The sequence below is a fragment of the Mustela putorius genome, unplaced genomic scaffold (assembly GCF_011764305.1).
Source record: "Mustela putorius furo isolate JIRA1106 unplaced genomic scaffold, ASM1176430v1.1 tig00000275_pilon_pilon_pilon, whole genome shotgun sequence".
Lineage (NCBI taxonomy): Eukaryota > Metazoa > Chordata > Mammalia > Carnivora > Mustelidae > Mustela > Mustela putorius.
In genome coordinates, this window is record NW_025421341.1 from 33,025,964 (window position 1) to 33,312,076 (window position 286,113).

At 46.7% G+C, this 286,113-nt stretch overlaps 4 protein-coding genes, 1 long non-coding RNA gene and 3 other non-coding genes across 16 annotated transcripts in view; 2 read left to right on the top strand and 6 right to left on the bottom strand.

Moving 5' to 3' along the window:
* Positions 1-13,181: 13,181 nt before the first annotated feature.
* On the top strand, positions 13,182-168,967 carry ARMC9 (armadillo repeat containing 9). Of its 8 annotated transcripts, none has more exons than XM_045078887.1 (25): positions 13,182-13,289; positions 23,038-23,125; positions 25,084-25,209; positions 30,659-30,850; positions 32,566-32,721; positions 39,079-39,171; positions 40,878-40,902; positions 48,116-48,273; positions 55,026-55,124; positions 65,139-65,173; positions 68,579-68,690; positions 71,769-71,861; positions 76,899-76,989; positions 78,368-78,491; positions 81,821-81,960; positions 83,149-83,225; positions 85,876-85,950; positions 90,066-90,156; positions 95,128-95,183; positions 134,839-134,943; positions 144,847-144,962; positions 149,930-150,066; positions 154,140-154,251; positions 163,041-163,213; positions 166,033-168,967. In XM_045078887.1, exons 2-25 carry the CDS (start codon positions 23,075-23,077, stop codon positions 166,167-166,169), a joined length of 2,574 nt encoding a protein of 857 aa, XP_044934822.1. In that variant the 5' UTR covers positions 13,182-13,289; positions 23,038-23,074; the 3' UTR covers positions 166,170-168,967. The 8 variants fall into 8 exon arrangements, with proteins under 8 accessions (XP_044934822.1, XP_044934825.1, XP_044934820.1 ...); XM_045078890.1 differs by having other exon boundaries at positions 166,153-168,967; XM_045078885.1 differs by having other exon boundaries at positions 165,439-166,165.
* An 18,050-nt stretch (positions 168,968-187,017) lies between these two features.
* On the top strand, positions 187,018-191,583 carry B3GNT7 (UDP-GlcNAc:betaGal beta-1,3-N-acetylglucosaminyltransferase 7). The gene is made up of 2 exons (XM_045078893.1): positions 187,018-187,129; positions 189,173-191,583. The coding sequence occupies exons 1-2, from the start codon at positions 187,119-187,121 to the stop codon at positions 190,359-190,361; spliced, it is 1,200 nt and encodes a 399-aa protein (XP_044934828.1). The 5' UTR covers positions 187,018-187,118; the 3' UTR covers positions 190,362-191,583.
* Positions 191,584-219,304: 27,721 nt separating this feature from the next.
* NCL (nucleolin) lies at positions 219,305-229,758 on the bottom strand. Of its 2 annotated transcripts, none has more exons than XM_045078895.1 (14): positions 229,570-229,758; positions 228,299-228,415; positions 226,285-226,774; positions 225,492-225,695; positions 225,177-225,263; positions 224,835-224,976; positions 223,980-224,104; positions 223,286-223,409; positions 222,258-222,415; positions 221,682-221,805; positions 221,294-221,427; positions 220,568-220,694; positions 219,980-220,203; positions 219,305-219,788 (listed from the first exon to the last, which is right to left on the bottom strand). In XM_045078895.1, exons 1-14 carry the CDS (start codon positions 229,585-229,587, stop codon positions 219,712-219,714), a joined length of 2,151 nt encoding a protein of 716 aa, XP_044934830.1. In that variant the 5' UTR covers positions 229,588-229,758; the 3' UTR covers positions 219,305-219,711. The 2 variants fall into 2 exon arrangements, with proteins under 2 accessions (XP_044934830.1, XP_044934829.1); XM_045078894.1 differs by having other exon boundaries at positions 219,971-220,203.
* On the bottom strand, positions 220,377-220,511 carry LOC123391717. The gene has a single exon (XR_006606411.1). It is a non-coding gene; the product is annotated as a small nucleolar RNA SNORA75 (small nucleolar RNA).
* LOC123391720 lies at positions 221,067-221,147 on the bottom strand. The gene has a single exon (XR_006606414.1). It is a non-coding gene; the product is annotated as a small nucleolar RNA SNORD20 (small nucleolar RNA).
* Positions 225,065-225,133, bottom strand: LOC123391719. The gene has a single exon (XR_006606413.1). It is a non-coding gene; the product is annotated as a small nucleolar RNA SNORD82 (small nucleolar RNA).
* Positions 229,759-255,003: 25,245 nt separating the features above from the next.
* On the bottom strand, positions 255,004-266,702 carry LOC101677934. The gene is made up of 6 exons (XR_001176552.2): positions 266,185-266,702; positions 259,659-259,782; positions 259,354-259,450; positions 258,564-258,658; positions 256,214-256,379; positions 255,004-255,274 (listed from the first exon to the last, which is right to left on the bottom strand). It is a non-coding gene; the product is annotated as an uncharacterized LOC101677934 (long non-coding RNA).
* Positions 266,703-279,147: 12,445 nt separating this feature from the next.
* The window catches only part of NMUR1 (neuromedin U receptor 1), a 7,151-nt gene continuing 185 nt past the window's right edge, over positions 279,148-286,113 (bottom strand). Inside the window, exons 1-3 of the mRNA XM_045078896.1 lie at positions 286,037-286,113; positions 282,192-283,080; positions 279,148-280,183 (exon numbers count right to left, since the gene is read on the bottom strand). The exon at positions 286,037-286,113 is cut by the window's right edge and continues 185 nt beyond it. Of these exons, the coding sequence (XP_044934831.1) occupies positions 279,828-280,183; positions 282,192-283,080; positions 286,037-286,060 (1,269 nt within the window). The 5' untranslated portion in view covers positions 286,061-286,113 and the 3' untranslated portion in view covers positions 279,148-279,827. The remainder of the gene's footprint in view (positions 280,184-282,191; positions 283,081-286,036) is intronic.

Sequence of the window (286,113 nt, forward strand, 5' to 3'; positions counted from 1 at the left end):
GTGATGTTGAGCATCTTTTCATGTGTCTGTTGGCTATCTGGAGGTCTTCCAAAAGTAGTAGTGTCTAATGCCAAGAGGCTCTACCACACAGCCCCCTGTTGATAGACACTTCCCATCTGCTTGCTGGCTTCTGGGCAGCTCCTTTGGTGCATGCTCTCAATGTTTTCCAAATCAGTGGGTTATTTGTTGATAATAAAATTGCATCCAGGAGATAATTACCTTCAAAGATCTTGGGCATTACATAGAGTGGGGACAGAGATAGAGAGTTTCCCATCAAGTCATATTCCCATGACCTGGTATGAGCAGCCTCTGACTCTTGTGCCATGATCTCTCAGAAGCCCTGATTCATGTTCTAAAGATTTGAGAGGTTTACAAGCATCAAAGGCTATCGGCTTATGGTGGGTATAAATTAGCCTGTCCAAAATAAGGGTTGGTGATGGGTCCCTAAACAAATTCCTTCCTCCGTTCTTGGATTAGAACCCTGGGGGAAAGGGGGGAGGGGTTATTCCTTTACACTCACTGCCAGCCTCACTAATCAGTCTCTCCTCCAAGCAGTTCTCAGGCATGCCCACCACAAGGTTAGCGAGAACAACATTTGCTGTTCACTGGTGGTTTCCTGTGTTTGTAGGATGCTTGTTTCCCAGCCAGTCTATAAATAAGCTCCTTAATGGCAAACATCCAAATATCTCCCAAAGTCCCTGTCACCGTGTTTGATAAATAATGCCCACTGGTTTCCAATTGAATACTTCTTTAATTATAATTGCTTTAGCTTGGGGAGTCTGGTGATTCTAATTTTTCTCCGTGGCCCTTACACATGATTAGCATGTAAGCTTCATGAGGGCAAGGGGCTAGTTTTTGATGATTGATGTATGCTTGGTGCCTAGAGCTGTTCCTGGTTCGCTGCAGGCACTCCGTAAGTATTAGATGGATGGGTGGACAGGCAGATGGACCGATCGCGGCAAACCTGTGTTTTGCTCCTGTGTGCCAGGGGCTAAACTTAGTACTCACTTCATTCACATCGCCATTTGTTACCTCACAATTCTACTGTGAGGTAAATACATTACTATCCACAGGAAATGGGGCTTAGAGGGGATCGGGGTACCTCGTAAGTTAAGAGACTCAAACACAGATACACATGACTACAAATTCTGTCTCTTTTTTTTGTTGCTTTGGCTTCCGCTTGTATTTTAGTTATTATGGCAGTGACTCAGCAGCTCTGGACTCCAACTCACAATCCAGCAAGTTTGGCTCAGACTCAGATGACTGTGACACCGACAGACCTGGGACCACACTGAGAAACACTGGTCTATACCAAGCTGCCTCCGAAAGGCCGGTGTCCCCTTGCCACTTCAATGTGGTGTGGATACCAGGATAGTGAGGACCCCTCCCAACAGCCCAGCCATCAGCAAAACCCCGCCTCCACCCCCACCCCGCCACGAGGCAATGGATGTCTCCAGGGGTAATGTAGGACCTCGTTAGTGGGAGAGTGTGAACATACCTAGAGACAGAATGTACTCCCCAACAGAAAGGTCCTTAGAAACCAAACCAATGGACCAAGTGGCAGAAAGTAGGAGTGCTGTCCTGCAGTGGTCCCCAGGATCCCTTTGGGTCTCTCTTTACAGAGCCTGTGAGTAGCTGCCATTTGGGGCGGTCCCAGCCTTGGCTTTTCCCGGGCTCAGATCGACCCCGCAGCGGCCTGAACATGGGTACCCCAGCCTCTTCTCTCTCAAGGGTTCTTGGGAACCGCGGTCAGGCTCTAACACCTCAGCCAGCAGCCAGGGGACAGCAAGGGGACTCTCAGGTCAGGGAGGGACAGCAGCACCAGATTTCCCACCACATGCGAGCCAACATAGCAGAGGTCCTGGACAAAATCATTCCATTTGTCTTAAAGTAATTTGATCAACATGTAGATGAAATAGTCTCTACGGAAAAAATTAATAAATTGTTAGGCTTCCTTCCATTTATTTTGTGGCTTAGAGATGTTTTTATTTCTAATGAGGGCAAGGAAGGGGGTAAGTGGAAGCACCATAATCTTTTTAGTGCTTAGAGTCTGTAAAGGTCTAATCACCAGGCCCAATGGGGGACATGTCATCTGTGCTTGGTCCCTTCACAGTCTCAAGCCTCTGCTTCAAAAGAGTCCTGCTCTAGGTGGTCGAGCTGATACTAATGAGGAATATGGAAAAGCCCTACACTGGAAAGGAAGCCAGGGGGCCCAAACCAAACTGTGGAAATCCCATCTGTCAATGACCAGATTTAGCTCCTACTTTGATACCACATTAGAGAAGAGCAGAGAAGACCTTTCCCTCATTTACTGCCCATCCTCTAGAGAACTTCCAGAAGCTGCGCAGCCCAACCACGCTTTGCATTCTTTCTGGTAACGGATGCCTGTATCTTCATTTCTCCTTGAGGTTAGGGCTCAGCCCAGATGCTGAGTCAGCACCCTCCGTCCACAAGCCACGGTGACTGGGTCAGAGAAGAAGCCATGACTCACGTCAGGTCAATCCCAAGCAACCCCAGCCAGTTCTGTTCCAGACTTGGGAACCACTCTCTCTTCCACTTCTGATGTGGCCTGAATATGGCGCCCACCCAGAGAGGCGCCAAGCAGAGAGGTGGCTCCAAGGGACATTGGGTGATCTCTGAATCCAGCTGTGCCTCTCCTTCCAGACTTTGAAATTCCACAAGCAACAAGTTCTCGTCTTGTGTGTAAGCAAAAAGCAAGTCACTTAGGCTTAAATTTGGGCCATCTGATACCAAAAGAGCACTTCAAGAGGAGCTATGTTCTTGCCACACTAGATCCTAGTTCCTGGGGCTGGACTTGGTCGATTCATATTCCTATGCTGTCCACTCCCATGGCCTAGAGCAGGGGGTTTCAGAGCAGGGGGCTAACTGCACCAAGGGAGGGAGGCCTGTCACACATTGTGTGTGGGGGGTGGGGGGCATTTTTGGTTTACAATGATTAGGGAACCCAAGAGGCATTCCTGGTGGGAGCCTGCCACACCAGACATCCTGCAGTGTGTGGCAGGGATAAGGCCTTGATCCAGTGCAGAACTTTTACCAAGAGCTGTTCCTGTTCTTGGTGAAGAACTGCTCTTCATTTTGCAAATCCACATCAAAGATGGCCACCCCAGCAGTGAAATCAAGTTGCACACATGGCTCGGTAGTGTGGCAGTGGCCGCCTTCAGGCCACGAGCTTTGGATTTCTTTCAATGTCTCCTTGTGTAGCCTCCCCCAGTCCTTACATATGGAAACAGATTATTTTTTTTAAATAAGTGGCTTTCCTTTGATTTTTCCTTTTATTACAATTAGGGCATTATAATGATTATTTTAAAATCATGGGGGTAAGTAGGTTATATTATCTGGAAATTTCATTTTAGGACACGAAGGAGGATATTACAAAATATGTGAGTCGAGGGGGTGTCTGGAAATATGGATACTCGCCACTCAGGGCAGTGGGGCCGCCTCAACGGGGAGCCCCCCTAAGGGGGGGCAGTTCTTCACCAGTCCGTTCCTCCCAGCAGCCTAGCCTCTGCGGCCTGCATTATCGGCAGCCTCTACCCTATAAGGACATGTGAGGCCTGAGTAAGCAGAGAAAATGAATGGGCTCTTCCGGCTGGTGCCTGCTGCTCTCCCAGATTCCCGGAGTGAGTGAGTGGGAGCTGTGGAGGCCTGGGAGCCAAGCAGCCCCCCAGGAGAGAGCCCCTCCCAGAGCTTGGCCTCCACTCCGCCCTTGGCCCTTGGAGCCCCTGATGAGAGGATCCAGAACCAGCCAGCCTTCCAAGTGCAAGTAAAGAACATTGGCTGTCTACAACCCCTGTTACTTTCCTCCAGACAGGTACACACACATTTCCATGACACAGATGGTTCCAGAAAATGTGACGACAGACTAGAGTCCTGAGGGTTCTTGAGGCCAAGATGGTGGGGTGGAGGGTTGAGTCAGGGAGGGAAGTCTGTCCCTGTCTTGGCTCCTTCCCCAGACCTGTGTCCTGGGTTTGGGGCTATGAGTGGACATGCCAAGAGGTCTGCTTAGGAAGCTGTGTAGCCACAGCTGGCCTGGGCTGAGAGCTGGCCTTCTAAAGACCTGTACAGCTTAGACTCGAGGAGTTTTGGGATCCAGCACAAGGTACGCTTCAGGGACACACTGCCATAGTGCTCCTCCACCCCTGGATTCAGTGGTGGGCCAGCCAGAACCCCCACCTTCCCAGAGGGACGGCCACCCCCCCAGGCCCTGGCACTCCATTGGCACTTCTGGGCCAGCTCCAGGAAGAAGGCTGAGGAGGACCTGCCTCTGTACCTCCTTCTCCAGCTGTTCTTGGAAGCAAAAATGACTACTGCCCAGCCTTGTGGTTGTTCTTCCACGGAGGGATCCTCACAGGCAGGCTGAAGGGGAAAACCGAGGCCCTGGACAGGGTGGTGATTGCCCAATCCCACTGTGCGTGGAAGCCCAGGTCCAGATCACATCGAAGTAAGCTGGGGTTCCAGCAGTCAGCTGGGCTACCCTCCCCCTCCGCTCCCTGTTACGCTCCCCCAAAACGGATTGTCCTGAGCCTAGCCCTGCAGCCACCAGAGAAATGGGGATCTGTGGCTCTTTGCTGGACCCCCTCTAGGTACGCCTTGACCTTGGGTCAAGACAGGACAGACATGACAGGCAGGGTCCGACTGCCAGGTCCGACTGGGACCTGCTCTAGGCCGAGTGCTGAGGACAGGCTGTGCAGGCCCGCTGACCTCGAGGTAAGCTGGTCAGTGTGACTGGATGGGCAGAGCACACACTGTGGCCTGCTGGGCCCCTGAGAGCCTGGGCTGAGGACAGGGTCCTGGAACCTCTGTCTCCCTCAGTGCCAGGCATGGAGGAGGTCAAAGAACAGTGTGGGACCATATGGACTGGGGTGGGGGAGGGCACAACAGAGACAGCTAAGAGACCACAGAGCTCCCCCACCTCCAGGGCAGCCAGGTCCTTGAGTGGCACCTGCCTCCTGATGCTCCCTACTGCCAGGACACCACCAAGCCCACCACCACGCCAAGCCTTCCCTGGACACCACCGCATGGGTCCATGCCCTGGCTGCTCCTCGGACCTCCACCAAAGTGCTCAGTGCCAGAAGTGCTGCCGGGCAAACAGGCCGGCCCAGGGACATCAGTGGATCCTTCTTGGGCTCCAGCAACCAGGCCCTCTGGTCCCCGCCCCCCAACTCTGTGCCCAACCCTAAAGAGAGCTCAGCTTCCCTTTAAGTGCCCCACCTGCAAACACCCCTCAGAGAAGTGTGCGAGTGGCACAAGGGTCTCCAGGGGCTAGATTAGACGTGACCTCAGATCTCCCAGCACTTGAGGCCACAGCAGCTCCAACAGGAGAGAGACTCATTTCCTGCTGCTGCTCAGGTCTGTGGCTGGGCCGCACAGGGCTGGCCTGGGGCACACACACAGGGCCCCCATCTTCCTTCTCTCTTACTGTGCTGTGTACTGGACTGAATCATGTCCCCCACAAAATTCATGTCCCCCCAGGAGCTCAGAATGTAACCTTCTCTGGAAATAGGATCCTTGCGGAGGTAACCAAGACGAGGTCAAACTGTAGCAGGGGGAGGCCTTCGACCCAAGGGTGTCCCTATGAGCCACGCCAGCCAAGGGTGGCCCACAGCCACCCGAAGCTAGGAAACAGTTTCCAGAAGGAACCAACCCTGCCGACCCCTTGATTTCAGACCACTGGCTTCCTGGACCGTGAGAAAATACACTACTGTTTTCAGCTGCCCAGTCTGTGCTCATTTGTCATGCTGGCCCCACCAGACTAACATGGCTCCAATGTAGAGTCCTTGCCAGGTTCACATTAAGGTCCCACATGGTTATCCTGAGCCTCAAACAATCCCTCTGCATTCCCGCCATCAGGAAGGAGGAAGGAAGGAGGAAACAAAGAAGATACAACTTTCTGCTGACTGATGCATCCCAGATGCTGGTCGCACGGTTTCTTTATTTTATTTTATTTTTTTTGGTCGCACAGTTTCTGCTCTCCCGTCAGCGGTAGTTGAAACCCGTAGCAACACGTGGTCAACTCAAAATGCTTGCTTTTATCACAGTGGGAAAAGGGGAGAAGGGTCATCGCTTATTCCACCATAAACAACCTGCCTCCATTTGCCTCCATTAGATGTTTTGGCCCCCAGATGCCCTGCTGATAGGGCCAGCGTCACCGTCCTTTCCAAGAGTGGCACCCCCACCCTGCGGGCTCCCTCCCTGCCTGGCTCCAAATCCCCTTCTCTGCCAGGGTACCTGAGCTCAGCCATCCCTTGAACAGACCAGCTCACACCCATCTCGATGCTCAGAGACAAAGGTCCTGGGGCCAGCACCCAGATTCCTGGGAAGGCAGACTACTGAGACCCAGGGCTCCTGTCTGCTCCTCACCCAATGGGCACCCTGAAGGACTTATCCAAGCATTTCTTCCAAACGAGTCCAGTGCTCAGCCTACCAGAAAACCTGGAGAAAGAAATTTCCTTCAAATCCGTACAAATGGGATCGCGTCATCTTTCCAGCCTGGCTGTGGTCGGGTGGAGGTCACTGCTCACGAAACCTGGCCGTGAAACCTCCAAATTCAGAGTATCTCCCCCTCCTTGTCACCAGCCAGTAGGCCCAGGGTATGGAAGCGCTGCTTCCTCAGCCCACTGGAGGCTTCAGAGTGGGTAGACCAAAGTGTCCCTTGACAGCAGGAAGTCCCCCTCCCAAGGACTTCCTTCACTCTCTGTGTTTTTCACGTGGTCCCGTTGACTCCAGAGCCCCCACTTGGCAGTCCCAGGAAGCTCTGGCTCCAAGACTCTGGGACTCTGGTGTCGGAAGCCTCTCAGAGCTGGGATGTGCTGTACCCTACAGCTGGCGGAACGGGAAGGCGGCTGCCGAGTGTCACCTGTGAAGTGGACAGCACAGTCTTGATGTGTTTAGTCTCAACGGCTGGGATGCTGGGGGCCCAGAGGGCGGCTGTCCAGTCCTCAGGCACTGTCAAGTACCGCAGTAGTGCACCCAGCGCTCTGGAGTCAGGCTCCTGGAGCTACCTCTGTCGGCTCTGCCCTGGGCACTCGGGTGGGCCATAGTTGCCTGAGCCCAAGGGATGGACTAGGTTCATATCACTTTTCCTGGGCAGCTTTTCAGCCCCAAGGAGCTGCAAATACTCAGGGGGAAGGGGTGACTTAACTCTATTTGCCAGAAACTTCTGAGCCCAAACCAGATGCTGCTTTGCTGCACAATACTCCAATTCTCTGCCTACTCTGACACTCCCCCACACACTCCATCCCAGGCTCTTAGCAGTCACTCCTGGGATCTGGTCCAGGCCTGGAGTCAGAGAACCAGGCCACTCCCCAGGGGGTCACAGAGCTGGAACCTGGGGCATGTGTCTGTGCCCCTCACCTCTCTCCTTCCTGGAGAGTTCCCCCTCAAGGGCAGGCAGGGAGGCTTGGGATTAAGCCACCACCTCCCAGGGAGACTGTGTGAGCCCAGATTTTCCTTGCAAGTAAAGTGATCAGCGTGAACATGCTCAGCAAACAAGGAGCCTTGACCCTATACACACAGGGGTATTTTAGAAAACCAAAGGCAGAGTGAGCCACCCTGGGAGGACTGGAAGCAGACACTCAGGGTCCCCAGACTCAAGGGAGAGCCCTGGAGAGCCCTTCGTTCTACACAGACCACCCATTTCAGGCCTGGCGGCAGAAAGAACTGACTTCCAGTCTCTCCCACACAGAGCCAAAGGCAAGAGGCCGGAGAAGGGGGACATGGGCAGCGCTCAAGGTATTCTTTGCTGGAATCCTCCTTCCAGCTTCCAGCCAGGCCAGCTCCTCCCCTGACTTACCTGTGATGGGAGCCAACAAAGGCCTTTTGGCTTAAGCTGTTGGTTCTAGTATTTTACCTTTTTTTTTTTTTTTTAAGTTAGCTCAACACCCAACCTAGGGCTCAAACTCAGGACCCCAAGAGTCCCAGGCTCTACCCACTGAGCCAGCCAGGTGCCCCTTCCCTAAGCTGTTTTGGGAGGCGTTCCTGTGACTGGACTTAAAGGAGTCTTGGTCTGACTCTATAGGGAGTGGAGGTAGAAGGGGGAGGGAGAGAGCTGGCAGTGACCGGGGAGCTGCCACCGAGGCCCGCCTGGCTCTGGGCAGGGACAGTTCCAGGCTTGGCCAGGAGCGGGGACCGGGGATGGTGTTGGGAAGGTGGCCCGGGCTGCTGATGGGGGGAAGGGAGCGATGCCCCATTGGTATGATTTCTGGGAACATCTGTGCTCTCTGACCGCCGCTGCGCTGGCACAGCCCGAGTCCGGGTTCCTGGAAGTGACCGCCCAAGGTGGGGCGGCGGGGCGGGGTCCGCCGGGAGCCTGGCAGCCTTCCGGTCTGGGTGGGTTGGTTACTCCCTCACTGCTCCGCCCAGCTGAGCTCTAGCTGACCCCATCCTTCCCCGAGCCTGCGGTGGGCGGAAGGGAGGGGGTTGCGCGCTCTTCCCACCCCCTGCGCTCCCCGCTGGCGCCCTGTGGGGGGGGGGGCGCCCACCCTAGTCCTCAGCATGGCAGAGCCCTACGCTGGCCCAACGCAGCTGATTCAGCAGGTCTGGGTGAGGCCCTAGAATGTGCATTTCTTACAAGTTTCCAGGGGAAAGCTGCTGAGGCCACCCTGGAGACCACACTTGGAAAGCCAGTGGCCAGGCCTTCCAGAGTCTCTCTTTGCCCCACTTAGCTTCACATTTGGCTTCATGGGTCTGTTAACAGTGAAACAGGCTACATCCCTGGGCCAGAAAGAAGTTCTACATCCTGCCCCTAACCTCATGAACACTCACTAATGATGAGAAGGAAAAGGGGGGAGATCTAATGTTACTACGTGCACTTTCCATCATTGGGAATTATTTTTATTAAGATTAATATTATTTTTATTAAGATTAATCAACTCTGTATTTACTAACCCAGTTACAGCAGTCTCATTCTCCTTTCTGTCTGCCAGAGGTCTCACCAGGAGGGCAACAATCACTGGGTAAAGCTGGATACAGGGGACCCCTAGTGCTTAGGCTAAGACAACGTGAGGCCAGGACCTGCTTACAGGCTCACAGGAATTCCTTCTGCAGCATCCTGTCCACAAGCCAGGGACAGCCACATCCCTAAAGACATTCTTTGTGTGCCTGGTCCTCAAAATGTGTCCACCGCCATGAAGCCACTCAGATGTGGCCACTTTAGAATTGGCTCTTCTGGGCTCACAGCATATGCCACACTACAGGTATTTTTAAGCCATCTTAGAAGCTAGCAATATTCCTCACTAAAAACCCTAGAGTCCCACCAGTCTTTTGTAGTGGTATATTTGCTTTGGAAAGACCTTGGTTCCATAGGGCACTTGGCTGGCTCAGCTGGTAGAGCACCTGACTTTTGATCTTGGGATTATGAGTTCAAGCCCATGTTGGGTACAGAACCTACTCAAAATAAAAAATTTAAAAAAATTTAAAAAAATAAATGTTTTGGTTCCAGAGTTGTTCTTCTGGAAGTCCATTTTAAGGCCTGGGTCTTTTTTGACAACTTCATCGAGGCCACAGAACAACTGTGGGCTGTGATGTGACTCCCATCTCGGGATAGGGCAAGGAAGGATGGCACTGGCAGCCAAGATGGGCTCCAAGACCCTGGCCTCCAGCACTTTCAGGCCTCCCCTGCTTTTCTGCTCAGTGACAGCTCCCTTGGGGGATGGGTATTCCCACCCGGGGAATTCTCTCTTTCAACAAAATCGACCAAAATCAGACCAAAATCCAGTCCTTCCACCTCTGCATGGACTCTGAGTTAGGAAGTCAGATGGATCTGAATCCCCCACACATCATGAGATTTGGACAGTGAGCAAAACCCAGCTTTCCTAGAAGGACTTAGTGTGTGTATGTGTATGTGTATGTGTCTAGGCAGCATCTTGCAGCAGTTCCTCTTCTGATTTGTGCCTGGCACTTCAGTGTGTTTCTCTTCTGACCTGCTGATTACAGCCAGGCCCTGTGCTTGCTCAGATAAAAGCTCTTGCTCTGAATTCCCCCGTAGGAGCTTCGAGGTCAGCTCAGTGCAGCTGGCCGCCAACTTTGTCTGAGTGTGTCCCAGCCTAAAGGGCTGCACCCTCACGTCCAACCCATTTTGGGCTGGGTTTTCACACTATTCTTTGTGTGTGGTCTCGGCTCTTTGCCCCTCAGTAGAAACAGTGACCAGGTGGTTGCCTGCCACAGCTGCAAGGATGACTTCATTTGAGAGCTGTGTCACTTTTGGATCAGCTTCCCCAGGCCAGGGCAACAAAAGCAAAAATAAACAGACGGAACTACTTCAAACTAAAAAGCTTCTGCACCGCAAGGGAAACCATTAACAAAACAAAAAGGGTATCGGAATGGGAGAAGATACTTACAAGCTTGACAAGGTGGGGATATTCAAAAAATATAAAGAACTTCTGCAACTCAATAATAAGAAGGCTAACAACCCTATTTAAAAATGGGCAAATGGGGCGCCTGGGTGGCTCAGTGAGTTAAAGCCTATGCCTTTGGCTCAGGTCATGATCCCAGGGTCTTGGGACTGAGCCTCACATAGGCTCTCTGCTCAGCAGGGAGCCTGCTTCCCCTTCTCTCTCTCTGCCTGCCTCTCTGCCTACTTGTGATCTCTGTCGGTCAAATAAATAAATAAAAATTAAAAAAAAAGGGGGGGGGGCAGAGGGGTGCAGGGGTGGCTCAGTTGGTTAGGTATCCAACGCTTGATTTTGGCTCAGGTCATGATCTCAAGGTGTAAGATCCAGCCTGCATTGGGATCTGCATGGGGAGGAGTAAAGTGGGGGGGGGGGATGGGCCAAACAGGTGAAAGGTATTAAGAAGTACGAACTTCCGGTTACAAAATAAGTAAGAGAGATGTCATGTACAGCATAGAGAATATAGTCAGTACTATTGTGGTAACTTTGGAGTGCCTGCCTGGCTCAGTCAGTAGAGCATGCAACCCTTGATCTCATGAGTTTGAGCCTCACGTTGGGTGTAGAGAGTACTTTAAAAATTAAAAAAAAATATATTGTAGTAATTTTGTATGAGGACGGATGGTAACTAGACCTATTGTGGTGAGCATTTTCTAATGTTTAAAAATATCAAATCACTATCTTGTATGTCGATTATAAATCAATAAAAAATTAAAATGTTTAAAACTGAAAAAAAAAAAAACCCAAACCCACTATAAAGCATGCCACAGAGATGCATGGTACTCTAGGTACCCACCCCCAAGGTACTCAAAGGCTGAGGCACATAGAGGGCTGTTGACTGCCTAAGATTCAGTTTTGTGCCTTCAATGCAGAACTCAGCCCGTCCCTTTTATTTCCAGGGAAAGCCTGGGTAGATCTCCGAAAGTATTGTGCATAGTCCAAGTATTGAATTGGGGTTGAGTTTTGCCCAGCAGCAAGATTCTGAAAATCCTAGAATCTGAGTGATGGGTTTACAGGGATTTATTAAATGAGTTACTTTTTCAAATGTTTGAAAATTTCATACTTAAACATTTTAGAAAGTCATTTGGGTCCATCAGCCCTTTGGGAAAACTAGAGTTGTCATGCAAAAACCAATGGGGTGCTTTGGTCATCCCAGGATCTGGGAGGGCGAGGCAGTTGGTTCAGTGAACTGCTGGGAGCTTATGGGTGTACAAAGCACAGCCCAGATGAAGCTTCGGACAGAAGCAGTTTGCCTTGGTGACAAAAATATTCTTTGTACCTATACCAGGACATAACAAACGGGTTAAATATACTGAGTTTGATTTAGAGTTTTCCAGTTTAATGCTTGTATCACCCACATGTTCAAGGACTTGGAGGAATTCTTAAACTATAACTAAAAGATAATTTATTTATTAACTTTATCAAGTTATAGCTACTTGTTCCAGTATCGTCCACAATCACAAAGGTGTTACAAGTCCGAAGCCAACCTAGGTCTTTGACAACTTGAGGTACTGGTAAGAAGTTACCTCTGGATTTATTATAAGAAAAATTAACGTAACATTTTTAATTAATAATAAACCCCGTTGTTAAGCCACTTTTAGTTGGTATGACATACATAGAAATTATGTCTGCAATAGGATTCCTTGGGTTGCAAGTGACAGAAACCAGACTTAAATCAATTAAAAAAAAAAGGTGGTTAATTAGAGGGATGATGGGGAGGGGGGTGTGGCTTACACAGAGGACAGAGCAGAGGCAGGAATGAGAGCACCCTCATGGAACTCAGAGCTTGGGCCCTCGGATTTGAAGCTCCCAACTTTGCTTTCTTTGCATCTCTGTGGGTGACCGCTTTATTTTCTCAGGCGTTTTTATGTGATAAAAGACATGATTACAAAGCTGCCCTAGATTTATTTTCAATACATATCCCAAAGACAGGATTTCTCTTCCTGATAAATACAGCTTTTCTTTGAAGATAATCTCAAGTCCCAGAAGAGAAAAGGCAGGGCTGGGGGCCAGGAAGATGGTGGCCACAGAACATCATAGGGCTTCTTCAAAGTAAAGCTCACCTACTTTCTCCGTGCCCTCTTCCCTGACCCTGGCCTTGGTCACCTTTTGGAAGCATAAAGTGGAAACAGAGACTCTCATTACATAGCCTCGGTGCCTGGAAGGAAGGTATTGCCCCTAGCTAGCTCCCCCACCTCCAGCTGAGCTGGGGACTGGCAGGTGCTCTTTCAGTGCTGTTTAATTTGAGCTCCAAAGCACCATGTACAAGGAGAGGAAGGATCTGTGCTCCTGTGCTATTTGAAAACCAAAACTTCACGTGTTGGGAAAAAATAAAAGTTTCTCTAAAATTCCAGGAAACTGCTGCAGTAGGGTGTAAGTGTGAAGCTTTTAGGCAGATTCTGGGCGACATTTTTGGTTCTAAGGTCGCTCTTGTAAACTGGGAATAACAACGCCTGGGTTATTTTCCCACGATCACCACCTCGTACTGCGATCTCTCGCCGCTTGTTCTCCCTGGGATAGAACGAGCTCCTTGAGGTTAGGTGTTGAGCTCCGTCGGCTCATCCCCGGAGCTGGGCATAATGTCTGTGGAATGAACGAATGGGGAAGTCGTGGAGAGGAAGACCGGGAAGCCTCCCCGCAGGAGGTGACCCGCAGAACCCACCCACCAGCAAACACCCGCTTCATTTCCGACGCCCGGAACCCTCACAGCCCGGTCTCCGAAAGGGCCCGCCTTTCCTCCCAGGATGCTCCGCGCCGGCGCGTCCCATGATTGGCTGCGTCTCCCCCACGTGATGCTAGGCTGGCGGCGGCGGTTGCCGGGGCGACAGCTGGAGAAGTGGCGGCCGAGTGGATTTGTGGAGGGTTCCCGCGGCGGTGCAGCAGGTAAGCGTGTCCCCCGACGCGGTCCGGCTGCCCGGCACCCGCAGCCCCCGCGCAGAAGGAGCTGTAGTGGGCCCCGAGGGCCGAGGATCTGCGGGGCGCTCGCCCCGGAGGAGAGCCAGCTTGGCAGCCCCTGCAGAACGCCCCACTTTTGGTCAGCCGCCCTGGGCGCTTATTCTGGCGTGGGCCCGAGGAGGCCTCCTGGATAAACCGAGGACAGGCCCGACTGCTTCGCGCAAGTAGTCCCTGATCTGTGCCTCGGTGAGCCACACTTGGAAGGGGGCGCAAGCCGTCCCGCTGGGTAATGACGGCTGAGCGGGTAGCCTGGGGCTTTTAGATGGAGCCCCTCCATTATCTGCATCAGCTAACCTCCTCCCCAGACTTCATCCGATCCAAGCAGAACTAGGATGCTAGCCATTTGTCTTGCAGACAAATCCCATAGCCTTCCCGTTACTCAGCCAGCTTGTAGGTCCGAGAGCCCTTTATACAGAAAATAAGCTGCCACACTGCAACCCCCAGGAGTGGCTGAAGAAGTTTTCTCTAGTTTTTGCATAAAGTAGAGCAGTGCTTCTCAAACTTGAGTGTGTGTAAAAGTCATGCAGAGAGCTTGTTTAAAGCAGTCGCTGGACATCGTGTCTGCTATGGTGTTCAGGAAGATCAGGGTGGTTCTAGGAATTTCATTTGCACAGGCACCCCGGCTGATTCTGATTGAGGTGGTCCTAGCATTTGGCATAATGCTATGTATTTTTTAGAGTCGGTCTGGATTTAAATTTTGACCTTGGTCACTTACTACCTGGATTTTGGGGAGCATCTCAGGCTTCTGGAGCCTCAGTTGCCTCATCTGTAAAAGAATTTAAGTCACATTCATCTCTCAGGTGTATTGTGAAGACTAAATGTGCAGCATTTTGCACGCTGCCTGGCATACAATAAATTCTTTTTTTTTTTTAAGATTTTATTTATTTATTTGACAGAGATCACAAGTAGGCAGAGAGGCAGGCAGAGAGAGAGGAGGAAGCAGGCTCCCCGCCGAACAGAGAGCCCGACGTGGGACTCGATCCCAGGACCCTGAGATCATGACCCGAGCCAAAGGCAGCGGCTTAACCCACTGAGCCACCCAGGCGCCCCCATACAATAAATTCTTAATAAATAAATGAACTTTTATGGTATAAATGTTTAGAGAAAATTCTAATTTTTGAGAATGTCAGAGTAATAGACTGCCCAACAGTGGCTCACATTCACTGAGAGACCATCACAGTAGACTCTTATTCAAATGACAGTCTTGGGCGCCTGGGTGACTCAGTGGGTTAAGCCTCTGCCTTTGGCTCCGGTTATGATCTCAGGGTCCTGGGATCCAGTCCCACTTCGGGCTTTCTGCTCAGCGGGGAGCCTGCTTCCCCCTCTCTCTCTGCCTGCCTCTCTGCCTACTTGTGATCTCTGTCTGTCAAATAAATAAATAAATACAATCTTTTAAAAAAAAGTCTTAAAAAAAAAATGACAGCCTTGAAGAACTTCTCTGAGGAAGTGATGTTTATTAAGGACAGGGGTTAGCCAGGTGAAGAAAAGGAGGAAAATGTTGCAAGCAGAGAGAAGAGTAGCTGGAATTCTCAAAAACAACAAAATTCTCTTGTTACAGGGCCTTCAAAAAAATCCTGTTCTCTTTGCTTGGACTTCATTTATTTGTAAATATCTTGGGTGTCCACCAGGCTCTGTTAGGTTCTGGAGGGATCAAATTAATTAATTAATTAATTTTATTTATTTGAAAGAGAGAGAGTGCATGGGTGGTAGATGGCGGGGCTTGGGGAGGAGCAGAGGGAGAGGGAGAGACAGACTCTTAAGCAGGTTCCACACCCAGTGTGGAGCTGGCACAGGGCTCTGTTTTATGACCCTGAGATCATAACCTGAGCCAAAATCAAGCATTGGATGCTTAACCAGATGAGCCATCCAGGTACCCCTGGAGGGATAAATCCACCTCACTGCCTTCGTAAACAGGGTAATAAGTGTAGCAATGGAAGTAAAGGTAGAGTTCAGAGGTACCCCAGAGGAGAGAGAATGCCTTGTTGGAGAAGAAAGGGGAGGGGGTCATAGGAGACCTCCTGAAGGAGGTCAGTTCCTCATTCAGTTAGCACAATGAGTCAAGTTTGTGGTGGGGCGAGAACATCAAACAGAAGGTTTGGGGTTGTGAAAGAGTATGTGGTACTGGTACTGGGGAATGCTTGGGATTTACTACTGATGGGCCTGATGTGGGGAAGGGGGAGAAGGGGCATGGGTGGTGTGTCCAGGGAAGAGCTGCAGAGATGCTGGTCCCTAACAGGAGGTGGTCTTTCTCCTCCTTATGAGTCTGGCATGTCTCTACGTGCCAGGAAGGGTAGGTGTCCTGTCCTCCCCGCTACTTCCAGACCACTGCTTTCCTGCTTCAGAACCCCCAGCTCCTTTGATGTGCACATCCGGGCCTTTACCCCTCGCTGCCCTTCTTTGAGGCTGTCGCCTAGAGGGGCACAGGTGTAACCCCAGGAAGGCTGTAGCGCCCGGCTCACTGTCTACCCCTCTGCCTCCTCTATTGGAGATTTCACCCTCCTGGCTGCTCACTCCAGTTTCTTCATTTTTAGATGTGTCTTTTGTCCATTCTCTTTATTCACCACTCCCATTGTCATGTACGTTTTATACTGCATCACTTCCAAAGTCAAGCGCCTGTTCTGCTCTGATCACACTTTTTATCTTTCAAGCTCCCAGGAATGTACCTCGGAAGTGGATCTTAGGCGCCATGCCGCCTTCAGCACATGTTGGACCCTGTTGCTCATTCGCTGCCCCCTGCACCGGCACCCCCTTCCTCCAGCCCTACTGCTCCATCACTATTACACTTGTTTTCTCTTTTCCCTGTCTTCTGGAAAAACCTCACCTGGGCTAATCTAACTCCAACAGCTGGGGCTGGGGAAACTGCAGAATTGTGCAGACTGGTTCCATTTTGGATTCGAGTCCATGTTGTCTTAAGCAGACTCTCAATATTGGAAATCGTGCCACAGGTCGGTAGTCAGCTTGGTTCCCACCTGCTCTTCTCTTCCAGCTATCAACATGCCTCTTACTGCCAGCTGATGACCTTGTTTCTTGTTTTACTCATTGCTGAATCTGTCTATTTTTTTGGTCAGTACCCATCTCCTCTGCCCTCCCTCCGTGTCAGGGGATGGACTGTCCTCACCCTGTCTAGGTCCCAGCCCTTCAGTGGGATACTGGGTGTGGCAGGAACCTTGTTTCCTTAACCTTCTCTCTCTTCTACCTCAATTTGTCCTTCTCTAACTAGGTTCTTCCCACCAACCTACAGACCTGCTGTTTATAATGTCTTCCTCCTTAAACCTCCCATATCTTTCTAGCCACCACAGGTTCTTTCCTCTCCATTTTGTGACAGATCTCCCTGTCCCTCCTTTGTTACTTCTCTTCCTGACGCTTTCCAGTCAGGCACCCTTCATCACTGCCCTTATCCATGTCACTGTCAGACTCCATGTTGCCAAATCCAGGGCTCAAGTCTTCTGCCCCATGTTACTTGACCATGTGTAGTCGCAGTTGATGTGGGCTTCCAGGTGCCGCAGTCCCCTGCTTGTGTCCCACTGACAAGTCCCTGCTCTTGCTTTGTCTCTTGCTGGATGCTTTTTCTCTCCCTGAGTTCTTGGTCCCCGAGTGCTCCAGGGTTCAGGTATAGGCCTGAGCTCTGTTCTGCTAGGCCTTCTCCTTAGGAGTCCTGTCTGTTTGGGATCCTGGTCTTCTGAAATGCCATCTTTATGCTGACAATTCCGAAATGCTTACCACCAGCTCCCGCCTTTCCTTTTTTTGTTTTTTTTTTTTTTTTTTTTTAAGATTTTATTTATTTATTTGACAGAGAGAAATCACAAGTAGGCATAGAGGCAGGCAGAGAGAGAGAGAGGAGGAAGCAGGCTCCCTGCTGAGCAGAGAGCCCGATGCGGGACTCGATCCCAGGACCCTGAGATCATAACCTGAGCCGAAGGCAGTGGCTTAACCACTGAGCCACCCAGGCGCCCCCTTTTTTTGTTCTTAATTTAAATTCACTTAATTAACATGTAATGTATTATTAGTTCCAGAGGTAGAGTTCATCAGTCTTGTATAATACCCAGTGCTCATTACATCACATAACTTCTTCGTTAGTGTCTGTCACCCAGTTACCTCCCCCCACCACCTTCCTCCCCTCTAGTAACCCTCAGTTTGTTTCCTAAGATTAGAAGTCTCTTATGGTTTGTCTCCCACTCTGGTATTGTCTTATCTTGTTTTATTTTTCCCTCCCTTCCTCTATGCCACTCTGTTTTGTTTCTTAAATTCCACATATGAGTAAGGTCATATGAAAATTGCTTTATCTGATTGATGTATTTCGCTTAGCCTAATACCCTCTAGTTCCAGCCATGTCATTGAAAATGGCAAGATTTCATTTTTGATGGCTGCATAATATTCCATTTTGTATATATACCATATCTTCTTTATCCATTCATCTGTTGATGGACATCTGGGCTCTTTCCATAGTTTGGCTACTGTGGACATTGCTGCTATAAACATTTGGGTGCACATGCCCCTTCGGATCACTACATTTATATCTTAAGGTAAATACCCAGTAGTGTGATTGCTGAGTCATAGGGTAGCTCTGTTTTCAACTTTTTGAGGAACCTCCATACTGTTTTCTAGAGTGGCTGCACCAGCTTGCATTCCCACTAATAGTTTAGGAGGGTGCCCCTTTTTCCACATCCAGGCTGACACCTGTCGTTTACTGACTTGTTAATTTTAGCCATCTGTCCGGTGTGAGGTGGTATCCCATTCCCATTGCAGTTTTCATTTGGATTTCCCTGATGCCGAGTGAAGTTGAGCATTTTTTCATTTGTCTGTTGGCCATTTGGATGTCTTTGGAGAAATGTCTGTTCATGTTTTCTGCCTATTTCTTCACTGGATTATTCATTCTTTGAGTGTTGAATTTGATAAGGTCTTTACAGATTTTGGATACTAGCTCTTTATCTGATAAGATATTTGCAAATATCTTCTTCCATTCTGTTGGTTGTCTTTGGTTTTATAACTGTTTGCTTTGCCGTGCAAAAACTTTTTATCCTGATAAAATCCCAATAGTTCATTTTTGCCTTTGTTTCCCTTGCCTTTGGAGATGTGTCTAGAAAGGAGCTGCTAAGGCTGAGGTCACAGAGGTTGCTGCCTCTGTTCTCCTCAAGGATTTTGATGGATTCCTGTTTCACATTTAGGTCTTTCATCCATTTTGAGTCTTTTGTGTGTGTGTATGGTGTAAGGAAATGGTCCGGTTTCATTCTTCTGCATGTTGCTGTCCAATTTTCCCAACACTGTTTGTTGAAGAGACTGTCTTTTTTTCCATTGGATATTCTTTTTTGCTTTGTCAAAGATTAGATGACCATAGAGTTGAGGATCCATTTCTGGACTCTATTCTGTTCATTTATGTGTATGTCGGTTTTTGTGTCAGTATCATACTGTCTTGATGATTACAGCTTTGTAATAGAACTTCAAGTTTGGGAATTATGATGCCACCAGCTTTGGTTTTCTTTTTCAACATTAACAAATAAAATTCTTTTTTTTTTTTTTTTAAAGATTTTATTTATTTATTTGACAGACAGAGATCACAAGTAGGCAGAGAGGCCGGCAGAAAGAGAGAGAGGAGGAAGCAGGCTCTCCGCAGAGCGGACAGCCCAATGCGGGGCTCGATCCCAGGACCTTGGGATCATGACCTGAGCCGAAGGCAGAGGCTTTAACCCACTGAGCCACCCAGGCGCCCCAACAAATAAAATTTTTAATGGGGAAAAACTCTGAGCTTTTCCCCTAATGTCTACTATCAACACTGTTCAACATAGTACTAGAAGTCCTAGCCTCAGCAGTCAGACAACAGAAAGAAATTAAAGGCATCCAGATCATCAGAGAAGTCAAACTCTCACTCTTTGCAGATGACGTAATACTCTATGTGGGAAACCCAAAAGGCTCCACACCAAAATTACTAGAACTCATACAGGAACTCGGGGCGCCTGGGTGGCTCAGTGGGTTAAGCCGCTGCCTTCGGCTCAGGTCATGGTCTCAGAGTCCTGGGATCGAGTCCCGCATCGGGCTCTCTGCTCAGCAGGGAGCCTGCTTCCCCCCCCCCCTCTGCCTGCCTCTATGCCTACTTGTGATCTCTCTCTGTCAAATAAATAAATAAAATCTTTAAAAAAAAAAAAAAGAACTTATACAGGAACTCATCAGAGTGGCAGGATATAAAATCAATGCACAGAAATCAGTTGCATTTCTATACACTAACACTGAGACCGAAGAAAGAGAAATTACAGAATCGATCCCATTTAAAATTGGATCAAAAACCCTAAGATATGTAGGAATAAACCCAACCAAAGAGACAAAGGATCTGTACTTGGAAAACTATAGAACACTCATGAAAGAAATTGAGGAAGAAATGGGAAAACGTTCATGGATTGGAAGAACAAATATTGTTAAAATGTCTGTGCTACACAGAGAAATCTATACATTCAGTGCAATCCCCACCAGAATACCATCAACTTTTTTTCATGGAGCTGGAACAAATAATCCTCAGATTTGTATGGGAACCAGAAAAGACCCTGAATAGCCAAAGGAATGTTGAAAAAGAAAATCACTTTTTCCTTTACTTTGAACTCACACACACCAACCTTCTCAGCACCCCTCTCCAGTGCTTTGTGGGCCTGTGACACTTATGGCTGGGGTGGCACTCAAGCTGGCCTCTCAGACCCCCCCCTCCCCCGGTTTCCCCCACCTCAGCAAATGGCATCTGCCTAGGCCCCAGCGTCGCCCTTGACCTTTTCCCTTCACATCAGCAGGTCTTGCCACCTCTCCCTTTAACATGTGGAAGCCGAGCCCTTCCCAAGATTCCTTTTGCTCATCCAGACTTCCCTATCACCAGCTTGGGCTTTGCTATGGCGTCCTTACCGCTCTGTCCCCTCAGTCTCTCTCCCGTAGAGCAGACCCTGCTGTTATGAACTGTCACTAGGGTGGTGGCAGTCCCCTGTCGGTCCCCTCTCTGGGCTTCCTGGTACATGCAAGCTGCTCCTTTACGCAAGGCCTGTTCTACCTGGCCCAGCACCTTAAGTCCTCCTGGGTCTGCTTTGCTTCTCTCATCTCACCCACGGGACCTCAGCACTCCGCAGCCCCTGCCCTCCCTGTCCTCCAAATCTGGAGGTGATCTCCCTGTCCCCCCTCTCATCTCTGCCCACATGTTTCCAGGGAGGCCTTCTCTGCCCCCACTATCTAAAATAGCCCCATATACCTCTTCCCCAAGCCCTATCCCCTTCCTTGCTTGATTTTCCCCATACCTGAAATTACTTCCATTCATTTTTGAGCAACTGCAGCATGCCAGGCACTGGCCTAGGCACTGGGGACCCCAGGGGAACAGGTGCTCTCCTGAATCCACAGTGAGCAGTACTTAGATGTAGGGACATGCAAGTCAGGTAGTGGTTAGTGCTGTTGAGAAAATAAAACAGGATGAAAGACTGAGCAGTGATGGGGCTGACCCTGTACAAAGGGTAGTTGGGGCAAGTCTTTCTGAAGGGGTGACATTTAAGCAACTGAAGGAGACGGGGATGTCAGAGGGTATCTGCACTAAGTGCAAAGTCCCCAAGAGAGGGCAGGCATGTGATGTGGCTGTCTGGTGGGGGTGGCCACGCAGTGGCCATCATGGCTCAAGTTAACAGAACGAAGGAGAGTGTGTGGGAGGCCATGTTGTGTAGCCTTTGAGAGTTGGGCCTAAGTAGTGTAGCCTTCCTCTGGAGGGTGCTGGAACCACGGGAGGGTCGTGAGCAGGAAGGCAAAGATCACTTGTTAGTAGGATAGAAATGGAAGTGTAGAGAGAGAGAGAACGGGAGATTGTGTCACTGTACCTCGGGGGAGATGAAGCTACAAGACGGTGGTAAGACCAAGAAGACAGCGAAGAGAGGGAAATGACTACATTTAATCTTCCTGACTTGTGTTCAAATAACTGAAATCAAATGCACTGGAATGGGCAGATCAAAATGTAATGTTACAGAATCATGTGTTCCTAGAACTAGAAGACGTCAATTCTCCACTTTCTTTTATAGAGAAAAGAGGCCCTGAGCTTCAGTGATTTGCCCTGGATCAGGTGCCAGTGAATGGCAGTTAAGATTAGTGCCCAGGCTTTGTCGTTCCCCTGGGGTTATGGACAGCAAATCTGGTTTAAGAGCCTGGGAGTGGGGCACAAGGAGTGGCTTCTTTGGGCACACCTGGAGAACAGAAAAAGTAGAAAATACTTTTTAAAAAGATTTGCAATATTTTATTTAAATGTTTGGAAATGTACATAGATATTGTGCATTCCTAAATGTAATGAAAAACCTGACCATGGGGCACCTGGGTGGCTCAGTCTTTTAAGCTTCTGACTCTTGATTTCAGCTCAAGTCATGATCTCAGGGTCATGAGATCAAGCCCCATGTTGGGCTCCATGCTGGGCTCTATGCTGGACATGATTAAGATTCTCTCCTTCTCCCTCTGTGCACCCCGCACCACCCTCCCCCCACCACACTGCTTGCTCTCTCTCTAAACTAAACAAAACAAAAACTGACCTAATACATTCCCTGGTGCATGAGTTTGTGTTAACACTTGTGTAAATGCACACCACTTCCTCCTCCATTACTGACTGTAAGGCTAAATGATTATGGTCTTCAGGAAACATTAACAATTTTCTTGCAGGGGGCGCCTGGGTGGCTCAGTGGGTTAAAGCCTTTGCTTTCGGCTCAGGTCATGATCCCAGGGTCCTGGGATTGAGCCCTACATCTGACTCTCTGCTAAGCAGGGAGCCTGCTTCCCTCTCTCTCTCTGCCTACTTGTGATCTCTCCCTCTCAAATAAATAAATAAAATCTTTAAAAGAAATTTCTTGCAAATGGTATCCCATATCTTTGTGTGAATGATTACTACTTTTTATTTGGAGGCGGAGTGAAGATTGGTGAGTTTATTTATATCAGATTAATATTAATGTATATCCTTCTTTAAAGTAAATGCATGAACCCTATCAAATTCTGTTTTGTTCTAAAATGTACTTTGTGGACTTGACTGTTTGAATTACACATACCACATTATGGCACATTAGAAAGCCGAATAAGAAGATTAATCTTCCCCAGTCTCTCTAGCAATCTTCGATGCCCATTTATACCACCTTCTAGCCTGTGTTCGTATTCATTTTAGTAGTTGTCATAGAAGAAAGAATTACTTTAAACGTGAGCCTCCATATTTTTGTATGATAAATAACCAAAAATCGGGGGCCTAAGACGACATGGAAGTCCGAAATAGGTCTCACTAAGTTAAAATCAACGTGTTCCCAGGGCTTGTTCATTGCTGAAGGCTCCAGAGGAGAATCTGTACCTTGCCTTTTTGAACATCTAGAGGCTGCCTGCACTCGTTCTTTGGCTTGGGGCCCTTCCTCCACTTTCAGGGCCAGCGAAGCATCACTCTGACATTGTCCCTCTTGCCTCCTTGTAAGGACCCCTGTGATTACACTGGGCCCACGAGATAATTATATATATTCTCCTTATTTTAAGGTCAGCTGATTAGCAGGCTTGATTCCATGTGCAACTTTAATTCCCTCTTACCATGCAATCTAGAATATTCCCAGGTTCTGGGGATTTGGTTGGGGGCCTTATTCTGCCCACCACAGCTACGTTGTTATCATTTCACAGATGGCTGAAATGAAAGCATTTATCTTCTGTTTTTGTCTTGTAGAGACTTTTGCTGTGTGAAATAACAGTAACAGTTCACTATGGGAGATGTTCTGGCTCATGAATCAGAATTACTTGGACTTGTGAAAGAGGTATGTTTTACAACACAGGGGTCGCAGAAAGAGATCTTGTATTTTACAATGCAGCAAATTTTATAGTGTCTTATAATGCATCCTTACATTAGAGTTACCTGTTTTCCATTATATGATTTTTTGTTTTCATAACTAAATTGAAATCCTAAAGCCATTTGAAAAAAATTTCTTTAAAGAAAATTATAATAGGGACACAAGGGTGGCTCAGTCACTTAAAGTGTCTGCCTTCGGCTCGGACGATGATCCCAGCATCCTGGGATCAAGTCCCACATCGGGCTCCTTGCTCAGCTCCTGCTTCTCCCTCTGTCTCCTGTTCCCTCTTTTTATGCTCTCTCTCTCTGACAAATAAATAAAATCTTTAAAAAAAAAAAAGAAAGAAAATTATAATAATATATGCTCGCAGTAAAGAATCAAACGAAGTGGAAGTATGAAAAGTTCATTTCCCTGTTCCGCTCCTGCAGGAACCGCTATTAATGGGTTAGCCTAGTTTTCCAGACTTTTTTCCTGTGACTATTAAAAATATATTTGCATGTCTGTAATTTGTTTTACAAAATGGAATGATGGCATACACATTGTTCTAAAGCTTGGCTTCTCTCCCTTGACAGAAATATGGCATGAATATCTTCCTGTGATCTGCCTCATACTTCTTAGGCTATAGACTGTTTCACTGAGTGGCTCTATCTACTTAACTTGTTGTTAATGGACATTTAGATTTCCTACACTGAAAGCTTTGTTTTTTTTTTTTTTAAAGATTTTATTTATTTATTTGATAGAGAGAGATCACAAGTAGGCAGAGAGGCAGGCAGAGAGAGAGAGGAGGAAGCAGGCTCCCTGCTGAGCAGAGAGCCCGATGCGGGACTCGATCCCAGGACCCTGAGATCATGACCTGAGCCGAAGGCAGCGGCTTAACCCACTGAGCCACCCAGGCGCCCTACACTGAAAGCTTTGGAAGGACAGGACCCACACCCTAGGCTTTTTAATATTCTCTGATGCTTTTAGCATCGGGCAAGCACAGTTTCTTGGTGCTCAAGAAACCGTGGCTGCTGTTTAAATCTGTGATTAAACGGTTCATCAGGCACTGTGAGCCACAGCCTGGGAGCTAGTCATCCGCCCTGGAAATGCAGCTTTGGAATTTGTTGGTGCGATCCTGAATGTGTTCTTAAAGCTGGCCCAGCAAAGGGTTGTGGACAGGGCCTGGGGAAAGAGCCCACCCACAGGAGGTTCTCTACTCCTGTTCTCCCCTCCTTCTCAGTCTGTGGCAGTCACGTCTTTTAGTGTATTTTAAATTTGCTGTATATTAAATATTTTAAATTTGCTGCATTGTAAAATACAAGGCAGTCACGTCTTTTAGTGTATTTTAAATTTGCTGCATTGTAAAATACAAGACGTGACTGCCACAGACTGAGAAGGAGGGGAGAACAGGAGTAGAGTACATATAGGGAAAGCCAAGAGAGGGGTGTCTGGGAGCGATGGGGAGCAGGAGCGCTGTGCTCGAGGATCACCGATGATGTTGCCCATCTTTAATGGCTTGTCTTCTGTTCCTATGGAAGGACAGCCACTCTTCCCAGTGCCAGTTCCAGGTGGCAAATTCCCAGAGACCTACCAGACCCAAAGCCGTCAGGCCTTCCAAGGATCACTTTTGCCTTTTTCGGAATGCTGCACACATCATTTTGCTTCTATTAACAATGATCACAAATCATGACACTTACATTTTCTTTCTGAAAGCAAATTTATTTTCTGTAAATAAGCATTTTCTATGATACTGTCTTTCTAGGCTCTGGAGGTGTGTGTCAAGTAAGTAAATTCAAAGCTGGATCCTGAATTCTCCCAAAGATGACAGTTTGTTAACCCCATTATACATAGGTGACAACTTTGAGCTGGTATAGTTACATCAAAGACGGTTGCTTTGTTGATGTTAAAATAGAGAAATAAAGATACATCTATGTTCTTTTTTACAGTATTTAGATTTTGCCGAATTTGAGGACACCTTGAAAACATTTTCAAAAGAATGCAAAATGAAAGGAAAGCCATTATCTCAAACAGCAAGTGGCTCTTTAAGGGACTCCAGATCACTAATCATCCAGGTAATATTTTGCTTTTTTTTGGCAGGGGGGATATCTGTCAATAATCAAGATGCTGTCAAATTGTAAAAAATGCTGTTATTTAGAGAATATTGGAATTGTTCTGGAAACCTGGTCAGATTGGCTTTTATTTTATTAATTAATTAATTGATATTTTATTTTATTTTTTATTTATTTTTTTTTTTTTAAAGATTTTATTTATTTATTTGACAGAGAGAAATTACAAGTACACTGAGAGGCAGGCAGAGAGAGAGAGAGAGAGAGGGAAGCAGGCTCCCTGCTGAGCAGAGAGCCCGACGCGGGACTTGATCCCAGGACCCTGAGATCATGACCCGAGCCGAAGGCAGCGGCTCAACCCACTGAGCCACCCAGGCGCCCCATTAATTGATATTTTAAAGTAAACTCTGTGCCCACCGTGGGGCTAGAACTCACAACTCTGAGATCAAGAGTCACATACTCCAGTGACTGAGCCAGCCAAGGGCCCCCAGGCACCCCACAGTGACCTGTAGATGCTCAGGTGTTTTTGCATGAATTAGAAATATCTTTTTTTTTCTTTTTTTTTAGTTAATGTATAATGTATTATTTGTTTCAGGGATACAGGTCTGTGAATCTTCAGTCTTCAGTCTACAGGGACATAATACATATGTATTATGGACATAATACATATCCTCCCCAGTGTCCATCACCCAGCCACCCCATCCCTCCTACCCCCATCCACTCCAGCAACCCTCAGTTTGTTTCTTGAGATTAAGAGTCTCTTATGGTTCATCTCCCTCCCTGATCCCTTTTTCCCTCCCTTCCCCCAATGACCCCCCACTCTGCCTCTCAAATTCCTCATATCAGAGAGATCATATGATAATTGTTTTTCTCTGACTGACTTATTTTCGCTTAGCCGAATACCCTCTAGTTCCATCCACATCATTGCAAATGGCAAGATTTTGGGGTTTTTTTGATGGCTACGTAGTATTCCATTGTATAAATATACCACATCTTCTTTATCCATTCATTTGTCCATGGATATCTAGGCTCTTTCCATAGTTTGGCTATTGTGGACATTGCTGCTATGAACATTGGGGTGCACGTGCCCCTTCAGGTCAGTACATTTGTATCTTTGGGTAAATACCCAGTAGGGCGATTGCTGGGTCATAGGGTAGCTCTATTTTCAAGTTTTTGAGGAACCTCCATACTGTTTTCCAGAGTGGCTGCACCAGCTTGCATTCCTACCAACAGTGTAGGAGGGTTCCCCTTTCTCCGCATCCTTGCTGACACCTTTCGTTTCCTCACTGGTTAATTTTAGCAAATCTGACTGGTGTGAGGTGGTATCTCAGTGTGGTTTTGATTTGTATTTCTTTTCTTTTCTTTTTTTTTTTTTTTAAAGATTTTATTTATTTATTTGACAGAGAGAGATCACAAGTAAGCAGAGAGGCAGGCAGAGAGAGAGGAAGGGAAGCAGGCTCCCTGCTGAGCAGAGAGCCCCATGCGGGACTTGATCCCAGGACCCTGAGATCATGACCTGAGCTGAAGGCAGCGGCTTAACCCACTGAGCCAGCCAGGCACCCCTTGATTTGTATTTCTTGATGCCAAGTGATGTTGAGCACTTTTTCATATGTCTGTTGGCCATTTGGATGTCTTCTTTGGAGAAATGTCTGTTCATGTCTTTCTTTACTTTAGAAAGAGGGAGTGCATGCAAGTAAGGGGAGGGGCAGAGGGAGAGGAAGAGGGAGAGAAGCAGACTCCCCACTGACCACAGAGCCTGCCACTATGGGGCACTGTCTCAAGACCCTGAAACCATGACCCGAACCAAAATCAAGAGTCAGTGCACAACTGACTGAGCTACCCAGGCACTCCAGTAATAATATCTCCCTTCCCTAGGAAATGGGTTGTGATGTAATATCTTCCACATAAGTACATTTTTGTTCATTTTATTTATTTATTTAAGTTTTTAATTTAAATTCAATTTAGTTGACATAATGTATTATTAGGTATAGTTTAGTGATTCGTCAGTTGCATATAACACTCAGTGCTCATTCCAGCAGGTGTCCTCCTTAGTGTACATTTCTTAGGAAGAGGAAAAAGAGGATGCTGTGCAGTTGCCTAGGAACTGAAACAAACATGTTCCCCGTCCTGAGGAGTTTTAGGTTATGCATTTTAGGCACTGGGGACTCAATAAACCAAACCAAAGCTCACCCCCCTCCAGGCATTTGCATTCTAATTCAGGGAGGCTGGAGGGGACAGGGAGCAAGGTTTGTCCATGTTGTTGCATGTGACAAAGTTTCCTTCTTTTTTAAAGCTGAATGATATTCCATTATATGTCTACTACATTTTGTTTATCTGTTTGTCCATCAATGGACACTTGAGTTTTTCTCACATCTTGGCTATTGTGAATATTGTGCTGCTGTGAACACAGGAGTACAAATATCTTCGAGATGCTGCTTTCAGTTATTTTGGATCTATACCCAGAAGGGGATTACTGGATCATATGGTAGTTCTATTTTTAATTTTTTAGGAACCTTTATATTCTTTTTTGTTGTTATTGAATTTTATATTCCCATCAACAGTGTGCAGAGGGGTGTAAGTTCTCCATAGCCTTGCCCACACTTTTTTGTTTTGTTTTGTTTTGTTTTGACAGTAGTCATCCTAATGGATGTAAAGGGATATCTTGTGATTTGGGTTCACATTTTTCAGATGTATTCAGGTCCATTTTTTTCTTTAAAGATTTTATTTATTTATTTGACAGACAGAGATCACAAGTAGACAGAAAGGCAGGCAGAGAGAGAGGAAGGGATACAGGCTCACTGCTGAGCAGAGAGCCTGATGCAGGGCTCCATCCCAGGATCCTGAGATCATGACCTGAGCTGAAGGCAGAAGCTTAACCCACTGAGCCACCCAGGTGCCCCAGTCCATTTTTTCTATAACTTGAAAGACCTCAAAACTTTCTGATTGCCACAAGCGTATTTTTTTGGCTCATTCAAAAAGTAGCTGTGCCCACTGTGATAGCAATTTCAAACAAAATACCTGGAACAGCATCTTAGCAAAATATCTTAAGTGTCAGTGGCACTCAACAAACTGAGAATTTCCTGAAGCACACTTCTATAATTTTAATATATAATATATATATATTATATAACATAATATATTTATATATTTATTTTATATATTATTATATACAAATATATATTTATTTTATATATTAAAATATATATTTATATATATTGTGACTTTATATTAATATTTGTGACATTAATATTTACAACACTGGATTGCTTTGTATGTTGGTATTAAATCCAGGGACTATTTCCAAGTGCAGGATATGAATCATACGTTAGGGTGGATTTTAGATGTGATTATAACGATACAGGAAAGGCTTGTGGTCCCAGATCTACAAAGGAAGAATTTAGAATAAACTGTATGTGGCCCATTTGAACATGTGGACTCTGCCAAGCCACGTAAGAAAATACCTTGACTCGAAGCCTTAAAATACTCACAAGTCTGTATGCAACTCTTTCACACAAAGAGTTCTTGGTCACCAGCCCTCTCCTGGGAACACGCCTCCCCTGCAGTGGCTTGCAGGGACGACAGGGTTGGCTGAGAGCTCAGCAGTGGGGAGCCTGGAGTGGGGTCAGGCTCCAGCAGCACTGGCCCTTGGAAAGATCCCCTGCACCTTTGTACCAGTTCGTAATGGGCTTACTCCCAGTTCTTGACTGTTTGTACTTTGGGCATCTCCCCTCCCGTGGTTGTTGGTGGGCTGTCCTTCTCTGTTTCCAAGGCCAAGGAGCCAAGACCTTCCAGAGTAAGGTGATCGTCAGCTGTTCTTGACCACACGACATAGAGAACATTTCTGTGATAAGCACAGTAGAAGATTCTGTTTTTTAAAGATTTATTTATTTATTTGAGAGAGAGTGCAGCTTGGGGTGCAGAGGGAGAGGGAGACACTCCAAGCAGACTCCACACTGAGCGTGGAACCTGGTGTGGGGCTCATCTCAAGATTCTAAGATCACGACCTCAGTTGAAACCAAGAGTTGATTGCCACCCAGGTGGCAAGATCCTTTTTTTTTTTTTTTTAATTTATTTGAGAGGGAATAAGTGGGTGAGAGAGAGAGAGAGAGAGAGAGCACGAGCCAGGGCAGAGGCAGAAGGAGAAGCAGACTCCCCACTGAGCTGGGAATCTGATGCCAGGCTCAATCCCAGGTCCCCAAGATCATGACGTGAACTGAAGGCAGACACTTAACCAACTGAGCCACCCAGACGCCCCTCGAAGATTCTTTATTAATGAATGTCTTCAAGTATAACTGGACAGTTCAACACTGTGCAGTACATTCCCATTTTATAATATTAACAAGCTTATTTCTGAACAACCTAAAAAAAAGAGGAAAACCATAAAGCCATTTTTAAAATATATAAAAAAAAATGATCAATTAACAGTGATGAATAATGGTGTTCGGTGGGGGGAACTGAAGGTTCTACAGAAAATCCAATCCAAGGAAAGCTTTTGCGAATGAGCACAAAATGTAGGTCTGAGTATCTTGGGCATTTGATATAATAAGGAAAGCAATATGAATCATGTGGTTTGGGGAAGTTCTGTCCATTCTGCCTTATTCTTGAATCTGCAAAATTATGCAGCAGGTGTTTGCACTGGGTCAGTCTTCATTCTTGTGGGGCCAGTTCCATGATAATCGTCACATCCTTTCCTCAGAATTCTCTATTTCAGCTTTTGCATGATAGGTTGGGAAACTGTCTGCCCTCCATGGTCAGACTCACAAGCCCTGAGGCTGGAAGGTCACCAAGCCTGTGATCCTTCCTCCACCTCCAGCCTGTGTGTCCCTGTTTCTGTGGTTGGTGGTCATAGAGTCACTCTGTGGTGCGTTGGGGTCTGTCGTCACTTCCCAAGTACCATCCTAATGAGATATGCATTAGCAACAGGGAGCAAATGGCAGCATCCCCCTCCCAGCCCCCCGCCAAGCCCAGGCATGGGGTTGACTGGGGCAGTATGTGGGAGGAGCCACTCCAGAACTCAGCTGGGCTGTCAGTTAGCTCCCGTGTGCAGGTTGAGTTCCGCTGAGGCTTGGCTGGGCTTTGGGTCTGGCCTGGTTTTAGCGATCACATGCTGTGGGTCAGCAAGTCCACGTGTATTTATGTGCCCGTGAGTTTTCTGGCCTCAAGTCCTGGGCCTGTGCCTGGCTCCTTTCACTTCTGTTTCATCTGTTCCTTGTAAAGCCAAGACTTGATACTGCAGCCAGGGTCGGTTTGTGTGAATCTCAGCCTAAGATGCTTGAAGCCTTCTAGCTCTCTCTTTTCCTGTCCCTTATCTCGGGGAGGAGACTGAGTTTTCATTACCCTAGAACCATGGAGCATATGTGGTCTGTAGGGTATTAGGTAACTTGTGAGAATTTGGGGTATTGGAAGAACGGGCATTCCTTACGACTGGGGTTCAGTCTTATGTCTTCTCCAACAGAAGGACCTCGTTGCTGCATTTGACAATGGAGACCAGAAGGTGTTCTTCGATTTGTGGGAGGAGCACGTTCCCAGTTCCATTCGAGATCATGACTCCCTTGCCCAGAAGTTGGAATTCTATCTTCACATCCATTTTGCCATCTACCTTCTGAAACACTCCGTAGGGAGACCTGTAGGTTCCCTTTGTGATTTGGTGGGTCTGAGTGGTATGTTCAAGGGGAACATTAGCTGTTTGTTTTGTAAATGAGCATTAATTTAGTTTTGCGGCCATTTTCTCATATATTTCCAAGGAAATTTTCTATCTCATTCCCAGCAGTTTATTTTGTAGTTTATACAGAGATTAAATAATTTCTGTACATGGTTTTCCTCAATGTCTCAAATTTTTTGAAAACCTAGCAAAATAAAGTTTCCCTATTTGGCAACTTAACATAAATACACATATGTCTAAGAGGACGCCTAATGAGACCACATATTAGACTGTCTATCAGAAGAATTTAAGCTTAAGTCTTGGAAAGATGCCTGTTTGTGAAGGTCTGTGTGAGTAGTCAGTCTTTCTGCAGGAGTGCAGAGGGCGTGGCTGAGAGTGGCTGCCACTGTGGCTGTCAAGCCTCCCAGCATATAGCAAATAACAGAAGGGAGCAGTGCCATGTTGACATTTGACCACATGCCTTTCTTTTTTCTTTTCTTTTCTTTTTTTTTTTTTTAAGATTTTATTTATTTATTTGACAGACAGAGATCACAAGTAGGCAGAGAGGCAGGCAGAGGTGGGGGCGGGGAGCAGGCTCCCTGTTGAGTAAAGAGGCGGGTGTAGGGTTCTGTCCTAGGACCCTGAGATCATGACCTGAGCCAAAGGCAGAGGCTTAAACCACTGAGCCACCCAGATGTCCCGACCACGTGCCTTTCTTTAGTGGCTTCTCCTTGTGTTAGCTACCACCCCCAAGCCCCTGTGTTCACTTATTAAAATGTCAGGGGGGCCAGAGGAGGGGTCAGTAGCGGAGGGAACTGCTTTACAGTAAGTTGTGGTAACCATTCATGTTTCTGAGGACAAGGCACATGGGGGGTGACATTATGGGATATTTTCACTTTCTTTATTTCTGTTTTCTAACTTTTTAATTTTGACATAAGATTAAAAAAAAATCCATTAAACATCATATTTTTTTTAAGCCCAGTGGCCAGAAGAGGGCTTCCCGGTGTAGATGGAGTAAGATGTGTCAAATAGAAGAATACACATCCACAAGGTGCACATAACTGGGGTGGCCAGGTGGTCAGAGAGGGAGAGTACTCGATTCCAGGCTGAGTAGCTCAAGTCCTCCAACCTCACTGAGGCGCTGGAGGAAATCAAAGTTGTTTTGGATCACACATGGAACCAGTGAAGCCCGCAAGAGCAGTCCTTAGTTTGCTTTGTAAAGGAAAGAAAGAATGCCATGGAAGCATCTGTTTCAAAAACCATAAAGGTCCACCTGTTCACCTGTAGACACCTCTCCTGAGGGAATCCTGGAGACACAGCCACATGTTTATGATCTATGACAAGTGGAAACCATGCCCATGTCTAATAATAAGGGAATTGGTTAAATAAATTGTGATAGACCCATGAGATGATATGTTGTCCTGCTGGTAGAAATGATGGTTATGAAGAATTTTAAAGATCTGAGAACGTGATAATTACAAAGTAAAAGGGCAGCAAGTGGAACTGTATATCCAGTTCTCTGAGAGTCATGACAAATTTTGGTCAAGGGGCACATTCGGGGTGGTATTAGAATGACCAGAGACAGCGTGCTTGCTAGGCCGGGTGGGAAGGAAGCCAGCATCGTGGCTGGAACTGGAGGAGCCACGGAGAGAGGATGGGATGGACGGGAGGACTGGGCGTCCAGCATGAGACCCCAAGCGAGCATCTTTCCTTCTTTGCAGGACAAAGAGGACCTGGATGAGAGGATTTCTTATTTCAAAACCTACCTGGAGACCAAAGGGGCAGCATTGAGCCAGACCACGGAGTTTCTCCCATTCTATGCTCTGCCTTTTGTTCCTAACCCCATGGTACACCCCTCGTTTAAAGAGCTCTTCCAGGTGAGTGACCAACCTGATCTGGGGTGGCGTTGCAGTTTCATCTCGTCAGTGCTTGTGGTTTCTGAATGATGCTGTAAAAAACTGAAAATTCGCTTCTGTTTTCAGATAATTTTCTTGGGCGAACTTTTCTTGTGCCATAAAATGTGATTTTTTTTGGGGGGGGGTTGGATTAAGACTTGTTAACCCAGACTAACAGAAAGAACTATCTTTAAGTGTACTTCTTAAAGCATTCCTTGCATACTTTTTCAGTATCGAAAGATAAGTTTTATTTAATTACAGTGCAAATTGGTGGCCTGAAAAGAACTAGGTTATTTTATGTAATTGCTGGCTATATATGTTTTAATTTGTATTAGGAGTCTCACTTACTTGGCACATGTCTGAGGACCTGGTTGTGTACTATTACTTCCTTCAGACTACTTGCCTAAGCTCTTTTCATTGTTTTATTTCAGCACAGTTGACATTTCAGCGTACTATTTATTATCAGTGTGTATCCACTATAGTAATTCTTATTGACTTAGCAAAATTAAGGTGTCCCCTGAGAGGCTTATGAGAACGTGGAAGACTGATGTGAAGGACTGACGCAGTTGCTTTTTCTAAAGCAAGATCTCACACTGTCTCTGAGCATCTCTCTGGAGAGTGCTCATGGGACACGGGACAATGGATGAAACTCCTTTCTTTCCAGACCTGGCATATCTCCGTCTCCTGTTCTGTTATCCTTTAGTTAGACACCTGTCAGCTTTCCTGAAAAGCAGCCCCAAAACTGAAGGCCAGGGAGCTAACTGACTTCATCAAAGCAGGGTTGGCTTGGAGTAGCCAATGTTGAAGTCTGTGCTTGGTTTTCTTTGTCCATTCAAATTTAGTTTTGCCCCTTTCCTCTCTGAGAAGTCTGAAAATATAGAGTGTTTAAGGAAGGGGGTAAAACTTGAAAAGAAATATTGGGCTTTCTCACCGTGAAGACTTCTGTTTATGAAGATGATGGCACAGCCACAGGGCTGGCCTGCAGAGTTCACCCTCATGGGGGGTTATTTTATCCCCCTTTTTTTTCCCTTTTGCTACTCTCTACATACGTTCTTTCAGTAGCCATCACAGGTGCTTGAGTATGTAAACATAATAAAATCTAAAGCTCATATCTTCCTCCTCTTCCTGAGCGTTACAAGGACCTTAGAATGCATTTGCCTCCTTCATCCCCTTCCCAGCTCACATGTTGTTATTGTCAAGTGTTAACACTCATACTTTAACCCCACACACTACAGAATCTTACTACTTTATGCGATCTGAGTGTGTATGGATTTACCCTTCTATTTATCCATAGTTGTGCTTGCTGTTCCATCTCACATTAAGGACCTTCCATGTGTAATCATCTTCTCTGCCTTACGTACGTCCCTTTAGTCTCCTTTAGCTGGAGATCCTTCTTCCCATTCTCGCTTGTCTGAAATGTCTCTGTTGTTTTCTCAGACAGGGTCCAGAATGTAGGTTTACAGCTATTTTCTTTCTTTCTTTCTTCCTTAATTTTTTTTAAAAAAGATTTTATTTATTTATTTGACAGAGATCACAAGCAGGCAGAGAGAGAGAGAGGGAAGCAGGCCCCCTGCTGAGCAGAGAGCCCGATGTGGGACTCGATCCCAGGACCCTGAAATCATGACTTGAGCCGAAGGCAGAGGCTTAACCCACTGAGCCACCCAGGCGCCCTTTCTTTCTGCTTTTAAAAGATTTATTTATTGATTTTGAGAGAGAGTTCGAGAGAGCATGCATGGGGTGGGGAGGGGCAGAGGGAAGAGGGAGTGGGAGAGCATCTCAAGCAAACTCCATGCTGAGCTCAGAGCCCAGTGTGGGCTGGATCTCACAACCCTGAGATCATAACCTCAGCTGAAACCAAGAGTTGGATGCCCAACCCACTGAGCCACCCAGGCGCCCCAGACAGCTATTTTCTTTTATGACGTTGAAGGTGATGTTATCACCTTGCTTCCGTTGTTGCTGTTGGAGGTTGGCCATCATTCCAATTGCTCTTCCCACGTAGGTAATCTGTCTTGTTTCTCTGACCTTTGAGGTTGTGTAATTTTACTGTGGCATGTCTAGGGGTAGATTTCTATTTTCACTTGGGATTTGCTGAGCTTTCTGGATGTGACGTTTTGTATCTTTCAACAGCTCTGGAAAATTCTGTTTCCTCTTCATATATTGTCTCTTCTCTTTATTATTTTTATTGGATGTCTGATTAAATCTATATTTAATCTACATATCTGATTAAATCTGCATTAGACTTGCTTCTTCTGTCCTTTTTTCTTTTTTCATTTAAAAAATTTGTGGTGAAATACACAAAAATAAAATTTACCATCTCAACCATTGTGAAATGCACAGGTTAGCAGAGTCAAGGATGTTCCCAGTTTGTGCCCTCCATGTCTTTTAAAATCTTGTATTTTCCATCTTGCGATTTCTGTGTTCTGGGTGGACTGTGTTCTGGGTGATTTATTCACACCTGTCTTCAGACAGTCTAATTTGTTCTTTAATCTCTTCTTTGAATTTGTAATTTCGGTTACTAACTTTTACTAATGGAAGTTCTTTTTGTTTTTTAATTCATGTTTATTGGGTCATTTTTTTTTAAAGATTTTATTTCTTTATTTGACAGAGGGAGAGATCACAAATAGAGAGGCAGGCAGAGAGGGGGAAGCAGGTTCCCCCTTGAGCAGAGAGCCTGATGTGGGGCTCAATCCCAGAACCCTGGGATCATGACCCGAGCCGAAGGCAGAGGCTTTAACCCACTGAGCCACCCAGGTGCCCCTGGGTCATTTTTTATAGTCTCTTATTTTTTGCTCATATTTTCAAGCCTTTCTTTTTATTTTTTTACCATATTATACATCAGCAGCCTTTGTAGATTTGTTCCTGCTGAGTTTAATATCTGCTGGTTCTCATCCACTGTGCCTTATATCTCTTTTTTGAGGGAAAAAAAAGTTATTTTGAGTTTTGACAATGAGTTTATTTTATTTGGGACTTGTGGGAATTTTTTGAGGCCTGAGTGGAGTTTGGTTCTTTCAGAGAAGATCTGCATTTGCATCTCTCAGTCATCTAAGGCATTACCAACTCAGGATCATTTTAAATTGAATTTCTTTGCTCAAGGCTTTGGGAACCACATAGATAATTTCAGTTTAGGCTGCAATTTTGTGTGTGCGTGTGTGTGGTTATGAAGTTTCAAATGAGGTTTTTTTCCCCTCTTCTACCTAATGTCGAGGTCAAGACAGGTAGATTTCCTTGCTATAGCCTTCTAGGCAGTAAATTGGCTTGTCCTTGACTTTTTCCTGATGGTATAGACTTTTTCCTGATGGTATAGAGAGTGAGTGCATGAAATGGGGGAGGGCAGAGGGAGAAGCAGACTCCCTGCTAATCAGGGAGCGCGATATAAGACTTGATCCCAGGACTTTGGGATCATGACCTTAGCCGAGGGCAGACACTTAACCAACCAAGCCAACCAGATGCCCTGGGATCCCAGTTTTATGCCAGGGTCTCCTATTAGATTGCTTACTATGAGTGGATCCTAGTGTCTACTGTCTTCTGTACCATGACAGCTCTTAGAACTGAGGTGTAAAGTCTTCTAGACTCTGAGTTATCCTTAGAGTGAAAACTGTCATTTTTAGCCTCTGCTTTTCCTTTCTTGCCACTTGAGGATGGATTTTAAAATATGGTTAACTTATCCAGCTTTTTTAGTTGTTTTCCTTGCTTTTTTAGGTTATCTTTTCTGCTGAGAGGTCATGAAAGGAAATTCCTTTGTAGAGATTGAAATGAGCTCTTTTCAACAAATTATTTGTCAGTGAGCATCTCTTTGAAGACATATTTAGGTATTGATCACTTCCAGAAAAACTTTTGGGCACTTAGGTGCCAGGAACCAAGTCAAGCTTAATTAGAAAATGGAAAGAAATGGAAGGAATTCTTGTGGGCTCTGTGAGGGAGAGAGGGGCAGTGGGTAGGCCAAGAGAGGCAAGCATGGAGCTGTCGCCTTCTTTCCACAAGAATACCATGCTTTTATTTATTTCATATATTAGGGTTCTGGGCAAGATTTTGAATGATCAGAAGCATTTTGCTATTGGAAAACAAGTCAGACAATCACTCATCTAGTGTAAAGTCTATATTCTACAAGTGGAAAGACTATGATGTGAAGAGCAGGAGTGACTTAGTGCAGGCAGGAGAACCAGCCCAGTGCTTCCCCCGCGCCATGGGAGCTGGGCAGTCAGGTGCCTACCAGACTTGGGAAATGTTCTTGTTCTCAAGGCAGAAAGCACAGAAAAATAAGAGCAGTCAAGAAAAAAAAAAGGGGGGGGGGGATTCACTGCCCAGAGAGATATTATCCCAGTCTTCTCCTTGTCATTAGCAGAGCGTCATGAGGTAAACAGTTAAATTGAAAATATATGCTTGTTGGTTATACAACATAGTAATCAGCAACAGAGCCATTTAACTGAAAGTCTACATGTCCCAAATATTTTGTTTTGTTTGTTTTTTTTTAAGACATCTTCATTTCTGTTAGCCAACATAGTAGTCCTTCCCTGCAGTTCTCTTTTACGTGGTTGAGTGCAGAAGCCTTGAGCGGTAGCGTGCTGTACTAGTCTCCCAGAGCTGCTGGAACCAAAGGCCACAGACCAGGTGCCTTAAACAACAGAATCTTACTGTCTCCCAGTTCATGAGGCTGGAGGTCTGAAATCAAGGTTTTGGCAGAGCCGTGCTCCCTGTGAAGCCTCTAGGGGAGGATCCTTCCTTGCCTCTCATGGCTTCTGGTAGCCTCAAATGTCCCTTGGCTTGTAGCAGCTTAACTCTAGTCCCGTCTTTATGGGCCCACCTTCTCTCTGTGTCTGTGTCTAAATTTTCCTTCTCAGAAGGACACCAGTCTTGTTGCACTAAGGGCCCACCCTATTCCAGCATGACCTCATCTTAAGTAATTACATCTACAACAACCCTGTTCCAATGATATCATGTTCAGAGGGGGCTAGGACTTCAGCATATCTTTTTAGGGGACACAATTCAACCCATAACACACATACATTGTAACTAAAGCTATCATGCCACATCAGGGAATTACACAATCTTTTTAAAATATGAGAATATTGGGGCACCTGGGTGGTTCAGAGGGTTAAAGCCTCTGCCTTCGGCTCAGGTCATGATCCCAGGGACCTGGCATTGAGCCCCATATCAGGCTCTCTGCTCAGCAGGGAGACTGCTTCCCCCTCTATCTGCCTGCCTCTCTGCCTACTTGTGGTCTCTGTCTGTCAAATAAATAAAATCTTAAAAAAAAAAAATGAGAGTATTTTTTCAAAAAGCCAGATGATGCCCTGGGTAGAATAGGTGATGTGAGGGCATGGATAAGGGCACAGAGCTGGGGAGGGGAAGCGGGGAAGGACTGGGGTCTGGGGCAGGGGTCAGGGCCTAAGAGGTAAGTATCAAGGAATTTTTAGAGATCTTCCTTCTTTTATGTGGAACTTCTTGGTTTGGGTGTAGATATTTTTTATATAAAGACTGTAAAGAAAATTGTCCTAAGAAAGATAATTGCTTGTAACACTTTTTCTTTTACTAGTTAAGTCATTATTTTTTCCTTCTCAATGAACATTATTTGAGATAAGTAATTTATTATTAAAAGACAAATCAAACTGAAAGTATATCATAAATACTGACATGATGGGTTATTTGAGGCAAATAACAGCTTCTGTCTTTTTTTTTTTCTTCTTACCTAGATGAAGTTTATGGTGGGGCGTCTAGGTGGCTCATTCGTTAGGCATCTGCCTTCAGCTCAGGTCATGATCCCAGGGTCCTGGGAAGGAGCCCCACATTGGGCTCCCTGCTCAGCGGGAAGCCTGCTTCTCCTCCCACTCCCCTGCTTGTGTTTCCTCTCTTGCTGTCTCTCTCTATGTCCAATAAATAAAATCTTAAAAAAAAGAAGAAGAAGAAATAGATGTGGTTTATGGAAATGAGTCTTTCTGTTTGGGAAACTCTCAGGAACTGAATGATAATTGTGTGTGCCTGCCAGCACCGTGTGTGCTTCCACGATTCTGAATTCTGTTTGGCCTTCCACCTAATAAGCTTGTTTGTCATGCTTGGGCTTAAATCACATGAAATATTCAAATCACATACAGGGCTCTTTTTTCCTTGTTTATGAAAGAACTCCATTCTTTCCTCCTGCTGTGGGTATTTGAATCTTTTATAAATGAATTGGTCAGATGTCCAAAAACCTAGTTTTCACAGCATCGCACCATCGGCAAGGCATTGAGCTTTTGATTTCAGTAACTGTTGGATGGGGTTATTTAAACCAAAGGCCACAATTTGCCAGTGCTCTTGGCACTTAATGATCTACGGCTTTTATCATTTTTTCTTTTTTTATTTCAGGACTCTTGGACTCCAGAATTAAAGTTGAAGTTGGAAAAGTTTCTGGCTTTAATTTTTAAGGCCAGTAACACGCCGAAGCTTTTAACATTATACGTATCCTTTCCAAGCTGATGGAGACCCCCTGTGGTGCGGGAGGGGCACACTGGTTTAGGCACCACTGAGATGGGGATTTAACTGTTAGTGTTGGCTTTCATATTTTCAAGGTGAATGAGGCGCTCATGGGAGAGTGTGTCAAGGCCCATGAAGAGAATTCCAGGTAGAGGAAATAGCTCATGTGAAAGGACTGAGACGGTATATTTGGGAATTCAGTATTGCTGGACCTGAAGAATAGAAAATTAGAGACTAGGGAGGGCCCCAGGCCCAAAGCTTTGTGTGAGGTCTCGTAAGTCAAGAGAAGCCTTTGAAGCCTTTTAGTAGAAGAATATCATGCTCATATTTACATGTGAAAAAAAAATCACTCCTTTTTACTCCTGATTATAAAATTGATCATATTCCTCATAGAAAATTTAGAAAGCACAGAAATGCATTTGTATATATACATACACCCAAAATATGTAATGTTTACATAAACAGATATCTGTACATGTGTGTGTTTTTAAATACTTTTATCAAATGAAGAGAACATTTCTCCATATCATTAAATACTCTTCAAAGATAGACTGTTTCCTCAAAAGTTGAAATATAGAGTTACCATATGACCCAGCATTTCCTCTCGTGGCTTTATACCCAAGGGAACTGAAAACCTATGTCCATATGACAACATGTACACAAATGTTCACAGCAGCATTATTCAAAAGAGCCAGAAAGCGAAAACAACCCAAATGTCTCTCAAGGGGTGAATTGATAGCTAAGATGCAGCATACCCGTATAATGGAATATCACTCAGATGTGTAAAGGAATGAAGTCCTGACAGACAGATACTACAATGCGGATGAACTTTGAAAACATCGTGCTGAGGGAAGGAAGCCAGGCATGAGAGGCTGCATATTATATGATTCCGTGTATATGAAATGTCTAGAAGAGGCAAATCACCAAAGACAGTAGAGAGCGATTGCCCAAGGCCAGGGAGGGTAGGGGAAATGGGGATGACTCCTAATGAGTACAGAGTTTTTTGGGGGGGGGTTGATAAGAATGTTCTAGAATTAATTGTAGTGATGGTTGCACCACTCTGTGAATATACTGAAAACCAATGAAATACATACTTGAAATGAGTGAGTTCTATGTGAATTATATCTGAGTAAAGCTGTTACTAAAAAAAATTAAGAAAGCCCAAACCAAACAAGTTATGTATTTTGCCTTCAGCCATGTGGCCCAATGTGTGGGAGCTGAGATTGAAACTCAGGCAGTCTGGCTCCAGAGTGTGATCTCAGCTACAGTGTTTTGCTGTTGTCATCCCGATCTCAGTTTTCTTAGGGTAGAGCTCTAAAATGGAAGTGACAGAGTTGAAGTGTATAAGTTCAGTTTGCATTTTTAGTAGAATGTTTGGTAGCAGTGGGGCGGTCTTTGGAAGAGGGCAGGGAGGCTGCTTAGGGTGCTGTTGAAACAGCACAAGACTTGCACTACACAGCAGGAATTGAGCTGGAGAGGAGAGGAGTCACTTGAGAGTGAGGGATCCAAGTACTGAGAAGTCTGTAACTGTCTCAGCTCCTTACAGCTACATTAGGAATCGGCCTTCAGTGTCATGAGAATTCTCCCTTATACCTTTGGTAAGGCTCTTTCTTAGACTGGCCACACAGTGTGAGAGACCCTGAGGACTTTATCCTCAATGCCTGTTTTCCTCAACCTTTTTCTCATCCCAGAAGGAGAATGGACAAAGTAACAAAGGTAAATCATCTAGATTAACATTTTTTATTGCTTAATTTTTATTTTTTAAAAGATTTATTTATTTACTTATTTTGGGAAGAGAGAGCGAGCGCGCACGCGCAAGCAAGCGAGCAGGGGGAAGGGGCAGAAGGAGAGGAAGAGAGAGCCTCAAGCAAATTCCAAGCTAAGCACAGAGCCCAGTGTGGGGCTCCATCTTATGACACAGATCACAACCTGGGCTAAAACCAACACTCGGTCGTTTACTAGACTGAGCCACCCAAGCACCCCTAGATTAACATTTTTAAAGAACAGTTTTGCCAACTCAAAAGTTTTGACTCATTTTTGAGTAGTGAGATAGGAACAGAGATGGAGAAAATGTGTGAACTTGGTGAACAAAGGCTTTAAAAGTCTAAATTATTTTTTTAATTATGAAAAGTCTAAATATTTATGAAGTGCTTTGCAATCAAGTTTATCTGAGGTTCCTTGAGGCCCCTCTACAGGAGGACTGGTGGATCAGGTAACCCAGATGCGAAGAGATGAAGGGAATCCAGGCCCTGCCCCAAGGGACAGAACTGCAGCAGCACAGCCAGAAGATACTGTGTAGCCCGGGGTGGGGGGCAGGAAGGAATCATTTTAGTATCTTCACTCTTACCTTGAACTAGTATGTGGGGTCTTACTAGTTTTTAGCATAAAATTATGGTTTTCCATTATTAGCTTTTTTTTTTTTTTTTAAATACCAGAACTGTTCATTTTTCAGTAAGGTGAGAAAAATATGAAGTCAGTAGCTGGTCAGCCCTTGACACAAGGGTTTGTAAAAACAACAACAACAAAACAAATAGTGACCACATTGTGGCTCTTTGCCTGAGCTTTGGCTTTGATGCTACATTAGGAGACTGCTGAAATGTTGGAAAGGGTGCGTGAAGTGTTTCATGCCTGTCTAAGTTCTGGTGTCAGTGCCCAGCAGGTGGAGTTTTACCACGTGAAATAGCACATTGGCCCTTCCCAAGGCAGGGTAATGTTAGAGGGGATTGCAAAACTTTCTGCCATTGTTTCTCCGTGGTTTTTTGGTTTTTCTTTTTTTTTTTTAGAGAGTTAAAGTTTTATAAAAAAAAAAAAGAAAAAGAAAAGAAACATTGGTAAATTATTTAGCTCTTTGCTTTCCAGGGAGTTGACAGAGGAACGTTTTACATTTGACACACAAGGAGGGAGGCAGTAGCTTTGGATGCGGGAAGTCTGAATGCCTGTTTCTGCCTTGTGTGGCAGTGCATGTCCCCAGCGGTTCTGCCACCCTCCTGCCCCCCGTAGCTCAGAGGGACAGGACCCACTGATCCTTCACAGGGGAGCATCGGTCCGTGCCTGAGCACAGAGGAGCTGGGCCACAGATGTGGCCTTGTGGGGTCAACATGGAATGCTTCAGGGGTCAGCAGTCCCGTAGCCTTGGGGCTCACTGAGGCTGCTCTGCCCCCAGGGTAGTTGTGCCCGAGGATGAGTCCCAGCAGATTTCCTCAGCTCCTCAGGCTTGCTCCCTGAGGGGTTAGTACAGTTCCCGGGTCTTGGCTGGCATGGGTCCCTTGCCAGTTTTCTCTTATTAGCAACAATGGGAAATTTTTTTTAAAACAATTTATTTATCCATTTTTAGAGATGGAAAGAGAATGTGAGTGGGGGCAGGGTCAGAGGGAGAGGAACTGAGGATTACGCCACCAGAATTTACCAAAGGTGTAAATTTCCCTTTCCCATCTTCAAGCAGACCCCGTGCTGAGCATAGAGCCCAGTGCGGGGTTCAGTCCCAGGACCCCAAGGTCATGAACTGAGGCAAAACCAAGAGTCATCACTTAGCCATCGGAGCTACCCAGGTGCCCCCAGAGCGGTGGGAATTCATACACTGAGCTGGGCCTTTGGGTCCTGCCCCGTGACTCCCGGAAATGCGCTTTCGCCCCACTGTTTCTGTTTCTGTTACAAGCTAGTGCACCGCCTCAGGCTTCGTGGCTTTAAAACAACAATGTCCATTTATATCATCATCATCATCATCATGCGTGGTATGGAAGTCGTGTGCTCAGGCACTTCTCCCTCCATGTCTCGTGGATGCAGACGGAGCCTGGCGGAGCCATCTTCACGGCTTCCTCACCCACGCGCTCAAGTCTGAGGCCCTTGTCTGGAACATCTGTGTGGCCTGGGCTTCCTCGTGGCATGGTGGCTGAGCTCGAAGGGCGAATGTCCCCAGACAGAGCCAGTGGAAGCCATGTCATCTTTTCTAAACCAGCCTTTCAAGGAACTCAGTGTCATCTGTGTTGTATTCTCATTAGAAGCAATTCCTGGGGTGCCTGAGTGGCTCAGTGGGTTAAAGCCTCTGCCTTCAGCTCAGGTCATGATCCCAGGGTCCTAGGATCGAGCCCCGCATCCGGCTCTCAGCTCAGCAGGGAGCCTGCTTCCTTCTCTCTCTCTGCCTGCCTCTCTGCCTACTTGTGATCTTTGTCTGTCAAATAAATAAAATAAAATATTAAAAAAAAAAAGAAGAAGAAGCAATTCCCAAGGCCAGCCTGCATACAGGGGAAGGAAAATGGCCTTCCACCTCTGGACAGAAAGGAGTGTCAAAGACGGGGCAATCGTTTGAAAACCACTACCCTACCTGCATCCTTTGAGTTTCAGAAAATTGCCTTAGTTCTTGATTGAATCTGTTTGGTCCATGTTCAGATTCTGTCTTTGAGCTCCTAGGTGCTGGTGGAGGGAAAGGTGGTGGAAAGCCTCCTGGATTCCTGAGCCCCAGCATACCCTGCGGTTTCAGAGGCTAGCCAGATAGGAACCACTGAGAAGTGGCCCAATTTCATAGATAAAATAAATCTGCGAGGGCATGAGCCTGTGTTTTTCTATAGATCTTTCCTTTGGATTTCAGCAAGGAGACCAGGGTGTTTGAGCTTTCTTTTGGTTTGATTTTAATTGAGTTTGCTGAGGAAGCCAAGCAGAATGTGTGTGGAATTGAGACCAGCAGACACAGCATGTGTCGGTGGCTGAATGAGGTGTTGCCATGGAGACCAAAGGTTAGCCCCCTTGGGCACTGGTGTCAGGGGCTCCAGATTGGCCTGTGTCTGCACTTTGTCCCCTCCTCCCACACTTATAGCTGCAGTGGTCACAAAGCCCAGACATGCCACCAGTTTAATTTAATTGTGGACTTAGGTGTTGTTTTTACATTGAATGGTTGGGCAAGTCATTATTCTGTGTAGGAAGGGTTCATGGACAAGCTGATTTCCATAAGCGTTGAAGGAGGCTAGAAAAGTGCTTGGAGTGGAAAATTCTCTCAAAAGGAATTATATTTTAAAATGGAGTTAGAAGAAAAATTCAGGTTGGAAGTACAGCATATTGTGTTATTATTTTATCTGGCCATCTAAAAAAAGGTAGAGAAATGGTATCTTTTAGCATTTTTGCCATTAATTGATTTGATCCCTTCAGAAAATGATCAGCTGACCATTTTTCTGGAATATAGAGCCCTAAATGGTATTTTTAAAATGATGACTTAGGGGCGCCTGGGTGGCTCTGTGGGTTAAAGCCTCTGCCTTCAGCTCAGGTCATGATCCCAGGGTCCTGGGATCGAGCCCCGCATCAGGCTCTCTGCTCCGTGGAGAGCCTGCTTCCTCCTGTCTCTCTGCCTGTCTCTCTGCCTGCCTCTCTGCCTGCCTCTCTGCCTACTTGTCATCTCTGTCTATCAAATAAATAAATAAAACCTTTAAAAAACAAATAAAAAAAATAAAATTATGACTTATATTCATGGTTATACATCATAACTTTCTTAATCCAGCACTTATGGATTAGCAGAATAGCAAAGGGCTGATTTATATCTGAATACTAGGAAGAGAGTATATTGTATTGTAAAGTTAAAGTGATTGATTATAGATTTTTAGATATTGGAAAAAGAGTTCCATATTTTAAAATGTATCATTTTGTCTTGAGCAACAAAGGGATCTCTAAAATTAAATCTCATCTACTTAAAAGGAAATGTTAAGAGAAAGCTTGAGGCTTGGCCGCAGGGGAGATCTCTATCACTTTTGTTACTGTTTCAGCGCATGCTGGAATGATCCAGAACCTTTCTGTGACCTTAACCCACATTCTTTTAATTGTATATATACATCTCACTGTTTAAAACTTGAGATGTAGTTCTTTGGATTTTGGTACAAATTATGTCAGTTTTGAAATACAAAGAGTCCCAGTAAATGTCACTGGCATGACTAAGACAGTTTCATTAATATAACACGGAATTTATAATGACTCCTCTCCACTAAAACTTGAGCTCTTGCATGACAAGGGATCTTGGCTCAGATGTCCTTGTCTCATAAAATTTTTGAAAAGGAAAAAAGAGTCAAAGTTCTTTTTAATGCTCAGAAATAAAGTTGAGATCTTAGTTAGAGCTGTGACCCCAGTAGCTTCCACTAACAGTCATGTCCTGTTTGCAGGCGGCTAAGGTGTCTGCATGGTCAGCAGGCTCTTCTGCTGACTGGTGTATTTGAACTGGTCACAACTATTTCAGCCCAGCTGCCCACTTCTCTCCTTCCTATGGTTGCTGGCAGTTAGGTCTCTCTACCCTCGGATGTACCATTCTTTGGAATTATCATAAATTCCAATTCTGGGATGCCAAGGCAGAAGTGCCACAGTAAAAGTGCCACACTAAAAGTGCCATTTAGCTAATGGCACAGTGAGTTTTTGAGTTTCCAAGTTTCCAAGTAGGAGTGTTCCTTTCTACAGTCTCCTTTCAAGAGGACGACTTTGGTGACAATATAAAATTTATCATCAATATAAAAATTGATGATTTGTGAGGTCATTTGTCCCAGTTAATGGGTTTTGGTACTTCATTCATCATCTGCCACTTGGTACGCATTGAGAAAGTTTGCATGGATGCTCTCTAATTGTCATTACTAATGGAATTATGAACCAACCTGTAGAATTTTCATCATCGGAAGTTCTAGTTTATGTAATCGAGAATTTTGTACATTTAAAAATCCTTAAAAATATTTAGCATAGGAAGATGATAGTGACTCCTTCTCTCTAATAATATTTAAGTAAAAACTTGATAAATGATTTCCAGAGATGTTCTCCAAAGATTGAATACTGGATGTAAAATCATGCTGGAAGAGTTTTTAAAGTTATCTTTCAATACTGAGATTTGAAGATGCTAAACAATAATAATATTAGTTCATTATGTGATATTTTGAGTTTTAATAGTTAAGATACTTCTACACATAATCATGAAATAAAGTGTTTGAAATATAGTTTGTGCACGATCTTGATGGCTCTTTAGAACAGTAAGAGGAATAGACGAGTTAGGATGGCCGTTCTCAAACGTGTGGTTTGTGTCTGAGCCACATGGGGACTTGTTGACACTGTCATTTCTCAGCTCCCAGCCCATACCCACAAAATCAGAATCTCTGGAAGTGAAGCTTGATCATCTTTATTTTTGGATGATTCTGACATATTTCAAACATTGTGTCCTGCTGTTCTCCAGTGTAACTTCTGGTTTTTTCAAGTTCTCTTCTTGCATAGAAATACATTTAGAAGATCTTGGGCCCTTCGCATAGAGGAAATAATAGTAATTGCTACCACTTATTGACTACCTCCCATGGGCCATTGGTGAACTAGGCACTTGGATGTATCTGTCCATTTAATTCTCCCAATGATTTGGTTTTGTATGTGTGCTTTTTAAAAAATTGAATACATTGTTTCTTACATTAATACTGCGTTGTATTAGTTTCAGGTATACAATACTCGGTGTTCACCTGGATAGGTGTTGCCCCCATCTGTCACCATACAGTGTTATTACAATATTATTGACTGTATTCCCTGTGCTGTACAATCCCACAATAACTCTTCAAGGTCATTACTATCATCACCATTTCATAGGTTAAGATATAAAAATGAGGGATGCCTGCGCGGCTGGGTTGGTTAAGTGTCCGAATCTTGATTTCAGCTCAGGTGATGGTCTCAGGGTCATGAGATTGAGCCCCTTGTTGGGCATGGAGCTGCTTAAGATTCTCTTGCTCCCTCTGCTTCACTTCCCCCTTGCATGTGCACATGTGTGTGTATCCTTTCTTTGTCTCTTTAAAAAAAAAAAAAAAATAGAAGGACACCTGGGCGGCTCAGTTGGTTAAATGTCTGCCTTCAAGTTCAGGTCATGATCCCAGTGCCCTGGGATCGAGCCCTGCATCGGGCTCCCTGCTCAGCTTGAGCCTGCTTCTCCCTCTCCCTCTGCTTGCTGCTCTGCCTACTTGTGCTGTCTATCAAATAAATAAAATCTTAAAAAAAAAAAAAAAGAAAGAAATGAGTATCACAGAAGTTAAGTGTCTTGCCCAAGATATCCAGCAAGAAAGTGGTAGAGAAGGGGCTTGAGCCCAGGCCTTTATGATTTTAAAATCTCTCCCTGTATGGATGAAATGTGTTCTAAAACAATGACTTTTAAGTATTACACGGTCCCTGGATTGGGACAGGAGGTAGTTAAACTTGGGTCTGGGGGCAGTGTCATTTCCTTTGATGCAAACTTAGCTTTCTGGGACAGAGGGAAGTAAGAGAGGGCAAAGGAGTGTTGACACTGATGAAGATTTGCTATTCCAGCTGTGTCCTGGGTGGTATGGCCATCAAGTGCTGCCCCTGCTGGGGAGTCCAAGAAGAGAGCCCTAGCACCTTCCAAAGCTGCCTGCTCTAAGGCCCAGTCGGGCGGTTTGTGCTTTATCAAGCTGACAAAGTGAGCACCTGGAACCTTACCTAATTCTGGATTCTCACTTTCTCAGCATTAGTCAAGTAGCCTAACCTTTATTTAAAATGAAGAACTGTCCTGCAGATACTTTCTCTCCCCTAGACAACCTCACGGGGCAAAAATAGGGAAAAGACGCAGGTCTGGTTCATCCAGTTTGTGAGCTGATTATGGAAAGAAACACTGAGTTTGTTTCTTGTTCATAGAACAACTAAAAGAAATTGCATGGAGTTCAGTCAAGGAAATAGATTGTGAGGAAACCAGTGATGGGTCAGTTGAACTACCAGAGATAAGAAATTGAAAATCAGTGGTTACAGAGCACTTGGTAATTAAACACTTGGAGAAATAGCAGCAAAGCGGTAACCATGAATAATGTCAAGTTCATTGTGATAGCAAAATATTCTGAAAGTAGACACGATACTCCCTTGAGAAGAATATGACTATTTTGTATTTTTGTGGGGTTTTTGTACTGTTGTTTTGTTTGAATATATATTGTCTTCCCAGATGTGTCCCAGCAGCTCCACCAGCAGCTGGTAGAAGCTGAACGGAGATCCATGACGTACCTGAAGCGGTACAATAAGATCCAGGCGGACTACCACAATCTCATCGGGGTCACAGCAGAGCTGGTGGATTCTCTGGAGGCCACAGTCAGTGGCAAGATGGTAAGAAAGATCCCCAGTTGCTTGTGTGTCTGTTAGGAGCTAAAGAAGTGCTAAGAGCATGAACTCTGTTGATAATGGGATTCCTGGCCACTCCCGGCCAGTGACACTTGCCCCCCTGTGCCTCACAAAGCCAAGTGCAGAAAGGAGACCACATGACATCCCCCACCAGTTATTGTGCTGCTCGCAGTATTTTATCCATTTTTCGTGACACGCTGTCGACCACATCATTATTCCTCTGCCTTACTCTTTACATTAACAAAGCATAAATTGTCTGGCAACAGAAAAAAAATAATATGGAGTGGCATAAAAATGGGGGAAATACGCTACTGGTGTAGAGGAAAGTTAAAGATTTTCACATATTGATTTGATATCCAGCTACCCTTCTGAACTCTTTTAATCTGATAGATTCTTTTGATTGATTCTCCTGTATTCTAGGTTGGCAGTCATATCATCTTCAAATAATGATATTTTTGTTTTGTTTCCTTATTTATAATGACTTTTCCTTTTTCTTAGCCTACTGGCTAAGACTGCAACATTGTGGAATAATGTGGTCATGAGCCTCCTTGTCTTATTTCTGACTTTAATGGGAATGATTTTAGTGTTTCCCTTACTAAAAAATTAGAAAGTATAGTAAAATTTCTTTGTGGAAATACACATTTTCTTTAAAAATGGAATAATTGTAAGTTCACATGAAATTTTAAGAAATAACACAGAGAGTCTTGGCACAGCTGCTCAGTGTCCCCCAGTAGTGACATTTTGCATAAGTGTCGTCCTGTAGTGCAATCAGAATGCTGACATTGATCCAGTTCTGTTGACCTTATTCTGATTTTCCCAGTTTGGTACTCATGTACATGTAGTGAGTTGTGTATAATTTTGTCACAAATGTAAGGTTGTGCATTAAAATTGTTTTTAGTGGGGTGCCTGGCTGGTCCAGTTGATAGAGCATGTGACTCTTGATCTTGTCATGAGTTTGAGCCCCATGTTTGGCATAGAGATTACTTTAAAAAATTTTTTTTAGTGACCTCAAAATATGATTATGAGATAATATGTATTATGAAAATTTTAGAAATAGAGAACTTTGTAAAAATGAAATTTGAATTACTTGTGTAATTATTGTGTCACTTAGTAATAACACTTAACATTCTGTATTTTTTTTCAGTGTTTGGATACATGTATTTTATAGAAATGGACCCTAGTTCACCCAAAGTTTTCTAATCTTTTTTCCTTACTGCTGAATCGTGCATTCTTTTTTTTTATTCATTTTTTTTTAAAGATTTTATTTATTTACTTGACAGAGAGAGAGAGATCACAAGTAGGCAGAGAGGCAGGCAGAGAGAGAGGATGAAGTAGGCTCCCCGCTGAGTAGATAACCCGACGTGGGGCTCGATCCCAGGACCCTGAGATCATGACCTGGGCCAAAGGCAGAGGCTTAACCCACTGAGCCACCCAGGCACCCCTGAATCGTGCATTCTTGACGTCATTATTCTACAAGTCTCACCATTAGTGGCTTCAATCCCATCGTTAGGCAGTGTCATACTTCCCCTAGTGTCTGTTCCTGCGTTCGGACATCTAAGTCATTTCCAGCTTTTCACTGTCATAAATTACAAATGTAATGGGAGGGGATGAGCCTCTGTGACATTTTTAATTTTAAAATTTTATTTATATTTTTAAAGTTTTATTTATGTAAGTAATCTCTACACCCAACTTGGGGCTCAAGCCCACAACCCCGAGATTAGGAGCCACACACCCCACCAACTGAACCAGCCTGGTGCCCCTGTTTCATTTATTGTTTTTTTAGGATTTTGTTTATTCTATTTCATTTTTTAAAAGTTGTTTTTCTCAATTGAAGTCTATACTCAGGTCCGGTAGGAAGGTTCTTCTCATCTGAGTCCCCTGGCAGTGCTTATCTTTATACCCCTGCCAGTCCTGGCTATTAGCATTAACATCTGTATTTGTTTGCAGATTTGATCAATGAGAAATAGTATGTCAGGATTTAAATATACATTATATTCTTTACACATGACTTAGAACATTTTTTATATGCTTCTTTCATTCATTGAACACAGATTTGTTGCATGTTTACTACGCACCAGGCCTTCCCTGTTCTAGGCATTTGGGCTCTATTGGGCAGCAACACAAGGATCTTTGACCTCAGGGAGCATACATTCCAGTAGGGGCGAGAGCTAATAAACAGTACACATAAATAAGCAAATAATAAATGAAGTCGTGAGTTAGAATTTGATAGTGGCCGTGGGGAATTAGAACTTGACAGTGGCTATGGGGAAGAAAAGGACCTGGGTGAAGGGGATCAGAGTTGGTGGGCATGTGTGTGTATCCGGGCAGGGGGCAATTTTAAATAGGCAGTCAGGGTGAGCATGATTTGAGCTTCACTGGAAGAGGCTAGGGAATTAGGTATGCCGTCCTCTGGGATGCCCCCCAGAATTCTAGGCCAAAGGAAGAAGATGCAAAGGACCCAAAGTGGAAGTGTGCCTATCCTGTCTGAGGAGCCCAGCAAGGGAGAAGGAGTGGCACAAGCAGGTTGGAGGTCCCAGGGCCACAGTAAGGATAGGGCCTTTCCTCAGAGTAAACTAGGGAGCAGAGCAGTGGGGCGGTGTGGTCTGGCATGCTGTGGAAGGATTCCCCTCTCGTTGCTCTAGAATGCTCCTTGGAAGGTTAGTGGAACTAGAGGGACCAGCAGGAGGCTCTTGCAGTCACCAGGGCAGACCTGGTGGTGGAGGAGGTAGTAGGCAGAGCCGGAGAGATGCCCCTCTGGGTATGTGAGGACAAAGAACCAGCAGCGTCTCATGCTGGCTTGGACCTGGACAGGGGTTGGGGGAGGGGCACGGACGACTCCAGGTTTTTGGCCTCGGCTATGGGAGGACAGTGGCAGCGCCACCAGCTGAGAGGGTAGGCCTTGGATGGAACAGGTTTTAGGGAAAAGCAGGATACAGCTTTGGACATCACTGTTAAGACATAGGCCATTCAGAATTCATCTTTTGTAAATATTTTCCATAGTTTGTTTTTTGGTTTTTAAAGTAGTGTTTCTTAGTTTCATAAAATTTACGTGTTTATATAGTCAAATCAGTTTATCAAGTTTTCCCTTCGTTCACTCTGCCTTTTCAAAGTGCTTTGAAGCTTTGAAGTGAAAAGAAGATTTTTCCCACTTAAGGGAGCCAAAATAAATGTTCACCTTAATTTTTTTTCTAATGGTCGTTTTATTTGGTTTTGTTTTAATTTTACCTTTAAATCTTTAATCCATATGGAATTTATTTTAATAGATGATATAAGGAAGAAATGTACCCCCCCTCACCAAAAACCATTTGAGCCAGATTGTTGACTTCTGTCTTAATTGACTAATTTGAATGGCTACCTTTATCATGTAGTGGGATTTTAATTTTTTTCCATTGATCTGACTCCTAAGCTAGTAAAGCTTTTTTTTTTTTTTTTTTTTTTTTTTAACCGTAGTAGCTTTTCAGTATGTTTTGGTATTCTGGACTGAAAGCCTCTTTGCTCCCGTGAAAACTTAGCCCACACGGCCTGGTGCGGCTAGAACCGTGGCCACGTGCTGGCAAGGGAGGCAGGAAAGATGGATTGGCGAATTGGGGACACCAAGAGACCAGGCTTAGGAATTTTTGCTATGTCTATTGTTAGCGACGAGCTTTTGAAATATATACCTTAAAAATTGGACTTTTCAAATTAATGAGCTTTTTTCTAGTTTTAAAAATAGCATGTGTTGCCTTTTCTTTAAAACAGAAAAGTATCAGAAAGAAACCGAACATGGCTTCTGTAACCTCTGGTAACAAACCTGGGCACACGGTTAGAAGGTTCAGACAATACAGAAATATATAAAATGAAAAGCATATGCCTTCCTCTGCCTTCTCTCCTGTTAAATAACAGTCACCAGAAGAGCCAGTCAACGTGGCCTTGGGCGTGGCTTGCTGCCCAGGGACAGGTGTGTGAGCTCTGACTGCCACCTCACAGGGAAAGAGGGGACAAGCCCGTAGGGCCAGGGACTAGACTCTTAACTGGCTTGTTTTTAATATAAAAAAATACACATTTGTGGTAACAGATTGGAACACGTCTGAGTAGGCTGTATTAAAGAGCAACCCCCACCCCCCGACATACACAGTTTCTTAGTGTCCTTTCTATGTTGGTATTCAGGATGATATTTTCTTGTGTATTTTTTCCAAACATTTCTATGCATGCGTGTGTGTGTGTGCTTGCGGCCTACATACACTTGGGATCCTGTGACCCGTTATTCTTCTGAAACTTACTGCTTTACTTTCAGTATATCTTAGAGATCTTTCCACATGACCACATTACCTCGTTCTTTTCTGGGCTTGTACATTATGTCATTGTAAGGGTGAACCGTAACTCGTTGGATCTCTGATGGTAAGCATGTAGATTTTTTTGTTTATAAGAATAAAAAAATGTGGCATTGAACATTCTTGTATGTAGTGTATACCTTGGAAAACAGGTAAGGTAAGATCCTAAGAGTGGAATTGTTAGGTCAAAGGTTATGGGCATTAACATTTTGGTAGATGTTGCCAAATGAATTCTCCTGAGATTCCTCCTGTGATGTTTCCTTAGCCTTCCCAGGAGTTTATCCGTATCAGGGTGTTTATTTGTCCACACACTTGCCAACACTAGACACTATTATACTTTGATTATACTTTGAACTCATTCCCGGTTTGGTAAGTAGAACTTGGTGTTCTGAATGCTTCAGTTTAGATTTCTGTAATTATGTATGGGGCTGAATATACATTTTCATGTTTGTTGGCCATTTATACATTGCTTTTCAGTCTACGGATTATTTGTGTCCTTTCCTCATTCCCCTGTTTTGTTTTGTTTTGGTTATTATTTTTTTTTTTTAAGAAAGATTTTATTTATTTATTTGACAGGCAGAGATCACAAGTAGGCAGAGAGGCAGGCAGAGAGAGAGAGGGAAGCAGGCTTGCTGCTGAGCAGAGAGCCTGATGCGGGACTCGATCCCAGGACCCTGAGATCATGACCTGAACCCACTGAGCCACCCAGGCGCCCTCATTCCCCTCTTTTAAGCAAGAAAGTGACACAATTGAATTTTCTTGCTAAAGAAATGGTTCTGGTAGCAGTTTCAGAAGTTAAAGGAAGAAACAGTTTCAGGATTAAGGGGTTAATGCAAAGTCTCAGGAGCCACAGAAAACTTTAAAAGACTAGAACTGAAAAGTGTCCAGTGATTTTGACATTTAGAAGGTCAGTGGTGGTGGCCTTTGCCATGTGAGTTTCCGTGGAGTGATGCGACTGGAAGCCTCCGTGTAGTGTGTTGGGAGGTCCAGGGAGGGTGAGACAGCAAATGAGGGCTGTTTCTCGAGGACCTCGGCTGTGACCTCGGCCGTGACGGAAGAATACCAAGCCAGTGGTTAGTAGGTGAAGACCTAGTTTAGAGGAAGGGGAAGGTGCTTTTTAAATATGAGCTGTATTTGGATGTGTATTTAGTTTATAGACAATGAAGAGGTATAAAAGGAAAGGTTAAAAACACAGGAGGAGAAAGAAGTGTTTACATTTTGCTTCTATTGAAATTCAGAGGAAATGGATGCAGGATAAAGTGGCAAGTGCGGGCCTGAGACGGAACGCTTCTTTGAGTCACTTCATAAGGAGCTGAGTGTCAAGCAATGAGCACAGACATCTCCCATGGACACACCGAGCCTTTCATGTGTCTGAAGCAGACCAGAAGTTTCTAGTGGGTCGGTGGAGTCCTCCAAGGAGAGAAGAGGGTACAGCTCTTTCTGACTCATGAATCAGTTGTTTGGTCCTTGCATGGGGACAAGCAAGTGAGGGTGCAGAGAGGGGCTTGTGACATAACCATGTGGGGGTTCACCATGGGGAATCATGAGCCCAGGGAAAGGGAGCTTCCCCTCCAGCAATCAGGCATAGAAAAAGGGCTGAAAGGGTGCAAAATGGTTACCTCCAGGGATTGGCATATGGGGAAGGATGGGACCAGGGAGAGGTTGGGGCACTTGCACAATTTAAATGTGCATTCTTTTTATAAAAAGAAAAGATACAAAATGAAAAAAAATTCAGAGATTATCACCTGAGATGCAGTATGCCAGTCCTGAATTACAATAGCTAGCCAGAGGGCGGGAGAGGTGCTAAAGGGAGGCCAGAATAGAGTGCAGTGACAGGGACAGCACTGCACCTCACGCTGGCTGGCACTGGATCAACAAATATCTCCATCATTCATTCTGCAAGCACGTCCTGGATGACCTGGCCTGCATCAGGCATATGCGGGAACTCATTCCCGCTGTCACTGTGGCTAACAGAGGAGACCTTGTTTATCTCACTTGACAGGTTAGATGGCAAGGGGCGGAGCTGTGGGTTTGCCAAGTCCAGCACTGGAGCCCAGATTTTCAGATGTCACGCCCACTGTCCTTTCCGGCACACGTTGGCCACTCGATTGACTTTCTTGCTTGAATCCACACACACACACACACACAGAAATGGCTTAAAATCAGTTTCTTTCACGTGTCCATGAGAGTACATCTCATGCACTTAAAGAACTTAGAATATGACAGTCCATGATCACAGCACCAGGGTGTTAGCGGTTTTTTCTGTCAGGCCCAGTGCTCTAGCTCCCAGAGCTTCTGTGTTCAAGCAGAATTCCATCCGCACACCTTGCAGAAAGACCGGTGAGAGCCCTGCTCATCACCAGGACCTGTGACGTCCCTGGGGGTGCTTTGGGCCTCTCACCAGCCACCCTCATGTCCTCTCTGCAGATCACCCCGGAGTACCTACAGAGCGTGTGTGTCCGCCTCTTCAGTGACCAGATGCGACAGAGCCTGGCCCACAGCGTGGACTTCACAAGGCCTGGGACGGTGAGGCTTGGGGCTGCCCCCCCCCCAATTTAAACATAGCCTAACTGGAAAAGTGAAAGAGCAAGGGCAAATTACATGCAGGAGTCTGCGTTTCAGCTGGCCTTGGAGGTCTAGAAGGTTCCGGAAGGAAAGAAAGCTGTTTTTGCAGAGTGAGCAGCTGGGAGCTGGTGTCCCGGGGGTGGTGGGAGAGAGGCACAGTCTGCTCTTCCCATTGGGGCTGTTCGGTGCCCAGGCCTGGTAACAATTAGCAAATCAACAGGAAAGGAAGGAAACTTCATTCTCTTTTTGAAGCCGTACAGTCAAAGACAGGCGCTCTCTTTTTTTCTTTTCTTAACTTTTTTTTTTTTTTTTTTTTTTTTTTTAAAGATTTTATTTATTTATTTATTTGACGGAGAGAGATCACAAGTAGGCAGAGAGGCAGGCAGAGAGAGAGAGGAGGAGGAAACAGGCTCCCTGCCGAGCAGAGAGCCCGATGCGGGACTCGATCCCAGGACCCTGAGATCATGACCTGAGCCGAAGGCAGGGGCTTAACCCACTGAGCCACCCAGGCGCCCTTTTCTTAACTTTTTACTTGGAGTAATTGCATACTTACAAAGAAGTCGCAAGAATAGCACAAGGGACACTTATATACCCATTACCCAGTTTCAGCAACTATTGGCATTTTACCCATTTGTTTAATTTGCACACATATGTGTGCACATGCACACACGCACACACAGTCTGTTTTCTGAGCCATTTGAGAATAAATCACATATATTATGGCATTTTGCTGCAGTGTAGAGTTCCTTTCTTAATAGGAGTGCCCTCTTATCTAGCCATACAGTGATCACTTGAGTAAATTTAATGTCTTTATGATATTCTTATCTAATTTGGGCATTTTCCAATTTGTCACTTGAGCCATGTACTTTATAGTTGGTCCCTCATTGACGAAATAGAGCATTTCTCTTTTTTGTGTTTCATATTTCCTCATGATTAGATTCAGGGTTTGCATCCCAGGGTGAAATATTACTTAGGGAATATTGCATCCTTCTTAGGGTAGCTCACCCAGAGGCTTGTGGTATTGAGTTGGGGTTCTTAACTTGGGGAGCAAGGACACCTGCGTGTCCTGCAGATGTTTCCAAAGCCCTTGAACCCATGTCCCTGGAGCTCACCCCTACCGGCTGCCTGGACCACCTGCTAAATAGTGGAGCCAGGTGTATTCAGTTCAGAAGGAAATGCCGAGGGGTCCTGAGCCACCCTCCCTGGGTCAGAGCCACGGCTTTTAATTAAGGGGAAGGGTTTGCACATTAAATATTAGGGTCTTTATAAACAGGGGCCTTTTTTAGTATTAAAAAATGTATATCCTACCTCATTCTCAAGTAGGTTTAAAGCAACTTATTATGAGAAAACACAAATATGAAAAATAGAAGATGGAAAGAACGAAATTGTGGTTAGAACTCAAAGAAACAGGGCACCTAGGTGGCTCAGTGGGTTAAGCCTCTGCCTTCGGCTCAGGTCATGATCTCAGGGTCCTGGGATCAAGCACCACATTGGGCTCTCTGCTCAGCAAGGAGCCTGCTTCCCCCTCTCACTCTGCCTGCCTCTCTGCCTACTTGTGATCTCTGCCTGTCAAATAAATAAATAAAATCTTTAAAAAAAAACTCAGAAACAAAGTAGAGTGGTGGTTGCGTAGGGCTGGGAAGTAGGGGAAGTGGCAAATGTTGGTCAAAGGGTGTAACTTCTAGTTATAAGATGATTAAGTCCTGGGACTTTATAGTGTTGTGGCTAATGTTAACAATATTACATACTTGAAGTTTACTAAGAGAGTAGATCTTAAATGTCCTCACCGCCCCCCAAAGTCATCAAGGTGATGGGCATATTAACTAACCTGATCACAGTGATCATTTCACAATACATCCATGTATCGGTGCGGCACTTCGGACACCTTAAACTTATACAGTGTCCTCTGTCAACTATGTCTCAGTAATGCTGGGGGGAAAAGAAATTGTGGTTAAAGAAAACGAGCGTAGGACGGTGCAAGTAAGCCCTGGCCAGGGCGTGTCAGAGCTGCTGGATGCCGGTGGAGGCAGGCCTGGCAGGCTCACGGCAGTGAGCTGAATGACCCCGAACCCGCCACACATTCCTCCAGACAGACCATTCCCGGGCCATGGGCACCCTCTCTGGGCCCTTGAGACTGCCAGTTTCTTTGTGATCTTCACAGAAAGGACACAGTAATGTGGGGGGAGAGCAAATGTCCCTGACCCCATCACTTGGCTGCTCCCAGGAGCACTGTAGAGCCATGGTGGTGGTGGCTGCGCCACAGGGGGGCACCTGAATAGCTTAGTTAAGCGTCTGCCTTCAACTCAGGTTGTGATCTCAGGGTCCTGGGGTCGAGCACCGCATTGGGCTTCCTGCTCAGTGAGGAATCTGCTTCTCCCTCTCCCTCTGCTGCTTTCCCTGCTTGCACTCTCTCTCTCTGTCAAGTAAATAAAATCTTAAAAAAAAAAAAGAAGAAGAAGCAGCTGCATGATCTGTGCTTTAGGATATGGCCACAACAGTTTTGGCATGTAGAAATCTTAGGGAATCGGCCACTTTTAAATGTCAGGAAAGCACACAGAGACATCCAAGTTTCGGAAAAGTAACTTCCTTGTGGACCTTCCAGGATAAGGGGGTTCAGACCACATCCCCGAGGACTGGCTGAGTTGACCCTCTGTGTGCACTGTACATTTAGCTATAAGTCAGTTAAGGAGTGTTTTTACCAAGAATGATGGCTTTTTAGCAGTAATTGGCATAGCGAGATCTGTCTATTAGGACTACTCCTTTCCTCCCTGCCTTACACTTATTTATTAGTTCAGCAAATACTTAAGTGTTTTTCAGGTCTGTGCTATAAAATCCCATCCTATCTTGCATATACAAGCATCCTTATATTTTCACTTTCCTTTGGCAGAGTGATGCTCCCAGGTTATTTAAAAATGGATATCATGTGAATAAGGAGCAGTTTAAAAGGGAGGGGAGCACAACATATTTTGTATTGTACCCCATTAGACATGAATGTTTTTTGTCAAGAGATGAGTGCTATCATTCTTCCTGTTTCAGTGATATTAAGGTACAGATCTAGGCCTTCAAAGCCAGAGGAGAGAGGATGAGCCCTGTTTATCTTAGTTCCTAACCATTTTCTTTCTCCTGAGTCACTAAGGAACAGGCAATAAAATCTGCAAACAATCCTTTATTAGTCCCATAGATTTCTCTCTGAGATGATAAAAAGTGGATATGAATCATTGTAAAAGAACATCCTTGTGAAAGTATAATATGTGTATGATATTGGATTTATAATGTGTGAAGAGGAAATTAGAGTGCAGTTTAGATAGGAAGTCTGGTGGTTGAATAGTAGGATCGAGGATTTGGGAGAGGAGGGCTGCTTTCTTACTTGCCAAGGGTTTAAGTCCAATGCTAGGTCCAAACACAATGCCATCAGTTTCAAGATAAAAAGGTGGGCACGGCCCAGCATGCCCTTTAGTGTGGTCCTGCATCAGTTCCCCTCTGTGCTGTTGACCTTGACCAATTCATTGTACCCTATAAAGGGCCCATCAGAACAGTGCTGGTATCCATAAAGTTAGTATGTTTGATACTGGCTTTTTAAAACTGGCTGTTAAGAATCTGGCCTGTGACCTCACTCACTGTTGAAAGCTCAGAAGGATTCAGTAAGTAACACCCTTCTAACCCCTGAGTTCTGAACCATTTGGAAAATAAGACAAACGAATAAAGGAGAAAGGAGCTGACAATATTGCTATTAACTCTGATGAAGCTTGTATTGTAGAATGTGGATTTTCTTTATAGACAGGTAGGTTTCCTACATTTAAATCCTGGCATTCAAGAAATACCACCACCCCCCCACCCCACCCCCCACGCCCGTCCCAGTCACAGCCAGCTCTGGCCAAGCCCCGCCCCTCCCCTCCCCCAGCACCGCTGGCAGCAAGGGCCCAAGGGCTCTAGGACTGACTCCTGCCCCAGGAGCACTCATCTTCTCCCACCAGGGAAGCAGGGAGCAGGCCGATGTGTGCCCGGTTCTTTCCGAAACCCACAAAGCCTGGAGTAGGGGGGAGTAGGGCCCTGTGGAAGAAATCCCACGAGGGGGGCCTCGTTCACGTTCAGATGACTGTTTCCAGATTTCCACGCATGTGAGTGGAGCGGGTGGTCAAATTCCAGTGTTTGCAGAGGGACCAATAATGACGGGATTGATTGTTTGAAAAGAGAACTCTCTCAGGTGGCCCCTTCCAGTTAGACTGCCTGTCGCCACCGTCACCCCCTGGTTTGTCATCCTGCATTCCTTACCAGCCCAGCCTCCAGACCATGGGTTAGTATCTCCTGGGAGACAAGAGAAATCTGAGTTTATCTCTTCAGCAATCTGATCATTGTTAAGAAGGGAAGCTTCTCCCTCAGGGCACAAAAGGAAGGGGTTTTTTGTTTCCTAGGATTGTACAAGTAATACACAAATGTGCTCACTGGAAAATATGTAACAATTTAATAGTAAAGTGAACACAAATCCCTTCTTTCCATCACACTAACCCTATCTCCCGCCACCAGGGTCCCTGGTGACTGTTACATACTCATCCTTCCAGACTTTAAAATTGATATAGAATCACTCTGCAACGATCTCTCTGAACTTAGTACATTTTAAAGAGTTTTTTATGTACTTCTGGATTTATTAATATTTTCCTTATCTTTTAGAGTTTTAATTTAAGAGCAGTATGGTTCCTTTAACCATTCCTCTAGCAAACCTTTAGGTGGCTTTTCAGTTTTTTGCTGTATCTGATAATGATGTAGCACACATCTTGTATGCTGCAGATAGCACGGGAAAGAACCATGGTTTGTCTCTCTTCTTAGCCCTTGGTTTGTGCTGGGCAAACACAAATGCAGAGACACTCCAGGGAAGGATTGTCTGATGGAGGAGAGTGACCATCTTTACTTGCCCTAGGATGGACAGAAGTGGGGAGGGAGAGGGCTGACCATGGTACAGAGTCCAGTGCTGACTCCAAAGGTGGAAATCCAAGCATAGCTCCATGGGTGAATCCCAAGTCCCACCTCATGGTACCTGCAGGTTTTGGGGTTGGTTCATTGGTGGAGAAGTTTCCACTTAAATGCATCCTTACTTGGGAAAATGGCCCATTTGGGAATTAACTCTTTTTCAGCAACTCCCAGGTAGACCCCACTGGGAATATAAGTTAAAATGCTGCCAGGTGTGATTGCATTATATATACTCAAGGCTCACGACCTTCGAATCTTAGAGAGCATTTACTTTAAATCCAACCATCCTTAGCAATAAAAACCTGCAGGGGCCTCGGGCTGGGGCTGGTGGCGGTGGTGGGGACCCTTTCTCAGGGTGGTCAATTGCTCAGGAGACACTGCAATTGCTCAGGAGACATTGCTTGGCACTGTTCTGCCAAGGAGGACTCTTCCTAAAGCTTGCTGTAGTGTGGACAATGGCTCTGGCTTGAAGTTCAACACCTTCTGACCTTGTGTTGTCTGTTGCGTTGCTTTCTTAAGTCTTCGTGAGATGCCTGCTCCTTGTCTGCCTCACCACTGTGTCTGAAGGCAGTTTTCCCAGGTCTCGTATCCTTTTCCTGAGGAGGAGTTGCACACCTAGCCCACCTCCCCCTGCTGCGCCTCCTACCCCAGTGCCCGTCACATTCTTGACCTCACCCTGGTGATGTAAGGATTGACCACCTTTGATCTCAGCCAGTTGGTGGGACCATGACTGGCAGAGAATAACTGACTAGCTCAGATTTCTCCTCTGACTTCCAGACCTTCTCCCTGTGAATGCCTGATCAGCATATCACTTCTGCATCCAAAAACGGGCTCATCTTTTCCTCCAAACAGGTGTTCTCCCCTCTTGCACTTCCTGTCTTGGGGAACAACGCTCCAGAGAACACTTGCAAATCATCCAAGCCTCTTCCCTCTTTGGGGCCCTATGTTCAGGCCGTCCTCGGGATCTGGGGGCCTTCTTCCCTCCTGACCCATGTCTTTGTTGCCTTGTGTTTTATTGAAGCTCTTCCTCTTTCTGTCCTGGCTAAAGCAACATTTCCTAACCGATCTCTTTCTTAAAGCTCTCACCTGTCTGATTACTCATGCCCACGGGAGCAGGGATGACCTTTCCGGTTGTGTCTTATTTATTCATGCCCTCAAGTTTCAGGAGGGATGTCAGTCCGTTCAAGCATGGATCAGGTTACTGTCTTGTTTAATACCTGTCTTTGCTCTAGGTCTGAAGTGCTCAGTGGGGAGTCTATAGCCTTCTGTGATCTAATGCCCGTCCCCACACACAGCGATGGTCACAGAAAGTAGAAGAGGCCTCAGTACCCTGGCCACTAGCACTTCCCAAAGTAAGCCCGTTGCTGCTACCTTTCCTTGGCCGAGGCTCTCAGATGCCTGCAGGCTACAGGGCAGAGGCAGGGCCCAGCATGGGGCCCTCGGGGACCTGGTAAGCCAGTGGGGCCCTTGGGGACCTGGTAAGCCAGAGAGATGCCTGCCTGGGAATCGCATCTGGGAACTCGGCACTCGGGCACTACACCGACTCAGCCTTATTTCCAAATGCCATGGGAGCAGTGTCCCATTTCAGCCCTTCTCCACCCCCCACACGTACCCCTGTCATCCATGTCTTGCAACTCTGTGTTGCAGAGTTAGGTGGTAGCAACATCCCTTTGCTGTGTGTGGAGCTGCGCTTCCGGTCCCTGGCTTTTGTGGTCTCTTCTGCCGGGTGGCCAAGGCCCGTTTCCTCCCACTGTGGTTATTTAACCTCTTCTAGGTCATCTCTGTCCTGGAGCTCGCTCGCCAGGGGGCCTGCCTTCCCTGTTCCCCTGCTCTCCTACACAGCACAGGCAGCCACAGTGGTCCAGCTTACTTCCTAAGGCCAGGGGGGAGGCTGGTGACAGGTGGGCCTGGGCTTAGGCTTCAGGCCCCAGACCGTGCCTGCCACAGCCTCGGGGCTTGGATGCTGCTGCTGGCTTCGCTCTGCCCCCTCCCCCATGCTCTTTCTCTCACACACACACTCTCTCTCTAAAATAAATAAATCTTCTTTTTAAAGATTTTACTTGAGAGAGAGTACACAAGAGCACAAGCAGGGGGAGTAGCAGAATGAGAGGGAGAAGAAGGCTCCTCACTGAGCAAGGAGCCTGATGTGGGACTTGATCCCAGGACCCTGGGATCATGACCCGAGCCAAAGGCAGATGCTTAACCGATTGAGCCACCCAGATGCCCCTAAACAAATATTTTTTAATTTTTATTTTATTTTATTTTTTTTAAAAGATTTTATTTCTTTATTTGGCAGAGAGAGAAATCACAAATAGACAGAGAGGCAGGCAGAGAGAGAGGGAGAAGCAAAGCAGGCTCCCCGCTGAGCAGAGAGCCCGATGCGGGGCTCCATCCCGGGACCCTGAGATCGTGACTTGAGCCGAAGGCAGAGGCTTAACCCACTGAGCCACCCAGGTGCCTCCAGATCTTTTTTTAAAAAGATATACTATTAAAAAAATAAATAAGCTCTTTTATAAATAAATAAATGATAGGAAACATTTTCTTAAGTATGTGATGAATTTTATTTGTGGATCTATGAACTAGCCAATAACACTATAAAATATAAAATATTTTATATAAAATATAAAAATACATATTTTTAAAGATTTTATTTATTTATTTGATGGAGAGAGCAAGCACAAGCAGTCAGAGGGGCAGGCAGAGGCAGAGGGAGAAGAAGGCTTCCCACTGAGCAGGAAGCCTGATGCAGGACTCAATCCCAGGACCGTGGGGTCATGACCTGAACCAAATGCAGACCCTTAACCAACTGAGGCACCCAGGTACCCCTAAGAGTGTTTTTTATTTTGTCTTTTATTTGGCTAATATTTTAATATGCCTCTGCCCTTATTTGACTCATTTAACTTATTATCTTGGCTTCTTGGTCTTCTGAATGTGTTAGATGAGTAATTTAGGTATAGTTCAAATTTATTTTCTCAACTCCTTGCTATTTAAGTCAATAATAGGAACAGGCATTTCCTTTAATTAAAAAAAAAAAATCAAGGGCTGGGGGAACCTGGGTAGCACAATTATTAAACCTCTGCCTTCAGCTCAGGTCATTATCCCAGGGTCCTGGGATCGAGCCCGCATTGGGCTCCCTGCTCAGCAAGAAGCCTGCTTCTCCCTCTCCCACTCCCCCTGCTTGTGTTCCCTCTCTTGCTCTCTCTCTCTCTCTGTCAAATAAATAAATAAAATCTTTTCTTAAAAAAGTCAAAGATTAAAAAATATAACTTGGTCATGAGCCATTTAAAAGTGAGATTTGCTGTCTCCAAGGTGGGAATCTGTTTGGCCTGTAAATATTGTAGACAGAAGCAGTGGAATGGAGTCATCACCTAGGGCCAGTTTATTAAATCGGTCAAGGATTCTGGAGGGCCCATCTTGGGACGTCATTCTTCATTCATTCATTCAACAATTGTTGATCATGTGCCTCTGTATGCCTTGCACTGTACGAGTTGCTAGGTACATATATAGAGAGTAATGTGTCTCTACTCATACTCATTATGTCTGCTAAAGGAGAAAGCACAGAAATCATTGAAAATAATCATGGTTCAATGTGGTAAGCGTGGGTAATGACCTTTCCAGAGCTGTGGTGACACAGAGTGGACAGAGACCCACTACCCCCACTTTTGGAAGGGCTCCAAAGAGACCCAAGATCTCTTCTCTTCTCCTCACTTTTTTTCCCTGGAATTCCTTAGAACCTATCCCAAACATTCTGTCACTTTACCTATAAATCATTCAATGTATTTATCTAACAGATAAGGCCTTTACAAAACTAAAAGCAAACACAACTGCAATGCCAAATACAGTTAGCACTGTATTCCTATCATACTGCCCTGTGCAGTCCCTATTTAGATTTCCCTTATTGTCTTAAAACATTTTTTTTTTTAAAGATCTTATTTATTTATTTAACAGAAAGAGAGATCACAAGTAGGCAGGGAGGCAGGCAGGGGGAGGGGGAAGCAGGCTCCCCACCGAGCAGAGAGCCCCATGTGGGGCTTGAGCCCAGGACCCTGAGATCATGACCTGAGCTGAAGGCAGAGGCTTAACCCACTGAGCCCCCAGGCGCCCCTCAAAACATCTTTTATAGCTGGCTTGAGTTGGTCCAACCAAGCACCACACACAGCATTTGTTTTTTGTTTCTCGAGTCTGTTTTAGTACCTGTTTAATACGGCATTGTTTGTAGTGGCAAAAACAAAACAATAAGTAGGACACTGAATATCCATAAAGTGGGCAGTGGATTGGCCTATAAATAGGGTTAAAATGGAGTAGGGTTTGACTTGGTACAAAGTATATGTTATTGTTATACTAAAAGAGAAAATCTTAATAAAGAAAAAAGTCAGCATAATAAGGTGATCTCCGTTGCTTTTGTTTTCTGTGACATCTGACCAGGCAGCTTTAAGTGCCTCTGGGAGTTTGGCTGAGGAGGACCCACTTGTTTTTTTATGGAGCATTCCTTGGAGCAGAGTAACAACAAACCAAGGATGGTGGGCATCTTGGGAACTACTTGAGTAGTGTGTTGCTTAACTTCAGTTTGGGCTAATTTTTATCTTATTTATTTCTATTTTTATTTTTATTTTATATTGTGTATTTTAAATTTTCTTTATTTGTTTTAGAGAGAGAGTGCAGTATTGAGTATGTGTGTGTGTGTGTGTGTTAGCATGGGGGTGGGGGGGGTGAAACAGAGTGGGAGGGACAAGCAGACTCCACGAGGAGCCTGATGCAGAGCTCATTTCATGACCCAGAGATCATGACCTGAGCTGAAATCAGGAGTCGGATGCTTAGCCAACTGAGCCATGCAGGCACGCCTGTTTGTACTAATTTTTAAATCATATATAGTTATGATAGGAGAATCCTGATGGATCAAAACCTCTGCAAATCTGTTGATTTTGTGTGAGTACAGTGATTTAGGATTAATGCATTGCTCTCACTGTTTAACACGGTCTCTCTTCTTCTGTTTCCGCCCCCCATCCTCAGGCTTCAACCATGTTGAGAGCTTCCTTGGCACCTGGGTAAGTAATTGCTTTTAGGAGTTGTTAGGATGGATCACAGCTCTAGGTAAAACTAGAATCCAAAGTAACGTTCATGGACATTCATCTTAAGAGTCTAGCCTAGATGAGTACCTTTGATTAGCTAGAGCTCCATGTGGATATAAAGGAAATACCAGTAATTATAAATAATACTGTTAAACTTAAAGTACCTTCTAGTATTAATTCTCTTTATTTTGGAGAGCTTGCATCAAATGGGAAAAAATTGTTGAATTGTTCCTGTGATATTCTGTAGAGATTAATCTTCTGTTGTAGGGCAGTCATCAGAGGGCTACAATGTCTAAATTTTATGTTCTCTGCTGACTCACTTGTGACCAGGGCCACAGGATAGCTTTGTGGATGCCTGAGCTTTCCTATCCATATCGATTAGGTTGTCACCCGTGTGGGTGTCTGGCGTTCGGGAATTTCATCTGGCATGTATGTTGCAGTAACAAGTTGAGAACCTTTGACAGAGGCTCAAGGACTAGGATGGGTTCTGGTGACCCTCTGAGCACCGCCCCCACCTTGTTGGGGGTGTTCAGAGGATGCTATCAGATCACTCTGACCCCTGAGAGAGATACAGCTTGCCTCCTCCCTCAAGCCTGCGTGAGTCTGACACTGACCCTGCACTTTGTTCTCTGTAGACGGCAGCGGCTGTATAACGTAGTGCTGATGAGACAGACAGCCGTGGTTAAAATCCCACCTCTACCGCTGGCTCTGTGACCTTGGACCTCTTCTGTAACTTCTCTGTGTCTCAGTTTCTTTATTTGAGAAGAGACAATAATAATAATAACTTTCTCATAGGATTATTGTGAGGATAAAAATGAGTTCCTGTGTATAAAGCACTTAGTACAATGCTGGGACTTAATAAACTCTCCGATTTGCTAATGTTGTCCCCTGGGGTGTAAGAGACAAGGTCACCTGCAGAGAGTAAAGGGGGTAGTTGGTGGAGGGGCTAAGGAGGGCAAAGGAGAAGGTATGCCACAGTTCTTGGATGGCAGGAGAGTGGCTAGACCACAGAAATGTGGGGCGGCTGAGCAGCTTAGTTGGTGATATATTTAGTGGCCAATATCACCATTATGGACAAGTAACTATAGCCCACATTTGACAACGTCTCTTCCCTCCAGAAAAAGCCCCCAGCTATAGAACAGTTTTGGACTTGGCTTTACACGTGGAACTTTTTTTGTCTAGAAGAACACCTTGTTTAAATTTTAAATTTAAAAAAATATTTTTTTCATGTTGAAATAATTTCAGAGCTACAAATACTGTACAGATAATTCCCTTACGCCCTTCACCCAGATTCCTCATGTTGATATTCTGCGTAAGCTCAGTACAGTTGTCAGAGTCAGAAAATTAATGCTGATGCCACATCATCACATCTTCAGGCCTTCCTCACATGTTAGCAGCTGCTCCATTCTGCCCTTGTCTGGTCCAGGATCACATGTTGACATGGTTGTCGTGTCTGTGTTTCCTTTCATTTGAAGTCATTCTTCTATCCCATTCATGGCCTTGACACTTTCGAAGAATACTGACCAGTTATTTGTAATGGGGACTTCTAAAATATCTGTGTTCATTTTTAAACACAGCCGTATTGGCCTCAGGAAAATAGGTGCCAGAATGATCAGTGTGCATGTGCGCAGGGCTCTGCTGTGTGATGTGCAGATTAGAACCTCCTCCCAGGAGTGTTCGCTGAGATCTCATTTGTTGCCCTCTTCTCTGGCCTTTTTCTCCCGGGCCCTGTGAGAGGATCGCCTTTTGTCTTTTAAAAACTAACATTAAGAAAACTAGTATGTAATTTTTTTATATAATGTAATACATGCTCATTACAGAAAAGTTGAATGCTACAGGCACATATGAAGAAAATTTATAGTACCCTAAATGCTGTACCCCCCAGGGTCTTACCTCCTTTCCACCTTCCACCCACCCTTGTCTCTGATCCACACTTTTAAAACTAATGAAACGAGTGAAATGGGTGAAGGAGACCAAGAGGTGCAGACTTCCACTTAGAAGTTTGCCTCCTGAGAGGCAGTGGACTGCGTGGGAACTGTAATCAGTAATACTGTATTGCAAATTTAAAAGTTGCTGAGAAAGTAAATCTCAAAAATTCTCATCCCAAGAAAGGAAACGTGGGAACTTTGTATGGTGACAGAGGGTAAAGAGACTCAATGTAGTGACCACTTAACCATCTGTACACAGATGGCGAATCATGATGCCGGATGCCCGCAGCTAACATCATGTAGCTCGGTTATGTGTCAATGGGAAGCAGAAGAATCCCTCATCTTTTTTTTTTTTTTTTTTGAAGATTTTATTTTTTAAGTAATCTCTACCCCCAACGTGAGGCTCAGACTCACAACCCCAAGACCAAGAGTTGCACACTCTACCGACTGAGCCAGCCAGGTGCCCAAGAAGCCTTCGTGTGCCTCTTTTCACCCAAGTCCTCAGGAGCCCGCATTTAGTATTGTGCCCAGAGTACTGATCTTAATATTCTCTGCCCAGTGTCAGGAAGACCATACTGTTCTTTTACTTTTGTTTTTTGACTTGTTTTATGCTGAAATGATTATAATAGAATCACAGGAAGTTGACCCCCCAGCCCCCGCAACTCCGTGGTGACATCTTCTGTGCCAAGTACATCATCAAAGGGAGGACGTTAACATGGGTACAGTGCTGTTAGCCAGATTGCAGGCCTCGCTCCCTTGCACTGGTTCTCCCGTGCGCTCCAACCCCCACCGTGGAGCAGAACAAACTGAAGACGCTGGGGAGACCTGCCTTCCCCTGAGGGCTCCACTTGGGTCCTCTTGAGGAGGGTTTGCAAATGGCCCTACTTGCTCCTCTCTCCCAGATAAGAACCCGTGCTATTTCCTGACATGCCCTTTTACCTTGTTGGGGTCGACTGTGCTCCCACTCTTCACAGTTGTTTCCTCACCCTGGTCTGTCCTTTGCATCCCCCCAGTTCGGTGCCTCGGGCCTGAGCGGGCAGCAGCTGCAGGATTTCAGGGAGCACTCGCGGGTGCTGCTGCTGCTGCTGCTGGTCTCCAGCTTTGCTCCAGATGCTAAATAGGACAGGAGCGGTGCCGCGAGGGCTGGTGCCTCCAAGGTGATTCCATCCCTGTCGGATGGAGCTCTGGCCTTGTGTGAGCACAGCAGTCTCTAAACCTGGCTAGACAGGGACTCCTTGTGTGGGGAAAGACATTCAACAAAGCCCCAGTACCGCAACGGGAAAGGCAGAGCAGAGCTCGATGACACGGGGTGGGGGCAGAGGGCGGCGGTCCTGGACTTCATTCCAGGAGTGGAGAAGACAGCCAGGCCACCGCTGGTGTCCGGAGACTCAGGAAGTCTAATGAATGTGCCCTTTGCCCTTTTTTCTCTCTTTGAATTTGTGTGGCTGAGTAGGAAACTGAAGGATGTCCCGTTACTGCCCTCCTTGGATTATGAGAAACTGAAGAAGGATTTGATTTTGGGGAGTGACCGCTTGAAAGCCTTCCTGTTGCAGGCTCTTCGCTGGGTACGTACCTTTCCCTGGAAGTTAAGACATGGTCTTCTTGGCTGGCTACCTTGCTTGTATCTTGTATCCCATCTACTACAAATCTTTCCTCGTGCTGCCTGCTGACACCAAGAGCTAACGGTAAAAACAGCTTCTGAAGACAGCCTTGGCCTCTTGGTAAAAACCCGGGTGTACACCTCGCATTTGCCTTTGCCTTCCCTCACTCGTTTGCCATGTGCCATTTCAAGCCTGCCCCCATCACCTGCTGTAAGGCACCCTCCCAGCTAGGGGGGTTGGCGCGGGAGCGCCCAGAGTCACTCTCTTATGACAGCTTCGCAAAGACTTCTGCGTTCAGGTGCTATGTGGGGCCACTCGAGCAGACAGTGGGGGTGGACCCTGATGAACCAGTCTTAAGAGACATCAAGCCTTGTCAGAGAGTTGCTTTTCCTCCCACTCTTGAGGGTAAGCCAGTGGTTCTCAAGGTTTTTAGTCTCTTTTTAGACCTGTTGACACTCTCGGAAATTACCGAGGACCCTAAAGGCTTTAGTTTATGTGAATTCTATCTACCACTATTTATAGTATTAGAAATTAAAAACCGAGAACATTTCTAAATATTAATTCATTTAAGATGAACAATTATGAATCCATAACATAACATAAATAATATGTTTTTTATACATAAAAAATAACTCTTTTCCAAACCAAAAAAGAAAAAAATCAGGAAAGTGGCATTGTTACACATTTTGGCAAATTTCTTTACTGTCTGGCCTGATGGAAGGACAGCTGGATTTTCACATCTGCCTCCCCAAGTGAGTCATCACAGTGTCATACTTCATATAGCCTCTGAGAGATGGACCATGACAAAGATAAAAGCTCCTGGCTGAATCAGTCAGTAGAGCGGGCAACTCTTGATCTCAGGTTTGAGTTTGAGCCCCACATCAGGTGTAGAGATTACTTAAAAAAATAAAATCTTTAGGGGTGCCCAGGTGGCTCCATCAGTTAAGCATCTGCCTTCAGCTTAGGTCATGATCCCAGGGTCCTGGGATCGAGCCCTGCCTCAGGCTCCCTGCTCAGCAGTGGGTCTGTTTCTCCCTCTCCTTCTTCCCCTCCACCTGCTTGTGCACCTTCTCTTTCTCTCTCTCAAATAAATAAATAAAATCTTGAAAGGAAATAAAATAAAATCTTAAAAACAGAGAGATCATACCTTAGTATTATTATGAAAATAATCGTGACCTTGTAGACTCCCTGGAAGGTCTTTGGAGACCCCTAGAATTCCCCAAAGTACACTTGAGAACTGCATGTCTAGGCCAACACTGGTTGGCCCTTTAACTGAATAATCCATTCTAACTTAGGCTGTAATAGTGTCAGACCCCTTCATGGCTCCCTGAATTTCAGGGTATTGGCATCAAAGTGGCTTTGAGTAATTTCCCCATCTCTGTAGACAAAGGTCTCCTCACTTGCACTTTGGAAGATTGGTACATGATCTCAGGGAGTGCTCTGAGAATGCATCCAGGATCAGCAGACGGAGTGCTGTGGCCGATGGGTAATGTCTGCCTCAGTTGACTAGCACGGGTGCCCACCGTGAGGAGTCGCAGGGGCTATTGCCTCTGCCTGCTCAAGTTAGCAGACTCATTCTCTGGCTCCGAGTTTGTCCACCCAGCAGCTCCTCCTCTCAGTCCGTGCTACCGAGCCTCTTAGAGAGGCAGTCTATTCCTTTGCCAAGTGAATGACATTGTCACAGATTAACTGGGAAGAATAAACAGGTGTCTTAAGATCTTGTCTGTGTCCCCCTCCAACTCGTCACCCCTCCACCCCATCCCAGCACCCTGGCCCTGGCTTCAGGGAACTTGGTGGAAGGGCGGCAGGCCCACCTCGGACACTCTTGGCACACCCTCCTTTAAGTGCCCTCTGCCCTCAGGGCCTTCCTATTTGGCCACAGTGGATCCAGTCTGCCAGTGACACCCACCTCTGGAGGCCTCCGCCTGTCAGTCCTGGCGGGGGGTTCTCCTGCTCTCGTTGTCTCGCAGTGTGGCTCTTTACACATCTGGCTCCTCCTCGGCCAGTGTCAGGGCCCACAGTCTCAGGGGTCTCCATTGGGATTTTCCTGGGAAAGCAAGGACATCTCTCTTTATATGTGACTTTCCCATATAATTCATACCTGTACATACTCATACGTACACACACACACACATTTCAATACTCTCCATACATTTTTTTCTACCCCTATGGACAGTGAGTTCATCCTTAATACAGCACAAGAGACTTATGACTTTAAAAATCTACAAAATTCTACCACTTACCTCTTACACTCGCACACTCGCACACTCGCACACACACAGTATTGCTGCATCAGTCCCTATGGTATAAAGTCTAGCTTGTTGGTGATGCATTGGCTCCAAGCCCTCCACAGCCTGCCCTGTGCCCAGCTCCCACTGGGCTCCCCCAACATGCCCCCTGCATTTTCACGCCTCCTCAACCAGTACCACACTTCCTCTCCCGCCCTCCCCCCACTACCCACCATATTCACATTCCCCCGTGCTGGCTGATGGTCTGCTTGTCCTTCAGAGACCAATTCTAGAGCCCCTTCTTGTGAGGAGAACTCTCTAGGTGTTGGTGGGCTCTCCCTTATCTGTACACTTACTGTCTGGGCATTTTTTTTTTTAAGATTTTATTTATTTATTTGACAGACAGAGATTACAAGTAGGTGGAGAGGCAGGCAGAGGGAGGGAGAGGCAGGCTCCCTGCTGAGCAGAGAGCCTGATATAGGGCTCAATCCCAGGATCCTGGGATCATGACCCGAGTTGAAGGCAGAGGCTTTAATCCACGGAGCCACCTAGGCACCCCCAGTCTGGGCATTTTATCACTTCCCTTCTCTGGTGAGCTGACTCGCACATCACCCATTAGGAAATACAACATCATAACTCCCTGTTAGTTGAATGGCTGCCTGGGTAGCTACTCCCCCCCGCTACCCCCACCCGGGTATTATTTGCTTTGGTTAAATGTAGTTACTAATATTGCCATTTAAAAGATTCCTACTCTATGAACATATTTCTCCATATTAAAACTTGGGTCTCTTACTTTTCTTTTTCTTAATTCTAGCGCTTGACCACGTCCCATCCTGGAGAGCAGAGGGAGACCGTTCTGGAAGCTTACATTGGCAACGACCTCCTGGATTGTCACAGCCACAGCCAGGTCTGTGAGAGATGGGCCAGAGCCCAGCCAGGGCCTTCATTTCTAGGGGATGATCTTAGCAGTAGGGGGAGGCTTTACTTTATATGGTATTTTCAGCCTAGTGTCTGTATGTCAGCCTTCTAGCTGGTGAGGTCTGCTACTCACCTAAGACATCGGCCCACTTTTTACTTCTAACAGAGTCCTAAACAGATTAGAACTGCTTGATTCAACTCTGGAGCTCTTTCCTGTCCTTCTTCCTTTTCCCCAAATCCCAACTCTTTCCCTCACTTCACTGCTTAACCATGAGTCCTGCAAGCTCAGCCTTTCTTACAGTAGACAAGGCGGGTAAGCCGATTCAATTGTTGTTTATCTGGGTCTCACCTAAAATATGTTAACACTGTATTTGTATATAGCTTTGGACCAGATAGGTCTGATGATGCAGTGGGAAAAGTGTGGGATTCGGAGTGAGGTTAACTGGTTTCAAACCTCTGCCCTATGGCCCATGAGCCAGACAACCTTGAGTAAGTTACTGAGTCTCAGAGCGCATCCCACCTTGGAGAAGGAGCCACTACCTGCCTCATGAGGTTGTGGGGTTGACTGTGTTTGGTCACCCGTGGGACATAATTAACCCAGTGCCCAGCACAGAGTAGCCACCATGTGGTGGTTTCCCTCCCCAATGTTCACCCCCTTACCTGTTATCAACTCCAGGCTTCGCTGGACAGAGGCGGAGTGAGATCTAGAACATGACATATATAAGACACTGCATTTCATTATCTCCATCAGTGTTATCCAGAATGACTCAAATACTTCACCTCCCTATTTTGGCTTCACAGGGTGTGCGCTGGGTGGAAGAGCAGCATACCTTAGGGTCACCGATGAAACAGTGCCCCCACAGAAGCTAAGCACACATTAGGCTCCCCTGTGCATGGGCAGTAACACTCGAGAATTCTGAGTTGCTAGTTTATTCTCTGAATGTAGTCTTATTGCTCCTGTGCGAGTTAAGTTTGAAAAGTAGTGTCTCAAATTTTTGACTTATTTCCTTTTACTTTTATTTCTGCTTATTTTTGTAATGGCATCTGAAACCAACTTATCAGGCATGAAGCGCCTGATAAATAGATTGTCTGTGATTTTACAACCTCAAATTCAAAGAGTAAATTCAATATCGAACCTTTCTAAAACTGTCTTATTTCATTGAATCTGAGATGCATTTCCCCCCCATTTTAGGATTCTGGGAAATGAAAGCATATCTAGTAGTCAATGGCCTGTTACAGTTTAATTGGCTTCTTGCCTTTCTTGGTTGTATATATAAAAAGCAAAGTGTTCTCTAATGAAAGATGTCTCAGGTTTTGTGATTTTTGTCACAATCCTCTGATCTCTATAGCCATCGAAGACATGTCATTTTTTCCCCTACTCATTATTTTTAATTGTCACGGTTTATTTTAAGCAAGGAATGAGCTGGAGCTATTGTAAGATGTCAGAGAATCTGCAGAGCAGGAAAACTCAAGCATAGTGGGTGCTGTGTCACCATGACACTGGAGAGATTGGCCCTTTCAGCCAGGAAATTGGACTGGTTGTTTAGTGAGTTCTAGCTGAGCCATTCTTGAAGTTTAGCATGCGGTCTTATCACCTGGGAAGCTCATTAAAACACAAATTCCTGGGCCCCTGCGGCCTCCACTTAGTAAGTCTAGGATGAGGGTTAGAGTTTGCATTCCCAACAAATTTTCAGGAGATGCCCCGGCTTCTGGGCCAGGATCACACTTTCAAGAATCATTGTTCTTTCTTGTTCTGTCAGTTGGGGGAGCGTATCCTATAGTTAATAGCTTTTGGAGATAGGGTGGGTAAGCAGTAGATTCTTTGAGATGATATATGTTGGAAAATGTATTTATTCTTTGTACGGAACTCTAGGTTGTAAATAATTTTCCTTCATTATTTGGAAGATCTTGCTCCATTGTCCTTTATGTTCCAGTGTTGCTGTTGAGAATTCCAAGCTAGTCTAACTCCTGATCCTTTGTATGTGGCCAGGTTTTTCCTCCCTAGCAGCCTGTGGAGTCTTTTTTCTTTCTCTCTCTCTTTTTTTTTTTAACATTAAAAATTTTTTTTATTGGGGTGCCTGGGTGGCTTGGTGGGTTAGGGCCTCTGCCTTCAGCTCCCGTCATGATCTCAGGGTCCTGGGATCGAGCCCTGCATCAGGCTCTCTGCTCAGCGGGGAGCCTGCCTCCCCTCCTCTCTCTGCCTGTCTTTCTGCCTACTTGTGATCTCTCTCTCTGTCAAATAAATAAATAAAATAATAAAAAAAAATTTTTTATTATGTTCAGTTAGGCACCGTATAATACATCATTAGTTTTTGGTGTAGTGTTCAGTGATTCATTAGTCGGGTATAATAGCCAGTGCTCATCACAACCCATGTGCTCCTTACATCACCCTGTTAGCCCATGCCCCCACACCCCTTCCCCTGGAAACCCTCAGTTTGTTTCCCGACATCCATGTTCTCTCATGGTTTGTCTCCCTCTCTGATTTCTCCCCCTTCAGACTTCCCTCCCTTCCCCTGTGGTCTTCCATGCTATTCCATATGTTCCACATATGAGTGAAACCACATGATAATTGTCTCTCTCTGCTTGACTTACTTCACTCAGCGTAATCCCCTCTAGTTCCATCCATGTTGGTGCAAATGGTGGGTGTTCATCCTTTCTGATGGCTGAGTAATATTCCATTGTGTATATGGACCATATCTTCTTTATCCATTCCTCTGTCGAAGGGCATCTCAGCTCCTTCCACAGTTTGGCTCTTGCGGACATTGCTGCTATGAGCATTAGGGTGCATGTGCCCCTTCTTTTCACTACATCTGTATCTTTGAGGTAAAGACCTATTAGTGCAGTTGCTGGGTCATAGAGTAGCTCTGTTTTTAACATCTTGAGGAGCCTCCATACTGTTTTTCAGAGAGGCTTAGTCTTTTCTTTATCACCATTGTTAATAAATATCCTGTTGATGTCTTTCCTAAGGTGTATTTTGGTTCATTGTTTTAAGTGTTTTGTGAGCCCTTTCATCTGACAAGTGCAGTCCTGGGAACTTTTCTTGATTTTATTTTCTTGATGATTTCCTCTCTGTTTTCTCAATTCTCTCTCTGAATGTTGGACCTCTTGAACTGATTCTCTCTTTTCTCTCATATCTTCCATATTCTTGCTCTGCTTTCTAGTAGATCGCCTCACCTTTTTTTCCAACCCCTCTGTTGAGTTTTTCACCCCCTTTTTTATGGCAATCTTTTTTCACGGATGCGGTATGCCTCTTGTGGCTCTGAGGCTACTGTGAGTAACACATTTTTGCATATCCCTGGTTTTCTTCTCCCTACACAGCCCCATTTTCTTCAAGTCGCCCCCGCCATTTGTTTTGACCCTATCTCCCATATTGAAAACTTGCCGTGGGTTTCTGGTAGACCTTGGCTTTCTCATAATGTTTTGAGTAGGGGGAATGAAAGCCAATCGGAAATTCTGAGGCTGAGGGTAGGGCTTGTGGACGCAGAGCTCCACTGAGGGTGATCTAACTGGTCTCTCTAGTAGAAACCTCTGATTTTAGGATCTCTGGCTCTTTTCTCTTGGGCTGGTCATTTTCCTCCAAGAAGAGTCTTCTAGTCTCCTACCTAGAGTGTGAGGATCTGGGTGCAACCTTCTGGGATCCAGGTAGAAGAAGATGGAGTGCTCTCTGTTTAGCATTCATTCTTCATTTAGGCACTGTCTCTTCATCCCATTTGGGTGTAGAAGCCCTGCTCACCTGTGCCAGGTGTCCGCCTCTGCTACAGGATTTTTGTTCCCTTCAGTGCCCATGGTTCTTGATCACACTTCGAAGAATGAAGAGGTAGACCAGATAAGAGTGGTGGACAGCAAAGCAAAGTTGATTGAGCAAGAGTATGAAGCTCCTGGAGAGCGAGGGAGGCCTAAAAGTGTTGCCTTTAAAGTTTCTAAGTTTAGGGGGTTTTATCAGCATTTCTGCAAAACTATCTTCAGCAGTCAGGGTCATGCTGAGTCGTGCCAGTCAGGGCTCTGTTCACATGTCTGTCTACCTGTTAGATTAACATGTCTGCTGATCGACTTTTTTTCTGACATCTGGGGGCTTTGGTCTTAACTGCACCTTGCCCATGGTATTGACAAAGGCTTTGTGGTTAATTGTCTTATTTTAGGACATTCTGCAGAAGTCATTTCTGCAAAGGCTGCAGAAAAGAATGCAGGTGTGATTCTGTCTCAGCTGCAAAACAGGATGTCACTGCTGTTCGATCTTAACTGTCCTGACTCCATATTTTCTTGTTGGGGACCCTGGCCCTGAACTCCTACCTGTCCAGCTAACTCCTCACACCTCCAGAGACCTTTTGTGTTACCTTCACAAGGGAACGCCCCCCGGATGGATGGTGGGGAGTCTGCAGGAGGACAGTGGTATAGGAGCGGCAAGAGTGGGATCCAGCTGCTGCTTTCACAGCTTTCATTCATTCTTCTTCCATTTTTTTTTTCTTTTGGAGGATTGCGTGCTGTAAATTGGGTAATTCCTCATTGCCCGTTGCTGCCTTCAGGACTTGGCATTCTTGGGTCTGCTATGTCTGTCACCACCTGGCCTTTCTGATTCCGAAACTGTGTTGTTAATAGCTCTTGTGCTGTCTCTCTGTCCTTCAGAATATATATATATATATATTTTTTTTTAAATTACACACTGTACTTCTTCTGGGGTTTGCAGGGAGCAAAATTAGATCTGGGTATTGGATCTGTCACTAACCTGGAAAAACAGGAGTGGGAAGCATCGCAAACAGCACGGCCTCCCCTGCTCCAGTCACCAGCAGAGCGCTCTGTGTAATACAGTCTCTCGGCTCAGAAGTCTGAATAACTTGTTTTTGTCAACCCTCGTTTAAAAAATCTGTTGGAAATTGAGATTTCCAGATGAAGTGTTGACTTTGGTCTGTTTATTTCACCTCTAATAAATCCATGCAGAGGTAGAGAACAGCAGACCCATAGAGGAGACGTATGTTTAGCTGTTTTCTTTAACCTCATCCTTGCTTTCTCTGGATGGTTCTGCCCGCAGAGGAGCGTCCTGCAGCTGCTGCACTCTAGGAGCGAGGTGGTGCGACAGTATATGGCCCGGCTCATCAATGCTTTCGCATCCCTGGCCGAAGGTGAGTCAGCCAATGCATTTTGTTCCTTTGGAAGTGGCCATTCTTCGAAACGTTTCTTAAAGGAGCTCTCAGTTTCCTCAGTAGATTCCTGTTCAGTGCACTGAAGGGGTCTTGTGCAAACTGGTTATTGTTGTATGGCTTAGTTTATGTCAGAGTCAATTTTGATGGTCTTGGAATTTACTTTATAAGGCTTCTGGTTTTATTTTACAAGCTTTCTGGTTTTGTAGCACTACCTTTTAGATTGTTTTCAAGTATATAACAGGTAATGCATTTTCTATAATTTTCCGCTGAAGGCAAAACAAGGTTAGTTAATTAATCAGAACTGATCCCAATAAGCACTACATCGTTTCCTTCAAGAGGCTGCAGCCTCTTGGTGTACCTGGCTGGTTCAGTCGGTGGAGCGTGTGACTCCTGATCTTGGGTTTGTGGGTTCAAGCCCCACATTGGGTGTAGAGATTACTTAAAAATAAAATTGTAAAAACAAACAAACAAACTGGATAACATCTTAAACCACCAGGATTTGAAAATTCCAAAGATAATATATACCAAAGCCGAATTCAAAATGATTTTACAAAATATTATCTTCCATAAATTCTACTTTGTTTCAGCTTCTTAAAGGGAGTTCTCAAATTATGACTATATGATGTTCCAAAAGTTGGTTCACTTACTCATTTGCTTGTTCTTCCAACCATTTAGCAGACCTTTATTATGAACAAGGGTACATGCACTAATATTATCTGTGTCAAGACAGAGGTCCACAGGGGGTGAATGATAACTCAGAGGTATGGTTCCCAACTCCTTCTCCAGGCACAGGTACATCTAGAAGGAGGCAGGAGTGTGCCCAGAAAGCATTACTGTTTGGCTGCCTCTATTATAAAGACTAAGGAGCCCATAACATATAGATTCCTCACCTTCTTTCTCCCTGTAGATCTGGCAGTGCTCCCCACAAAAATATAGTGATGAATTATGTTTAAAGATTATTTATTTAATAATAAATATAGAGATATAATAATTGGGGGTGGGGAGAGAGAAGCAGATACTCCAGTGAGCACGGAGCCCGACACGGGGCTCAATATCACAACTCCAAGATCACAACCTGAGCTGAAATCAAGAGTTGGAGGCTTAACCAACTGAGCCACCGAGGTGCCCCATGATGAATTATGTTTCGATTATAAGAAGAGTGGTTTTCTCTTCATTAAATAGTTGGTTGGATAAAACCAACTTTGCAGAAGAAATAGGTTTTAAGTTTTTTTTAGAACCTAAAATTACCCAAACTCTACATGCATTACATGCAAAGTGTTCAGAGAGAATGGTTTTGTGGCATGAACTTAACACAAGATAAATTCTCTCACCCGTGCATCTCTGGTTATATTGTTAGGTCGCCTCTACTTGGCCCAGAACATGAAGGTGCTGCGGATGCTGGAGGAAAGGTTGAAGGAGGAGGATGAGGACATCGTCACCCGCGAGAACATTCTCGGGGCCTTGCAGAAATTCAGCCTCAGGTGCTGACCATGCAGTAGGTCACAGCGGTCCCTGTGAAAGTACATAGGGCTCATGTGAGCCACTGTTTAGCCCCCGTGGCAGCCCAAGAGGCAAATGATATTTTCCAAACAATACTTTTCAGTTAACATTTAGGAGAAGGTGGGTTACTTTCCAAGATGGAGCTAGAAAGCTTATCTCGAATTCCCAAAACCACCCTGCTCAAGCTGCTGTGGAGGGGGAAGTGCAGTAACCCTGTCCTCGTGCGTGGTAGTTGGTGCTGGCAAGAGCTGGATCGTGTTTCAGGCCACGCACACGGTGTAGAGAGGTGCGCATGCGCAGAACCTGCCAGGGCTAAACCACGCGTTGCTCACAGCGTGTTGTGGGAGGTGCACGTACAGGAGCAGTGACGTCGGTGCACTGGGTCATTGGTGGCAGGCAGGTCGGGAGCCTCCCGCTTCCTTGTGCTAACATCCCAGCAGCCCACCGTGCAGTCTCTGTCTGGACCCTGTCATGACTTGGATCCTCTATCCATCTCGAGCATTTTTTTCCTTCATGAACAGCTTTACTGAAGTGAACCCTCAAAGCACATAATTCACCCCTTTTAAATGTACCCTTCAGTGATTTTTAGTATATTTACAGAGTTGCCCAACCATCACCACAAGCTAATTTTAGAACATTTGCATCACCACACAAAGAAACCTCGTGCCCATTTCCAGCCCTTGTCCCCTCCCCGCAGCCCCAGGTAACCACTGATTTGCTTTTTGTGTGTTACCCATAATGGGCATTTTTAGGTAAATGGACTCATATAATGTGTGTTCCCTTGTGGCTGGCTTCTTTCACTCAGCATGGTGTCCTTGAGGTCTGTCTGTGTGGTAGCCTAGCCAATACTTTGTTCCTTTGTGACGCTAAAGAACACACCGTTACATCGAGAGACCACATTTGGTTTATCTGTTCATCAGCTGACGGACAGCTGGATTGGGTCTACTCTGGCTATCATGCATAATCATGTTCCAAACATTTGCCTACAAGTCTTTGTGTGGACGCATCCTTTCCCTTCCCGAGTCAGTCAGTGCCTAGGAGTGGAGTTGCTGAGTTGTATGGAATTCTTCCAGCATGTGGCTTCCCTCAGGAATACCTCACTTTCTCTTTGCCTTAGTAAGAATTCTAGTACCTTGAGTTCTCAGCTTTTTTCTGACCGTCCTCTTCCGTACATACTTTCTTCCTGTCAGATGTGATTGACATGTGATTGACTCTCGCTAGTAACCTAAAGCCTGCAAAATGACTTATTCTAAGTGTGCACATTTAGTGAGAGAAAGCAGTAGGTATTCAGTTCCTACTACTTGTCAGGTCCCTGCTGATGAAAAGTTCTTGTTCGAACTATGTGTGAATTGAAAGGAACTGTAGTAAACTCCAGAGTTCTTATTTCTTTAGATCATATGAGCACTTGGTTTTTGTTTGTTTATAAAGATAATTTAGCTTGATGTTGAGCATGGCTTGGAAAATTTTTTTGAAATTTAGTAACTATAGTAACAGAGATAAGATATAATACTTCCTCCTGGTAATATAGATATTTATTGCCAGTTTTTTCTTGTGCTTCAAAAAGTAATAAGCTATTCTGTTCTAGAAATATGCTTAATGTTTTTGCGATGCTCTAGAGTCTGTACAATGAATGTAGGAAGTATTTAGGATTGCCAAGAGAGTGTAACCTTCCTTGTATTCCAACAAATTTCACTCATGAGGTGAGTGTGATGTTTAAGAATAGCACAGAGGGCAGCCTGGCTGGCTTGGTGGGTAGGACATGGGAACTCCTGATCTCAGGCTGTGAGTTATGGTCCCATATTGGATGTGGAGATTACTTAAAAAAATAAAATCTTAGGGGCACCTGGGTGGCTCAGTCGTTAAGCATCTGCCTTCAGCTCAGGTCTTGATCCCAGGATCAAGCCCCACATTGGGCTCCCTGCTCTGCAAGAGGCTGGCTTCTCCCTCTCCCACTCCCTCTGCTTGTGTTTCCTTTCTCACTGTGTGTCTCTCTGTCAAATGAATAAATAAAAATCTTAAAAAAAAAATTCATGTCAAAAAAAATAAATAGAATGGGGCGCCTGGGTAGCTCAGTGGGTTAAGCCTCTGCCTCAGCTCAGGCCATGATCTCAGCGTCTTGGAATTGAGCCCCACATTGGGCTTTCTGCTCAACGGGGAGCCTGCTTCCCCCCTCTCTCTCTCTGCCTGCCTCTTTGCCTATTTGTGATCTCTCTCTCTCTGTCCAATAAATAAATAAAATCTTGGGGAAAAAAAACAAACCCAAAAGTATAGCACAGATATACTCCTGGATGGGAGTTTTACCATAACCTGTTCATTAGAAGATGTTCGGTGGAGGTTCCTCCATGGTGTTTTTTTGTTTTGTTTTTTAAAGAGGGGCAGGAGGAGAGGGAGAGAATCTTAGGCAGGCTCCATGCCCAGTGCACAGCTGGATTCGGAGCTTGATCTCACTACCCTGTGATCATAACCTGAACTGAAATAAAGAGTCAGATGCTGAAACAGCAGAGCCACCCAGGCGCCCCAATCTCATCAGTTCTGAAGGCTGGTAGGAAGACATTCCTCAAACACATTTGGATGAGATGTTAGATTTCATACGGACTTTGGGCAGAAAATAATTCTGTATAAATTGTTTTGCCCATGTCCTTAAACTACCCTTACTTCACAAAGACCTGAATCAAGATGGGATTGAGATGGTTTGGGCTTTTCTTTGTTTTTACACAGCTCAAAGTGCCAAGCAGGACTCGAGTTTACCAAAAATCTGTTTGTCAGTGAACTTTTTCTATGACTGTCTCCTGGGTAAAGTGGACCAAAAGCTATCAGTAAATATTTACTAAATATTTGAAATACTACTCTGCTAATTTTAAATATTGAAAAAAATTTTCAGAGTAGAAGAGCTCCAGACTACCTAGCTGCTCTCTAAATCCTTAGGAATACCTGCAGAAGGTAAAGAATTTGTTGTTTCAGTTGTGTGGGTCTAACAACAAAATATTCTTTAGAGTTGGTATCTTCCGCACAGTTTGTCTTGTCTCTTTTTTTTCCTTAAGATATATTTATTTATGGGTGGGGGAGGAAGGGAGAGAGAATCTCAAGGAGACTCCCTGCTGAGTGCAGAGCCTAGCCGGGGCTTGGTCCGAGGAACCTGAGACCATGACATGAGCCAAAACCCAGAGTTGGACGCTCAGCAGACTGAGCCCCCCCCCCCCCCCGGCGCCCCATCAGTTTGTCTTTTCCAATCGCCGTGCACATCACCGTATGCTCTTACAGGGAAAGCTGCTTGTCGGCTTTAGCTGACCTGTAGGCTTTTACATCCTAGGCGCCCACTGCAGACAGCGATGATTCGAGACGGCCTCATCTTCTGGCTGATTGATATTCTGAAGGACCCCGATTGCCTGTCGGACTACACACTGGAGTACTCGGTGGCCTTGCTCATGAACCTCTGCCTCAGGAGTGCAGGTCTCACAATCCCCTGTCCCTGGGCCCTCTGGCTTTGGTGTGGGGGAGGGAAGGGGAGGCCAGAGAGCCTGCCCCTCGAACCTGGAGGACTACCCAGCCTGATGCGGTGTGTCTTTAGTCTCCCTAACAGAAAACTGAAGCAGAAGTAGAGCGTAAAACATTTCCAACTAGTTATACAGCTGTTGAATCCCTGAAGCCAGATACCATTCTGGCCTTGGAAAAGAACATTTTCTCTGTATGCAGTGCCTGGATGAAGAGGAAATTAAGTTAGTTTACATTTTTCTTCATCTTCATTGTCTTATTCAAAGGTGGGAAGTTAAGGATTACGATCCATTGTATCCAAGGACAGAGAAATATTTTTCCAAGATTCTACAGGGCTAAGCTGGTGGCAGAGCGAGGATGTCAGCCCGTTCTCCACGCTTCTCACCACAGCCAGCTCTCCCACTTCACTCCCCCATGCGCATCTAGTCGTTTGCTCAATAAAGGGAGTGATCGCAGCTTTTCTAGAGGTTCTGTCCCGTGTACATGATTGGTTACCTGAGATGGAGGAAGCTTCTTTAGAAGAGGTGCCAAGTCCAGCCTGTGGCTCACCTTGGTCTGGGAAGCCCCAGTTTGGGGAGAAGCAGCTTATGTGGTTGAATAGCTCATGAGTTTGTGAGAAGCTTCTTTTCCTTTGGCTGCTTTGTAATCCAAACCATTCATGTGTTGTTGACTGAGTAAATGTGATTTCAGCGTTTTCTTAGAGAACAGCATAGGTATGTATCTTAACATTTACCAGGTTCTAACCAGCTTTTCTTAGTATCATCAATTTATGATTTATTTGCAGTGGTTGTTATGATGTTTGAATTGGCTAGAATACCTGTGTGGTGTTTGCAATGGTGGTCTGTGCACCTGGGCAGCCGGGCACTGCTCTGTGATAGCCCAGGCTTCCACTGACCATCCTGAATAGCTCTGGGCTCTCAGAGCCACCATTGACTGAGCGCTGGGAATGCACGGCCTACACTGAGTCCCTTCCTTCCCTGAGAAGTCCCAGGAGGAAGAAACGGGGCCCACATTGACCAAATGACTCAGCCAGGGTCACACAGTTCATAAGCAGAGGAGCCAAGGTTTGAATTCAAGTCTGCCTGACCTGAAATTGTGCTTCTGCGTTTAGACGTGTCACGTTTTGTTTCATTGTTTCTTCTAAAGGGAAGAACATGTGTGCCAAAGTGGCGGGCCTGGTGCTGAAAGTTCTCTCGGATCTGCTTGGCCATGAGAACCATGAGGTACTAAGCCAGCACTGCCAGCCCCGGGCTTGGGGGAGGCTGGCCCTGCTAGTCAGTGCACCCCCTCCTCCAGGTTCTGGAACTGGGAAGCTGGAGGTTGATTCCTGACCCCCATTTCCTATTGCCCTGCTGTCACTGGTCTGTGCCAGCTCCCTCCCAGGCCTTATTCTCCTTCTTGTCGCCTGCCCTGCTTCATTCTTCCCCCACGTCGACAGTCCCTGCGGTGGCACATGGCCTGCAAATTTAGTTACTGTTGTGTGTTGCATGTGTCATTGTGTCAATAGTATTGCACTCTAGATCTCATTCTTTTCTTACCTTTTCACTGTGTTTTTAGAAATTTCCTGTGTTGCCTTGTATACATCTCATTCCTTAATCTTGCCACTGCAGATTACGGCCCCTGTTCACGGCCCCTGTTCACGGCCCTCCCCTCAAGTCCCCTAGGCTTGTCCAGCTGCCATAGGGGTCCTCAGTGACATCACCATGCTGGACCCCCAAGGGCCCCTGGGGTGCAGACATGCGCGTCACCAGTGGCTTGCCCCGAGTGTCAGTGTTGGGTTGGGAGTCCTGCCACTCTGTCCCGCACAATGACTGTACCGTCTTCTGCTCTCCCCCATGTCCTCCCCAGCATGGTGGGATTTTCTGTGGTCTAGCCTGTGGGCCACAAGCCCTTTTAAAATAAAGTAGAGGTCTTGATAAACTAACTAACAGGATCTTCGAAATGGTGTGAGTATGCTGTCACCAGCTCTCTCCAGATGCCTGTACAGAAACCATCATGGCATCACTTTGCACGTGAAGCCAAAGTCTCAACAGAAGCCTGACCTCTTTAAACAGATCAGGTGCAGCAGTGTCTTAGCAGGACAGGACTGAGGGCCACTGGGTCAGAGCGAGGCACTTAGCTGTGGACAGCTCCCCTTCTGTCCATCTCTCTCATATCTTCCATCCCCCAGGCCCACCAGCTCGGTGACCCGGGTGGCTTCAGCAAGTGAAGGGTTGGTGGTTGTTATGGTGTGTGCCATGCTTTTTATGTTTTTTAAATCAAGAACTCTTAACTACTTCTAGACTCTGTTTCCCATTTTATTCAACTAAAGCAATTGGAGCCTATACATAGGAAATATATTTAGTCTCTAATAGTAATGTTGGTTTTAAGTGTTGGAACCAGTATGTTACCTCTGAGGACAGAATAGACTGGAGGATTTAAATCTTGTCATAATTGTTACAAATATATCTGCTTTGAAGATGAGTTAGAAAATCTACCTGTATGTATGTTAGAGCCTAGAAATTTGTTCACTTCACAAATAAATGCTACATACATGTGTCCTGTGTGAGGGAGTCATGATCATGAAAGACGAAAGCCAGGAGCCATAAAGAAAAAGATGCACATATTTGACTCAGTGAACATTAAATTATTTTTATATGGAAATAGAGGCCATAGTAAGAGTCAATGGACAAATAATATAGCCTGAGGAGATATTTGCACATAGGATAAAAGTTTAATATCCATTATATATGAAGAGCTCCTATAAATTGATAAGTAAAAGACGTAAGAAAAGGATAGAGTACACACATGGGCTGTTCACAGAACAGTAAATCTTGATGTCTATAGGTCATGTTTAATTTTGCTAATAGTCAGGAAAATAAAAGTAAGAACAACCATAAGATGCCTTTTTTCTCTTTACCCAATGGATTGGCAAAAATTAAGGGATAATAAAGTTCAGTGCTGGAAAAGAATGATGGGAATGGACCCTCCTCCATTAATGTGGAGAGTGTCACACAAAATCTACTCAAAGGGGAGCGCTCATTTATCCAGCACCTGCCATGTTCTGTGTCCTGTACGGCTTGATGTCAGGGTTACCTATGTGAGGAAAACATGGGGAGACATAAGTATAAATGCAAACATAGACTGAATCCAGTGTGACAGCAGAGGGATATACAGGAGGCAGAGCAGGGTGTATGGTGTGTTGGAGAGCCCTGTAAGTAGGGTCAGATCAGTCTGTACAGTGTAAACCTTATGGTGGCAGGAAGGGAAGGGCAGGGGGACATGATATTGAGGCCAGACCTTGAAGGGGCCTGTGTGCTGCACTAAGAAGTTAGGACTTTCCAGGTAGGCTCTAGGGAAGGTTTCTGAGGTGTAGGAAGAGGGATGATTTGGCCCATGTTGTAGAATTATGGCAATGATATGATTGTTGGACTACAGTGTGAACATCAAAGAAAGAAGCCCTTTTGGAGATTCAGTGTCACCTAGGTCATGGATGATGTCTGAGCAAGGACAGTGGCACTGTGTGTGGGAAAGAAGGGTTCCTATCAGAGGCAGCTTGGCGACTGAACCCTGGAAAGCAAAGGCGAGAGCAATCGATAATGACTCCAGCAGTGGTAGAAGCCTGAGTGATCAGCATGATGTTAGTTAAGTGGTGAAATAACAAGAGTGAGCTTTGAGAGCCAGTAATGAACTTGACTTTGAACTCTTAGTTGTAGCTGTCACTGGGACATGCAAATGGAGATACCAGTCATTTGGAAACATGCATCCTGGAGCTCAGGAAGATAGGAAGGCTCACTCTCCTCATTAGCCAAATGATTCTTGAGTGGGGTGTTTGATCACGGAGTTGTACAGAATTTGAGAACTTGCAAATGACTGTTTTTTCTCCCTTTAAAGATACAGCCATATGTGAATGGAGCTCTGTACAGCATACTTTCTATTCCATCCATTCGTGAGGAAGCAAGAGCAATGGTAAGAATAAGGGCTTGAGCAGTTTGTAAGCTTCAGTGAGTGGTGCTGTTCGGAAGCCATTAGAACAGGGAGCTCCTAGACCTGGCTCCGGGCCCCTTGGGCTGCGTGGCTCGCACAGCTTTGTGAACTCCTCGAAACTGTACGCCAGATACACATTTGCAGTTTTCTGGGGGAGAGAATCTGTAGCTTTTTTCAGATTCTTAAAGGATTCCTAACTCCTAAATCGAAAGAACTCCGGTGTTAGAGGGGCACCTGGGTGGCTCAGTCAGTTAAGCGTCTGCCTTCTGCTCAGGTCATGATCCCAGAGTCCCAGGATTGAGCCCTACATCGGTCTCTCTACTCCCCTGACTCTCCCCCTTCTCATGCTCTCTCTCACTCTCTCTCAAATTAAAAAAAAAAAAAGTCTTAAAAAAAGAAAGAACTACAGTGTTAGAGGGCGCTGGGATGGCTCAGTCGGTTGCGTGTCTGACTTTTGATCAGCTCCGGTCATGATCTCGCTCGTGAGCCCATGTAGGGCTCCTTGCCCTGGGTGTGGAGCTTGAGTAAGAGTCTGTCTCTCCCTCTGCCCCTGCCCTTGCTCTTGCTCATTCACTCGCTCGCTCTCTCTCTCTGGCAACAACAACAAAAAAACTACAGTGTTAAAAAGTTCCCAACAGGCTTATTTGGAAAGTTACAGACATTTTTAATGGTTCATTTTAATTTGGGGCTTTGGGAAAGCCTATCGATTTTATAGTAGGAGAAGCCTAGCAGGAAAATGGTGAAATGGAGTAAATCCCCACTGAAATGCATCCCCGGGATTCCTGGAGGGCCTGGGGCAGCTGTGAGAACCGGTGCTGGCCAGACACTTAACCTGTAGGCGCTCTGACAGCTGCTGAACGGGACAGAAACCCTACTAAAGATGATAGAACATCTATGTTGGTTGGCAAATAGTGAATTCAGTGTTTAATGTGTTTACATTAGTGTTTATATTGGAAGTATAAAACAAGCTTCAGGCGGTTAGCATCTTTGGTGATGACAAGTGTTTCTAGATCTAATCAGCAAAAGCGCTGGAGTTTTGTCCTTTTCCTGGTAATGTGAAACCAGGTTAACAGGTTAAATGCTATGATGAAGAGATTAAATGTATTTCCACAGTCAAAACACAGGCCAAATTCAGTTGGATACCAATGAAACATGTTCCTTCACTTGATTTCGCTTACTCAGAAGAATTGCTAAATCTCCTAATTAGTCATCTAAAATCACATCAGCAGTTATGCCAGAGAGAAAAACTTAAATCAGAACAATTCTTTGTGGTCACAGTAAACAATGGAACTTCATTGCCTATTGCTTTAAAAATAAATAAATAAAATCTGCTATCTCAATACAGAATGGGGAAAATAAACTTGAATAAGTTCTGCATTGTGGTCATTCCAGTGACAGGAATTGTCAACCAAGTCAGAAACAAGGAAGAAGACATGTAGGCTGAAGAAAAAGAAGGAACAGAGGTGATATGGATCAAGCAACACGGAAGGCAGCATTGGAGGAAGGACATCTGGGGTGAGAGGCAGAGAAGGCAGGAAGCAACGGCAGTGAACAGACAGGGACCGCGTGGGGAGGGGAGACTCAGGGTTGTAGGATGTGAGAGTGTGACCCTTAGACCACAGAGAAAAGACCAGACCACAGAGAAAAAATGTGAAGGAAAGGGACAGTGCCTCAGAGACCTGGGAGATGATACCCAGAGGTCTCACACTTACGTAACTGGAGTCCCAGAAGAGGAGACAAGAGGAGAATATGACGTTACAAGAACTCTGTTTTTGCAACTGTGTAAAACATTTGTGTGCTGGTGGAAAGTGACCAAGAATACCTAAAAATTATATCAGTACCAAATGCTATTATGGTGGTCTCAAAAAAATACCCCCCAAAGTGGAGAAAACGGTAAATGGGTGCACTGAGCCCCATTTGAACTTGAAGAGACTGCCAAGATTTGGGGTGAGAGAGCAGTTTAGATCAGTAGGGCTGCCCTCATGCCTACCCCAGAGCCTCTGGCATCCAGGGCTGGAGCAGTTGTCGGCCATGAAGCTCTTCTGTGGGGTTTAGACCCCAGCCAAACATTCTGCCCTGGGCTAGAGCAGACTGCTGCCCTCTTGGCACCCTCTTCCTCAATCCAACGTCTATCCAGAGTTGTTCATCCCTTCCAGACCATTCCTTTGGGTCTCCTCTGTGCGCTTACCTATCTCTGCCCACCAGTTCAGTGTTACTGTTCTCAAAGATGATGCTGTCCTAAGCCTCTCCCTCTTTGTCACTTGCAACCTTGTTTATTCCCTTGGCTTCAGCCACCAGATCTCTCTTCCGAGCCACAAAACCCTTCCAAACACAGCAAGCACAATCTTAACCATTTATTGAGCATCTATTGTGTGCCAGCCGCTGGGCTAAAGGCTGTTTTTTTAGGTATAACTCACGAACAGTGAAATGCACAGGCCTTCCATACAGAGGTCAGTGCATTAGACAAACATACACCTGTATAACTGATGCCCAATATACATTCTTTTTTTTAAAAAAAGATTTTATTTATTTATTTGACAGAGAGAGATCACAAGTAGGCAGAGAGGCAGGCAGAGGGAGAGGGAGAAGCAGGCTCCCCGCTGAGCAAAGAGCCTGATGCGGGGCTCAATCCCAGGACCCTGAGATCATGACCTCAGCTGAAGGCAGAGGCTTAACCCACTGAGCCACCCAGGCACCCCTACATTCTTTATCTTTTAAAAATGTCACATTAACTGGAGTTGCCACCCTTATTTTATAGTTGAGAACTATAGTTGAGGACTGAGCAAAACTAAGCAATTTGACCAAGGTCTCACAGTTAGTTCATGAGGGAGCTCGGATACCTTCTATCTTAACTTTCTAGAAGGTAATGCTCTGCTCTAGACAATGGGAATTCTCCGGGTTCAAAACTGCACTTGGCCCTTCTTTGATTCAGTTAGAGCTATTGATTCCAAACAGGCCTACATTAAAGGAGGGAAATAGTGCTCATCACCAAGAAGTCCAGGCATCAGCTTCAGGCAGAGCTTGATCAGAGTTCCCGTGTTAGTAGACCCATTTCTCTCCGCTTCCTGTGTTTTGGGGTCATTATGAGATACATGTTCCCCTTGTAGTGGCAAGAAGCCACACCAGCTCCAGCCACAAAACCTCCTTCACATCCCTCAAGGAAAGAGGAAGGAGGGGGGCCAGACACCTGTGCTCTAGTCAGTGACTTACCTCTACACTTCTGTGCAATTCTCTTAGTCAACATTGAAAATTCTGACTTAAGCATTTTATAATAAAGTAAATAATGTACATTATGGTGACCTTGTAATTATTTTGATAGAAAAAGAACGATAGCTGTTTAAAAAGATTCTGCTTATTCATCTACTTCTCTACACATATAGTTTTACTTCTGATTTTGTCCCTAAAATCCAGAAGGAAGAGTATAAAGAAGTCATAAGAAAGGAACCACCTCCCAAAACAACACAGTGCCCAAACTAAAGGGAATACTTATTTACACAGTAAAATTTTACAGGTGTTTTTTTTTTTCCACTTATCAGAGTGTAGTTGACATACAGTGTAATATTTGTTTCAGGTATACAATATAGTGATTCAACAAATCTATATGTTACCCAGCGCTCATCAAGATAAGGACAGCCACCATCTGTCACCATACGTCATTATAGCATTATTGATTATATTGTACTTTTTTTTTTTCCTAATCTTCATGACTATTTCCTTATTCTCTAACTGGAAGTCCGTACCTCTTAATCCCCTTCACCTATTTCACCCTTCCCTCTACCCACCTCCTCCTGACAACCCTCAATTCTCTGTACAATAGGCTTTTCTGTTGGCCAAATGTTTTATAATTAGGTTGGATAGTCAACCAAGAGGAAAATAATTCCACTGTGAATTGTAAAAAGAACAAAAAGAATGTTAATACTGAGCAGAGGAATTTTTATTGTGTCTATTCCTTCCCCTCCCCCAAATAAAGGTTTTTGGTTTGGTTTGGTTTGGTTCTGATTAGGTGAAACTATTCCATTGGAAACTACTTTCACCCCATTTAAAAAAAAAAAAGGAAAACCTGGGATATTAACTCTTACTCTCTCCAATGCCCATAGGGAATGGAGGACATCCTTCGCTGCTTCATCAAGGAAGGCAATGCTGAAATGGTCCGTCAGATCGAATTCATAATCAAGCAGCTTAATTCAGGTCTGTTCAATGCAAGAATCTGTGATTTATCTTTTGCAACTTTAACATGGGCTAAAAAGTTGCATGGGCTTTCTTAGAAGGCTTGTGTCCTGGAATTCATTCATGAAGCCTTAAGGGAGCCGGGGAGACCCAAGCGAACCCATGAAAGAAAGTTCGACCAGATAGTCAAGGCCAGTCTGTCCCAAGACCAGCAATCTCTCATCACACTTCAGGCTTATAGGCAACAGAAAGAATTCAAAAGCAATCACAAACGCCCTGCTCTAACCTTATGTTCTCTTTATGTGCACGTCCTCCTTTATTCTTCCCCCACCTTATAAGGCTTCCCTGGGGTCCCAGTGTCCGATAAGGAAAACAAACATCAGTCTCCCTAGCTCCGCTGCAGAAAAGGTCATTCTCCCGCATGCATTCATTCTTTGAAGAAAAATGTATATTGCCTACTGGCTCCATGGGAGGATATGATCCTCTTTCTCTCTGGCTTCCTCCAATGCCATGACAACCTACATCCCATAGTAAGCAGGAAAGGAAGGTGCAGGAAGGCTTGGATGGGACCAGGATGGAGGGGAAGCTCTTTCTGGGGACCCCTGACACCTAGCCTGGCAGAAAGAGGACGTTAGAGGCTTCCAATCAACAGGAAGCAGCTGGGAGAGCAGCCAATGAGGTGTGAAGCCTTGGCTCCCTTCAGGCTAGGGCCCATCTCCATTTGAACATCCTCTCCTGTGGCTCTTACAGAGCAAATGTGATTCATCCCAAATTCAGGTGAGCAAGGAATAGAACTTTATTTTCTGCAACAGAAAATAAAGTTTTGATTTTTTTTTTAAGTTTTATTTATTTGTGAGAGAGCATGAGTGGAGGGAGGGGCAGAAGGAGTGGGAGAGAGAGAATCTTCCAGCAGACTCACTGCTGAGCACTGAGCCTGGCACAGGGCTCGATCCCAGGACCCTGAGATGATGACCTGAGGTGAAGTCAAGAGTCAGATGCTTAACTTAACCGTCTGAGCCACCCAGGTGCCCCTGCAGTAGCTTCATTTCTGACTTCGAGCCCCAGTTCTGCCAGGCAGGCATATTTACAAAATAACACTAAAGAAAACCTGAACCTCAGTCGGGGTTTGGGTAGGCAAACCTCCTTTGGGTAGGCAACAGTTTGGAAAGCTGGGTAAGGCAGCAAACATTGGTCCCTTTCTGCTCTGTGCTCATCAGCCATGCTGAGACCGCCGTCCCAGGCCAGGGTTCCTCTGCGGCCTCATGGTCACATCTGGGCTGCAAATCTTCTTCAGGGCTGACTCCGTGTTTCAGTATGTCAAGACACAGCCACTTCAATTTCTTTGTCAGTCTTCCCTCCTTCCTGGCAGCCCAGATACAGGGGAGGTCCCCCGTGCTCTCTGGCAAAACCGGCTCTTTCTCTTACGTAAATCCAGCCCTTGAGCCAGCATGCTGACGAGTGTGAAGAGGGAGGGTCATTTGGCACTTCCATGAGAGCTGTGCTTTGCCAAGAAGTTACTGCGGGGAGAGCTCAAGCTTTATAGACTTGGGTGTCCAGGAAAGGCCTGAGATACACCTGCTCTGTCAGTAAGTTCCAGTTTAAATAAAGAGTGTCAAAAGTACCAATCTTTTGATCTCAAGCACTTGAGTTATTCTGTATTCATGGGACAGTGGCCAGTCCCCAGAGACGATTACCTAGGGAGTCTGCTACTTTGAAACGAAATTAGAAAGTCCCTGAACATTCGGATGGAGGAGCAGACACACACTCACATACCTTGGGCTATGTGTCATGAGCGAGGAGTCAGACTGGACGAATGTACCAGCATGGTGAGGAAAGCCGGAGAGGGTCGGGCTGGAGTTCCCACCTAGTCCAGGCTTCGCCCTAAAGTGGACAGCAGCAGGAAAGTATGAATTAACAGCGTACTAGTTTAAGATATGTGAAATGGCATTGCCACAATCTTTATTTTTTGACTCTCTTAGCTTAGTATCCACTTGTAACATGTAAGTGGGTTTTCAGACCTTCAAGCCCATCTCAGTTCTCTAGCACTATTGTCTTATAAAGTTTTAAGGTTTCCAAATACAAAACTTCTAGTATATTGTAGGAACCTCACCCCACAGGTGGGGAAGGACTGCTCTGGGGAAGCTTAGGGGAAAGCTGACCTGACAAGAAGAGATGACCGCCAGCAGCGACAGCAGGGAGGTTTGTCCCGAATACCAGCCCTCCACAAGGGGTCTGGCAGGGACAAACCAGTCATTGAAGAGAGGACAGGGGCTGGGGCAGAGTCAGCTTCACCAACCGGGCCCGGCCCATGAGGAGACTAGCAGCTCCCCCACCACACCCCTTCATTCCCAGAGTGGGGGCGGCTGGGTTGTGCCGGAGCCCGGCAAGCTGTGCGGGAGGTGAGCAATGCGGGAGACTGGGCTGTTGCCCCCGTTGTGCCCGAGAGAAGAGCTGAGGTTTACAAGGTTCTCCAGTTCTCGGGACTGGATTGTTCTGGGAAGATGTTGCCTCAGATCCAATGGGCTCGGGGGAGCGGGTGTGTCCAAACCAGCCTGTGGCCTCGCAAAATGTCAAAGATTCTCTGTAAAAATGTGGGAGAGGGGGCACCTGGGTGGCTCAGTGGTTTAAAGCCTCTGCCTTCTGCTCAGGTCATGATCCCAGGGTCCTGGGATCGAGCCCCACGTCAGGCTCTCTGCTTAGTGAGGAGCCTGCCTCCTCCTCTCTCTCTGCCTGCCTCTCTGCCTACTTGTGATCTATGTCTGTCAAATAAATAAATAAAAATCTTTTTTAAAAATGTGGGAGAGGGCATTTCTGTATTTGCAAAGGTTTGTAACTGATGAATAAGCCGCAAGCCCATTTTGAAAGGCACTTGCCTGATAGGTGTTTACCGCAGCGGGGCAGAATCATGCTCCTTGCAGGGCGGGAGAGGAAGTTAGTGACCCAGCATTGGCTCCGTTGCAGGAGGACGTGACTATACCCCATCTGCGAAGGGCTTTCCTTGACCACGGTGGGCCCGTGATGGGCAGGGAGGTGTGCGGGCCTCTCTGAGGTAGGAACAGGAGCCTGCATGCTGCCGTCCATGGTCCAGCGTATCAGTGGAGCCCTTCCCTTCAGAATGAGGGTCATGTCAAGGACGATAGGGTGTTACATATTCTCTCCTGTGAAATGGTTTGGGGGTTCAGCCTGGGTGAATCTGCCACCTTCATAGTATACTGAGCGACCTCTTCAAGAATCGCCTTTACCTCCTCTTTCCTCCAACTTCTATTTGACTTCCCAGCCTCTTCTCTCAGGCTTTCGTTACTTTCACATCATCTATTCAGTAAGTGAGTGATCATAAGGGAGATCCGGAGATCCATAAGGAATAAAGGGAGGAGTAAGCCCAGCACTTTGTTCTCCAAGGACTCAATTCCCAGACAGTCCATAGGCCATTCATACATTGGGAAATACTGATCACCCCAAAGTGGCAAGCACTATCAGAGTACTGTCTGCCACAGTACCATATAGTACTTTCATCTACCACAGTACTGTGCTGTCTAGTACTATCTACCATAGTACCATCTAGTACTACCATCTACCACAATACTGTCTACTACTACTGTCTACCACAGTGCTGTCTAGTACTGCTGTCTACCACAGTGCTTTTAGTACTGTCTACCACAGTACTATCTGCTACTACTGTCTACCACAGTACTGTCTAGTACCATCTAGTACTACTATTATAGTGCTGTCTGGTAACACTATCTACCACAGTGCCATCTAGTACTGCTGTCTACCACAGTGCTGTCTAGTACTATCTACTGTAGTACCATCTAGTTCTATAGTCTACCACAGTACTAATACTACTGTTGACCACAGTACTGTCTACTACACTGTCTACCACAGTGCTGTCTACTACTACTATCTACTATAATACTATCTAATATTGCTGTCTACCACAGTGCTATCTAGTATTATCTACCATAGTACCATCTAGTACTACCATCTACCACAGTACTGTGATATCTAGTACTATCTACCACAGTAGATAGTAGTACTACCATCTACCACAATACTGTCTACTACTACTGTCTACCACAGTGCTGTGTGCTACTACTGTCTACCACAGTTCTGTCTAGTACTACTATCTACAGTACTGTCTAGTACTACACTAGTACAGTGCTATCTAGAGAAAATGCTGAGTGTGTTCAGCAGAGAGAAAGAAGTAACTGCTCATTGAGGGATCAGAGAAGTCTTCATGGAGGAGAAGGTAACCAAATGTCTATGTAATACCTGCTGTGTACGTGGCCCTGGGCCAGGTGGTATAGTCCCTGGGCCAGGTGGCGTGTAGTTATAAAATTCCCCCACCCACCCTGGGAAGTAGGTGGCCTGATACCTATTTCACTGATGAAGAAACAGAGGCTTATTCTTTCTCTGATTCCAGTGTGCTGTTATCCCCTTTATAAACTCTTCTACAGCCCATAGTGAATCATGGGAGCCTTCGGGAATCCTGCCTGCCATGGCTACTCTCCCGGCCTCGGTGGACAAATCATGGATTTAGAAATAGACTCAAGTCAAATCCCAACTCTGTCACTTGTGGGAATGTGACCATAAACAAATCCCTTATCCCCTCTATGCCTGTCTTTGCTGTGTGCTATAGAATGGGGATTAGAGTCAACAAAATATTTGTAAGGAGTAAATAAACAACACAAGGCACAGTATCCAGCATGGTGCCTAGCAGTACTCGTTGACTTTCTTTCTTCTAAATTCTTCTCAAATTTGTATGCTAGCTTTTAACCTTTCTCATGCCACTGGCCATGCGTACTGGTACAAAGGGGGAGAGAGATTTAAGTTGCCTGGGATGATCTGAGTCTGTGGCTGTGTGGGCACCAGGAACCTGCCTGATTGTTCTGGTACCTCCTCATTCTCTTCTCTGTAGCAGCTGGAAGGGTTCTCGTGGCCAAGGCTCCCTGCTGTGTTTGCAGTTATTCATTCGTTTATTTTTTCTTTATTTAGAAGAGCTACTGGATGGTGTTCTTGAGTCTGACGATGATGAAGATGAAGATGATGAAGTAAGTAGGAGGCTCTTGACACCACATGAAAAACTTGGCCCAGACTACTGAGCTCTTCCTTGCCTTGAAGAGTTAGTCCAGAAAGGGAGATTTCAATCCCTGCTGCCTCATTTCTCGCAGTTCTGGGGGTTGGCTAGAACTCGGCTGGGTGGGTGTCTGCTGGTCTCACATAGGATGTCCTGGGGCTGCTTTCTGTGTCCAAGCTGGCCTCGCATCCTCCATGGCCTCTCCAAGTGGCCTGTCATCACTCAGCGGTCTCACCCACACTTCCTTCCCAGTTGGTGGTAAAGCTTCAGATCCTCTCTAGGCTTAGCGGTGTCAGAGCATCACTCCTTCCAGGTCCTGCTCAGGGCACATCCCTGGGGGATGGCAGTTAGACCCCACCAAGGCAAGGGTTCGAGGTGGGAGCACTCACAGGTGGCTGCCCCTTGGGTGGGCTCGCTGCAGCCAGCACACAGACGCCGTGCTCCACAGCACTTGGGTGTCATGGGAAGTTCATAGACAACAGTTCTTCAGTGTGAATCTTGTGCCTCGAAGGGGCGTGAGCCTCCACTGGTCTTCCCCGTGGTTGGGAGTACTGGGTGCAGAGGCTCCCTGTGAGAACCTCTAGGGTCAAAGGTTTGGTTCACTGGACTCCTTTAATTGCATTGTTTTCATATGGGTTTCCACAACTGTGACAAATCTGCTTGCCTGGTGTTTTAAAGCGCAAAGTTTCAGAACCAACGTGGGCGAGTCTCGTGAAGTAGTGTAGAAAATGGGGACTCCTGCACTATAGACGGGTTTCCCAGCTGACAAGCTTTTTCCTTGTTTTTCCTTCAGACCTTGAAAAAACATGCACATGGCCCTCTCCAGTTCTCTGTAGGAGTGATTGGCTTACAGTCCTTCAATTAGTCCTGAAGTGAATGTTTGGAGGCTAGGTTTCTCCTCGGAGCTGTGGTCCCTCGGTCCCAAAGGTGTACAAAAGCCAGACTTTGTCCATCGGTGGCACCAGCTGGGGAAGAGAGTTCAGTTAGGAGCCCTCCACCAAAGTGGACAGTGGCCCGAAGGTCTGCCAGGGACAGTCCCTCACACAGGCAGCTTCCTGCCTGCCACTTTCTTCCTGACCTATAGGTGGCAGCAGCTGGTGCTCATGCTCAGTCCCCCTTTGTCCGGCAAGTGCAGCTCTGGACCTTGGCAGGGGGCTCCTGGCCAGCACCTTCTCTGGACACCCTTTCCACTCCTTACTTTGGGAAGGGAGGCCCAGAGAGGGGAGGGGACCAGCCTCAGGTCACACAAAGTCGTTGGCAGTAAAACTTCTTTAGGACAGGGATTGGCAGGCTTTTTCTGCAAAGAGAAAAGTAGTAAATACTTTAGGCTTTGTAGGCTGCTGGGGTCTCTGTTCCAACCACTCACCTCAGCAGTTGTAACACAGAGTAGCCATCAGCAATACACAAATGGACGAATGCAGCTGTGTTCCCAGAAAATTTTATTTATGGACACTAAAATTTGAATTCCAGTTGATTCTTACGCTTCACTAAACATTTGTTTTCAAATGTTTAAAGACGTAAAAATTACTCTCAGTTTGCTGGCCTTTCAAAAGCAGGCATAAAGGAGGGCACGTGATATAATGAGCACTGGGAGTCATGCAACTGATGAATCAGTCACTGACCTCTATTCTGAAACTAATACTACACTGTATGTTAATTAAAAATTTAAATAAAATAAAATTTGAAAAAAACCCAAAAGCATCTTGGCCTGTGGGCCATTGTTTGCCAGCTTCCAGAGGGAGCCCAGCTCCCCAACTCAGTCTTCTCAGGGCTGTGATAAGACCCCTGGTTTGTGTCTGGCCCTTCAGTACTGTTTTAAATTATATTTTGAGTTACTGTCTTAATTATTTAATTCCAGTGAGTTTTTGTCGTTATGTCCAAAAGTTCCCCTCAAGATCTACTTTTCCTCCTCTTATGTTACCTCCTTGGGGTTTTGTGTTTGCTTTGGATTTTTTGTTTGTCTTGTTGCTGTTAACCCCTTTGTATTGTGAAGAAAAATTCATTTGATTCAACTATTCTGTTAATGATGGGAATTCAACTTTGGGAAATATTCCTGTGGAAACAATTATAGTCTACTAAAAATGAAGGAATATAGAGATCTTTTATTTATTTATTTATTTAAATATTTTATTTTTAAGTAATCTCTACACCCAGCGTGGGACTCGAACTCACAACACTGAGATCAAGAGTTGCATGTTCCACTAAGTCCGCCAGTGCTCCTTTTAATTGTCTGGACTTTTAGCTATCCTGTGCAGACTTTTATTTTAAGAGGCTAGTGTTTGAAAGTATTTGTTGTGATAACTAGAATTTTCAGAAGATTATAGGAGGAGTGTAGTCAGGAGATTGTAAGGAAAGGATCCAGCATTTGGGGCAGAACTTGACGCTTTGTGCTGAACTCTGGTCCACAGGTGCTGGACTTTGCCTCCCCTGTGACCCTGACAGCCCCACTGCAGAGATTAGCAAGGGCACCCTGGGGAAAGCTGAGCTGTCTGTGTTTCACTCAGCCTTCATCAAGGGTCAGTGTGACTTTTTAAATTGGAAAGAGAAAGGAAAGTGAAAGATGCCCAGACTTAGACTGTCGCTGTAGTGTGGCCACCACCTCCCAAACAAAATTATTTTCAAAGCCTCTGATCATATGTCATTTTGCTTAGCCATGTAAAATATTTTTTAATTTATTATTTAAACCCAAAACACAGATAAAGAGCCAGTGTTTTCAGGAAGCTGCTCAATGCTTCTCAAAATAAAATGTCTCTACTGGGGTGTGGCCAGAAGCCACATGGAGTTATGCTCATTTTGCCTTCTGTTGAGTTAACATTTGTGACTTGTGACTTGTGACTGCGGCCCTGGGTTCTGCCCCCCTAGAAACTCAAGAGAACCCCCATATGCAAAATCCAATTTTTCTCTTTTATTTCTAAAAATATAATGACTTGTCCTGATGTGCTGACGCTCAGTGAAGTCTGCTCTACATACATTTATATGCCAAAATAAAAAAGTGTAGAGTTAGAAACGTTTTTTCCAACTTCAAGATTGTCTAGGGTATAATGTCACATAGGAAAAGGAAATCACAAAGTGAGGTGAGCACTATAATTCAGTTTCAGAAAAAAGACCCATAAATACACACCCTGATGAATGATGTGTGTGCCTCTGTATACGCGTAGCAGAAGGGCATGGAAAGTTACGAGCCCTCTTTGTTGACCCTGGCAACTACCTTGGGGGGGGGGTAGGAGGAGGAAATGGAGGCGGGGGGGGGGGTGGCGGCGAGGCCTGGGTCAGCCAGAGAGAGCTGCCTGTGAAGTGACAAGTGAGCAGAGGGCGGCTGCTGAGCCCTTCTGAAGACGGATGGGGCAAAAGCCAAATTGAGTAGTTGGGGAGCAGGTGGGAAGTGGGAGAAGGGAGCCGGTGAGTACGTGCAGCTCTTCCCACAAATCCAGTTGTAAGCAAGACAGAGAGTGGGGTAGCCGCTAAGCAGGGCAGTTTTGTTCTGCTCTCTTCTAATCTGGGAGAGACCCAAGCAGGCTGAAATGCTGCTGAGAAGGATCCAGCTGGGAGGGGAGAGAGGCAGGAAGACAGACAAAGGGTGGCATCAGAAGGACAGGGGTTTTCATTATTTTCACAATTGCTTCTTGTGCTCTCATGGCCCACAAGCCCCCAGACCCATTTAAACCTCCAGAGAAACAAAACCATCCTTAGATAAGCTTGGACGATACAGACAAGAATAGGCAGGTGACCATGACAGTGTAAGGGTTTGAACACATCTCACCATTAGACAATAATACAGTTTATTTTAGTATTAAGTGTATGTCATGTGTTCCCCCAAGAGCTGCCAGTAAATCACAGGGCTCAGAAACTGTGTTTCTACCACAAACGGCTTGTTTCCTTACGACAGTTTAGGGTGAGGTGTCCAGCTTATAAATGGAAAAGAAAGGCTTTCCTGTGCTGTTTGAGAAGATGGATTTTAAGACAAATATTCTCCCCTCTTAACAAAACAGGTGTACGTGCCAGGTGAGATCAGCCACCTGGTAAAGAGAAATTTACTCGCTGGTTGCCACGTAAGTGACAATCAAATACTCAGCAATTTCCTTCTCTGGAGATTTCTCAAACATAAGAGTCATTCGTTTATTTAGTCAACAAATATTTGAGCGCTTTGAAATAACATTATTCTAGGAAGTAATGGGGAGGGGATACAAAAGAAATCTAAAAGAATATAGGTGGCTTATAATACAAGAGTTTAAAATTTGGTTAAGCGAGACCATCGCTGGTGTGGTACGTGTGCTCACTTGTCTGCTCACAACAAGCCTGCGAGAGCTACTCTTCCTGGTCCCATTTCACAGATGGAGAAACAGAGGAAATCCATTAGCAAGGGCACCCCGGGGTTCGCACTACTAATAAGTAAGCAAAGGAGCTTGGAATTAAACCCAGCTGGGCTGACTCGCCAGTCCACGCCATTAACCACTGCCTGGTTTTGTCTCTCATGAGACAGGTGTGAATATGGAGAAACAGTTAACAAATGATAGAAAACGAGTATATGATTATCAGTTCCCAGATGTGATAGAAACGGGAAGTACGTACAAATTCCGAGTACTGCGAGAGTCCTGGAACATGACTGTCTCAACAGGCCTTCCTAAGCCTAGGATGAAAGGGGAGAGGACTGGTTGGATGAAGAGGAGGGTACAGTCAGGAAAGCAGGAGAGGCATCTTCCAGGGAAGAGAGCATCAGCTTACCATTTACTGCTCCTATAACCCACAACAGTGTGTGTATGTGCTTTCTTATTTTCCTTGTAAGATACATACACACATAGGGATACCTGGGTGGCTCAGTTGGTTAAGTGTCTGCCTTGGGCTCAGGTCATGACCTCAAGGTCCTGGGATCGAGCCCCGCATTGGGTTTCTTGCTCAGAGAGGAGTCTGCTCGCCCTGCTTGTGCTTTCTCTCTGTCAAATAAATAAGTAAAATCTTAAAAAATATATATATATATATATATATATATACAGTATACATGTAGGTGCAAATGTCCATGTATGTTTTCATCGATACTGGTTTTACAAAATGAGATAGCATAGATACAGATGCAAACACACACATACACAGTGTTGCCTTTTTTTCCTGTTAATATTTTCTGGAAATCCCTCTCTAAGTCAGCCAGCAGAACAAACTGATTCTTTTAAATGCCATACATAAATGTACAGTTTTCTAGACTTTTGCTTTGTCAGACAATCCTGCGTCAATATCTTTGTAAAGATACAAAGATGGTATCTTTGTACTTATGCGCTTATGTACCCAGTGCTTTTATTTATATGGGCTTTTGTTGCTGGGTTGCAGTGTATTTGTGTTTTCAATCATAATAGATTTTTCCAGATTGTTCTTCAAAAAGGCTATAACCGTTAAGATTTCAATAAGAGTGGGGGAGGAGACTTTTCCCTCCATCTCCAACCAGTCGTGAGTGAAATCACTCTATTTTTGCTATTCTCTCAGTGAAAAAGTGCTGTCTCGTTATCTTAATTTGCATCTCCACTGCATAGTATGAGTGTCTTTTATGTTCATTTTATTGGGTATTTGGATTGGCCATGCTGTAATTTCCTATTCATGGCCTTTCCCCATTTTTAAAATCGGGTTTGTCTTTCCATGTCACTTTCTGTGAATTCCCTGTTTACTACAGGTACAGGTCCTTTTTCACCTTCATTGCCCAAAACTGGAAGACGCATCTTTTATTCATTGCCATATTTTTATTTATATCTTTTGCTAAAACTCTTTTGAATTTTTAAAAAGCTAAATAAATTGACTTCTTTTACAGTTTCTGGGTCTCTGTCCTGATTAAGGTTTCCCTGAACCTTAAATGTTATGTGTAGTCTCCTGGATTTTTTCCTAAGACTTTATTTTTTCATTTAAATTTTAATTATTAAATATGTATTTTTTAAATTTTGGTTTGGTTTTTTAAAAAATGTTATTTAGATATATATAGAGAGAGAATGAGAGAGCGCAGGAGCGGAGGGAGGGGCAGAGGAAGAGGGAAAGGGAGAAGGAATCTCCAGCAGACTCCCCACTGAAAAGGGAGTGGGACAATGCAGAGCTCAGTCCCACAATCCTGAGATCATGCATGACCTGAGGCAAATTCAAGGGTCAGCCGCTTAACCACCCAAGCCACCCAGGTGCCCTGACTGTTTCTTAAGTAAACTAAATATATCTCCAATATGGAAGTCAAACTCATAACACTGAGATCAAGAGTCTCGTGCTCCTCTGACTGAGCCAGCCAGCCACCCCAATTTTTAAATATTACATAGAAAAATGTATATAATATTTATGTGAGGCTTGAAGTAACTTCTGAAATTTTAGGTTTCAGAACATTTTTACATGGTTAAAAATTACTGAAGGGACACCTCAATAGCACAAGCAAGGGGAGTGGCAGGCAGAGGGAGAAGGTGAAACAGGGTCCCTGCTGAGTAAGGGGCCCAATGGACCCTGGGATCACAGCCTGAGCTGAAGGCAGATGCTTAAGGAACTCAGCAACCCAGGTGCCCCCAAATAAGATTTTTTTTTTTTAGATTTTACTTTATTTGAGAGAACGCAAGCAGAGCAAGCAAGAGAGAACATGGAGGGGAGGAGCAGAGGGAGAGGCAGAAGCAGAGTCCCCACTGAACAGGGAGCCTGATGCCAGGCTCCATCCCAGAACCCTGGGACCATCACCTGAACTGAAGGCAGCCCTTAACTGACTGAGCCACCTGGGAGCCCCAGATATTTTTATAAAAAATATTACTTTCCCGGGACACCTGGGTGGCTCAGTGGGTTAAAGCCTCTGCTTTCAGCTCAGGGTCATGGTCTCAGGGTCCTGGGATCGAGCCCTATGTCGGGCTCTCTGCTCAGCAGGGAACCTGCTTCTTCCTCTCTCTCTGCCTGCCTCTCTGCCTACTTGTGATCTTTGTCTGTCAAATAAATAAATAAAATCTTTAAAAAAAATATTACTTCCCCCAAAAAATGTATTAAGAAGAGTGTAGCATTGTATTTTATTTTTGCAAATCTCTTTAATGTCTGGATTAGAAAATGGTTGGATTCTCAAATCCTCTTCTGGATTCCGTCTGTTGAAATATGTTATAGTTGAAAGGGATAGAGTATTTTTAGTAGCCTTTTTGCATAGACATTTTTTTCTTTGATACTACTTCAAAATTGGACAGGTGATAGTTTGTTAAAGGTTAGTTGCAACATAAAGTCAAACACCAATACCAACAAATCTTTTTTATTTTTTTAAAATCTGTTAGTCTCTTTTGCATTTTGTTAATCTTATTTTCTGATTGTTCATTACTAGTGTATAGAAATACAATTGATTTTTATCTGTGACCTAAAACCTTACTGAACTCTTTTATTACCTCCAAGAAGCTTTCTTTTCTTTTGTTTCGTGATGGGTTCCTTAGGATTTTCTGCACACAATACCATGTCATCTGTGAATACAGATGATTTTATTTCTTCCTTTCCAGTCTAGATGTCTTTTATATTCTTTTTTTGCCTAAATTGCCCAGGCTACAACTTCTAGTACAGTGTTGAATACAAGTGGTTAGAGGGGACACCTTTGTCATTTTCCTGATCTTAGGGGGAAAGATTTCTGTCTTTTACTGTCCAGTGGGATGTTAGTTGTAAATTCCTCACAGAGGCTCATTCTCAGGCTGAGACACTGCCCTTCTTTTCAGAGTTCGTCAAGTGTTGGGTTTTGCCAAATCTTTTTCCACGTTAAGATGATCGTGTGAGGTTTTTTTTTCTTTCTTTCTGTTAACACAGTGAATGACATTGATTGTTTTCATATTTTAAACAACTCGAGTTTCTGAGAAAAATCCTGCTTTATCTTGATTGATAATCCATCCCTTTTATATGTTGCTGTATTTGGTTTGCTAGTATTTTGTTGAGGATTTTTGTATGTATATTCATAATAAATATTGGGCTACAGTTTGACTTCTCTTATGATGTCTTTAGTTTTTAATATTCACTTGAAATATAGATGACATACAATATCATACTTGTTTAAGGTATACAACATAGTGATCAACAATTATATACACCTCTTGCTCTAGTTTTATATCAGGATAATACTGGCCTTATAATGTGAGTTGGAACATGTTCCTTCTATTTTCGGAAGAGTTTGTGAACGGCTAGTATTAATTCTTCTTTAAACAAATGTTAGGCTTCACCAGTACAGCCTTCTGGACCTGGGTTTTTCTTTGTGGGAAGTTTTTTTTTTTTATTACTGATTTGATCTCTTCGCTTGTTATAGGTCTGTCTATCCAGATTTTTTTTTTTTTTTTACTTCTTGTTGAATCACTTTCTATAATTTGTGTCTTTCTAGGAATTTGTTCACTCTGTCCAAGACATCTGATTTGTGTACAGCTGTTCATAGTATTGCCTTCTGAACATTTAGCTTTCTGTGAGGTCAGAAATGTCCCACCTTTCATTCCTGATTTTAGTAATTTGAGTCTTCTCTCTTTTTCTTGGTCAGCACTGTGGACTGAATAGCGTCCTCTCATATTCTCGTACGGAAGCCCTGGCCCCCAGTGTGGCTGTATTTGAAGACAGGGTCTCTAAGGAAGTAATTTGGGTTTAAGGAAGTCATAGCTGATCAGATAGGATTAGTTCCCTTATGGCAAGAGGCATTATAGAACACTTTCACCACTGTGTGAGGACACAGGGAAGGTGGCTCTGTACAAGTCAGGAAGAAAGCTCTGCTCTCACCAGGGAGCAAAACAGCCCACACTCTGATCTTGAACTTCCCAGGCTCCAAAACTATCAGAAATACACTGCCGTTGGTTAAGCCATTCAATCTATGGTATTTTGTTATGGCAGCCTGAGCTGACTAAGACTGTCAGTCTAGCTAAAGTTTTGTCAATTTTGTTGGTCTTTCCAAGAACCAACTTTTTTTTTTAATTTTTTATTTTTTATAAACATATATTTTTAACCCCCAGGGTACAGGTATGTGAATCACCAGGTTTACACACTTCACAGCACTCACCATAGCACATACCCTCCCCAATGTCCATAACCCCACCCCCCTTCTCCCAACACCCCTCTCCCCAGCAACCCTCAGTTTGTTTTGTGAGATTAAGAGTCACTTATGGTTTGTCTCCCTCCCAATCCCATCTTGTTTCATTTATTCTTCTCCTACCTCCTTAACCCCCCATGTTGCATCTCCACTTCTTCATATCAGGGAGATCATATGATAGTTGCCTTTCTCTGCTTGACTTATTTTGCTAAGCATGATATGCTCTAGTTCCATCCACGTCATTGCAAATGGCAAGATTTCATTTCTTTTGATGGCTGCATAGTATTCCATTGTATATATATATATCACATCTTCTTTATCCATTCATCTGTTGATGGACATCTAGGTTCTTTCCATAGTTTGGCTATGGTGGACATTGCTGCTATAAACATTTGGGTGCACGTGCCCCTTTGGATCACTATGTTTATATCTTTAGGGTAAATACCCAATAGTGCAATTGCTGGGTCATAGGGTAGTTCTATTTTCAACATTTTGAGGAACCTCCATGCTGTTTTCCAGAGTGGTTGCACCAGCTTGCATTCCCACCAACAGTACAGGAGGCCAAGAACCAACTTTTTATTTTGTTGATTTTCTTTGTTGTTTTTCTGTTCTCTGTTGTACTTATCTGTGCCCTAATCTTTATTATTTCCTTCCTTCTGCTTTTCTTTTTCTGGTTCCTTAAGGTGTAAAGTTAGGTTATAGACTTGAAAGCCTTTTTTTTTTTCTAATGTAGGCATTAAATACAGACATTAAATATATACCGCTCTAGCGGGGAAGATGTGATAGGTTTGCACCATTGGTGGGAATGCACACTGGTGCAGCCACTGTGGAGAACAGTACGGAGGGTCTTCAGAAAGTTAAAACTAGAATTACCATAGGATCCAATAATTGCACTTCTGGGTATTTAGCCAAAGACACAAAAACACTAGTTTGAAGGGATACATGTACTCCTATGTTTACTGCAGCATTATTTACAACAGCCAAGGTATGGAAGCAGCCCACATGTCCATCAAGTGATGAATGGATACAGAAGATGTGGTGTGTATATACATATATGTGTATACACACACACATATAATGAAATATTATCCAGCCACATAAAAGAATGAAGTCTTGCCATTTACAAAGACATGGATGGAGATAGAGAGTATTATGCTAAGTGAAAGAAGTCAGTCAAAGAAAGACAAATACCTTCTGATTTTACTCATATGTGGAATTTAAGAACCAAAACAAATGAGCAAAGAGGAAAAAAGAGAGAGAAGCAAACCAAGAAACAGACTCTTAACTAGAGAGAACAGAGGTGATGGGGATTAAGGAGCATGCTTGTTGTGATGAGCACCGGGTTATATATGGAATAGTTCAGTCACTATATTGTACACCTGAAACTAAAGTTACACCATATGTTAACTAACTGGAATTTAAAGAAAACAGAAAAAAAGGGAGAGAGAGAGAATGACACCTGACAGGTGCATGCCCAGCTTACCTAACATGGAATATGTGTCACCAGTGCTATAAATCTCCACCAGCGCTATAAATTTCCCTCCGAGTACTGATTTTGCTGCATCCCCTAGGTTTTGGAAAGTTGTGTTTTCATTTTCATTTATCTCAAAATATTTTCTACTTTTTCTTGTGATTTCTTCTTTGGCCCATTGGCTATATATAAGTGTGTTCTCAACAAGCCCTTGAGGACAAGGCTGTTGAGAACTGAACAAGAGCTCAGATCAAATAAAGACAAGCCCAGTGAGAGGGGTTTCCAGGAGCTTACCAGATAGGTTAAATAATGACAGTTCTCTTGGAATGGGGCTTCTGGGGAACTCAAAGCCCATCTGCTCCCTCTAGGAACTGCTTGGCTGCTGCTTTTCACTTTGATTGCAAGACTAGTGGTTTTCAAGGAGCTGGAGAGAGAGAGGTAAAAGGGAAGTTTAAATGTGACAGCATTTGCTGTTTGTCCTGACAATTAGTTGTTGGGTTTTTTGTTTGTTTGTTTGTTTCTTGAAGAAGCACCCCTCAAATTGTCACAGACCATTGGTTAATTTCCAGAATTCTGAAAAATTTGATTTGGACAATCTTCGCCAGGGTTTTCCTCACTTTTTTAATGGAACGGATTTTCAAAAGTTCTCACTTCACAATTCCTGCTGACATCCTATTTGACTTTGAATAGCTCTTTTACCCAGGCATGATTTTGTATTTTCATACATTAATCATTTGAGAAATAAAGGTTTTTTGGTTTTGCATTCCTCCCAAATGTTGCTATATTTCATTATAAACCATCCAAGTATTTCATTAGTTAATATTGCCACTGATCTCATTAGAAAAGTCTTTAGTTATTGAAAAGCTATTAAACTCACAGTGGCAGGAACAATTTTTTTTTTAATTTTGTTTTTGAACTCTTGAGAGTTCAAATTTTATTATTGGTAACAGATATTATCAGTTGTTTTCCTTAAAGTGACAAGCTCATCTCATTCAGTTTTGAGAAAATGTCTGCTAAACACCCAAGTCTGAAAACCCATAGTTTGTCTATCATTCTCTCAAGTAAAAATACTGTTCCTTGAAAAAATTGCCTAGATAGGCTTGCAACTCAGATAATCTTACAAATCTTTTTCAAGATAACCATCATGTACATCCCATTTTGTTACAGAGATGTTAAAAAGAGACAAGAGTTGAGTTTAATCAAATTCCTGCTGCTTCATCAAGGACTTTTTTTTTTTTTTTCTGACAGAACACATGCATGTATCAGCTGGAAGGCGGGGCAGAGAGAGAGAGACTCTTAAGCAGGCTCCATGCTCAGCACGGAGCCCAACTTGGTGCTTGATCCCACAACCCTGAGACCATGGCCTAAGCCAGAATCAAGGGTCAGACCCTCAACCTGCCTGAGCCAGGCAGGCCTCATCAAAGACATTCTTAAATGAAACTCTATCTACCATCTTTCTGTCATTGATCTGTCTACCACTTTTCTGTCTCTCCATCCATCTATCAATCTATCCATCTGTCTACTTATAGTCGCAGTGGAGAAGACATTGACTGCTACTTGGGTTTGGTAGCACTGCCTGATTGACACTCAGGTCCCAGTGGTTTTACCCTCTGTTGTGTCTGTACCATCAGTGTAAATGTCAGCACAGTTGTTCCAGGATAAACCACAAAAGTCAATACCTTAAATATTTTATCTAGCAACTCTTGTTGCTTGTTGCCAAGCAACAACAACAACAAAACTTTATGCAAACAATCTTTGATGACTAGTTGCTGTTGATACTGGATAAAGAAACCAAATAGCAAGTCCAGGCATACTTCTGCGGATGAGATATTTAACTCAGCATTCAGGTTTGCACTTAATCTGTGCTTCAACAAGCTACTGTTTCATTGCAAAGTAGCATGTTGTAATTTCTTTTGTTAACTTTTTCAGCAGGCATTCAGCAGTGTAAACTCTATGAGGCTAGTGTATATGTTTCTTCAGCCAAGACAATAATTGCCTGTCAGGATTCTTCAGTGGCTCTGTTTTTATTAATAATTTGGGTGGGGGGATAATTTTAGATTGGCAGAAAAAAATACAGAGTTCCCATATACTCATCACACAGCTTCAGTGGCTTTTTAATTTCTAGTTTGAAAGAAAGTTAAAACAAGTTTTTAGGTTTTGACTTTTAAAGAATTTATCACATCTCTGTTTAAATTTATCAGATCCTGCTTCTTTCAACTCACAATGATTGTTCTCAAAATTATACCTCAGCTTAATTGGCATTATAATATTATCCATAAAGATTTTATTCCATAGGACACAATAAGGCAACTTGTTGATATCTATAAAACTGAGGGAAAGATAGCTTCTATATAATTCCATTTATTTGCTCAGCTTCTTTGGAAAACATCCCTTCCTTCCATGAGCAGAGAACTTCCTGATAAATCAGCTTCATTTTTCTCAGCATCTTTTCATATAAATGATACAGCTTTGGTTTGAGAAATGGGGTCCTCTGATCTTCCTTTTTAAGCCAATGATCTATCCTTACAAATACAAGAAAAAATACCATAAACAATGTTCTCTTAGGATAAATGATTCTTAAATTTTAAAATAACAGAGGTTTTTTTGTTTGTTTTTAAATATTTCATTTATTTGAAAGACAGGGAGAGTGAATGCATGTATGCACACAAGTGGGAGCAAGGGGGAGGGCCAGAGGGAGAGGAAGAAGCAGACTTCCTGCTGAGCAGGGAGCCCAGTGTGGGCCTCAGTCCCAAGACCCTGGGATCATGACCTGAGCCAAAGGCAGACGCTCAACTGACTGAGCCACCCAGTTGCCCCTAAAATAACAGTTTTAGAGAAAACCTTAAAAATTAAAAAAGCTCCTGAAAAATTACAAAAATAGTATTCCAAAATAAAACAATAAGTGTACTCATAGTCAGTTTCCACAGAGGAGCAAGGAAAGATTTGATTTCAAAATAATAATATATTGAGAATAATATATTGAGTGATAATGAAATTATATCAGTTATAGTAGATGTAACCAAGATAGCTAGTACAAGAGAAGCACAAGAGAAGAACAGAAGACACTTATTTATATCCTAAACCTTAGAAGTTGCTAGAAAATATAATACTCAAACATACATTAGTTATCAGAGTGATACATATCATGTAGCCTCTAGAAAACGTCACTGTATTGTAAGAGAATGAGAGTTAAAAAGGCAAGTATTATTGCTATTGAAATAATTATATATTATTTTTATATCTTATAAATTATAGTGTATAAGTATATTGTAGTTGTGAACATGGCTTAGACTTCATACACTCTCTGAGGTCTTAAGGCCTCCAAAGTTTCCCCAGACCACACTCTGAGAACCACTGGTTTACAGTTTTGTACAATCTTTATGAGTTTAAGTATTACAGTTTACTTTTGACTTTATAAAATGGATACAAGGATTTTTCATCTCTTGCTAAGGGCTGGAATTTGTTTTGTTTTGTTTTACTCTGTCTTATCAAATCAATTCTTCTTTCCCCACGCATTCCTTATGGCCCAGTGACACATGCACCCTCTTTCCTAAGGAAATGAAGCTGGTCAGGTGCAGGAAGGAGATGGCTAGTGGGCGGGTCTGTGGTTGACCTCCTAACCCAGGTGGCTGCAGTCAATTCAGACCCAGTGGCCATCTCATGTTGCTGACTGCGACACAGGAGGGCTAGCTAGACTTTTTCTTTTTTCAAAATCATATTTCCTATAACATTAATGCAGAAAACTGGGTCTTATTCCTTTAAAATAAAAGTTCATGTAATTTTCAACATAGAACTCAATATAACACTCTTTTTAGATGCATTTTACCAAATCAAGGCCCTGGGTAGAAACATTAGTATCCAAAGAAAGGTGGCAGGCAGTAGAACAGATCCTAGCTTTTATAACATCCGTGTATGTTATGATCACTAAGGAATAATTAAATTCAAATCACTTTTCACAGTTTCTGGAATATTCTAAGCCCTTGGTGAATGTTAGCTTTCATTATTATTGGCATGATGATTATGGTCATCGTCATTCGTATCTCCTCCAGCATCAGCTCCAGGCCCACGAGGCCTTGCTGTGAAGAACCACATATACTGTTTCTGCACCCAGTGTCCCATCTCTGGCCCTTGTGGCTGTGTGGATGCCATAGAGGAGCCCTAATAAGGATATAGCCTCAGGTGTTTTAAAATATAGTGTATTAATAGAAAATTTAACATTCAGTAAGGCTAACAGATCAGAAGACAGGTGTCTTTGAAAAGATAGCTTGTAGTGTCCACAATAGCCAAACTATGGAAAGAGCCCAGATGCCCATCGACAGCTAAATGGCTAAAGAAGGTGTGGTATATATATATATATAACTCAGCCATTCAAAAAAAATGAAATCTTGCTATTTGCAATGATGTGGATGGAACTTGAGGGTATTATGCTTAGCGAAATAAGTCAGAGAAAGATAGTTATCATATGATCTCACTCAAATGTGGAATTTACAATACAAAACAGAGGAGCATAGGAGAAGGGAGGGAAAAATAAAACAAGAGGAAATCAGAGGGGGAGACAAACCAAAGAGACCCTTAATCATAGGAAACAAATTGCGGGTTGCTGGAGGGGAGGGGGGTGAGGGATAGGGTAACTGGGTGATGGACATTAAGGAGGACATGTGATGTAGTGAGCACTGGGTGTTATATAAGACTGATGAATACTAACTCTACCTCCGAAACTAATAGTACACTATATGTTACTTAATTGAATCTAAATTTAGAGAAAAAAATAGCTTTTTACTCACAGTTCCCACGAGTCAAGGGCAGCTACATCCTGGGGGACTACACAGGGAGCATCAGGGTCAGTTGGAAGTCAGAGGGAGGGAAGGGAAGTGGGGCCCAGAGCATTTACTGTGGTTTCTGCAGGAAGGATGAGTGAAGTAGGTAAGCAGGTTTAGGATCCGCCAGTTTGAATAGTTTCCCTGAGCTCTATGGCCTAGGGGCTATCCCTAGTTGTCTGGCACCTGGGCCTAGGGTGATGGGGGCAGGTGGGTAATAGTCCTGAGTGTGAGAGCAGGAGGTGGTTGGGCTGTGGCATGGGCTGTGGATTGGCTGGCTTGCCTTTGAAAGGTGTGTTTGCTAGTGAGTTGCTCACGGTCTGTAGGAATTGGCTAGGCCTGGGAGAGGCAGTCCTCTGAGGGCCAGCAAGGCCCCAGATGTCAGAGCATCAGATAAAGAAAACAGGAGATGTAGTTAATGCACAAGGCTTCCACAGTCTGGGTCTGCTGAACTTCTAGTCCCCTCTCCCTCTTCTCCCTGAAATGGACTCTCCAAGCATGGAGAAGCTCTGGGGACATTACATGGTCTCAAAGCTCCCCACCCCCCGATTTCCCACTTCCAGCACCACCGCCATTGCAGCCACTCGGGGTTCCAGGCCTGGTACAGTTACTGCATCTGATTATACGATTCACCCTGATTCCCTTGTTATTCACCCTAACTGATAAAAGCTAGAGTCTTCCAAAAAGAACTTTTATTTAAAAACCAGAAGAAGAAACTTAGCAAATAAGAGAGGTATCAGTTAGGGTCCAGAGCTCCACTACAGAGTGGTGGTCATCAGGCGGAGGAGTGGTGTGAGCCCTGAGACCAGGCCTCACCCAGCCCAGGATGGTTCACTTTGGCCTTGGCTGTGCAAAGCAGGAGAGCGGCACATGGCAGCCGGGCTGCGGGAAATGGAGAACCCCTGAATTGTCCCAGGCCGGGGAAGGGTACGAACAGTGCTGTGCCCCCAAGAAGATTCATCTGGCCTTGGTGTTCAAGGGAACTACAGATCCAGAAGGCTCAAAATTACTCAGCAGGCAGTATCTTTTGAGGAATTATCATGTGCCAGCCGGGACCAAGAGCTTTATAGGCTTTTTTCCATTTATTCATCATACCTCTGCCATCAGGAAGGTTCTGTTATCAGCCCTATGTGTACTGGATGAGAAAACCCAAGCTTAGAGAGGCCCAGGAACTTGCTCAAGGTTGCAGGCATAGTTACTGGTAGGGCTGAGGCTTGAACCCAAACTGGTAGGACAGCCAGGGCCCTGACCCCCTTTCTGCTGTGCACTTCAGTGGGGACAGGCCAGTGGCAGGAAGGTGCTCTGCGGGCAGCTCCTGTGGGCCAAACCCACCTGAGTGTGCCCTGCCTCGGTGTGTCACAAGGAGCTGCACTTCAGTGGGGACAGGCCAGTGGCAGGAAGGTGCTCTGCGGGCAGCTCCTGTGGGCCAAACCCACCTGAGTGTGCCCTGCCTCGGTGTGTCACAAGGAGCTCCACTGGGGTAACTTGTGGAGGATGGTAATGCCTTTAGCAGAATTGAGGCACACAGGCTTAAGGGGGCATATCCTGTGCAGGGTGAAACTTGGTTTTATTTTTTTTTTTTTTTAAGATTTTATTTATTTGACAGACACAGATCACAAGTAGGCAGAGAGGCAGGCAGAGAGAGAGGAAGGGAAGCAGGCTCCTCCCCAAGCAAAGAGCCCGATGCAGGGCTTGATCCCAGGACCCTGGGATCATGACCTGAGCCAAAGGCAGAGGCTTTAACCCACTGAGCCACCCAGGCACCCCTGAAACTTGGTTTTAAATGGAGCAGTACATACCACGATCTAGCTACAACAGAAAGTGATGGGGTCTAGAACTAGTCCATTTCTACGCAGGTGTCCCTCAGGTGGCATTGCGTTCCACAGACAAAGGCATACTGTCGAGTGCCTGGGCCATGACCTCCTTTCTCTTCTGTCACCTTCCTGTACAACCTGCGAGATGGCAGACCCACCAGAAACTGCACCCTTCCAGAGAGCCTCCAGCAAGCTGCTCTCCATGAACCACCTCTGCTGGGTTGCCCACAGTGGTCAGCTTGCTGGGCCTGGTGCAGATGTGCTTTCTATTCCCCGTTACCTAATTAGCAGAGAAGTGTGTCTGTCTATGTGGGTGTTACTGGCAGAGCCTTTCCTTTATTGAACCAAGTCAAGAAAGAAACCAGTGTTTCCCCATGAAGCCTTTTGCTTTTTTCTGGTTCTAAATTCATTCATTTCTCTAACACGGCTCCTGTGCGCTCAGACCTTGGCTGGGATGAACCACCCGACAGGCTGACTCATGGCTCCTGCCCTCATTTCCACTCTGGTTTCTATGGAAATAGACACCAGAAGGCCCAAAACAAGGTGAGGGCTTGGAGACATCTCATGATTCTGGGGCTTTCATAAACCCTATTTGTCCAACATCTGTTGCCATGGAAACGGATGCAGAGAGGGTCAACCAGGGCTCTACCACAGTCTTTTTTTAATCTCTTATCTAATTTTTTTTTTTTTTTTTTTTTTTTTTTTTTTACAAAAATAATGAAACAGTGCATGGCTTTTTGCTATTATCACAGAGTTTTGGAATAATAGTATGTTACCTATAATGAGACATGTAGATTTCTAATCTTGACCTATTGGATAAATCCTTATGCTAAATACGCTCCTCATTATTTCATTTTATAATTTTTATTCAAGAAATAAGCTTGCTTTACTTACCCCATGAAATCACTATCACTTGGCATTCAAGAAACACTTAGCGTGTTGGGTCTGGGAGTGTGACCAGAAGACAAAATAGTGCCTGACCTTCCATGACTTCCAGCTTCACAGTTCAAGGCCTCTGTGCCCCAGGTAGTAACTGAGGCCCGCACCTGCATTCCTGGGGCTTGGTTGCAAGGGCTCAGGGTTGGTTTGGCTCCAGGTAAGCCAGATTCTGTCTAAATTCTCTGTATACATATGTTCTATGAAAGATTGAATACAGCTGCTCTGTAAAACATAGAAGTAGAGGCAATCTTCTGTGCACCACGCTCAATTGTGTAGAATGACAAGAGTACGGAACCAACAGTAAGCAGTTACTGGGCCTGGTGTATTAATGATCTGTTGCTGAAAGCAGTCGAATGGCTGTCAGTCAAATCTTTAAAGAGAAAAGCCAAGCAAACTCACCTGAAATAGAAAAAAACAGAAGCAAAGTGAAAGTCATTGTTGCTCTGTGGGAGCCACACTACAGAGAATTAGTTACACAATTCATTTAGTGACCAACTGTATGCTGCTGGGTGTTTTTTAAAAGATTTTGTTTTTTAAGTAATCTCTGCACCCAATATGGGGCTCAAACTCAACAACCCTGAGATCAAGAGTCGCCCACTTCACTGACTGAGCCAGCCAGGCACCCCTGTGTGCTACTTTTTGGAAATTTATTTTGATATTATCTTTCATGATTAATTCACCTTTTTTTCCTAACTCATCTTTTGTCATTGCTGTTTATTCATACTGCCTTTTATTCTCCAGTAATGACCTTACAAGTGCCACCAAGGCAGGGACAGTGTCAGCCTGGCTCAGGGCGCCCCCACCACCTAGCATGACCCGTGGCACATGTAGGTGGCGGGACAGGGACCCACTGAGGGAGTAAGTGCTCTCAGCAGACAGTTGTGCAGGTGCTCACCGTCTCACTGCAGAGAATCCTCCAGAGGAATGTAATCAGACAGAGGCCCCTGCTCCAGGCCCAGGAGAATTTTCACAAAGTGCACATGCCTATTTGAACCCGCCAGCTCATTAGAATCCCCTTTTCAGCTCCTTAGAACCCCCATTCCAGCTGCCCCACTCAGTTTCCGGCTCTGTTGTTGAAATATATATAAATGGAATTATCCAGTATGATATCCTCTGAGTCTGGCTCATTTGCTTAATGTTAGATTTGGGGGCACACTAGATAGGCTTTGCTAACTGATACAAGGCATCCCAAACCTTAGTGGCCTAAAAAAGCCACAGTCATGATCCGGTGTTGGCTAGCCAGATGCTAAGCTGGTTTCACCCGGCCTCACTCCCAAGGCTGTGTCTGGCTGGAGGTCAGCTGGGCACAAGGGCCAGGGTGGTTTCACGGTCTGGCAGTTGGTGCTGGCAGAAGACCCCTTCCTCCTCCTCCTCTGTGTGGCCACCCCTCTGGTGAGCTCCCTGGGCCTCTTCACAGCATGGTGTCACCGAACTCCCAGAGGCTGATGGCAGATGCCGCCAGGCCTCATGAGGCCTTGGAACCATTGGGCCTCACTTCTGCCACAGCCTACTGGTCAGAGTCCCGGCCAGCCGCACCTAAAGGGATTAGGGATGAACGTTCCACCCCCGTGGGGGAGGGTTTGCAGAGCACCCTGCAAACTGGAGTGCTTGCTGGAGTGGAGAGTTGCTGTGTTGGAACAATCCACCCCAGTGAGATTCATCTCCCAACAAACCATTTTAAGATAGCCTTTGTGCACTAAAACAAAATAACCTTTTGTGGTTTCACAAGACAGACAAACAAAAAGGGCAATAACCAAGAAGTTCTTTCCAAGTGAAGTCAAGAGTTTTTAGCTGTCTAAATGGACATTTTATTACCATCTAAACCTTACTAACATGGGAAAATCCAACCACCCATGACAGTCTCAATCTCACACTTTTCCACTTTTCCTGGGGTTCACATTCTGTTGTAATTTCAGAAACTTCATTTTTTTTCTAATAATCAGAGAGCAGGGGTGTAAGGGGTAGATGAGTATCTTGTGTGTAGCCTGAGCTGAGTGCCTGGCCCACACCGTCTGTGGTCAGTGAGCGTAACTCTTCTGTTTTCTCTTGCGTCGTCCAAGTTGATCAAGCTTTGGGAACTTCCCAGAAGCAGACTCGGCAGGAATTCATCTACTTAACAAATGTTGGTCGAGCACCTACTATATGTCTGGGCCTATTCCGCATCCTTACTGATTTTTCTGTCCATTTCTCCTACCAGTTATGAAACCAGAAATATAGAAGTCTCTGATTCTAATAGTGGATTTACCTGTTTTTCCTTTTAATTCTGTCAGTTTGGGGTCATCTAATTTAGAGTTCTCTTGTTTTAAGCCTCTATATTTGTAACTATTAGGTCGTCCCATAGCGTTGACCCCTTTGTTATTAAATAACCTCTTTGTCTTAGTGTCCCTTCACTGTTTGTCTGTCTGATATTCATATAGCCAGTTCCCTTATACACACTGTTGACCTGGTATATTGCTTTTTCCATTCTTCTACCTGCAACCTATTTGTGTCTTTAAATTTAAAGTGGTTTCTTGGGGTGCCTGGGTGGCTCAGTCGTTAAGCATCTGCCTTCAGCTCAGCTCATGATCCCAGGGTGCTGGAATCGAGTCCCACATCGGGCTCCTTGCTCAGAGGGAAGCCTGTCTCTCCTTTTTCTCTGCCTGCTGCTCCTCTTGCTTGTGCTTGCTCTCTCTGGAAAATAAACAAATAAAGTCTTAAAAAAAATTAAATTGCTTTCTCATAAGTCATGGGGATAAAAGTACAGCATAGGGAACATAGTCAATAATGCTATAATATAGTTATCATGGTGGGCACTTTATAATGTATATAATTGTTGAATCACTGAGTTGCATACCTGAAACTAATTTGATATTTTATGTGAATTGTACTTCAATTTAAAAACATTTGTTTAGGGGCACCTGGCTGGCTCAGTCAGTGGAGCATGCAGCTCTTAATCTCGAGGCCAAGAGTTCAAACCCCACATTAGGTATAAGAGATTACTTAAATAAACTTTAAAAATTTTTTCTTACTAAAAAAAGTGCTTCTCTGAGACAGGAGATTGACTCTGCTTTTTCATCCAGTCTAACAATCTCTGCTTTTGACTAGATTGTTTATTTAATGCTGAACAGTTTTATTGAGGTATAATTTACATAACATAAAATTCATCTTTTCCAAGTGTACAACTCGGTGATTTTTAATACATGTACAGGGCTGTACTACTAGTCCCACAATTCAGCCATAGAACATTTCCATCATCCCCATAGGTGGAATTTTTATCTACCTGTCCCCTCCCCACAAGCAGTTAATAAGTCTGCTTCCAGTCTGTATAGATTTGCCTTTACTGGACCTTTCTTTTCTCCCCTCCTTGCTTCCCTTCCCTTTCCCTTCCCTTTCCCTTTCCATCCACCCCTCCCTTCCTTTCTTCCTTTTCTTTTTCTCTTTCTTTGTCTTTCTTTCTTCATTTTCTTTTTGCTTTCTTTTTCTTTGTTTCTTCCTTCCTTCCTTTCTCTCTCTCTTTCTTTTTCTTCCTTTCTTTTTTCCTTCTTTCTTTTTTTCCTTCTCCTCTTTCTTTCTTTCTCTTTCTTTCAGAGCAAAAGGAGAGGAGAATGAATCTCAAGGAGGCTCACACCCAGCACAGAGCCAAGGCTCGATTTCACAACCCTGAGACCATGATGTGAGCCTAAATCAAGAGTTAGACACTAAACCAACTGAGCCATCTGGGCACCCCTGGACATTTCTAATAGTATGCAGTCTTTTGCATCTGGTAGCTTTCATTTAGTATGGTTTTGAGGTTTAGCCCTATTTAGAATGCAGCAGTAGTTCATTCCTTTCTGTGGGTAACTAGTATTGCGTTGCACAGATATACCCCTATGCATGGATCTGTTAGCTGGTGGATAGACATTTGCATTGTTTCCACTTTTTTCACCCTTATAAAAGTGCTGTGAACATTTGTGTACAAGTCCTTGTGTAGTGTTACGTTTTCACTTCTCTTGGGTAGTTACTCAAGGGTGGAATTCCTGGGTCATTTGACACATTTATGTTTACCTGTTGATGGAATGGAACAGACTGTTCTTCCAAAATGGCCACGCCCGTTATTACAGTCCCACCCGTTTCTCCACATCCTCCCCAATGTTTGTTGTTGTCTGTTGTTTTAGATATAGCTATACTAGTAGTGGGCATGAACTGATATGACAATGTATTTTTAATGTGTATTTTCCTAATAAGTAATGGCATTGAGCATCTTTTCATGTCCTTGCCCACTGTATTAGTCTGCTAGGACTGCCATAACAGCCCTAGTTATTTAATACATGTACAGGGTTGTACTACTAGTACTACTAGCACCATAAACTAGTACCTTCAAACAGCAGAAGTGTCTTGTCCCACAGTTCTGGAGACTAGGAGTCCAAAGTTAGGGTGCCAGCAGGGCTGTGCTCCCTCAGGGCTCTTGGAGAGAATCTGTCCCAGGCCTTTCTCTTAGTTCCTTATGTGGCCAGAACTCCTGGGCAGTCCTTGGCTTGTAGCTGCGTGCCTCCAGTCTCCACCTCCCTTGTCCTGTGGCACGCACACTTCCGCTGTCTTCACGTCGTCGTCTTAAAAGGACACCAGCCATATTGGATTCAGGGCCCGTCCTACTCCAGTATGACCTCATCTTCACTGATGACATCCACAACCACCCTATTTCAAGTTAGGGTCACCCTCTGAGTGTGTTGAGAAGCTGGAACTGGTATGTTGAATGAAGAATATACAGACTATGGTCCACTGAACGAGGGGACACAAGCCACACATAGGCAGCTCCCTCAGTATCCGAGCTCCCACTTCGGGGAGTTGAAACCCATGGGGTTATTTTGATTGAAGACACCATTTTAATACATACACACACACCCCAAGGAAGTAGAATCACCAGATTTATTGCTTAAAAACTCTAGAAACTGGAGAGCTGGGGGCAGGGTTGGGTTGGACAGTGAGGCAATTCTCCATCCCAGGTCACTAGAGGGCAGGGGATAGAGAGCAGGTTTATAAGCACCTGTTACTTGTAAGGTGCTTGGAGCAGAGGTCACTAACTTTTCTCTGACTTAATTCTAAGTGGTTATTTTAAAAGATGCCTAGGAAAAGGAAAGCAGGAATTTATCACAGGAATCTTAAACTTGAGTCCTTATCTAAATGTCCAGACTCTGGGTATGAGTAGGGTTGTTATATTATAAGATACATAGGCTGCAACCTGGAAAATCAAACATGGTTCTCATCACACTGAGGTGTTGGGGGTTAGGACTGCCACGTATCTTTTGGGGATACACAGTTCATCCCATGACACTAACTATTCTTAGGGAATCTGCGGTGAAATATCGATTCAAATATTTTGCCCATTTTTAAAACTGGGTTGTCTTCTTATTGAGTTGTGAGAATTCTTCATATATTCTGGATACAAGTCCTTTTTCTGATATGTGATTTGCAATTATTTTCTCCCAGTATGTGGCTGGTCTTTTCATTTTATTTTATTGTTTCTTTTAATTCCAGTATTGTTAACATACAGTGTCATATTAGTTTCAGTTGTCCTGTCTTTCCCTTTTCTTAATGGCATCTTTTGAAGCACAACAGTTTTTATCTTAATAAAGTCAAATTTACTTTTTTTTTTAATTGTTACATCTGAGGACTCTTGACCCCACCCAGAGTTTATCAGCTTCGGCACTGTTGACATTTTGGAAGAGCTAATGCTTCACTGTGGGGGCTGTCCTGTGTGTTCTGGCGTGTATCACAGCACCCGTCCCTTCTCCTCCTACCCCACTCCAGAGTAGGGATGATCAGAAATGTTTCCAGACATTGCTAAATGTCACCTGGGAGGGGGCAAAATCACCCCCAGTTGAAAACCATTGGCCTAAACCAACATTGCCAAGATTTTCTCCCGGAGTGCCCTCTAAGAGTATTGTAACTTTTAGCTCTTACATTTAGATCTAGGACCATTTTTAGTTCATTTTTATGTTTGGTGTGAGGTAAAGATCTAAATTTATCGTTTTGCATGTGACTCTCCAATTAGCCTCATACCATTTGTTGAAAAGATACGCTTTGACCTGTTGAACTACTTTGTCAAATTGTCCCTCCATGAAAAAAAAATCAGTTGGCATAAACAGTAGCATTTATTTCTGGGTTCTCATTTGATGTCTGTCTGTCTTTGTCCTGACACCATATGGTTTTAGTCACTGTGGCTCTACAGTAGATTTTGAAATTTGACTCCTCCAGCTTTATTCTTTTTCAGAATTTTTAAATTTGTTTAATAGTCATTTGCATTTAATGTAATCATGGATCTACTTGGGTTTAATTCTGCTATTTGCTGTTTTCTGTGTATGTTTTCTTCTTATTCCTCTGTTCTCACCTTCTTCACTTGGGTTGCCTTTGGTATTCAAGGGGTATTTTTTTAAATTTTTTTTTAAAGATTTTATTTATTTATTTGACAGACAGAGATCACAAGTAGGCAGAGAGATAGGAGGAAGCAGGCTCCCTGCTGAGCAGAGAGCCCGATGCAGGGCTCGATCCCAGAACCCTGAGATCATGACCTGAGCCGATGGCAGAGGCTTTAACCCACTGAGCCACCCAGGCACCCCTCAACAGGTATTTTTTGGCATACCATTTTCATGACCCTTAGCTTTTAAGCTGTATTTGCCTTTTTCCTTTTAAGTTGGCTCTAGGGATTACTATATGCGTGTTTTACTTAACACAATCTACTTCTGGTCAATACTGTCTGTTTCTGGTAAAATAGAACTTTGCACCAATATGGCTCCATTTCTGTTCCTCTTTTGTGCTCTGTTGCCATATATACTATGTCTATATTTACTATCAACCCAGTGTTGTAACTCTTTGCTTTAAATAGTCACACGTCTTTTAAAGAAATTCGGGAAAGAATCTATCTGTATCTCCACCCACATGTTTACCATTTCCAGAGCTCTTCACTTCTTCTGGTGTGAAGTTACCATCTGACGTCAGTTCCCTTTCACCTACAGCTCTGTCTTTTTAGCATTTCTGGTAGTTCAAGTCTGTTAACAAATTCTTCAACCATTATTTATTTATTCACATATTCTTTCTGCTGCTTTCTCTCCTCTCCTCCAAGAAATCCAACTACACATATTTTGGAATTCTTGATATTATCTGACAGATCCCTGAGACTTTCTTCATTTTTCTTCAGAGTTTTTTTTTTTTTCTTTTTTTCTCTCTCTTCTTTGAGCCAGCTGTTCAGCTGTTCTGTTGCCCTATCTTACAGTTAAGTGACTCTTATGTCTAATGTGGAGCCCACCCACTGCATTTTTCATTTCCGTTATTACGCTTTTCAGTTCTGGAATTCCATTTGGTTCCTTTTTATAGTGTCCATTTATCCATTCAAGATTTCCTGGGGTTTTTTAACTCATTTTTAGCATATTTGCCTTTAGTTCCTGAGCCTGCTTTTCTTTAATTCTTTAAACATTTTTCTGATAGCTGCTTTGGAGTCTTTGCGGAGTCCAACACCCAAGCCTCCTCACAGTTCGCTCTGTTGACGGCTTTGTTTTTCCCGAGTACTGGCCAGGCTTTTCTCTTTCTTCACAGCGTCTAGTAATGCCTTTGGTTGAAAACTAGGCCTTGTAGATAGTATGTTGTGGTGACTCTGGCTTGTGTTTTGTTCTCCTGGTGACTCTCCTTATGTTTTGTTCTCCTGAGTGGTGGTGTTTTGTCGGCTTTAGCAAACAGCTAAGAGGCCTGGTCTCTGGGCAGTCTCGCTCCCCCATTCCACGCAGCCAATGGCGGCCCTGCTCACTGTTCCCCACCCTAGAGTACCCCCCCACCCCAGTCTCCCAACTTCATTGACCAGCCAGTCAGCGATATGGGCAAAGATTACGTTTACATACCTCAAGTCAGGAAGAATTTCCACCTGCTGCCACTTGAACCATGTGTAGCTTGAGGGATACATTTAAACTAGTAGAAAATGTGCAAGTTCACCCCACCCAGAGCTTTTCATTTTCTCTGGGCCCCCTGGGGTTTTCTGCCTGTGTCTGTGGTTTAGCAGTCAGTCAGGGATGCATGGAGGTTTTATTATCTCATTTTTTCTGTGGCTCTCTTGATTCTGGCTGCTCTGCTTGCTACCAGGTCACTCCTTCAGCTGGTAAAGCTGTGGGTTTTCACTGCTCGAAATAGATGGGAACTCCCCCCGGGCAAGTGGACCATAAATTCACCATCCTTGCCCAGCTGCCAGAGCGCTTCCCCGACGAGCAAACACTTCTCAAGTTGCTGACTGCCATCAGTCATTTTCTAGTGTTCTGAAATGATTGTTCTTAATAAATGTGTCACATTTTGTACTCAATTTTGGTAGAGGGGAATTGCCTGAGTGACACATGTTCCTCTGACCAAACATCACCAGGCACTGTTCTAGGCCCTTGGGATAGAGCAGTAAGTAAAATAGATACTCTGTCAGGAGAAATCAGACCTTAAGAGAACAAGCAGCTGGAACTATAATATGTCAGATGATAGTAAGTGCCTTGAAGAACACTCAAGTGGGAAGGGCACGAGGGGGTGAGCTCCGTGACATTGGAGACAGCAGACATCCAGGCCCTGAGATAGAAGCATATTCAGGTGTTCTAGGAACAAGGAGAAATGTGGAGGGGAGAGGATAGGCACCAGAGAAGATAGAAATGGTCAGATCACCTGGGGCCTTGAGAAGAACATGAGCTTTTATCCTAAGAGAGAAAGGAAGCTGTTAGGGATTTTGTGAGAAGTGACATCTTCACTCCTCTTGCCTTGAATGCAAGCGCTGCTTCCCAGTGAGATCTAGAGCAGCCAAGTGAACTCAGTCAGTCACTGATGGGGCTTGACATTCCTGTACTCGAACTAAGCTCTGACACACCGAAACCAGGCAGCCCTCGAACCTCATGAATTCTGGGCTGAGGAGGCATTGAAGCTTTAAAAAAATCACCCAGGCCAGTTGCTAACTGCCCCTAGCGATAGCAGTGCTCAAGCCAATGTCTCACTCGTGATACACGTTCAGGTTGTGCATCTAAGCCACACGTGGACATTAGCAGACCTTGAGGCCAGCAAAATGCACACATGCTCTTCAAACTGCTAAGTGATCTGCGATCCTTCCTTGACGCTCATACTTTGTCATCATCTTCCAGAAACTGGAGCTCATCGTTCTGAAAGTCACTTTCATCTTCCCATTCATTTCCTTTTCTGCTGCATACCCACACTTGAGGCTCATCTCCATGCCCTACTGACGGCCCAGGCCCTTCCCTTCCAGCCTTTCCAGCATGTGGCCACCAGACCACCTTCCCACAGCAGGGCTTAGGGGCACGCAGAGACATGAGCTCTTCATTTCAAATTGGGGAACGTTTTAATCTTTCCAGAAAGTACAGAAAATAATATAACAGACAGCTGTGGCTCTGTCCCTTCAGCCTCCAGCCCTCCCTTCCTCCCTAGCATCAACCACTGTCCCGAAGCTGGTGTATAAAATTTCAGGGAAGATTCTATACTTTTATAATATTGTTATGTTTCCATAAAGCAAATACGCTATTGTTTTAAAACTTTTAATTTTACTTAAATGGCATGGTGCTCCATGAATCATTTACCAACTTGCTTTCTCCATTTCACATTATGTGTTAAGACCTATATGTGCCACCCGAGCTCATCTGTTTGACTGCCGTACGACCTGGATCTGTTTTCTCCTGAGGGCTAGCAAGTCATCCTTGTGTTTTCCAAGGTGCAGAGAGGAATTTCCTCACACATGTAAATGCTTCTCTTGAGTGCACACCTGGACCTGGGCTTGTTGCATTGCAGGTTTACGAGTTCCTGTCCTGCTGCTTTCCTGGGTGGCTGAGCCCATTCATACTTTCCCTTTTAAAAAAACATTTCTGTGCCCCCCAGCACCTAGAAAAATTAAATGGCTAATGGTGGCATTCAAAGCCCCACTCAGACACCAATCCACCTTTATCTCTTTTTTTAAGATTTTATTTATTTATCTATGAGAGAGCGTGAGTGGGGGAAGGGGCGGAGGGAGAGAGAAATCTGAAACGGACTCCGCGCTGAGCGCAGAGCCTGACTCTGGGCTTGATTTCATAATGGCCAGATGACGACCTGAATGGAAACCAAGGGTCAGATGCCCATTTGACTGAGCCTCCCTACCTTTATCTTATCTTTCAGATGACTAGATTTATTTCTCCATCTCTAAAAAGAAGGATAAATAGTCATTACGGAACCACTGTGAGATTAAGGAGTTCATCTGTGGTGCCTAATGGGCACACACAAAAATTACAGTTTCCTTTTCTTCTTTTCTGTCCAGTTAGTATCCACTTGCTCCTCCTTCTGGAGCTGTGCAGCGTAAGTCTTATCAAGAAGAGCTAGAGGGGGCAGGAGCAGGGGGAGGTGGGGGCAGGAGCAGTGTGGGGGCAAAGCCAAGGCTAGGATGCTCTCTTACCTCCATAGGTGTCTCCTTAGCAGGTCAGTTTACTGTTGAGCTCACTGGGGTCTTGTGTCCAATTCTTGTCTTGTGTCAGGTGTGCTGCCCATATCCTCATTTCCAAGTCCAAGGTGACAGGGAACAGGTGGGGCCAAGCACAGAAGCTCTCTGTACTCCCCCAGAGACTCTGAGAAATGACAGACCCTTTGCCGACTGTTGGACAGTGATTGGCTGAATCTAACTATCAAGAAAGTGGTTCAGGAACCAGACTGCCTGGGTTTGGGTCCTGCTGCCACACTTGCCAGCTGTGTGGGCTTGGGCAAATGGGTTAACCTCTCTAGGCCTCAGTGTCCTCATCTAGAAAGTAGGAATATAAATACCCAATCCTGGTTGCCAGGATTGAATGACATAATCCCGGTAAAATGCTAGTGTGGATTCAATGCTTGTGAGCTGGTTTTAATGTCGTAATTCAGAGCCAGGCTAGATCGGAGCAATCCAGAGTCTTCTAGAGTAGAGGTTCCTCCCATGTTGCCTGGCTGGAGCTGGAACTAGGGCCAGTGAGTGGGTTGCCAGGGTCGTGCTGGGGGTGGGGCATGTAGAAAGCAAGAGGAAGAGAGTTGGTCTCCCTCATTGGGTGAAGGAAGGGAAGGGGGCTGTTGGCTGTGCAGACTTTGAGTAACAGCGGGCCCATGACGGTTTTCCTGGAAAACCGAGTATATTCAGTCAGATTCCCGCCTTCCATTCCCACCCCATCCTGCGGACTTGAGAAATACAAGAGGCTTACTTTTCAGATCTCCTTCATCTAGACTCGGTGAGGTCTTTTTTTTTTTTTTTTTTAAGATTTTATTTATTTATCAGAGAGAGAGGTGGGCAGAGAACGAACACAGGCAGACAGAATGGCAGGCAGAGGCAGAGGGAGAAGCAGGCTCCCTGCTGAGCAAGGAGCCCGATGTCGGACTCGATCCCAGGACGCTGGGATCATGACCTGCGCCGAAGGCAGCTGCTTAACCAACTGAGCCACCCAGGCGTCCCTCGGTGAGGTCTTTGAAGTTCATGTAGAACTTCATACGTCCAAAACGTATGTGGTTTATAGAATAAGAGTTTTCCCTCATGACGTTTTTGCTGGCGCGTAAGAAAATACCCTCATTATGTCAAGGGCATTCTCGAGTGGTGGTTTCTCGTTAGCTGGCCCTACCCCTGCTCACTCCTACGTGAAGGGCACACCCAGGCTTGGTCCGGGGGTCTGGTGTTCCCCGTAGCCCCCATCTCCCGAGCACACTCACAGGACCCCTGTTTAGGAGGAACTATGGTTCAGGTTACACGAATCCTCTTGTCTGCATAAGATGTGGTCTCTAGACCCGGCTCTGCTGTTGGCTACTCTCTTTGACTTCTGGTCCCATGAAGCCTTTTAGTCTCTTCCAATGCTGCATGTTCCAAATTGCAGTACGCTTGCTTTTGACAACCGTGCCACCTTCTCCATACATCTTCACTTAGACTTCATAAAAAGTTTAAGCAAGCAGACTGCAGCTAAAGCAATGAATTACAAGCATCAGGGAAGGGGTGCCTGGGTGGCTCAGTCAGTTAAGCATCTACCTTTGGCTCAGGTCATGCATGATCCCAGGGTCCTGGGACCAAGGCCCACATCGGGCTCCCTGCTCAGCCTGCTTCTCCCTCTCTGCTGCTTCCCCCGCCTGCTTGTGCTCACTCTCTCATGGTGTGTCAAATAAATAAATAAATAAAATCTTTTAAAAAAAATAAAAATTAAAAAAAAAAATAAAATAAAAAATAAAAAAAATAAAAATGAAAAGAATCAGGAAAATAAAGGGTGTGGGGTTTTTGCTGGTTACTATCATGTGGTCAGTTTTGAACTGGGCTGGTGGTCAGACCAGCTGTCCTTATCCTTATGCCTTCTGTGAATGAGGAAGCTGCAGTCTAGAACAGCTTCTCAGCATCACCATGAGTCCTCCAGGGTCCAGGACCCGCCTGCCCCTGTGCTCCCGGGCACACGCTCAGAGCTGCGGACGTGGGAAGGATCCATGCCATGGGGAAATCTGTTGGTTATACTCCCTGCCAGCTCACCTCGGTCCACCCTTTCTCTCCCATGTGGAGTGTTTTTCCCTTATTTTTACAAAGAGTGATTGACAATTCAGTGTTCTGAGAAAGTGTCTCAAATTTAAATAGCTGGTAGAAGTCTTGTAATTGTTTCGAAGTGGAGAAAACACTCGATACTTTCACTTGTCGTATGTAAAACCACTTGAATACATTCTGCTCCCGGCGTTTTATCTGGAAGAATCTGAGTTTTCAAATGCATTTAGTGGTCAACCTTCGTTTTGTTTTCAGGCCAACTGCTTAGAATCTGGTTTGTCTGGAGTATTATGTATCTAAAGTCTCCGGTTAAGAATCTTGTCGTGTCATAAGATCACCAAGCTGCTGCGGGGAAGCTTCGAATTAGAACACTAAATTTGTCTCAGCTCAAGTGCCTTTTTTACGAGGCATTCTTAATTTCTGGAAGTAATCACTTATCACCAAGCTGTACCTTTAGTAATCTGATACACTCTGCTTGAGTACATAAAGACCAGTAATTTTAGTAAAATTCCTCCCAACAATGGTATTTAAAACCCACCCTTAGGAGGCATTTCTTCTTGAACCATTTCCTTATCCGTCACCTCCTTGCTTCACAGAGATTTCAAAATATGTTTCGTTTGGAATTCATAAGCAGCTGGGGAAAGTTAAGGTGGCTGGTGCTATTTTCACACAGTACCTTCTGGTCCCAGGGGCCACCGCGCTCAGCCACTTGAGCCTGGCGAGTAAAATTCTTCCCAGCTAAACCGGGGGAGGCTGTTGGTAAGTAGTTGCGTCTCTCCCAGGTGGACGGCATAAACTCTGATTTTCAAGGAATGTCTCCTAGGTTCGTCCATTTCAGAAAGTTCTTCTACATCCTCAGTGGTTTTAATCCATTTGGCAGCAGCTATCAAAGCGGGAGCGAGTGCCCCGCTATCAGCAAGCATCATTTCTGGTAGGCTCTCTGCTTACATTTCCCACCGCATCTAGTGCTTTCCTCTGCCTTCCCAATCCTCCCTCTGCACAGAGTTTCCCAAGTGCTGCTGGAAGCAGATTGAATAGTATTGAATTAAGCTCTTGCTTCTCTTTGTTACATTGCATTTTCCAACTCAACTCGTGCAGCTCATTTTACTTTTAGCTCTTTACATTTCAGAAGTCCTAACATGCCTCTGTTTCCCTTCAACTGATACCAGTGTCTCTTAGGAAAACCAGGGCTGTGACTTGTCTAGGTCTAGGCAGTATATGGCTTATCAAAATCAGAGAGCTTAAGCAATGTCCTCAGGCAACAAGTCAGGATTTTCAAGGCGGCAGCAAGATGAACTCATCCACTGGATGGAGAAACTGAGACACGCCGACAAGACCCCTGTCATTCCGAATGACACCCTCAGCAGAAAATTTTCCTAACCAAGAACTGACAATTGAATAATGATTTTCATATCCGTCTTCCTGCCTTCACGCGTTCTGCTCTAACATCGTATTCCTGCAAGCACCGAGTATCGTTCACGTGCTGTCCATAAGCAGCTGTGGCAAAGGAAGCCAATTCTCCAGGGGGTCAGCAGATAGGCCATGGTGCCCTGGTGCTTTCTCTGGCCCTACATTCCCAGGAACCTTGCGATCCGAGTTTCCTTTCATTAGCAGTTGTCCATATTAGAGACCAAATGCAGAAAACGCCCTGTGTTTTTAGACGTTAGGGAGGGCCTATCAGTTATCAACAAATTTAACTCTCAAGTAGTTGTAATTAAAAAAGAAAAAAAGAAAGAAAGCTCTAACTTGTTTTAACTTAAAAAAGAATATTGAATAAATATTTCAGTGAATTTCTTCCTAGTTTTGCAGTGAGTTAATAAATCAGGCTTTAACTTGGGTGAGAAGTACTCGCTAGTGGGTGCATAGTGTCTTCCAGACGTGCTTATTGTCCAGGGTAAGGAACGAACTCCAGCGGGCATTGGCTGAGGTGAGCTGGACTGATTATTTTTTCATCGAAATGGAATGTGGACATTTGTTTAGTTTTTTATGCTCCTGGCAGGGAAGTGATGTATCCCCAGTCCCTCCGTGAAACTGTGATTCATCTGCCCATTTCCTGCCCGTGCCTCCAAGGCCTGGGCCCCTGGAAAGGGGTTGAAATTCTACCCCTGCCACCCAGAGCTCTCTGTCACTCACTCTGACCACAGAGCCTGCCGCTTTTGTTCACAAAGAGCAGTCGTTTTCCTAAAATAATCCCATAATACACACACTATTTGATCACTGAGATGTTGGCATTTTAATAAACTAAATGCTAAGCCCACAGCCACACCATAGCTCATACCTAGCTGTACCGGGGCTGACCCCAGTCAGGGTCTCTCAGATAGCGTTACCGGGAAGGAGCCCCAAGTGAAATTTCAGGATGGCGGCTGCACAGGCCCTTGGCCGAGCTTCAGGCTCGGGGAAGCAGGGGAAGAAGGCGGCAGCAGCCGAGTCAGGATGGGGGGGTTTGTGTGCCCGTGAACCTGGTGTTCTAGCAGGACAAGGGCAGATTCTGTTTGGGATTCGACGGGATGGGAAGGAGAGGGATGAGACCAAGGGTTCCAGAATGCCACTGCGGCTCTGCTCTTTGCTCTCTGCACTGTTGAGCTCCATCTCAGCCTGGTGTGGGGGCCCTTGGGCCTCAGGAGACCCAGTCCGATCAGCTGCGGCCTCCTCAGACACAGTCTTCTCCACGGGTCCCAAGTGGCTGAGTCAGAAAGATCTGGGCAGAAAGGCGCTGCCCTCGGCTTTAAGTCTAGACTCTGGCCTCCAGGCCAGCCTGTCACTGTGGACTGGCCACTTTCTCAGGCTCAGTCTTCGGGTGAGACAGAATAGGTGGAGAAAAAGGAATCTCCACGGAGCCATTGGGAGGGCTAAGACGCAGAGAACCACAGAAATCAGTGTAAGGGGGGTTCCTCGGTGGGCCTGTGGTCAGAGCACTGTGTGCTGGTCTGGGGCCAGCCTCTCGGTCTCCTTCGGGGACCACCTAGAATAACCCCAACCCCCTTTTCTTGAGACAGCCCGTGCTGGGTCGTACTGCGGCAGACAGCATTCATTATCCACCTGTGTGCTAAAGAGAGCTTGGGGACACAACCTGTCCTTCTGCAGCAGCCTTGCCCAGAGGCAGGCCCCACAGGAATGTGAGCCTTCAGATCCCTTGGAAACGGACTCGGGTAAATCAAATTCACAAACAACTGGGGCATCCAGAATGACGAGAAGTTAGTTTGAAAACAGGGACGGGGTACACGTGTTTGCAGAATAGAGCTTTCTCTTCCTGTTGGCAAGTTTAGAGGAGCCAAATTACAGGTTGTCGAGTGAGCAAGGAAATTAGGGGAAGGATTGGTTAGATGAGCTCAGGGACCCTTGGCACCAGGCCGGGGACACCCTTACACACTGAGGGCAGGACCAGCACTTTACCCCCTGCTTCCTCAGGGCCCCATTCTCCCTCTTTCTTACTTCCATAGCCAGCTGTCTCCCCGCATAGATACACTCTTTACCTGGTTAGTACCTATCAGGGGAAGGGCTGGACTGTTTTGTACCGATCTTTATAATTTAACCTCAAAGGACAGCGTCCTCTCTGTAGTGTGGCAGAGAGTGGGAAAGAGGACTGCAGGTCCCCCTATCACCCTGTTCCATTCAGGGCTAACATCTTGCAAAGCCATAGTATAATATCACAGGAAGAACACTGAGATATTCAGGGTCCAGAGGATTTCCCTGGCCACCAGGATCCCTTTTATGGCCACACCCACTTCCCTCCCACCCCCATTTCCTCCGTAACCCCCCCGCAACCACTAATCTGGTCTCCAGTTCCACAGTTCTGTCATTTCGAGAATGTTGCATAAACGGAATCCTACAGGTTATAACCATGAGGAATGGCTTGTTTCCCATGACACAAGTCACCGGAGATGCCTCCAGGTTTGTGTGTGTGTGGAGCTCCTGGAATGGAGGTACCACGGTTCGTTTCATCTCTTGTTCCCTGTTTTGAGTCATTACAAGAAAAACCGCTGTCAACATTCACATACAGATTTTTATATGACGATCAGTTTCCCTTTCTCTGGGCTAGATGCCCAAGCGTAACTGCTGGGTCGTAGGTAGATGCAGGCTTAGCTTTTGAAGAAACTGTCCCAACTGTTTTCCAGAGTGGCTGGACAGTTTTGTGTGCCCACCGGTGACACAGGAGTGATCAGTTTCTCTGCATCCCCATAAGCATTTCTTCTGTTAGCCTTTCTGACAGATGCGGGGTTATCTCGATGTGGCCCGAATGTACATTCCCCGATGCCTGATGGTGTAGAACATCTGTACGTGCTTATTGGCCTCCCGTAGCTCCTCTTTAGTCCTTTCAGGTCTTTTGCCCATTTTCTAATTGGATTATTTGGACTTTTTAATGTTGGGTTTTGAGAACAGTTTTGTATGTCCTATCTATTTAGATACTAGTCCTTTGTCAGAAATATGGTTTCCAGATATTTTCTCCCAGTCTCAAGCCTTTTGTCCTCATCACAGGGTCTTTCAGCAGATTTTAAAATTCTAGTAAAATCCAATTTATCTAATTTTTCCTTTTATGGATTGTGCTTCTGGTGTCAAGTAGAAGAACTCTTTGCTTCCCCATGGATCCTGAAGATTTTCTCCTGTTTTTTCTAACAGTTGGATACTATTACATGTAAGTCCATGATCCATTTTGAATTAGTTTTGAGATAAGCCAGGAGAATGAGAGAGAGGTCCATTTTTCTTTTCCTGTGCAGGTCCACTTGCTCTAGTGCCATTTGCCAAAAAGGCAATCCTTCCTTCACTGAATTGCTTTTGCACCATTGCCAAAAATCAGTTGGACAGGGGCACCTGGGTGGCTCAGTGGTTTAAGCCTCTGCCTTCAGCTCGAGTCATGATCTCAGGGCCCTGGGATGGAGCCCCACATTGGGCTCTCTGCTCAGCAGGGAGTCTGCTTCCACCTCTCTCTCTCTCTCTCTCTCTCTGCCTGCCTCTCTGCCTACCTGTGATCTCTGTCTGTCAAATAAACTAAAATATTTTTTTATTTTTATTTTTTTTAAAGATTTTATTTATTTATTTGACAGACAGAGATCACAGGTAGGCAGAGAGGCAGACAGAGAGAGAGGAGGGGAAGCAGGCTCCCTGCTGAGTAGAGAGCCTGATGCGGGGCTCCATCCCAGGACCCCAGGACCATGACCTGAGCAGAAGGCAGAGACTTTAGCCCACTGAGCCACCCAGGCGCCCCTAAATCTTTTTATTTTAATCAGTTGGACATATTCATGTATGTGTGTTTTGAGGTTCTCTATTCTGTTCTGTTGATCTATATGTCTCTTCCTCTGCCAACCCCACTTAGTCTTTAAACCTGTAGCTATATAGTGAGTCTTGAAATCTGGTATACTGATTCTTCCCACCAGACTCTTTTTCAAACTTTTCTTAGCTATTCTAGTCCCTTTGCCCTTTCCACATAAATATTAGGATAATCTTGTATATATCTACAGAAAAATCTTGTTGGTATTTTGATAGAAATTACATTAAATTCATATATCACTTTGAACAGAACTGATGTCTTAACTCTGTTGAGTCTTCCAATTCATGAGAAAGGTATGTCTTTTCATTTATTTAGATCTTCAATTTCTTAATTCATTAGTGTTTTATAGTTCTCAGCATACAAGTCCTATACACGTTTTGCCAGATTGATGCCTAAGTATTTTTTTATGTTTATTTTTGTGAACAATTATAAATGATGTCTTTTCATTTCAGTGTCTTAAGTTCATCACTAGTACATAGAAATTGATTTTGTATATTTATCTTGTATCCTGTGACCTCCTGAACTCACTCAGTTCTAGGATTTTTGAGGGTTGATTTCTTGGGATTTCTACATGATTTCTACATAGACAACCATGGCATCTGCAGATAGAGACAGTTCTGTTTCTTCCTCTCTGATCTGTGTGCTTTTTATTCCCTTTTTTTTTCTTTTTCTTGCTTTATTGCTCCAGCTAGAACTTCTAGCACTGTGTTGAAAAGAATGGTGAAAGCAGGAATCCTTTGCCTTGTTCCCAGTCATAGGGGGGAAGCCTCCAGCCTTTCATCATTAAGTGTTATATTAGCTATATGCTCTTTATCAACTACCCCTCTGTTCCTATTTTTGTCATGAATGTTGCTGAACTTTTTATATAATCCATTTATATGATCACCCACTTATATGATCCATTTATATGATCATGTGATTTTTCTTCTTCACAAATATGTTAATCTTATGGATTAAAATATTTAAATTTTAGATATTGAACCAAACTTGCATCAGTGGAGCAAACCCCACTTATTAATGGCATATAATTCATTTAACATATTGATCTGTTGCTCTATTCTGTTTGTTAAGGTTTTGTTAAAGATTTTTCCCCCTTTTAACTTGATTATTAAGGATTTTTGCATCTTTATTCATGAAGGACATTTGTCTGTATTTTTCTTTTTATGGTACTGTCTTTGTCTGGTTTGGGTAACATAAAAGTTTTATAAAATGAATTAAGAAGTATTCCTTCCTATTTTGCTTTCTTGAAGACATACAGACTTGGTGTTACTTTTTTAAAGGCTCAATAGAAGTCTCAAAGGGACACCATGTGGGCCTAGAGATTTCTTTTCAGGGAATTTTTAAATTATGAAGCAATTTCCTTCATAGTCATACTTTTAAGATTACTTGAATAGTCCTATATCACAATTTCATATTGAGAGGCTTGTGATAATTTGTGTGTTTTTTTGTTTTTTGGGTTTTTTTTTAAAGATTTTATTTATTTATTTGACAGACAGAGATCACAAGTAGGCAGAGAGGCAGGCAGAGAGGGGGCGGGTAAGCAGGCTTCCCTGCTGAGCAGAGAGCCCGATGCGGGGCTCAATCCCAGGACCCTGGGATCATGACCTGAGCCAAAGGCAGAGGCTTTGACCCACTGAGCCACCCAGGCACCCTGATAATTTGTGTTTTTATTGAAGTTGTCAAACCTATGTGTGTATAGTTATTCATAGTAATCCCTTACTCTTTTGATATCTACAGGATCTGTAGTGATATCTTCTGTTTTATTCCTGACATTGGCAATTTGTGTCTTCTACTTTTTTCTTTGTTGGTTTTGTTTGGGACTTGGCATTTTTATTGATTTTTTCAAAGAATCAGCTTTTTGTTTGACTGATTTTCTCTATGGTTTTTCTGCTTTCCTTTTCATTGATATCTGCTCTTTATTGTTTCCTTCCTTTTGCTTGCTTTGAGTTTATTTTGTTCTTTGTCTGTGTTCTGGAGACCTATTTTTTCATTTGTTTCAAGAATGTCTGTAATTGCTCACTGAAGCCCTTTAAACTGCTTTAAAATCTGTGTCCGATAATTCTAGCAATTCTGTTATCTTGATCTTGGCATCTACTGATTATCTCTTTCTGTTCAGTTTGAGAGCTCCCTAGTTCCTGGTGTGATGAGTGATTTTTTAATTTAAACCCAGATATTTTGAGTATTTTAAGACTTTTGATCTAGGGCGCCTGGGTGGCTCACTTGGTTAAGTGTCTACCTTCAGCTCAGGTCATGATCTCAGGGACCTGAGATCCTGCTCCCTGCTCAGGCTCCCTGCTCCCTCTCTGCTTCTCCCTCTGCCTGCTGCTCCCCCTACTTGTACTCACACTCTCTCACTCTCTTTATCTCTGACAGATAATAAAGTCTTTTTAAAAAGAAGACGACTTTTGATCTAATTGAAAGATTTTGTTTAAGCTGGCTGCTTCTAACACAGCTCTGGCAGGGGGAGCAGGGCCTCCTCATTACTGCCAGGTGTAAGTAGAGGTCCAGGATTTCCACTCAGCCTCCGTTCACACACTTTGATGGTGGGGGGTGGGAGTACACTCCTTGTTACCACAGGGCAAGGATGGGAGTTCTGGATGCCTTCTAGGCCTCCTTAGTATCTCCCTAACCAGAACAGGTAGGAGCACCTCATTAGTATGGCCCACATTGCCATGCCTGACACCATAGGGACATGGTGGGCAACGGTGAAGGCCTTGAATCTCCACCTGGACTCCTCTCACCCCACTGGAGCGTGGAGAGGAAGACATCTTGTTACCGCCTAGTGGAAGGCTAGGCTCTCCACATGGTCTCCACTCTCACCTGGGGATGGGGGACCTCATTACTGCCCAGCAGGGATGAAAGTCCCCTTTCTACTTGCTCTTCTCTCATATCATCCCAGCAGAGGTTGAGGTTGTGGGGGTGCCTGATGACAGCCTAGTGAGGGGAGAAGTTTGGGCTCCCTGAGGCCCTTGCTGGTATGATCAGGATAGCACCACGATATTATCTGTGGAGTCGGATTATTTTCTAAAACTTCTGTCATACTGGTCTATCCTTTTCCTGGTCCTTTGGCTAGAGAGAGTAGGCTTTGGGCGGGGAGGGGGGGGATGTTTTTGTCTTCACCATTCACGGAGCCGTGTTGCTAGCTTCTTCGGCTGCTAGCGTGGAATCTATAAGGAACAAAGGAAGCCCAGGGACCTCAGCACCTTTCATTCCTTGAGTCTTCAGCCACCTAGCCAGTCTGCCTCCTTCTCACCTTCTATCAGGATCCCTTCTGTTTATTTGTATCCATAATGCCCGGTGTTTGGGTTGTGTTTAGAAGAAGGAATAGGGAAAAGTCTACCCATTCCATCTTCCCAAGAGCAAAACAGCTCTTCTCTTTTTGATGAATCTTTTTACTTGTTGACCGTAAACTACTAGAGAAGAATAAGTTTTGAGTGTCCCATAAGGCCTGTGCGTGTGAAGGTACATAGTAGTTATTGGTAGGCTGACCTGGCTGTTCATATGGTACCTGGACCGCACAGAGGCAATTCTGAGAACTGGGACTAAGAGAGAGTGCTGGGTGTCTTATGGAACCTTTCCACACCTGTGGTCATGGAAGTGCTCCCTAGGTGCCCAGCTTCTAAAAGAGGGGGGCTGGCATTTTCCCTTCCATCTTCACGGAGAGGTTATAAACAAAGGACAGACTGCCCCCAAAGCCCTTGGAAATGCAAACCCATCAGTTGCGGGGTTGGGCGAAGGTCTTCTCTTTCCATGGCAGGTGCCCATGAGGGGAGCCACCTCTCCGGGAATGCATGGCCGGGGATCCAGGGCACTCACCCCATGTGTCCTTTGAAACAGGAGGACCATGACATTATGGAAGCTGATCTGGACAAAGACGAGCTGATCCAGCCGCAGCTTGGAGAGCTGTCAGGCGAGAAGCTTCTGACCACGGAGTACTTGGGAGTAAGTACCAAGTGAGGGGACAAGGGAGAAGTGGAAAGGAAAGATGTGTCATTGATGCGTTGAGCCCTTGCAATGACACATAATGGTTTCGTTTGTTCTGTTATAATCCTGTGTTTATGGGAGGTTTTGTGTTGGCCAGTTTGCCTGCACTGTGGTCCTAGCTACCCGCCCCAGAGCTGTTGGGGAACAGAAAGAGATCAGAATAGAACTAAAGGGCACAGGCCAGGAGCCTTCCTAGCATCTGAAGTGTACCCATCTTTAGTAGTAATCATCTGCCTATCCAGCTTCTGAATTTTTATGTGCCTCATCTAGTAGAGGGGAAGAGTGCAACAGTATTGGAAGTCGTCAGCACACACGTGAGGTTGCCCAACCAAGCGAAGGGTGAAGGGGGAGAGAGTGAGCGGCTGGGGATGGAGAGGAGGACCAGACGTCAGGAGGGGGAGCAAGAAGAGGGGCCTCTAAGAATGACAGAAGGTGAACAGTCAGAGAGGCTTGAAGAAAACCAGGAGATTGTAGTGCACTGGAAAACAGAAGGGAGGAGTGATTCGGGATGGACTGAGTGGTCAGTCCGAGCATCCAGGAGGCCTGTGGGGTCACACATTGCAGATGGGGCCATGATCAGAGCTCTGAGAACTCCCCACTGACTCATGCGCAGGCAGCTCTGAGAAGCATTGGTTACCACCCGTTAGCTAAGCAGGGGAGGGCATGAGTCAGGAGGGGGCTGCCGATGGCCCAGGAGAGGATGCGTTGTGAGGGGCCCCCAGGGGTCTCATGAAACCATGATCAGAAGGCATACCCGTGATCAGGTGGAAAGTTGGAGTGTGAGGTTTCTGAAGGGAGTAGCAACTGCAAGGGATTGGGGGCCAGTCAGGGCTGAAGCCCTGTGATGGACAGCAGAGGACACAGGAGCCAAGGCCATTGGCAATAAAAGGAGCTCCTGGAATTTTGAAGCTGGTGGTTGACTGGGTCTGTCACATGGACCCTGACATCTCCTCAAATTAGTCAGGTTATTGTTGGAGGCGGAGGCCTGGAGCCAGTCTCTCGACGATCAGCCAGCAAATACAGTGACTGGCAAAGGGAAAGGATGTGGGTGCAGGTGGCCTGAGCTTTGTAGGAGTGACTGGAAGCAGAAAGTGCCTCCCCATCTCCGCTTCCTGGTGATGGGGAAACCTGGCACTGGTCTCCGCGCTCACCTGCCCCAGTCTTCCTCACCTTTTGAGGAATTTCCAGGGACCTGGGCTGGAGTACATAATCTACTGGTAGAACTTGATGGTAGAGGACAGCCAGAGGCCCAGTTGGGGACCTTATAGGCAAGGGTTTAGGATTTTATCCAGCATGAGCTGGAGCAGGGGAGTGACTCAGTTTGATTTGTTTTAATATATGATCTTCTGTTTTCACTCTGGCTACATCATGGAGAATGGACTATAGCGGGTAGGAGTGAAAGAAGGGGAATGACCCAAGAAGGCTGGGCCGAGGGATACCTGGGTGGCTTAGTTAGTCCATTAAGTTTCTGCCTTCAGCTCAGGTCATGATCCCAGGGTTTTGGGATCAAGTCCCACATTGGGTTCCTTGTTCAGCAGGAAGCCTGCTTCTCCCTCTGCCTGCCACTCTCCCTGCTGTATGCACTCTCTCTCTCTCTCTCTCTCTCTCTCTGACAAATAAAGAAATTTTTTTTTAATTAAAAAAAAAAAGAAGAAGAAGGCGGCTGGGCTGAGGTGCCACCATTACCCGCACCCTCTGCCTTGCTCTGGCTGTGGTCAAGTGCTTAGAATGTCTCCAGGATCGAAGGAGTCTAATGGACTGTGGAAGCTCTGTTTACATTAGGTCAGGGAAGGTTAGAAGTGAGGCGGTCGGGTTCCATGCCGTTGATGGGAGTCTGGAGCCCTGACAAGGCTTTGTTTCCCTTTGGAAGAACACTGGTTTTGTCAGGAAAGGACTGGGCTCCATTTGATAGGATGCACATTTATGAAAGGCAGACTCTCATGCTTCATGGGCTGGAGATGAGAACAGAGGCGGCGAGTTGTTAGCGGGGGAGCTTCTTCGGAAGAGGGGGAGCAACAGCCATGAGGCACACAGCCGTGCGCTCTGGGGACTCCATGACAAATGCTTCCTAGGGCATTTGCATAAACTGGATGGCTTAAAACACCGGACACGTATCCTCTCACAGCTCTGGGGGCCAGGAGTCCAGAACCAAGATGTCTCCACAGCCAGGCCCCCTTCGAAGACCCTGGGGAAGAAGCTCTCATGCTCCCACAACTTCTTGGGGTTCCACAGGTCCCTTGGCTTGTGGCTGTGTCCCTCCGGAGCTCTGCCTCCATGTCCGCAGGGCCTCCTTGCCTTCTCTCTTTCATCCCTTGAATGGACACCTGTCGTTGGGTCTAGGATAATCTACGACGCGCTCTTCGTCTCAGGATCCTTAATTACATCTGCAAAGACTGCAAAGAACGTCCTGTTCACGGGTTCTTGGGGTTAGAACACAGACATCTCTCTCAGGCCTCCCATCAACCCTCTGGACCAGGTCACCAGAGGATCTCACGGTAGAAGCAGTTTTAAAGTTTCATTAGAAGACTATGCGGCACAGTCATCACTGAGGGGCTGTGTACACCCCAGTGTCGCCGTCTGCGTCCGTTGGTCGCGCCCGGCCACCCTTGGTCACCTGGCCCCGATGTGGAACGGACAGCCTGCCAGTCTCTGGGTGGGGGCCACCGACTTCAGCGACGGTTGTCCCTTGCTGCGTGTACGCTTCGGGCAGGCAGAGCTCTGAGTTCACATCATCATGTCACCTTGTGCCAGCCGGGGAACCTGCTTGAGAAAGCAGACATCTCACTGGGGCCAAGTTCATGACTGCCGCCTCCTATTCAGATGCACCAGGTAGATGGTAGCTTTGTCGAGATCACTTGAAAGATGCAGATTTTTTTAAACATTGTATTATTTGACCATTCAGAAAGTTTTTATTTAATTCATGGCATTTGCCTAACACAAAGCAGAATGCCAAAAAATATAAGACCTAGCTGTCGCCTCCAAGTTTACAAAAGAACACACAGAACCAATGAAACCACGCTGTTGGCGAGGGATGCAGATGACCCAAGGAGGGAGGCATGGTGAGTGGCTCGGCAGAGACCCCTATGCAACAGAGCCCGCCCAGGGTTTTGCAAAGCCTCAGACCCCCTAGTGTGGCTCAAAGCTAGAGCCTAGGACCCGCCCCAGACCTCTTTACAGTAATCCCAGGAATCTGTTCCTGTTCACACTAGTGATTTGGAAACTGGCTTGGGGGTGGAAAGTGGTAACAGGGGGCAATGCAAGTCCCCTGCTGGGCATTTATAGGCACACCCTTCCTTGAGAGGCCACACCCACGCCACCCCACTGCACCCCCCACCCCCTCCACGCCTGGGTCCTCACTGTCCCAAGTGTAAGTGTGGAGCTCCTGCGCATTACAGAGTCCTGGCCTTGAAAAATGCTGCAGGCCACAGAGCTCAGAAAGCTGGCAACAAGAGAACAGGTCCCTTTTCCTAAGCTTGCCCGAGATTGGCAGTGATCACATGAGATGTGCTGCTTACTCGTAATTCCGGGGAAAAGCAGCATGCCTTGTGTCTTCCTGAGGCCGTGACCGTCAGCAGGACAAGACTGATGATTTGCCAACTTCTCCTTGCTTGGTTATTTCTGAGGGTTTTTTTTTGTATCGCCCATACTGTGCTGAATAATCATTTAATTCTTCCTAAAAGGAATGCCCTGATTTAAATAGCTTTGTCACCTTAGTTAAAGGGGCATAGATACTTATCATAGCATCTCAGTTTTTTGTTTTTATTTCAGAGTTTAAACATTGTTACCTTTAACAATAGTAACAGGCGTGTCTTAAGTTAGCAGAGCCCATTGTCACAGGCCAAGCCCTGTGCTGACCACTTGACACATCTGACTCCCAGCAAACTACAGGGAAATTCTGTTTGTGTAGCATTTTCTAGACAGAATAGCTGAGGCTGAGGAAGGGTACGGAACATTCTCAAGTAGATTTGAGCCTTCTTGCCCTTGCTCTTTCCCACTAAGCTGTGCCACCTTCTGGAAGAGGTGTTGATTTTCCAGTGAGTTGCATTCTGTATTTGAAAACTGAGAGAAGTCCCACTGAGTGGTTCCTGTTGTATGCATAAACTCAGTTTGGAGGGGAACACCGACTGTAAAAGCTAATTACTCGCTTTCCACACTTTCTTCCCCCTGTCAAATGAAGGCCCAAATTTGTGCAGTTTTCCCTGGAGCCTTGTCTCCAGAGAATGTGTATATGCACATATGCCTGGGAATCTGCAACTCACCCCCCTCCTGCCCCCAGGGGTCCTAAAGCCGGAGTCTGGGCCATGGAGACTTTGCCACTGGGGCAGTGGGCGCAGCTGGCTGGGTGCAAGGCTGGGCCCCTTGGGGGAAGCTGGGCTCCAGGTGTCGTCATCCCACTGTCCTCAGGGAGCACGAGGCGCTGGCAGCAAAAACCACAACCAGAGAAAGAAGAGCCTCAGTTTGCAATTTTTGCTTCTTGATCTTCTCTTTCAAATGTGTCTCCACTTTGGAGCTTTTTCCAATCACTTTCCAATCCGTTCTTCCTGTTCTGCCAAATGGTTGAAGACTCAGTGCCCTCCACAGAGCCAGAGAGCCGTTGGAACTAAAAGTCTATATTTCTTGTGTGTGAAAACACAACCAAACAAGCAGGGCGAAAAGATCCCCAACCCCCGAATATACTAAATGCGTTTCTTTTTCCGTTTATTTCTTAAGTTGCTTTTTTACATCTATTTATTTATTTATTTATTTTAGATCTTTTTAATTTATTTGAGAGCGAGAGAGAGAAAGAGCACAAGCAGTGGGAGTGGGAGAGGGAGAAGCAGGCCTCCTGCAAAGCAGGGAGCCGGGTGTGGGATGTGATCCCCGGACCCCAGGACCATGACCTGAGTTGAAGGCAGACACTTAACTGACAGAGCCACTCAGGTGCCCCCATTTATTTATTTTTAATTAATGTCTACACCAAACATGGGGCTCAAGCTCAGAACCCTGAGATTAAGAGTTGTATACTCTACCTCCTAAGCTAGTTAGGCGCCCTGTGTATTCTTCTTTCTCATTACAAAAGAAATGCTCATTACTCAAAGTCAGAAGTAAACAGCACAAACAATCATAATAAGCACTGTTCCCTTCCATTTATCTCTGCTTTGTGTCTTTCCTTTATCAACTGCAAACAGCAGAGTCCTGCCTTATTAGTCCCACTGATGATACTGGGGGACATCAGACCCCAGGTTCTGTCCATGTCTTGCTACACCCTGCTGTCAGCATGAAGGGAAGACCCAGGTTTTGTGGGACCTCTGGTTTACAGGGCTTGGGAGGACTTTTTTTTTTTTTTTTTTAAGATTTTATTTATTCAAGAGCAAGAGAGAGCACAAGCAGTGGGGAGGGAAAGAAAGAGAGGAAGAAGCAGGCTTCCTACTAAGCAGGGAGACCAATCTGGGACTTGATCCCAGGACCCTGAGATCAGACCTGAGCTGAAGGCAGAGGCCTAACCTACTGAGCCATCCAGAAGCCCCAAGTACGGGAAGTCTTCTTTAAATAAAGGACTACAAAGCTAGCTATGAAAGTGAACATCTACTTTAGAATGAGAAAATAAATCACAGTGAATTCAGATTTTAATAATCGACAGATACCACAAACAGAACAGTAGTATTTTTGTTAATTAGCTGCTTTGCACACCTCATAGGGGCTTTTTAAAATTTTTGTTTTATGCCTTTGATTGCCTCTACATAGATGACCATGAGTTTGTAACGTATTCTACAGAGAGAAAAAGAAATGAGTCCTTCTTGTAATGTATTTGATCACATTTAATCAAATTTGATTAAGATTAGAAAATCTGGCCTCACATTTAGTTTTTGATAATGCTGTATACATTTTTAGGATTGTCGCTAAATTTGAGAACACCATCCTCAAGTTTCTTCCACAAATAAGCTGCAAGATTTGAAGCTATTTCTATTTTTCTTGCATGTTCATTATTCATAAATGTTCTGACAACATAGGGAATTCCTGGAAGCTCTTCCTACCCCAAGACGGCTAGTGACCGTTTGGCTGTGCCCCGAAGTGAGTGGGAATCAGATGAATATCAGAAAACCTGCATTAAATGTCATTTGGACTCAGCATAGGCTTACCTTAGTCCTAAATTCTAGCATCATGTCTCCAGCATGACGGGAAGTAGGACAAGGGAAGTCAGAGTAGGAAGAAACAGCAGAAGGGAAGTCAGAGGAGAAAAAAACAGTAGTAGTAAGTGCTTGCAATGAAAATATCCTACTTTTGCAAATGTTACAAAAACATGTGACCACACAAACACATTGCGAGGGCCCCTTCTGGGCCTTGAAGCTCCAGTTTCATGAGCCCTGCAGCAGGCCTGCCTCCGCACATCGCCCCTCATTCCCACGTGTTGCCTCTCAGTCATGAGGGGACCAATGCAGCCCCTGGTACAGACCCATGAGAAAGGCAGGAAGAGGGCCACAGCTACTTCCTCAATAGTGCTTGTCCCCAAAGCTCCCACTGGTGACTCCACTCCATTCTTACAGTCAGAACTGCGTCACAGGACCCTTAGCTGCAAGGGAGTCTGGGTAAGGGAGTATTTTTAAGTAGAAACATTTCTTTGCCAACAAAATCAGAGTACTGTTGGTCAAGAGAGACTGAATATTGGGTGGGCAGCAAACAGGGTCTGCTTCAGCTCCTGTATTATTCCTATGTAGGTGATGGATGGGTGGTTGGATGGATGGATGGACTGAGAGATGATGGAATACCTATATTTTCTTATAAAAATTTATACTGTTTTATTAACATATCACAGTTTCCTTACGTGATTCACCAATCCTTGAAAACTAGTCAATGGGAAATAACATTTTTTGTCTAAATTGACATGTGTTGACCATCTTCTGCTACTGAATAAATTACATTCTGCTAAATCATCTGCTGCATTTTTTTAGTAGCAGAACGTTCTTTCAAACAAAAGCCCCATCTGTCACACAGATGAAGGCTGAGTCCGTCAGCCTTCAGCCACCAGTAAGGTGGCCTCCAGGAACCCTTTCTCTCCTCACTCCGGATAGCCCCTGAGGCGTTTCTGTGGAACTCGGTAGAGTCACGGGTTGTTGGATGAGATAGCCTTTCAGATCTTTCCAGCCCAAAAAGGCTGCTTTGAAACTGAGGGGCCAGAGAGGGGCGTGAGACCTCGTGGGCTACATGGTTCACTCTGCAGGCACAACAAGTCATAAGATGAGCAGGAGGCAGGCCCGCAGGGGGCGGCTGCTGTGAGACGCTGGGTGTGCCCAGCACAGTGCTGGGACCCTCACACTTACCCCTCTGCACCGAGGGTGTCTGGGTAACGGACCAGACATTCAGGCCCACAGGCCAGACTCGGTTTCTTCATCCCCTGGAGAGGCCAAATATCACCCACCTGAAGTTATTTCCTAGGCCTCTGAGGATCTAAGAAGATGGGATGACAGGGGCGCCTGGCTGTCTCCGTCGTAGAGCACACGACTCTGGATCTCGGGCTGTGAGTGCAAGCCCCACATTAGTTGCAGAGATTACTTTAAAAAAAAAAAAAAAAAGGAAATGGTATGGCTAACTGTGTTTTCCAAAGGCTGAAACACTCACACCTAAGTGTCCTCTAGGAAGGAGAAGGGAGGGTGAGCTCAGGAGGCGTGTGGGGTAGGGGACGAGGACGCTAGAAGGCATATGTTCCCCGTCTCCCCTTTTCCAGTATCTTAGGACCCACCTTCTGAGCTGTCTTTGGAAAGACTCGGGTGTTCTGTCTGTCCTAATGGAGGGAGGAAGAGAAGCAGGGGTGTTCCTGGGGTGCGTTTGAGGATGGGATGAAAGGGACCTGCTCGCCTGATGAGCAGCACAGGCTGTAAATTTGAGCCTCGGTGCTGGACGGGGCAGTGTGACCAGAGGGGAGTAAGAGCAGCCAACAGTGTGGAGGGATTTCAGTGAAAATAGCCTTCTGTGGTGGTTCACACGAGAGCTACAGAGAGAGGCGGAACTGCATTTTAGTTCTTCTTTCTTCAAGTGCCATCTCCTCCCCAGAGGCTGAAGGCCTCACACGTTCTCTGTCCTCCGGCCCTGCTCCCCTTCCCCTGGCCTCCCCTCTGCCCTCTCCGCCCACTGTCCCTAGCTGGCAGCCGTCCCCACAGCACGGGGAGGCCCCTTTTTTCTTTTCCCTACCTCACACACTAGATTAACCCGAATAAGCTCTCAGCAAAAATCAGCTCATCAAAGATGTAATTCCAATTAGAAAAAATTTTTTTCTGGTTTGTTTTTGTTGTTGTATAAGCCAACTTTCTTATTTTTATTTTCAAGTAATTCTTGATTCACAGGAATTTGAAAAGATAATGTCAAGAGGTCCATAGCCCTTCCCTCGGTTTCCGTGGTGGCCCCGCTTTGCATGACCAAGCACCAGGTCACATGGGCGGCTCGCGCTGGGACCATCCAGATTCTGGTCCCATTTCCCCAGTCATGTCTTTCGTAAACCATTTGTCTCAGTTGTGAACATAATCTAATCATATTTCAGAACACTTGGAAAATAAAGGGGAGGAAAAAGTCCCTCCTGCTTCTGATATCCTGCCTCCTCCTGGATGCATTTTAGTGTTCATTTCCTTCCGGTCTCTTGTGTACTTTTGGCCTAATGGAAAGCATCATTTATATGCGGTATTATAACCTCTTATTAAATGTTTTAAAAAAACATTTTTTCATAACCTAGTCTTTAGCATTATAAATAGCCACTTAATACTTCAAATGAATTTGCCATATTTCACTTATTTATTCCTCTCTTACCAGACACTTGATTATTCTAACTTTATAACAATTTTGTAACAAGCAACTTTATTTAACGTTTTCCATATTTGGGGTTCTTTCACTAGGGTTTAAACCCAAGGATGTGAACATTTTTATGACCCTCCTGATATAAAACACCAGATTACTTCCTACAGTAATTAGAAATGACCCAGCATGCTGGGCCACTAACATTTCTGACTCCTGCCAGCCACAGGATCATTTCTTTAATGATCCTGTAATTGTTGAAAGATGATACCTTTTAGTTGTAGTTTCTTCTTTTTTTTTTTTTAAAGATTTTATTTATTTATTTGACACAGAGAGAGAGAGAGGGAAAGAGCACACAGGCAGGGAGAGCAGCAGAGGGAGAGGGAGAAGCAGGCTCTCTGCAGAGTAAGGAGCCCAATGTGGGGCTCAATCCTAGGCCCCTGCAATCATGACCTGAGCCAAAGGCAGACGTTTAACGACTGAGCCACCCAGACACCCCGAAAGTTGTAGTTTCTAATTACTTGTGAAATTGATCGTTTTTTCTTTTATTTATCAGTGATCTTTCCTATTGTGTAACTTAGCTATTTGAATTCTTTGCTCAATTGTCTCCTGTTTTACTTTTTGATATGTAAGAGCTACTTATCTAATAACAATCTTAACCTTTCATCAGTTAAATATGTGCAAATATTTCTTCCCAGTTGGTTGTTTACCTGTTCAGTTGGCTTATCTCTAATATATAAGTGGAAAAGTTTTATGGAAACCAAATCTGCCTGTCTTTTTTCCCTTCTCACTTTCAAAACTCAGTCTTCCCGGAGATGTGATTATTACTGTATTGAAACTGTTTTCTTCTCCTCTTTTCCATGGCCTGGTTTTTTTGTTTTTGTTTTTGTTTTTGTTTTTTAAATTTATACTGCTAAGTGACCGAATGCAAACCTAAAGGAATTTTCCCCCAGTTTCTGCTTATTGGAATAATCCGTGTCATGATCCTTCCTCATTTATTTGCAAAGCCTCTTATTACTATAGATCAATGTATTACAGGTAGGAACTTCTCCTTCAAGATCAGCTTTCAAGTAGGTGGTATCTCCTCTTTCCTTCCGCCAGATCATGACGAACACGGGGAAGGCGAGGCGGAAGGGCCTGGCCTGTGTGCAGCAGAGTGCCGACGAGCCCCTGCGCCGGCCTGTCACCCCTGGTGGCCACAGGACCGGGTACCCAGTGTAAGTCCGGGCTAACAGAGGCGGGATTTCTTTTCTTAAGCTTTGTTTTAACTGCAGTGTAAGATGTATGTCTTGAAAAACTCAAAATAAAACGTTCACATTGGAAAGCATTTATCTCTTTATTATTTATCTCTCGGGGATTTTTGAGGAGGAAAGACTTATCTCCCTCACCCCTGGCTTGCTTCTTCCAAAAATGAAATGGTTGGATTTTAGGATCTCCAGGTACTTCCAGCCCTAACCCAGAAGAAGCCAGGTGTCAGCCAATGTAATTCAAAGGAAAGGACCAGAAGGAGCGGCAGTGGATCCACCCAACAGCCCCCCCGGGTTGCTTTTGTTCTGCTGGGGTGGAGTGTCACAGATGAAGACACCAAATCCACTTATTTTTAGATAAACACACTTTCTAAAGCAAATCTACGCATGTTTAGCGGCCTAGCTTTCTTCATAGCCTTGCTCCTACCCCAATGATGTAACCAAAATTATAGTGGGGTTACCCAGTACCTTGGATCAACCTGGGGACCTAGGGACCAAATCCCTGTGGGCTCTTAGGGAGCCCCAGACCAGGCAGTCCAGCTGTCCAGAGAGAATGGCAGAGAGAAATAGGTACCTGCCAGGGGGTTATAGAGAGCAGGAGAAAAACCTACAGATGTGGCCATAGAATAGTTCAGATGAACAGAACACATTTTACGGAGTTATCCCCTATAGCTGGGCAGTTGTTTCCAGTTTTACTCTATAGTAATTTGTAAGGAACAGCCAGGTGCCTGGGATACAGCCCCAAACAGAGCCTGGAAAGGGCTGCCCCCACGGAGCTCCATGCACGGTTGCTAGGGAGGCCGAGCCCCCCATACCCAGAGATCCTGCCAAGTGCTGTCGCCCACGTGGGACTTGACCATGGCCCACACCATGGACGGGTGATCTGTTTGATTTGGTTTCCAAACTAATCATCCCGTGCTTCACATTTCAAGGTTCTTATTTTAAATTGCTAATATGCATTTTTCTCTTAAAGTTGCCCTTAGTATGCTTTAACTTAGCTTCCAGTTTGTGAACATTTTGCCACCTCTGTATCCTCTCAGTTTCCCTCTATGTGCATGATGTATAATTTACACACTTAAACTTTGTTTTGCTGAACCGTTTGAAAGAAGGTTGCAGACCTGTGGCACACGTCCCCCAAGGGCCAGGACATCCTGTACTTAACAATATCACACCTAAGAGAATTAACATTCACGTAACTTTATATAGTATATCAGTATTCCCTAGCTGTCCCCAAAATGTCCTTTATATCAGGTTTTGTGTTTGCTTGTTTGATTTGGAATATAGCCAACTGTCAACTACTAGTAAATCTAGTTTATATCTTTTTAAATGGAAGTGGTAACAGGAGCTGATAAAATTCATCTTGCTTAACATGGAATAGAGGATGTCAAATCATCATCTTTAAAAATTATTTCAAGATTATCTTTTAAAGTTCTTGAAACCCAGAGGGACAACCATGACATAAGACTATTTCATTAGAAATAAGGATAAAGGGAATCTAATAAATATAAGATCTAACCAGTGGGCACCATCAATTCTGAGGTCAGGTGTTCTGCCTTGTGGAGAGGAAGAAGAGGACGTCTTTCCATGCCTGGAAGTGGTCCCAGCAAGGACTGAGAGGACCTCATTTTCCTGGAACTGGACCTTCCCAATCGCCCATGGCCGCTCCCTCCGTTGGGCCAATTCTGCAAACATTTCTATCGCTTCTGTGTGCCAGATGGCGTGCTAATTGCTAGGGAAACTAGAATCAATGAGATGTGATTTCTGTCCCCAGAAGCACACAGAGCCAGCCGCCTCCTGGGGGAGAGCCATCATCAATGTCCTGTGGTCAGTGGATGGTAGCAGACGCTGGTTGCTCCCTGCACTTTCAGGATCTTTAGTTGTTAAGATCCTATAAAAAGTGTCTGTGACTCCGCACAGCCAGCCAGCTCTGATCATCTGGTGTTGCCAGGAGTGTTGACCGAGAATCTCAGGGATCTTGGAGACACTGACCATACACACAACACACATTCGAGGTACTGGTACTTCTGGAGTTAGTAATCCTACTTCTAGGATTTGATGCCGAGAAGCAATCAGAAATTCACAGATATATATACATGGGCATTTATTGCAGTGTTCTTAAGAAATCTAAATGGGGGCACCTGGGTGGCTCAGTTGGCGAAGCCTCCAGCCCTTGATTACAACTGAGGTCATAATCTCAGGGTCATGAGATTGAGCCCCATATTGGGCTCCACACTGCACATAGAGCCTGCTTAAGATTCTCTCTCTCTCTCTCTCCCTCTGCCCCTCTCTAAAAAAAATAAAGAAAACCTTACTTGCTAATAAATAAATAAATGCCCAAAGTAGGAGGCTATTTACATAATTATATATTCATACAACACAGCATTGAAAATGACATTTTTGAAGAATGTTTAATACATGAGGAGAGCCTCACAGTATATTGCTAAGTGAAAAGGCAAATTTTTTTAAAAGATTTTATTTATTTGACAGACAGATCACAAGTAGGCAGAGAAGCAAACCGAAAGAGAGAGAGGGGAAAGCAGGCTCCCCCGCTGAGCAGAGAGCCTGATGTGGGGCTCCATCCCAGGACCCTGGGATCATGACCCAAGCTGAAGGCAGAGGCTTTAAGTCACTGAACCACCCAGGCGCCCCTACTGCTTTTTTAATCAAGAAAAGAAAGATTGAAGGGCGCCTGGGTGGCTCAGTCATTAGGTGTCTGCCTTTGGCTCAGACCATTATCCCAGGATCCTGGGATCAAACCCCACATCTGGCCCTGCTCAGCGGGAAGCCTGCTTCTCCCTCTCCCACTCCCCCTGCTTGTGTTCCCTCTCTCGCTGTGTCTGTCTGTCAAATAAATAAAACCTTAAAAAAAAAAAAAAGATTGAAAATAAAAAGACGGTCACCCTGCACAGCTCAGGGCCCTCCCTCACCCCAGCATCCTATCTGCGCCCCCAACCCTCCCTCAGCCTATTTCCTCTGCAAACCGTACCCCCTCACCTCACCCCCTCTGTGGGTTCTGGATCCCTCCCCTCCGCCCACTGCCCAAACTTGACGCCATCATTTAACACCTCATTTCCTCCACCTTCACCCTCCCCTCCTACTACTTTCCTTCCCCAGGCCTTCCTTCAGACAGACTCCCAGGTCCCCGGCCCCCCTTGGCCAGGGCCTCTCTGCCTGCTTCCCTGCCCCCTCCCCTCCCTTTGTGGCCCACGTGGTCCAGCAGTGACCTCAAGTTCCTCCTGCCACATCTATCCATGACCTTGCAGCTTCCTTTTTTTTTTTTAATTAAAATTCAATTAGCCAACATCTAGAACATCATTTGTCTCAGCTGTAGCGTTCAGTAACTCATCAGTGGCAGTTTCCAACCCTAGAGGATATTCAGCGTCTCTCTTGAGGTGCCAACCCACCTCCTGGTCACCCTTATACCCCCACACCCTGCTGCCAACCCACTACCCCTCTGCCAACTATAATGCCCCTTTTGTGGTCCCTACCCATCGCGTCTCTCCACGGGGTTTCCTTGTACGCTGCTGACACCCAGATTTCACTCTCTAGACTTGCCCCAAGCCCGAGGGGTGTCCCCACAACACCCCAAGTCAACACTTCCTAGGAGAACACCACTGTCTTCTGAGCCCCCTGCTTCAGGGAATGGCATTAACACCCCCAAACCCGTGATTCAGAAACCCACCCCGTGGCCCGCCAAGCCCTCTCCCTCTGCTCTCCCTGCTCTGCCCTCCCCTCTGCCCTCCAGAGCCCTGTCTTCCGCCACAATGGTGCCCCCTGCCACTCTCTGTTTCTAGCACATTACCACAGAATGGCATTTCGGTGACTCCTGTTTCCCTCAGGGATCAAATCTAACAAAACCCTGGCTGACGGTTGACCCTGTCAGTTGACCCCCTCCCCTGCTCCCCAACACCCAACACCTCCGGCCTCAAAACGCCCCAGGACACCCTTTCCCCTCTAGCCCAGAGTTTTTGTGGTGCCTTAAATCTTTCTGTAACAGTGCAGCATTTTGTTTGTTTCCACCTCTGTATCTGCCTCATGATGTTACCTCTGTTGGAAAATTTTCCCTCCTTTGGCCCCAGGCAGCCCTAGCTCAGAGTTCAGGCCTGGCGGAAAGCCACACACACACACACACACACATACACACACAGAGCCTTTCCTGCCCTTTAGGGTGGCTTAGCATCTGTCTGTCTTTGCCGCTGGAACTGACATTCAAGAACAGCTATCTCCTAGGGCCCAACCCTGGGCAGAGGGCCACAGGCCCACCCCGCCGTGTCTCCTACCAAGCCCTCGCTGGGCAGGTGGCTGGTGTCTCCTTGATGAAGAGAAGTGAACTCTGGGCCCACCTGGAGAGCCTTCCTCAGGATCCGCTGTCAAGGCTGAACGAGGAGCTACTGTCCATCCCGCCATCTCCCGACTGGCCCAGGCCCCCTGTCTCCGGCTCCCAGCCTGGGGGTCCAGCACAATGAGGCGCCCAGTCTGTGTCTGCTGCATGAGTGGGTGCTGGCAGGCGTGCGGGCACCATTCAGCGGGTGATGCGGAGAGAAGGCTCCCAGGCCTGGGCCTGCCTAACTCTTCCTGTCATGGCTGACATGACATGTCATGTCTTTCCTGACTGCATTCGTCCCTTCGCTCCTCCTCCGAGGAAAAACCAGAAGATTGGTGCCTTGAATTGTTTGGTTGAAATGTCATGTTCCCATGTCCCCCCCAATCCAGATCTCATTTGTGTGTTATGACATGAAGCCATACATCCCTGTAAATGAATAGGAGCTAACAGGATACTTTCTAATTTCTGCCAATGCCCTCAAATATGTTTAATGTCTGCTAGGAATTTCAGGTACTTCTACTTCCTTGTGTCTGTCTGTGTTGCCGCTCAGTAGTCAGCAAATACCTCCTGGCTATCTGTATTTATTTGCTGTTTCTCATTTTTTTTTCTCCAGACTGGAAGACTGTCCCATTTCTCCCCAGATGACCCAGCGCTCCCGAAACGGCCACCTCCCATCCCTGACGAGCGCCCACCGTCCTGTCTACAATGGTGCTCAGACCGGTGCTTCCGAGTCTGGCATCTCTGCTTCAGGTAAGAAGCAGCGCGGGGGCTGGGAGGCAGCTCAGGGGGGCTGATGGTGCCCAGAATCAGAATCAAAGGAAGCAGCTGCAGTTAGAGACCCAGAAAGTCCTCAGCCTCGCACCTGATCTCCCGCCACTGCGCTGCGTCACACGGGCCCACAGGCCCACAGGCCCACAACCACACAGCCACGCATGACTGCCGGCTTTTCCTCTAAACCCCCTTGTCTCAAAGCACCATGTGTGCTGCCCACGTCCACAGATGAGTCGGGCAAGATTTCTGCTCACGGAAAGCTGCGTTCGATGTGCAATTTCAAAATAGTCATCTCAAAAAAACGGACATTCCTGAGCTAGACTTTGGTGCATACAGCTCGGGTGTTGAGGCAGTCGGCCACCTGTTCAAGGGCTGGTCTGAGACAGAAATGCGCCAGGAGAAGCCAGGAGAAACGGCCGCAAGAGCCAAAACATTTTGAAACATCTCATTGAATTCCCCGGAGACTGATGGGGAATAAAAGGATTTTGTTAGATGCCAGAAAAAAAAATAGATGTGCTTTGAATCAGAAACATACAAAGTATTTTTTTTCAATTCACAAGAGGAAATTAAAAGGATATGAGCAGGCCAGATAAGGCTAATCTCCATTGAAAGAGGAAAAACAACAGAGGAGCAGGTCAGATTCTGGGATGAGAAACATCAAACTTCTATAATCTGCTCACTGTTGGATTCCAGCGCTTCCAAGCCTGGTTCAAAGCAGAAGGCTGGTCACAGACCAGAGGACAGCCCAGTTGTTGAGTCTGGGGGACGGTCTCCTGGTTAGGCACAGTTTAGAGGTTTCGCCAACTGGGCTCATGTGTTATTAGAGCTGTAAACATTAATACGCCTTCACTGAAAGGTGATTAAGCTCCACCATCTGTCCAGAAATTTCTGCTGCCATGATGGAAGTTTTAGGTGGTCTAATTACCTTTGCCGATTTAACCAAATGCCATTGAGTTAAAAGGTGATTTCAAGCTCTATAGACCTGGACTTCCCAAAAGTTGCATTTAGGGTAATTTATTTATCAGGTACATCCTTGCTTTACCAAAGCGACCACCAGGACGATCCTCCATCTGACACCAATTCTCAGTATGGTCTTGTGTTTTGGAAAGATTTAGCATGGATTACCTATAGGAGGGAGGTATTTGAGGTTGCCACAGATGGAGTAGCTGCGTGGCAACTGGTTTTCCTGGAGATGGTGACGTCATTGTTATTTTCAAGAATGATTCGTGAGGTAATTTGTCAGGTAGCCCTGACAAAGTCAAGGTGCTGGCCAATCCTGGTTCCTGACGTGAAAACAGTGAGCAGCCTTGGTGAGCAGCCAGTGCCTCTCCCTTGGGAGGTAGCAGTCCTCTACATGGGCCACCTGGAGGCAGGGCAGCCGCTTGGCCCAAGTTGCTGAATGCTGAGACCATATTCCCTATGTCCCCTCCTCCTGCATGTTTCCTCTCTACTTAGGCCTGGCTGGGACCCCCTGCCCAACTCTGTCTATCAACTCCCCACCACGCCCCACCTCAGTGGGCCCCAAACTAGCTGCCTTCAGTCTACCAGCCAGAAACCAGCCATATTAACCTCTCTCCCCAGCCCTGCCCAGCCTGCACTCAGCCTCAAGACAGCCCTCACTCTCCTCCTGGTCTTGTTGCTGCCATCACTCCCTCTTCTGATCCAGCCTCTACATGAGGATGGAAAGCAAGTAGGCTTGGGCTTATGTGCTTAGAATGCGCATAACCAGAGTTGAGACTAGTTCTGAGGCTGCCTCTGGGCTCAGCAGATATAAGACGGCCTGAGAGGAAGAGGACAGTGGTGGGCCAAGTGGCCTTGTTGTCTTCTGTGATATTCCCTCCTGTCAAAAGCCTAGAGCTGTGTGGCGCCTGGGTGGCTCAGTTGGCTGGGCCATTGCCTTCAGCTCAGGTCATGATCCCAGAACTGTGGGATCAAGTCCCATGTCGGACTTCCCCTCCTCTGCAGGGAGCCTGCTTCTGCCTCTCCCTCTGCTTGTGCTCTCTCTGTCAAATAAATAAATAAAATCTTAAAAAAAAAAAAAAAAGCCTAGAGCTGACTTCCTGTGGACCCTTCCATCCATATGGTCCTGCTTCTCTGGCCTTTTTTCCCACTTTTGTGTTCTTGCTCTCCTGTCCCCCCATCCCAGTCTGGCCTCACCCAGCTACTCCTCAGAGGCCCCTCACATGTGACTTGCAACTGAGTCTAGCCCCCTGGCCTGCGCTCGTGCTGGGAACTCCTGCCCCACCTCAGACCCAATGAGAAGCTGCCACGGTGGCCTCCAGCCTGTTTGCTCAGGAAGCTCTTCACACCTCTGCGTTCGGTCAGTGTGAAGGTGAAATCTCGTGATGAGGAAACTGTGGGGCCCCCCAACCACTTGATCAGTTGACTGCGGGGCCAGAAAGTACATTCTTTTTAAGCAGAGGACTTTAGCCCCACGGAGCCAAAATGAAATAGCTCCCAAAAGGAAAAAGCCAAGAATGTGCCTTCGAATCTTGTCAGACACTGGCCTCAAGAAAGTTAGTCTCATTCCCCCATCAACTGGGGCTATCTTGGATATCAAAGTCCTATGCTTTGTCAGTGGCCTGGACTGAAAATGCCCAGCCCTGTCAGAAATGGATCCACAGGTGAGGAAGCAGTACACTTCGTCCCAGGAAGCCTCCAGGACGTGCACACAGCTGCTGGGTCCCCCCAGTCCCCAGCTTCCAGTGGTGGGAGCTCTGAAGGCCAGCACTGTGACATTCAGTGGAGAGAGAGGGAAGGGGAATAGGGGTGACTACTCTTTGGAGACAGAACCGAAAAGACGCCAGAGGGTTTCAGGAGAACTCAGCATAGCTCCTCCTCTCTCCTGCCAGGGGGCTTTCCCGCCCACCCCCTAACCTGGCCCTCTGCCCACACCCACCTGGGAAAGCTCCTGATCCTGGGGGACTGTCTGTCCCTGGGCTCCATTCCCTGGCATGGGATTTTCTCTGTGTGTTGCCCAGCACACAACCATACACCTAAATGCTATCTCCTGGGCCCGATTAGAAGCCCATGGAGCAGAGCGCACAGACAAGCAGGCCAGTGTCCACTGGACATCAGGTGAGAGACATCTCCATTTCCAGTTCCAGTCCCAGCTCAAGGAGGAGACTGTCTGGTATGGTTTGTAAATAAAGCCACCCATTGGGTTCTATCCCGGAAACAGATTCCCTATTCTAGTAAGACCATTACCTAGGAGTCCAAGCTGCAAAGAGGAGATTATATTTAAGATAAAGTAGAGGCCACGTTGCAAAGGAAGCAGAGAGATTTTTAAGAGCTGAAAGGAGCTTGGGTTAAGGAAGCAGCAAATCTGGACTTCAGTCACAGAATGGTTCTGGCATGGCGTGGACCCCTTTGGCTGGAGAAAGAGAAGAGAAGTGGGGCCAGAGAGAAGGGGGTCATGGCATTTGAAATCCAGAAGAGGCTCTAGGCAGAGCTCCCTGACCAGTCATAGGGAACTTCTCTGTCACTCCCCTGTGAAGGTCTACACGATGACCCCGTCCTTGGCCTTGATGTCTGTAGGATCCCTGCTGGGAATGAGGGCCATTCCTGCCCCTGTGGGTGGGCTGAGGGATTCAGGCCTGAAGAGGCCTGGGGCAGCTCAGGGGGAAAAGAGCCCCACCCCGGGATTGCTGAATTAGGTAGATAAAAATACAGGACACCCCAGGGGAACCTGGGTAGCTCCATTGGTTAAGCATCTGACTCTGGATCTCAGCACAGGTGTTGATCTTGGAGTTGTGCATCTGAGAGGCCAGGGGGGCCAGGAGAAGTAACGGGGCTGGAGGTCTCTGCTTCCCAGTGCTGGTGTGCTCCAGCTGGACCACTCACGCTGCACCGCCAGGTTGTAAGTCCACCAAGTGGCCCCCTGGAAAGTTCTCAGGCTGTGCAAGGAAGCAAGTCCTCATCCGTCAGCTCCAGGGAGCTATCAGGAGCTAGCCTGCGCACGTGCTTTTCTTGGCTTTTTGGTCTAGCCCAATAAGGAACATCCTCAAGGAGGTTCCAGAAGCAGAGTTGACTGAACTCTCTCTCCTCCCCAGCCACCAGGCACATCAGGCCAGGAGAATGGTTGCCAGCAGGACCTCAGGGAGAGGTTCGCCTATCCTCCGCAGAAGTCCCCGGCCAGGCCCCAGGCGGTGGAGCAACCACCAGGTAAAGATGGGGGTTGTCCCAGGAGGGCTCTCTCTGGTCCAGCCTCTGACTTTGATCTCAAAGGAGTATTTCTCCGGGGCCTGAAGCCCTGTAGGGGGGTGGGGGGGATGAGGTCACCACACCTGTTAACCTCAGAGCCCAAGGGGAGGCACCTGCCCCCTGGGTATTACCAGTTTTCAGACCGGAAGGAGAAGAAACTCATAAACATGCCCAAGGGACTTGTTTTAAGAACTGCAGGCTGAACACATTCATGGGGACCAGTGATTTGTAGTGACCTGTGAACAGTGTCCGATCCCAACTATTTGTTTTTGGAGAAGGTGGGATGGAGGGGAAAGACGGCGAACAGGATTAGTGAAATGGTTTGGCTCCGATGTCACCCTCCTAAACGAGAAACTGGATCCCACACAGAAAAAAAGGTATTTTCTCTTCCTCTGCACCAAATGAATGCGGCCTGGCCTCTGAGAGGTCACTTGGGGGGTTCTTTAGGAGCTAGGAAGTCTGGGCCTCCTTTCAGATCTGAGGCAGACCGCTCAGGGAGAGGGGCCTAGCCGGGGTGTCAGACCCAAGTCCAGGGCTAGGCTCCCCGGCTGCCCCCCGCCACTTCCTTCTGGCCACGCGGTGTCCTGCAGCCGGAGTCATTCCAAGATGGCAAAGCCAACCTCCTGCACGAAAGCCGTGGACCCTAGCCGGGTTTCCCATGGTGACACGCTCAGAGTCCCTGAATTAGAGGGGTTTTGCCTCCTCTAATCCTGTGCCTCCGCCTTCCTGTAGAACTGGGAAGTGTTGGCACAAGTGTGTCTGCGGCGAGCAGGACCCTGGCCGCTGGGGTGATGGCTGACCTTGGTCCCACCCGGAGCGCTGTGGAACAAAACGACTGCCTCCCAGACCCCTGAGACCTGCAGCTCTTTTCCCCTCACGGTGTGCAGGGCCCAACAGAACCTGCCCACTGGGCCTCCCCTAACTCAGGCCTGGCTGCCCTCCTTGCCAGCTCCACAGAGGGAAGCCACAGAAACAGCAGTTCCTGCTGAGTTTCAAGCCGCAGGAGCCCCTAGCTGCCAAGGCCGCCCCTGGACAGGCAGAAGGCCTAGCAGAGTGGGTTCCCACAGGGCAGCAAGTCCAAGAGGGGGCTGCAGCTTCTCCCCCTCTCCTAGCAGGCAGCAACCCCTAGCCTGCCTTTCCCATGCGGCTAGGCAGAGGCACTGCATACCAAGGCAGTTGGAGCTCCCAGGGGGCAGCAGAGCTCTGTGGGGTGGAGCCAGAGGACTTTGGGACCTGGACTGGGGTGGGGGAGGGGGGTCCCCTGACCAGCTGGGGACCCAGGGAGCCACCTCCCCCACCTGGCAGAATGGCTAAAGCTGTGCCCCGGGATTGGAAGTGCCCGAGGCCCTCAGGCTGGCCCACAGGTCAGGGGTTCTCTGGCTCTTGGCATCCTCCTGAAGTAGGGGGGCTCAAAAGGAGAGACCTTGGAGGGCTGGGCCAGAGCTGAGGCTGGGCCCCTGCCGCGTTTGCCCTCTGCGCCCGGGTCGGGACCCAAAAACAGTCCCCCGTCTCAGCCAGGCCACACCTGCCCTCCCACCACGAGCACCGGGTCTGTGGCCTTCCTGAAAGGCAGAATTCATTTCTGAGGCTTACTAGAGACAGTCCTCTCTCCCCAGAGCAAGTGTTTTCAGAGCAGGGGACCCCCAAAGGCCCTCCTGAGAAACATTCCCCCTGGTGACACCAGTGGAGTGACCCAATTGGCCCTCCAAGGTCCTGCTGGCACAAATCCCCCGTGGGGTTCGATCCATGGGTGCTCTTGCTCTAATGGCTGTCATGTGAATTCACCTCTTATTTTAAGTCTGGGAGGAGTGGGGTGGGTTCTGTTTGAAGAAGAGGAGGATGGAAAGGGAAGAAGGAGGCAGCTGGTCCCCCACCTTGCTTCCCCTCTGGCTATGTGACCACCACCTGCCACATTCTCTCCTCACCCCAGCCCCCCCCCCGCCGCTGCCCCAGGTTTCCGCTAAGCACCCCTTCCTCCCTCCTGACCCAAGTCCAGTCACACAGCCCCTTTCTCTCCCCGGTCCCTGAGTGCATCCCGCTGTCCTAAAAGATAAGGGCCATGGGGAGGGTGTCTGTCCCCTTGTCCCCACCTGGCACTGAGGAGGCTCTCAAAATCTCTGGTGGATGAATCAGGAGAAAGGGAGAGAGAATGGCTCTCTGCGTGGCTTGAGTGGGGGACGTTTGTCCCTCCGCTTTCCCCAGCTCCTCTCTCTCTCTGTCCTTAGAGTGAGGACAGCCCCTTGCCCCAGGAGACGCGCCAGTGGGTGGGCGCTGCTTGACTGACTGCCTGTTTCCCATGGAAGGCCCTGGAGCTGCGGGTGTGGGGAAATGGTGGGTTGAAGGATACTCTCTTCGTTTAACCCCAGAGAGGAGGTGGTTTGAAGACAACCGAAGCTCCAGCTCCACTCCACCGGCTTCCAGTCCCTGGTCTTGCTGGGAAATTGCCTTCCTAAAAGGCAGAGGGTTAAAGCTTCAGGCCCCGTGAGCCCACTGCCTCCATCCCCCTCCACATACCCAAGTGTTCCTGTTCCCGTGTTCCCTGTCTGCTTCTCAGAGTCCTTACCATCGAGCAGCTCGAGAACCATTGTGTTAAGCAGGGTCCTGCAGAGAGGAGCCCGCCCGACCGGCTGGCAGGCATTGGCCTGGCTGGTGCCTCCCTCTATCCCAGGGAGCCACGGGGGAGCAGGTTCCCAGATCCAGGCCCGGGCCCAGCTCAGAAACAGACAGGGTCAGAGTTTCTGTTGTGCCACCAACAGGAAATGACTCTTCAGCAAGTATTATGGCTTTTAGAACGTGAAGAGAGATTTTACATATATCTAGGTATGCTTTATCTCCCCGCATTTGTCCCCAGAGGGCATGCGGCAGCTGTGAGGACCCCTCCAGTGCCTCCCACTAAAAGAAACTGGAAACTGAGAACAAGCAAGTCAGGGGAATGAAGACAGGAGCCCGACGTGTTCACGTGCACAAACACGTGCGTACGCTCGCACACACGTGAACTGTTGGCTGATGTGTGTATTTGCCTTCATCCGGTGTCACCCCACGCCTTGCTGCTTTCTGGGCTGTGGTGTAGCGTGGACGAAATCTCCATGGCTGTGACCAAGACCCCTTGGCGAGCCCCGACGAGCAGTTCTCTGAGGGGACCCCAGAGCACACACCATCTGTACCTTCCTGCAGACAATGGTCCCAGAGAGCTGAAGGGACACAGGGTCCCCCGCCCTGGGGAACACTCAGCTGGGAGATGATGACTCAGCAGCATTCCAAACACAAGTACAGATTAAATATCTCCAGAAGCCTCTGATTGCTCTTCCCCTCCACACAATGCTCCCATTGATGAGCTGAGATCATCTCCGTGGGCCCGGCCTCTCTAATAAATAATTCGTCTATCTTGCAGGCCACCTCCCAGTTTACCCATACCGTGAAGTTTACCTACTATTCAGCACCACTATTCCCATCGCAATTGACTTCCCCCTATCACAGGTCATTGCCGTCCTGAATCTCCTGTCCACGTGCTTTTCCTGCCCGGCCCTAATCCGGCCTCATTCCTCCTAAACCATCACCATTTCCTGGCTCTGGCTCCCTGCTGCTCAGACTGCTGAGCTCACCCTTTGAGGGGCCTGGGGGCCCGGAAGCCACACTGGCCAGCCCACCCCCCAACCCCACCTCACATGGTCCTCATCCCTACAGGAGTCAGGAGCAGTGATCAGCACCTTCAGTCAACAGCACCACCTGCTGCAGCAGCCTCCCACATGGTTTGGGCTCCACCAAGCCAAGGAGGGCCTCTTTGGTGCCCTCCAGCCCCAGAGAAGGAGCCAGAAGGAGCCCCTGTCTGAGGGTGCTCTTCTCCCCAGCAGCAAGGTTACTAACATGGCCAAACAAAGGTCATGCCCAGGGCCAAGAAGAGGCTGATTTTGAAGGTGTACTAGTCAGGGTTCTCCAGAGAAAGAGAATTAACAGGGAGGGGGTGGGCAGGAGGGGGTGGTTGTAAGGATTTGGCTCACATGATTGTAGACACTTGGCCAGTCCAAACTCTACAGGGTAGGCCCACAAGCTAGAGACCCAGGGAAGAGTTTCAATTGAAGTCCAAAGTCAGTCTTCTGGCACCATTCCTTCCTACTCAGAGGAGAGCGATCTTTGACTCTTCGTGCCCTCAACTGATTAGATGAGACCCACCCACACTGCGGAGGACAATGTACTGTGCTCACGATCCACCTATTTAAATGTTAATCTCATCCAAAAAACACCTGCACATAAGTATCCAGAATCACGTTTGACCAGATATTTAGGCATCATGGCCCAACAAAGTTGATTCATAAAATGAACGCACACACATAAGAGTTTTCATAACACATCGCCAAACCGCTCTCCCAAAGGTTGGAGCCCTTTTCTGGTTGCCTGGGGGTCGGGAGATTATAGATTCCTAGCCCTGCGACCCAGACCTTTTCTCCCTTCACTTCTTACCCACTCATCTCAGCGTCCCCCATCCCCACAAGCTGACCTTGCTGCCCCTTGGCTCTAAGGCCCCGTACAGTGAAGCTGCCCAACCATCCCAGGCCTTCCCAGCTAGCTCCTTCAAATCTGGCCTCCCTGTCCCATGACTCTGTGATGGACATCACTGGTGACCCAAGGCTACCACCCATGGCCAGGAATAGCTGCCAGTGCTCCCTGAGTAGTCTGTGCTAGTTTCTCATAGTGATTCCTTCTTGAAATGTAAGAGGGCTATGTTTTAACTGACTGAACCCCCCAGGTGACCCCAATAAGGCTAATTTTAAAACGGTCAAGATGGTAACTTTTTTCCTCTTGGAATTACTTTTATTTTTTAATTTTTTTAAATTTAAATTCAATTAATTAACATATAGCATATTATTAATTTCAGAGGTAGAGTTCAGTGATTCATCAGTGGCATCGAACACCCAGTGCTCATTCCATCATGTGCCCTCCTTAATGTCCATCACCCAGTTATGCCACACTCCCACCCCTTCCCCTCCAGCAGCCCTGTTTGTTTCCTATGATTAAGAGTCTCTTATGGTTTGTGTCCCTCTCTGATTTCGTCTTATTTTACTTTCCTCCTCCCTCCCCCTGTTTTGTTTCTTAAGGGCCATGTATGAGTAATAATCAACTGCTATAACAAAAATCAAAACATCAAAATTAGAATAGCAAAATAGGGGGGAAAGGTCATTTGAACCACATAATATTAAAAGAAAACTACCTTGGGGCACCTGGCTGGCTCAGTCAGTAGAGCACAAGGCTCTTGATCCTGGGCTAGTGAGTTCAAGCCCCAGGCTGGGCATAGAGCTTACTTACTCACATACATACATATGTACATTGTTTTAAATAAAGAAAAATCATTTTAAACTTTAATAAAATGCTGTAGGGTTAAATCTCCCACATCATTTTTCTTTTCTTTGTTTTTTAAAGATTTTATTTATTTATTAAAGTATGAAAGAGAGAACTAGCAGGGGGACGAGTATCCTTTTCAATCTGGTATCTAAGATTTCCTGCCTAGGGCCGCCTGGGTGGCTCAGTTAAGTAGCTGACTCCAGATTTCAACTCAGGTCATGATCTCAGGGTCCTGGCATCGAGCCCCACGTTGGGCTCCACGCTCAGCAGGAATCTGCTTCAGGATTCTCCCTCTCCCTCAGTTTCTGCCCCCACCCCCGGCCTGCTTGCTCACTCTCTCTCTCTAAAATAAATAAATCTTTTTTTTTTAATTTATTCATTTGAGAGAGAGAGATAGAAAAAGCATGAGTAGGTGGAGGGGCAGAGGGAGAAGCAGGCTCCCCACTGAGCAGAAAGCCCAACTCAGGACTCAATCCTGAGATCATGACCCAAGCTGAAGGCAGACACTTAACCACCTGAGCCACTCAGGTACCCTTAAAATAAATAAATCTTTTAAAAAAATAAATAAATAAGAGATGCCCTAGTGGCTCAGCTCAGCAGACCCGAGCGTCTGCCCTCAGCTCAGGTCACGATCCCAGGGTCCTGGGATTGAGCCCCACATTGGGCTTCCTGGCCAGCGGGGAGCCTGCTTCTCCCTTTCTCTGCTGCTCCCCCTGCTTATGCTCATTCTCTCTCTGTCAAATAAATGAAATATTTTTAAAATAAATAAATAATCAACTAATTTTTTAAAAAGGAGATTTCCTACTTAAAGTATGGGCACTTTTTATGCCACTTTTCTCCTAAATTTGAATTTGGAAATTTTTCAGATGTTTGTTTTATTTTTCTTTTTTTTTCTTTTTCTTTTTTTTTTTTTAGATTTTATTTATTTATTTGACAGAGAGAAATCACAAGTAGGCAGAGAGGCAGGCAGAGAGAGAGAGAGAGAGAGGAGGAAGCAGGCTCCCTGCTGAGCAGAGAGCCCGATGCGGGACTCGATCCCAGGACCCTGAGATCATGACCTGAGCCGAAGGCAGCGGCTTAACCCACTGAGCCACCCAGACGCCCATATTTTTCTAATGATTAAAATATTCTCCCTGTAAAAAAAGAAGGGAGGGAGGAAAAGAGGGTAGGAAGGAGGGAAGGAAGGGGCATATGGAAATATAGAATTGATTCAAATAAGAAATTTCAGTTTCAGGGCACCTGGGTGGCTCCGTGGGTTAAAGCCTCTGCCTTCGGCTCAGGTCATGATCCCAGGGTCCTGGGATCAAGCCCCACATCTAGCTCTCTGCTTAGCAGGGAGCCTACTTCCCCCTCTCCCATCCTGCCTCTCTACCTACTTGTGATCTCTGTCAAATAAATAAATAAAATCTTTTAAAAAAAGAAAGAAAGAAAGAAATTCCCGTTTCCTTCCAGGTCCCACTCCCCAGAGTCAAAACCCCCATTTAAGGGGCCTGCGATTGACCTCAGCACAGCCTCCCTTGCAAAATCATCACAGCTATTTGAGAGACAGGTGGGGAAACTGAGGCTCTCCAAAGGTCAGCATACTTGCGTACGTTCAGTCACTAGCTGGAGGGTCGCAGAGCAGGACTGAGGGTCTGGGCCCTCCCAGGGAGCACAACCCCTGCCCCCCGCACCTGCCTCCACTTCCCCCTCTGTGTGTGCACACAGACGCACAGGCATGCTCCCCACACCGTTCACCGAGGGGGCCTGACTCACTCTCCTAGCTCAACAGCTGTTTGGTGCACACCAACTGTATGAAGTCCACGGACTAAGGGACCCGCTTAGGGCAGGGGAGACGGACCTGCCATAGACAGAGTGCATGCCCAGCTGCTAGCTGAGCCGATGTGTCCAGTGAATGTGTTCATTCACTGGGGATGGCAACCCCGAGTGACAGCCTGGGACTCTGGTCTTTGGAGTTACAGTCAGGAAAATGGGCGTGTAGATAGCAGGGACCCCAGAAGTCAAGGTGGGAGCAAGGTGTAGACAGCTCCATGACAGCCATACAGCAAAGGGCTGGGCAGGGGGGAATCCCACAGAGCCAGGCCCCCACTCCTAGGACTTTTGCACTTTTCGGTGCAAAGCTGAGGGTGCCAGCTCCAAGACTAGCCCACCGCATCTCTGGGAGGCCACCCTTCGGGGCTGGCAGCCTGGTGGTATATGGAGAAGAGCTGGCTAGGAGATCCCACTGGGCTCAGATCTTGGCCTCACAACCTGCGCATTACGCGTGTGGCCTTGGGAAAGTTCACAAACGTGGGACCTCAGTTTCTCCATCCGAAAAATGGGGAAGTAATGCCTGGCCCCCCACCACCACCACCCACAGGAGTGTTTGGGGGCTAAATGTCACCCTCTTTGCGTGGCCCTGGCCACCACATCTAAAATTAGTTTTCTATTGCTGCTCTAACAAATGACCTCAAGCGTAGAAACCTGAACACACAAAGGTATGGCCTCACAGTCCAGTCGGTCAGAAGCCCCACACCGCTCTCATGGGGCTGGAATAGAAGTGTGCACAGGACACACAGCTTCCCGAGTTCCATGGGAAAATCTTTTCTCTGCCTTTTCCGGCTTCTGGAGGCCGCCTGCCTTCTTTGACTCCCGGCCCCTTCCACCGTCTTCAAAGCCAGGCAGGCAGGCATCTCTGTGCCCTTCTTCACAGTCATGCTCCCTTCTCTCTCTTCTTCTGCCCCCTCTCCCACTTTTCCTTTTTATGATTTTATTTGTCAGAGAGAGAGAGGAAGAGAGAGCACAAGGAGGGGGAGCAGCAGGCAGAGGGGGAAGGGGCTCCCCACTGAGCAAGAAACCCGATGTGGGACTCGATCCCAGGACCCTTGGATCATGACCTGAGCCAAAGGCAGATGCTTTACCAACTGAGCCACCCAAGTGGCCCTCCCTCTCCCACTTTTAAGGACCCTCCTGGTTTCCGTGGGCTCACCCTGATAGTCTAGAATAATCTCCCTGTGGCAAAGTCAGAAGATTTGCAACCTCTGTTCTACCGCAGTTACATTCTCCTTTGTCATAAAAGGTCCCAGGGAGTAGGACAGAATGGGGGACAGCTACTCTGCCGGCCACACCTTCCCTGGCCATCCTACCTCACACTTCAAGAATCCCCCAGGCTCCCAGTCCCCCTTCTCGGCTTCATCTCCTCCGTAGCCTTTAATTCCTTTTTTTTTTTTTTAATCTTCCTCTTCCTGTAGAGTGTGTGTTCCCTGGGGGCAGGGATGTATGCCCCTGGGTGCCCTGCCCTACCCCACCCCTACCCTGTGCCCAGGGCCGTGCCTGTCTGGCCTTTTGGTGCTCAGACAGGGAGTTCCTTCCTTCTCCTGCCACTCCCCTAAGTATGCAGTAGCCCTGACTGTAGACTGTGTGTTTCCTTCCAGGGAATTTACATCAGCCTTCCCCTGTGAGCCCCGGACCCCCAGCACCCCGGCAATCCTGGACCTGAACCCACCCAAGGCCAAGGCATCCACTCTGGCCCCTCGGTTCTCTCCATGCGGCCCCCAGCAGGCCAGCCGCCCTGGCTCCGTGTTGTCCTCCACGAGGGGCCCACAGAGTAAGTCAGACCAGAGGGCAGGGCGCTGTGTTTGTCTGGGCCCCACAGGCGAAAGGGAAAGCCAGGGCCCTCGCCAGTGTCTCCTCCTGCCCTAGAAACCAGTTCTCCACTCATCTTCCCATGTATGCCATTGCCATGAGCCTTGGGGGCTCACACACAGCCCAGCAGATGGGGACCATCTCTGGGCAGTGTCACTCAGAGCAAAGACTCCCCCACCTCTGTGATTGCCCCTGGAATCTGGACCTGCCTTCCAGTGGGGGGCAGCCAACAGCTACTCAGGCAGCCTGGAAACCAAACCCGAGCAGGTGCCTTGGAGGCAGCCACCCCAGTGACTAAGGGGGCCCTGGGGGCCTCCCTCCTGCCATTTTAGACACTGGAGAGACCACTTCCTCTCTCTATCTCCTCCTAGCCTGGGCCAGTTGGCCACCTCCTCCACTCCCCAGCTGAGCCTGGACCTTTCTAAAGAGTTTTAACTAAAAATAAGGGAGAGAGGCCTGGCTGGTGTAGTCAGAGGAGAACACGACCCTCGATCTCAGGGTCGTAGGTTCGAGCCCCAGGCTGGGTGTAGTGATTACTTAAAAATAAAATGTTTTTTAAAATAAATAAATAAAAGAAATCAAAATAAAGGAAAACAAAAGTGAAAAAGAGGATGTCAAGCAACAAAAAAATCTGTCACACTCAGGATATATGCATTTCTGCCACTGTACTGCCCCACACTCTCCCTGCCCCCATCATTTCCTGCCAAAGCCCCGGGCATTCTGGTCAACCCGAGACCTGCTGGGCTAGCCATGTGGTTAATGGGCCGTGCCTGGAAAGCCGGCCCAGCCCTCCCTCTTCTCCGGAGCCTCTCTGGGGGTTAACACGGAGCCACGCCCCAGCCCCTGCTACCCTCCCCGCCGTCCCCAGCAGCAGTGCAGCTCCAGCTGCTGCTTCACACGGGCCGAAGGAAGCCCCCGCAGGTGCCAGGAGCTCATGGCCGGAGAGAGGTGGCCGGGCCCAGCCCTGGCGGGCAGTAACTGCAGCAGCAACAGCCGGGACCCTGCGGGCTCCCCCGGGCCCTGCCCGTGCCTGATAGCTCAGCTAGCAGCAGACCCGTGTCCCATGGCCTCGACAAACAACAAAACCATTGCCCGCAAACTCAGCGAGTACCCCCCGCCAAGCTGCCTGCTTCCTGGGAGGAAAGAGCATGGCCACGTGAGGCGTGTCCGGGCCGCAGAGCCAGTGACCTGGGGGAAGGGAAGGTTCTCTGTATTCTGTATGCACAGAGCCAGCTGAAAGAAGGGCCTATACGAGACAGAGGGGACTCTGTGCGGATGCCGCCTCCGTGCTGGCAGCTGGCGCTGGCTTTTCTTCTCCAGGGAGCCCATCTTACAGGAAGTGAGGACAGTTCCTTCCCCGGTGTCACCATCCCGTTGCCTGAGAACCAGCCAGCTTCCCCCTCTGGCCCAGCGGGCAGCTGCAGGTGACAGATGTGGAGAGACAGTGGTCCACAAGCCCCCAGGTGGCTTCGGGACCTGAGGCAAGGCTGGCTGTCCCGGCAGTCCCCTCCACGGGCTCCTGTCGCTGCCCATCTCAGGTTGTCCCCTCACGCACAGTGGCTGGTAGGCAGCATGAACCCCACCAGTGAGCTCTTCACCTCAGGAGCCTGTGCAGAGGAGGGGGCGGCAGCTGAAAACCCAGCCAGGGAAGGCAGGGGCAGACTAGGCCTCGTTGAAACCAGCACTCCTCTCTCCAGTCAGCTGGGAGAAAAACTGTGGGGACTTAGGACAAGGGACACCCATCCTCAAGCCATATTCCGGAGCACCAGATCGGTTGTTCTCGTCCTCTTTTGAAATCTGGTAAGACTGTGATCTAGTCCCAGATACAGCTTGGAAGCCAAAGCTGCTCTCGATCTTCTGCACACGTGTTTTTAAGTCCTCCTAGGACCGTGTAACCCACTTTCCTCTAGTAAGATTGTAAACACAAGAAGCTCCGATGGCAAAATGACTAGTCCCCATTGGGGAGGATTGTGCTGGCCCCTTGCGGAGGGTGACGTCAGAGCCCGTGTCCTAGGACAGAGCCAGCAATGTCACCCAAGCGAGGAGCAGGATCTGACCTCTCCTGAAATAGGAGTATTTGAAATAAAAGTATCAATATTTAGATGGTACTTGGGTGTGGTATGGGCTGTGTGTGTGTGTGTGTGTGTGTGTGTGTGTGTGTGAATAAAATTGGGTATTATCCCCCAGGCATTCCGTCTGCCCTGACTATGCCCTTAGTGAAGACATCTTTGTGGTCCAACAGGACAAAAATAGAAGATAAGCATTGCATTTTCCAGTGGCCTCCTCACTCCTCAAAAAAGCCAGCAGAGGGGGTAGACAGAAGAACATTAGAGCAGGCAAGTGGCCGGGTCACCCCCAAGATGTCTGTAAACCCATCAGAGGCTAGGACCCTGGGTTAATCTTGTGAGCTCTTGGCAGTAGCACCAAGGGCGGGGCGCATGAGAACTCTGTGGTTCTGAGACTGGCCTGGAGGCCACATCCAGATTCTCTAGAAATGTCTGAGCCCCTCTGTGTTCCTGGGGAAGAAAGCTGTGGAGAGCAAGACCCTACCTTCTTCTTGGGAATGTCCACCTCCAGGCTCTCTCCACCTCCTGACTAAGAGAAAATGTCAAGGCTTATCTCCAGTACCTGTGGACAAGGTCACACAGGGAAAGCAGAGACTGGGTCCCTGAGATGGGGTCACTCCGTGGTGAGACTTTAAAGAGTGGCTACAGATGAACAGCAGGGAAACGTGATGGAAAAATCTCTCCTGGTCTCCCCAGTAAATCCACTCCCTTTCAGATTCCTCAGATGCCGCTGACTGGCACAGCCTTTCCCGTCTCCAGAACTCTGGAAGGACGAGAAGAGGAATGGGTTCCCCTCGTCTCCATGGTATCAAGGCAACTGTTGTTTCTCCCCCAGACCTACAGATGGGCTAAAAACCTGATTTGTAAACGTCTGGCCACTTCGGGAGAAGAAAAAAGTCTGTTAGAGATTTGGGAAGTAGCCAGCTCTGTATCAGACGACACTGAAATCACCAGGTACAGCCCGAGTGGTTCTCCGGGCTAAGTAAATACCGCCCCGTCTCCACACCACGCCCTGGGAGACTCCTCTCACCGGCATACGTGTCCACATCCCCAGGCTGATGGCCAGCAAGAACCTTGGTAAAACACCAGCAGCTTCTTCATAAACATCCCGGCTGTCTGCTGGCCTCGCTGAGTTGGCTGGGGTCACACATGAACATGACCTACAGGAGAGAAGCAAGGACATGAGTAAATGCAGATGGTTTCAAAGGTCATCTGGACATCTGGTCATACAGCCAGCTCCTAGGATTTGCCCATGAAACCCACCCAGGGAGCCACGGTGGAGAGCCTGTGGAAATTTTGAGAATGGTGGGCCCTCGGGAAGATCCCTTCTTCCCCCGGAAGCTGACCGCAGCTCTCCAGGTTCCTGGCCCCCTAATCTCTCCTGAGTAGAACTCGATCTCATTTTGCTTCCTTTACAGCAAGGTGTCAATGCCTGACAACAGCTTAAATTATGACCCTTGGTGGGAATATAATAGACAGGTGGAGGTTTGAGATCCAGTCAGATCCCAGAGGTCAATCATTCAGTAGGTTGGGAAGGATTTAGCCCAAATCAAAAGAAGTAAACCAGAAGCAAAGGCACAGATAGGATTAATGCATAAATTCCATGACAAACTTTTTAAATTAAAACAAGAGCTGACCCTGTGCTTATAGGATCTTACCTTGCTTGCCAAATCCTAATCCTGGCCCCAATTCCAATAAAACTTTTTTTTACAGAAATGGGCAGCCAGTTCACCGAATTGATTTCTCTAATATTGCGTTAAAATATCTCTTGTCTTGATTCCTAAGTTTCAGGATACTACCTTCCATTTTGTGTGCAAGGTGAATGCCCCACTTGCCTTACCCGCATCCTGGCCCAGGATCGAGGGGGGTCCTCCTGGGCCCCTGGCAGTGTGCCAATGACCCAGCCTCACAGCCAGATGGCTGGCCTGCCTGCCCGTTGGGCTATCTTCATCTGTCCACATACCGTTTGTGGTGCATTGGGCTGAGGAGTGGTTCGCTTTGCTTTGCACATAACAAACTACACCCAAAACACGTGGCTTAAAACAACTTATTAGCTTTATGGTTATGTGGCTCTGCGATGGGGCTGGACTCCAGTGGGCGCTTCTGTTGTGTTTGGCTGGACCCAGATGTGTGTCTGTGCTCAGAAGGCCATCGAGAGCCTCACTCGTCTGACAGCCAGCTGTTGGCTGGGTTCTGAGTTGTCCTCCGCGAGGCCTCTCGTCCCGCAGCAGCCGGCTGGCCTGGGCGCCTTCCCCAGTGGCCTCAGGATTCTGGCTGCAGAGAGAGAGACATGAAGCCCCAGGGCTGCTCGGGGGTTTCTACCTGCACCGTGTTTACTCTTCTCCCATTGGCCAAAGCTGGTCACACGACCAAGGCCAACAGTCCGTGCAGCGAGATGAGACTACGGGGCCACTGAGCGAACCCAGGGCCCGACCCAGACAACGCACGACATCAAAGCATTCAGAATTTTACCTCGCTGCTCAGAACCAAGGCTTTCAGGGTGGTTTTCCGCCCCCATGGTGTGACATTTTGATTCAGTTCAGCAAACAGCCTCTGGAACCACTCTGTGCTGGGACGCGGAGTGTTGCGATTTTGTGGGAATCCCATTTGCTTGGTGGGGCTTCCACCGGCAGGAGCAAGTGAAGTGGGGGAGGCTGTCTCTCACAGGTCCTCTTGCCTCGACAGCCCCCTCCCTGGGGAGGTGGTCATGGCTGGGTGCAGGCGGAGTAGGAGCTGCAGCACTATAGGGCTGGTGGGGGGGAGTGTTTCCTAGGGTTCCTGGGTTAAGGCCAGGCTGGTCAATCCAAACCAGATAGAGCGGGGGTAGGGGAGAGGGGGAGGGCTTGGTAAGCTCTGCAGGGGTCTTATCTAAGGGGCACACCAGCTGAGGAGCTGAGAAGCAGGAGATGCCAGGGCCTTGGGGAATCATATCTTATAAGCTTCTGCCTTGGTGGACTTCCTGGAGGAGGTGGTGGTGCTGAGAGAAAGTCAGGCCTCCAGCAGCCTACACCGAGTGCCCTGTTGAAGAAGGTGGAGGAAGTGGGAGTGTGCATGGGCTCACAGAGGAGGGCACTAGGGAAGTGAGAAAGTGAGGGCAGAACGAGGGGTGAGAGAAAAAATAGGGGCTAGTGCAGGAAGCCTCCTGGGAGGGGGACAGGCGACATGCACTCTGGAGGGGGCAGAACAGGGCATCAGGGTGATCACCACTGTCTGAGCTGGAGGGCATGGAGAAGAGCCTGACTGCTGAGGCGCCTTCCAGAGAGCTGTAGGGCCAAGGGTCAGCCCAGCCCTGAGATAGGCTGGGAAGGCACCAGGGGCTATGGGAGGAGGGTGTCCTGCAGAGGGAAGGCGGGGCAAGTCGACAGCATGAGCGCTCAGAGGGGAGACCAGAGCGAAGGCCACGGGGCAGTGACCTTGAAGGGTCCTGAGGAGCAGGCTTCCACCAGGCCCTCCTCTGGATCCTGGGCCAGAGGCCATGGTGTCCCCAAGCCACCTTGTACCCACTCGTAAGAGCTGATCGCTAAATTTTCGTGAGTTCTGTGAGCGACCATTAAACATAACCATCAACGAAACTGAAGTTATAGAAACTTACAATTAAATAAATTCTATTTGTAAAAGGTAATAAATACTCAAAACTCATCCCTTCCGAATTATTGTCTATGTCCCGGGGGTTATTCGCATCTGTCGTATCTGTAAGCGGGAGATAGGATATAATCAAGGCTACAGTACGTCTCTTCCCAACTCTGTCTTCGGGGACATCATGTTGATAGCTCAGAATCGGCCATGCTGGGCATACGTACACCCCCAAAACTGGGAAATACTACCCCCCAGGATTCTCCCCACCAGAGAGCTGGTTGTTACATTGGCCAGCACACCAGTGACAGGAGTGTGCAGAGACATGCAGCCCAAGAGAGAATGCTGGCTGGACCAGAGATGGTACAGGGAGTCGGAAGCAACAGGGTAGTGTGTGCCCCCAAAGTGGCAGCTATTCCAGAAGCTTCCGTCCACACCTGCTGCCCCATGGCCCTGGATCCCGGTGTTGGCCCAGAGTTCGAGCATCACTTCCCTTGCAGGCCCTCACCCCACCGGAAGCAGCCCAGAGCCTTTGCCCCTGGAGCAGGCAACCAGTGAGGATGGCGTCTGGGTAGCCAGGGTGTGCCTTGGATCTTGCCACTTGGTGTCCTGATGCCACTCATGCCTCCACTCCCTGTGCTGCCCGGAAATGCGCTGGCTCTACCTGCTTAAGGACACGGTGCTGCTCTGCCTGCCTGTCCCCAGGGGGGAGGGGGGAGGGCTGGAGAGACTGCCGGGCTGCTGGGACTTTGTGTTCTGCTCAGGGCCCGGCACCGACAGGGCAGAGCAGAGATAAGGGGGTGCCCTCTTCACACTAGCAGGTGACCGGGAAGTGCCACCATCAGCCTTGAACTCCAGCAGCAGCAGCATCTAGGGAAAAGCCAGGCAGAGGACCCCAGGGTCTTAATAGGTCTGGAAACGCAAGGCCTTGAGTTTACTGGGGACATCGGGCTTAAGGGCAGAATGCAGGGCAGAGAACCTGGATGCGGTGCCTGCAGGAAGAGTGGGGGCAGAAGTGGCAGGGGTGTGAGGTGAGCGACCCTGGCCCTGGTTAGATTCAGGGGCCCACCTGGGGAGCAACGTGATCTTAGAGCTTACAGAGCCTCAGAGGAGCTCCAGGGCCCTGAGGCTTGAGAACCCAGTAATGGTCTGGCACAGGGAGCCCAGCTGGAGCCGGCATTGGGAGTCTCCTGGTGGGTCACTTCAGGGGAAGGTGATTTCTGTGCCCAGAGCATCACCAACAGCAGGCCAGATGGCCCAGGGCAGAGGGACCAGAGGCTAGGGGAGTCCCAGAGTACCAACAACAGGTTCAGGAGACAGTGGGGAGCAAACTCAGGACAGGGAATCTGTGGCCAGAGACGACCTCCTGCTGAAGGCGTGGAGTGCCCAGCAGGGAGGAAAACACAAAAAGCAGGCAAAAGGGGAGACGATTTCTGAGCTCTGGTGGGACACCGCCCCCCAAAAGGGAACACATGGAAATAGTGAGGGAAGCAGGGACCTGGCTATCATTGGCCTGTCCTAGAATCCCAAGGAGACCAACTCCCCCATCACAGCAAAGGAGGCCAAGCCAGGCTGGGCCTCTCTGAGCAGCAGCCCGATGACAGGCTGTGGTCAGCATCTCGCCATGGGGTACAAACAGGAACCGGGGTCCACTCCCCACGCCTGCCTCGCCAGGTCTCCAGGGGCTTGCAGGGCGGGAGTTACCCTTGAGCCTCCAGACTGAGCTGGGAGCCCCTTTCCTTCTCCCTGGGGCTGCTGGAATGTGCCTGCCTGTGGCCCTGTTCCCCTTCTGCGGGGGGTGGGGGGGGAGGCGCCCCCCAGGAAGAGGCGGCAGTGGCTCTGGCTGGCCTGGGTGGGACCCCTGGTGGCAGTTGTCTCCAACCCATGCCTGGACCTTTTCTGCTTATCTGGGCTAATAAGTCCCTCCCCACTCCGGTTTTTTGTTTTTGTTTTTGTTTTTCCTTCTAATGATTCTTGATGTTGGATGTCCCTAGTCGCCCAAACACCTGCGAATGAAGCCATGGCCGGCGCTCCCAGGTTGGGTTGGGTGTCTGCCTTCCAAAGGCACCTTCCATCAGAGCCCAGGTGTGACTCCTGTGTGTGGAGCAGGCATCCCCACACACATACACCCCCCACACACGTGCTGCTTACCCCAGCCAGTAGGAAGTATGTCAGCGCTGGCAACTCTGTCTTCCCTCCATCCTGGGGAAACCCCGTGTGGCTGGGTCCCTTCTGATGCTTTAGCAACAAACCCTTATCTCACGAAGTTCCAGACCATTCCATCCTTCACGCTTGTAAGAACAACTTTCCACCTTCATTGTTACCGCAAAACGGTCTGTGACACGTGTAAATCTAAGACTGAGAAGGGACAAGGGAGGGGACCTGGGGACCAGGTGGCCGGGGAATCCGCAATGGCCACAAAGGCCTGACAAACGGTGACGTCGCAGAGCCACACTGGTGGTCAGATCAGCCTGGGCTGTGCTGGGAGACTAGACTCACCCTGCAGCCTCTGTCATGAGGGGTCGGGTCTCCTGAGGATTCTGAGGTCACCACGAGACAGGAGCAGCTGCAGGCCAAAGAAACTGGACCAAAAAGTTCATGATTATAGTTAACAGTTAAATACAACTTCTCAGAAACCGTCTGGCCCAGGCATGAAATCTATCACCATCTTCTTCCTACACAGTCAGGTGCCTAATTAAAAACAACAACTGACTAAGGGAGGGACCGGCAGGTACTGAAATCTGCCCCACCTGGAACGGCTCTGGCTTCTCCCCTCTGTACCCCAGAGCAGGTGCCCCAGCCCCCTGCCCCCACTCAAGCCCCAGTCGGTGGGCCGCTGCAGCCTCAAACCCAGGACCGGGTTTTCTGTTCTTTGTTGGTTCTTTAACACCTATAACCAGTGACTCCCACACACACACACCTGAAGGGACCATCCCATGTTAAGGAAAGATCCTGGGTCCCAGTCTCCAGAATCATGGGTGCCCTGGCTCTGCCTTTTCTTGCTCCTGCCCTTCATCTCATCCACTGACCTGCTTCCTTCCAGCTTCCTGATTCCTTCCAGCCCCTCCCCTCTCACCTACCCAGGGCTCAATTCCAGTCTCCAATCGAAAGTTCTAGAAGGGAGGGCTCCAGGGACTCCACCCGTAGACAAGAGGGTCTAAGTAGAGAGGAGGGGAGGCCTCCTAGCCTGCACTCCTCCTCCTTTCTGGGTGCTTCTGGCTCCATTAAGTCTTGGAAGAGAGACATTCCCCCATGTCTAAGGACCGCCTCAGACGGAGACCAAACTGGGTTTTAGAACTATAGTCCATGATCAGGCAAAAGCGCAGTGAGCCGCAAATCCAGAGAGAAGCTCCCAAAGGAAAAATGATCCCATTGGGGGATCCTTTCCCCATGTTGGTGGGAAGAGCAGGAGAAGGTAGGAGAATGGAGATGTGGCCTCCCTTGGCCCTGAAACTCCTCTGGAAGTGGACTGGCTTAGCCTCCACAGGGAGCCAGGGCTGTTAATGGATGTCTGCCACTGAAAGCTTCCTTGGTCAGGCAGGTTGGGGTGTGCAGATGTCTCCTCCCCAAGCAGGCTTACCTCAGAGGGGGTGGGGCAGTCAGCACCACACTCCTGCTTTGCCTGGTCCACAGAAACTGCTCCCACGGCCTCACCCTTTACAAAACTCGAAGCTTGCACCTAAGGACAGCCAGGAGGCCCCCCCAGGCGGACAGCAGCCCACAGCCCAGACACCTTTCCGGTACACGGCACCCCTGGTTCTGCACCCAGCTCTCTTGGAGTGCTGGAGTGGGTCCCAGCTCCCCAGGGTTCATCTCGCCCCCTCTTCCCTCACTGCCTGTCGCTGGGTGACTTTGAACTCTGTGTACATCTCACCTCTCCGCCCCCAGACACCATCTTATCAGTTCCTTATCCTCAGCCCAGGAAGGGTCTCCCACAAGGAGCAGAGCAGCTTGAGGTCTCCAGTGGGGCAGGTGCACAGCCCCTGAAACGTGGGTCCCCCTTTGCATTACTACTTTCTGGGCAGAGTCCCCGTTTCTGAGACCCTGCCCTGTGGGGGGTGAGGGAAGCAAGACCGTGGTGTGCGGGTGGATGTGAGGACGAAGCCGACCCCCAGCTGAGATCAGGGAGGCCCATGCCTTCAAGGAAGGAAGGCGCTGCAGGCTGCTGGGGAGAGGTTGGCCCGCAGAAGATACATGGCCAAGTTTCTCCAGCTCCTGCCTCCATCTTCCTGGTGGCTCTTCTCTGCCCAGAACTCTGCCTGCCCTTCCCCACCCCATCCCCTATCCTCCTGGGACCTCTGCTGGGACATTAACCCACAGGAGGATTTTTCCTGTCCCTCTCTGTCCTTCCTTCCCCAGATCCTTCAGCGTCCCTGTCACTGTGAACTCCCAGAGGGTAGGGAGGGCGGGGCTGCTCCGGACAGGGCCCTGTCTGGCCAGTTAGGGAGGGTGGGCTGGGCACCAGAGCTACAGAGCTCAATTCCAGCCCCCGTCCTGAGCGCCCCACACTCTACAGCTGTGGCCGCTGCTGGGAGCCCACTGCCTTCCCCCCAGACCACAGCTTCCCTTAGGGACCCTGTGCATAGCTGATCCCTTGTTCCCTTAACAGCTTTACGGAGGTATCACTCCAGGCACTGGTAGAGTGTGTGATTTTTTTTTTTTTTTTTATTTGACAGAGAGAGAGAGACAGAGAAAGAGATATCATAAGTAGGCAGAGAGGCAGGCAGAGAGAGAGGAAGAAGCAGGCTCCCTGCTGAGCAGGGAGCCTGATGCGGGGCTTGATCCCAGGACCCTGAGATCATGACCTGAGCCAAAGGCGGAGGCTTAAACCACTGAGCCACCCAGGTGTCCCATGACTCTTGATTTCAGGGTCGTGCATACAAGGCCCAGGTCGGGAAAGGAGCCTAGTTAAAAAACATAAATACACAGCAGCTTTCCTGTGGTATCACGAAAGGGTACAACGTGATAAACTTTGGTAGATGGAAGCACCCATGAAACCATCACAAGCAACGGAGTGAACAACCCACCACCCCCAATAATCTCTGTGGCCTCTTTTTTTTTTTTTTTTAAGATTTTATTTATTTGAGGGAGTGTACAAGTGAGCACAGGCAAGGGGAGAGGGAGAAGCAGACTCCCCGCTGAGCAGGGAGCCCAGGAGCATGAGATCGTGACCTGGGCTTAAGGTAGACACTTAACCAACTGAGCCACCGAGGCACCCTCTCCGTGGCCTCTCCTGTAATCTCCCCCTTCCGCCTCTCCCCCATCCATAGGCAACTTACTTTTCTGTCGTTATAGATCTGTTTGCATTTTCTAGAATTTTATGTATATAATGTAATCTCACAGTATGGGTTTCTTCTTTTTTTCAAGCTTCTTAGTTTGAGATCATGCTTAGTTTCGAGCATGCTTAGTTTGAGATTATCCCCCTGCGGCATCTATCACTAACTTTGCCCTTCTTATTCTTGAGTATGACTGCATTATCTAGACCATCACGGGAGTATGACTGCATTGTCTAGACAATCACGGGTATATTTATCTCCTACAAATAAAGCTGTTGTGAGCCTTCACATCTACATCCTCGTATGGACACATCTCTCTTTGGGAAATACTTAGGAGTGGAATGGCTGGGTCAGGGTAGGTATATATTTAACTTACTGAGAAACTGTTCGACTGGGGACACCTGGCAGGAGGACTCAGTCGGTTAAGCACCCAACACCTGATCTGGGCTCAGGTCATGATCTCAGGGTTCTGGGATCGAACCCCACGTCGGGCTCTCTGCTTAGCAGGGAGCCTGCCTCCCCCTCTCTCTCTGCCTGCCTCTCTGCCTACTTGTGATCTCTCTCTCTGTCAAATAAATAAAATCTTTAAAAAAAAAAAAAGCTTTAAAAAAAAAGAAATGAAGAGAAGAAAATGTCCAACTGTTGTCTAAAGTGGACGCCCCCATGTCCACTCCCACCACCAATGTTGGAGAGTTTCAGGTGCTCTGTATCCTCAACAACACTTGAGAAGGCCGGTCTTGTATGTAATTCAGACATTCTGTTAGATCTCCATGATCTCCGTTCACTACTCCCTAGCGACGGTGGTGAACATCTTTCATGTGATCACTTGCCATCTGTAGACCTCTCCTAGTCAGAAATCCATTCTAATCTTTTGCTCATTTTTTAAAAATTTTGAGTTCTTTTTTTTCTAATTATCACATTTGAGGGTTCTTTCTGTGCTCAACATGCAAGTTCTTTATCAGAAACCTGCTTTGCAAAGAGTTTCTCCTAGTTTATGTTCATTCTTTTCCAAATGTCTTTCAAAGAGTGGAAGTTAAGTTTGTTGAAGTCCAACTTATCAGATTTTTCCTTTTATGGATCCTGCTTTTGGTCTTGCAGTTAAGAAATGTTCATTCCCATCCCAGGGCCTGGCAGTCAGCCTGTATGCCCTCGTTGCTCAATCAGTGCTTGTGAAAAGCAGAGCCAGGGAGGGGGAGGACAGCAGGCTGAAGAGCTTTGGCCCCAGAAGTAGATTCTGGAAAACATGGCTTCAGGAAGCTGCTAAGGATCCACTGGGAATAAGAACCAAAACATGAGGGTGGTACCTTGAGATTTTCTAGAAGGAACCGAGGGGGACCAGGTTGAAGCTACAGTTGGGCACCTGGAACAGGGAAGTGGGCAACTTGGGGACTCAGATGTCACTATCTCCCGCCATTCAGTGAAAACTGGCATTTCCCCCTTTCCTCTCTTTTCTCCCCCAGCTTTATCGAAGTATAATTGATATTGTAAAATTGTAAAATGTTTAAAGCATACATCACTGGGGCACCTGGGTGGTCCAACGGTTAAGGGTCCAAATCTTGGTTACAGCTCAGGTCATGATCTCAGGGTCCGGAGATCCAGTCCCACATTGGGCTCCGCGCTGAACAAAGAGCCTGCTTAAGATTCTTTCTCTCCCTCTGCTCCTCCCTCCCCACCCAGCTCGCAAGCTCTCTCTCTCTCTCTCTCTCTCTCTCTCTAAATAAAAAATAGGGGTACGTGGAGGGTTCAGTCAGTTAAGTGTCTACTTTCACCTCAAGTCATGATCCACGGTCCCTGGGATCGAGCCTGTTTCTCCTTCTCTCTCTGCCGGAAGCTCCTCCTGCTTGTGTTCTCTCTCTCTCTCTCTCTCTCTCAAATAAATAAATAAATATTATCTTTTAATAAATAAATAAATGAAATTAAGTGTATATCATGATGATTTCGTATTGATAGACCTCGGGAAAGGCTTACCCCCATCTAGTGAATTAACAACATTCATCAGCTCATGTATTTATTTTTTTGGTGAGAACGTTTATATTCTACTGTCTTAGCATATGTCAATTACACAATATAGTGTTATCCACTATCATCACCACGTTAGATCTTCAGACCTTATTCATTGGACAGCTGGAAGTTTGTACACCTTTACCCACCTCTGCCTATTGCCTCCACTCCCCAGGCCCTGGCAACCACTTTTCTATCTGTTTCGGAGGGTTGTTTTTGTTTGTTTGTTTGTTTGTTTGTTTGTTTTTAAGAATCCACATATTGGATGCCTGGGTAGCGTCCTCTTTTTAATTTTTTAAAAAGATTTTACTTATCCATTTGAGAGAGAGAGCACACAAGTAGGGGAAAGGGGCAGACTCCCCACTGAGCAGGGATCCTGACATGGAGCTCAAACCCAGAACCCCGGGGTCATGACCAGAATCAAAAACAGATGCCTAACCAACTGAGCCACACAGGTACCCCCCATGTGCCCTTCATCAGGCTTAAACTCACAACCCCAAGATCAAAAGTCACGTGCTCCACCTACTGAACCAGCCAGGTCCCCCACAGTATTTTCACAGTAGCTAAGCCAGTTTCCATTCCCACCCAACTACACGAGGGTCCCCTTCTCTCCAAATCCTCACCAGTCCTTGTTATCTCTTGTCTTTCGATGATAGCCATTCTAACAGGTAGGAGGTGATAATTCATTACAGTTTGTTTTTCCCTTCCCTGATGATTAGTGAAGTTGACCCCACTCTGGGGAAAAGTCTATTCAGTTCCTTTGCCCATTTTAGCCAGATTTTTTTGCTATTGAGTTGTAGGAGTTCTTTATATATTTTGGATATTAACCTCTTACCAGATACAGAATTTGCCAGTATTTTCTCCTATTTCACAGGTTGCCTTTTCAGTGTTGGTTGTTTCTTTTGCTGTGCAGAAGCTTTCTGGTGTGATAGAGTCCAGCTTTGTTTAATTTTCTTTTGTTGCCTTTCCTTTGATGTTAAGTTCAAAAAAATCCAAAAAATTATCAAGACTAATGCTGAGAAAATTACCCCCTATGTTTTTTCTAGAGGCTTTATGGTTTCAGGTTGTAATTCATTCAAGTCTTTAATCCATTTTGAGTTGACTTCCGGTACAATGTAAGATGAGCGTCTAGTTTCATTCCTTTACATGAGAACATTCGGTTTCCCCAACACTATTTATTGAAGAGATTATCCTTTCCCCATTGTATAGTCTTGGCTCTTTTATTGTAAATTAATTGACCATACACACATGGGTTTATTTCTGGGCTCTCTATTCTGCTCCATTGAGCTACATGTCTGTTTTTATGCCAATACCATATTCTTTTGATTCCTGTCACTTTGTAACATAGTTTGAAATCAGGAGGGGTGATGCCTCCAACTCTGTTCTTCTTTCTCAGGATTGCTTTGGCATTTTAGGGTCTTTCATAGTTCCATACAAATTTTGGTGTTGCTTTTCCTATTTCTATGAAAAATGCCATTGGGATTTTGATAGTAGAGACTTCGGTCAGGGGTAGGGGGAAGCCAGTTAAGAACTCTTTCTTTGTTAGCTATAGTCTGATGGGTCTCTGGGATACAAGTCCTGTATGTTTTCGGAGCTTGGTGTTTTGGGGACCCACCCTTCAGGTGGAAGTCTCAACAGTTAGGTTGCTAGATGTTAGTTCAAACCACATGGCTCCTCAGGGAGAAGCTGGAGTTGTAAGTTCCTTCTCAATTGTCACTGTGCCGGCGGTGAGGTATATAATGAGAGTGTGTCTCAGACCTTCCTGCTTTTTCAGTGTAGATATTTTGTTGTTCCCCTGATGTGTGCTTACTGCTCAGCTTGTCTCAGAACTTCCTTCAGAGGGAATGCTCATGTGTAGCTGGAGAGTCAGTGTGTCCATGGGAGGGGGTGAGTTCAGGAGTCTCCTAGGTCGCCATCTTGGACCAGAACAGACCCTGCGTCTTTTGATCTGCCAGACTTTACAAGCTTTGACCAAGCCACATAAAAAGTTTTCAGATAACTCACTCCTCCCTGGCTTCTACGCACCAGCTTCCTCCCTGGCTTCTACGCACCGGCTTCCTCCCCACTGACCTCAGCCAGGCTGTGGGGAAGGACGGGATCCGACTTGGCAAGGAAGGGGCAAAGCCAGCCCCTACAGACTGTGAGGTCCCAGAGGGCCTGTCCCTCCCACACTCTGCTGTCCTCAAGCCTGTGGTGGCAGCCATCTCAAATCTGAGGGGCCCTGTCTCCTATCTGACTGGGATGACAGCCGTGGCATTCGTTAGGAGCCCTTGGTTGTGCATGACAAAAAGCACCAATAAAAAATTATTGGCACCTGTAACCCAATCAGGGGAGGTAGTATCTGTCACACTGGGTCTTGGGGCCTGTACTATCTTCCTAATGCTGCTGCAAGAAAATGACCACAAACTCCGTGGCTCGAAACAGTGCAGATTTATCCTCTCACGCTCTGGAGATTGGAAGCCTGGGTTGGCTCAGCTAGTTTCTCTGCTCAGGATCTTACAAGGTCAAAAGCAAGGTGATTGCCCTCTGGGCTCTTATTGGGAGGCTCTGGGAAAAATCTGCTTCTGAGCTCATTCAGCCTTGGGGCAGAATACAGGTGCGTGTGGCTGTGGGACTGAGTCCTCGTATCCTTGCTGCTGGCTGTCAGCTGGGGACTTTGGCTGGGGGCCGGCCTTGGCCCCCGGAGACCCCACTCTGGTCTCTGGGCTGCAAGGGGCTCCCTAGATTTCAGAGCCAGTACAGGCATATGCCAAATCTCGCTGAGGCCCAGAAGCTCCCCAACTTTGCTTTCTACTGCCTGTAGAAAGGTTCTCTACTTCCAAGGGCCCTTGTGATTAGATCAGGCCCATCTGGTAACAGACTAATCACCCTGTTTCAAGGTCCGTAAACTTACATCTGCATCCTTCTTGCCTGTCATTACCCAGGTAATGACAGAGTCACGGGTTCTGGGGATTAGGGTGTGCGTATCTTTAAGGGAGGGGCTCTATTTTGCAGACAAGCAGGCCTCTAGAACCATGGTTCTGGCCCCATTAGACTCTGTTTCTGTTTCGCTCTGTGGGTGGTTTGTCCTCTCCTGCTGATGAGTGAAGGGGGCATGGGGTGCACATGACACATTGGCCAAAATGTTGAGTTGCACCCTCAAAATCCCCACAGTCAGAAGGGAGGTGGCCCTCTCCTCGTTCCACTGCGAAACTCCTGAAGGGAGAGCCCTCATTGGCCCAGTGCAGGTCATAGGCTCATCCCCGGGACTGAGCCCACCCTTGGGCCCAGAAGAGGCTTCAGGGATGGTGACAGGCCCAGCCTGGTTGTGAGCTCACCCCAAAACTAAACGGGGACGTCTGTCACCAAAAGAAGGGATGGGTGCTGGGCATAAAACCCAGAACTGCTTTTGTGCCCATCATCACGTGCGGCAGACTCGAGGAACCCTTCAGGTTGCCTGGCTCGGCCACCATGAGGTCGTCCCATGCCATCCCATGAGGTACACTCGGTTACCAACCCTCTTCCCCAGAGACTGCGGTCCGACTCCACTGTTCACCAGCAGGCTGAGCTTTCTCTGCACCTCAGCTGTTCCCTTGGTAAAATGGGAATGAGAACAGTCTGTGCTTAGAGTGTTTGGCACAGGGGAAGGGGCAGCCAGGAGGAGGTGTGAGGAGGCCTGTGACCAGAAGCCGAGCGTCGCAGGCCCCTCTGGCTCTCCTGCCCCAGTGGTAGGGACACCAGGCCCTCCGGCTTCCCAGCAGACACAGGCAGGCGCGGGGCTGCCCAGAATGCACCTGGCCAGGCTCTGCGCCATGAAAAGGCAGCCATTCAAGGCTGGCTTGGACAGGAGCCGGGTGACGAGAGACAGGGAGCCCTGTGCTCCGGAGAGGAAGGAGGCCTCTGCGTGGCCTCCCCGTGGGGCCGTGCTGCCAGGCTGGGAGGGTAGGCCGGCTCTGGGGAAGGGGAGGTGCCGGGGAGGGAAGACTAAGCTAGTGTTTGAGGCCGAGGGGCTGAAAGGAGGCAGTGTGTGCCCAAGCAGACCGCCTGGCGGGTGGGGATGTGAGTCACTGGTGGCCAGGGGGGAGGGGCCGCCCAGCTGCCCAGGACAAGGGGGCACGACGCCCACCTGTGTGTGAATGCATGTCAGTGTGCATTCCAACGTGTGTGCTGGGGGCGGGGCTGGGGCTTTGCACAACTGTCTGGGATGCCTCACTGGGAGAGGCACATCCAGTCATCCTCCGAATATGACCGAGGCAAGACGGTGGTCCAGCCAGGGTCTCCTCCAGGTGGCCGATGCAAGCGATTCTTTCCCCGGGCTATTCAACAGATAGGTGTCAGTGCCTCCCCTCCCCGCCCCTGTGCTGCCAGGGAAACAGGGCTTTCTCCTGCTCTTCATCGTGTCCAGTTTGGTGGGACAGATGGAGGAGGGACAGACAGATGTGATGCCAGCCAAGAGAGGGGACATTTGAGCTGGGTTTTGAAAGATGAACAAAAATTCACTCAGTTCAGAAGGAGGGATGCATTTGAGCGGAAGGCTGGGATCTCAGGAAATGGGAGAAGGCAGGATGGCTGGAAAGGGGTTGGGGGTAGATGTGGGTGGTATCTAGGGCCTGTGGGCAGTGCCCAGAGGCTCCTGGAGGTAGGGATGGGCACAGACTTGAGGACCCTGGGGCAGATCAAAAGAGGCCATTTGTGGATACTCTAGGACCTGCCTAGTCCTGAGCCTGTTCCCAGGGGCCCATCAGGTAGGGTTTTGCTGGTAGCAGACGAGGTGGTCAGGGAAGGCCCCTCCTGCCTGGGGAAAACCTTGGGCCTGTGTGCGTATGTGGGTGAAGGTATGTGTCTTTCTAGGTATGTCTCTCTGTGTGCTAAGTATCTGTGTATGTGTGACCGTGGGTATGTCTAAGGGTGTGTGTGTGTATGTGTATGTGTGTGCATGTGCTCGCACATCTCTAGAAATGTGAATCTCTGTGGGGGGGTGTCTATATCTTCTGGGTGTACGTACATCTTGTGTGTGTATAAATATGAGTGTGATGTGTGCATGTCCCTGAATTCACATGCTTCTGAGGGAATGTGTCTGTGTGTATGAGTGTCGTGTGTGTGTGTGTGTGTGTGTGTGTGTGTGTGTGTTCCTGGGTGTGTGTCATCCATATGCTGGGGTTGCTCTGCTATGAGTTTGCATTTGTCCGTGTCTATGAAAGAAAGTGTGTGTTTCTCTGTGTGTGTGTCTCCCACACCCTTCTGATGGGAGCCTGGGTGCGGCCCAACTGGCCTGGTGAGAGCATCTGCCCGTCCTGCCTAGCCTCCCCTCTCCTACTTCTCCCAAGACTGCCCAGATCCTTGTTCCTGGGCCTTGCTGAACTCTGGCTCCTCTTTCCAGCTGCTCAGCTCTACCTTCACCTGACCGGCTCCCACACCCCCAAAGCTATGGGTGGCCTTGGCTGCCCCCAAACCAGCCAGCAGAGGCCCAAGCAAAGGAAAAGGGCCAGAGAGTGGTCAGCCCTCCACTGGCCAACCTGGGGCGCCTCCCATCCAGGAGAGAAGATTTGTCAGGAAAACATGTGGGAATATTTCCCACACAGCCACCCACCCCTTTCTTCTTCCTTCTGGGGCTCTTGGTCTTAGGGGACCAAGTGGGGATTTGGCATGAGTGGGGGGACTGGCCCTGCGTCCCTTCCCCTGCTTTCTTGATCACAGCAGCGGCCTTTGAGGGATCAGCCCCCTCCAGGGAGTTTCTGTGGGACGGCTAGTCTCAGGGCCCTGCCCCAACCAGCACAGGGAACACCCAGGCCTAGCCAGTCATCATACCCAGACACGAGTACCAGCCCAGGTCTGGCCATGCTCAGGTCATGATCTCAGGGTCCTGGGATCGAGTCCCGCATCAGGCTCCCTGCTGAGCAGAGAGCCTGCTTCCTCCTCTCTCTCTCTCTCCCTGCCTCTCTGCCTACTTGTGATCTCTCTCTGTCAAATAAATAAATAAAATCTTTAAAAAAAAAAAATAGCATAAAGAGTGGAAGAGCCAGGATTTGACCCATGTGTCTGATTCCAACAACGCTGTTAAGAACTTAGGGTTTAAAAAAAAAAAAAAAAATTGGTCTTGACTGAGGCAAGACCAATGAGAGTCTTTCTTTTCTCTGGGAATTGAGAAGTTCGGAGGAAAAAATCTCTTTCCTCTTGGACCCTCAAGATGGAGTGATAGATGCCCGAGGCCATCAGCACACCTGCTCTTCTCCTCCTCATGGACGGAGTCTCTGGCTGTAGAAGAGCCAAGAGATAGGTGGACTATCCAGGGGCATGGGTTGTGGAGAGAGAACAAGAGAGAGCAAGAGACAACGGTTTCCTGTCACAGGACCAAATACATTTATTTTGCTTGAGCTGCTGTGAGCCAGGCTTCTGTCACTCACACCTGGTAGAGCCCTAGATAATCCTTGCATCAGGATTGACAGGCACCTGCACTTGGGTGCACAGAAACCCCTTGCCTGAGGCTAAACACTCCTCACTGTCTCTCCCCCAGAGGCTGTGCCACTTTTTCCTTCTCTTGCCAACCTCACAAACCCACCCCTGCTTCCTCAGCTGCCAACTGCTTGACTGGGAAAGTGAATTTGTCACCTCTCCCCCACTCTGTCCCCACTTTCCTCCATAGCTGCTTCCCCATTCTGTCTCTCCTCTGCCCCTTGCCCACTGCTAACCAAAAGAGCTGGAATGGGAGGGCTCAGCGCCAGCAGATCCCAGACCTTCCTCCATCTTCCCACCTCTCTGCTAGCTTCCTCTTGGTCTCTCTCCTTCTTCTTGGCGCTGTGTCCTCCTGACTGGGCAGTTCTTCCCAGGGTGCCCTGCAAGGGGGTCATTCTCTGCAGGGGAGGTGGGGGGCATCCCTGACCCAGAGGTCAGAGTAGATGGCAGGCCTCCCCCGACAGTTCCTCACCAGATGGCCAGTTACAATGAAATCAGTGCTACCCCACTTAAAGCCTCAGTTCTAAGCACGAAACAGATTTCCCACCAGAGTCTCACTCTCCGTCCTATGCGGGAAAGCTTCTCTCTGGGTGGATTCGAGGCCGTGATGGATAAAGACGGGGCAACCCTCCAGTCAGGTCATTGTGTGGGACATCCAGGACCAGTGAGAGAAAGTTCCGGACCCAAGGTACTGCTCTGTTGGGTTGCTGGACTGGTTCAGGGAGAGGGAGCTGTGCAGTCTTTCTTGCCAAGCACACATCTTCAGGGACACTCTTTTCCCTAAAGAGGGACTTCTGACACTCCACTGCCAATGAATAGGCCCTCTGCGAGTGTAGATGGCCATGCAGTGAAGCCCCAGCCATGGCTGCCCAAGTCTTGTAACTGCCCTGGAGTGTAGGCGTCTCCTCAGGGTCTTTAAATACCAAACTTGAGTTCTGTCCCACACTCACGAACATGGTGGGGCTGCTCTGACATGACTACAGCCAACAGCAAATCTCTACCTCTCGGCCACCACCTGGCTCACACCCGGCATCCCAGTGCTCTGGGCCCCAGTCAGCCCCACTCTGGCCTGTCAAAGGCTGACCTGGGGCAACCTCTGGCCTTCCAGACGTCTCCCCACAGCCACCCACCCCCAGGCCACCCCTTCCCTGTGAAAGCCCACACTGTGTTAGGGTCAAAGCAGCAGGATCTGGATTCCAACCCATTCTCAGGGTGGTGGGGCAGCTCTAAGAGAAAATGGGGCGAGGGATGGAGAGAGGGACAGGGGACAGGAACAAGGGAGCAGGGATAGAAAGGGGGAGAGAAGGTGCCCAGGAGGTGTGGGGAAGGTGGGGACACTGAGCGGTGGGGAGCGTCTAGGCAGAAGGAGAGCTCCCTCTCCCAGGGCAGCCCATCAGCCTGAGAGGAAGAGGGGATAACCAGTGCCAGGGACCTCTAAGCCACCAGGGCTTGGGACTGGCGGCCTACCCAGCTATTCTTCCTGTTCCTCCGCCCTCCCTCCAGGCTCCAGACCCTCCTCTCCCCACTCCCAACCCACCCCCCATCTCCCCCACCTCCTGGGATGCGAGGGCCTGCCCTTATGGGCAGGGATGGATTCCAGCCCCACCACCCCAGTCCTCAGGGCCCTTGCTCAACCACCCCAGCTAGGGCTAGAGATAATAATGAGCAGGAATCCACTGGGCTCTGCCTGCAGGCGGGATAGGTGGCAGGAGCCAGACCGGCGCTCCTGATAGGACAGGGCCCTGCCGAGCACCCTGCGGAGGGGGGAACCTGTCAGAGTGACAGTGAAAGCAGCCCAGGGTCCCGCCTGGCCCCCACATGCCCCACCCCCACGCCGCAGTCAGGGACTGAGTACTTAATTTTCATCCATTTGCCCAGGTCCAGATCAAATGAGCCCACGAGGACAACCAGCTCCTCTCAGGGGACCCAATTCCCCCAGTAAACACTCATCTGGCTGTTAGTGGCTTCCCCCTTTTACCTTCTTGTCCTGGTGGGTTCTGGGGCCCCTCGCCTGGGCCAAATGTTGACAATCATAACATCAACAGCAGCCCACCTCTCCTAACGCCACCATGTAGGAGACACTAATCTACGCACTTTGCGTGCATCATCCCACGTCACCCTGTAGTGGCAGGAAACTGAGGTCTCGAGGGGATAAGCCACCTGCCCCTACTGACAGCCCGGAAATGCAGAGCCCTGACCCAACCCCCAGGCCCCTAGAGGCTCCAGTCTGGGCTCCAAACCCCTTCCTGGGGCAGTGGTGTCTGCTCCTCCCTGGCACCTGAGGAAACCCCAAAGCTTCCAGGTCAGGGGTCAGTGCTGAGGTCCCTTGAGATCCCTTAAGAGGGTCCCTTGAGAGGTCCCCAGCCAGGCAGCCCTGTCCCTCTCTCCAGGCCATGCTTGCAGGGTGAAGGGGGAGAACCCAGAAACCTGGGCAGTGGAGTGGAGTGCCAGGGCCAGCTGGGACAGGTGGCCTATGGGGGTGCAAGTGGCCCTCAGGGGCAGGCAGCAAAGCCAAGGGGGGCTTTTGTCTACTGCTCAGACCTTCCTCCAGGCCTTGTACTTGGAAAGGGCCATTAGAAAGAGCACTGGCCCCAGGGTTCTTCTCTGGAATCTTACAGGGAAGAACTTTCACTTTCCCTGAGCAGAGCCTACAACATCCCAGCAAATTCTTAGTGCATCTTGGGTTTTTCCTCCCCTTCCAAGGGGCCCCTCAGCCTTAAAGAAAGAGTTGAGGAGGGGCGCCTGGGTGGCTCAGTGGGTTAAAGCCTCTGCCTTCAGCTCAGGTCATGATCCCAGGGTCCTGGGATCACCCCCCCCCACCCTACCCTACCCCCCCACCCCCCACCCCCTCCACCCCCCCACCCCCCCCCCCAATCAGGCTCTCTGCTCAGCAGGAAGCCTGCTTCCCCCTCTCCCTCTGCCTGCCTCTCTGCCTACTTGTGATCTCTGTCTGTCAAACAAATAAATAAAATCTTTAAAATAAAAAGAAAAAGAGTTGAGGAAGCTCCTCGCCTCAGGCTTAGGGTCCTGGAGCCCAGCTCCGCAGGAGAAGCTTCATTAGGCTTCTACCACTGGCCTCTACATTCAGGGACCTCCTGACCTCCCGAGGCACCTCAACAGGAAAATACCTCCCTGTCACTGCTGTCCTCCAAGGGCTTAGGGCCTGCCTCTGGAGTCAGGCAGGCCTCCTGGCTTTGTTTACTATGATACCTGGCCCACAGGGCTTTCCCACTCTGGGCACCTCTATTTCCTCCTCTGTAAGGTAAGAATAATAAATGTATGTGCCTCTAGGATTAAGTGATTCGTGGTTGAGCCTAGAATCGGGCTCTGCATATTGTAACTCTTTGATGAATGCTAGCTTTTATTTCTTGGACTGTGAAATGCTTTCCATTTCAACTCTCTGGGCATTTTTGAGGTCCTCCTATCAGCTCAGTGATGGGACCTGGACCTGGAACAAAACTACAACAGACACATGGACAACTAGCCAGATCAACGGAGGTTTTTACCAGTTAGAGGATTCTGGAAGTCACCTCGATAGAAACACCTACCACCTCAGACCCTGCTGGGCCAAGGTTGTTGTACATCTGCTTGAGCCCACTCCCCAGGAAGGGCTGGGTCCCGCACACATGTAAGCAGATTAATAAAGGCTGAGGACAAAACGGGTTTGAGTGAAATATTTGCTGATGGTTGAAAAGAGAGGAGGTCACAGCCAGGCAAGCCAGCCTTCCCTTAGTAGTGAGGAGGGCCTCGGGCTGGTTTCCAGAGAAGGCTTCCAGAGCTGTGGCTCCTGACACGGGCAGCCCGGCCTCCTGGGGGCCTCTTGCCCCAGGGACATTGCTCCCCCCAGTCCCTCTTCCTGTAGACCAGCCCTAGGTAGCTGGCCCAAGGTCCCCAACAGCTGAATGTAGGGAGGTCTGCCTGGGAAGGGGGGAAAGGAAGAAGGCAAAGGAAAGCAGAAAGGGAAAAGCAAGCCCTGACCTCCTCTGCCTCCCCCACTACCGAAGAAAGGTCCCGAATGGGACCAGAGGGAGATGGTGGGGACCTGGGGGCCCCTGGAAGGTGGGCGGTGAGTGGTCTCCGGGCTCACAGGCGTCCAGAGGGACGGACGACCACAGGGAAGCTCCGCGGAGCAAACCCAGTAGTCGGGGACGGAAGCGACCCTCGCAGGCTCCGAAGTTTAGACTGGGCCACGCCGGATCGGGCCTCGGGTTCCGCCTCCGCGAAATGGGCCACTGGCCACAGAGGGGAGGGCGGGCGGTGCGGCAGAGGGGTGGGACGGCGGGTCGCACGGCCGAGGGGTGAGAGGGCGGGAGCGCCGAAAGGGTTAACGCACCTGGGCCGCCGCGGCCCCTCCCGGCCCCTCCTCCGGCCGCGGGGAAGAGGAAAGTCGCGGCGGGGGCGCGGCCGGGCCTTCGCTCCCGCCCGCCTCGTCCCGGTCCCCGCCCGCCGTCCCCGAGCCGCGGCACCCAGAGCTGCGACCCGCGCGCCCCGCTCCGCCGCCGCCCCGGCCCGGGCCGCCATGTCTCTGTGGTGAGTGGGGGCTCGGCCGGGCGGTCGGGCGGGGGGCCAGGGCGGGGGGCGCGGGGACACCCGTCTTCCTCCCCCCGAGGTCGGGGGCACTCACGGGCGCGGGGGGCGCCGGGCCGCTGTCGGGGACCGGAGGATGATGCCGCGCTCGGTGCTCCGGGGCTGCCCTCAGTTTCCCGGGACTGACCGGCTCGGCGGCGGCGGCCGGGATGCCCAGCGGGGAGAAGCGCCCGAACCAGCCGGACGGGGCTGGGTGGGGATCCCGCGGGGCCCGTGCGCGCTGCCCTCGCCGGCGGCCCCTCGGCTCCCCCGGGCCCGGGCCCCTCGGCACTCGGTTCCCACGCGGGACTCCGATCTTTGGGGACCCAAGGGCTCTCCGGGAAGCTGGGTCCCGTCCCCCATTCCGAGGACCTCCTGCGTCCGGGGCGACCCCCGTCCTCTACCACACCCGCGAGGGGCTCTCCTTTCTCCAGGGGAGCTAGAGCCTCCGGTTCCCCACCACTCCCCCTCTCCCTTTCTCCTTCCTCCGCTGCGGGACTTTTGTCCTACAAATGGAGTAGGGCGGTGCAGGTGGACCGGCCTGGAGCGGAGGGACACCTCCGCCGCATCCAACTCCCCTGGGGTGACCCCCCCTCACTTCCTCCAGTCTGGACCTCCCTAACTGGGGGGAAGGGGTGATTCGCTCAAACCCCCAGTAGACCCTGACCCCGGAATAGTCTACTCCCCTTTGGGAGGGTCGAGTTTCCGTTTCCAAACCACCCCACTCCAGCACCTGGGATGACCCAGTCTTCCCCCAACCGCATACACGGAGAATCCCTGGGACCCCATGGGAAAATGTCGGCTCCAGGGGACTCCACATTCACTTGCCCTGGGTGCCTGCACCTTAAACCAGCCAGTCCTGTGGGCCACCCCAGGCTTCTCCGGAGTCCCTGTGACGTACTTTGCAGTCTCTTTCTTCTGTTAGACGGGCCCTGCAGCTCCCCCCTGGGGGTCCGGGCTGTCTCCTTGGCCTGGTCCCGTGAGGCCACATTTCTAGCCTGCCTCTTCCACAATAGCCCCCAGCCCCTGTGTCTCAGCAAGAGAGACCCGGGCTGAAGGCCTGGCCACCTCCAGAGTGTGAGCTGAGGACACAGGGTCCTCGGGAGCCCCCCCTCCCCGCTGCCTCTGCCCTGGGTCTGCCAGCACCTCCTGCAAAAGGCTTTAATTTCTTCTTCTGAAATAGGTGTGGTAGGGGGGTATCTGGGCAAAGAGGGTCCCTGAAAAATAAAATCCGAATGTGTCCCCTTCCCATGTAGAACTGGGGGAACTTCTCTCTCCAAGCGGATGTTAAGACAGTGGGGCCCGGTGTCGGTCGTGCCAGGAGCCGCTTGCCCCCTTCTCAGGCCTCCATCAGCCATGTGGGCAATATTGCATTGGGTTGGACGGATGGGATGGAAGGAGAAGGGACAGGCTTCTTTGAGTCCCACGTTAAAGACTGTCCCCAGTTTCCCCCCAGGTTATTGAGCTCCGCAGCTGTAGAGCAAGTCCTGTGTCTGCCTCTCCCAATGTTTCCCCCAGCCCAAGTTTCACCCCAATGCTTCACCCCAGTGGTTCACCAGGTTTGGACAGGGAAATGAAAGCAAACAGGGTGGCTTGCTGGGGTTGGGGAACAAGCAGAAATCTCCACCAGAGGTCGTCCTCAGAGACTCACCGCATTCCCAGGACTACACACCCACTGGGAGCGGGACTCCTGAGATAGTGCTCTCACTCCTTTTTATCCTCATTGAGGGGGAAAAAGAAATCACGGTTTGGAGACTGTAAGGGGGACCCACTCAGAGTCATTTTGCTTATACATGGGTCCCGGGGTCCTGGCAAGGAGGCAGGGCAGGGAGGGAGAGGAAGCAGGCCTCTCCTCTAACCACTGGGGGGTCACATGACTTGAGTCTGTGCCCCCCACCCCCCGCAGCTCCCAACAAGTCACAGGGTACTTATCCTTTCCTCTCTCCTCCCTGCCACCGTCTATCCCCACCCCTCTGTCCCCACCCCACCCCCCCGCCCTGCCCCCAGGAAGAAAACAGTCTACAAGAGCGTGTGCCTGTCCCTGGCCTTGCTTGTGGCCGTAACAGTATTCCAGCGCAGTCTAACCCCCCACCAGTTTCTTCAAGAGCCCCCACCGCCCACCCGGGAGCCACAGAAGGCCCAGAACCCCAGTGGACACCTGGTGAACCCCAACAGCTTCTGGAAGAACCCCAAGGATGTGGCTGCACCCACGCCCATGGCCCCGCGAGGGCCCCAGACTTGGGACGTCAGCACCACGAACTGCTCAGCCAACGTCAACCTGACCCACCAGCCCTGGTTCCAGGGCCTGGAGCCCCATTTCCGGCAGTTTCTGACCTACCGGCACTGCCGCTACTTCCCCATGCTGCTGAACCACCCGGAGAAGTGCCGTGGCACTGTCTACCTGCTGGTGGTGGTCAAGTCGGTCATCACGCAGCACGACCGCCGTGAGGCCATCCGCCAGACCTGGGGCCTGGAGCAGGAGCTGGGGAGCCGCGGCGCTGTGCGCACCCTCTTCCTGCTGGGCACGGCCTCCAAGCAAGAGGAGCGCGCCCACTACCAGCAGCTGCTGGCCTACGAGGACCGGCTGTACGGCGACATCCTGCAGTGGGACTTCCTGGACAGCTTCTTCAACCTGACCCTCAAGGAGATCCACTTCCTCAAGTGGTTTGACATCTACTGCCCCCACGTCCAGTTCATCTTCAAGGGCGACGACGACGTCTTTGTCAACCCCACCAACCTGCTGGAGTTTCTGGCCGACCGGCAGCCGCAGGAGGACCTGTTCGTGGGTGATGTCCTGCAGCACGCCCGGCCCATCCGCAAGAAAGACAACAAGTACTACATCCCCGGGGTCCTGTACAGCAAGCCCAGCTACCCGCCGTACGCGGGCGGGGGCGGCTTCCTCATGGCCGGCGGCCTGGCCCGGCGCCTGCACCGCGCCTGCGACACGCTGGAGCTGTACCCCATCGACGACGTCTTCCTGGGCATGTGTCTGGAGGTGCTGAGCGTGCAGCCCACGGCCCACGAGGGCTTCAAGACTTTCGGTATCTCCCGGAACCGCAACAGCCGCATGAACAAGGAGCCCTGCTTCTTCCGCTCCATGCTGGTGGTGCACAAGCTGCTGCCGGCGGAGCTTCTGGCCATGTGGGGGCTGGTGCACGGCAACCTCACCTGCGCCCGCAAGCTACAGGTGCTCTGACGGGCTGGAGCTGCAGTGTCCGGGGCAGAGATCGTGGTTCCCTGCCCCCCACCCCGCGCAGGGAGGTGGGGTGGGGGAGCATGGGGCTTTGCGGGCCCCTGGGTGTGATGGGGCGCGGTGAGCCAGAAGGGGCCCTCACTGCGTGGACCTTACCCAGAAAGTGGTCCTTCCCCGCCTGCGGAAGGTCATCTTGGGAGCAAGGTCGGTGGCCTCTAGTAGCCCTCCTAACCTGGGTTCTCTGCTGGGCTCCCTGTGACCTGGGGGGAGGCCCTGGTGACCTCTGAAGGAATCCCGTGCTCAGGTACCCGGGTTAGGCCTGGCCCTGGATGGGACAGGGGTGGCCCTCTCGTCTTCACAGAGAAGATTCTCCACCTCCCGTGAAATGCCTCAGTCTCCCCCACGGGCCCAGGCAGCCCTTTCAGGAGAAGCTCAACCCTGTGCAGGCTCACAGGCCCCTCCCCTGCCCCCCCCCCCACTGCAGCCCACGCCCCTGGGCCTCCAGGAGATGGAAGCTGGAAAGGCCTTCGGCAACATCCCCTCCCCTCCCCCCACCGCCACCACAAGACCTGCCTGGAGTTGCTGCTTGTCTCTGCTCACAGGACGGTTTGCTCCCAGCTGTGTTCTGTGATGCTCCATCCACCCCATCTGGAAGCGCGGCTGGCCGCCCTGACTACCTCAGCAATGCTCTGGACCTCCCGATGGGCTGCAGCGCCCCCTCCCCAAACCGGGGCCAGAGAGCAGTGCTCCAGCCCCTGCGGTCCTGGTGCTGCCCAGCCCTCCTACGGACAGGTGCGGTGCCCCCGAGGCCTGGCTCCCCACCTGGAAACCAGCCGGTTTGGCCCTGGAGATGGACATTCCTCTATTACTGTGAAGTCTTATTTATGAAGAATTTGGAGGGAGAGAGTGCCAGGCCTGGGGAGATGGTGGTGTTCCTCCTCTTCCTTCCTCATTCCAGCAAGATACCACCTCTGCGGTCATTCACCTCCCACCCAGCGCACCCCCACGCCTGTTCCAGTCCCCCTCCGGAACCCTGCCCTCCCTGCCTGCCTACTTCTCCAGGGCCTGAGCAGACCAGCGTGGGCCCCTGTAAAGGGATGGAGTGAACCCTCAGGCGTCCTTGGGCATGGGCGCAAAAGGACGCCCTCTCACATCAGTGGGGAGGCACCGAGGAAAAGATTGAGGGATCCACTCTACTTTCTCAATAAAAGGGGGCTGGTTTTTTTCTGGTGTGCGACTTTCTGTCACCATCTCCATCAGAGAGAGTCTGGGGCCGGGGTTACCAGAGATTTCTGAAGACACAGCTTGTTCCTTGCTTTTGGCCGGTGGGTGCACAAGGACACCTTGAAGGGCTTTAGAGGGATGTGGATGCCAGGATTAAAGCAGACACCACAGAGGCCAGAGTGTGGAGAGCTGCACCCCAGAGGAGGCGGTGTAGGGGAGAAACAGGGCAGCTAACCGTGCATTTCCAGGGAGCCTGATGTTACCGTGGGTGGGGGTGGGTTCCCTGATGTCCCTTCAGTCAACCTGGAAGCGTTGACAAACTTGACAAGAAGCACCAAAACAGCAGCTCGGTGGGGTCCAGGGCTGGGAGTCGCAGGGGACTGCCATGTCTGGGGAGCCTTGGCCTAAGTTGCTCACCTCCAGCATGAGGAGAACAGCTATCCCAGAAGAGTCACTGGGGCCAGAGTGAGCAAGCCAGCAGCTCCCTGCCTGTGCCCAGCTCGAGGCATCATGGAGTAGAGCAGATTCCCCCAGATGTCTACACTGGGTCTCTCCTTCAGGGAAGTGAAAGGAAGGGCTGGGTCCTCATTTAATCTTAGAGGGCAGAAGGGGGCCTGAGACTAAATGGCAGGGGGTCCAGGGTCAGTGTTGGGTTCAGCTGTGCCCTGAGAGATGAACAGGGAAGCAGAAGGGAGGACTTCTCATACAAAGGCTGGAGGAGGCAGGTGTAAGGCTGAATCGGAAAAGAGCTCCTCCCCAGGGGTGGGGGGTCATGGGAGGGTGTTTGGGCCCCAGTGTGAGAAGGGACAGGAGCCCCTGAGGGAGGCAGGGCCTGTGAGACCTTCTGGTTTTCAGGCAGGTGTTCAGACTTGATCCTGAGAGAGCAACGGGGCAAGGAGCAGGGGCCCTGGGTGTGCACCCCCTTCCTCGGGGCTCACTGGGGTGTCTCCAGCTGGGCCCCATGAACTAGGAGCTCTCAGCAGAGAGACTGCACATTCCCAGCATGGAAACTGCCTCAGCCTCAGCACCAGGCCCCACGGGCAGCCTTGCTCCCAAGTCCATTTCAGATCTCAGGGCCCAGACCTGGGCTGACAGAGCTGGCAGAGGGGTGGGGTGCTGGCATTAGCTCCCCTGAAGGAAGGGAGGAAGGTCAGGGAGCCCACCGAAGGGGACCCATGTAACTGGCACCCCCAGCACAGGGTGGAGAGCAGGCTTCAGCCCTGGGCCTGACGCCTCACCTCCGTCTTAAAGGAGGAGTGGCACTCCCATGGTAGACGGGGCAGGACGGTTCCCAGGACAGGAACATGTGCAACAGCCCAGAAGTGAGTGAGAACACTGGGACATCAGGAGAAGCGCCTGCTGCCTGGTGTGGACAGTGTAGAGATGGCCAGGGATGGGTTGTCCTGGTAAAATGGTTCGGCTGGCTAAAGCTTAGGATGCCTTCTGCAGGCCCTGAGGACTCATCCCAGCTTTCAGAGCCAGAAACAAGATCAGATGGGAACCCTAGAAACATGCCCTTGACCCCTGACCCCCTTGTGGGGCATGGGGAGGTGGCCAGTCCCAGGCCCAGGAACATCAGCTGGGAACTTGGAACATGAGCCCAAGTCCTCCCCACCACTCTCCCTGGCTCTTTTCCCTGGGAACAGGGCTTCACAAAAGAAGGGGCTAGTGACTGGGAAAATTGTGGAGACCCTTTCACCCAGCTGGCCCTCGTTTCCTCTGTCTGTCTGGGAGTATAACCTGGCTGCCTCCAAGGAGGGTGACCTTGGACTTTCTAAGGGCTGCTGCTGATCATTTTAGGAAACAGACACAAAGGCCTTTCAGGTCTTACAATCTTGCTTCCCAGTAACAATGATGGCAACGGCCATTTTATGGAACTTACTCAATTTGCCTGGCATTTCACATGTGGCACGGGCATGACCTTCACTGAGGGCACAAACACAGATCTATTTTAATGTTTCTCATTGAGTGTTGGAGTCCGAGTCCCTCCTGTACCCCTGTTGGCAGAAAACTGAAGTAGAATATGACGCTCCAAGGGGCACCTGGACGGCTCAGTGGATTAAAGCCTCTGCCATTGGCTCAGGTCATGAGCCCAGTGTCCTGGGATCGAGCCCCACTTTGGGCTCTCTGCTCAGCGGGGAGCCTGCTTCCTCCTGTCTCTCTGTCTGCCTCTCTGCCTACTTGTGATCTGTGTCAAATAAGTAAATAAATAATCTTAAAAGGGAAAAAAAAATGATACTCCAAAATATGTCTCTTTGGCATGAGAATTATCTTGAGCTGGTTATTTTTAAGAAACAGCAGACGCAGGAGAAGCTCTGAAAACTGTTAGATGTGACCTTTTTTTTTTTAAAGATTTTATTTATTTATTTAACAGAGATCACAAGTGGGCAGAGAGGCAGGCGGGGGTGGGGGCTGGGGAACAGGCTCCCTGCTGAGGACAGAGCTAGATGCACTGGACTCAATCCCAGACCCTGAGATCATAACCTGAGCCTCTATGCGGGGAAGAGGAGGATGGGGAAGCATCAGTGCAGAAGGCAGGGTCTGAAATCCCATAAGTGACTACCCCCCCAACACACGTACACACGTACACACACGTACACACACACACACACACACACACACACACACTCTCCACCCCAACATCCACCCATCAATGGTGGCTTCCTCCATTTTACAGATTTGACTGTTTTCCTGGGTATCACCCATGCATACAGCAGGTATACATGTCGCTAAGCGTCTGTCTTTTAGTCCAGGGAGGTCTCAGAAAAATTATTTTTTCTGCCTCTTGGAGCCCACTCACTACCAAACTGTACTGAACTTCAAGGGCTTCCAAAGTGCCAAGTCCACATGTCTGGCAACTCAGGAAAGCCTGGGATCCGCCCTCTTCAGCTGTTGCCTGTCGGTCCACACGGTGGCGCTGTGGAACGTGGGCCGGCGCAGTTCCGCGCGTTCTTAGAGGCTGCCTTTCGGGCACAAGCTGTAGAGGGGCCCACAATTCACACACAAAGAGGTCCTTCTCTTAACCATGACATTAAATTTTAGTCCATCCTCAACCTGATCCTGGGGAGTAGGCTGACAGGGAGATGGGTCTCAAAGGCCCTGGGCTTCGAATAGAAGCCACCAGCTCTGCCTTCCAAAGGGGTGTACCGAGGGGTAGCCATGGGTGCCACAGAAGACCACTCAAAGAACCCTAGCCTGAGCAAAGAAAGCCAGTTTCCAAGTGAGATACTCTGTCTAGTCAGGCTGAGAAGCAGCGGAGAGGGAAGCTTCTGGAACCCCCTTATATGCCACAGTCAAGTGAAGAAACAGAGGCTCTCAGAAGAAGGGTCCCACAGCTACATTCTGACAGGGCAGGACTTGAACTTTAAGTCTGTGCTCCTTAACCCGTCAATCTACAGTCTCCCAAGAGCTGCAAGCTCTCCTTTTTCCCTCAGTAGTAACTTCCGGGTGTATTTGTGGATTTTTGCTCCTAGGCCCAAAGAGTAGAAACATGTTACATCCAGTGACTGATTTGAAATCTAATATTTTGGTGTTTGGGGGAGCCCAGCAGTATTAGCACTGTAAAGAAAAAAAATTTTTTTTTCCAGATAGTTACTTAAAATATTACAAAGAAAAACTTGTTTCAAAAATACACTAAGCTTTAAAGCACAACCCCCAAGCTGTCTGCTCCTAGCCCAGTTCATTCTCCGTGAGCTATTTTACACCTTTTTAAAATCGCAGGTTCTGGTGGCTAGAGAAACAGGTGGCCCCAGGAGCTGCTAGTGACTTCTCCCCCTTCTGTGGAAAAACCAGTTTTGCCTCCGCTTGGAATTCAATTCCTTCACTCCATATAAATTTGTGCCTTTTAACATCTCCTGTGAACCTGCTGTTGCATCTGCTTGCCCTCAGGTGAATAAAATACATTTTACCTCAAGGTCATTTTTTTTATCTGTACAAATTAGAACATTTAAATCTTTCTTAAGATTCTTTTAACAATTGTTTTTATATCAAAACGAACACAGACATATAATGGGGTGGAATGCCATTTTTACATGTATTTCGACGACAAAATTCGCCTCCTGGGACCAATTTTACACCTTGCAGGCGAGGCTACGCACGGAGCTCAGTCCCTTCCGACGGGACGCAAGCCCTACACCTCGACTCAAGTCCCTGAGGAAAAGCTCCCCGCGGAGCTTTGAAAAATGCCCTCGTCCAGGCCCGCACCCAGGCTGGTTACTTGAGACCCTCCGGAGGGGGCGCGAGTCCAACCATTTTAAACAACGTTCCCCCGCTGCTCTGGCGAGCGGCCCAGCGGGGAACCCGCGGCCCGGGCGGGATTTACTGACCCAGTAGGGCAGCAGGGGACCTATCAGGAATGTCCTCGGGCTTTGTTTTAATCCGAATCTAGCAGGAATGCCGGGAATTCTTGCCCCCGCCCCTAGGCTGGGCAGCTGCCCCCCGAGGGCTTGTAATCGCGGTTCCGGAAGGAGGTGCTGGAAGGCGCGGGCGTCCGAGGTTGGTCAGCCTGATCGGCGCCTCAGAGGCTATCCCTGAACTGCCCGGGGCTTTAGTGGGGACAGTCGCAAATTGCCGTCGGGGCGAGGCGGGGCGAGGAGGGGCGGAGCGGGGCGGGGCAGTGGGGGGGATGCGGGGCGGAGGGTGGTGAGTGGTGGTAGAATCCGCCGAATCCCGGGGGTCTGGCGCGGCGCACCTGCAGACCCGCAGCTCTGCCGCGGTGGAGGACGAGGTGGGGGCGGCGCCCTTCCCTCTCGGAGCCTGATCTGGGTGGGGCCCCGCAGGGACCTAGAGCGCCGGACCCGGGGCCAGAGGGAGTCTTCGTATCCCCGGCTGTCCCGAGAGAGGGCGGGGAGCGCCCCCTACTGACCACGTAGGAGAGCGTGGCGATAGGAGGGGAGGGAGGATTGGAACTGGTTTTGTGGAAATCTGTAACTTGCCTTACTGGGACCCCAAATCCCCACCAAACTGTTTAACAGGAATTGTTTGCTGGTAGTGGGATTCCCTGGGGTTTGTTCTTTTCTTTTGACTTATCTGTATAAGTTTTTTTTTTTTTTTTAACTTCAAGATTTATTTATTCTAGAGAGAAAAAGCGCGAGCATTCGAGCAGGGCTAGGGGCAGAGGGGGAGGGAGACAAGCCGACTCCCCTCTGAGCGGAAATCCAGAATCAGACTTAACCCGGGCGCCCCTGTACAAGGCTCTCTACCATGAGCGTATCTCACCAAGCTGAGAGGCACAGTTGAGGATGCAGAAGTGTGCCAACATCCGGACAGACGTAGTGGCTTCAAGGTCCTCTGGGCCACCTTAGGGAGGCTCTTTCAGGGGAAGGGGGACTTACTCTTGCTTTACCCACCGAGGAGATGAGTGCAGCCCCTCCCGGTTGACGGAAATCGCTGGCCTCCCCACCCTCCAGGGCCTTCTGAGGTCTGAACGAAGTTCTTGGATAATCAGGGCAGAGTTTGCTGTCCTTGTCATTGTTTAGCGTCTGAGCCCTTTCAGACAGGATGCAGTACTCCAATTTTTATATTAAAGCTAACACTGGGTATAACCAGAGTATAACCAGAGTTGGTCAGGGTATGTTTGGTTGCAAGTGACATAAAATTCAGCTCAAATCAAACACCATGGGCCTCCTGTGGCAGGCTTCGTCTGATCTGGCTGCTCAGCCCGGAGAGACAAGGATAGTGGCCCCTTGCTGAAGCAGGGCCACCCTAGGTGATCCCAAGAGATTGCACTCAAGCCACTGGGCGGCCAAAGCTCAGCACTGCTGCCCCCAAAAGCCAGGCCCGTGGTCTGGGAAGATGGAGGCAGGTCGCCAAACAGCTGACCATCCACGACAGCCACCTGTAGCTAACTAAAACCAGCTCCAAGTGAAAGGCAGGACTCCCATCAGCCCTGCTCACCTAGACCTGATCTAACGTTTCTTGCTGGATTTGTTTTATGTAATTTAAAGTTGTGCTGTTTGGCACTTGAAAAATAGAAGTTTCTCATAAAATGTATCTTGTATCACGAGGAGCCATTATGCAGGACGGTATGCCTATCTCTCTCTATCTCTCTCTCTCTCTCACACACACACACACACACACACACACACCCTGCCGCCCCGTCCCCCACAGACATCCCGCCTGCTCTCCAGGAACCTGTGCTTGTGATGAGACATTGCCCCTATAATTCTGTTGCACCGTATGGCCCAGTGGACCTTAAGACTGGGTGATTATTCAGGTGAGCCTAATCTAATCCCATATCCCTTCAAAGCAGGGAGCTTTCCCTGGCCAGGGGCAGAAGGAGAAGTCAGAGTGATTGAAAGCTGGCAGAGGATTCCAGATGCCATTGCAGACTTAAAGATGGAAGGGCTAAGTGACCAAGAATGGGGGCAGCTTCCGGAAGCTGAGAGCAGCCCCTGGTGGCGAGCCAGCAAGGAAACGGGGACTTTGGTCCGACAACTGCAAGGAGCTGAATTCTGCCAGTAGCAGAAATAAGCTTAAGGCGGAAGCCCAAGTTTCAGATGAGAATGCAACGAGCCAACACCTTGACTGCGGCATGAGCAGAGGACCTGGACATCCTGCACCAGTCCAGCTGTTGCCCAAAACACAAAAGTAGTGAGAGTCTGTCACATACTAAATAGTGTGATTTTTTTTTTTAAGTGTGATTACATACACGGCCCAGAATAAAGTAAAGGGACAAAAAGATACCAAAGATGCCACACTTTCATGAATAAGATTGAATCAAAGATCCGTACGGAACTCTGTACCATGCACAGCCTTTACCTTCCTTCTGCACATGAAACTTTCACCACGTATGAGTATTAAGAGGAAAGAAAACACATAATAATAAAAATAATAATAATAATAATAAAAGAAAGAAAACACCAAATTTTCTCCAAAGCAGAAATTTGACAGACCAAACGCTAGGTCCGTGATACAATAAACCAGAAAATACCCACAAAAAGTAAAGCAAACAAGAATACTGACAAGAAGAGATGGGCAGGGGGAGAAGAAGAACAATGACAACAATTCTAGCCTCTTTCTTAAGTAACTGTCAAGTCAAAAAGAAAATAGAGGGCCACCTGGGTGGCTCAGTCAGTTAAGTGTCTGCCTTCGGCTTAGGTCATGATCTCCAGGTCCTGAATCAAGTCCCACTTTAAGCTCCCATTTTCAGCAGGAAGTCTGCTTCGGTTTGTCTGTCTGTCTCTCTCTCTGTCCCTCTGCCTCTCCCCACTGCTTGTTCTCTCTCTCAAATAAATAAATAAAATCTTTTAAAAAATTTTTAAAAGAGAAAATAGAAACTATAATGGCCGATTGTTTTGAATTAGGAATACCATATCATTATGGGATAATACCAACTTATCTCACTATGATTTCAAAGGTGTTAAGTGTCAGGACTTGGTCCAAAAGCAGTGACTGTTGAATACTGTAAAATTTAACAGCTTTAGGTGCATTCATTTTTGTAAGAAAAAAATAGTATAAATAACTGATCTAACATTTCAACTCAAAATTTCAGGGAGAGAACTGTAAAACAGACTCAAGCAAAGCCAGAAGAAGGAAATCATAGAAGCATCGTAAAGATGAAAGTTAAATTTGGTGAATGTGAAAGCAGTAAAATTGATAAAGAAATCCAAAAGTAGATTTTTTAAAAAGATTTATTTGTTTATTTATTTATTAAAGATTTTCTTTATTTATTTGACAGAGAGGGATCACAAGTAGGCAGAGAAGGGTGGGGAAGCAGGCTCCCTGCTGATCAGAGAGCCCGATGCGGGACTCGATTCCAGGACCCTGAGATCATGACCTGAGCCGAAGGCAGTGGCTTAACCCACTGAGCCACCCAGGCAACCCCTAAGGCAGATTCTTAATGACTGAGCCACCCAGGTGCCCCAGAGGTAGATTCTTTTCTTTTTTTTTTTTAAGATTTTATTTATTTATTTGACAGACAGAGATCACAAGTAGGCAGAGAGGCAGGCAGAGAGAGAGAGAGGAGGAAGCAGGCTCTCCGCCCAGCAGAGAGCCCAATGCAGGGCTCAATCCCAGGACCCCGGGATCATGACCTGAGCTGAAGGCAGAGGCTTTAACCCACTGAGCCACCCAGGTGCCCCACAAAGGTAGAGTCTTAAAAAAAAAAAAAAAAAAAAAAAAAAAAAAAAGAAAGCACTAGTTCTATGCCAAATATTAATAAAATTTAATAAAAAAAAAAAAGAAAGCACTAGTTCTATGCCAAATGATATGGTATTCCTAATTCAAATTTAATAAATTGAATTTGAGAAAATTCAAATATAATTAGCAAGTTGAGGTAGTTAATGCAGATTATAATGTAAAATTAGAAGAATTACAATGCCCATAGAAATATGTGAATAGAATTTTAAATCTTGTTGAAAACTATGGTTCAAAGTAATAAAAGAAACAGATTCAAAAAACCAAAAATCCTTATGTTCCCACAAGTGAGGAAGAACTTGAAAGCATCATCAAAGAATCAACTTCCCGGAGTCTCTGGGATCCTTTGGGCAGTAAGTTCTTTCAGACTCCAAAGAAACAAGTCGCTCCAGCCTAGGTAAGCCATGGCAAAGGACAAACTCCCCAACTCCTTGTATGAAGTTAGTATAAGCTGGTTGCCAAACCCAGCAGAAAGGGCATGGCTGCCTGGCCCAGGACTCCTGCAGGCTGCACACAGTCAGAGAAGCCCCATCCATGGGGTGCCTGGGTGGCTCAGTTGTTGGACGTCTGCCTTTGGCTCAGGTCATGATCCCGGGGTCCTGGGATCAAGCCTCATGTCAGGCTCCCTGCTTGGCAGGGAACCTGTTTCACCCTCTCCCACTCCCCCTGATTGTATGCCCTCTCTTGCCGTCTCTCTCTTTGTCAAATAAATAAATAAAATCTTAAAAAAAAAAAAAAGAACCCCTGTCCTGCTCCTGAACTTGAACTACCAGGTACTTGCTTTCCCGTTTGTCCCTAAATCCTCTTGATCAATAGTCCTCCTTATCCAGGGAAGACCCAACTTTCACTTTATCTCTGGGGCCCCCAAGGGGCTGGTGTTCTGGACCATTCTCACCAAAGCTGGATTTTCTAGCTGTCTTCCTCGAGACTCTTATTGACTTAAACACGGCTAACCTATTCACCCTCCTCCCTATGCCCACAGTGCCACAGAGTGCCTCTGACTCTCCAGCAACTCCTGGGCATTGCTGACAGGCTATGGACCAGAAGGCTCCCTTGGGGACCTTCTGCAAGCTAGGGTTGCCACTGTTGGGTCTCTGCTAGAGAGAGTGGACTACCCATCCAAATGGGTAAAATCTCCACCCAAGAAGGCTCACAAAGTAGGTCAAAGAAAACTAGGTCAAGAAAAGAAGAACTTTTCCTGGATGTAACAGATCTCTAGAGCTTCAGGCATGGCTGGGTCCAGGTGCTTAAATGATTGTTGTTTTTTCACCTGTTAGCTTTTCTTTTCTTTTCTTTTTTTTTTTTTTTTGAAGATTCATTTATTTATTTATTTGACAGACAGAGATCACAAGTAGGCAGAGAGGCAGGCAAAGAGAGGAGGAAGCAGGCTCCTCGCTGAGCAGAGAGCCCGATGTGGGGCTCGATCCCAGGACCCCGAGGCCATGTCCTGAGCCGAAGGCAGAGGTTTTAACCCACTGAGCCACCCAGGTACGCCCCTGTTAGCTTTTCTTTTCTCTAAGTCGGTTTGATTCTCTAGCAGGGAGCTTCAGACTTAGGTAGTCTTTCCAGATCATACTCCCAAAAGTAAAAAAAAAAAAAAAAGTAAACAGAAAGAGTTAGGTGTCCCCAGAAGAAGAAAGCTTTCATGACACAAGAGAAGTCATTTTAGACCTTCAGCTATTTCCTGTAATTTATGCCCTTCTCACCCAAACACCCTTCTTGCAGAACTTCCTAGGAGGTGTCAGAATTACAAGAAAGACAGAAAACTTAAAAAAAAAAAGAAGAAGACAAAACCTCAGTAGTTAAGGATTTAAAAGGAATGCAAAAACTAACATTCTCTACCAGACCAGGAAATAGCGTTACCATACTAGAGACAATCAGTGGTAAAACTCCCAGTGCTGTTTCAGAGGTAAGAAGGCCCTGCATTCCTTACCCACATAAGGACCCCAAGACACCATCCAGTTTATTCCAGCTCTTCGCTCTTGGAGCTTGCCCATAGCCCCTTCTCCTTGTCCAACTGTTAGCTCTGCCCAAAGAAGAGGTAAAATCTCCACCCAAGAAGGCTCACAAAGTCATTAACATAACATCCTATGTGAATGCACGTTTCCTTAAGATGCATGCACGACCTTGTGCCGGCCTCCACCCACGATGACAAAGCTCCCCTTTCTAAACATTCATCCTTCACCCCTGCTCCAGGAGTCACGGCTTGGGAAGCTATTCCCCCTCCTCATCCCCTTATTTGCGGCAAATAGTTGTTCCTTTCTGTGTGACAGCTCCTTATAGTGTAGCCCGCCCGTACTTCCCCAAGGAGCCAAAATACATTAGTTTAGTTACAAAATGAGTATCTTTGTGATATTTCTGGCAAAAACTCAAGGAGAGATCCTCATGAGGCTGGCACATGTCATAAGCCTAAGCCAGAAGCGATGTTTATGGTGAAGAGAATGCAGTCCGCTGAGCAGGACATCACTGAGGACTGGGGGAAAGGCAGAGGTGAGCAGGGAGCCCGCCCTGGGACTGGATCCCAGGACTCTGGATTGCAGGCTGAGTCAAAAGCAGATGCTTAACCGACTGAGTCACCCAGGCGCCCCAGCACCAATAGATATGTTTTAAATGGAAAATCAAGGGAGAGAATCAAGCATGTGTTCTGTCTCTGTGGTAAGAACTGTACCTCAGGATAACCAAAGAGTCGGGGAGAAAAAGTTCCTTATAGACTTCTAGCTAATAAATAAGGAACAAATAGTAGAATTAGAATATCATGATTTTGTGAGTCATGAAAAAATGGATCTAATATGATCATCAGCAGCTGTCTAAACTAAGGAAACGCCGGTGGGGCTGCCTACAATGGCTAGTCCAGGCAGGCTAGCAACAGCTGACCCCACTGATGGATCTTGATATCCTAAGAGAGACAACCAGGTGGGGTGTCTCTGCGTGTGATGCGGTAGGGAGTGTCCATCCAAATGCTGTTCGGGTTTGCTTCGCCCTTAGGACTGCAACAGGCATTCCCCCAGCCGCTGAAGTGCAGTCTGGTCTGCAGCTGATACCTGGATCCCTTCCTGCAAGTGTCCATGGGTTGTACTCCTGCCCCAAGACAGGACAATGAGAGGGTACAAAAGCCCTGCCCATCGCCTCCCTCCAGAACACTCTGGGGGTTGTCCCAGCGCGAGAGCTCCCATGGGCACGGAGACCTCTATCCTAGCTGCATCCCTGCCCAGCTGCTCCTCTGTCACCTCCCGCATCCCCCACTCCCATAGAGGCTCTGAGCCTGCAAGAAAAATGCAAAGAGGGAAGGAAAATTCACAGATTGAAAGAGACTCCAGGGCGCCTGGGGGGCTCAATGGGTTAAGCTGCGGCTCAGGTCATGATCTCAGGGTCCTGGGATCGAGTCCCGCATTGGGCTCTCTGCTCAGCAGGGAGCCTGCTTCCTCCTCTCTCTCTCTCTCTCTGCCTGCCTCTCTGCCTACTTGTGATCTCTCTCTGTCAAATAAATAAATAAACAAACAAACTAATAAATAAATAAATGGATAAATAAATAAATAAATAAATAAAAGAGACTCCAGAGCCATGTGTGGCTCCTTTGAATGTAGATTTGATAAGCCAAGTGAAAAAAAAAAAAATTAGGGAAATCTGAGCACTGAATGTTTGATGATATCCAGGGATTAATGTTCAATTTCTACCATGTGATAAAAGCATTACTTTTTTTTTTTTTTTTTTAAAGAATCATTAACTTTCGGGACGCCTGGGTGACTCAGTTGGTTGAGCAGCTGTCTTCGGCTCAGGTCATGATCCCAGCGTCCTGGGATCGAGTCCCACATCGGGCTCCTTGCTCGGCAGGGAGTCTGCTTCTCCCTCTGCGTCTGCCTGTGTTCACTCTCTCTCCCTCTCTCTCTGACAAATAAATAAAATCTTTAAAAAAAAAAAAAGAATCATTAACTTTCAAAGATACAAATTGAAATATCTCAGACAAATCAATATAATGGAAATATATGGGTAAAATATTGAGGAAATTAGGAATATGGATGAAATAATATAATATTGGAAATATGTTTCATAATTTTCCAGGAGTTGGGAGAAGGAAGAAGGACAAATGAAACAAAGGTGGACAAAGCTGGGGGATGTGGGTTAGAAAGTTGATTATTCTGGTCTTTCTACTTTAACATATGCTTGACAATGTCCCTAATAACAGATTTTTTTCTTTTTTTACATTTCTTATTTTTTTAAAAGATTTTATTTATTTATTCGACAGAGAGAGAGAGATCACAAGTAGGCAGAGAGAAAGGAGGAAGCAGGCTCCCTGCTGTACAGAGAGCCTGATGTGGGGCTCGATCCCGGGACTCTGAGATCATGAACCTGTGCCAAAGGCAGAGGCTTAACCCAGTGAGCCGCACAGGTGCCCTATAATGGACTTTTTTTAAAACATCAATTTCAGGGGGGCTCCTCGGTGGCTCAGTGGGTTAAAACCTCTGCCTTCAGCTCAGGTCATGATCTCAGGGTCCCGGGATCAAGCCCTGCACTGGACTCTCTGCCTAGCAAGGAGCCTGCTTCTTCCTCTCTCTCTGCCTGCCTCTCTGCCTACTTGTGATCTCTGTCTGTCAAATAAATAAATAAAATCTTTAAAAAAACAAAAACAAAAACATCAATTTCAGGGACACCTGAGTGGCTCAGTCAGTTAACTGTTTGCCTTCGCCTTAGGTCATGATCCCAAGATCCTGGGATGGAGCCCCTCACTCATCTCCCTGCTCAGCGGGGAGCCTGCTTCTTCCTCTCCCTCTGCCTGCCGCTGCCCTCTTGTGCTCGCTCTCGCTCTCTTTCCCTTTCCCTGACAAATAAATAAAAATCTAGGGAAAAAACCACATTGATTTCAACTTAAAAGCTGCATCCTGTGTAATGGTAAAACACTAGGGTGCTTCTCATCATGATCAAGGGCAAAACACACAAGCACACCCACAATCATGACCTAACTAGGGCTGGAAGCTCACGAAACAGCAAAACAGCCACGAGAAATATGACTAGTAAAAAGGAAATTGTATGATTTGAGGATGATGCAGTTGGCTACTCCAAAAAATCCAAACCAAGTGCAATATTTCAAATTTGTGACAGTGGAGCAATGAGGCTTGAATGCAAGATCAGCACTCATAGGAAGAACAGACATGTTTGCTTATATGTTAATAACAATCGATTAGATTATATAATGGTGGGAAAGACCCTATGAAAATAACCAGAAAAAAAAAATATTAGGAGTAAAAAAAATATTAAATAACTAGAGTTTAATTTTTTTTTCAAAGATTTACATATTTAGGGGTAACTGGGTGGCTCAGTCGTTAAGCATCTGCCTTGGGCTCAGGTCGTGATCCCAGGGTGCTGGGTTGGGGCCCCGTGTCCGGCTGCCTACTTGGCAGGAAGCCTGCTTCTCCCTCTCCCACTCCCCCTTCTTGTGTTCCCTCTCTCACTGTGTCTCTCTCTACCAAATAAATAAATAAAATCTTAAAAAAATTTATATATGTATTTGAGAGAGAGAGTGTGGGGGAGAGGGAGAGAATCTTCAGCAGACTCCCTGCTGAGCATCAAGCCTGATGCAGGGCTCGATCTCACAACCTGAATTCATGACTAGAGACAAAACCACCCAGGTGCCTCTAAGTAACTAGAATTTAAATAAAAATTTGGGGCAAAAAAAGGAGTAAAAAACAAAAAAATTATTAGGAGTAGCCTTAGCAATAAATGCAAGAAACATGTGAAGAAATGTAAATGTTTTTCTTAGTGGTGTGTTCCAGGGTGGAGAACAGAGTATTGTAAGCATGTCTCTCTCTCCAAAGTAATGTTCAGGTTTTAATACAATTCTTCTTATTTTTTTAAAAGATTTTATTTTGAAGTAATCTCCACACCCAGTGTGGGACCTGAGCCCAATCCCCCAAGAGTCACACACTTCCCCAATTGGGCCACCTAGGCCCCCCCTTAATATAATTCCCACCAAGATATGGGGGGTCTTTTACATCATTATTGAAGCATATTGACATGTGATAAATTTCGTGTATCAAAAGTGTATAATGTCCTAGCTGTGACATACAGACTCATGTCAAACCATGACAACAATCAAGACAGTGGACTTATCCATCACTCGTACCCCCATCGAATCTCTCCCTTCTTCCTTCTCTGCCTCCCTCTCCCCATTCCCTGCTCTTCAGGCAACCACTAATCTGCTTCCTATCATCAACAGCTCCTTTTTAGTATCCGTCCCCCCCCCAAATAAGCTCTACACTGAACGTGGGGCTTGAATGCAAAAACTGGGTATCAAGGGTTACATGACCTATCCACTTAGCTGGCCAGGTGCACTCAATAGCTCCGTTTCATTTCCTATTCATTGAATGCATATACTAAATGTTAGTAAGTAGCTGAATTTGCAAACATGAAATCCAAGAATAATGACGATCGCCGTTATCAATACTGAGATTGGTTGTAAAGAACTGACTTTCTTCATTGGGGTGGGTGGAAACAGTAGGGAAAGAGTAGATGCCATTCTCTTATCAAGTGGTGTGATAGGTTCTAGAAGAGATGACGTTTCTTTTAACACTGGAAGCAGGTCGTTGAGGAAACAGCAGACTTGCATGCTGGGGGAAACCACAGACACTTCTCAAGGGAGTTGCTTGGGGTCTCTATGGGTGTGCTAGTGCTTTCTTACTTTGCAAGTCGCCCATGCAGACTACAAAGGCTGTTGACAGCTCTGGAAATCATAGAGAGGGCTTTTGCCAAATACATTTTTGCCTGGAAAAAAATGCTTCATTCTCTGCCCAGATGGACCTAAATGATAAAGAAAACTCTCCATTGTCATTATCATTCAATGCCTTTTACACAGACAGGCACAGACGATAAAGACGTTCCCCACATCTCTGCAAGATGTCCTATCAACATTCATAAAAGTCATCAATTTTATCAGAAGCAGGTCTCACAATCACTTGTAAAAGTTTACCAGGAAGTGGGAAAGCCATATATGAAAGGTTTAAACATCTCACTGGCTTTCAAAGGACAAGTCCTAAAGCATTTTTCAAACTAACCACAGAAGTCTTACTCTTTCTGAATGAGAAAGCAACCCCACTTCTGGAAATCCTTTGAAGGAAAAGATTTTATCCTTGGGTTTTCTTACTTGCCAGCTATTTTTAGCCATATGAGGGAGATGTCTTCCTATCCAACGTCCCAAAATGAACATTTGTGATGTTCCTAGAAAATTTACAAGTTTTCTTGGTTGAGCTGCCCAGTACAGAAGAAGAAAACAGAGCCAGCAATATCCCTGCAAATGATCAAAAGCTGGGGAAGAGTTGTACCAGGACAGAATATAGACACAAATGCTCTACCAATTTCCTTGCAGAGAGCCATTTGCCAACTCCCAGAAATACTTCATAACTCTTTCCGAAGTCTTTAAGTTTCAATCGAAATCGAGCCATAAAGCCGTAATTCTTTCCTCTCTGAGATAATGTGTTTATGAGTTGTGACCCAGCTAAGGATGAACTCACTGTTCTTAGGACAAAAATACTTTTTACAAGTAGAATTTAACAAAAGGAGCCTTGAAGAATTCTAGTATTCTTTGAGAAAACCATGTCTCCACCTAGCAAAGCAAGCCCTTGTTGCTTAGATAAATATCTATGCAAATCAAGATTTCCAGGACTTACACCAGAAAAAAGAAAGATGGTACAAACATTTTCATACAATTTTTTTTTGAGATTTTATTTATTTATTTGACAGAGAGAGAACACAAGTAGGCAGAGAGGCAGGCAGAGAGAGAGGAGGAAGCAGGCTCCCTGCAGAGCATAGAGCCTGATGCGGGGCTCTATCCCAGGACCCTGGGATCATGACCTGAGCCAAAGGCAGAGGCTTTAACCTACTGAGACACCCAGGTGCCCCTTTTCATACAATTTTCTTGTGTGTGTGGACCTATTATGTTTTAATTTCTCCTGAGTAGATACTTGGGTGTGGAATTGGAGTCACAGGGCAGGTATATGTTTGACTTTACAATACTATAAACTGTTGGTAGAGCAGGATGTTGAACTTTATAACAAACAGCCACTTTCCAAAACAGATGTACCATTTTATAGTCCACCGGCAGTAAATGAGAGGTCTAGCTCTCTAGCCTTGACAACACTTGCAACTGTCAGCCATTTTAATTTTAGCCAGGCTGGTACAGTGGTATCTGCTTGTGGTCTTGATTTGTATTTCTCTGATGACTAATGACATTGAGCACTTTTTAAAAAAATATTTTATTTATTTATCTGAAAGAGAGATCACAAGTAGACAGGCAGAGAGAGAAGAGAGAAGCAGGCCCCCCACCGAGCAGAAAGCCCAATGCAGGGCTTGATCCCAGGACCTTGACTGAGATCATGACTGAGCCACCCAGGCACCCCTCATTTTTTTTTTTTTTTTCCAAGAGAAAGAGAGAAAGCGTGTGCTTGAGGGGAAGGGGAGGGGTAGAGAGAGAGAGAGAGACTCTGAAGCAGGCTCCATGCTCAGCTCAGAGTCCTCCAAGTGGCTGGATCTCATGACCTGAGCTGAAACCAAGAGCCCATCACTTCTCTTCACCAATTGAGCCACCAGGTGCCCTAAGGTTCATTTAAAATATGAATACCTAGTTTTCTAAATACTATTTCTTGGGGTGCCTGGATGGCTCAGTCATTAAGCTTCTGCCTTCCTCTCAGGTCATTTTCCCAGTGTCCTGGGATTGAGCCCGAGTAGGGCTCCCTGCTCAGCAGGAAGCCTGCTTCTCCCTCTCCCACTCCCCCTGTTTGTGTTCCCTCTCTGGCTATTGCTCTGTCAAATAAATGAATAAAATCTTTAAAAATAAATAAAAAAATAAACACGATTTGTTGAGAAGACTGTCCTTTCCCCCTAGAATGCCTAAGTACCATTATAAAACAACTAACTGTGACTATGAGGAATTACTTCTGGAATGCTTCCTCTGTTTCATTGATCCCGTATTTATCCTTACAAAAGTCCACAGCCTTGATTACTCTTATAATCAATCTTGAAATCATTTAGTGTAAGTTCCCCAGTTTTGTTTCTTTATTTTTCGAGATTGTTTCGACTAGTCTATTTCTTTGCATTTCCATAGAACTTTTTAAATCATCTTGTCAATTTCTACTAAAAAGTTTGCTGAGATTATGATGATTGGGTTGAGTCTATAAATTTGGAGAGGACAACATCTTGACAGTATTGCGTCTTCTCAACCACAAACGGGTTTGTCTCTCCAGTTTAATTATTTCATTTCTACTCATAGTGTCTTCCTCATCTTTTGCTGAATTTATTTTGGCGGTGAGGAGGAGGGGAGAGAGGAAGCTCCGGTGGGAGGGCGGTGTTGGGGACAGAGAGGGAGGGAGCCGTGAGTAGTGACTGCTTAGGGCCGCGCCTGAAAGTGGGGCTGCACGGAGATGGGCCAGTGAGCCAGGTTGACACCTTTCTGTATGTCCTCTTCCCCTCCTGGATCCTCAACCACGAGCAGCACCTCGGGCTCCGGCAGCCTAGTTTTTTGTTTTGGTTTGGTTTTTTAGATTATTTATTTATTTGACAGACAGAGATCACAAGTAGGCAGAGAGGCAGGCAGAGAGAGGAGGAAGCAGGCTCCCCGCTGAGCAGAGAGCCTGATGTGGGGCTGGATCAGAGGACCCTGAGATCATGACTTGAGCAGAAGGCTAAGGCTTAACCCACTGAGCCACCGAGGCACCTCTGTTGCCCTGTTTTATGAGGTCTCTTTCACTCTTTTACACCAGGAAAGGGTCTCAACTATCTTGGGAGGAAAAAACCTTGAGCCCAACACATTGGGAAAAAATCGTCTCTACTCCTTTCTGTTCCAAATTCATTTTCATCCTTTCCTGTCTCAATAAAAACTTATGGAATGAACACCACCATTGGAGGGGGGGACAAAACAAAAACCACCTTCCCTTCCCTGAGTTCGCCAGAAGCTGGAGGGTGCTAGGCCCCTGTGTAGCAGTGCAGAGAATTCTAGTGTTTTCCCTCCTATCTCTGTATATGGGCTGAGAAATTACACTGTCTCCATGTGAATATGGACAGGTGATATTTACTAACATGTATCTATCCACTTTCTCCTGTTTAAAAAAATTTGTTTAACTTTAAAGAGATGGGGCTATGAAAAGTCAGCTAAGGGTGGGTTTGAGATGGTTTGATGAATTAAGCAGGTATTTTGACATTTGACTTCTCCTTTGGCCTGTTTAATTGTAATGTTTAATGGATGTCTTTGCAGTCTAAAATGACAGTTTAATTTTAATTTTTAAAATATTTTTATTTTTAAATATTTTTATATATTTATATAAATTATGCAATATAATTATGTTATATACTATATAAATTATATAAAAAATTTTAAATATTTTTATTTTATTGCTAATTTATTTATTTGACAGAAAGAGACATAGTGAGAGAGGGAACAGAAGCAGGGGGAGTGGGAGAGGGAGCAGTAGGCTTCCTGCTGAGCAGGGAGCCTGATTCGGGGGGGCCCCATCCCAGGTTCCTGGGATCATGACCTGCCCTGAAGGCAGAAGCTTAATGACTGAGCCACCCAGGTGTCCCTAAAATGACACTTATAAAATGAAATTTTCGCCAGACGGTAACTTGAGCCCAGCCACTTGGTAAGAGAAACAGCAGAACCTGTAGAATATTACTTGGAACTGACATTCTCTATTATGGGTTGGTTCCTGTTTACTTAAAACTTTTCTTTTTGTTTCACTGGAAAGAGGATGACCAGTTGTTGTTTTTTTTAAGATTTTATTTTATTTTATTTATTTGACAGGGAGAGACACAGCAAGAGAGGGAACACAAGCAGGGGAGTGGGAGAGGAAGAAACAGGTTTCCCAATGAGCAGGGAGCCTGATGCATGTGGCTCGATCCCAGAGCCTGAGATCATGACCTGAGCTGTAGGCAAATGCTTAACGACTGAGCCACCCAGGTGCCCCGAGGATGATCAGTTTTAAAAGTTAAAATTGTATGGGTGTCTCAGGGTTCCTGGGTGGTTCCATCAGTTAAATATCCAACTCTTGATCTCAGCTCAGGTCTTGATCTCAGGATTGTGAGTTCAAGCCCTGCTTTGGGCTCCACACTGAGCATGGAGTCTACATTAAAAAAAAAAAAAATTGTACAAATGTCTTTGTTACAATAAAAGAAAATGTGTCTGTGTACACACACAAAATTTATTTCTAAGTATTTTTTCTTAATGCAGTTATGCTAATTTAAAATTTTTATTTTCCAATTGCTTGCTGCTTTGTATATAAGTAGAACTGATTTTTCTTTTTCTTTTTTTTTTTTTTAAGATTTTATTTATTTATTTGACAGAGACCACAAGTAGGCAGAGAGGCAGGGGGAAGCAGGCTCCCTGAGATCATGACCTGAGCTGAAGGCAGAGGCTTAACCCACTGAACCACCCAGGCACCCCTAGACTTTTCATTTCTTCTTGTGTCAGTTTTGCAGAGTAGTGTTTTCAAAGAGTTTGTTCCTTTTGGCTAAGTTGTTAAACTTATTGGAATAGAGCTGTCCATAATATTCCCTCATCGTATTTAATATTTGTAAAATCTGTAGTGCTATTTCCTCTTTCATTCCTGACATTGGCTATTTCTGTTTTCAGTTCTTTTTTCTTTTTTTTTTTTTTAAAGATTTTATTTATTTACTTGAGAGAGAGACAGTGAGAGAGAGCATGAACGAGGAGAAGGTCAGAGAGAGAAGCAGACTCCCCATGGAGCTGGGAGTCCGATGCGGGACTCGATCCCGGGACTCCAGGATCATGACCTGAGCCGAAGGCAGTCGTCTAACCAACTGAGCCACCCAGGCATCCCTCAGTTCTTTTTTCTTATCAGTCTTGCTACCTATTGTCCTAATCCCTTTAATCCTTCCAGTGGATTAGTTTACCTTGATTCTTCTGTTATCAATTTTCATTATTTTTATTATTTTCTTTTTCTGCATATTTTAAGCATAATTTCCTCTTTTTTATCTTAAGCTAAAAACATAGATCATTAATTTTGAACCTCTTTTCCATTCTTTTATAAAGCATTTAAAGTTATAAATGTCCATCTAAATACTGCTTTAGCTGCATCCCAAAATGTTTTATCATTCACTTTTAATAATTGTACTGGTTGTTTCTACTTTAAAAAAAAAAAAAGATTTTATTTATTCATTTGTCAGAGAGAGAGAGAGCACAATCAGTGGAAATGGCAGGCAGAGGGTGAAGCAGGCCCCTCACTGAGCAAGGAACCCAATGCGGGACTCAATCCCAGAACCCTGGGATCGTGACCTGAGCTGAATGCAGACATGTAACCGACTGAGACACCCAGGTGTCCCTGTGGTTTGAATTACAAATGTGCTAATGAATGCGCTCATCCCCATTTATTTGAAAGTGACTTATTTCTCTTTCACTTCTGAAGAATACTTTGTAGATACAGAATTCTAGATTGATATTTCTCATTTAGCACTTTAAAGATAATGCTCATTTTGGGGGCACCTGGGTAGCTCAGTCAGTTAAACTTCCAACTCTTGGTTTTGGCTCAGGTCATGATCTCATGGGTCAAGGAATTGAGCCCTTTGTTGGGGTCTGGGCTCCATGCTCAGCTGGAAGTCTGCTTGAAGATTCTCTCATTCTGCTCCTCCTCCCACTCACATTTTCTCTCTAAAATAAATGAATAAATCTTTTAAAAAAACCCATCCATTGTCTTATATTTTTCCTTATGAGAATTTAGCTATCATTCTTACAGCTGTTCCTCTGCAGGTAATAGATCTTTTTTGTTTGGTGATATTAAAAATTTTCCTTGTTTTTCTTTCTTTCTTTTTTTAAAGATTTTATTTATTTATTTGACAGAGAGAGAGATCTCAAGCAGGCAGAGAGGCAGGCAGAGAGGGGGAAGCAGACTCCCTGCTGAGCAGAGAGCTCGATGTGGGGTTCGATCCCCAGACCCTGAGATCATGACCTGAGCTGAAGGCAGAGACTTAACCCACTGAGCCACCCAGGTGCCCCTTTCCTTGTTTTTCAACAATTCAGTTATGATGTGCAGAGATGTGGCTTCCTTCTTGGCTCTGTGGTTTGTTTCTCATCAAATTTAGAAATTTTCAAGGATTATCTTCCAAAGAGATGTTTTTCAGTCCCATTCATTATCTCCTCTCCCTCATGGACTCAATTACACATGTTAGGCAATTTGATATTGTCATTATGGGGGCTCTCCTCATTTTTTTCTTCGATATTTTTTCGCTTTGAGTTTCAGTTTAGATAATGTGGGTGGGTAGTGTCACCTGAGTGTCTTTGTTAGGTTCGATGACGAGTGGAGAGCTGTGGGAACACATGATAGAACCAACAAGAAGGTATGAGCTAAGTTCATTAACATGGGGAAGACAGTGAGGCCTGTTCTTCAAGTTCTTCTTGGTGTTCCTATCTTCAGAGATAAAGGTGCTCCTTTCCTCTAGCTATAGGGAGGGCACCTTGTACTTGGGGGTCTATGACCTGCTTTAGGGAAGGTCACAGAGTCTTTCTTACATCTGCAGTTTCTCACTTTCCTTCAGCTTGAAATATTCAATATGTCAAGATGTTATGTTTTGGGGTAGCATGTCCTGAACTCTGTCAGTATTTTCTATTGATCTGTTTTCTGGTTAACTGATCATTTCTTCTGGGGCACATGGGTGACTCAGTCGTTAACATATTTAACATATTTGTAATGATTAAAGTCCTTGCCTACAAATTTCAACATGCGAGTTGTATTTACTGATTGACACTCTGTCTTGATTGTGGACTACATTTTCATACTTCATTGCATGCTTTATTTTTTTTTTTTAAGTAAACTCTATGCCCAACATGGGACTCAAACTCATAACCCTGAGATGAAAATCCACATGCTTTACAGATAGAACCAGTCAGGCACCCCTAGTAATTTCTTTCTTACTGGACATGACACGTTGCTCTGTAGAGTCTGAACTCCAGGCCTCTCTGAACACTAGTTTGTTCTAGTAGGCAACTGAATTCCCAACAGAGCACCTTGGTAATGTGGGGGCTTAGTTTCAAGCTTTAGACTTTGTTAGGGTGGACCTATTTTGGTTTTGCATTTGGCTCTTAGTCCTAGGCTCAGTCCTTATGCCTGAGATGTGGCTCTTACTTCTACAGTATAGCCCTTCAAAGTTTCAAAGAAAAGCTTGAAATGCTTATCAAAACCTTATAACTGGGCAGAGCTTCAACTCCCAACTGTCTCTCACTAGCCCCAGGCAGCTGCTGGCGTCTGTAGCCAGCTCTTTTCTCTTTCACCTTTCTGCTGTTTTCCCCTGGGCTCATGAGATACTTCCCCAAGCATACACGATTTAGGACTTGGCCAAGAATTTAAAGGCTATTGAGTATGCAGATTTTATGGCTCTGTGTCTCCTGTATTTTCACGAAAATTTCCAGACTCAAACTCCAAACTGACTTCTCAGTGCAGTAAGACCCCCTTTCTGCTGAGGAGTCATGCTAACTGGGGGATACCCTCAGAGGGTAGGAAAACTATCCCAGGAAAGACAAAGTACTCCTGTCTTCTTTCAAGGATATCAGACATCTGCTCCAGTTTCTATCTGGTACTATTTGTCCAATATCTTTTTTTTTTTTTTAAGATTTTATTTATTTATTTGACAGAGAGAGAGAGATCGCAAGTAGTCAGAGGCAGGTGGGCGGGGCGGGGGTGGGGGGAAGAAGGCTCCCTGCTGAGCAGAGAGCCCAATGCAGGGCTCCATCCCAGAACCCTGAGATCATGACCTGAGCTGAAGGCAGAGGCTTAACCCACTGAGCCACCAAGGTGCCCTGTCCAACATCTTCAAAAGTTGATTTATATTTTGTACAGAGTTTATAGTTGTTATCGACAGGAAGGTCAGTCTGTTGTAAGCCACTCCGTCATTACCAGAACCAAACTCCCTAACTTAACTGTATTTTTTTTTTTAAGATTTTATTTATTTGACAGAGAGACAGCAAGAGAGAGAACACAAGCAGGGGGAGTGGGAGAGGGAGAAGCAGACTCCCCCCCCCACCGAGTAGGGAGCCTAACGCGGGGCTTGATCCCAGGACCCTGGGATCGTGACCGGAGCCACCCAGGCACCCCACTTAACTGTATTTCATATGCAAAGATATTTTATCTAATGCATTAGTGAAAACACATAAAATTCTATCACAAAAGTTGTGCTTAAAAAATTTTAATGCGGGCGCCTGGGTGGCTCAGTGGGTTAAAGCAGGGAGCCTGTTTTGCTCTCTTTCTGCCTGCCTCTCGGCCTACTTGCGAACTCTCTCTTAAATAAATAAATAAAATCTTTAAAAAATAAAAATTTTAATGATTTTACCTCAATATAATTGGTTTCCCTTGTAATCCTTATTTTTTTCACGATTTTAAAGTAATCTTTACACCCCACATGGGGTTCAAACTCAGGGTACAACCCTGAGATTGAGAGTCACATGCTCCTGAGTGAGCCAGTTGTGCCCCTGTACTCTTTTCTTTTAAATAAATAATCTTGAGATTATTCTGAGAGGTTCAAAGGCTTTACCAGAAACCCTATACACCAATGTGAAGAACTTTAAAAATACATGTTAAGAACAGGAACATGAGGCCTCGGTTACCTCCCACTATCACAGCTTTCCCTGCAGCTGGGGGAAGGAGTTTCTCCAGGCTTCCTTCGTTCATCACTGAGTACCTACTGCATGTCAGGCACTGTCCTAGGCCCAAGAGACAGAACAATGAACAAAACCAAGTCCCTCTACTCAGAGCTTGGCAGGGACTTATGTGTTCTTTTCATGTTTCCATGTGGAGGGACCAGTAATAGAGGAACTCTATAGGCCTTTGCCCTCAGTGGCTGTGTTACCTGACCTGAGGGGGACAGCAACTGATGCACAGCTATTAATTGCAGTCTGTTGAAAGGATCTAATCCCAGGACTCTTTGTTCTTTTCTTTCCCTCTCCACCTCAGCCCAGTATCACAAAGCCTCCACACTACTGTGTCTGCCCATTTTCTGAGGGTGGAGAAGGGACTTTCAGGATGGAAGGAGCGATCATCTATCAGAGGCTGCAGGTAAGCAGGTGGACAGAAGCCACAATGCTGGGAAAAGGGAGTGGGAGGCAGGAGTGTGGTCCTTCTCAAAGTTTGGCAATAAAAGGAAGTGGGAATAACTGGGTGGGGAGGTCAGGTCAGGGGACAGTCTTTTTAAATTTATTTGGCAGGGAGAGAGAGGGACAGAGCATGCCGCAAATGCACAAGCAGGGGGAGCGGTAGACAGAGGGAGAAGGAGAAGCAGACTTCCTGAGCAGAGCCCAACATGGGACACCATCCAGACTCTGAAAGCAGATACTTAACTGACTGAACCACCCAGGCGCCCCAGGGGACAATTTTTTTTTTTTTAAATGAGAAGTTTGGGAACATTTTTAGACTGAGGGGAGACAGAGACTGAGATATAAGAGATCATTAGGGGCACTGAGGTGGCCCAGTTGTTAAGCGTCTGCCTTCTGCTCGGTCATGACCCAGGGGTCCTGGGATGGAGTCCCACATCGGGTTCCCCCTGCTCTGTGGATAGCCTGCTTCTCTCTCCCTCTGCCTGCCACCCCCCCTGCTTGTGCTGCCAAATAAATGAATAAAAATCTTTACACCAAACAAACAAAACCAAAGGAGATCATTAAGTGAACCAAACACAGAAAAATGGGGGAACGCTGAGAAAGGGCACAAGACGAAGGTTCAATAAAATGGGAGTTGTCTGTTGATTCCATAGCATCTCTCAGGTGTGCTAAGTGGACTGTTTCCTTTCAGATTCCCAAGCCCAGCACGTAACCAGAGAATAAGTTTGAAGTAAAAAACACATTGGGCTGAAACGAAGCCTCAGGGTTCCACATCCTTGTGGATGTGCTGCCACCTGCTGGAAGAATGACAAAAGCAGCGACAACCATTTCCTAAAGGGAACATGCTTTTCTAAAATGGCTGCAAAATCTTCCCCCAACCCACCAAATCCAAAACCAGTCCTCAGGGAGGCTTAGGATTAAAACATTTATTTGAAGGATTCCAGTCCCTGTATAGAAAGCTGATGTTTCCTCTTTGGCCTTTCAGGGCTACCGACAACCCTTCAATCTCCCTTCCATTCCACCCAAGTCAGACCACCTCTGGAACTACCAGCAGTAACAGGGCTAGACTGTCACCCTTCCTTAATGATGTACCAAGTAGCAGAAAGTGAGAATGAACCTTAATTTTCTGCCCACAGCAGGTTTATAGAGGGGCTGAGGTAAATGCCTGGTACACCCCAGGCACAGCGTCAGGAACATTCTTTTTTTTTTTTTTTAAAGATTTATCCATTTGACAGAGATCACAATCAGGCAGAGCAGCGGTCAGAGAGGAGAAAGCAGGCTCCCCGCTGAGCAGGGAGCCTGACATGGGGCTCGATCCCAGGACCACGAGACCATGACCTGAGCCAAAGGCAGAGGCTTCACCCACTGAACCACCCAAGCGCCCCAGAACATTCACTCTTTTATTAAAAGTATATTGGGACGCTTGGTGGCTCAGGTCATGATCCCAAGGTCCTGGGATCGAGCCCCGCATTGGTCTCCCTGCTTGGCAGAAGTCTGCTTCTCCCTCTCCCACTCTCACTGCTTGTGTTCCCTCCCTGTCAAACAAAAAACATCTAAAAATAAAATTTAAAAAGCATACATAAGTGGTTCAATTGGTTAAACATCTGACTTTGGCTCAGGTCATGATCTTGGGCCCTCAAATCAAACCCTAGGACTGGCTCCTCTCTGCTTATTGGGGAGTGGGCATCTTCCTCTCCCTCCATACTCTCTCAAATTAAGAAATAGACATAGAAGAGCAACTCTTATTTAACGGTGGGAGTAAGTTTCCCTTCTCTCCAGCAAGTAAGGGACAACCCCCCACCCCCGACGCCTGGGGCAGTCAAATCCTATTTCACAGCATTTTAAGAGTCTCTGGGCATGGGCTGTGCCAGGCCTGGGCCAACAGCAACCCCAATTCATGTTCCTAATGGCCAAATACCCTGTTTTCAGGTCTACTTAGACTTGCAGACCTACATGAGAGTAGACAACCAGGATAAGCACCCCCGTAAGAAAATGCTGTAGGGCCATGAAGACCCTAGACATCCTTTGCTGGGTCTCAAGAGAGCCTAACACCAGCCTCATGGGCCTTCCTGCAAGTCCAGTGCTGGGGCACTCACCTGCCACTGATACAAATTTTGAATGCCACTCATCTTTGTAGTTTAAGAGCTAACAGACTTAAACCCACGTGCTCCAACTCAAACTGTTGATTCTAGAGTTACAGAATGCCAACTTTTTTTTAGGTTTGACTGGTCAGAGAACATGCCCCTGCTGGGTGCCCTCTAAGCCTAAAATTCTCCAGTGTGCATGTGCATATATATAATTTTTTCTTAAATATTTAAACAATGACATGCTATGCAACCATTAAAAAAAAAAAAGTGAAATCTTGCCATTTGCAACAACGTGGATGGAACTAGAGGGTATTATGCTGAGTGAAATCAATCAGAGAATGACAATTATCACCATCTCCCTGATACGAGGAATTTGAGAGGCAAGGCTAGGGGGGGGTAGGGAAGAAAAAGTGAAACAAAATGGGATCAGAAGGGAGACAACCCATGAAACTTAAGCTCACAAAACAAACTCAGGGTTGCGAGGGGGAAGGGGGTATGGAGAGGGTGGTTAGGTTATGGACATTGGGTCAAGTATGTGATATATCGTTGAATGCTGTGAAATGTGTAAGCCTGACGATCAGACCTGTATCCCTGGGGTAAATAATACATTATAGGTTAATTAAAATAATTTCAAAATTTATTTTTAAGTAATTTCTATACCTAATGTGGGGCTCAAACTCACCCTAAAACTAAGAGCTGAATGCTCCACTAGCCAGGTGCCCCTTCTACATGTTGATTAGTCTGATCGAAACAGGTGGTTAGAGTCCATGTGGTGTTTGGATTTGGATGGCTAGGTTAAAGGATTTCTGCTCTGTATCATTTGGGGCATTGTTTAAGTAATCCTGTTAATCCCTTGGCACAGACCTTTCATATGTCCCTTAACTTTTATTAGAGGTAGAGAGGACAAAGATACTTAAATTAGGGACTACTGAACATAGGCTAATACCAAAGCCCTTTCTCATCAGTTTAACCTGAGGGTGTTGGAGGACTTAGAAAAAATACAAAGTCCACCCACTGGATTCGTAGTTTCCTCTCCAGGCTCACTCACAGTCCCAAAGCCCCCATGGTCCAGTCATCAGGCACAAATTCTATGGAGTCACTGCCAATTCCAGAATCCTCATTCTCCACCACATGCCTCAGGAGGCCTGACCAATGTGCTCCTCCTGGCCCCTCTCCAGAACTTCTTCAGGATACCTGATATTCTCAGGCCTCCTACAAGCAGGATAAGGCACAGGAGAATTCCAACCAGCCTTTCATTTCACCTTACCAGCCATTTCACCAAAATTTACAGCGAGAATACTTGAAACCAATTTATCAAGCACTTCCAGGAGGGGTGGCGGGGTGGACCTGGAGTGGCCGAGCTGGCTTTGCCATGCTCCACCTTCACTACAGTCCAGGAGAAACACTCTAGGAAGTACAAGTCTGGCACCAGAGTTTAGGACTTTTAATTTGTCCCAAAGTTGCTGAAGCAAAAACCATGATAAAACATTCTGCTTTCCTTTATACCCCCCAACGCAAAAAACAAAAACAAAACTATTTGTAGGAAAAAAATGGTTTTGTACATGGGAAGAAACAATATAAATTCAAAACTTACAGATAAGGATTAGCTCTATCACTCATCTCTTTAAAAAGTTTATATGAATATCCAGTCAAAACCAACAGGGTAGCTCCCTTGAAATGTTATCTATACGAATTTCCAAGTAGACCACAGGACTGTACTGTCTTGGAATGTCCTCAGAAGGCTCTGTCATTGATCAGGTAACAGAGTAAAAACCCCAGAGTCCTTTTCTTTCAAACAGAAGAGGGAAAAACAGAGGGATAGAAGAAACTATTCAAACTTCGTCTTCTTTCCTTGTGGCTTGTGGTCTCCCCCTCCTCCTCTGCCTCCTCGGAAGCCTCCTCGCCCTATAGGAAGGCAAGACATCATTAAAGAGTTAAGTGCAAAGCTGCCGGAAACCCTCCCCTCCCCAGAGTGACCAGTGAGAACCTGGAGATTGAGACAATGGGCCCTGGGCTCTGGGCACATTCTTTAGTGCATGTGCCACAGTGCCCAGTACATACACAACGAAGCCTCCCAGCCTCCTTACCTCCAAAGCCTCCAAAGCCTCCCCGGCCTCTGCCACCAAATCCACCTCGGCCTCCTCTGCCACCACCTCGGCCTCCAAAGCCACCTCGGCCTCCACCACGGCCTCCAAAGCCACCTTCACCCTTAGGCTTGGCCCAGTCCAAAGTAACTTTGTTTCCATCAATTTCACCATCTTCCATGGCCTCCTTGGCAGCTTTGGCATCTTCCTCACTGTTGAAGTCTACAAAACCAAACCTAAAAGGCCAAATGAAATTGCCCATTATAGAAGACATACTGAACAAGTGCCCGGATTAACCTCACATGCTGGACACCAATCCCATAGGAAACAGAGGTGATCAACGGAGAAAGACCCCAGTAATAGGAGCTACCCCAGAAGGTCGGAACTGGTTTTACTGTTTGAACCTCAGAAATGTCTCACAAAACAGCAAAATATACCTCTGAGAAGACAGAAGGTAAAATAATGCTAACTGTGAATTGTCTCTTCTTCTCGTGCGAATCCGTAAACTGCCACCAATCGACAGAAAGGAGCTCAGTGAGAAGATCTGCCAGATGGGAGGTCTCCACTTAGCAGACGCTGAACATTCCCTGCTCAGCTTACCCTTTGGAGGACCCAGTCTCCCGGTCAGTGACTATCCTTGCCCGAACAGAGCCATCAAACGACTCCTTTAATGTTTCTTCTGTGGTATCCTCAGACAGACCTTTGACAAACAAAGTTTTGGACGGCTCTACGGAAGAAAAATTGTACATTTTACCTAAAGCCACAATTCACAATAACCAGATGCTGGCTTTCAGTATGAGACTACTGGCCAAGAATGCTCATCTTAGCAGATGCAAGCCCTTCACTTAAAGGCTACTTTAAAAAAAAAAAAAAGGCAGGTAAAAGCAACTTAGTAAACTCATGAATTAAAACAAAAGACATACATCAAGCACCATCTTAAACTTACACTGATTACCAGAGCAGCTGAGATCCTATCTCAGATCCTTTATGGAAAGCAGAAGCAATGCAAATCAGACAGAGAGCTCCCTAAGCAGAAAGCTTTTTACAATGATCACACAAGGCAGTAACCAGGGGCAGATGTGCTGCTTGGAGAAGACAGCTGGATCAGAACTTGACTATCTAGAGGAATTTTCTTGAGATTTCATCAATTATTTTCTCAGATAATCAGTCATCATATCCAGTATCCTTCACTCAGCAACAAGAGATAAACAAAAATGTTCATCTCTAAATCGGACCCAAAAGACCCCTGAAAACAAAACACCCCAATACAGCAACACACCGAGGAGTGCTGACCCCCAACACCATACCCTATTAAATATAACTCACGGCTTCTGGCATTGGGTGATCCTCTGGGTCCTTGCAACTCCAGTCTGATTGCTCTGCCCTCAATTTCCCTTTTATTACAGGAATTTAAAGCTTCTTTAGCATCTTCAAATGAAGCAAATTCTATAAAGGCATACCTGAGAACAATCAATCAATCAATACTTAGGGCAAGTCACCAAGCACATAGCTCCTATGCTGTCATCTACCACCACCACGCCTTTTACCTTAAGGAGACACTTAAATGATGCTCTTTATACAAATCTTGGGAGCTAAGATGATTCAGCTTCCAGTAGCATCCAGGAAAAATAGTAATTTTACCCCCCTTTTTAGAACTTTGCAATTCATTCATAGAGCACATTAATGGGTAGCCTAAAGATACTCGTTACTTTACCCTTTAGATTTGCCGTTTTGGTTCTGGGGCACTTTAATAAAAGTTGCTTTCTCAAATACTTCCTGAAGGGTTTCTTCTGTTGCACTATAAGACAGGTTGCTTAAAACCAGTGTTTTTGATTCACCTACAAAAAAAAACCCAGAAAAACAAAATACCAAAAACAACAAATGAAGACTCTGAAGCAATGGTCACCAAGCTTGGTCACAGCTATAATACATTCCTCAAGAACTTCCATACCTAGGAAGAGTTAGCATACCAACGGCGACGCAGGTGGACTTCCACCTATTACTCATACTGAGCACTAGTCATGCACCGTTTCAGTCCTGTTACCTAGAGACATAAAAGCTACTTGTCTACCATCTTCCTAGATTCTAATCTAGCAATGCACACTAAAGTAAAAAGCATACACTTGAAGGAAGCTAAACTATATTCTAATGCAAAATGACTTCGTACAACTCTCACTCAAGACAGAGTTATTACAAATAGAGGCATAACTTGTTTGATATTTTTCTACATCTGATTAGTTAAAGTACAAAGATTTCAACCCATCAATCCCAGAATCCTATAAATTCTTACCACTCCAAGTGCTATTCTTTCCACCTCTATAGTCTTGACTTTGACCCTTCTCTCCAGTGTAGTACAGGGAAATAGACCGCCCATCTATCTCTGTCCCCTGCTTTTCTTCCAAGGTTTTTTCTGCATCAGCTTCTGTCTTAAATTCAATGTAAGCAATCCTGCAACAATGGGGGGGGGATATCACAAAGAACTCGTTTTTAAAAACTGTTATTTTTTTTTAAAAGAAGACTTTATTTGACAGAGACAGCGAGTGCACAAACACAAGCAGAGGGAGTGAGAGAAGGCTTCCCAACAGAGGGCTCAATCCCAGGACCTTAGGACCACCACCCAAGCTGATAGCAGACACCCAATGACTGAGCCACCCAGGTGTCCCTAAAAACCGTTTTTTTTAAGGTTTTATTTATTTGGCAGAGATAGACAACGAGAGAGTGAACACAAGCGGGTGGTGGTGGGGGGGGTTGGTGGCGGGAGAGGGAGAAGCAGCCTTCCCGTGTAGCAGGGCTTGATCACAGGACCCTCACTCAGATCATGACCTGAGCCGAAGGCAGACGCTTAACGACTGAACTACCCAGGCACCCCTAAAAATCGTATTCTTTTAACACAAATGTTTTAATCTCAGCAACACAACCTTGTTTCAAATGAGTACAATTAAAGCATTCTTTGTTTCAAACTAAAATGTTCTTGTTTTCTGCCATATTCTACTTTTCAATGAAAACTTTCCTCCCATACTACAAAAGGCTGCCAAGTATACCCAGATTATTTATTCACAGTAACCCCACCTCACTGCGTAACTACTATTACTTATAAAACTAAGCATACTGCACAGTACTTTATACATGAGCTCGCCTTTTAAAAATCACAGTGCAGGTTGAGTATGTTATCTCCACTGTACAGACAGGAAACAGAGGCAGTGATTAAAGGTTAATTTGCCAAAAATCACACACCTCAGTAAGTGAGATCAAAATTACGAAACCAGGGAAATCCAATTATTTTAATAAAACTCAACATTCCACAGACACAAAACATACCCTTTGCTCTTTCCATCCTTGCTGACTAATCTGATCTCCACAGCATCTTCAAATACTTCTTTTAATTCATCCTGAGTAACTTTGTAAGGCAGATTTTTAGCCAGAAGTGTTCTCGCATCTCGATCTAGATAAAAAAGATAGAACTGGAAACGTATGGCCTAAAAGAAATTCCCTTAACCCACAAATATCAGCTAATGGAAAAGTTCTGTTCAACAAGTAACCCGAGATACAACACACAAGGCACTCTGCCAGTATGGAGATGCAGCAGTGGCAAAAACAAAATGCTGTCATAATTCAAGAAAACTGTACACTGAATACTTAGAACACAGTTCAAACTAAAACAGGTGCTCATTAACTTTTGAATTAAAAAATTATGAACATTTTAAAACAAGTGAACAGAGAAAAGGTAAAGGACACAGAAAGAGTAGTTGGGGGACCTAATCTAGTTCCAGTGAGGAAAAGAACCATCTACATTATCCAATTCTTTTTTAATCAAAGTCTACTCTTGCTTACCTGAGATTTGAGAATTTATAACACCAGCAAGCAGTGGATGTCACCACTTGAACTCACCGAGTCCTCACATTATAAGGAAGAAAAGTGAACTACTTAGTCTGGCCACTTACCTCCCGACAAGATACATACCCATTAAAAATTAGGAGAGAGCACTATCACAATGACCTGAAGCCTTACATACCTTTCTTACTGTCTTTTCCCTTTGGTTTTTCTAGTTTAATTTCATTGCCAAAAACTTTCAAACCAGTGAGCTCCAAAGCTTTTTCCAGGTCTTCAGCAGATTCAAAATCCACATAGCCAAACTTCCTTTAAGGTGGTAAAATGAAAAAAGTAGGAGTGGGGGAAAACCCCATTAAAAATATGAACTACAGAACACATACTGGAGAGCAGGAACACTAACTTGAGACGGCAAACAAACAAGTAAAAAAGCACCTACAGTGCCAAGTGTAAATATGGGGAAGAAATGGGAGTTCACCTTTGAGGTCATAGTAACCATACTGCTCATAACAACTGATATTAACTGTTCAAAGAATCTGTTTTAAGCACTAAGAAAATTCTATCTAAAAGCATTAACAATTATAGCTCTTCAAATCCACTACCCATTTTTTTTTCTTTTTTAAAGATTTGACAGAAGGCAAGTATGCATGCACAAGCATGGGGTAAAGAGGCAGAGGAAGCAGCTGACTTTCCACTGAGCAGGGAGCCCAATTCGGGACTGGATCCCAGGACCCTGGGATCATGACCGAAGGCAGACGCAAAACTGACTGAGCCACTCAGGTGCCCCAACTCCAGTATTTTTAGATTATTCTAGGAACAGAAGCATCAACTTATTCAGTGCATTAACAAAATGCACTATTTAGTGCATTAACAATTTAACTAAACCATGTAATGTGCAAGTTAGTTAAATTAAAGGAGAATTTGAAAACTTCGATTTGGGATTTTGTATTTTGATAATCTAGTTACTTAATTCATTAGTGTCTAACATTTAAAAAACTTGCAAACCCAAAAACAATATATAGAACTCCCTCATACTCACCTAGACACACCAATTCTGACATCCACAACAGCAAGATCATTTTTAGCAAAAATGTCACTAATGCCTGTTTTTAATTCAGGAGCAGATTTGCTGAAGTTCAGGTTTCCAACAAAAAGATTGAATGATGTAGTTGGTTCTGTAGCTATACAAAATATAAACTCAAAATTAGTCTATTCTATCTGCAAAGTATGGCAAGAACTTAAACTTCTACTATGCCATTTCTACACAGAGCACATCAGATATCACAATATCACATCAGGTTTCAGTATTAAGTCCCTTTATTGTTCATCACTTGTGCTATTAGGCGTCCTAACCCTCCCTAATCTCCCATTCCCCAGTTACCTTCTACTTTCTGCTTCTTGGCTTCAGGAGCTGCTTTCTGTTTGGCCATTTCCTTCTTTCGTTTTCCAGGTGCTTCTTTAACAGGCTCTGGACAAGATTTCAAACAATCTGGTTACCAGTCAGTAGCCACACATAATGAAGAGCCTCCCTTTTTTTTGGATAAAGTAACCTCTGTGCCCAATGTGTGGCTACAACTCATGACTCCACGGTCATGAAGTGCAAGCTCTACCAACTGAGCCAACCAGTTGGTTGACAACCAAGTTGTCTCCTTCAAATAAAAATTTTAGGGTGTACTTCAGAATCTAACTTTAATACCTTCCTCTTCTTCCTCCTCCTCCTCCTCATCTTCCTCCTCCTCCTCATCTTCCTCCTCCTCCTCCTCCTCATCATCATCTTCATCCTCATCATCATCTTCTTCATCTTCGTCCTCAGCTGTGCTCTTGGCCTTCACAGGAACAGCTTTTGCAGGGGCTTTCTTCCCTTTGGCTGGTGTAGTCTCCATAGCTTCTTCTTCAGAGTCTGAAAGTGATGCAACTTAGTCAAAAACTCAAGAGAATTCTACCAAAACATTATTAAGTTCTAAGAAAATCTAAAGGAGGGGCGCCTGGGTGGCTCAGTGGGTTATATCTCTGCCTCCGGCCCAGGTCATAATCTCAGGGTCCTGGGATCCAGCCCCACGTCGGGCTCTCTGCTCAGCGGGAAGCCTGCTTCCCTTTCTCTCTCTACTTTCTGCTCTGCCTACTTGTGATCTCTCTCCTTCTGTCAAATAAATAAAATCTTAAAAAAAAAAAAAAAGAAATCTAAAGGAAATGCAATTCTATTAATACCACTGTGCTTAGCAAATTATGGAAGGAAATTAACAGATTGGTTGGAAGCAAAATCTGCCATTATGAAAAATACACACAAAATGTGCCATTTTAAGCATTTTCTCAGGGGCAGGTAATCATTTTGGGTAACTCAAGTCTAGTGTACCATAAACACCCCAGAAACCCCTAGAATGGCTTTCATCTAACTCCAGGTTGTCATGGAATACACAGCATTACTGCCAAAACCTCACCCCAATCTATCTTACAAAAGTAGCCCAGGAACTAATGAAAGAAATCCTTACCATCTTCCTCCTCATCTTCATCATCCTCCTCCTCATCTTCATCATCATCTTCCTCATCATCATCCTCATCATCGGAAGCAGGGGCAGCAGCAGCTGCTTTCATCACCGCTGGCTCAAATTCATCCTCATCTTCATCCTCATCCTCATCTTCCTCATCCTCCTCTTCACTGTCATCATCTTCTTCTTCATCACTGTCTTCCTTCTTAGCATTCTTACCATTCTTTGCTCCCTTGGCTGGGGTGGCTGCTCCTTTCTTACCAGGGGTTGCTACCAATGCCTTGCCTGGTGTGGCTCCCTTCTTGCCAGGTGTTGCTACTGCTTTGGCAGGAGCAACGGTCTTTTTGGCTGGTGTAGCCGCTGCCTTTTTGCCAGGGGTAACAACTGCTTTCTTGGCTGGTGTGGCAACTGTGACTTTTTTTGTTGGGGAAACCATCACCTTCTTAGCTGGAGTGGTGGTAGCCTTCTTGCCTTTTTTCTGAGGAATGATAACCTGAAGAATAAATAAAATCAAACATAAGGCTGTTTCCAAACCCAGAAAGACAGCCTTGGTTTCATGAATGAGTAGTAACTTCTGGAACTGGTTCTGGCTCCAGACCAAATGCACTGGATGTATGTTAGCACGTTAAACTACAGGGCCATAACATGGGTCCTTCCACGTGCCTAAAATCATTGCCTTCATCTTCAAGTGAAATACTCAACCATAACCCTCTTGACCATTAAAATATCTCGTGCATTATAACCCCATCTTTAAAGCTGCACAGCCTAACACGGACTCTTGACAACAGACTGCTTGCATCCCACCTGCCACTGTATGACAGCCTTAGGCAAGGCTTTTCATTTTAAGCCTTAACTTTTTTCCTCCTCTGTAAAGGGTAACAGCACCAACCTCACATATTGTTAGAAATTATGAGTTGACAGATGTAATTTAAAGTCTTCCAAATAAAAAAAGCTCTACTTCTTAAATGCTACTAAATCATTTTAGAGGTCCTACAGTGGGCAGTGGTATGAAGTTCACTGAAGGCTCACTCTTAAAACCAGAAAATGAGTATCAAATATACTGGACAGTTAGCCCTTACAAACCTAATACAAAGAGTGAGCATCTTAAGCTTTTTTTTTTTTTTTTAAAGATTTTATTTATTTATTTGACAGAGAGAAATTACAAGTACACTGAGAGGCAGGCAGAGAGAGAGAGAAGGAAGCAGGCTCCCTGCTGAGCAGAGAGCCCGATGCGGGACTCGATCCCAGGACCCTGAGATCATGACCTGAGCCGAAGGCAGCGGCTTAACCCACTGAGCCACCCAGGCGCCCGCATCTTAAGCTTAATAAAAATCATTTATCTACATCTAACTGTACTACACCTAAGTTATACTTTTTGCTCACTGACAGTTTTACTGGGTAATGTACTATCAGTAAAACCTTGATTAAACTCTACACGAGAAATCTGAGCACAAATATACTAGTTAGCTGTCTTCACAGCTGAGAAAACAGTAGCCAGGAATGGAAACAGGTTAACACAGAGAGGTAGCAACCCTCAACCCACACCAAGAGTTGCAGTAACCAGTTACCAGAAAACTCACAGACAATGGAATAGAGACTAAATCCCACCTGGAGGCTGGGAAAATAATTACAACTCTTATTATTATTCTGGTAAAGCTAACCTCAAACCTGAATACAAGGCACAGCAATGCCACTCACTTAACAATTAACAGTTCAGGCTCTTTACTCATCTAGTATGTTAGGTTAACAGAGTCAAACTAAATGTCACAAACTTGACACAACATTAACACCAATGTTAATGCTCATGAAAAGGAGACTCCCAATCTTTTCTCTCAAATTCAAATACTTACCTCTATTAACAGGTCAACGAAGAGCTTAGAAAACAATAATCTCAGCAAGCCGTGGATGAATGAATATAATCTTATTTTTGTCACAATTTTCAGACATCCAATTCGCCCTCTTTTAACTCTCCATTTCATAGTGGAACACAAATCTGCATTAAGTCATACATAATTACCTCTTCTCCACTGCTTTCATCATCTTCATCTTCTGACATGTCCTCATCTTCACTGTCTTCTTCTACCTCTTTTGGGGGAGGAGCCATTTTCTTGGGGTCACTTTGATTTTTACCAGCCTAAAAGAGACATTTAGCATATTACAGGTACATCTCAGATCATTCATATTTTTGCCATCATTCTGCAGAGTAAAATGCAGTCACCTCCCTTTCTTAAAACCCTATCTTTTCCACTGCAAATATAAAAACTAACACGAAAACCTATTACTGAGGTCAATGTTAAAAGAGAAACTGTCAACCCCAACCCCATTATTCCTGTCGGGTTTTACAAAAACCCAAGGATTAAAAAGCAGCTACAACGAATTATGTCCCTTTTCCTTCTGCCTTCGTTAAGCACAAACTTTTTTAAAACTATACTTGCAAAATGGACCATGGCCTCCAGCATGAATCTAATTGACTACTACTGGCTAATTTTAACGGCCAAAAATCCAGTCCTTCACGGGGCAGGGGGAGGGGGGAACTACACCTGAAAAAAAAGCTTCTGGTAAATTCTGGCACCAGGTCCCACACTATCGCCTGAATCCAAATTCAGGGGAGGATCTTTTAGACAACTTAAAAAAAAAAAAAAAAATCAGACCTCAACCTTCGGTCCTCCCCTCAAGTTCTTCCCCACGATTAACAACCCCGCCCCTTCCAGGCCCGGCGGAGCCACGTGGGGATAGCCCGCAGGTCACCATGTGCGCGCTGCACCGCACAGAAAGCACGAGGAAGAGCCTCCTTCTGCAGCCCATCTCGTGTCGGCTCGACTGGCCGGGGCCGACATCCCGTGGGCCGCAGAGCCTCCGTCTAAAGCAATCCCACCACCCCCCACCTCACCGCCAGGTCCCCTCCGCGGACGCCGGGACACACGCGGCGCGGCCCACGTGGCGGGCCGCGCACTAGGGCACGTGCGTCAGGAGGCGGGGCCCCGCTCGGGCCCGGCGCAGGAGTTCGGCATCATCCCTCCATCCAGGGGCCCAGCGCCCCCTCCCCACTCAGTCTCGAAGTCTTTCCGCGCCGCAGCAACCACCCGCGGAACCTGCCGAAACGCTTCACCTCGCCACCAAAGAGCCAAAAGCCGCGAGACCTCCCCACTAATCGCGCGAGATTTCCCGCAGCATGGCGCCCTCGAACGCGCCCGGGACGGCGCGCAGGCCCTCCTCCTCGCGGCGCCGCGCGCGCGCTCCTCAGAAAGCAGGCCTCGACGTCCATGCTTGCGCAAGCCGTCTTCTTACCTTTGCGAGCTTCACCATGATGGCGGCTTATGCCGGCAGAGTGTGTGGCGGGCGAGTGGCGCAGAGGAGCCTAGACAACCCAAGCGACGTCGATGGCGGCCGCTGGTACAGAAGATCAAGGAGCACGTACGCTCGGCTGCTAGCTAGAGCTCGAGACTGAGGCGAAAGACTGAGCCTGCCCAGTAATCGCCTCTGGAAAGGCGACGACGGCGCCCTCGTGACTCCGTCTCGGCCAATCAGAGGTTGCGTCCATCCCCTGGACCAATCGGGAGCCTCTACCCCAGAACGGCGCGGGGCGGGACGCAGGCGGGAGAGGGCGGGCCGAGGCGGGTAGGCGAGTGGGGAGGGGATTCGGCGGCGGCGCCCTGGGGGCGGGACTCGCTTTGTGCAAGGCTGGCGCCGATTGGGTAGTGTGTCCGCGGTTCCTAAAGTGCCCCTCCGCGGCCCGTTCTCCCGGCGTCTGCGCGGTGGAACGGGAGATTTTGGCGCTGCTTGTTCCTGAGCCCCGGGCGGCTGGCTAGGGGTGGTTTCGGGTTCCCGAATATGTCGAGGTCCTGTCGACTGAGGAGGCCTTGGAGATGCTGCGCGGCTCCGGCCCGCTCTCCACGGTGAGCCGTCCGGCGGCCGTGGAGAGAGCCGTTCGTCCCCCGTTTCCCCGCTGATGAGACCGAGACCTCCGGAAACTCGGGGACCGCCAAGGTTCGCAGAGCCCTCGTCGGAGGCCCACGTCAGCCCCGCCCGCCAACAAACGAGGGACCAGAAATTCCCCGTCTGCAGGTGGCTCTCTCTCCCGGGCCACGTGTCCGAAGCTGCCTCCGGAGAGCCGCGGATTTCTGAGCTGGTGCACAAACAGCATATTTAATGTCAAGTAACCTCACGCACTAGGTATTTCTCCCAATGAGGAGCCAGCCCAGAGAGAGAACTTTCTGGTGATCGCCAGGTGTCATAACTGGGGTGGAGAGAGGAACCTGACCAAGCACAGAGCCAACCCTTTGACCATTTACAAGTTCCCTTTTTGTTACTTGAAACTAAAGCATACATTAAAATGTGACTGAATTCAGTTTCACCAAATGGGGATAGGAGGACCGATAGGAGTCGGTCAAAAGAACCAAAGGAAAAGTTCCCTCAATGCAGAAGCACAGAGGGTTCTTTGCGTTGTGCTTCTGCCGATTACTTTGATGGGTCATTGTGGGCAAACTTCACTCGTGCCAAATTTAATGCAGAGCACTTCCTGCAGTATAGAGACTGCCTAGGACATATCCTGGGCATCTGGTACCGAAAATGTTTCTACAAAACCATGCCTGTTACCTTCGGCTATGACAGTATTTCCATAATTGAACTGCGGTTCAGAATCACCTCTGGAGATTCTAATTAAAGAGGTTTGGGCTGGGGACCAGGATTTTGTATTTTAACAAGGGCCCATGGGGATTCTTGGTGAGCAATCAAGTTATTTTGCAGTTCTTAACTAGCATACTCCTGGGCCTTGAGTATGTAGGAAATCCACAGCTACTCATGGGTGCTCTGATCAGGGAGGAGGCTGGGGCCGGTACTGGGGTCAGCACCCTGCTTTCTGACCTGTGGAGATCCCCGGAGGAAGTTAATTTTCTGAACTCTGAGAAGGGGACCAGGAGACAGAAAGAACGGCATGGGCCAAGGCGTGGTAGAATAAGACCCTGATGGGTTTTTTTGGTTTTTTGTTTCTGTTTTGTTTTTAAAGATTTTACTTATTTGACAAAGAGAGAGAGAACATGGGGTGGGGGGCAAGGAGAGAGGAAGAAGCAGACTCCCTGCTAAGTAGGGAACCCAATGAGCAACTTGGTCCTAGGACCCCTGGATCACGACCTGAGCAGAAAGCAGATGCTTAACGGGTTGAGCCACCCCTGGCACCCGAAGACTCTGGTATTTTCAAGCAGTTTGGCTCAGAGTAAGATTAGGGCACTCATAGGAAGAGGCTGGAGAGATAAGCAGTAAGGCCTGATTGAGTGAAAATATTCTGGAAACATTGGCACGGCTGGCTCCTTGTTCAGATCTGTTTATATCACCTCCTAAGAGGTTTTCCCTGATCCTCTAATGAAAAGTGCCACCCAGGGACTCCCTATCACATCACCCTAACTGAGTCATCTACAGGTACATATTACTGCCTGGCATGTTTCTTGACTGTTTATTGTTTATTTGCTCCCTCCGCAGCCATGAGAACATAGGTTTTGTTCTCTGCTATATTCCTGGCACCTAAAGCATTGGCAGACACAAGTAGAGGTGAAAATTACTTATTGAATGAATGAATGAATGAAAATGGTTTAGGTAAAAGAAGTAGTTGGGAGATCCAGTATTGTTTAATGTTCAAGTCCCTTGCTTTGGAGTCAGTCTGGGATAGAAAAGTAGTAATGCTCAACATTTATATAATACTTTACTATGTTCCAAGCAGTATTCTAGTTTCTTTACATATTGATTCATTTACAAGAAGGTTACCTCTGTTTTACAGAACTAGGGCACAGAGAGGTAAATCAGCTTGTCCAGGGTCACACAGCTAGTAAGTAGAGGAGCTAGGACCCTACTCTGTCATTCCAGGTTCTTCATCTATACAATGGGGATCATAATAGTACCAACCTCTTGGGTCATTTTGGTATTAAGTAAGATGCTGCATGTATTTTTTGAGGGCATATAATAAGCCCTAAGCCCTGAATTAATTTTTTTGAAGATTTATTTATTGGGGCACCTGGGTGGCTCAGTTGGTTAAGTGTCTGCCTTTGGCTCAGGTCATGATCTCAGGGTCCCTGTTCAGCTCAGTGGGGAGCCAGACTCTCCCTCTCCCCCCACCCCTCCCACCCCCGGCTCATGCTATCACTCTCTTTCTCTGTCTCTCAAATAAATAAATAACATCTTTTTTAAAAATTTAAAAATGCTTATATTTTAGAGTACACAGGCAAATGGGGGGAGGGGGGGAGGGAAAGAGAATCTCGAGGAGACTCCCCACTGAGTGGGAAGCCCAATGTGGGGCTCAATCCCATGAATTTGAGATTAAGACCTGAGCCGAAATCAAGAGTCGGACGCTCAATTGACTGAGCCACCCAGGTCTCCCAGCCCTCAATTAATTTTTAGCCATTGTTACTATTGACAGACTTGGTGACTTGGATAAAGAGGGAGAAAGGATAATTTACTTCCATTATCTGCTGAGTGTGTATGTAAGTGGAGTGACACTAGGAGGGATGCAGGTCTTGGGAGGCGCTAATGAATTCCGTGTTGGACACGCCGAGTGCATGAGAGATACCCATTGCTTCGGGCAATTGGTCCTGCAGAGATGGTCACACAGCCAGAGGGTGTATGTGGACGGCCCAGAATAGCCAGAGTGAGGAGAGGAAGCAGCCCAGGCCTGGTGGGAGACATCTAGAAGTTGAGAGAAGGTTCAGAGGCAAAAGCCGAGCCAGAGAGGGAGTTTAATTTTTTATTTATTTATTTTTTAAGGTTTTATTTATTTATCTGAGAGACAGAACACAAGCGAGGGGTAGGAGCAGAGGGAAAGGGATAAACAGACTCCCTGCTAAGGTAGGGCTCCATCCCAGGACCCTGAGATCATGACCTGAGTCAAAGCCAAACAATTAACTGACTGAGCCACCCAGGTGCCCCAGAGAGGGTAGTTTCAGAAGCCAAGAAAAGAGAGGGTTTCAAGAAAAAGGGAAGAAAGAACAGTGTTCACTGCCATAAGGTCAAATGAGGTGAGGTCCCAGAGGGTTTTCTAGATTTGGTATTGAGAAATGAGGGAGATGCTGTCAAGGCTTGTTTTCTTGTGCTGGGGTAGAAGTCACTCTGACCATAGATGGAGAGCAGTGGTACTAAGTACAGGGTCCCCTTGGAGAAAGCGCCCTTGGGAGAGGGAATGTTCCCTCTACTGATGCTGTCCAAGGAGGAAGATGAACTTTGGGTTAGCCTCTGGAGAAGGAGGCAGTCGAGGGAGAGTTGGAGGGTCAGAAAGAAAACGAGAGGAGAGATTCAGTGAGGAAGGATCCTTTTATAAAGGTCCAGACCAATTTGAGACTAAAGGTAAGAATACCTGTGTAGTTCCCAGTAAGTGTATCCCAGAATGTGAGCTGGGGGGTGGCAGTAGCAAGGTTGACCTGTCAGCCTGGCACAGTAAGTGTCTTTCAAGTGCCCAGACAGTGCCTGGTGCATGAAAGGTGCTTAATAAACATCCACTCGTTGCACAGAGTGTGGACGTTAGAATCATAGTAGCTCCTGTCTGTTGAGAGAATGGGAGGTTGTCTTCCGAAGGAAAGGGACAGAGTAGGGTGGGAGTTTAATGAGCACAGACTGGTGGGGGGAAAGGAGGGGACTCTCTTAAATGCCCAATGATTGAATTTAAAGGCATGCAAAGGTTGGGGTGCCTGGCTGGCTCAGTTGGTGGAGCATGAAACTCTTGATCTCAGGGTTGTGAGTTTGAGTCCCATGTTGGGTTTAGAGATTGCTTTAAAAAAAAAAAAAAAAAGATCCAAGAGAATGTAAGTTGGTGTGGCAGCTATGGAAAATGATATACAGGTTTCTCAAGAAATTAAAAAACAGGGGCACCTGTGTGGTTCAGTGGGTTGAAGCCTCTGCCTTTGGCTCAGGTCATGGTCCTAGGGTCCTGGGATTGAGCCCCTCGTCAGGCTCTTTGCTCAGCAGGGAGCCTGCTTCCTCCTCTCTTTCTCTGCCTGCCTCTCCACCTACTTGTGATCTCTCTCTGTCAAATAAATAAATAAAATCTTTTTAAAAAAAGAAATTAAAAAATAGAGCTACCATAGGATCCAGCAATCCACTTCTGAGTATATTTCCAGGAAATGAAAACAGGATCTCAAAAAGATATCTGTACCCCCATGTTCATTGAAGCATTATTCACCATAGCCAAGAACAGAAACAACCTAACTGTCCAGCAATGGATGAATGGATAAAGAAGATGTGATATACACAGACACACACACCTGGAATATTATTCAGCCAAAAGAAAGAAAGACATCCTGTCATTTGGGATGACATGGATGGACCCAGAGGTTATTAGTCAAAGTGAAATAAACCAGACAAAAACAAATACTGCATGTTGTCCCTTATATTTGGAATTCCAAGAAAAGAAAAAAAAAAAAAAACTTCTAGGGGTGCCTGGGTGGCTCAGTCATTAAGCATCTGTCTTTGGCTCAGGTCATGATCCCAGGGTCCTGGAATTGAGTCCCGCATTGGGCTCCTTGCTCAGTGGGGAGCCTGCTTCTCTCTCTGCCTCTACCTGCCACTTGCACTGCCTGCTTGTGCGCTCTCTCTCTCTCTCTCTCTGACAAAAAAATAAATAAAAAAGAATCTTAAAAAAAAAATACCGTATTGTAGAATTGAAATTTGCTAAGAGTAGAACTTCAGCATTCTCACCAAAACAGAAGAGATAAGTGTCTGAGGTGATGGATGTGTCAATTAACTAACCGAGGGAAATCCTTCAGTGTCTACGTGTATAAAATCACCGTGACACATCCATTTAAATATCCGACAATTTTAAATGCCAATTGTACCTCAAAGTTGAAATTTAAAAGACAAATGCAGAGCGTCTAAAAATAAATAAAAGGTAAGTAAAATGCCAGATGAAATAAATTGCTTGTAGCCAAAACAGGGAAGAGTAGACGATGCTTTTGAACAAGATGACATCCTTCAGGGTGGACCTCCCTTGCAAGGTCCAAATGCACTAGACCTTGGAGGAGGGGAAACTAGTGTGAATTTGCCCTAGCATTGAATGGGGGGGAAACGGAAGGTTCTACCTCTCCACTCAGTGCCCTTCTGCCTCTGTGTTTCTCATCTATGAAACGAAGGCAAGAATTATTTTTCCTTTTGCCAAGGATATGGCTGAGTATTAAGAGTAAAGCCAAGATGGCTCAGATCCACAATCTCTGGGGTTCTAAATCAGAGATTCTAGAAGGAAAACCATAGGTGGCCTACCCAAATGCGCAGAAACTTAAGGAAGTCTCCCTCCAGTGTGGTTCTTTTGCCACCAGGATTCCAGTGCTCTCCTCTATCTCTGTACAGGGATGACCACGACCGCAGGGTCTGTAACTAGGACCACAGGGTCTACGCAGAGTAGACCTCAGACGCTCAGGTCCTACGCAGAAGCACAGGAATTTTGTTTGCAAATCCTGCTTTTTAAAAAATTTTCCTAAAAATGACTTTGTTGTATTGCAAAGCACACACATGGTATAAAGTACAAACAGTTCAAAAACAGACACAGTCAATGGTCTCCTCCCTCCCTGTCCCCTGGCCAGTGTGTCCCAGGACAGTGCCAGCAGCAGTCTCTCGCGTATACTTCCAGATTCAGGCACCACGTTTGCAAATAGACACGTGCGTATTTATTATATTGAACACAAATGCTATTTACATACTGTACACTCATAGGAATACACCTTTCTTTTTTTTCGACTAGATTTATCTCGGAACTCCACATCAACGCATGCAAAGCTGCCTCGTCCTTTTAAATAGTTACAGAGTGTTGCTCATGTGGAAGGATCCTTTATTTGACTATTTGTCCTTACTTCTGGGCATTGGGGTTTGTTTGCTATGTGTTGCTTCTCCAAACTGCCAGAGTCAATAAACTTTTTACACACTTTATTTTGCACATATCTAATTATACCTGTATAATACTTAAATGGAGAACAGTGGGGTTAAAGGGTATGGTCTTTCACATCTCCATCAATGCTCTCCCAAGTGTGGCCTTTGGTTGGGGTTTCCGGTGGCAGCTCCAGCCAAGGGCGATCCCCCCTGCCCTGGGTGCTGGTGCTCTCTGCTGCCCTCAGAGCTCCAGGCTGAGGCTGCAATGTACATCTCTGCAGAGGAGGAGTGGTGGGGGAGGTGTGTGAGGTCACCACATCCGCTGGGGCATTGCTCTCATTTTTTCCCTGGAATTTTCATACTGGGAGTCTGACTAGCCTCTGACACCAGCCCATGGTCTCCATTTGGTACTGTCTTGCAGAGCCACTGGCCACCTCTTCTCCCCACTGCCAGCCCTGTTGTCACCCCCAACTATTGACTGCATCTTTCTGCATGAGGGGCCCTCTCTGGGCCCCCTAGGGCACCTCTGCACCCTTGAGACCCAGCCGGCCACAGTGGGCCTCACACCAGCATGGTCCCACAGCCCACTGGAGGTAGTCTATGCATCTTCAGACTCCAGTTCCCAGATCCAGACTTCCAGGAACCAATGCCTCAGTAAGGCTCCAACCAGCAAAGAAAAATCGCCTCAGATATCTAAAACAGAGGGAGTTCAAAGCAAGGAGTTGGTTGACAGAATTGCTAGGAAGCCATGTGGGGCATAAGGCACAGGCAGAAAGATGTCTCCACCCTCAGACTGTGGTCCCATGGAAGGCTAGTCCACTGAAAGGCCACGGTGGAGGGACTGGGGGTTGCTTCGGGGCAGCTACCTAAAGCAGAAGGTTGGAGCTCTGGGCAGGGGGAGGGGAAGAAAGGATGGGAGACAGCCATGGGCACACAACTGGCCTTGAGAGGAATTCACAGCCTCAACTCCAGGGCGCCCAGCTTGCCTCAGCCCAGAGGCCTGGGGTGTCTGCCTTTGTCCTCTCTCACAGCCCAGAGCCAGCCCTCAGCTCCCCACCGCACCAGTGGCCAGGCCTGTCCCCCAGGAGACAAATCCTGAATGACAACCATCCTTCTCCCAGCAGGGGCCCAGAAAGTCTTCCCTGAGGTCCCACGGAAGGATGGCTCTCACTTCCACCTCCCCAGCACCTAACCAGCCTCTTCTCTCCAGGGGCTCCTCCCTTTCCCCTCTTTTCCCTCTGGACTGTTACCCTACCCTCTACTTCACAGAGGAAAACAGACCCTCCCCAGGGTACTCTTCCAGCCTGATTTACACCTAGCCAAGTCCCTAGCTCCCCTTCAAGGATCCAGGGAAGCTGGAATCATTTCTAAAACCACACCCTTTCTCCTGAGCCCTCCCCTCCACTCCTGGGGGCCCACCACAGTGCTCTCCCTCAGCCACCCCTACCATTTCAACACCTCCTCTCTTCTATCACCCTTCACAGGAGCAAGCTTCTGGAATCCTTGAGAGAAGTTGCACCAGTCACTCTCACACCCTACAGGGGTGTCCAGACCCTCGCTCTGGGGGACCCCACACACCCCCTTGGTTGCTAGCCCAAAAGGCACTTCAGATCTTGTCTTTCTAAACCTCTCTGTGGCTTCTTTCTCTTGACCACATCTTCTCCTCTGCCTCCCTCCTCCTCTTTTTCATCCTCTCCTGGGATCACCTCCACGTCCCCATGGCCTCAGCTCCCTTCTGTGGGTAGCCCTGCCTCTTGCACAACTCCGTCATTACGGTTCCACACCCCAGTGGATGACGGCCATCTGATGGTGCCCAAACCAGGGTCTCTCCAGGAGCAGCTTCCTCCTGGGCTCCAGACTCCTTAACCATTTGGCCTGCCAGGCATCACCCTTTGGTGTCCTATAAATCTCCAAATGTAGAGTGCCACACACTGAATGCAGTCTTTCATAGCTCACACAAGGGGACACAGCCGGCAGCCCCTGCCCTCACCCCCTCCCGACCTTCCCGGCCAAGAGGCAGACATGTGGTTGACCAGACCCTCTCCCTCATCTCCAACAGTTGATGTCCCCCAAGGCTGGCCTTCAGGGGTCTTTGGAATCAGTCTGCATGCTTCCCACAGCTTCTCTCTCTTCAAGCCCCATCACTCTCTCCCTGACACCAGTCTTGCCCCATATCTTGATCTATCTGTACAGTAGCCACCTCGCTTTTTTAATCAACAGATACAAATACATTCTTCTAATTCAAAGATTCCGATGACTTCTTTTTTTTATTTTAACAGAAGGGTGATGCCCTTCTTTTTTTTTTTTTTTTATTTAAGATTTTACTTATTTATTTGAGAGAGAGACAGTGAGAGAGAACATGAGTGAGGAGAAGGTCAGAGAGAGAAGCAGACTCCCCGTGGAGCTGGGAGCCCGATGCGGGACTCGATCCCAGGACTCCGGGATCATGACCTGAGCCAAAGGCAGTCGTCCAACCAACTGAGCCATCCAGGCATCCCCCGATGAACTTCTCATAGGCAGCAGGATAAAATTCAGTGCCTTAGCCCACCACTGAAAACATGGGATCGGTAATACTGATATTACTTTTGCCTCAGGCTCCACTATGGCTGTTACAGCACTGTTACTGATAACATCTTTATTTAAAATGAGGTATTCTGGGGGTTCCTGGGGTGGCTCAGTAGGTTATGTGTCCAACTCTTGGTCTCAGCTCAGATCTTGATCTCAGGGTGGTGAGTTCAAGTGTCAAGTTGGGCCCCAGGCTGGGCGTGGAGCTTACTTAAAAATAAAACTTTTTAAAATAAAAATAAATCGATATTTCATTCACGTATTTTCTTTAAAAAAAAAAAAGTGTTGGTGAGGACATGGAGAAACAGGCACCCTTGTACACTATTGGTGGAAATGTAAAATGGTGCAGCTGCTATGGAAAACAGTGTGATGATTCCTGAAAAAATTAAAATAGAGGGGTGCCTGGATGGCTCAGTCAGTTAAGCATCTGCCTTCAGTTCAGGTCAGGATTCCAGAGTCCTGGGATTGAGCCCCACATCGGGCTCCCTGCTTGGCGGAGAACCTGCTTCTCCCTCTCCTTCTGCCTGCCACTCCCCTGCTTGTGCGCTCTCTCTCTCTCTCTCTCTCTCTCTCTTTCTCTTCCCATCAAATAAATAAAATGTTTTTTTAAAAATTAAAATAGAATTACCGTATGATTCAGCAATACCACTTCTGGGTATATATCCAAAAGAATTGAAACAGGGTCTCAAAGATATTTGCACACTCTTGTTCAATAACTGTGTCTGGCTATCATTCACAATAGCCAAAAGGTCCCAAATGTCCATGAACAAGTGAACGGATGGAGCACTTGGGTGGCTTAGTCGGCTAAGTGTCTGACTGCTTAAGTGTCTCATTCTAGCTCAGGTCATAATCTCAGGGTCGTGGGATCATGCCCCAAGTCAGGGGTCCCCCACTCAGTGGAGAGTTTGTTTCTGCCCCTCCTCCTGCTCATGCTCTCTCTATCTCAAATAAATGTAAAAAAAAAAAATGTTTCAAGTGAATGGATAAACAAAATGTGGTATACACACACATATATATACATATAGTGGAATATTATTGAGGCTCTAAAAAAGAAAGGAAATTCTAACCCATGCTACCACGTGATGAGTGTTGGAGACATTATGTTAAATGAAATAGAGTCAGAAAAAGATAAATACTGTATGTTTTCACTTACATGAGTTATCCAGAGTAAACTCATAGAATCAGAGAATAGCAATGGCCGTTGCCAAAAGCTGGGAGGTGGGGGGGAACGAAGAGTTATTGTTTGAGATACACACAGGGCTCCTGGGTAGCTCAGTCTTCAAACATCTGCCTTAAGCTCAGGTCACAATCTCAGAGTCCTGAGATTGAGCCCCACATCGGCTCCATGGGGAGCTTGCTTCTCCCTCTCCCACTCCCCCTGCTTGTGTTCCCTCTCTTGCTCTCTATTTGTCAAATAGATAAATAAAATCTTTTTATTTTTTAAAGACTTAATCAGAGAAAGACAATTATCATATGATCTCCCTGATTTGAGGAAGTTGAGAGGCAACATGGGAGGTTTGGGGGGGTAGGAAAAGAATAAATGAAACAAGATGGGATCAGGAGGGAGACAAACCAGAAGAGACTCTTAATCTCACAAAACAAACTGAGGGTTGCTGAGAGGAGGGGGGTCGGGAGAGGGTGGTGGTGTTATGGACATTGGGGAGGGTATGTGCTATGGTGAGTGCTGTGAAGTGTGTAAAGCTGGCAATTCACAGACCTGTACCCCTGGGGCTAATAATATATTTTATGTTAATAAAAAAATAAAAAATTTAAAAAATAAAATTAAAAAAGACTTACTGTTTGATAAGTATAGAATTTCAGTTTGGCAAGATGCAAAACTTCCAGAGCTTGGTTGTACAACAAGTCAATATACTTAACACTACTGAACCATACACTTAATGTTTAAAATGGTAAATTCTATTTCATGTTTATTTTATCACAATTTTTAAAAAGATAATTTAATTTTTTATTATTTGTTAAAGATTTTACTTATTTATTTGAGACAGAGAAAGAGTGAGAAAGAGCATGAGAGAGGAGAGGGTCAGAGGGAGAAGCAGGCTCCCTGCTGAGCCAGGCACCTGATGCGGGATTTGATTCCAGGACCCTGGGGTCATGACCTGAGCCGAAGGCAATCTCTTAACCAAGGTGCCTTAAAAAGATAATTTGATTTTTTAAATAAGAAACCAAAAAATATAAAAAGGATAGATGGTAAAATGTGTCTCTTACACTCCCATTTCCCAAATTTCCTGGTTCCTATTCCTCTATCCTGCACAGGTAACTACTTAAGCCATCTAGAAAATCTCTACCGCTAACATTACACTCAATGGTGAAAGACTGAAAACTTTTTCCACTTAGGAGAAACAAGACAAGGATGTCTACTCTCACCACTTCTATCAACATGGTATTGGAATTTCGATCCAAGGTAATAGGGGTAAGAAAAGCATCTGTTTTGAAAAGGAAGAAGTAAAACTACCTCTACGTGCAGATGATATTATGTGATATATAGAAAATCCAACAGGATTCCCCCCAAAACTATTAGAGCTAATGAAAAGTTCAGCAAGATTATAAGATGTAAGTGTGCAAAAATCCATTTTTTTTCTGTAAAGTAGCAATGAACAATCAGAAGTGGAATTACAGTGGCACCTGGGTGGCTCAGGGGGTTAAAGCCTCTGCCTTTGGCTCAGGTCATGATCTCAGGGTCCTGGGATCAAGCCCCGCATCCGGCTCTCTGCTTAGCAGGGAGCCTGCTTCTACCTCTCTCTCTCTCTCTGCCTGCCTCTCTGCCTACTTGTGATCTTTGTCAAATAAATAAGTAAAATCTTAAAAAAAAAAAAAAAGAAAGAAAGAAACCCTGTGTTTATTGATTAGAAGACTTAGTTTTAGTAAGATGGCAATATTTCCCAAACTGATATACAGATCCAATGCAATCCCTACCAAAATGCCAGCTATTAAAAAAAAGTTCCAGCTATTTTTGCAGAACATGATAAGCGGATTCCCAAATTCATGTGAACATTCGAGACCCAGAATAAGCCCCAAAAGTCTGGGAAAAGAACAAAGTTGGAGGACACACTTCCTTACCACAAAACTTACCCCAAAGCTGTGATAATCAAGACTGTGTGGTGCTGGCATCATGATAAACACATAGATCAATGGAACAGATTGGCAACTCCTGAAATAAACCCATGTATTTATGATCAATTGTTCTTGACAAGGTGCCAAGACAACTTGGTGGGGAAACAAAAGGCGGAGGGACAACAGGACATCCAAGGGCAAAAGACTGAGACTGGATCCTGCTTCACACCGTTTATAAAAATGGATCAAAGAGCTAAAACTATCAAACTCTTACAAGAAAGCACAGACATACGTCTTTCTGATCTTAGAGGAGGCAATGATTTCCTAGATATAACACCAAAGGTATAAGCAACAAAAAAAGAAAAAGATACACTGGGCTTCAGCAAAATTAAAAAAAGAGAATCTCGGGGTGCCTGGCTGGCTCAGTCTGAGGAGTGTGATTCTTGATCTCAGGATCATGAGTTTGAGCCTCACATTGGGTGTAGAGATTACTTAAAAAAATAAAAAGGTATTTATCTCTGACACAACATAGATGAACTTTGAAAACATGATGTTGAGTGAAAGAAGCCAGATGCAAAATACCACATATTTTATGAAGCCATTTATGTGAAATATCCCAAAATCAGCATACCTTTTTAAAAAAGATTTATCTATCTATTTTTAGAGAGAGAGAGAGTGAAAGCATGTACGAGCTGGAGGAGAAATAAAGGGGGAGGAAGAGAGACAATCGTAAGCAGACTTCCCACTAAGCAGGGAGCCCAGCACAAGTCTAGATCCCGCGACCCCAAGATGATGACCTGAACCGAAACCAAGAGTTGGACACTCAACCAACTGAGGCACCCAGGTTACCTATCAAATCTTTTTTTTTTAAGATTTTATTTATTTATTTGACAGAGAGAGATCATAAGTAGGCAGAGAGGCAGGCAGAGATAGAGGAAGGGAAGCAGGCCCCCTGCCGAGCAGAGAACCCGATGCGGGACTCGATTCCAGGACCCTGAGATCATGACCCGAGCCGAAGGCAGCGGCTTAAGCCACTGAGCCACCCACGCGCCCAAATCTTTTTTTTTTTAAACCTGTATTTATTGAAGTAATCTCTCTACCCAACATGAGGTTCAAACTCACAACACCCAGGTCAAGAGGTACATGATCTCCCAACTGAGTCAGCCAGGTACCACCAAAATCAATAAAGACAAAAAGGAGATTAGTGGTTTCTAAGGACTAGGAGAAGGGAGAAAGGGAGAGTGACTATTAATGGGAATGAGATCTTTCTGAGGTCATGAAAACATTCTACAAGTAGATAGTTGTGATGTGAATACACACACACACACACACACACACACACAAAACCAGACAACAAACTATATGCTTTAAATGGGTGAATATTATGGTATGTGAATTATATCACAATAAAAAAAAATTCCACATAAAAACACATTAAACTTTGGGGCACATGGGTGGCTCCTTTGGTTGAGTGGTTGGTTGCCTTTGGCTCAGGTCATGATCCTGGAATCCCAGGATGAGTCCTGCATTGGGCTTCCTGCTCAGCAGGGAGTCTGCTTCTCTGACCCTCCGTGCTCTCAAGCTTTTTCTCTCAAATAAATCTTAAAAAAAAAAAATACATGAACCTTCAAGAACTACAGCTCTCACTGGAGCAGGACTGTATTGTTTGCCAACCAACAATGGGAGCTAAGCCAGAAGGGAGCTTGGCAAACGTGGAAGTCCTGTTGACTCCCTTCACAATATATCTAGAATCCTAACGCTCCTCACCGCGTTGACACTCCCATGACAGTAAAATCTACTCTCAGCCCCCCAACTCTGCTCTCCAGCCCCACCGGCTTTCTGTGAAATCTCCAGACTCACCTAGCCACACTCTTGTTTCCTGGTTCAGGTCTGGTTCCTCTTTATCTGGGGACATGTGCATGAGCCTTTGATTCATGTTGCCTCCGCTGAGATCACCAGCATCTCCAGAGCTCCCACGGGGTGCTGGGCCTAGCTTGGTGCCTGGCAGAGTGGGAGCTCAACAAATGTTTCTGGAATAATTTAGAGTTAGGAAGAGCCTCTTTGAGGAGATATCATCTAGACTGAGACCTTAAGGGCTTGTGGGATCTATCAGCCAGGTGGGTGAGGAGAGAGTGCCCTGGACTGGAAATAGCATGAACAAAGGCCCAAGAGAGAGAGGACTGGTGCCGTGCTGAGGACTCAAGGGAGACTGAGGGGCTTGAAGACTCCTGATCAAGAGGAGAGGAAGAGAACCTACAGGAGATGGGGCTGGAGAAGCAGATAGGGATTAGACAACTTTCATTGCAAGAAGCTGCTCAAAATTGTTTAAATATCCAAGGGATTCATTGGCTCTCAGCACAATAAAGTCCTGGGTACCCCGACTCTCAGTACTTCAGGACTGGCTTGATCCAGCAGCTCAGAAATGGCATCCTGTATCTGCTTTTTTTGTCTTTCTTTTCCTATCAGCTTTCCATGTCAGCTTTCATCATGGTGGTACCTTTAATCATGGTGGCAAAATGTCTTTTGTAGCAGTCAAGCAATGAACCTCGTGTCTATACACCCTAGGGTCCAGAAGGCACTAGAAAACATTTTTTCCAGCAGCCCTAGCCAAAAAATGTCATCTTCACCGGCCTGGGATTGGAGGCCCACCCTGTGGCCCTGTAATGGGACGATACCAATCTGTGTGTGCCTGGGCCAGTGGGTACCCTCAAAAGTGATCAGGGGACTAAGACAACAGAGAAGGGTCATGGGAGACAACCACAGTAGCCGAAAACTCAAATTCTTACTTTCGTTTACTAATCGATGAAGGGTATCATCTCTACTTTGTGGGATTTTAAAGAACTGAGGCTTAAATTTAACAGTTAAATGCTACCATCATCACTTGGGTGCTGTGGCTAGTGTGACCTTGGGCAGAATGCCAGACTAGGGATGTTTTCTCTTCAGTGAAAGGAAGGTCTAGGTCACCTGGTCACCAGAGCCGCTGTTTCCACCCTCCAAAGTTCAGCTCTGCGAAGGGAGGTGCAGTGGCATGATATGGCCAGCAGGTGACAGCACGAAGACACATCCTGCTTCTGGCCAAGCCTTGAGGCTGTTCTTGGTAGAGACAGAGGCTGGTTTCTCCAGCACATCCTATAGCTGCTGTGTTTTCTTGGAAACCCGGACTTTCAGGCGCCAGCAGGGCCAGCTCCATGGGTGTGTGACCCATACTTTGAAGAGCACTGGGATTGGTTCCATACTCTGCTGTTGCTGTCTTGAAATCCTTAACAACTGTTGAATGGGAGCCCTGCATTCATTTTCATTTTGCACTTGGCCCCAAAATTGTCGTGCTGTTGGCAGAACTCATACGGCCTCGGGGATCACCATCACTGCTATTTCTCAGAAGTGTGCTGGGCCCTCCCCTTTGCTGGGCCTTTCCTCGCCTTCTTGGGGCTCCTGATCGTGCTTGTCTGCAGCTGCAGCTGCTCACCATCTGCTGGGAAGCCTAAAAAGGACAAGAACCCTAATGGTAAGGATGGGGACCCTCCAGGGATAGATGGGAACCCTACATGGGGAAAAATATAAATCTCTCTGATGAGGTCATCCATGGCCTCCTGGTTGTTACAGCTGCTGAAAACCTTCTGGGTCTTATCTTACTTGACCCTTTGGAATTTGACTCTATTCCACAGTCTCAGGACTAACCTCATTCTCCCCTGGGTCCCTCCTCACTGCTTCACAGCCATCAGTGTACCCTGGGCTGCTTTCCATTTTTTTCAAAAAGTCACCTACAGAGGTGTAATTTACATACAGTAAAATTCAACCTTTTGGGGTGTACAATTCAATGAGCTTTAGTAAACACGTACAGTCACAATGTATCCAGACAGAAAAATGTCTGCCCCCCAGAGTTTCCCTCATGCCCTTTTATAGTCCATCTCCCCTCACTCCCAGCCCCCACATCCCCTGCTCCGCTCTGTCTCTATGGTTTTGCCTTTCCAGAAGGTCACAGAAATGGAACCATACAGCAGGTAGGCTTTGGGGTCTGGCTTCTTTCATTTACCATCAGGCCACTCCCACTACTGAATCTTATTTTTTGGTGTTCCAGGCACAGCCATAGCTGAAAACACCAGTCTCTGCTGAGGACACTCACCGCTGACTGCTGAGGTCCCTCGGGATCGCTCAAACCAGCTCCTCTGCCCTCATTCTCCCCACTGGTCACCAAGCTAGAAGTCTGGGAGTCATCCTTGACTTTGTCTGGCATCCCTCCATATCCAGAGGTCACCCTCCTCTGTCCCCTTTAGTACGGCCTCCTGTCAGGCCCTGTCCACCCACACCCCAGCAGGAGTCCCTTGGGCTGGTCTCCCTGTCTTCCCTGTCTTCCAGCCCTGGCCCTGCCCCAGCCCAGTCTGCCAGTAGGGACCCCCCAACACTGCAAGCATCTGGGGGGCAGTCAGCCAATCTTGTATCTGCCTTTCTCTAGCCTCCCCTCCCTCTGCCTCCCCTGCTCAGAGCCTTCTGTTGCACTTCCCCCAAACAGTCGGTGCTGTTTCCCCTGCGCCAGAGGTAAAACTATTCAACAACTTCACAAACTGACAGTGAACTTGATGAAATGACACTGTGGGTGGGTAAGCGGCACCACAGTATAATAGCGCAAAATGTCCACTGGTGATTTCCGAGAAACTGTTAAGTGTAAAAAGCAAAGTGCAAAAGGGATCTATAATAGGCTCCCTCTCATGTAAAGAAGGGGAACCAGAAAATATACAGCGTGCAAAAAGAAAAACAGTAAAGCTAAAGCAGACACTGAGACTGGTTACACGGCGGACGACAGGAGTATGAAGACGAGAGAATGGGAGGCCTGGGGAGGCCTTCTCTGGACACAGCTGTATGGTTCTGACTTTTAAGATCATGACTACATCTCATCCTTCGGAACACATTTTTTTAATCCACGAGGAACTGGGGAAGAGGAAAGTGGAGATGACCTGAGGAGGAATATCAACAGGAACAAACAGCCCTAAGTGGACTATAAATGAATGATAGCCCCAAAGACAGGGGGAGAAGTCACCCAAGAAACTTTAGAAAAGAGTTTGTTGACCATATGCTCTAAGACTAAAGGTGAAAAACTGTACAATATTGTACTCTAAGTAGTGGGTTTATTTTTCAGAGAAGTGTGTGTTAGAAATTTTAAAAATATTGGGGGGTGCCTGGCTGGCTCAGTAGGGAGGGCACGGAACTCTTCATCCTAGGGTTCTAAGTTCAAGCCCCATGTTGGGTATACAGATTACTTAAAAATAAAATGTTCTGGGGCACCTGGGTGACTCAGTGGTTGGGCGTCTGCTTTTGGCTCAGGTCATGGCCCCCGGATCCTGGGATCAAGTCCCTGCATCAGGCTCCTTACTCAGTAGGGAGCCTGCTTCTCCCTCTGCTGTTCCCCTTGCTTGTGCTCTATCTCTCTCTGTCAAATACATAAATAAAATCTTTTTTAAAAAGTTTTCAAAAAATAAAATCTTCTGGGGGCACCTAAGTAGCTCAGTCAGTTAAGCATCTGACTCTTTCTTTCTTGTTTTAGATTTTATTTATTTATTTATTTATTTATTTATTTGACAGAGAGAGAGAGAGATCACAAGTAGGCAGGCTGAGAGAGGGGGGTAAAGCAGTCTCCCCGCCGAGCAGAGAGCCCCATGTGGGGCTCAATCCCAGGACTTTGAGATCATGATCTGGCAGAACACAGAGACCCAACCTACTGAGCCATTCAGGTGCCCCCACCCCCTTTTCTTAACTGTCTGACTCTTGATCTTGATTTTGGCTCAGGTCATGATCTCAGGGCCCTGGGATTGAGCCCTGTCAGGCTCTGCACTCTCTACTCTGCTTTTCCCTCTGTCTCTGCTCCTCCCTGCTCTTTCTTGCACTCACATACGGTCTCTCTCTCCCTCTAATAAATCAATAAAATCTTTTAAAAATAAAATCTTTAAAAAAATAAATTCAGAAAATATGTGTATTCCAGCATTAAAGAGTTAAGTAAATACACTGTGATGAAAGCCAGATTTCTCACTATCAGATAAATCAGTTATAAATACAGAGTGGGGTCAGCTAGAATAAACACAGTGGGTTGGACTGGAAGGAGAGGGGCATCATTGTGAACTTACCATTTCCAAAATACAGATAGATGTGTCCAAATAGCTTTTGGTAGGTACCCATGCGTATGTACATCTATTTCCTGACTGTCTACTGAGAAGGTCTGAAAGTCCTAATGCCCAATATCAGTGCCCTCACCCAACCCCCAGGTCTTGGTGTCTCCTGCCTTTCCGCAGTGAGAGGCACCAAGGCTTCTTGGGGAATAGCCATATCCTCAGGGCTCCAGCAAGGAAGTTACAAGATGAGGCTCCCACATTTTGTGGTGCTAGAAGGTAAGGAAGGGTTTGAATCCTAACAGGGACATGTGGACCCATTTCAATGGGCACAGGAGGCAAGTTGAATAGGCTTCCATGCCAAATCTGGGACAATCTGACAGACAAAATAAATAACGGTCATAATGGATTATAAACCATAGAAAGAGAAACTACAGAATAAAACAAGAATCTGTGAGTCCACGCAGATATAAATGCTTGAATGAATGAAGAAAAAAAATAAATGAGGGTGAAGAGAAAAGTCTTCCCCACAGAATTCCAACCAATCAAGGTAGAATGAGGAAAACTGAAAACTGCCATTTGGAAGACACCGCAGTAATAATTGTTTCCATCAAGAATCAGCAATAGATGCTAAAATTACTAGGGAAAAGTAGGATAAGGAACAGGATATTTAGAGAGTCTCTTAGTATCTCTCCACAAGAGAACTTATAAACAAGTAATATTACAGTGAAGGAACCTGACCAAAACCATCTTAAGCAAATGATCCAAGTTATATCCCCAGGAAAGGGACAAATGGCCATCACATGCCTCCTGATGTGATACACCCGGAAGGATACAACGTTTTGGGGTAAGGATATCACGTAAGTGGAAACAAAAGAGGAGAGAGAAAGGTTGACTGGGGAGGTGGTCCTTCTAAGGTGGGTCAGGAGAGGCTTCTCTGAGGAGGCAACACTGAAGCTCTGACCTGCCTGGTCAGAAGACTTGGAGAGGAATATTCCAGAAACAGCTCTGTCCAAGGACTCAAGGCACAGAAAGAAGGCAAGTATCAGGCAAAGTGGGTAAGAGATCAGGGAGACTGGTAACCTCCTATTACATATGGTTTTGTGATCCCATGGTAGGTGAGGAATTTGGTGGTTTTTTTTTTTTTTTTCCATAACTGGGTAAACTACACCTAACAACATTGACCACCTTAATTATTTCTTAAGTGTATAATTCAATGGTCTGAAATATATTCATCATGGTGGGCAACTACTACCACCAATGATCTCCAGAACCCTTTTCATCTTGAAAAGCTAAAACTCTATACCCATTAAACATGAAGTTCACAGGGGTGCCTGGGTGGCTCAGTGGGTTAAAGCCTCTGCCTTCGGTTTAGGTCATGATCCCAGGGTCCTGGGACCGAGCCCCAAGTCGGGCTCTCTGCTCAGCGGGGAGCCTGCTTCCCCTTCTCTCCCTGCCTGCCTCTCTGCCTACTTGTGATCTCTGTCTGTCAAATAAATAAATAAAATAAAATAAAAAAGAAAGAAACAACCATGAAGTTCACATCCCCCCTCCCACAGATCTGGCAACCAACATTCTACTTTCTGTTTCTGGGATTCTGACTATGCTAAGTATCTCATATAAGTGGAACATCCTGTATGTTTGTTTTGTGCCTGGCTTATTTCAATCAGGATAATGTTCTCAAGGTTCATGCATGTTTTAGCATGTGTCAGAATTGTCTTCTTTCTTAAGGCTGAATCATATTCTGTCATATGTTTATACCACATGTAGCTTAACCATTCATCCATGGGGAGATCCCTGGGTTGTGTCCATGCTTTAGCTATTGTGAACAAGGGTGATAGTTGCCACCTACTGAGCGTGAGGTGGTTGGTATCTCTTTTGCATATCCCTATTGATCGGTGATGCTGAGCATCTTTTCATGTGTGTATTGGCCATTTGTATGTCTTTGGAGAAATGCCAATTCAAGTCCCTTGCCCATTTTTAAATTGGGTTTTTTTTTGTTTTTTTGTTTTTGTTTTTTTTTTTGGTCATTGAGTTAGAAGACTTAGGGTTTTATTAGAAATGATGAAGGTCGGGACGCCTGGGTGGCTCAGTTGGTTGGACGACTGCCTTCGGCTCAGGTCATGATCCTGGAGTCCCGGGATCGAGTCCCGCATCGGACTCCCAGCTCCATGGGGAGTCTGCTTCTCTCTCTGACCTTCTCCTCATTCATGCTCTCTCTCACTGTCTCTCTCTCAAGTAAATAAATAAAATCTTTAAAAAAAAAAAAAAAGAAATGATGAAGGTAAGTAGCAGAGAATGTTAAGCTTTTAGTTTGAGATTTTAGTTTTGCCCTATTTTTTGGTCACTCTATTGGGTGGAGAATGCTTTGAAGGCAGAGAGTCGTAGATGGAGACACTAGAAGCAGGGTGACCATTTTGGGGTTTTTGTAGAAGTTCAAGCAAGAGGTGATGATGGTCCCAGTTAGAGGAGTGTTCACTACAACTGGGATTGTAGAGTAGTGGGAAGATTTGAAACCTTAGTTAAGTAGTATAATCAACAAGATTTTTCAACTAAATAGAAATGGGAAATGAGTAAGAAGAAGGAGTCCAAGATGACCGTCAGGGTTCTGCTTGAGCCGGAACTGGGTGGATGATGGTATCATTCACTAAAATAAAGAAAACCAGGGGTGAATTGATTTAGGAGTTGGGGAGAGAAAGGATGAATTCAATCATCAACACCATACATTGAGAAAGGCCTATGGGACATCCCAGTGGAGAGGTCTAGCAGCTTCCAGGTTGGCATTTAGAAGGAAGAGCTAGGGCACCTGGATGGCTCAGTTGGTTGAGCAGCTGATTCTTGGTTTCGGCTCAGGTCATGATCTTGGGGTTGTGAGATCGAGCCCTGTGTCAGGTTCTGCACTCAGCATGGAGTCTGCTTGAGATTCTCTCTCCTCCCTCTGCCCTTCCTGCCTGCTCACTCTCTCTCTCTCAAATAAATAAACTTAAAAAAAAAGGGGGGGGGGCGCCTGAGTGGCTCAGTGGGCTAAAGCCTCTGCCTTCAGCTCAGGTCATGATCTCAGGGTCCTGGGATTGAGCCCCATATCCAGCTCTCTGCTCAGCGGGGAGCGTGCTTCCCCCTCTCTCTGTCTGCCTCATTGCCTACTTGTGATCTCTGTCTGTCAAATAAATAAAATCTTTCTAAATAAATAACAAAAGAAATTTAAAAAATAAAAAGAAGAGGAAGGCAGTGCGGGGCTGGAGATTCCCCTATTACACCTATAATAAAAACACAGGTGTAGGTACACATGTGCATAATTCTTGGAAGAGGGTTGGTATATTTTAGTTGCTGCTTTGAGAGCCCTGACTGAACTTCCCTGTCCCCTTCAACTCAAAAAGATTAAAAGTGACTGGTAAGCAGTAGGGAGAAAAAGTCATTGAAGGAAAATCAACATTTAAGGGACAGAGGAAGGAGAGGGCCTGAAAAGAATAATTCAGAGAGGAAGGAGAAAATGGGAGTGAGATTTCAAGGGGAGGGAAAGGGTGGGCAGTGGCATCAAATGCTGTAGAGATTAAGGTCAGATCTAAAACGTGGGGCTTCTTCACACTCATTAATGGTCTCAGAACCTCTGTCCAAAAAGGCTGTGCTGAGTGTCATCAATGCACTCTTCCTCTCCTTCCCTGGACAGCAGGGTTTTACTCTGGCCTTGTCAGAACCTGGCAGAACAGAAAAGAGATCCCACACCTGGACATCAAGCCTATGGCTTATATGATGCCAAGAGAACTCACGCTGGTGGGCAAAGGCCCATCAGTACACACCTGATGCAATCAAATAAACTCACCTCGAGCTTGGAAGACAGACAGGTATTTAGGATTTCCCTGGTTTTGTTTTTAAGATTTTATTTTTTATTTTTAAGTAATCTCTATACCCAACGTGGGGCTCAAACGTACAACTCCGAGAAGAAGAGTTTCTTGCTCGACTTGACAGTGCCAGCCAGGCCCCCCAGGATTTCACTGTTAAGTTGGGGAGGAGGGAGGAGGGCAGCAGATTACAAAATGATTCAGACTTAATGCATTTGACCATATAAAATAATTCATAAGAAATTGAAAGAAATAATATACCTAAATATTTATAGGAGTAACCTCTGGTTATTGAGATTATAGATTTTCCTATTTCTGTATAGTTTCCAAATGTGCTACAATAAGTATATATCACTTTTATAACCGGACTGATTTTTTAAGCTACAGTTTCTGTGACAGCGAGAGTCATGTCCCAGTTTCACAGTGGAAAAACACCTTTCGGATCACGGAGCTCTTTAAGACTCTGATGGTAGCTATGGGCCTCCTTCTGTATCCCCTCAGGGTGACCCATCCCCCCCTGCAGGAGGCAGAATGGCTTTGGGGCCAGCCACACTTGTCCTAATGCTGACCACCAATGTGGAAATTTCAAAATGTGTAAATCCAAAATGGAAACACCAAAAAAGAAGCCCAGGGGTGAGCACTGGCTATGTTGACCCCGTGCTGTCTGTGGTTGGGGGGATGGGGGGGCGTTATCCTGGCCTGAGTCCTAAGATCAGAGTAACAGGTCTGCCATCCTTGGGGACAGAGCTGTGAGAGGCATCTCAACATCCCATCCATCCGACTGCCTCCCTGGTTTACATCCCTGGCTCATGAGTGGCTTTAGGAAAGGTGTGGCTGCTTTTAGGGCAGAGGTGTATCTACTTGAATGGCTCTAAGGGCTAGAAAGGCCAAGTATAGGAAAAAGAAACTGCCAAGGTATTATCAAACTTTATTTCCTATTTGACAAATACAAACACAGGATCCCAGGGGCACCTGAGTGGCTCAGTTGGTTAAGCCGCTGCCTTCGGCTCAGGTCATGATCCCGGAGTCCCAGATTGGGTCCCATATCGGGCTCCCAGCTCTGTGAGGAGTCTACTTCTCCCTCTGACCTTCCCCCTCTCATGCTCTCACTCTCTCTCTCAAATAAAATCTTTAAAAACAAACAAACAAACAGGATCCCAGAGATTGCACCTTAAATTTGATGCTGAACACATGTAATTTGGAAGTAGAAATAATATTTAAAGTTTCCTAATTTTTTTGTCCTTAGATTTGAAACATGACACCTGATATTCCCTTCTTAAGCCCCAAGCAAGGTGTCAAGCAAGGTCAGGCTGGGAATCTTGCACAGTGACATGTAGCAGGGAATTCACCTCCGAGTCCTTTAACCAGGAGCAATATTTAGTTTTAGTTTTATGCTGTTTCATGACAGAAAAGAGCTGATAACAAACATAGGTACTTCTGAACATGGACAGAATCTTTGCATAGTGGTTTTTATATTTAGGGTAACCGTTCCCAAGATAAGTGTAGAATTCTGGGATCCCAACACCATCGTATTTCGTCCTCAGTCGTGTGTTGCCCTACAATTCAAGAATTTCCATTGGGGGCCTGTGGGTGGCTCAGTAGTTAAGTGTTGGCCTTCGGCTTGGGTCATGATCCCTGGGTCCTGAGATCGAGCCCCGAATCAAGCTCCACATCAAGCCCTGCCTCGGGCTCCCTGCAGGGAGCCTGCTTCTCCCTCTCCCACTCCCCTTGCTTGTGTTCCCTCTCTCACCGTATCTCTCTGTGTCAAATAAATAAATAAAATCTTTAAAAAAAAAAAAAGAACTTCCATTTGCAGCTCTTCTTTCATGTTATTAATGTTGATCGAGAAAGATGAGCTGTACGATGTCAGCTGGTTTTCATAAAGTTTGAAATCAGAGAACCGTTCCTGGAATCCAGTCTCAACTCCCTAATTTGGTAAATACAGTTCAGGCCATCTTTTTCATTTTCAGAAACTAATTTCAGTGTAGGGAAGTGGGCCAGCTTGTTCCTTGCTAAATGAGCTTCCCAAAAACACAGTTTCATCAGGAAGGGGCGAACTGAATCGTACATCTGTGTAACAACTTGTGAGTGCCTTAGCAGGAAATCTCCAACATGTTTAGGTAAGTCATAATGTCAACCAAAAAGACTAAGCCTTTGACCCAGTCTTTGCTGGTGAGCTGAGGAACCAAGACTCCTTCAGAAGACATGAAAAAATCAATTTCTTCCAACAGTTTGAAAAACCACCTGAGCACCATGCCATGACTCAGCCACTTATGTCCCATGGAGAACGACAGGTTTCCATACTGTGCATGTAAGTCATTGAACAAAGCACTGAACTTTCCGTGGTCTGAGCCATGGGAATGGATCTAGGTTATGGTGTGAATCACTATGTCCATGACGTGATCCATTTTTAACTTTTTAGCACAAAGCGACTGGGGGAGAATGAGGCCATGCATGGACTTCAGTTCTGTGTCTTTGCAAAGCCTGGACACTTTAGCTTTAAGTTTCATAACAAGTTGCTCAACACCGACTGATGCCAAATTGACATCTGTGCCAATGCTTACTAACTGTGACCAGGCTACATTAAATTTTGTAAGACTTTCCTCAATATAGACAAGTCAGTCATTTCCTGACATGGTCCCTGTCATGGGATCCATGTCCAAAAGTTCTCCTGTCCCATCGAAAGCGTCATCAACAGCACAAATAAATATAGCCAGCTGGGGGGGCATTATTTCCATTGGCCCTTTCATGAGCCTGTCAACATGCTGCTTAACAGTATTACCACTTCGTCTTAGACTGGCAAATGCTTGTCTCTGTTCTGCTGCACTCAACAGACATTCCTTTATAAACTTACCATCTGGGGGTGCCTGGGTGGCTCAGTGGGTTAAGCCTCTGCCTTTGACTCAGGTCATGATGTCAGGGTCCTGGGATCGAGCCCTGCATCAGGCTCTCTGTTCAGCAGGGAGCCTACTTCCCACCCCACCCCCCTCTGCCAACTTGTGATCTCTGTCAAATTAAAAAAAAAAAATCTTAAAAAAAAAACAACTTAGACCATCTGTAAAAGGTTTCGATGCCCAGGCAATTTTCTTACTTAACACATAACTGCATTTCCTAGCGGGGGCGTTTATTTTATTAACTTTCAAAGTAAGTCGTGTTGAAATTTCAGTCTTTTTTTCAGTTCAAGTTTTTAAATCACACATCTTTTTTTTTTTTTTTAATTTGACAGACAGAGATCACATGTAGGCAGAGAGGCAGGCAGAGAGAGAGGAGGAAGCAGGCTCCCCGCTGAGCAGAGAGCCTGATGCGGGGCTTGATCCCAGGACCCTGGGACCATGACCTGAGCCGAAGGCAGAGGCTTTAACTCACTGAGCCACCCAGGCGCCCCTATCACGCATCTTTGGAGTGTATCCATCATGGTTCCTACTGTGGATTGTTTCATAATGGCATCTGAGGTTCAATTCCATCGACACAGGCACACTTTGCTTATTAAACACGTAGGAACGTTCTTGACCTCCACAAAGAAATAAGCTCGCTCCTATTTTTCTTGAAACGCGTGACTTTCTTGTTCTAGCTTTTGTTTTCCCACTATTGGAAAACACAAACACATAAGAAATATTAAAATGTCACCTTTACAGATACTACTTTACAGGTACTACTTTGCAAGAGAAACGTACAGACTCTATTTTTGCAAAGCAAAAGTGTGCAGTTCACTCCTTTGAAGTAGGGGAGAACTGAGTAAATTGTGGGGGCTTGGGGACTGTAGGGCACGACTAAGAAGAAATCTCTGATTGTCCTTGTGCAGATGACTGCAAACATGCAGGAAAACAGCCCCAGGCCATCGATTTTGAGGCCCCAGCAAAAGAAGCTGGAGATCCAAATTTCTACGTGAAAGTCCTTGATTCTTAAAAATATTAGTAATATATTGGATTTTTTTCCTGTAAATACTAGATAAGCTACGACATCTACCCATCAGGTTGGGCAGACGAGGGATACTACCAATGTGAAATTTCATGATACATAATAAATTAATTTTTTTTCCTGAAAATATTATATATACCACATCTACCCATCAAATTAGGCAGCTTAGGGACACTGGTTTGGGATCTCTGGTTTAAAGCAGACAAAAACTCCACTTGAAGAGAATTAAATCTCAAATTCTGAAACCATAGGTTTAAGAACCTGTCCAAACAGAATCATGGAGGGTACCCAAGAAGGGGAGCTAAGCTGATGGACCTCAAAGTGCCATGTTTTTGCAGATTTTGTGGTTACAGTTAACTAGGACACTTCTCATTTGCTTGATAGGAGGATGACTTACACATTTTTTATACAGGGAGACATTGTATGGAAGTGTCCCTCTCCCCCTGCAAGCCCCTCTCTGGGGGACCCTGCTGAAAACCCTGGCAAGCCTCAGTCTACAGCATGTTAACATCCCTTACTTCTCTATGTGCTGTGCATCTCCCCCCTCCCTTCTTGGCCTTGGCTTTTCTCTCCAGCGTGGCCCAGAACTATGGCAAGCCCACTGACCTCTGCTCCTTGTTTCTAGTCCAACGCTCTTTCTGCATCAGCCTGTGACTTGAAATCAACATATGCAATCCTGCAGTTGTGGAGATGGTGTGGGGAAGAGATGAACGAAGAGTCAATATTTAGTCCTTTCATCTTCTGAATTAGTGACACACATGCAGGATTCAAACTGCAAAAGGGAGAAAAGAATACGGTAAAGTGTGCCTTCTGCCCAATTTCTATCCTTTCAGGCAACATGCCATACATATAAATGTACACACATACACACTCTACCTTTCAAAGCTTGCCTGAGATGTAATTTACATATCATAAAATGCATCTAGTTAACATGTACAGTAAGGGACGCCTGGCTGGCTCAGTCAGTGGAGCATGTAACTCTTGATCTCAGGGTTGCGAATTCAAGTCCCACACTGGGTGTAGCAATTACTTAAAAATGAAAACTTTAAACAAAATAAAAACAAAGTATATAATGATTTCTAGTATGTTTACAGAATTCTATAATCATCACCACGATCTAATTTTAGAATATTTTTATCCTCTCCCAAAGTATCCATCAGCAGTCCCTCCTCATTCCCTCCAACTCATTCCCATGGCCTGGCCCAACTACCATGCTACTTGCCCATTCTGGACATTTCGGATAAATGGGATCACATGAATATGCAATCCTTTGTGCCTGCCTTCTTTCACTTGGCCTGATGTTTTCCAGACTCATCCAAGATGTAGCATGTGTCAGTAAGTCATTCCTTTTTATGACAGGATAATGTCACCTTGTGTGGAAATGACACATTTTATTTATCCATTCATCAGTTGGTGGACATTTGGGGTTGATTCCACTTTTTGGAATGTTTCCACTTTTTTACGAATGAAGGTGATCTGAACATGTGTAGAAGTGAGTGGCTATAGGTTTTCATTACGTTCACACCGAGTAGTAGAATTGTCGCATCATAAGGTGACTCTCTGTTTAACATTTTGAGAAACTGCTGAACCATTTTCCCCAGAAACTGTACTATTTTGTTTTATGTTCCCACTGGCAACGAATGTGGGTTCCAATGTCCCCTTCGCCTTGCCAACACATGCTATTGTCTGCCTCTCTCATCATCAGCCACTCTGATGGGTGGGAAGTGGGAATCACATCATGGTTTTGACTTGCATTTCCTTGCCAACTCCTGAAGCATCTTTTCATGTTCTTATTGGCCATTCATATACTTTGTTTGGAGCAATGCCCATGCAAGTTTTTCGCCCATTTTTCAATTGGGTAGTCTTATGACTTAGCTGTGAGATTTCTTCACATATTCCGAATCCAAGGCTCTCATCGAATACACAATTTGCCATATTTTTTCCCAGTCTGCAGAGTTGTTTTGATTTTTGTATAGTGTCCTTTGAAGTACCGTGTTTTTAATTTTGATAAAGCCCAACTTGTCAATCTTTTATTGCCTGCGTGATACCCTAACCTAAGATCACAAGGATTTATTCCTGTGTTTTCACCATAGTTTTGTTTCAGCTCTTACATTTAGGTCTTTGATCTATTTTGAGTTCATTTTTGTGTAGGTTTGTCCTCCATTGTTTTTACATAAAAAAGAGAATATCATATACATACTGTTCTATATTTTGCCTTTATATTGGAGTTTATTTCTCATCAGCACACAAAGTGATATCTCACTTCTTTTTACAACTACATGGTATAATATCTTTTGGACCTTCCAGAAAATTTTAGCCAGTTTTCTATTGATAGATATTCAGGCTAATTCTAATTTTGCATCAGCCAACTCTGTAATATATTATGTCACACTTGTCTATCTGTGGGATAAATTCTGAGGATTGGAACTGCCCCATAAAATGGTACAAGCAACACAACTGATAGATACTAACTCATCTCCACAGAGACTTCAGCAATTTCCCTTCCAGCAACAATGTCCAAGCATGCCAGTTTCTCTAACCCTCTTTGATACTGTGGAATAACTTTTTGATTGTTAATATCTAATAGGTAAAATGTTACATCCAAATAAATTAATTAAAATTGCATTTTAACTTATAATTCTTTTATATGAGTGAAGATAAGTATCTTTTCTTATGTTCAAAATAAAATTCCTTTTCTGTGACCTATTTGTTTATAATTTGCCACTATTTTTCCTCTGTTGTTGGTTCTTGTCTTGTCTTGTCTTTTCTTTTCTTTTCTTTTCTTTTCTTTTCTTTTCTTTTCTTTTCTTTTCTTTTCTTTTCTTTTCTTTTCTTTTCTTTCCTTAAGCAGTTAAGGAGAATGTAATGAAATTCTGTTATGTCTGAATCCAGTAGAAATATATTCTTTTTCAATATAGGTACAAAACACACCTTTACTCGTCCCACCCTTGCTCACCAAGCTGACTTGAAAGCCATCCTTAAACACGTCTTTTAACTCATGTTGAGTGACTTTGTCAGGCAGGTTCTTGAAAAGTGTTTTGACATTCTGATCTACATAACACAAAAGAGTATTTTTAGTCCAAGTTCAGATCTAATGAAGTATCTAAAGTTCTCTAAAGGAGAAAAAATACTTCTCCAGGAGTTGAAGGTGTCAAAAGCAATACATATTCCTTCATTTAACAAATCTTTGAACATACATCTGGGCGAGGGCCCGTGCTACATGCTCTACCAAAATACAGACTTGGCCTCTACTCTCAGGAAAGTGGTCTTGTTGGGGGGAAAGGCTATTAAGCAAATAGCCATATATTACAAATTCTGGTGAGTGCCAAGAAGGAAAAGAAAAAAGGGAAAGGAGAACACCCAGTAAAGACTCAAACTAGGGGCACCTGGCTGGCTCACATACATGAACATGAGACTCTTGATCTCCGAGTTGTGAGTTTGAGCCCCATGGTGGGTGGAGAGATTACTTAAAATAAATAAATAAAGTTAAAAAGAAGAAGAAGAGGGGCACCTGGGTCGTTCAGTCAATTAAGCATCCAACTCTTTATTTCAGCTCAGGTCCTGATCTTAGAGTTGTGGGACTGAGCCCCATGTTGGGCTCCACGCTCAGTGTGGAACCTATTTAAAGATTCTTTCTCTCCTTCTCCCTCTGCCCCTCCATGCTCACACACACACTCTCTCTCTCTCAAAAAAAAAAAAAAAAAAAGTTCCCCCAAGCACCCTTCCCCCACCCCAAAATGACTTACCCTAGTCTGGAAGTAAGGGAAACTTTTTCTGATCCTGGGGAAGTGATCCTTAAACTGAGATTCTATGGATGGGCTGCAGGTGGCCTGAGAATGAGTCCTGGAGACAAAAAACATTATGACAGGGGAGGTGAGCCATGCAGCTTGAGCACAGAGGGCAAGAGTAATGTACGCAAAGTTTGCGCTGTGCAAAGAGGTGACCCAATGGCAACAGACTACTTGCACAGAGTAAGAATCCGAGACTCATTCCTGACCCAAAGTTGGCTAGACATACAGGTATCTATCAACAAATTAACTTGTTTGCGTACCTTTCTTGCATCCTTTCTTTTCAGTTTTCTCAATTTAATTTCATACCCAAGGATGTTTGTCTCACTAAGTCTCAAGGATCTTCCCTGGTCATCAGCAAATTTAAAATTCACATAACCGAACTTCCTACAGAGATGTAAAAGAAAAGGAAAAAAAACTCGTAGGTAAGATCAAAAAGCACATGACTTCAGGTTGGCTAGTCTTACTAGATGTGAAAGTGGAAATCAATGGTGAGTCATTCACAATTTAAAACCAAGGCTCCAGGGGCGCCTGGGTGGCTCAGTGGGTTAAGCCGCTGCGTTCAGGTCATGATCTCAGGGTCCTGGGATCAAGCCCCGCATCGGGCTTTCTGCTCAGCAGGTAGCCTGCTTCCCTTCCTCTCTCTCTGCCCGCCTCTCTGCCTACTTGTGATCTCTCACTGTCAAATAAATAAATTAAATATTTCTTTAAAATTAATTAATTAATTAATTTAAAAAAAAAAAAAACAAGGCTCCAGCAACTAGCAACACAAATGCCATAAAGTAACCAGAGAAGAGTGGTTCTCACTCCTGAGCAAGTCTGAGAAGGGCTGGAGAGTGCTTCTAGAATGACATGGGTAGAATCCAGGCCTGCTGTAACGTAGCCACAATCCACTTGATGGTCCCCCACAACAATCCACTTGACAGTCCCCCACAAGGAAGAATTATTTGGTGTCAATAGCACCAAAATCGAGAAACCCTGTTCTAGATTCTAGAGCAAGGACTAAGAGTCAGTGCAAATTCACCTACTGAAATCTTTATCATTTTTCTGTTCAGCAACTGACTGAATTTAACTAAAAGCTATAGAAAATGAAACTTAAGGGGCGCCTGGGTGCCTCAGTGGGTTAAGCCGCTGCCTTCAGCTCGGGTCGTGATATTAGGGTCCTGGGATCGAGCCCCACATCGGGCTCTTCGCTCAGCAGGGAGCCTGCTTCTCTCTCTCTGCCTACCTGTGATTTTTCTCTGTCAAATAAATAAATAAAATCTTTTTAAAAAAATGAAGCTTAAAATTATAAGGTTTGGAATTTTTGTTTGAAGAAAGAGCCATCTGCATGTGTGAATTGGAACAAAAATACCACTCCTAATGAAGAATGTGTTAGCAAAACCCAAGCGCTATTAGAAGACTTTTTAATGCCAATGGAAATCTTATTTACTGAAATTGCAACAATATTATAAAATACAGTTAACACAAAAGTAACACAACTGACAAAAGCTGTGGCAGAGGCTCTGAGCCCAAAGTGCTGGGCTCAAATCAGCTCTGCCATTTTCTAACTGTGCACATCACTTAACTTCTCTGTGCCTAAATATTCTCCTTCGTGAAATGGGGATAATGTCAATAATTACCACTGAGGGGGTGCCTGGGTGGCTCAGTGGGTTAAAGCCTCTGCCTTCAGCTCAGGTCATGATCCCAGGGTTCTGGGATCCAGCCCCACATCGGGCTCTCTGCTCTGTGGGGAGCCTGCTTCCTCCTCTCTCTCTCTGCCTGCCTCTCTGCCTACTTGTGATCTCTGTCAAATAAATAAATAAAATCTTAAAAAAAAATAAATAATTACCACTGAGGGCTGTCTTAACAGATTCCATGAATTCATCTAAATAAGGAACGAAGAACAATGCCCAGTACAATGAGTGCTCAATGAATGTTTACTATTATTATCTTTTTGTTTTTACCAAGACGGTCTGAGTACCATAAAATATGCTCACACCCAGGAAATACTCTTCAGATACAAAAGAAGTGACAAAGAGAAAATGCAACTGGGCAAAAAAGCAGAAGTGATACAGGACCTATATTTGCCACCAGCAGCCATATAAGAAGGTAAATTTTTAAAAAAGAGAGGAAAAAAAAAAGAACTCAAACAGTTAAGAAACAATGACACTAAAAGATAATTCCACTGAAATTCTGGCATTGTGTAATGCCAAATTGCAGTAAAAAAAATCCCCTTGTTTTCCACTTGGGCTTTTACTGTGTCCCAAATATCGTACCTACACAATGCCTGAGCCCATGAGGTTACCACCATGCTGTATGGTCACCAAGGACACGATTTGGTCACGCACTTGTGTCAGCATCTATGCTGAGCTCTCGGAGACGAGTTTCTCAGCGTGTAGTTACAGAGCTCCCAGCACCACCTGGCAAGCTTTTCTAAAGAAACAGGAAAAGAAAAAAAAATCCTACACTACACTTAGAGCTATCAAATCTTTAAGAGGGAAGGAACTAGGTTTCTAGGAGTTTCCAAACTACTGGCCTAGGAAAATATACCAAGTCAACTACTGTTTGGGTGGTTCCACATGCCACTAGAGTGCCAACTCTTTGTTTTTCTGTTTGTTTGCTTTTGTTTTTAAGATTTTATTTTTAAGTAATCTCTACACCTACATGGGGATTGAAATCACAACCCTGAGATCAAGAGTCAGGCACTCCACCAACTGGCCAGCCAGGCACCCCTAGAGTGCCAACTCTTCACATGCAAATAAACACAAAGTGAACAGCCCCCCACAATAGGCACCTGGAACGTACAGAGGAGTGAGAGCCAATCCTTGAAGATTGGGCCTCGTGCTTCCTAATTGTACCATCAATTCCAACCCACAGCTACTGATAACTGGGTATGGTTCTATAAAACTAAAGATTAAAATGTTAGGGGTGCCTGGGTTGCAGTCAGTTAAGCACCTGACTCTTGGTTTTGACTGAGGTCATGATCTCAGGATTATGAGATGAAACCAAGCATTGGACTCTAAACTCAGCATGGAATCTGCTTGAGTTTTTCTCTCTCTCCGTCTGCCCCTTCCCTCACACTCACGTGCAAGCACATGCACTCTCTCTCTCTCAAATAAATCAATCTCTTTTTTTTAAAAGACTAAAATTTGAGCAAAACATTGAGTGATTTCTCACCATACACAGAAGGACAAAATTAAGAACTATGGGTAATACATAAAACAAATGTCTTCACCTTGCCAGTGTTAACTAGGCACAATGTCATAACTGGTGTTATGAGCTGAACTATATCCCACTAAAATCCGTATGTCAAAGTCTTAATCCACAGTATCTAAGAATGTTACTGTACTTGGAGACAGGCTTTTAAAGAAGTAAGTAAGTTAAAATGGGATCGTTAGAGTAGGCCCTAATCTGGGGCACCTGGGTGGCTCAGTGTGTTAAGCATCTGCCTTCAGCTCAGGTCATCGCTTCAGGGTCCTGGGATCAAGCCCCATATTAGGCTCTCTGCTAGGTGGGGAGCCTGCTTCCCCTGCTCTCTGTCTGCCTCTCTAGCTACTTGTGATCTCTCTCTGTCAAGTAAATAAATAAAATCTTAAAAAAAAAAAAAAAAGAGTAGCATGCTTTTCCAACTGAGACAGCCAGGCATCCAAAGAGATGAGGGTTTTAACAAAATAATTTTGATGAGCCAACTTTGGGGTCTGAATAACCTAAAAGTTCATCTAACTGTGAGCATACTTCTATATGCTGCACTGATCAGAGAAAACCATTATAGGAATCACACTTTAGGGATGCCTGATGGGCTCAGTCCATTCAGCGTCTGCCTTTGGCTCAGGTCATGATCTCAGGGTCCTGGGATCAAGTCCTGCTTTGGACTCCTTGGTCAGCAAGGAACCTGGTTCTTCCTCTGGCTGCAGCTCCCCCTGCTTATGCTCTCTCTGACAAATAAATAAAATCTTTTTAAAAAATCAATCAATCACACTTTTAAAGGGAATGACCAAGGGTGACCACTGTGAACAGTCCAGAACCACATCACATGCATATCAGCCTAAGGAGGATATAATGTGACTACTCCTGTTTTCTTCAAAGAATAAGAGTCTGGGTTCCAAAGTAAAAGTTGCATTCACCAAGAATCTTCTGGCTTATTGCTACATAAGCTAATGCAGTGTATAGTGAACATCACAATACAATAGATGTTCTTAACTGTGTCTAACTATGTCTACTTAACCAAATCATACGAACCTAGATCTATGGCTAGATTAAAAGACAGTCTCCATTAAAACAGGACTTACTAACTTGAGGTCCACAAAATGCCAAGCAGGTTCCTCTATGGTACTCACAGAACACCTCGTCATGTCTGTTGTCATAAGCTAACGTACATCCCCAATAAGCATCAATTGTGTTTGTTCCAAACCCATATTTGACTGTCGTATTTGCAGTTTCGATTACATAATAAAATCATATGAACCAATCAAATCAATGCAAAAAGTAAGTTACTGAATCTCTGAAAACAACATTGAATGCTTCAGACCTATTTGATGAAACTTAAGTGTGTTAAGCCTCCGCCTTCAGCTCAGGTCATGGTCTCAGGGTCCTGGGATCAAGCCTACATTGGACTCTCTGCTCAGCGGGGAGCCTGCTTCCCTCTCTCTGCCTGTCTCTCTGCCTGCTTGTGATCTCTGTCAAATAAATAAAAATCTTAAAACACACACACACACACACACACACACACTGTAGTCAAATTAGGTGTGGGTGAGCAACCATAAAAAGTGGGAAAAAATGGTAAAAATGTAGGAGTATTGAAATTGCTTTACTAGCAGTTTTTAAGGTTTTGCTTTGCTTTAAAGAAACAAAACTTTGGGGTGCCTATCTGGCTCTGGTGGAAAAGAATACAACTCTTGATCTTGGGGTTGTGAGTTCAGCCCCACATTGGATGCAGAGACTACCTAAATAAAAACTTAAAAAGAAAAAAAGAAACAAACTTCAAATTACAGAAGCTGCACTTAAGGGAGTACTTTATACTGGGAGACAAACTATTCCAACATTGAATCCAAAGTCAAAAACAAGGCCTTAGTCCCACATCAAAATATTCATAAATAAACACACATTTAGCATTTTTTTTCCTTAGGATTTTTATTTATTTGATAGCGAGAGAGAGAGCAAAGCAGTCCTCCAACTCGACACTCTACCCCAGGACCCCAGAATCACGCCCTGAGCTGAAGGCAGACGCTTAACCAACTGAACTACCCAAGCACACCCACATTTGACATGTTTTACATTAAAATCAAAAGGTATGTATGGATAATTTGCTTTTGATTGATTAAAACAACGACTAGCCTGAATACAGTTGAATAAAGTTTCCATTATGCAAGTGGCTGCCTTTCAAAACAAGTTGCTTGGGGGCGGTGGGGGGGAGGGTGCGCGGGGGGGGGGGGGTACAAAAAAAATGAATCAGGAAGGGGTAGGGGCTTTGGATTCAGCAAAACCCTGTATAATCCCGTTGAGTTCCGTTATCAAAGGAACAAGGCTGAGACAAAGTGAAAGTTATGTGAAGCTTTATTCTAAACCAAGCTTTAGAAGTCAGACTGACCGATCAAGGCCGCCTCCGAAGAGAGCGACCCCCCTCCCGATCTCACAGGCTGGTTTTATAGGGCATAACCGCAGACCCAAGGTACATGGCTTCTATCGCTAAGGTGTTTACTCCCCAAATCGATACCCGGAACCATACCAGGAACTACGGGAGCATTTATTCCCGGAATGAAGTCCGTGGATGTAAACAACAATATGGCTACCTAGGCAATATGGAGTTGCTCTGGCTAAGCAGGCTTTAATATTTAATAGTTAAACAGGTTTTGACATTAAATTGGCCCTAACAATCCCTTCTCTGTCACCTATTACCATGGGCTGTGTACCCACTCATCCACCTCAATTCTTTTAGGAGTCAACTTAAACCTATCCATATTCAAATACTCACACAGAGGCTCCCAACCAGAAACAGAGAACATAGTAGGCAAGGCACCTAAATATTTATCCAAAAAATAAATCTGGAAACACAGATGTCTGGCAGGCACACAAACTAATGGAATTTAATGAAGCAATTTTAAGAATCAAGAGATTTTCTATCAAACCTGTGCTTCTGGGCAACCAATATCACTTTTCAAACACAAAATACTTCTGCATTCCCCCAAAACAAATCTCACTTCTCACAATGTACTCTTCTTTTCAGTTGACACTGGTATTTAATTTGCCACCATTCTGTTCAGAATTTTTGCATCTATGTTCATGGGAGTGGTCTGTAATTTTTCCCCCCCTAAAAATGAGTGGGTCAGAATTTGGTATTGAGTCTAGGTAGGGTGGACTTGTGAAAGTAAGTCAGAAAGTGTTCACAATACCACTTTTCAGATTAAACAAGGCTGTTTTACTCTGGATTATGGTTATTGACATTAGTAAGTCATTCTGCTCCACACTGAATATACACAATTACCTCATCTCTACAGTCACTGTCCTCTTACACGGTCTCACCTTCCCCACCTTTATCTCCTTTGGGAAAAGACTCATTTTCTTCACTTCACCTGGACCTTTTCCCTGCTTAAAGTGAACACCACATTGGGGTCATCACAGGGCCTTCAACATTCCACGCTATGCGTGTATTTCCTCTAGTATCTGGAATAAGTTTCTATTTGTCATAAACATGGCAAACCTCACCCTAAAGTTACTTTCATTTGGAATCTTTTACTCACACTAGTGAATATCAAAATGCATAGAAAAATACTATTTTTGGCATCTATTTGTAGGTCAGATGCCCCATACCTTGCCTTTTGCCACGGTCTAGAAATCCTCCAGGTATTAGGCAAGCTTCCAAGACTTCATTCCTTTCCCTCTCATTCTGTTCCCTTCAACACGCGTTTTCAAATAATTTTGAGATTTTAAAAAAATTGATTCCACTACCAGCGGTTCAAAGGAAAGCACATAGAGCCAAAATAAAACCCCCTCACGCGTAAAGGATCACTACCTACAGTTCAAGTGTCTTCACCTTTCCAGACAGAGAACTCGGGGTTAAGTGGAGCCGCGCCCATTTCTGAGCCATCCAAATACACTGCCCACATAAGGAGTCTCACACCAGAACCTAGAACCGCCACTTCTCAAAGTAACCCGTTGGCACAGACTCGTCCCGCCTGGAGAGGGGGCCGCGGGTGTACGGCCCCGCCCACACAGAGCAGACTGGCCCTAACAATCCCAGTGCTGCCCGCAGCAGCCCGCTGGCGCCAAGGCGTCCAGAGCGCCCTCCCAACCGCGACGGGCGATTGAGGCCAGTTGGACACACACACTCCGGAAGGAGCCGGAGCCTTCGTGACTCCACTTCGACCAATCAGAGCCCGAAACGCCTCTGGGCCAATCCCGAGCTTCAAACCCAAGGAAGGAAGCGGACCAGCGCGAGCTTGGGGGCGGGGCCTCGAGCCAGGACCGCCAGTGCTACGCCTGCGCACAGGGCGGACATTTTAGTCGACTTGTCTGGTTTTTCGCGCCGCGTACGGAGTTTGGCCTGGGTTGGCGGTGGGCAGGTGCAGCTCCCTCCCATAACTTAGGGAACTTGTCGGGCGGCCACTTGTGTCGGCACACCTTTGTTGGTGGGCCGGGAGAAAGTGAATAACAGTCATAAAAGCAGCCGCTCATCGCGGGCTCGTGAGTGAGGCTAGATAGGTTCCCGGCATTCGCGTCGGTTGGGCCGCCCCCGCTCAGTGGGGCGAGTGGGATTCCTCTCATTTTCAGCCTCGAGGGAGGCACGGGCCTTCTAACGCGGGCCAGAGCAGAGACCAGGACCCGGCAGTAGAGCTTAGGGGGTCGGGCTGCTGACCGTGGGCACCGCGCCCTCGCCGGCCGCCCGCGTCTGCCGCTGTCGCGGAAGCAGTGACAGCGGGGATGGTGATAGAGTCGTTAGCACCTGTGTTGTCTCAGGCATTGTTGCTTTCCACACATTTTATGCACGTCTCTAAACTTGTCTTAGATGTTTTAATGATTTCGTTTTCCATGTAAGGAAATTGAGGCTCACAGAGAGGGAACCTCACAGCTATTAACCGACATCCTCAATTACTAAATAATATTTCTTTGAGCTAAAGCCATCACTAATGTGCTCTTTCAATCACCCTTAGTACCGGTAAGCCCGGTAGCAGGATCGAAATACTAGGAATTATCCCCATGCTGGGATTGTAAAAGCGCGCCTTGGGGATATGTGTGTATGTTGGAAGTCGGGAGGGCTGGTCCTAGCTTCAGAAAGTCCTAAACTGGAAGGAAGGATAACAAGAAAAACAATTTGCCTACATATTTCAGATTTGGTACCTCACTAAGGACTTACCGAAGTAAACCGATCGATGACAACTCAAAAGACAGCAGAAGCCCATTTCACTTATGCATAAAGATGCAAGGTTCAAATAAAATATTAGCAGTTTGAGCAAATTGAATCAAGCAGTGTAGTAAAAAAAAAAAATACATTGAGTAGGTTTTAACTCTGGAGTGCAAGGATGTTTTAAGGTAAAGAAATAGGTCAAACTAACAGACTGAAGGAAGAAAAACCATGTCATTTGAAATAAAGCCTTATCTGTAAAAATGAAACATTTGATGACAAGTTATGAAGCATTCTTATTAAAATCAGCAATAAGAGGGGTGCCTGGCTGGCTCAGTCTCTAAAGCATGAGGCTATTTGTCTCTGGGTAGTGAATTCCAGCCCCACCGGCTAGAGTTTACTTAAAATTAAAAAAATAATAATTGTTTTTTAATCAGTAATAAGAGCTTGGGATTTGAATGTCATTCCTAAGGAACGAAGAGCAAAATCTGTAAATGAAATCAAGACTTATTTGACATTAATATTTAAAATTTCTGGATGCAAGAGTGTCTGCAAACAAATTTAAAATATAAGGAATAGGAACGCCTGGGTGGCTCAGTGGGTTAAAGCCTCTGCTTCTGGCTCAGGTCATGATCCCAGGTTGTTGGGATAGAGCCCCACATGCCCTCTCTGCTCAGCGGGGAGCCTGCTTCCCTTCCTCTCTCTCTGCCAGCCTCTCTGCCTACTTGTGATCTCTGTCTATCAAGTAAATAAATAAAATCTTTTAAAAAATTAAAATATAAGGAATAAATTGGAAAGATATTTGTAACATACAGAACAAAAGCTTAGTGTCAGAATATGAAATAACTATAAATCAGTAGAAGACAAAAATGGGCAAAGAACATGAAAAGCAATTTTCCAGAGAAATTTAAGTAGCACATAAAGGTCTGAAAAATGTTCAACTATGCAACTATCAGGGAAATACAATTTTAAATGATAAGATACTGGGGCACCTGGGTGGCTCAGTTGGTTAAGCATCTGACTCGATTTCCGCTCAAGTCATGATCTCAGAATTGTAAGATTCTGAGTGGAGCCCCTACTGGGTCCCTAGTGGAGCCCCAAACTGGGTGGGGAGTCTGCTTGAGATTCTCTTTCCCTCCTCCTCTGACCCTTCCCCCATCCTGTATACTCTCTCTCAAATGATCTTTGTAAAAATATAAATAAAATAATATACTATATGTATCCATCAGATTAACAGAAATTAAAACCTCAAACAAGTATTTGGGGATTGTGGGAAACTTGTAAATTGCTACTGTAGGGAAAGATTTTTTTCTTTTTTTTTTTTTTTTGTCTACCCCTCTAAGTTCTGGGCTGGGGGCCCTGTAACAAAAGAAATTAACAAGAGAAAAGGGTATGAATTTATCATAAGTTTTATGTAACACAGGAGCCTTCAAAAAGAAATCACCTGAAGAAGCAGGTAAGTCTGAGTGTTTTAGGCTGTTTAATCAAGAGAAGAGACTTATGGAACATGGGATGGGACAAAGGTATATGAGCTCCGTGCAGTAAACTGGAGGAAACAGCAAGGCCTGTTGGTTCAGAATCCTCCCTGTGTCTTAGAGAAAATGGTGCTCCTTTCCTCTGGGTATAGGGAGGGGACCTCTCACATGGGAGCCTATGACTCACCTCAGAGAAGGTCAGAATCCTTTCTGCACCTGCTTTGTGTCAAATTCCTTTAGTTGAAAATATTCAGTACGCCAAGGTACCATATTTGGGGGTAGTTTGTCCTCAACCCTCTTATTACTAACACCGGAGAGAAATTTCCAGTCAAGGAAAAAATTCTCATTCCTCACATTTTAGGAATTCCACTTACAAGTAGCTAGCCTAGGGAAGCAGTCACACTCATAGACAAATATGTGAATCTTTATTGCAAACTTAAAAAGAATTTTATTATGGACACTTCCAAACAAACACTAAGTAGACTAAAAAATGAATCTACTTTACCCATCACCCAGCATGAGAACATCAATATATATTTTTTAATATTTTATTTATTTGGAGCGCCTGGGTGGCTCAGTGGGTTAAAGCCTCTGCCTTCAGCTCGGGTCATGATTCCAGGGTCCTGGCATCAAGCCCCGCATCAGCCTCTCTGCTCGGTGGGGATCCTGCTTCCTCCTCTCTCTCTCTGCCTGCCTCTCTGCCTACTTGAGATCTCTGTCTGTCAAATAAATAACATCTTTAAAAAAAATTTTTAAAGATGTTATTTATTTGACAGAGATCACAAGTAGGCAGTGGGGTGGGAGGGAGAAGCAGGCTACCTGCTGAGCAGACAGCCCAATGTGAGACTCGACCCCAAGGACCCTGTGATCATGACTTGAGCCAAAGGCAGAGGCTTTAACCCAGAGCCACCCAGGCACACCAATATTTGTTTTTTAAAACTCAATTTTTAGGGGTGCCTGGGTGGCTCAGTGGGTTAAGCCGCTGCCTTCGGCTCAGGTCATGATCTCAGGGACCTGGGATCGAGTCCCGCATCAGGCTCTCTGCTCGGCGGGGAGCCTGCTTCCTCCTCTCTCTCTGCCTGCCTCTCTGTCTACTTGTGATCTCTGTCTGTCAAATAAATAAATAAAATCTTAAAAAAAAAACCTCAATTTTTAAAAAATATTTTATTTATTATTTGAGAGAGAGGTTGAGAGAACGAATGGAAAGAGGGGCAGAGGGAGAAGCAGACTCCCTGTGGAGCAGAGAGCCTGATGTGGGCCTTGATCCCAGGACTGCAGGATCATGACCTAAGGCAAGGGCAGATGCTTAACCTATTGAGCTACTCAGGCACTCAAAACTTCAGTATTTTTACCAATTTATTTCAAACTATTCCTCGCCTCACTTTACTCCTCCTGTCCCTTTTTTTTTTTTCTTGAGTATTTTAATGTGAATCCTAGGCATCCTATCATTCCACCTCTAAACACTTTATTATGTATGGTAAAGTGCTATTGGCCTGATGCCATCTAATAGCTAGTCTGTGTTCAATTTCCTGTCTCAAAAATGACCTTTTATCTTAGGTTTGCTTGAACTAGAATTCATAAATTTCCAAAAAAAAAAAAAATTCAAAAATTTCCACATATTACATTTGGTTAATATGTCTTAAATCATTTAAAATCTATAATAGAGAACCTCAGGGTGCCTGGCTGGCTCAGTCAGAAGAACAGGCAACTCTTGATCTTAGGGTCATGACTTCAAGCCCCACATTGGGTGTAGAGATTATAAATAAACTTAAAAATATATATGATAGGGGGCACCTGTGTGGTTCAGACAGTTAAGTGTCCAGCTCTTGATTTAGGCTCAGGTCATGATCTCAGGGTCATGAGGTTGAGTCCTGCATTGAGCTCCCATGTCCAGCCCCATGGCTGGCTCTGCACTCAGCATAGAGTCTACTTCTCTCCCTCTCCTCCTCTTCCTCCTCTCTGTATCTCTCTAATAAATAAAATCTTTAAATATATATATGATAGAGAACCTCTTTTATTAAAGCTTTTATTTAAATTCACATAATTAATATATAATGTATTATTAGCTTCAAGGTAGAGTTCAGAGATTCATCAGTTGCATAGAACACCCAGTGCTCATTACATCCCATGTCCTCCTTAATGCCCATCACCCAGTTACCCCATCCCCCCACCCACCTCCCCTCCAGCAACTCTCAGCTTGTTTCCTATAGTTAAGAGTCTCTGTGTTTTGTCTCCCTCTCTGATTTTGCCTTATTTTTCCCTCCCTTCCCATCTGATCCTCTGTTTTGTTTCTTAAATTTCACATATTAGTGAAATCATATGATATTTGTCTTTCTCTGACTGACTTATTTCAGTTAGCATAATGCCCTCTAGTTCTATCCACATTTGCAAATGGGAAGATTTTATTTTTTTAAGAGTTTATTTATTTATTAGAGAAAGAGCACAAGTAGGGGAAGCAGCAGGCAGAGGGAGAGGGAGAGGCAGGCTCCCCACTGAGGAGGAAGCCTGATGCAGGACTTGATCCCAGGACCCTGGAATCATGACCTGAGCCAAAGGCAGCTGCCCAACTGACTGAGCCACCCAGGCACCTCAAGATGTCAGTTTTTGATGGCTGAGTAATATTGCACTGTGTATATATACCACATCTTCTTTATCCATTTATCTGTCAGTGAACGTCTGGGCTCTTTCCATAGTTTGGCTATTGTAGACATTGTTGTTATAAACACTGGTGTGCAGGTGGCCCTTCAGATCATTGTGTTTGTATCCTTTGGGTAAATACCTAGTAGTGCAATTGTTGGGTCATAGGGTAGCTCTATTTTCAATCTTTTAAGGAACCGCCATACTGTTTTCCAGAGGGTCTGCACCAGCTTGCATTCCCACCAACAGTGTAGGAGGGTTCCTTTTTCTATGCATCCTCATCAACACCTGTCATTTCCTGACTTAATTTTAGCCACTTTGACTGGTGTGAGGGGGTATCTCAGTGTTGTTGTTTTTTTTTCTAAGATTTTATTTATTTATTTGACAGATAGAAATCACAAGTAGGCAGACAGGCAGGCAGAGAGAAAGAAGGGTATCTCAGTATTTTTTGTTTTTCTTTTTTTTTTTTTAAGATTTTATTTATTTATTTGACAGATAGAAATCACAAGTAGGCAGACAGGCAGGCAGAGAGAGAGAAGGAAGCAGGCTCCCTGCTGAGCAGAGAGCCCGGTGCCAGGCTCTATCCCAGAACCCTGAGATCATGACCTGAGCCGAAGGCAGAGGCCTAACCCACTGAGCCACCCAGGTGCCCCTCTCATTGTGGTTTTAATTTGTATTTTTCTGATGGCAAGTTATGTGCAACACTTTTTCATGTGTCTGATGGCCATTTGGATGTCTTCTTTGGAAAAATGTCTGTTCATGTCTTCTGCCCATTCCTTGACTGGACTATTTGTTTTTTGGGTGTTGGGTTCAATAAGTCCTTTCTAGATTTTGGACACTAGCCCTTTATCTGATAAGACATTTGCAAATATCTTCTCCCATTCTGTCAGTTGTCTTTTGATTTGTCAACTGTTTCCTTCGCTGTGCAGAAGCTTTTTATCTTGATGATGTCCTGATAGTTCATTTTTGCTTTTGTTTCTCTTGTCTTTGGAGACGTGTCTAGGGAGAAGTTGCTGCAACCGAGGTGGAAGTAGAGAACCTCTTTTAAATGCTATTTATTGAAGAAACCAAGTCATTTGTCTTGTAGAATTTGTCCTTATTCTGGACTTGGCTGACCCCTTCAAGGTATCTTGAACATATTCGTCCATCCTCGGTGTTCTTATAAACTGGTAGTTAGATCTGGAGCCTTCATTAGATTAAAGCTCCGGGTTTTTTGCGGGAAGACTTCATGGTTGGTGGCCTGTAGTTCTTTTGCCTCCCTGTAGAGGGCATTTAACGTCTCATTGTCCTGCTTTAGTGATGTTAAAAACTGATCAGACAGTTTGGGTGTTTTCGGCTTCATCATTCATTATAACCATTGATTTTCTACCTGATGGTTCTAGGCAGTTTGTTTTGTAAAGCAAATGATTGAAAACATCCATTATTCATTATAGGGGCAGGGGATATGTGTGGGGAAGTAATAGGAATCAAACTGCCAAAATCTTAACAGTGGTTAATTTCAGTGCTGGAAATAGAAATACTATTTGGGGGGCACCTGGCTGTCCCAGTCAGAAGAGCATGTAACTCTTGATCTCAGGATTGTGAGTTCGAGAGTGTAGAGATTACTTAATTTTTTTTTAAAGTATTACTTTCACTCTTGTTTTGTTGTTGTTGTTGTTGTTGTTTTATTAAAATAGAAACAAAAGAAATCCTGCCTATGAATGGCTAACAAAGGTAAATCAGTTAGGAAAAAAGATGGGCAAGAAAATTTCAAATCCAAATTCCAGGAAGGGCTGCCAGGGAAGTACAGAGAATAACAGCCATGAATGCAGAAGCTTTGCTTTGTTTTTGCCTGTCCAATGTCTGTTCCTCCTCCCAACAGCCTTTATTCCCTTTAGGGTCTCCTCCCTCCTCTCCTGGATTCCGATTCAGTGACTTGCCCTTCCTTCACCTCCTCCTGGCCGAACTTCAGAGGCCAGCCAGATCCCGTCTCCCAGGACTTTGAGTCTTACAGCAACACTTATTCCCGGACGCCTTTCCTTCACTGGGGCAGGTCCCCCTCTTCTGTGCCCCCAGGGTCCCAGCTGTCAGAGTACTTTCATGCCAGTGTGTTTGTATGTCCCTGTCCCAGTTCTGGACGATGCCTGGCACACAGTGCTCTGTAGAAGCTAGCTGAATGAATGGTGCCAACATGGCTTTAATGCCGATGAAGGTACTTGAGTATTAGATAAAAAGATCCCAGCGACTCTTGCAAATGTTCCAGAGAATGGGGTAGAAGCTTCCAGAACTTCCAGTCTTGCCCCAGCCTATGGTCGCTTCTCCGGAGCCAGGGTACTCTTACCCAGTCAGGTACAGCCTTCCATGAGTCCCTCACCTGGGGCTTGGGCCCCTGTTCCTAACCAGCCCCCCTGTTGTCCTTCCCTGTCCTGTTTCAAGAGGCCACACACAGGGACAATTACCTTAGAGAGTAACTACCTTCCTCACACCAAACTGTGTAAATTTAGGAACCTGGACACTATTTTGGAAGGATGCTGTTGTCTGTATGGGCCTAGGAGTTTTATCTGGGTGCAGGCAGGTGGCACAATCTCTGTTTAGAAATGTCAGTACCTTTCGGTCCAGTCTGGCTTTGGCCCAAGGCCATTCTGACTTTTAAGGGTAATGAGGGCTGAGCCCAGATTCAAACCTGGGCAGCAAACCTGGGCAGCAAGACTCCAGAGTCCTTGCTCACCCCCTCTATAGCCTATGGCTTTGCCAGGAGAAGCACACTCAAGGTCCCTTCATGTGCTGACAAGGGACTGTTAGAAACATGTAAATATCATCAAATTCCTTAAATCTGTCCTCATCTTCTTTGTCTTAAAAAAAGTAAAGATAGGAGTGCCTGGCTGGCTCAGTCAGTTGAGCATCTGATTCTTGATTTCAGCTCAGGGCATGATATCGGGGTGGTAAGACGGAGCCCCGTGTCAGACTCAGTGGGGAGTCTGCTTGTCTCTCTTTCTCTGCTCCTCCCCTCTGCTTGTGCTCTCTCTTTCCTGTGTGTGGTCTCTCTAAAATAAATAAATAAAATCTTTTTTTTTTTTAAAGATTTTATTTATTTGACAGAGAGAGATCACAAGTAGGCAGAGAGGCAGGCGGGGCGGGGGTCGGGGGAAGCAGGCTCCCCGCTGAGCAGAGAGCCCGATGTGGGGCTCGATTCTGGGACCCTGAGAGCATGACCTGAGCCAAAGGCAGAGGCTTTAACCCACTGAGCCACCCAGGCGCCCCAATAAATAAAATCTTAAAAAACAAAACAAAACCAAAAAACCCACAAAAGGTAGTTTTAAAAACAGCGAGATAGGGGTGCCTGGGTAGCTCAGTAGGTTAAGCTTCTGCCTTTGGCTCGGGTTGTGATCTCAGGGTCCTAGGATTGAGCCCCACATTGTCGGGCTCTCTGCTCAGCAGGGAGTCTGCTTCCCCCTCCCTCTCTGCCTGCCTCTGTGCCTACTTGTGATCTCTATCAAAATTAATTAATTAATTAATTTTTTTAAAAAACAGCGAGGGCGCTCAGTGGGTTAAGCCGCTGCCTTCAGCTCAGGTCATGATCTCAGGGTCCTGGGATCGAGTCCCACATCGGGCTCTTGCTCAGCGGGGAGCCTGTTTCCTCCTCTCTCTCTCTTGCCTCTCTGCCTACTTGTGATCTCTCTCTGTCAAATAAATAAATAAAATCTTTAAAAAAATAAAAAATAAAAAATAAAAAACAGCGAGATAGAATGACAATGATCATGAAGTACTATAGACTGTTGTTGGGGTTTTAACAAATCAATGATAATTGATAATCGTGATAATCAATGATAGTCATGATAATCAATGATAATCAGCTCATCTTAGAAATAACAATGACCACTAGTAGAACGAACAGAATGCACAACCTTCAAACCAGTGGACAGATGAATCTGTTGAGGTTCTTGGTTGCGAGCAACAGCAAATGACTCTGGCCGACTCAAGCAGCAAAGGAATTTATTGAAAAGCTCTCCGAAGCTCAGAACATCAACAGGAAGGCCTGAAAACCTGGCAGAGAAAATGGGCAGAAACTGAGGGAGACTGGGTGTCAGGAGGCCCAGGGACAGCCCTGACGGGACAGTGCCATTAGCACTGCAGTCCTGGGCACATCTGTCCCCATCGTCATGGGTCTCAGTATTACTCTCTCCGGATGAGGAGTCCCATGTTGGATCACTCAGCTGCCTGAGTGCAAGTTGTGGGCCACAGGTGATGTCAGCAGTGGAGAGTGTCGGGACGACTTTCAGCTTCTGCAGTGAGAGCCTGGGTCTGGTCTCCAGCGAGAGTCACACACTGAGGGATTCCTGCCCCTCACACACAAACACACACAACGGGAATGGAGAGCAAATGTCTGGGGACCCCCAGAAGGCAACTCCTCTCTAGAAAGAAAACCTGGGACAAAAAACTTGTTGGATCCATTAAAAGGCACATGGGGAAGGGAGGGAGACTCTAAGAAGTATACAAAATGAGGCGGGCCCCCAGACGTCAGGACTGGTTTAGAAATACCAGCTGATGACCTCAGAGTAGATGTGAAGTGCTCTGTGTGTATGTTTTCTGAGCAGACACTTAGCAGAAGGAAGGATGGACAGATACAGCTGTTTGTTGAGACTAATCTTGGGACTCTGAATTCCCAAATAAACCTTTTTTTCTTTCTTTTTCCTGAGAAGAATGATTCCAGTATGGTCACCCTGGCCCTCAGAGATACCGGCCAAGAAGGTGGTGTGTGATGGACCATGGGACGGACGGAGGACCCATCAGAAAGGAGGTGACGATGGACAGGGAGACAGCAGACCCCACGAGAACGAGGAAGGCTGGTTGAGAGGGAAGGATAAATCTGTCATAGGGGCCACAGAGCAGGAAGGAGGCAGTCATGGTCAAGAGTTCACACTTCCATGGGGCGCCTGGGTGGCTCAGTGGGTTAAGGTGCTGCCTTCAGCTCAGGTCATGATCTCAGGGTCCTGGGATCGAGTCCCGCATTGGGCTCTCTGCTCAGCAGGGAGCCTGCTTCCCTCTCTCTCTCTCTGCCTGCCTCTCCATTTACTTGTGATTTCTCTCTGTCAAATAAATAAATAAAATCTTAAAAAAAAAAAAAAAAAGAAAGAAAGAGTTCACACTTCCAGAAATAGAAAAGCTCCCGGAGGTCCTGGGAGTGAGGATGTAACCTCAGTGCCCAAAGGGTGGCTAGAGGAGAGGCCTCGGGAGCTGCAGGAAGGATCAAGGGCAAGAAACCAGGGCAGTAGTGGGACACCCATGTGGAATATCCAATGCCACCCAGGAGAATGGCAAGAGCAGAACAGACAGGAAGTAGAGAGAGCCCCAGCTCTTGAACCCAGGAAGAAGAGGGATGTGGGTGACTGCAGCCAGGAGGAGAAATGACTCGAGCCCCGGATGCACCAAATGCTTAGGAAGGGAGGGGGACTCCGGGCCTGGGAGCAGCACTGGGTGTTCAGAGACACGCTGCTTCCAGGAGTCAGCGGGCTGACCTTTCCACCTCCATCTCTTTTCCCCCAGGGCCGAGCCCAGAGCCGCTGCTTCTATCTTCCATGGTAACTGGTGACCTGTGACAAAGGGGACCTATCCGCTGACGTGCTGGGGGGACACTTGAGAGATGGGCGTCCGTGTACACTAAAGGGAGCCATGCCTTCTAACAACTCACGTCCCCTCTTCTCCCGTCAGCCCAGTGCCCCTCGGCACGTAGCAGGCCCCTCAAGGGCACCTCAGATCCATGAGTCATCTCTTTATTTATTTATTTGACAGAGAGAGATCACAAGTAGGCAGAGAGGCAGGCAGAGAGAGGAGGAAGCAGGCTCCCCGCTGAGCAGAGAGCCCAATGTGGGGCTCGATCCCAGGACCCTGGGATCATGACCTAAGGCGAAGGCAGAGGCTTTAACCCACTGAGCCACCGGTGCCCTCCATGAGTCATCTCTGACAGAGAGGCCCCCTGGGAGCCCACAATTAGTCTCTGGGGACAACTGCAAGTTCCAGCTGGAGTCGGGGGTCTGGCTGCTCCCTCTTTGCCACTTCAGGGCTCCAGGAGCTCACTTTGGAGGTCCCTTGGTGCTCTGTTCCTTTTCACACATCACCGTCCATTTTCTATACAGTGGCTGTCACGGGAGAAGGAAGCTATCTCTGGGTGACTTTCAACTTTTTTCTTTTCCTCCAGACTTAATCCTTTCTTTTAAAAAGTTACAGAAAAATCCACATAACATAAATCTTGCCATTATAACCACTGAAGTGTCCCGTTCAGCATTAAGGGTCCAGTTCAGCGGAAGTGCATTCACATTTCTGGGCAGCCAACCTCCAGAAATTTTCTCATCTTGGCAAACAAACTCTGTACCCATTAAACAACTCCCCATCTTCCCCTCCCACCAGCTCCCAGCAAGGGTGGTTTTTAATTATTTCAAATTGCTTTCATTTTTGCTTACTGGTATTTCCCAAGTTTTCTAAAGAGAATTTGTTTTCAAAGTTTTCAAAGAGAATTTGATTTTTTTTTTTTAAAATTTTATTTATTTATCAGAGGTGGGGGGAGAGAGCGAGCACAGGCAGACAGAATGGCAGGCAGCGGCAGAGGCAGAAGCAGGCTCCCTGCTGAGCAAGGAGCCCGATGTGGGACTCGATCCCAGGACTCTGGGATCATGACCTGAGCCGAAGGCAGCTGCCTAACCAACTGAGCCACCCAGGCGTCCCGAGAATTTGATATTTTTATAATTGAATTTCAGAACTCCAGAACTCTGTCCACCACCCTGGGCAATGCCACCACTTCACAGGCAAGGGGTGTCCTGGGCCTGAGCTAGGGAGCGTCTGTCTGTAGGGGGAACAGGGACAACTGACCTACAGTGTGAGCCTCCTCACCCAGGGGGTCCTGAGTGAGCACTGTGTCAGCCCCCAAGCCTTTGGGATGGGGCTTCACTTCAGGAGGCGACCTACCCATCCCTGTCTCTCTTCTCACCTCACAGGGTCACTCCTTGCCCTTGGTGGGCCCATGTCTCTTGCCTCTGGAATCCTCTGGTCCGTCAGACCCAGAGTTCTGCTCGCCTCAGACCCCCAAACCAGCTTACGTGGTGGCAAGGACAGAGGGTGTGGGGGGCAGGCACTGGCCCACAGTCTGTGAGAAGCCAAGAATAGGCTCAAAATGGCTCTCAGGGCAGGCGATTCAGGGGTTGGAGGGGACAGAGAGGTCAAGGAGGGAGCAGGAGTTAGGGGGATGGTGGGATGGTGAGAAGTCGAGAGTAATTTCTGCCTTGTTGAGCTTAGGTTTTCCAGCAGCTTTGTTACAAGATGTGATTTATGCACACAGAAAACCACAGGTGAAGTGCGAAGTGGGACCCTCTCAAAGGCCAGGGCCGGTTTTATTTTGCAAACAAGGGACCAAGGCTGGGGAAGGTGATGCTACGAGGCAAGGGGGTGGCAGCAGGGCTGAGATGGGAACAAGGTCCCCTGGATCCCTAGCACCCCTGCCACCCAGCTACCCCTCTAGGTGGAGACCCAGAGCCGAATGAGTGGCAGAGGGGGACCACAGAGGATCAGGGTGGCTGGGGTCCCGGGGACAGGCCAAGAGCTAGACAGGGCCCGAACAGGCCAGAACCTGCAGAATCTCAACGAGAAATGGGAAGGAAAGTGGGGCCCCCTGAACACATTTCAGAAACCAGGGGTGGGGGTGGGTGAGACCCCAGATGGAGGCTTGCTCTGCCCGCCAACCAGCTGCCTTGTTTCTGTAGAGGACCAATCTCACCTGCGGGCCGAGGGCTCTAGAAAGCAAAGCGCAACCTTATTTCCTTTCCAAAATCTTGGGTGGTGGTAGGAGTCGCTGAGGGGCCAGTCCGAGGTTATCGGCTGAAGTAGGGACGGAATCCAGAGGGGGACAGGTCATGAAGACATGCCAGCAGAGGAGGGCAAGGGTGGCTCCTGAAACGGTGTGTGGCTCTCTGGCCTCTCTGGGTGAAGCTGCTCCCAGGCTCCACTCAGAAGGGGTCGGTCTCTTGCAGCCCCTAGAGGCCCCCATTCTCAGTCGGCAGCTGGGCCCTGCTGCCCGGGGAGCCCAGGTCACACAGGGTGCTGCCCATGGTCACCCTGCTGAGGCTGTAGGAGCTGTGGTGGGGTCTGTGGTAGCGGTACCGGGTCCCCAAGCACAGGGCTTCCTGGAAAGTCTCCCTGAAGCGGCTTGACATGATGTTGTAGAGCACGGGGTTAATTGCCGAGCTGAGGTAGAAGAAGACTCCGGAGATAACATGCACGTACTGGAAGGCCAGGTGCAGACCCTCGGTCCACTGGGACACAAAGCTCCACATGAGGCGGTCAACGTGGAAAGGGGCCCAGCAGATCCCAAACACCATGACCAGCACAACTGTGGGGGCACAGAGGGAAGACTTGGGTACCTGCCAGACTGCCTTCCCCGGGCTTCAGGGTGGTCTGCCCACTCCCACCATGCCACCCATGACCATGGTCCATCTGGAAGGTTCTGGAAGGTTGCCTGCCTTAGCATCAGCACCCCTTCAGAGAGGCTGGTCCCACTACTGTCACTGCCTGGGCAGTGGGTATGTACCTTACCTCCAGCCACAGTCAGACAGACCAGGTGAGGACGCCTGAGCCAAGATGGCCCCGTCTGGCTCTCGCATCACAGAATCTGCAACTAGATGGCTCTTAGCTAAGAGGTCACCCAGCTTCCCAGAGCTGTGGCATCAACCAGCCATGCCCTTCCTTGGGTCTCTGTCATTGGGCTTGCCTTGATTTTTGTCTCTTATTGTTTACTTCTCTGCCTGCCTGTCTTCCCCTGCAGTGCCTTCCTTACCACACCCCAGCATGGTTTTCCCTCGTCACCCACGATTGCCACCAGGATGTTGTTTACAACATCTCCAGCCCGTCATCTGGTGTATACTAGGCTCTCAGAAAGGGAAGCTGAGGGAAGGAGGGAGGCAGGGAGAGAAGAAAGCCAGAGCCCCAGGCCAGCAGCAAGCCCCAGGAAACACCCCAGCTTCCCAAGGTGAGAGCCATCCCAGCGAGCAGACTTGGTCCCTGCAGAACAAGGGAGTAGGGGGAAAAGGAAGAGCAGGCAGGGGGCAGGTCGTCTGCAGTGCGGACTTCACAGGGCACAGATGAGAGGCAGGCTTGGAACTCTGGGATCAGGTCCCATTTTCAGAAGCTGCTCAAGTGGCCTTGGGTTCTGGGACACTGTTCCTGGGGGACGAGAGAAGTGCGTCTTTCTCTGGGAATGGGACAGTCCCAGTTAGCCGGCTATCATCCCATGGCTTTGACCAAGGTCTCCCTTACCTCTGTCTTGTCCTGGCTCCCTCCATCTACCTGATTTAGGTCGCCTAGGGTGGGGGGCAGGATGGAGAGGAAATCAAGGACTGACTTAGTATCATTTTGTCTGGCTTCCCCAGGGGCCTTTGTTTTGGGAAAAGAGCCAGACCCAGACCACAGTAAGACCCAGAGCCTCAACCCAGCTGGCCTGCCCCAATCCACACTTCTGCCCTGACTCTCCTGTGCTCTGCACACTCACCCTCACAAACACACGTCCTGATAAGTCTCTATGAGACAGGGTCATTGTCATGGTCCTCCAGGATCCACAGATATAGAATGGGTGAAATGTATCATCTTGCCCCTCCAGCACCTTACTCCCCTTCTTTTGGGAACTTTGTTCCCCTCAGACCCCAGCATGTGAGCCTGTGGGGTCTGCAAACCATAGCACCCTGCTACTCGGGCCTGGGGACCAGCTAGGACCTAAGCCCACCAATCAGAATCCTTCCTGGGGACTATTCAACAGCCACTAAGGGAAAAGGGTAGTTACTCAAGGAAGAGGAACTCTCTGTGCCCACAGCAGGGCCTCCCAGGCTGCTCTAGGGAAGGACAGAGCCAAGATACGTTTAGGAGCAAAGATGAGAGACCTGGCAGGGCCAGCTCCCACAAACGGCTCTGCCATCCTGGAATGCAGTCACGTGTCTCTGCCTGGTCCGTGGTTGGGTTCCAGGAATCCGTGCCAACTCATGGGTGTGCCACCTGTGCACCCGCATGGGCCTCCAAGCTGAGAAGGACCCTGGGCTTTGTTTAATGCTGCACTATTGCTGTGTGGACAGTCCCAGCAATTTCTGAACAAGGGACCCCAAATGTGCCTTTTGCATTGGGTCCCACAAATCACGTGGCCATCCTACCATTTATCTTTGCTATGAGTTTCTCACCGAGTAATCGCACACATGAGTGCACACAAATAGGATGGGGCGGGGGGCAGCAGCAGCCACCCCAAACCTCACACTCAGCCTCCATCATAAACCCAGACGCTCAGCCCCGGGGTCCTGGAAGCTCTAGTTTCACACTCAGGGCCTGGCTCAGCCTCTCTTCCCAGCAGCAACACTTACACAACATCTTGGTCACCTGTGTCCGGCCCCGATCCTGTGACCGCTGAAACCTGCCACTGTCACTGGACCTGGCCCTGCCCCTGGCCTCCCGCCTGAGCAGCAGCAATCTCTCACGCCGCAGCTGGAGCCCGATGAGCAGGTAGAGCACGCTGATGGTGGCCATGGGCAGGCAAAAGAAGAACAGGGTGGTGATCTGCACGACCAGGTTGTAGAGGGCCCGAGAGTGGACCAAGGTGCATGTGGCCGAGTGGGGCACCGTGCCCCGGCAGGGCAATTCCAGCTGCTGGATGCCATGCAGACTGGTGTTAGGCAGAGAACAAAGCACAGCGAGGCCCCAGATGGCCCCAAGCACGCGGCGCACGTGGACCCGAGTCATCGTGGACCTGGCCTGCAGCGGGTGCACCACGGCCACATAGCGCTCCACGCTCAGGGCTGTGACATTGAGCACGGAGGCCAGGCAGACCGTCTCAAAGAGAAGCGTGCGGAAGTAGCAGCCCCCGGCGCCCAGCAGGAAGGGGTAGTTGCACCACATCTCATAGAGCTCCAGGGGCAGGCCCACCAACAGCACCAGCAGGTCGGACACAGCCAGGCTGAAGAGGTAGTAGTTGGTGGGGGTACGCATGTTCTTGTGACGCAGGATGATGGTGCAGGTCAGCCCATTGCCCACGGCGCCCACCACGAAGATCAGCAGGTACGTGACACAGATGGGCACAAACAGCTCTGTCTGCTGGGGCCCCAGGTACTTGAGTCTCAGTTCCTCATCGGTGAGGTTCAAGTCCTCCAGGTCGGGGAGCCTCGAGGCCCTACTACCATTGCAGGGCACCAGGCTCCTTGCATCCCGTGGGGACATGTCTCCAGGGAGACTGGAGCAATTGAAGCAGAGAGGAGCCTATGGAACAGAACAGAGAGACACCCAGAAAAGTCACTCTAAGATTGCTGGGAACTCATTAAACCTAAGGGGTGACACTAAGTGGCACAGTGACACTAAGAGGAACATCATTATAGGTATTTTAGAGAAATAAAAAAACTCTGTCATTCATTGTAAGGTGTATAACAATTTCAGAGATGTAAAAACACATATCTTGGGCGCCTGGGTGACTCAGTCGGTTGAGTGGCTGCCTTTGGCTCAGGTCATCATCCCAGGGTCCTGAGTGAGACTAAGTCCCACATTGGTTTCTCTGCTCAGCGGGGAGCCTGCTTCTCTCGCTCTCCCTCTGCCCACTGCTCCCCCTACTGTGCTCTCTCTCTCTCTGTGTCAAATAAATAAAAATCTTAAAAAAAAAAAAAAAAAGTACATCTTAAAAATGATAAAAAGCAGGACTCAGGGGCACCTGGGTGGCTCAGTTGTTAAGTGGCTGCCTTCAGCTCAGGTCACGATCCCAGGGTCCTGGGATCAAGCCCCACATCGGGCTCTCTGCTCACTGGGAAGCCTGCTTCTTCCTCTCCCACTCCCCCGCTTGTGTTCTCTCTCTCACTGTCTCTGTCTCTGTCTCTCTCTGTCAAATAAACAAAATCTTTAAAAAAAAAAAAAAAAAGCAGAACTCAGTTATAAATGTCATAATCCACCAAAGTCTTTGAATAAAGGATGGGTCCCCTGGGGATTAAGCTTTACAGCAGCAGTGTCCCCTTGGGTCTGTCCCCTTTCAAGCCCTGGACTTTGGGAAAGGGACTCAGTTTGGGGCATCTGGAAAATGGGCACAATATGCAGTACCTGATCTTATCAGAATGGTTTTAAGAACAAGGGATTCAAATCCAGCCTCCCTAATTCTGGGCTGTGTGACCATCTATATGGGAACCTCTCTGTTTCCTTATTGCAAGGATCCAGGCAATTTAATCTACAAAAGTTACTAAAGTGGGGCTGGCCTGACACACGGAAGGCTTGGTTATCAGCCATCTTGCAGTGAGGACCGAGTCCACCATGGGGATCAAGCAAAGGGGTAAAAGGACTAAACACGAGAACACTAATCCAAAAGCTGGTCCTTGTTTCTGTTTCCTATCAGCTGAACTGTTTAAAGTTAAAATATTTGACAACCTTGACTGCCAATTCTGAGGTTCCCTCTCCTTTGTTTGGTCCCTATCTCTGCCAGTCCATGGGATATAGTGGTTAAGGACCCAGGCCACGGCGCTAAACACACTGGCCTGAGGGTTCAAATGCCAACTCTGCTACACTCCAGCTGCGATGTTGCCTCCTGGTACCTCAGTCTTCGCATCTGTAAATGGGGGTGTCCACAAAGCTTACCTCATAATTTCTGTGAAGATTAAATATGAAAACACATATAAAGTTCTCAGGGTGTACCTGGTACCTTTCAGGTGTGGAATATCAATGCATAGTAACTTTATCCTTACTTCCCTCATGGAAGGGGAAGAACAGTCCAAGGGAGGGGCACCTGGCGGGCTCAATCGGTCAGCTTTTGATCTGGGGGTTGTGAGTTGGAGCCAGATGTTGGGTGTGGAGATTACTTAAAAATAAAACCTTAGGGGCCCGTGGGCCGCTCAGTCGTTAATCTACCGACTCTTGATTTGGCCTTTGGTCATGAACTCAGGGTCTTGAGATCAAGCTCTGTGTCAGGCTCTGCACTTAGCAGGGAATCTGGTCACGATTCTCTCTCTCCCTCTGGTCCCCCTCCCTCCTCTCTCTAGCTCTCAAATAAACAATTCTTTAAAAAATAAAATCTTAAGGGGCGCCTGGGTGGCTCAGTGGGTTAAGCCGCTGCCTTTGGCTCAGGTCATGATCTCAGGGTCCTGGGATCGGGTCCCGCCTCGGGCTCTCTGCTCAGCAGGGGGGCCTGCTTCCCTTCCTCTCTCTCTGTGATCTCTTCCCTCCCTCTCTCCTACTGTGATCTCTCTCTGTCAAATAAATAAATAAAATCTTTTTAAAAAAAAATCTTAAAAAAAAGCACAGTCCACCGGAGATGCGGCAGGGACTGAAACACGATTTGGCTGGGCAGGTGGTTTGGTGAGACAGGCCAGGTGTTAGGGACTGTCCTCCTTAGCCCTTTTGCCAAGCCCACCTGCACCACCACCCCTCCTCTCTGAGCAACCCTGGACTTTCAGACTCCTTTCCTGGACCCACTTCCTATCCTTCAGCTCCATTACCTCTTCTCAGTAGGAGTTTGGTGCCCATGTACCTGTGCGGCCACCTTCCAACTTTCTTTCTAGGTCCTTTTCCCTCCCAGACCCCAAGAATTCGTTTTTTGTTTTTTTTTTGTTTTTTTTTAAGAGATTTTATTTATTTATTTGGCAGACAGAGATCACGAGTAGGCAGAGAAGCAGGCAGAGAAAGAGGAGGAGGAAGCAGGCTCCCTGCTGAGCAGAGAGTCTGATGCAGGGCTCGATCCCAGGACCCTGGGATCACGACTGGAGAGGAAGGCAGAAGCCTCAACCCACTGAGCCACTCAGACGCCCCGACCCCAAGAATTCTTAATCGTGGCTATCTTCCTTGTCACCAGAACCTCCACCCAGGAGTCTCTCCCAACCTCCTTGCCAGTCCCACACCCGATCCCCGCATTCTGGAATGGAAGGGTATTTTCACTCACCCAGGCGGTTCACCTGCCCGCCCCCCTCCCTCCGCACGGCTGCCCGCCTGCACCGCTAAAGCCCGGCCACCAGGGTTTGAGAGGGAATCCCTGAGCCACAGCGAAGGGTCGCCGCCCCAGTGTCCCGGAAAAGACAAGAATAACCCGGAGGCTGCGAATCCCCCGCGAAGTGGGGCGCCTCGACGGAGCCCTCCGATCCCCATCGAGGGAGGGATCCCGGGGAGACCCTCTGCGCTCCTCCCAGATCCGCGCCCCCGCCCTTCGGCCCGCCACGTGCACCGTCCAGCCACCGCGATCGCGTTCCCCTACCATGCTGTCTGCGCCTGGCGACATCGAGGCGTGGGGCGGGTGGCCGAGACCGAGGAACAGACGCGGCGCCAGGAGCC

Bases quoted from the DNA above. Each gene is read 5' to 3' on its own strand.
- ARMC9 (XM_045078885.1), top strand. From the start codon at position 23,075: ATGGGAGATGTTCTGGCTCATGAATCAGAATTACTTGGACTTGTGAAA. The intron at 76,990-78,367 runs GTGAGTCAGCCA...TTATATTGTTAG, and splicing joins TTTCGCATCCCTGGCCGAAG to GTCGCCTCTACTTGGCCCAG. The intron at 144,963-149,929 runs GTAAGTCCGGGC...TTTTTTCTCCAG, and splicing joins CACAGGACCGGGTACCCAGT to ACTGGAAGACTGTCCCATTT.
- NCL (XM_045078894.1), bottom strand. The intron at 220,204-220,567 runs GTAAGCTGAGCA...TTGGCCTTTTAG, and splicing joins GAGACTGGGTCCTCCAAAGG to GTTTGGTTTTGTAGACTTCA. The intron at 219,789-219,970 runs GTAAGGAGGCTG...GCCTTCCTATAG, and splicing joins AGGCTTTGGAGGCTTTGGAG to GGCGAGGAGGCTTCCGAGGA.